This window comes from Thamnophis sirtalis, unplaced genomic scaffold (assembly GCF_051295495.1).
Source record: "Thamnophis sirtalis isolate CommonGarterSnake01/CBP01778 unplaced genomic scaffold, rThaSir2_p1.2 scaffold_8, whole genome shotgun sequence".
In the NCBI taxonomy this organism is placed as follows: Eukaryota; Metazoa; Chordata; class Lepidosauria; order Squamata; family Natricidae; genus Thamnophis; species Thamnophis sirtalis.
The window spans coordinates 67,850,329-68,138,686 of NW_028261388.1; the positions used below are offsets into that span (position 1 = coordinate 67,850,329).

General features: G+C 40.6%; 3 protein-coding genes across 3 annotated transcripts; 1 reads left to right on the plus strand and 2 right to left on the minus strand.

Annotated features, from left to right (window-relative positions):
• Positions 1–46,207: 46,207 nt before the first annotated feature.
• DIAPH1 (diaphanous related formin 1) lies at positions 46,208–176,561 on the plus strand. The gene is made up of 27 exons (XM_087721842.1): positions 46,208–47,295; positions 70,530–70,556; positions 76,715–76,873; positions 77,232–77,333; positions 80,872–81,002; positions 81,954–82,040; positions 82,886–82,949; positions 87,548–87,687; positions 90,383–90,491; positions 91,289–91,399; positions 93,442–93,560; positions 94,836–94,952; positions 97,146–97,261; positions 98,123–98,187; positions 100,233–100,412; positions 101,791–102,570; positions 103,614–103,731; positions 126,573–126,668; positions 127,054–127,148; positions 127,559–127,660; positions 142,481–142,720; positions 142,816–142,945; positions 149,192–149,315; positions 152,783–152,948; positions 153,883–154,018; positions 162,091–162,177; positions 174,681–176,561. Exons 1-27 carry the CDS (start codon positions 47,149–47,151, stop codon positions 174,851–174,853), a joined length of 3,921 nt encoding a protein of 1,306 aa, XP_087577968.1. The 5' UTR covers positions 46,208–47,148; the 3' UTR covers positions 174,854–176,561.
• Positions 176,562–221,781: 45,220 nt separating this feature from the next.
• Positions 221,782–257,950, minus strand: LOC106552518 (uncharacterized). Its single transcript, XM_014070814.2, has 6 exons — positions 255,081–257,950; positions 248,036–250,552; positions 244,721–247,072; positions 241,703–241,761; positions 226,612–226,700; positions 221,782–224,565 (listed from the first exon to the last, which is right to left on the minus strand). The coding sequence occupies exons 1-6, from the start codon at positions 257,523–257,525 to the stop codon at positions 224,312–224,314; spliced, it is 7,716 nt and encodes a 2,571-aa protein (XP_013926289.2). The 5' UTR covers positions 257,526–257,950; the 3' UTR covers positions 221,782–224,311.
• Positions 257,951–273,038: 15,088 nt separating this feature from the next.
• PCDHGC3 (protocadherin gamma subfamily C, 3) lies at positions 273,039–275,537 on the minus strand. The gene has a single exon (XM_014070813.2). The coding sequence runs from the start codon at positions 275,535–275,537 to the stop codon at positions 273,039–273,041; it is 2,499 nt and encodes an 832-aa protein (XP_013926288.2).
• Positions 275,538–288,358: the final 12,821 nt, after the last annotated feature.

Genomic DNA, 288,358 nt, shown 5'->3' on the forward strand with positions numbered 1-288,358 from the left:
CTTCTATATATGTCTAATAAAATAAATTAAAAATTACAAAAGTAATGACATAAATAGAATGAAGACTATTTGGAAAAGGCTGCCAAGATAATAAGCCAACTGAAAGCCAAGTCCTATGAAGAACTGATTACGCTTAGTCTAGGGTTGTGGAAGCTCATCAGTGGATGATCCAATCTGAACTAAGGAGAAATTTCCTGAGAGTGAGAACAATTAGTCAATGAAACAGCTCGCCTCCTGGATGGTACACCATCACTCAAGGTTTTCAAGAAATGATTGAACAACCATTGGTCTGGGATGGAGTAAGGACTCCTGCCTTGGGCAAAGGGTTGGACTAGAAGATGTTTGAGGTATCTTCCAGCCCTGTTATTCTATAATAGGAGTTGTAATAGCTGTGTTCAAATATCTAAGGGACCATTGTATAGAAGAGGGAGAAAACTTGTTGGAGGACAGCAGGCTCAGAACCAATGAGTGTAGTGAAATGATACACAGCCATGATGGCAAACCTATGGCACACTTATCCAAAGTGGCATGCGAAGCCATATCGCCTGGTAAGTGCATTCTTGCCTGTTTGTCTTCTGCGTTTCTGGCGCACATGAATTTGCGATGATCAGCTGTTCTTTGCAAATGCAGCAGTGCTGAAAACCAGCGGGCATATGCGTGCTGGCCAGCTAATTGTTGGGTGCGCATGCATGCCAGAAACCGGAAGTTCAGCTTTTCTGGAGCAGGTCCCTTCACACATGTGGCAGTGCCAAAAACTGGCTTGCACATGCACACTGGCCAGCTGATTGTCAGGCGTGCATGCACACTAGAACTCAGAAGTTTGGCTTTTCTGGAATGTGGCCTCGACATGTGACATTTCTGCGCAATCTTTTCAGCACTCGATGCCGATAAGGTTTGCCATCTCTGGTATATAGCAAGGATCCCCAAGTCCCAGGATATAGCCCATTCAGAATAGTGCTACAAAATTGGTGGGCAAGCACACACATGCAGCTCCATTTGCATATGCAGTGTGCAGGTGAGCACGTACACACAGCTCAGGGATGGGTTTCTCTTGGTTCGCACCAGTACGGCAGAACCCGTTCATCAAATTCACTGTATCTTTTAGAACCCATCCATCCGGTGGGACAGTACTGGACGGCTCCATCCTGCCTGCCCCCTCACTCGCTCCCCCAACCTACTTGGCCACCACTTGCTCACTTGCTCTGCCAGTTCCGTTGCCACTCGCTCAGTTGCCCCCCCCCCCGGCCAGTCTGCACCATGCTTGCCCCGCCTGCCACTCACTGATTGGCTGGCTCACCAATTGCCCCGCCTCTAAGAGCCCAATTTAAACTGTGGCACGAACGCCCCACTTACCACTTTTCCTGTTTGGCTCTTGCGTCATTGCTTGCTGATTGGATCCTCGTTTCGCTTGCCTTCCCTGCTGCTGTTGCTGCCTCTCTCAGGTAAGCTGCAACTAAGCACGAGAGTAGAGGGTGAGCGGCGGCAGGAGCTTTTGCTGAACAGATCGGGTATGCAAGTCTGGGGCCTTCGTGAAGGAAGGCCTTCGCGAAGGCCACAGGCTCGCATATACCACATAGCTAAAAGTAAGTGGGGGTGGGTGGCAGCGACAGGGGGAGCCTACGGTACACGAGCCTGGGGTCTTTATGCTTTTAATGTAATTTTAAAGGATATTTTATTTATTGTTTATATAATATTTTTAAATGGTTTTTTAAAATGTATTGTGTATAGAATATTTTTAAATGGTTTTTTTTTAATTTATTGTTTATAGAATATTTTTAAATTGTTTTTTACATTTATTCTTCATAGAATATTTTAAATGGTTTTTGTAAATGTATTGTGTATAGGATATTTTTAAATGGTTTTTAAAGTTTATTGTTTATAGAATATTTTAATGGTTTTTAAAAATGTATTGTGTATAGAATATTTAAAATGTTTTTTTAATTTATTGTTTATAGAATATTTTTTTAAAAAAAATTAAATTTACTGTTTATAGAATATTTTTAAATGGTTTTTTATTTATTGTTTATAGAATATTTTAAATGGTTTTTGTAAATGTATTGTGTATAGGATATTTTTAAATGGTTTTTTAAATTTATTGTTTATAGAATATTTTAATGGTTTTTTAAAATGTATTGTGTATAGAATATTTTAAATGGTTTCTTAAATATATTATGTATAGAATATTTTAAATGGTTTTTAAAATCTGGAGTCAGCACCAGAATAGCTCAAGAATTCCCAAAAATCATAATCTGGCATTGCTTGAACCACCGCCTCCAACTTGTGCTAGATGATGCAATAAAAGAAATAAAACAACTCAAGAACTTCAAGATCTTCCTTGATAAAATACACACCACTTTCCAGAAATCCTGCAAGAGCCAGAATGACCTTTTCCAAATCTCTGAACAATTGGGCATTGAAATTGTGAAGATTGTCGGAGTTTTGGGACCAAGATGGGCTGCCTGTAGTTTAAGGGAAACCATAGCTTTGTGGCGTGCTTATCCAGTGCTACATCAGTTTTTTCTGGGCAATGAAAGATTCCCAGGGATGGCTTCCCATTTTGAAATTTTAAATTTTTTGAAGGATTTGGCCCTCATGATCGATATTCTAAATGAGATTTTTCTTCTGTCAAATGCCCTGCAGGGGAGAAATACAGATATCATTGAGGCCGAAAAATTAGTATTGCGAACAGTTAAAGCAATGGTTCCCAAAGTGAGTGGTACTGCCTCCTGGGGGGAATGACTTAGGTTGGTGCTAAGAGGCAAGGGGTAACAGGGGGGCGCTAAGAGGCAAGAGGGGGGGCAGGGGGGGCACTAAGAGGGTGAGGAAAAAAAGATCGTGCATTGTGTTAGCTACAGAGGGTGTCGCCCCTAGGTTGGAAGTTTCCCCTTAGCTAATTCTCAGATGGAAAGGAGAAATTTGCCAAGCAGAAGATGGACTGTTTAAAGCCCATTGGCATGGGCAGAATGACGCAATTACCCAAACAAACCTGGAAATAGCTGCAGGTTTCTCTTTAATCAATGTCACCCCAATCACCACCTTCCTCCCAGGAAGGGGGTGCGCCCTGCTTCAATTGCCCACTCCTCCAACACCGCCGGTGTCTTAACCGACCGGCTTGGCTTGTGAAAAGGTTCTTTAAAAAAAAACGGTCGGTGGGTGAGGAGATCGTGCACGGTGTTGTTGGGGGGGAGGGGAACCCACCAATCGAATTCTAGTTGAGTTTGTGAGAGAGCTCTTTGCCACTGGTTTAAAAAACAGTCACATATTTCGTGCCATCCTTTTCCTTTGCATGGAGACGCTGCTGGGTAAAAGTAACTGGGGGGGAGGGAGTGATGAGCAGAAGTGCGGTCGCTCCCTTTTGGTGGTGTGGATTTTGATTAGGAAGGTTTGGATTAGCAGCAGGAGGGAGCTCACATTGCAATCTTCCGTTTCTAGCCTTGGAAATATGGGTGTTGTTAAACTCATGGGAGCTTTCTTTGATACAGGTATAGTATACTATATGTATATATTACTATAGTATAGGTCAGGAGTCCCCAAACTTGGCAACTTTAAGACTTGTGGACTTCAACTCCCACAATTCTCCAACCAGCATAGCTGGGAGTTGAAGTCCATAGCTATCTGGAGAATTCTGGGAGTTGAAGTCCACAAGTCTTAAAGTTGCCAAGTTTGAAGACCTCTGGTATAGGTTCTCCTGCTTGAGCAGGGGGCTGGACCAGAAGACCTCCAAGGTTCCTTCCAGCTCATTTATTCTAAAGCTTATAAAAGCTCCACTCAATGCTGGTTGCGGGTGGATTTTCTTTTAGGATATGTGTTTAGTTTTTGAAATATCCCCATTCCCATCCTCTCTCCTTGCGGAATTACTGGTTTTGAATAGTTGGTTCAGCAAGCAGAAGTTTAGCCATTGAAACCACATAAGCATTTAAAGGGAGAATTTCTGTGTTGTGCAAACTAATTGGCAATCTGAAGGATATAAAATTATATTGTATGCCTTTGTATGTGTGGATATGTGCACACATAAAATTTGCAGCAGGGTTAACAATGACCAGAGCACCTCTTGGTTAGCATAGCCAATAAGAAACTTGGTCAATAATATTAAGGCAAGTATGAACAATTATCTGTCCATGGTTGCTTTAAAAAAATGACACCAGAGTTTCTTGCCATTTTTGGATGGGGACTGAATGAAAACAGTAATACAAATCTTAAAATTGAGATTTTTTTTAAAAAAAAAGGAAAAATAGATTGCATTTCAATTTTGCTTAGATGTGTGATGTGAGTCAACCGTTTCTGATATTTAGACCACCAAATCTTAAAGACTATGCAGATGGTTTGGAAGAAGTTAGTAGCAAAGCTAGTGTTGATATTGTGGAAATTTATGAAACTGAAAATTACAATGATGTTATTGCAGGGATGTGACTATCCAGCTAAAGTTGTTTCTCTGACATTCTAAGACTTATATGTCTGAGTGATACCAGGATCTTCTTTTGAGGGAAATTCCAGAATGGGTGATAAATCCATTTTCAGATACTAAGGAGGATGGGGTAGTGGAGGAACAACTCATAGAGCTGCAAAATGACAAAGTTTAAGAAATTGTACCAAGAGTTTTGGTTACAGAAAGAAATTTCTGATCGCTATTGTGCACTATAGACAGTGGTTAAGAAGCTCATTGTTACATTTCCAACATCATATTTGGTGGAACGTGGCTTCAGTGTGGTCATCCAACTTCTCTCCAAGCAAAGAAATTGACTCCAGATTACTGAACGTGGTGATTTAAGACTCCTGCTTAGTGACTTAAAATCAGACATTGGGAAACTGGTATCACTTCATCAAGCCCATCCATCACATTAAGAATTTACTGAACAGTGAAGTAGTTACTAAATTTTACTGAGTTTACTAAGTCACTAGTTACTAAGGTTCTTGATAAATGACTATCAGACTTTGAAAACCTGGTATCACTGGATTATGTTCAACAATTTTGTTGAATTAACATTAACTAAGAATGTTTTTAAATTGGATTTTGAATAAATGTGCAATTAATTGTTACAGTTTTGAATTTTACTGTTACTATTTTCCTTCTGTCGTGCAAACCGCCCAGTCACATGACCTCCCCAGCCATGCCCACCAAGTCACATCCACAGAACCAGTAATAAAAAAATTGAATTCCACCACTGGGTGGAGGGCACTGAGGATCATTTTGTAGCACCGAGGGGGCGCTGGACTGAAAAAGTTTGGGAACCACTGAATTAAAGCATTTGAAGTGCTTAGACAGGGAAAGGGCCCATATGAAAAAAAACATTGATGCAATGCTAGCTACCCAAGCCTTCAAACACATAAATTTAGCTCCAAATCAACGATTTGTTGCCCTTCCTCGTGAAAACCTTATATTTTATGTGTGTCTGTATTTGTTTGTTTAAAAATAAAGAAAGGTTTACAAAAAAAAATCAAAGCTTTCTTTTCACTCCAATCCAGCTACTGATTGTACCCCAGAGGAGCACTTGTATAAACAATCTGTGCTCATCCCACTATCATTTTCAATAAACAAGCTCAGAGACCTTGGAATGTAGATCAAATGCTCAAAGAAAGAAAAGAAAGTAGTGATTTATTAACAGCTTCATTAGGCATTTCTTATTCGCAGCGATATTTTTTGCTTTCTTTATCTGCTTTTGAACTTTGCCCATGTTTCTGTCCTCCCTTCAGCCTGTCATAAATCACGTTATCCAATAGCTTCATTCATTTCAACCCAGCTACTGTAATCTGAGATCTGGCTCCACTGGCACTCTGCATGGAATGTCAACACAGTGAGTTGACAGATTGGTTACAAAACTATTTGTATGTTCTCACCATAGTCATCACTTACACTTTATATAAAATCTCATATTATCAATTGTATGTATGTATGTATGTATGTATGTATGTATGTATGTATGTATGTATGTATGTATGTATTTAGAGTCACAACCCCTGGTTTGCCCAAATATTTATCAGCACAAATAAAATGCACTCACACACACACACACACACACACACACTTATTATCATCATACATTTATTTGACTATAATTGACATTACTACCTTTTTGTGAGATATTCTACATTATAAGTAAATTTATATTATGACATTTCATTACATCAGTGGCAGGTTTCAAAAATTTTTAGAATCTCTTCTCTAGGTGTGGCCTGCTTTGTGGGAGTGGCTTGGCAGTCATATGACTGGGTGGGTGTGGCCAACTTGTAAAATGTGGTGAAACTCACTTAACAACACTCTTGCTTACCAACCAAAATGTTGGCTCAGAAATGCTGGCATTTGAAGTACACAAGTCTTTTTTTATATTATATTATATATACATACATATGATTGATAATATGATTATTATATTATATTATACATACATACATACATATGATTGATAATATGAGATTTTATATAAAGTGTAAGTGATGACTATGGTGAGAACATACAAATAGTTTTGTATATGTTGTTATATATATATATATAATTTTCAAAACAGACACAACACAAAATCCTCTTTCTTTACATACTGTAGAAAGTGTATCAGTTGGTTACAAAAGACTTTTGTGCATCTCTTCCATAGTCATCAAGCATAATTCATATTAACTCAAGTATTTTAACTCAGATATATTTATACATATTACCATCATCGTACCTCCATTTTCATTTGACTATAATTGTTTAACAACCTTCATCATAAAATATATCAAGATTTAAAACATAACCACATACTGGCATTTCATTTGCTATTTCTAATATCCTCCAATAACACTGAATCCTTATGGCCTATTTTGGCTAAACAGCCATAATATTTAGTAACAAAAATTTCTAATCCTCCTTTCCAAATCACTGTTTACAGTTTACATTCACTTTCCTTATGTTGTACCCATGCGTATGTATGTATGTATGTATGTATGTATGTATATGTTGTTATCATTATCCCTCCTTTATTTGACTGTGTCCTTTATCATAACGTTTTCCCCCTAGTAAACAAAACTTAACTAAATTTAACTTAGTTCTTTTTTATTAACCTTTATATATGACCAAAAAAAATTCTAATCTTCCATTCAATATTCGTATCCAATTATTACTTATCATAGCAATACATATGTATACATTATTATCATTATCAATTATTTATTTAACTATATCTATTGTCACTAAATTTCATTAAGTTTTACTAGTTTTAGATTATACCCTTTCATCTATCAACCTGTATCTTTCCAGTAGCAAAACAATCTCATGTCTTCTGCCATTTGTGGTATCAGTTCTCTAATCATCTCCTTAATCAAATTTGTATGGACTCCTCTTTGCAACTCATTGCTTATTAAGTCTCTCACGTAATTTTGATGCCCTTCTTCTGCTTCCTTAATCAGTTTATCTTTAATTGTCAGTGGTGTTTTCAATGATGTTGCTAACAAAATTACTCTCTTTAAATCCATAAATTCTTTTATTTTTTCTTCTTCTTTATCTTGCCATCTGGGGTAGAGTTCCCCTCCATTTAATTCCTCTTTCCGTATTCCACTCTTTCCATTTCCAGACACGAACCAATCACTATAGATATCAGTGGATTAATTTCTTTGTAGTCATTTTTCTCTTCGTTTTTTAGGACTCTAGCCTCCACTTTTTCCACTTGATAAACACTGTTAGATGCTCTAGATTTTCCAACTTCTCTCTGTCCTCTCAAATGTGTTTGATTATTTCTGAATTTCTAACAATATCTTTTGCAAACTTAAAGTTTCTTTCTGCTGTTGAGATTGTGCCATTATCTCCAGCTGATAAACACTGCTGTTCTGGCTTGGGAAGTTTTTACAAAATTAAGTATAAATTCACAATAAGGTCTTATTTTCACTTTTCTCTGGTTAAAGATATACTTCAAAGGAACATCTGTATGCTTTTCTTCTTATCACTCTCTATAGACAAAACAGTGAGACCTTGAAGTGCCAAGCCAAAATAATCAGTGAGAAAAATAAAAGTGTTTTGTTCCAATATACAAACCTCCAGCCTCTGAGTAGCAGTGTTGTCTTAACCTCTGTTGTTACAATTTTCTTTGTTGCTTTTTGTATCTTTTTTATTCCAAGTTAAAAAAAGTCAAATTTTTGAATGAAATAGAGAAGAAAAATGGAAAACCACAGGCAGTAATGAAGGAGAATTTTAGTCCATAGGTTATAAAAAATAATAATAATGAAAAAGAAGAAGAAAACTTAATCCATTCATTTTAAAAGGCTTGCATAAATTCCATCCATGAAAAGAACATTTAAAAATTAAAATAACCCATTGTCCAAAACCATTCAAAGCTTAATTCCGCCGCTTATTTCTTTTGTTCTCAAATTTAAATTGACTTTAAGTTTTTTATAGGCAGTCTCTTTTAAAAGAGTAAAAATTCCTCACCAGCTGGAAACACTTTCTCTTTCTGTATCCTTCCTTTTTGGAGCCACCCCAACTTCATCAGCCTGGTGGCTGGACTTTTTGTCACCGGCTTGAAGAACTTCTCTTGGGTCGATCAGGGACTTTGCAATGTCCCTGAGATCATCAAGACGTATTCTTCCTGTTCACCATCTCTGCGGGATGGTTTAGGTCCGATTGGACTACCCAGCAGCAAAAGTATCGGCTGCGGTCTTGGAGCATCGAGACCGCACGTCCCTTCCCAGTTACAAGGAGTCAGCCTCTTGGAAAGGAGGATTCTTAATCTCCTTGACTTCCCTTCTTCCTGGCCCCAAAAATTAGACGAAGGCAGGCAATCTGGCTGGGCCACATGGGAGGCAGCTAGGCCAGGATTCGGGCCTTGCTCACAGGCTCACCCAGGCAGATCAGGGCCACTCAACTCAGTATGGCAGTTACCTTTCATAAAATATGTATAAGTTGCTATGTGCAGTAGTTCTCCCTCCAGTCCGTCTGCCTAGGGGGCGTTGATCTTGCTCCTGATTAGCTACCTGTTTGACAGCCAGTATATACAAAGAGCTGTCAAACAGAGCTCAGTTGTTGCCAGCTGAGATGCACATGTTGTGAATTGCCGCATTTGGCAACCTGTTAAGCATTAAAGCTGTTAGCGGTTCATCCCTAGTCTCGTTAAAGAGCGGCTTAAGTCCTGTTTGTTGAGGCTGAAGGATTTCCAAGGACGTTATTGCAAGGTGCAGTTTAAACAATTCTGTAGGAGTTTACCCCTTATTATCGTACAGGGTCACTGCCCCAGCCTACTGTGGCTGGAATGGTTCGAAGCCCTAGGGTTGCGAGTCACTGGCATCGATCAAATTCAATGCAACCCCTACCTTGAATTATTAACCAAGGAATTTCCAGAGGTTTGTGGAAGGTCTAGGAAAATACATTGGCACACCCATTTCATTTAATTTGAACCCTCAAGTCCCTCCCAGACGCCTTAAGCCATGCAGAGTTCCATTTGCCTTAAAACTTAAGGTAGATGCGGAACTCGATAAATTATTAGTTCAGGGGGTATTAGAACCTGTGGATCATACCCGTTGGGAGACCCCCATTGTGACCCCCATTAAGAGCGACAGGTGTGTGCACTTATGTACTGACAATAAATGTAAGCTGAAGAAGGCCTTATAACAGAGCGCATACCCTGTGCCAGTGGTGCAGCACCTGCTGCATTCCTTGGGACAGAGTATTTTCTTTTAGTATATTTTATTTTCATTTTCATTTTCATACACTAACATGTATACACCATACAGTATTAAACAATAATTGCATCAATTCCTCTTGTCCACAATGCTCCAGAAAATAAAAGCCCAATTCTCCATACACCTCTTTCTTCCACCACCCTCCTACTTTCTATCTTCCCTCCATCATCCCCCTCTACCCTACTTCCCCTCCCCCTCTACCACTCCTCTCTCCAGATCCGCTCCCCCCTTCCTTTTCACCTTCCCCCCCACCCTCTCTCCCATCCCTCTCTACCCATCTTTCTTCTTTCCTACTCCTCCTCCCCTTGGTGTATTTCCACCATATGTTAATGTACTTGGCTTATCCTATTTTTAAAGAAAAATTAAAGAAAAACAGTATACATGTGAAGTCACATTGCATTGAGTTCTAACACATCATGTCTAGCCTAATATATATCCCTCACTCCCCCCCCCGACCCCCCTACCCCCCACCTCCGCCCCCCCCGACTTCCCAGAACCCGTACACGGTATAGATTTTTAACAAACACAGTCTAAAATCTATTGAGAAAAAAGAAATAAAAAAATTAATAACATCTCTACATTGATCTTAGCTTCTTCTTGCTAAGCTATCTTTAAACCATTTAAATCATTCCTGATCTTAAGCATAGGCTAACTGGAATTTCTTGGTCCCGTATTTATTTCGTATATAGTCAATCCATTTTTTTCAGTCTCGTTTATATCTTTCATTTGAGTGATCTTTAAGATATGCTGATATTTTAGCCATCTCGGCTAAATTTGTAACTTTCAATGTCCATTCTTGAGTTGTAGGCAGGTCTTCCTTCTTCCAGTATTGCGCCAACAGTCTTGCTGCCGTTATTAAGTGCAGGATCAAATTAGTCTCTACTGCTGTAAAGTCAGTACTTATACCTAGCAAAAATAACTGAGGAGTAAACTTTATCTTTCTTTTAAAGATATTTTGCATAATCCACCATATTTTTATCCAAAATGCCTTAACCTTTTGGCAAGTCCACCATATATGGAAATAGGTAGCATCGAGAGAACCACATCTCCAACATTTGGGTTGTAAATTCGGATACATAGAAGCCAGCTTTTTAGGATCTAAATGCCATCTATAGAACATCTTGTAAAAATTTTCTCTCAGGTTTTGAGCTTGTGTAAATTTCACATTTCTTACCCAATTTTTTCCCCATGTATCCAACATTATTGGTTCTTCAATATTTTGAGCCCACTTTACCATACAATCTTTAACTAACTCTGTTTCCGAATCTATCTGTATTAATACATTATATATCCTCTTTATATGCATTAAACTTTGATCTCTTATTTGTTTAAATAAGTTGTCCTTAATTTGGAGAAAACCATTTTTTAAATCTATTTTCCACCTGGCCTGTAATTGCCCATTCTGGAACCATGTTTGAACTGCTTTCTCCTCTTTTAATACCTCTAAGGATTTTAATTGTAGTGCCTCTCCTTCCAAAATAAGAAGCTGTCTATAAGTAATTCTATCCTGTTTTTGTGCTATATTTATATTTTCAATTGCATGTCTAGGAATTGCCCACATAGGTTTCTTATCATTTAATTTATGTTGATATTTTTTCCAAACCTGCAGTAAAGCATTTCTTAAGATATGACTTTTAAAGTTTTTGACCAGTTTTTTGTTAAATAACAAGTAAGCATGCCAACCATATACCAGATCATATCCCTCAAGGTTCAGTATCCTATCATTAGTTAAATTGATCCAATCACTAATTACGGACAACACCACTGCATCATAATATAGTTTTAAATTGGGTAGTTTCAAGCCTCCCCTCTCGCCTATATCTTGCATTATTTTCAGCTTTACTCTCGGCTTCTTTCCTGCCCATACAAATTTATTGATACCCTTCTGCCATTCTAAAAGATTCGCATCTTTTTTAAGTATAGGTAACATTTGGAAAAGAAATAAAAATTTTGGTAAGATATTCATTTTCACTGCCGCGATTCTTCCCAGCAAAGATAAGTGTAACTTCTTCCATTTTTTCATCTCTATCTGTATACTATGCCAGAGTGGCTCATAATTATACTTGTATAATTTCCCATTTGAAATTGAAATATTAACTCCAAGATATTTAACCTTTTTGACTACCTAACATTCCTCCTAATTCCTCCTTTTGTTTAGTATTCATATTTATGGCTAATATTTTCGTTTTCCCTAAGTTTATTTTAAAACCAGACACTTGACCATATTGATTAATCGTATTCATTAAAACCATACTGGATTCCTGCGGTTGTTCCAATATTATGACCAAATCATCCGCAAAAGCCCGCACTCTGTATTCTTGCTGCCTAACCTTAATTCCTTTTAGGCCCTCCAAGCCCCGTATTTTATTCAATAATACTTCCAAAGTTATAATAAACAATAGTGGGGACAAAAGACAGCCCTGTCTTGTACCCTTTCCAATTTGAAAGGATTCTGTTAAACTTCCATTGACTATAATTTGAGCTGTTTGCTGTTGATATATTGCTTTGATCTCCTATCTGCATTTTTTGCAATATCTTCAGCAAAAATTGCCAGTTAACTCGATCAAAGGCTTTCTCAGCATCCAGAAATATGAACGCAGCAGGGATTTGATTGTTCTTTCCCAAGTATTCTAATGCATTAATAATTAATCTAACATTACTTTTCATCTGTCTCCCTTGTATAAAACCTGTTTGATCAGTGTGTATCAATTGTTGGATAACCAGCATTAACCTATTTGCTAGTATTTTAGTAAAAATTTTGTAGTCTACATTAAGTAATGAAATAGGTCTGTAGTTTTTTGGTTGAGTAATATCTTGATCTTCTTTGGGTATCAAAGATATAAAGGCTGTCTTCCATGAAGGAGGTACCTTACCTTCCATTTGAATCTTATTAAATAATTCTCTAAGAGGTTCTACCATTTCCAACTGTAAGTTTTTATAGTAAGCCGCTGTCAAGCCATCTGTGCCTGGTGCCTTCCCTGGCTTTAACTGTTTAATTACCTGTAAAAGTTCCCCCGAGGTTATTGGTTGATTCAATTTTTGCCTGTGTTCTTCTTTAACTAAGGGTATTTTTTCTTTATCTAAGTATTTGTCTATATCTAAACCATTAATTTTATCCCACTTATACAATTCTGTAAAAAATTCCCGAAATGCCTTTTGAATCTCATCCTGTTGAAATATCTCCTTCCCTTTGTAGGTCAATTTAGATATATTTTGAATTTTCTTTTTTTTCCTAATCTGATAAGCTAACCACCTGCCAGGTGCATTACAGAAAGTATTGTGTTTTGCGTATAACAAACTGGTGGCTACCTGGTCAGAGATCAACATATCAAATTGGGATTTTAATATGGTGATTGCTTCCTTGACCTTTGTATCTCCTGGATTCATTGTTAACTCCAGCTCTTTCCTCTTAATTTCCTCCTCCAACTCTGTTAGTTTTACCCCTTGTTTATGTCTATATGATTTATTTATATTTATCAATACTCCTCTCATATACGCTTTGCTTGCATCCCATACAAATTCCATAGGTGTATCCTTATTCATGTTAAAAACAAAGTATTCAGTTAGCAATTTTTTACAATCATTGATATACTTTTCATATCTAAATAAGTTTTCATTCAATCTCCAAGATCTTCTTGCCTGTACCACCCCTCCCAATTCCATCCAAACTGGGTTATGATCTGAAAGGACCCTAGCCGCAATCTTTGTCTTCTTCACCCTAGAAAGCAAATCATTAGTGGTTAATATGAAATCAATCCTAGAAAAGGATTGATGCCTATCAGAAAAAAAGGTAAAATCATATTCCTCTGAATTTCTTTCTCACCAGATATCTCTCAGTTCAAAGTCATCCATCATGTCAAAAAAGGATTCAGGTAATTTTGCTCGTATCTTAGTGTTTGGGTGAGAAATCTTCTTATCTCTCTTGGTATCTATAACACCATTCCAGTCACCCACTAATATACAAGACCTATAATCCCACTGTACTAATTTAGCATGAAGATTTTCTATAGAAACTTGCTGTTGATTAGGAGCATAAATTCCCCAAAACAATGTCTTTTTCCCTTCTAGGATTAGATCTAATGCAATGTACCTTCCATAGGGATCTGCTTCAATTAATTCAGCTTTCATATCTTTTCTTAAGTATACAACTATACCATTTTTCTTTTCCATAGCAGAAGCTACAAAATGTTGACCAAATCTTGGGTTACTCAGATATTTTTGATTGGTTGATTTAATATGAGTTTCTTGTAAACAAATTATATCATTCTTGAACTGTTTAAGATAGTGAAATATTTTCTTTCTCTTCTGTGGAGAATTCAATCCGTTGACATTCCATGTTAAAATCTTAGTTGTCATCTTTGGTTAGCTGAAGCTTTTTTAGAGCCTCCTGCATGGCCTGTTTAACCTTTGGCCTAGCTCCTCCCTTTGCTTCTGAGGTTGTTGCTGTGGCTCCTTGATCGATAGCCGGTAGTTGTTGCGGTTGTTGCCTTTTAACTTGTTGCTCCATTCGTCTAGTAATCATACGGCTAGGTCTCTGTTCCATAACACCTTGTACTTCTAGAAGAGAGAGATGATCCATCTTATCTGGTAGTTGTGTGATTTGCTGTCTGTCTTGTCTTTCTTGTGATCTTTCTCTGGGTCCAAAAGGTGCAGGATGTCCAACCTTCAAAATATTATGGTAGAAATCTTGGGCTTTCCATACAGAGTTGAGACGATATCTTTGCCTGTCCAGTGTAAGTATGATGCCAAATGGCGCGTCCCATCTGTACTGTATCTAACGATTTCTAAGTTCTTCAACTAAAAAGGTATAATCTCTCCTGGCTCTTAGCACTTGAGGTGGTATCTCTTTCAAAACAGTCAGATCTTGACCCCCCAATCTGGAGCTTAGTTTTATAAGACTCTTGTAATATTGTGTTTCTGAGCTCTCTTGTAGTGAAATATATAACAATGTCTCGAGGAAGCTGCTTCTGCTTTGCCACCCAAGAGTTAACACAATAAACTTTATCGATTTGCCAGTCAAGCCCCTGTCTACCCACCAGATTATCAAAAGCTTCTGAAAGAATCTGTTTCAGGTTTTCCTGTTTTTCTTCACACAACCCCCTTACTCTTAATGCGAGTTCCATTTGTCTGTACTGTATCATAATAATTTCTTTTTCAGCATTTTTGACTTTTTGTTGCACCACCTCTGTTTTCGATGTCAAATTAGTATTAGCTTGATTAAGATCCTCTAAACTATCTTCAACTCCTGAAACATGTTCTGTCAGTACAGTTACAAGCCCCAGCATATCATCTTTAATTTTAGCAACCCTGGCATCAATTTTATCATACAAGTCCTCCTTAAGTTCTTTTATCTCCTCTTTTATCTCCCCTTTTATCTCCTCTTTAAAATCTTTCAGTTTGTTTTCCACTTTAATTGTCAGCATGTTATGAGCTTCACTCAGTTCTCTCAGGAAGAGTTCTGTCGTTAGTAACTCTCCAGTAGAGGGCATAGAGGGTGGTGGCTGTGACTTTGTACCAAGTATTGGCGATGTGCTTCTGGGGGCTGAAGGCGGGGGTTTCAAATTAGGATTTGGTTTTGAGGCCATTCTAAGTTTTATCTTCAAGCAATTAGGAAGACTCTACTGGCCTGCTATACAGTTGTGGAAAGAGGTACTAAATCACCCCTTTATTTTGAGGTTTTTTCAAAAAAAAACTTCGTAGGACTTTGCAGAAGGTTTCAAAAAAATAAGCATTGTAACGAAACAGTTCAGCATATTCATCACTGTTTGGAATGTCTCTATATTAGCAAAGAGTCTTTTAAAAGTGAAACTAATTAGTAAAGATCTGTTGGCCGGCTATGAGGCAAAATAATAAGTCACTCCCTTCCTTTTAAACTCCGTAAAACTAGATAAACATTGTTACTCAGCAATTCAACTGGCTCGTCGCCATTTTAAGTGCCTCTTTAAATAGATAAAATAATGGAAGAGGATCTTGTAAAAAAGAAGCTAGGATTTAAATAAAGAATTAATGCTCTCGCATACGAGTTCTGCTCGTTTTGAAATCAAGTAATTCAATCTTTGTTCTGAGTGGGAGGGACGCTTACTTTGTGCTGCAAAGCAGCTTGAGATTTCCAGCACGGAACAGTTCTGCCTTCAGCTGGCCCCCCTTCTCTTTGCAGACACAGAAGCTGCAAAGATCAGAAAGGCATGTATAAGTTGCTATGTGCAGAAGACAAAACTTCTCTCCTTCCCTTCTTGCCCAAAGAGTAAGGTGTCTGTCAGATGTCTGATAGATGATCATCTAAACAGATAACACGACTGGTAACTCGGGAGCAGCTATGTTTAGCTGCTTCCATCAGTAAGTCCCGCCCAGGAAGAGGGACAGGGTATTGTAAGTCATTGTCCTTTGCCTATTCTCATTGTGGACCCAGTGCCTGCCTCTGCTGTTCTCCTAATTGACGATTTAAAGCTGCCTGTCACAGCATCCGACATTGCCAAACACACGGCCCATGATAAGTTGCTGTCCAAAGTTTTAGAGTGGTTTACAAGGGGATGGCCAGCAGGTCCAGTATGTGTCGAATTATGTCCTTTTGCTCTCTGCCAGCAAGAACTCTCAAAGCAGCAACTGGGGAGGCAGTGTGGTTATTCTACCTTCCCTCTGAGAAGCTACCCTGAGTACTCTACATGAGGGCCATCAGGCATAGTCAGGATGAAGTTGCTGGGTCGCAGCTATGCCTAGTGGCCGGGAATGGACCAGGACATTTCATGTTGGGTTTCGTGGTGTCCTCCCTGCCAGGAGTCTAGGCCCTTGGCTGCCTAGGCACCTATTCAATCCTGGGAGCAACCTAAAGCACCTTGGTCCTGTGTCCATATTGATCTAGCTGGCCCCTTTAAAGGTTAAATATTTTTAGTGGTAGTCGATGCTTTTTCAAGGTGGGTTGAGATGGTGGCAATGGCATTGACCACAGCAACAGCAGTTATATGAGCTCTGAGAAGGTTGTTTTCCACCCATGGGTTGCCAAACTTAATCATCTTGGATAATGGGCCCCAGTTCACAGTGACTATGTTGGCTACCTTCCTTGCAGAACTAGGAATCTGCCATGCTTTTGTCGCCCCCTTCAACTCCATGGTTAATGGCCTGGCCAAGCAGGTGGTTCACACAACTAAAGAGGCTCTGGGTAGATTTAGGTCTGGCAACTGGCAAGAAAACATCGAGTGGTTCTTATTATGGCAGCATGCCACCCCATGCACAACCACCAATAAGAGTCCGGCAGAATTGTTAAAGGGCTGGAAACTGAGGACCACATTAGACTACCTCCACCCGGACTATACCCCAGAAATGCCCCTAGATTCCCATAGACAGCTTAAAGGTTTCGGCCTACAGGCCAAGGTCTATGCCCAGAATTACTCAGGCCACCCACTATGGTTGCCAGGAGTAATCATAGGAATTACGGGGATCTGTTCCTATAAGGTAGAGATAGAGGGGGGCAGGGTTTGGAGGTGACATCTCAACCAGCCAAGAAGCTTCAGATTCGGGTTTTCCCAATGTGTCAACATGACTCTCTTAATAAATTGGAACTTTGAGCAATACTTTGCCTTGGACTCTGATTTAATTTTGGATGCTATTTGGAACACTGATATTAGGTAGTCCTCAGTTTATAAATTCAATTGAGCCCAAAATTTCTATGGCTGAGCAAGACATTTGTTAAGGGAATTTTGCCCCATTTTATGACCTTTCTAACCACAGTTATTAAATATGTAACTGCAATTGCTAAGTTAGTAACATAATTGCTAAATGAATCTGGCTTCCCCATTGACTTTGCTTGTCAGAAGGTCACAAAATATGGTCACATGACCCCAGAACATTGCAACCATCATAAATATGTGTCAGTTGCCAAGCATCTGAATTTTGATCACATGACGATGGGGGTGCAGCAATAGTCATGAGTGTGGAAAATAGTCATAAGTCACTTTTTTCAGTGCTGTTGTAACTTTGAATGGTCAGTACATGAACTGTCGTAAATCGGGGACCTACAACAGATAAATCTTGTATGCCATTCAATTCTCTGGGCAGATCACATCAATCAAAAAAATTAAAATATAAAAATAAAATAAAATTAAAACTTTTTTTTTGTGTGTGTGTGTGTGTGTGTCTGTATTATTCAAATATGTTCAAGTAAAAAAAAAAGAAATAAAATATTATATGAGTTGTACGCAATTCATTAAGTGCACACATTCAGGCCAGACACTTTCTACCCCTGAGTTGATATATTAATCTCATTTTTAAGGTTTTTTTTTCCTTCTGGTGATGCTGGATGGGCGGGTTGGGGGGAATTGCTCAGCTGAATTCTAAATTAAATGGTGATGCTTTGGACTAAATCTATGGTTGTACAAATCAGATTTCAACCTTTGTTTCAGTTTCCCTCGTGTCAGTAAAGAGGTAAGCTCAGAAACAGTATCTTCTGCTTCAGACACCTCAGCAGTGGTGGGATTCAGCCAGTTCGCATCACTTCGAGAGAACTGGTTGTTAACCTTCTGAGCAGTTTGGTGAACAGGTTGTTGGAAGAAATTATTAGGGCAGAGAACCGGTTGTTAAATCATTTGAATCCCACCACTGCACCTCAGCTATAAGTGGCTTTGAATGAGACCTAAAGAATGAAACTGGATCTGAATTTGAAAGTATTAAGAACTTGGCTGCTCACTGGTAATTAAACTAAAATAATGGTACATGTCCTGCACTAATTTGCAATAGAGCAGCAGCTTCCTATTTCCTTTCCAAGATACTGGGAGGCGCCCCATGTTACAATCAAACAGGAAACCTGTCCAGCTATATTCAGTTGAACTGTTCCATACATCCACAGGCCATCCAATTTCCTGGACAGTAACCTCTGTACTGAATCTCTAAAACAAGGCACATTTTTGTTTTGCTTATTTCCCAATTAATGCTATTACAAAATCCTTGTGACCCAACTGTTTTTAATAGTTTTCTGGGAAGAGATGTCATTGCGTTCTGCTTGCTTCTCAGCTTTTATTCCTGGAACAGGTGACTGATACTATTGGGGTATGAAATATATGTTCCATGTATGTGCTTATGTCCAAATAACTTTTGGTCAGTCCACATCTGGAAGGGTATTTTACACCCCTCCAGGAAGTGTCTCCAAGTCAGGAGTGCCCACCTGACTGCAAAAGCCTCTTTCTTAAGGTGACCAGATTTTCAGATTGGTAAAGAGGGACACCATTGACCGGGGGGGGGGGGGGGGGGGGGGGGGGGCTTGATTAAAAATTTTATATTTTGTAAAAAGGTCACACAAGGCGATTATATGACACCCCCACACACACACACAAATACACAAACACTCCTCCTCTGGATTCAATGGGGTTTAGGAAATCCCCACACCTCACAGACTCGCTCTTTCTTTTTCTCTTCCCTCCTCTGGATTCAATGGGATTTTTAGAAAATCCCCACTCCTGTGCACAAACTCCCTCTTTCTTTCTCTCTTCCCTCCTCTGGATTCAATGGGGTTTAGGAAATCCCCCATCCTCACACAGTCCCTCTTTCTTTCTCTCTCCCCTCCTCTGGATTCAATGGGATTTCTAGAAAATCCCCACTCCTGTGCACAAACTCCCTCTTTCTTTCTCTCTTCCCTCCTCTGGATTCAATGGGGTTTAGGAAATCCCCCATCCTCACACAGTCCCTCTTTCTTTCTCTCTCCCCTCCTCTGGATTCAATGGGATTTCTAGAAAATCCCCACTCCTGTGCACACACTCCCTTTCTTTTTTTCTCTCTTCCCTCCTCTGGATTCAATGGGGTTTAGGAAATCCCCCCACCTCACACTCCCTCTTTCTTTCTCTCTTCCCTCCTCTGGATTCAATGGGATTTTTAGAAAATCCCCACTCCTGTGCACACACTCCCTTTCTTTCTTTCTCTCTTCCCTCCTCTGGATTCAATGGGGTTTAGGAAATCCCCCCACCTCACACTCCCTCTTTCTTTCTCTCTTCCCTCCTCTGGATTCAATGGGATTTTTAGAAAATCCCCACTCCTGTGCACACAATCCCTCTTTCTTTCTCTCTTCCCTCCTCTGGATTCAATGGGATTTTTAGAAAATCCCCACTCCTGTGCACACACTCCCTTTCTTTCTTTCTCTCTTCCCTCCTCTGGATTCAATGGGGTTTAGGAAATCCCCCCACCTCACACTCCCTCTTTCTTTCTCTCTTCCCTCCTCTGGATTCAATGGGATTTTTAGAAAATCCCCACTCCTGTGCACACAATCCCTCTTTCTTTCTCTCTTCCCTCCTCTGGATTCAATGGGATTTTTAGAAAATCCCCACTCCTGTGCACACACTCCCTGTTTCTTTCTCTCTTCCCTCCTCTGGATTCAATGGGGTTTAGGAAATCCCCCATCCTCACACACTCCCTCTTTCTTTCTCTCTCCCCTCCTCTGGATTCAATGGGATTTTTAGAAAATCCCCACTCCTGTGCACACAATCCCTCTTTCTTTCTCTCTCCCCTCCTCTGGATTCAATGGGATTTTTAGAAAATCCCCACTCCTGTGCACACACTCCCTTTCTTTCTTTCTTTCTTTCTCTCTTCCCTCCTCTGGATTCAATGGGGTTTAGGAAATCTCCCACCCTCACAGACTCCCTCTTTCTTTCTCTCTTCCCTCCTCTGGATTCAATGGGGTTTAGGAAATCCCCCCACCTCACAGACTCCCCCTTTCTTTCTCTCTTCCCTTCTCTGGATTCAATGGGGTTTAGGAAATCCCCCCACCTCACAGACTCCCCCTTTCTTTCTCTCTTCCCTCCTCTGGATTCAATGGGATTTTTAGAAAATCCCCACTCCTGTGCACACACTCCCTCTTTCTTTCTCTCTTCCCTCCTCTGGATTCAATGGGGTTTAGGAAATCCCCCCACCTCACACTCCCTCTTTCTTTCTCTCTTCCCTCCTCTGGATTCAATGGGATTTTTAGAAAATCCCCACTCCTGTGCACACACTCCCTTTCTTTCTTTCTCTCTTCCCTCCTCTGGATTCAATGGGGTTTAGGAAATCCCCCCACCTCACACTCCCTCTTTCTTTCTCTCTTCCCTCCTCTGGATTCAATGGGATTTTTAGAAAATCCCCACTCCTGTGCACACAATCCCTCTTTCTTTCTCTCTTCCCTCCTCTGGATTCAATGGGATTTTTAGAAAATCCCCACTCCTGTGCACACACTCCCTGTTTCTTTCTCTCTTCCCTCCTCTGGATTCAATGGGGTTTAGGAAATCCCCCATCCTCACACACTCCCTCTTTCTTTCTCTCTCCCCTCCTCTGGATTCAATGGGATTTTTAGAAAATCCCCACTTCTGTGCACACACTCCCTTTCTTTCTTTCTTTCTCTCTTCCCTCCTCTGGATTCAATGGGGTTTAAGAAATCTCCCACCCTCATAAACTCCCTCTTTCTTTCTCTCTTCCCTCCTCTGGATTCAATGGGGTTTAGGAAATCTCCCACCCTCACACACTCCCTCTTTCTTTCTCTCTTCCCTCCTCTGGATTCAATGGGGTTTAGGAAATCCCCCCACCTCACAGACTCTCCCTTTGTTTCTCTCTTCTCTCCTCTGGATTCAATGGGATTTTTAGAAAATCCCCACTCCTGTGCACACACTCCCTTTCTTTCTTTCTCTCTTCCCTCCTCTGGATTCAATGGGGTTTAGGAAATCCCCCCACCTCACAGACTCCCCCTTTCTTTCTCTCTTCCCTCCTCTGGATTCAATGGGGTTTAGGAAATCCCCCCACCTCACAGACTCCCCCTTTCTTTCTCTCTTCCCTCCTCTGGATTCAATGGGATTTTTAGAAAATCCCCACTCCTGTGCACACACTCCCTGTTTCTTTCTCTCTTCCCTCCTCTGGATTCAATGGGGTTTAGGAAATCCCCCATCCTCACACAGTCCCTCTTTCTTTCTCTCTCCCCTCCTCTGGATTCAATGGGATTTCTAGAAAATCCCCACTCCTGTGCACACACTCCATTTCTTTCTTTCTCTCTTCCCTCCTCTGGATTCAATGGGGTTTAGGAAATCTCCCACCCTCAGAGACTCCCTCTTTCTTTCTCTCTCCCCTCCTCTGGATTCAATGGGATTTTTAGAAAATCCCCACTCCTGTGCACACACTCCCTTTCTTTCTTTCTCTCTTCCCTCCTCTGGATTCAATGGGGTTTAGGAAATCCCCCCACCTCACACTCCCTCTTTCTTTCTCTCTTCCCTCCTCTGGATTCAATGGGATTTTTAGAAAATCCCCACTCCTGTGCACACACTCCCTTTCTTTCTTTCTTTCTCTCTTCCCTCCTCTGGATTCAATGGGGTTTAGGAAATCCCCCCACCTCACACTCCCTCTTTCTTTCTCTCTTCCCTCCTCTGGATTCAATGGGATTTTTAGAAAATCCCCACTCCTGTGCACACAATCCCTCTTTCTTTCTCTCTTCCCTCCTCTGGATTCAATGGGATTTTTAGAAAATCCCCACTCCTGTGCACACAATCCCTCTTTCTTTCTCTCTCCCCTCCTCTGGATTCAATGGGATTTTTAGAAAATCCCCACTCCTGTGCACACACTCCCTTTCTTTCTTTCTTTCTCTCTTCCCTCCTCTGGATTCAATGGGGTTTAGGAAATCCCCCCACCTCACAGACTCCCCCTTTCTTTCTCTCTTCCCTCCTCTGGATTCAATGGGATTTCTAGAAAATCCCCACTCCTGTGCACACACTCCATTTCTTTCTTTCTCTCTTCCCTCCTCTGGATTCAATGGGGTTTAGGAAATCCCCCACCTCACACTCCCTCTTTCTTTCTCTCTTCCCTCCTCTGGATTCAATGGGATTTTTAGAAAATCCCCACTCCTGTGCACACAATCCCTCTTTCTTTCTCTCTTCCCTCCTCTGGATTCAATGGGATTTTTAGAAAATCCCCACTCCTGTGCACACAATCCCTCTTTCTTTCTCTCTCCCCTCCTCTGGATTCAATGGGATTTTTAGAAAATCCCCACTCCTGTGCACACACTCCCTGTTTCTTTCTCTCTTCCCTCCTCTGGATTCAATGGGGTTTAGGAAATCCACCATCCTCACACAGTCCCTCTTTCTTTCTCTCTCCCCTCCTCTGGATTCAATGGGATTTCTAGAAAATCCCCACTCCTGTGCACACACTCCATTTCTTTCTTTCTCTCTTCCCTCCTCTGGATTCAATGGGGTTTAGGAAATCTCCCACCCTCAGAGACTCCCTCTTTCTTTCTCTCTCCCCTCCTCTGGATTCAATGGGATTTTTAGAAAATCCCCACTCCTGTGCACACACTCCCTTTCTTTCTTTCTCTCTTCCCTCCTCTGGATTCAATGGGGTTTAGGAAATCCCCCCACCTCACACTCCCTCTTTCTTTCTCTCTTCCCTCCTCTGGATTCAATGGGATTTTTAGAAAATCCCCACTCCTGTGCACACACTCCCTTTCTTTCTTTCTTTCTCTCTTCCCTCCTCTGGATTCAATGGGGTTTAGGAAATCCCCCCACCTCACACTCCCTCTTTCTTTCTCTCTTCCCTCCTCTGGATTCAATGGGATTTTTAGAAAATCCCCACTCCTGTGCACACAATCCCTCTTTCTTTCTCTCTCCCCTCCTCTGGATTCAATGGGATTTTTAGAAAATCCCCACTCCTGTGCACACACTCCCTTTCTTTCTTTCTCTCTTCCCTCCTCTGGATTCAATGGGGTTTAGGAAATCTCCCACCCTCACAGACTCCCTCTTTCTTTCTCTCTTCCCTCCTCTGGATTCAATGGGATTTTTAGAAAATCCCCACTCCTGTGCACACACTCCCTTTCTTTCTTTCTCTCTTCCCTCCTCTGGATTCAATGGGGTTTAGGAAATCCCCCCACCTCACACTCCCTCTTTCTTTCTCTCTTCCCTCCTCTGGATTCAATGGGATTTTTAGAAAATCCCCACTCCTGTGCACACACTCCCTTTCTTTCTTTCTCTCTTCCCTCCTCTGGATTCAATGGGGTTTTTAGAAAATCCCCACTCCTGTGCACACAATCCCTCTTTCTTTCTCTCTCCCCTCCTCTGGATTCAATGGGATTTTTAGAAAATCCCCACTCCTGTGCACACACTCCCTTTCTTTCTTTCTCTCTTCCCTCCTCTGGATTCAATGGGGTTTAGGAAATCTCCCACCCTCACAGACTCCCTCTTTCTTTCTCTCTTCCCTCCTCTGGATTCAATGGGGTTTAGGAAATCCCCCCACCTCACAGACTCCCCCTTTCTTTCTCTCTTCCCTTCTCTGGATTCAATGGGGTTTAGGAAATCCCCCCACCTCACAGACTCCCCCTTTCTTTCTCTCTTCCCTCCTCTGGATTCAATGGGATTTTTAGAAAATCCCCACTCCTGTGCACACACTCCCTCTTTCTTTCTCTCTTCCCTCCTCTGGATTCAATGGGGTTTAGGAAATCCCCCCACCTCACACTCCCTCTTTCTTTTTCTCTTCCCTCCTCTGGATTCAATGGGATTTTTAGAAAATCCCCACTCCTGTGCACACACTCCCTTTCTTTCTTTCTCTCTTCCCTCCTCTGGATTCAATGGGGTTTAGGAAATCCCCCCACCTCACACTCCCTCTTTCTTTCTCTCTTCCCTCCTCTGGATTCAATGGGATTTTTAGAAAATCCCCACTCCTGTGCACACAATCCCTCTTTCTTTCTCTCTTCCCTCCTCTGGATTCAATGGGATTTTTAGAAAATCCCCACTCCTGTGCACACACTCCCTGTTTCTTTCTCTCTTCCCTCCTCTGGATTCAATGGGGTTTAGGAAATCCCCCATCCTCACACACTCCCTCTTTCTTTCTCTCTCCCCTCCTCTGGATTCAATGGGATTTTTAGAAAATCCCCACTTCTGTGCACACACTCCCTTTCTTTCTTTCTTTCTTTCTCTCTTCCCTCCTCTGGATTCAATGGGGTTTAGGAAATCTCCCACCCTCATAAACTCCCTCTTTCTTTCTCTCTTCCCTCCTCTGGATTCAATGGGGTTTAGGAAATCTCCCACCCTCACACACTCCCTCTTTCTTTCTCTCTTCCCTCCTCTGGATTCAATGGGGTTTAGGAAATCCCCCCACCTCACAGACTCTCCCTTTGTTTCTCTCTCCCCTCCTCTGGATTCAATGGGATTTTTAGAAAATCCCCACTCCTGTGCACACACTCCCTTTCTTTCTTTCTCTCTTCCCTCCTCTGGATTCAATGGGGTTTAGGAAATCCCCCCACCTCACAGACTCCCCCTTTCTTTCTCTCTTCCCTCCTCTGGATTCAATGGGGTTTAGGAAATCCCCCCACCTCACAGACTCCCCCTTTCTTTCTCTCTTCCCTCCTCTGGATTCAATGGGATTTTTAGAAAATCCCCACTCCTGTGCACACACTCCCTGTTTCTTTCTCTCTTCCCTCCTCTGGATTCAATGGGGTTTAGGAAATCCCCCATCCTCACACAGTCCCTCTTTCTTTCTCTCTCCCCTCCTCTGGATTCAATGGGATTTCTAGAAAATCCCCACTCCTGTGCACACACTCCATTTCTTTCTTTCTCTCTTCCCTCCTCTGGATTCAATGGGGTTTAGGAAATCTCCCACCCTCAGAGACTCCCTCTTTCTTTCTCTCTCCCCTCCTCTGGATTCAATGGGATTTTTAGAAAATCCCCACTCCTGTGCACACACTCCCTTTCTTTCTTTCTCTCTTCCCTCCTCTGGATTCAATGGGGTTTAGGAAATCCCCCCACCTCACACTCCCTCTTTCTTTCTCTCTTCCCTCCTCTGGATTCAATGGGATTTTTAGAAAATCCCCACTCCTGTGCACACACTCCCTTTCTTTCTTTCTTTCTCTCTTCCCTCCTCTGGATTCAATGGGGTTTAGGAAATCCCCCCACCTCACACTCCCTCTTTCTTTCTCTCTTCCCTCCTCTGGATTCAATGGGATTTTTAGAAAATCCCCACTCCTGTGCACACAATCCCTCTTTCTTTCTCTCTTCCCTCCTCTGGATTCAATGGGATTTTTAGAAAATCCCCACTCCTGTGCACACACTCCCTTTCTTTCTTTCTCTCTTCCCTCCTCTGGATTCAATGGGGTTTAGGAAATCTCCCACCCTCACAGACTCCCTCTTTATTTCTCTCTTCCCTCCTCTGGATTCAATGGGATTTTTAGAAAATCCCCACTCCTGTGCAAACAATCCCTCTTTCTTTCTCTCTTCCCTCCTCTGGATTCAATGGGATTTTTAGAAAATCCCCACTCCTGTGCACACACTCCCTTTCTTTCTTTCTCTCTTCCCTCCTCTGGATTCAATGGGGTTTAGGAAATCCCCCCACCTCACACTCCCTCTTTCTTTCTCTCTTCCCTCCTCTGGATTCAATGGGATTTTTAGAAAATCCCCACTCCTGTGCACACAATCCCTCTTTCTTTCTCTCTCCCCTCCTCTGGATTCAATGGGATTTTTAGAAAATCCCCACTCCTGTGCACACACTCCCTTTCTTTCTTTCTTTCTCTCTTCCCTCCTCTGGATTCAATGGGGTTTAGGAAATCTCCCACCCTCACAGACTCCCTCTTTCTTTCTCTCTTCCCTCCTCTGGATTCAATGGGGTTTAGGAAATCCCCCCACCTCACAGACTCCCCCTTTCTTTCTCTCTTCCCTTCTCTGGATTCAATGGGGTTTAGGAAATCCCCCCACCTCACAGACTCCCCCTTTCTTTCTCTCTTCCCTCCTCTGGATTCAATGGGATTTTTAGAAAATCCCCACTCCTGTGCACACACTCCCTTTCTTTCTTTCTCTCTTCCCTCCTCTGGATTCAATGGGGTTTAGGAAATCCCCCCACCTCACACTCCCTCTTTCTTTCTCTCTTCCCTCCTCTGGATTCAATGGGATTTTTAGAAAATCCCCTCTCCTGTGCACACACTCCCTTTCTTTCTTTCTCTCTTCCCTCCTCTGGATTCAATGGGGTTTAGGAAATCCCCCCACCTCACACTCCCTCTTTCTTTCTCTCTTCCCTCCTCTGGATTCAATGGGATTTTTAGAAAATCCCCACTCCTGTGCACACAATCCCTCTTTCTTTCTCTCTTCCCTCCTCTGGATTCAATGGGATTTTTAGAAAATCCCCACTCCTGTGCACACACTCCCTTTCTTTCTTTCTCTCTTCCCTCCTCTGGATTCAATGGGGTTTAGGAAATCCCCCCACCTCACACTCCCTCTTTCTTTCTCTCTTCCCTCCTCTGGATTCAATGGGATTTTTAGAAAATCCCCACTCCTGTGCACACACTCCCTCTTTCTTTCTCTCTTCCCTCCTCTGGATTCAATGGGGTTTAGGAAATCCCCCATCCTCACACACTCCCTCTTTCTTTCTCTCTCCCCTCCTCTGGATTCAATGGGATTTTTAGAAAATCCCCACTCCTGTGCACACACTCCCTTTCTTTCTTTCTCTCTTCCCTCCTCTGGATTCAATGGGGTTTAGGAAATCTCCCACCCTCAGAGACTCCCTCTTTCTTTCTCTCTCCCCTCCTCTGGATTCAATGGGATTTTTAGAAAATCCCCACTCCTGTGCACACACTCCCTTTCTTTCTTTCTCTCTTCCCTCCTCTGGATTCAATGGGGTTTAGGAAATCCCCCCACCTCACACTCCCTCTTTCTTTCTCTCTTCCCTCCTCTGGATTCAATGGGATTTTTAGAAAATCCCCACTCCTGTGCACACAATCCCTCTTTCTTTCTCTCTTCCCTCCTCTGGATTCAATGGGATTTTTAGAAAATCCCCACTCCTGTGCACACACTCCCTTTCTTTCTTTCTCTCTTCCCTCCTCTGGATTCAATGGGGTTTAGGAAATCTCCCACCCTCAGAGACTCCCTCTTTCTTTCTCTCTCCCCTCCTCTGGATTCAATGGGATTTTTAGAAAATCCCCACTCCTGTGCACACACTCCCTTTCTTTCTTTCTCTCTTCCCTCCTCTGGATTCAATGGGGTTTAGGAAATCCCCCCACCTCACACTCCCTCTTTCTTTCTCTCTTCCCTCCTCTGGATTCAATGGGATTTTTAGAAAATCCCCACTCCTGTGCACACACTCCCTTTCTTTCTTTCTCTCTTCCCTCCTCTGGATTCAATGGGGTTTAGGAAATCCCCCCACCTCACACTCCCTCTTTCTTTCTCTCTTCCCTCCTCTGGATTCAATGGGATTTTTAGAAAATCCCCACTCCTGTGCACACAATCCCTCTTTCTTTCTCTCTCCCCTCCTCTGGATTCAATGGGATTTTTAGAAAATCCCCACTCCTGTGCACACACTCCCTTTCTTTCTTTCTTTCTTTCTCTCTTCCCTCCTCTGGATTCAATGGGGTTTAGGAAATCCCCCCACCTCACAGACTCCCCCTTTCTTTCTCTCTTCCCTTCTCTGGATTCAATGGGGTTTAGGAAATCCCCCCACCTCACAGACTCCCCCTTTCTTTCTCTCTTCCCTCCTCTGGATTCAATGGGATTTTTAGAAAATCCCCACTCCTGTGCACACACTCCCTCTTTCTTTCTCTCTTCCCTCCTCTGGATTCAATGGGGTTTAGGAAATCCCCCATCCTCACACAGTCCCTCTTTCTTTCTCTCTCCCCTCCTCTGGATTCAATGGGATTTCTAGAAAATCCCCACTCCTGTGCACACACTCCCTTTCTTTCTTTCTCTCTTCCCTCCTCTGGATTCAATGGGGTTTAGGAAATCTCCCACCCTCAGAGACTCCCTCTTTCTTTCTCTCTCCCCTCCTCTGGATTCAATGGGATTTTTAGAAAATCCCCACTCCTGTGCACACACTCCCTTTCTTTCTTTCTCTCTTCCCTCCTCTGGATTCAATGGGGTTTAGGAAATCCCCCCACCTCACACTCCCTCTTTCTTTCTCTCTTCCCTCCTCTGGATTCAATGGGATTTTTAGAAAATCCCCTCTCCTGTGCACACACTCCCTTTCTTTCTTTCTCTCTTCCCTCCTCTGGATTCAATGGGGTTTAGGAAATCCCCCCACCTCACACTCCCTCTTTCTTTCTCTCTTCCCTCCTCTGGATTCAATGGGATTTTTAGAAAATCCCCACTCCTGTGCACACAATCCCTCTTTCTTTCTCTCTTCCCTCCTCTGGATTCAATGGGATTTTTAGAAAATCCCCACTCCTGTGCACACACTCCCTTTCTTTCTTTCTCTCTTCCCTCCTCTGGATTCAATGGGGTTTAGGAAATCCCCCCACCTCACACTCCCTCTTTCTTTCTCTCTTCCCTCCTCTGGATTCAATGGGATTTTTAGAAAATCCCCACTCCTGTGCACACACTCCCTCTTTCTTTCTCTCTTCCCTCCTCTGGATTCAATGGGGTTTAGGAAATCCCCCATCCTCACACACTCCCTCTTTCTTTCTCTCTCCCCTCCTCTGGATTCAATGGGATTTTTAGAAAATCCCCACTCCTGTGCACACACTCCCTTTCTTTCTTTCTCTCTTCCCTCCTCTGGATTCAATGGGGTTTAGGAAATCTCCCACCCTCAGAGACTCCCTCTTTCTTTCTCTCTCCCCTCCTCTGGATTCAATGGGATTTTTAGAAAATCCCCACTCCTGTGCACACACTCCCTTTCTTTCTTTCTCTCTTCCCTCCTCTGGATTCAATGGGGTTTAGGAAATCCCCCCACCTCACACTCCCTCTTTCTTTCTCTCTTCCCTCCTCTGGATTCAATGGGATTTTTAGAAAATCCCCACTCCTGTGCACACAATCCCTCTTTCTTTCTCTCTTCCCTCCTCTGGATTCAATGGGATTTTTAGAAAATCCCCACTCCTGTGCACACACTCCCTTTCTTTCTTTCTCTCTTCCCTCCTCTGGATTCAATGGGGTTTAGGAAATCTCCCACCCTCAGAGACTCCCTCTTTCTTTCTCTCTCCCCTCCTCTGGATTCAATGGGATTTTTAGAAAATCCCCACTCCTGTGCACACACTCCCTTTCTTTCTTTCTCTCTTCCCTCCTCTGGATTCAATGGGGTTTAGGAAATCCCCCCACCTCACACTCCCTCTTTCTTTCTCTCTTCCCTCCTCTGGATTCAATGGGATTTTTAGAAAATCCCCACTCCTGTGCACACACTCCCTCTTTCTTTCTCTCTTCTCTCCTCTGGATTCAATGGGATTTTTAGAAAATCCCCACTCCTGTGCACACACTCCCTTTCTTTCTTTCTCTCTTCCCTCCTCTGGATTCAATGGGGTTTAGGAAATCCCCCCACCTCACAGACTCCCCCTTTCTTTCTCTCTTCCCTCCTCTGGATTCAATGGGATTTTTAGAAAATCCCCACTCCTGTGCACACACTCCCTGTTTCTTTCTCTCTTCCCTCCTCTGGATTCAATGGGGTTTAGGAAATCCCCCATCCTCACACAGTCCCTCTTTCTTTCTCTCTCCCCTCCTCTGGATTCAATGGGATTTCTAGAAAATCCCCACTCCTGTGCACACACTCCCTTTCTTTCTTTCTCTCTTCCCTCCTCTGGATTCAATGGGGTTTAGGAAATCCCCCCACCTCACACTCCCTCTTTCTTTCTCTCTTCCCTCCTCTGGATTCAATGGGATTTTTAGAAAATCCCCACTCCTGTGCACACAATCCCTCTTTCTTTCTCTCTTCCCTCCTCTGGATTCAATGGGATTTTTAGAAAATCCCCACTCCTGTGCACACACTCCCTTTCTTTCTTTCTCTCTTCCCTCCTCTGGATTCAATGGGGTTTAGGAAATCCCCCCACCTCACACTCCCTCTTTCTTTCTCTCTTCCCTCCTCTGGATTCAATGGGATTTTTAGAAAATCCCCACTCCTGTGCACACAATCCCTCTTTCTTTCTCTCTTCCCTCCTCTGGATTCAATGGGATTTTTAGAAAATCCCCACTCCTGTGCACACACTCCCTCTTTCTTTCTCTCTTCCCTCCTCTGGATTCAATGGGGTTTAGGAAATCCCCCATCCTCACACACTCCCTCTTTCTTTCTCTCTCCCCTCCTCTGGATTCAATGGGATTTTTAGAAAATCCCCACTCCTGTGCACACACTCCCTTTCTTTCTTTCTCTCTTCCCTCCTCTGGATTCAATGGGGTTTAGGAAATCTCCCACCCTCAGAGACTCCCTCTTTCTTTCTCTCTCCCCTCCTCTGGATTCAATGGGATTTTTAGAAAATCCCCACTCCTGTGCACACACTCCCTTTCTTTCTTTCTCTCTTCCCTCCTCTGGATTCAATGGGGTTTAGGAAATCCCCCCACCTCACACTCCCTCTTTCTTTCTCTCTTCCCTCCTCTGGATTCAATGGGATTTTTAGAAAATCCCCACTCCTGTGCACACAATCCCTCTCTTTCTCTCTTCCCTCCTCTGGATTCAATGGGATTTTTAGAAAATCCCCACTCCTGTGCACACACTCCCTTTCTTTCTTTCTCTCTTCCCTCCTCTGGATTCAATGGGGTTTAGGAAATCTCCCACCCTCAGAGACTCCCTCTTTCTTTCTCTCTCCCCTCCTCTGGATTCAATGGGATTTTTAGAAAATCCCCACTCCTGTGCACACACTCCCTTTCTTTCTTTCTCTCTTCCCTCCTCTGGATTCAATGAGGTTTAGGAAATCCCCCCACCTCACACTCCCTCTTTCTTTCTCTCTTCCCTCCTCTGGATTCAATGGGATTTTTAGAAAATCCCCACTCCTGTGCACACACTCCCTGTTTCTTTCTCTCTTCCCTCCTCTGGATTCAATGGGATTTTTAGAAAATCCCCACTCCTGTGCACACACTCCCTTTCTTTCTTTCTCTCTTCCCTCCTCTGGATTCAATGGGGTTTAGGAAATCCCCCCACCTCACACTCCCTCTTTCTTTCTCTCTTCCCTCCTCTGGATTCAATGGGATTTTTAGAAAATCCCCACTCCTGTGCACACAATCCCTCTTTCTTTCTCTCTTCCCTCCTCTGGATTCAATGGGATTTTTAGAAAATCCCCACTCCTGTGCACACACTCCCTCTTTCTTTCTCTCTTCCCTCCTCTGGATTCAATGGGGTTTAGGAAATCCCCCATCCTCACACACTCCCTCTTTCTTTCTCTCTCCCCTCCTCTGGATTCAATGGGATTTTTAGAAAATCCCCACTTCTGTGCACACACTCCCTTTCTTTCTTTCTTTCTCTCTTCCCTCCTCTGGATTCAATGGGGTTTAGGAAATCTCCCACCCTCATAAACTCCCTCTTTCTTTCTCTCTTCCCTCCTCTGGATTCAATGGGGTTTAGGAAATCTCCCACCCTCACACACTCCCTCTTTCTTTCTCTCTTCCCTCCTCTGGATTCAATGGGATTTTTAGAAAATCCCCACTCCTGTGCACACACTCCCTTTCTTTCTTTCTCTCTTCCCTCCTCTGGATTCAATGAGGTTTAGGAAATCCCCCCACCTCACACTCCCTCTTTCTTTCTCTCTTCCCTCCTCTGGATTCAATGGGATTTTTAGAAAATCCCCACTCCTGTGCACACACTCCCTGTTTCTTTCTCTCTTCCCTCCTCTGGATTCAATGGGATTTTTAGAAAATCCCCACTCCTGTGCACACACTCCCTTTCTTTCTTTCTCTCTTCCCTCCTCTGGATTCAATGGGGTTTAGGAAATCTCCCACCCTCAGAGACTCCCTCTTTCTTTCTCTCTCCCCTCCTCTGGATTCAATGGGATTTTTAGAAAATCCCCACTCCTGTGCACACACTCCCTTTCTTTCTTTCTCTCTTCCCTCCTCTGGATTCAATGAGGTTTAGGAAATCCCCCCACCTCACACTCCCTCTTTCTTTCTCTCTTCCCTCCTCTGGATTCAATGGGATTTTTAGAAAATCCCCACTCCTGTGCACACACTCCCTGTTTCTTTCTCTCTTCCCTCCTCTGGATTCAATGGGATTTTTAGAAAATCCCCACTCCTGTGCACACACTCCCTTTCTTTCTTTCTCTCTTCCCTCCTCTGGATTCAATGGGGTTTAGGAAATCCCCCCACCTCACACTCCCTCTTTCTTTCTCTCTTCCCTCCTCTGGATTCAATGGGATTTTTAGAAAATCCCCACTCCTGTGCACACAATCCCTCTTTCTTTCTCTCTTCCCTCCTCTGGATTCAATGGGATTTTTAGAAAATCCCCACTCCTGTGCACACACTCCCTGTTTCTTTCTCTCTTCCCTCCTCTGGATTCAATGGGGTTTAGGAAATCCCCCATCCTCACACAGTCCCTCTTTCTTTCTCTCTCCCCTCCTCTGGATTCAATGGGATTTCTAGAAAATCCCCACTCCTGTGCACACACTCCCTTTCTTTCTTTCTCTCTTCCCTCCTCTGGATTCAATGGGGTTTAGGAAATCCCCCCACCTCACACTCCCTCTTTCTTTCTCTCTTCCCTCCTCTGGATTCAATGGGATTTTTAGAAAATCCCCACTCCTGTGCACACAATCCCTCTTTCTTTCTCTCTTCCCTCCTCTGGATTCAATGGGATTTTTAGAAAATCCCCACTCCTGTGCACACACTCCCTTTCTTTCTTTCTCTCTTCCCTCCTCTGGATTCAATGGGGTTTAGGAAATCCCCCCACCTCACACTCCCTCTTTCTTTCTCTCTTCCCTCCTCTGGATTCAATGGGATTTTTAGAAAATCCCCACTCCTGTGCACACAATCCCTCTTTCTTTCTCTCTTCCCTCCTCTGGATTCAATGGGATTTTTAGAAAATCCCCACTCCTGTGCACACACTCCCTTTCTTTCTTTCTTTCTCTCTTCCCTCCTCTGGATTCAATGGGGTTTAGGAAATCCCCCCACCTCACACTCCCTCTTTCTTTCTCTCTTCCCTCCTCTGGATTCAATGGGATTTTTAGAAAATCCCCACTCCTGTGCACACACTCCCTTTCTTTCTTTCTCTCTTCCCTCCTCTGGATTCAATGGGATTTTTAGAAAATCCCCACTCCTGTGCACACAATCCCTCTTTCTTTCTCTCTTCCCTCCTCTGGATTCAATGGGATTTTTAGAAAATCCCCACTCCTGTGCACACACTCCCTTTCTTTCTTTCTCTCGTCCCTCCTCTGGATTCAATGGGGTTTAGGAAATCCCCCCACCTCACAGGCTCCCTCTTTCTTTCTCTCTTCCCTCCTCTGGATTCAATGGGATTTTTAGAAAATCCCCACTCCTGTGCACACACTCCCTGTTTCTTTCTCTCTTCCCTCCTCTGGATTCAATGGGGTTTAGGAAATCCCCCATCCTCACACACTCCCTCTTTCTTTCTCTCTCCCCTCCTCTGGATTCAATGGGATTTTTAGAAAATCCCCACTCCTGTGCACACACTCCCTTTCTTTCTTTCTTTCTTTCTCTCTTCCCTCCTCTGGATTCAATGGGGTTTAGGAAATCTCCCACCCTCACAGACTCCCTCTTTCTTTCTCTCTTCCCTCCTCTGGATTCAATGGGGTTTAGGAAATCCCCCCACCTCACAGACTCCCCCTTTCTTTCTCTCTTCCCTCCTCTGGATTCAATGGGGTTTAGGAAATCCCCCCACCTCACAGACTCCCCCTTTCTTTCTCTCTTCCCTCCTCTGGATTCAATGGGGTTTAGGAAATCCCCACTCCTGTGCACACGCTCCCTGTTTCTCTCTCTCTCTCCCCTCCTCTGGATTCAATGGGACTTTTAGAAAATCCCTACTCCTGTGCACACAGTCCCCCTTTCTCTCTCTCTCTCTGTCCCTCCCTCCCTCTCCCTCTCCCTCTCTCTTTCCTTAAATTCTGAAGCCTGAAGAGGGAAGAGGCTTGAAAATAGTAAAGATCCTCAAGGATAAATTCTTCTGCTTTTGGTTTGCATTACTACAGCACATTTCTACTAAGCTCCTGTAAATCTATGCTTTTGATACACATACTGCTGCATAGCATTCACTAAAGGATTCCATGTGTTATCATTTTTCCTAGCTGGGTCTTTGGTCCAATAAGTAAAAGAATTTGCAAGCATGTAGGTATGACATATGGTGAGCTCATGTAACTTGAGGCTGCCACTTGTTCCTCTGAAGCCATAGCCATTTCTTCCTCTGAAATATCTTCTATTCAAATCAAAGTCCTTTAAACATTATGCCAAGCAAATTGGAGTTCTACAATTCAGATCCTGTTTCAATCATGATAATTGGCAATTTATTTTTACTACAACGTGCCCTGCATATTTCATTATCTGGAACATCGTTGGAGGGATCAGGATGGGTCTTCAGCATTTTAAAAACAGGGATGCTGGAGCTAAAAACCTCAGTGTAAAATATTTAGAGCTGGAGAGAAAGAGTTGGAGAGATCCGTGCTGTTAGCGAGCTTGGAAAGCGGGGGATTAACTTCCACTCTTCCAGGCGGCACAAGCCCCAGGATTCTTGGCCAGCCGATCCCCCCACCCCCACCCCATCCCGTCCTCTTTTCTCTGCCGGAACCCGGGCGGGGGGACTCAGCGACGACCACCTCCATCCCCGCGCCTCAAACCCTCTTCCTCCCCTCCACTCCAAAACTCTTCGGGGCAGACGGCAAAGGAGGGGTGGAGGTAGAAGCGTTCAGCTTAAAAAAAAAGACTGGGGGGGAAAAGAATTGAATTGAAAATAGTAACGAGAGAGACAAAAATCAGAGTATCCAAAAAAAAACCAACCCACTTTTTTTGTGTTGTTCTCTGCGCTTCGCTCCAGGATCCAGATGAGGAAGGCTACGGCCGTTCCCAACATTTTTTCCCTCTCCCTCTTTCTCTCTCTTTCCCCCCACAAAAAGCAGGACGTAATAGAGCTGTTTCGAGTCCCGATCATTCGGGACCCATTCAGAATCCTCTCACGCCAAACTCTTAAAGCTTTATCAACTCTACAACAAACCCCTTTTTCTCCCCTCTTCTCCCCTCCTTCGCTCAGTCACTCCCCCGAAGTTGAAACCTGAGCGGGGCAGCGATTCCCCTACGTGCTTCAGACATGTTGGAGAGAAGTGGGCTTCACCTCTCGCTTTCTCCCCGCAACTTTAAAGGCGCCGTGGGGAAAACGCCTCCAAGCGGCCTGCAGAAACAACCATGGAAGAGAAAAAGACCTTTTCTTCTCTTTTTTTCCTTTCTTTTCCTTTCTTTCCTTTTCCTTTCTTTCTTTTTCTTTCTCCCGCAGACACACGCCCCAAATTTTTGCCGATTCTTAACCGCCATTGGGGGGAGTGGAGAAAGTGGAAAAGGCAATATTCTATCCTATCTGGAATAACACGGGGGATTCTCAGTCATCCTGGAGCTCCCTGGACATCGCAGCAGCCCCAAGTGCGCGGGATCTTGGCGTTTTTCACATCGGGGCGTGCTGCAAGAAGAGGGAGTGAGCTTAACATCTCAGCTTTGCTGCCCAGCGCTGGCAGAGGGGAATCCCGTCTCGGCCTCGGGTGGCTGCGGCAGAAGCAGCGAGCGTGGGGGCGACACTTCACTGGGAGTGACCTTCTTTCCCCGCTGCATAGGGATGTGGGGAAAGAGCTCGGGCATCCAGTTTTCTCTCCCCCCTTCTTTCCTTCTCTCTCTCTGCTCTGGGAAAGGAGCAGTGCTCTGGCGAGCCCCGAGAGATTCCCCCGTTCCCTCTCTCTCTCTCTCGCTCTCCCGGCCCTTCCAAGCCGAGGCGGCAGGGGCGGGAAGAGGAGTCCGAGGGGGAGGGAGGGAGGAAGGGAAGGCGGCTGCGGCGGCTGGGCGATGGCCAGCAGCGGCCGAAGCAGGGGGAGGGCTAGATTTTGGCGAGGCGGCCGCGGGAAGGACCGAGGGAGGAGGAGAGGATGGGGCTGCTTGGGAACGGAGAGGCAGGAGAGCGAGGCGGCTGCCGGCCGTTTCACCTCGCACAGAGAACTTCCACTCGTTCCCGGGGCTTGTGCCGGGCCGCCGCAGGAGAGCCGCAGGGGAGGGCGGCGGGAAGCTACCACGCCTCGCGGACTCGCGGCGTGGTCGCTGGGAACCATGCAGCACAGGCGCCGCCACACCGGCAAAAGCTCCGTGAGTCCGTGACTGAGTGGAAGTTCTCTGCGCAAGTGGCGGGGGCTGTTTCACTCGCGCAGAGAAATTCCACTTGGTTCCGGAGCTTCTGCCGCCCGCGGCGGCGCAGCACAGGGGCTGGCTGTGATGCGAGGAGGTGAAATGAACTCCGCAAAGGGGGAGAAGGAGGAGAGGAGGGCTGTCTCCTCCCCCCAGTGCCTCCCGATTCCCACCCGTACCAATTCATAACATGATTACTCACCAGTGAGTAAGCGCAGCTGCAACCCCAAAAGATGAAATGAAATGGAGACTCACACAGGCGTGCTCAGCTAAGCGGAGTCCAGCCAATCAGTGAGCTGGTTGGGATGGAAAATTTTCAGCATGTGGCGTGCTGAAAATTTTCCATCCCAGCCAGCTCACTGATTGGCTGGAGTCCAGGCCAATCCAATCAGTGAGCGGCAGGCTGGGCTGGCTTAAATTTGTAGGATAGAACGGAATGATGAGCCAGCCCAGCGAGCTAGCAGCTGATGGGCGGGGGAGCGAGGGAGCTGCGAGTGCCAAAAAAAGCGTGTGTTTTTAAGAAGCGTGCGGGACACGGGAAAATTCATGAAAAGGCGGGGCTATCCCACCAAAAGCGGGACGTCTGGTCACCCTACTCTTTCTCCCATATTGTCCACTTTTGTTCAGTTTCAATTAATTTTTAATTGAGTTTTTTAAAACATACAATATGTGCTTAATAAGCAGTGTACTGTCTGGGTCTATTCATTTACATAATAATATTTCTTAAGTTCCTAATTTCTATCCCTGTTATACAACTATTGAAAAAATGTCCCAAATTTGAAAATATCTGTGTCTTCTTTTTCTTTTATCTTCAGTGTTAATCTGTCCATTTCTGCACAGTCCTATATTTTTTTTAATTATAACATCTTTTGTAGGTGTTTCCTTGCTTTTCCAATATTGTGCAATACAATTCTTGCTGTTGTTAACACATATAATATCAAATATACATTCCCTTTATTATATTTTTCTGGTATTATGCCTAACAAAAATAATTCTGACTTAAAATCTATATGCTGTCTTAACATTTTTTCTAACCACATATGTATTTTCTCCCATATTTTTTTGCTTTTTGCCATGTCCACCACAGGTGATAGTATTGCCTATGGTTTCTGATTACATTTCCAACTTTTGGTGGACATATTTTTAAACTTTTTTGGTAGTCTCGCAGGTAGTAAGTGCCATCTATAAAACATTTTATAAAAGTTTTCTTTATAAGTGGTTGCCATAGTCAATTTATAGTTTCTTTCCCAAAGTTTTTGCCAGTTATCTAGTTCATATTATATCCAAAAAAAATTGCCCATACTATCATTGTCTCTTTTATCTGTTCATCTTCCATTTTTAGGCTTAGTAAAAAGTTATATAATTTCTCACCTTATATTGTTTCCCCTTCTATTATATTTCATTTGCATTTCACCATTCTTAACCCTCTTATCTTACTCATCTGTCTGCTATATTGGCTGATTATCTCTAGTAAATTTAAACCACTTGGATACATATATGTGTGTTAATTCTCCTTAACTACTATTTTTGGGCTTTGTTGTCTTCCTTCATTGATCCTTGTTTCTTTCCTCCATCCACCTATACCATTTATCCCATATCTGGTAGTATTCTGTTTCTTCTTTTCCCTGGATTTCTTTTGTTAATTTGTCCATTTCAGCACAGTCCATAATCTTTCTTATTATTTCATCTTCGCTTGGAATTAATTTGTTTTTCTATTTCTGGGCAAAGGCAATCCTCGCTGCCGTGATTATATGTAATATTAAATACTGAATTTCTTTTTTATATTTCACAGTCATTATCCCTAATTTAAAAAATTCAGTTTCCATTCTATTTTAATACCTGTTATTACCTCTAGCCACTTTTTGATCCTTTTCCAAAAAAATGTAGCCTCCTCACAGGTCCACCATAAGTGGTAGTATGTTCCATGTATTGATTCACATTTCCAGCATTTTGGGGAGATATTTGTTGAGATTTTAGCTAATCTTGTTGGTGCCAGGTGCCATCTGTAAAACATTTTGTACTGGTTTTCCTTGTATGCAACTGATAGTGTCATTTTTAAGTTTGTTCCCCAAAATTTTTCCCATTTATCCAATTCAATATTACAGCCAAAGTTCTGTGCCCATTTTATTATTTGTTCTTTCACAATTTCCTCTTCCATTTTATGCTTCAGGAGAAATTTAAAAAGTTATATAATTTCTTAATTAACTTTTCATCTACTATTAATAGTATTTGGTCAAATGTTGTTTGCTCTTTATAAAAGCCATATATCTTAATATCTTTATCATACCTCAATTGCATTTGCATTTGTGGTCACCATGATAAATCAACACCCTGTTCTAGTAGTTTTTGTTTGGTTTTTAGATTCCCTTCCGTATTTATAATAACTTTATATGTTAAATTTCTTTCAAAATTTACTAGATTTGGGTGAACAAATGCTTCCATTGTTGAAAGCTATCCTGGTATTTTCATGTATATTTTAGCTTTAACTTTTTCCTATACTAACAATAGTGCATTTTTTACATAGTGATTTTGAAAATATCTACGAATTTTATTCTTACCATATCATAATAAAGCATGCCATCCTAGTTGCTGATCATGACCTTCTGAATACAATATTTTGTGCATAAAAATGGTTATCTATTATTTCATCCATGTTAGTACACATGCTTGATAATATAACTCCCAATCTGGTAATCCAAAATTTCCATTATTTTTTGAGGCTTGCAACAGTTTAAATCTAATTCTAGGTTTTTTTCCCTTGCCAAATAAATTTCAAAATTATTGTATTTAGCTCATCAAAAAAAATTCTCTACTTTTATAGGGATTGTTTGAAACAAGAAAAGTTGTTTCAGTGAAATATTCATTTTTATAATCGCTGTTCTTCCTAACATTGATAATTGCAAACTTTTCCATTTTTCCAATTCTAGTTTTATTTGATTTAGTAATTTAATATGGTTATCTTCTTCTATTGTTGCATATGTTGCTGTTAAATGTATTCCCAAATATTTAACTTTCTTAACTATCTGAAGATCTGTCTTTTTTGCCAGTTCATTTTTTGTTTATCAGTAAGATTTTTAACTATTACTTTAGTTTTTTCTTTATTTATTTTCAATCCTGCTACTTCCCCACATTCTTCTATTCTTTTAATTAGTGGCAGGACCACTTTGGGACCAGTTTCCAATGGTTCTTCTAATATGAATATCAAGTGAAGTGATTGCTTCTTGGATTGATTGTAGTACAGATTGTATTTAAAGCATTGGGGCAATCTGCTATTTTCTTAATATTCTTTATACTCTACAACCAATATTATAGTTAGTGTAATACAATACAGTACCATATATTCTATACTTAGTCCAACAATACACATTTAAACTTTATCTCTAAATTTGTGTCAAGTTTATATAATCTCCAGTATTGAATCTACTAAAAAAGGACAATTCAAAATAAGGAACTTTTATAATCCAGTTTCGTCATTCAAAGAGACCTTGAAGGTATTCTACCAATCCCCTACTCAAGTAGGAAATTCTATGACATTCCATATAAATGACTGTCCAATCTCATCTTAAAAACCTCCAGTGAAGGAACCCCCACAACTTCTGGAGGCAAGCCATTTCACTAATTAATTGTTCTCACTAACAGGAAATTTCTTAATTCTAGGTCAAAACTCTCTTTGTTAAGCTTCTATTTATTACTTCTTGTCTTGCCCTCAGGTGTTTTGGAGAATAGGTCTTCTGTATGACAGCCCCTCAAATATTAGAAAACTGCTATCATGTCACCCCTAGTTCTTTTATTTGTTAGTGTAGACCAAAACTGTCAAACTCCCAGCCCTTGGGAGTCATGCGCTGACCACACTCATGCCCGGTTTAGCGAAGAGGAAAAAAGTCCTGATACATCATGTGATGACGACGTGAGTTTGACACTCCTGGTCTAGACATTCCCAGTTCCCCAACCATTCATCCTACAGTTTAGCCTCCAGTCCCCTAATCATTTTTGTTGCTCTGCTCTGCATTCTTTCTAGAGTAATTCATACAGCAGGTGACTTGTAGGTAGACCTTCTCCCCAAAAGTATTTATGACCTGATTTTAAATTTCTGACAGCCATTTCTATATCCCTGAGATCATGAGATTGCATTTTGGGCACTTGGCAATCAACTCACATTTATGGCCATTTGCAGTGTCCTGCAGTCATGTGACTTTGATTTTTGGCATTTTTTGCTGATTTCTGTCATTTACTTCTGGTTTCTGGCAAAAAATGGCCACAGGATAAAATGGATTAATTTAATTAATTCATTTTAATTAATTGGTTTTGTGCAGACCTCTGTGTGAAAATGTATATGTCAGCATTCCAAGAATCATGCAGAATTAAATCAGAGTCCAAGGCAAAACGACCCTTAAAGTTCCAATTTAATAAGTCAGACATCTTAGCACATCTGTGGAATCCCAATTCTGGAAGTTACCTAGGATTCCCACCCAGTTGAAAGTTCATGATCTTGTCCCCACACCCACAAATCCATCACATGGTCCAATCATCTTCTTCCATGCTGGCATCTCCACCCAGGTGGTTCCAGTCAGGTGCAGAGGTGCAGAGACAAAAGATGACCTTGGGCTTCTAGAAAAGAATGACAACAAAACATTCCACAAGTCTACTCCTTTCTATTCCCCCCTTCCAACTACTACACTAATGAAACAGCATAATGTAATAAGAGAGAGTGTGGCACACCAAAGATCCTAAAAGGGATATAACTGCAGGCCTCACAGTATAATCTCTCCTGCAAGAGTTGCATTGGTTGCTGATTTGCTTCTAAATGCAATTCAAGGTGCTGGTTGTCACCTTTAAAGCCCTTCATAGCTTGGGACCAGATTAACTGAGAGTCTCTTCCCAGTCACATCTACCTGACCCACTATAGTGGGGAGGAAAGGAATGTTGCAGTCACATCCCCTAGGGCGATACATCTGGTGGTGCCCAGAAGAAGGGCCTTCTCCATGGTGGCTCCTTCTTTCTGGAACATCATTCCCTCAGAGATTAGACTGGCCCCGACTCTAACACCCTTTAGGAAGGTACTGAAGACCTGGTTCTGCCAGCGGGTCTGGGAAACCCAGAGTGGGATGGGGCCCATTAAATAGCTTGTGTAATGTGTTGTCACTGGGATGGGGAGCTATTATTTTATTAATTTATTATTTGGTTATTTTCTTAGTTTTATTTTTTATATATGATATTTTTATATTCATGTAAGCCACCTTGAGTCGCCATGTGTGAATAGGTGGCAATATAAAATTTCTAAAATAAATAAATAAATAAATAATAAATAATGATTGCCATGTTCACTTAACTACTGTTGTGTTTGTTTAAGGATTGTACAAAAATGTAAAATTGTACAGAGTCACATGGTGATCCACTTAACAACTTCAAAGACTTACAACTAATTCTGGGGCCAATTACAATTGTAATTTGAGAACTACCTATGCTGCAATTCCTTTTGTTCTGAAGATTTTTATTTTGGCAGGAGCATAATTGTTTTTGAATAAAGCAAAATTATATTTGCCAATCTGTGGGTCAAAACTGAAATGATTCTCAGGTATTCTTTCCATGTTGTCTAAAATTAAAGGGAAATGCCTAGATATTTGAATACTTATGTAGTGGGGAGAGATTAGTGCAATCATCTGGGCATTGTGGGAAGTCCTGGGGTGATAATCTGGGCAATGCAGGGAGTCCCAGAGCTGAATGGTGTGGGCATCCCCAGTGCCCAATTGCCTCATAGCACCCCACAGATGTCCCAGACCCTCAGAGTGTCTTACATAAAAGAGTGAGTAAAGGTATTATAACAATTCAATTATAGAACATGAAATCAAAATCTAATCTAAGATAATGATTTTGGGAGTGGGATAAAAGATGAAAAAGCAAATTTATTTTGAAAATGGGAAAATAGCAGAAAGTGCATATATCATCAATAGTAAAGTAATGTGTACATGTACAATGCTGAAGCTGGATCTATCTGAAGACTTTCCAAGGAATTCCATTACCCAAGTACTCCCAAACTGCACTATTTAATGCAAGATGATGAAATGTATGTTTCTGTACCTTAATGCAGAGTAGTAGCCATGCTGTTATTAAAGAATTGCTTGATATACAGTGTAGCTTACCATTATTTTGAAGAACTCCAAGAGGTATCCTGCCTCCTCTTTTCACCAAACCAACTCAAAGTGGATTGGGCTGCAACCACTATATAACACTGACTTTCTAGCTTCCACTGCCCATTTCTTGGTTAAATGGTGAAGTCAACAACAGTTTCTTCTGGAAGGTACCAGTTAGTGGATCAGCTACAATTCAAGGATGTAATCCTAGATGACTGCATGGCTACATTCATATAGTTTCTTGGCAAAAAAAAAAAAAAAAATGAAGCAGATTTGGCACCGCTTTCTTCTAGAATATTTTTCCTGACTTTCCAGCCTAACTTGCAACTTAGAGGTTCCTGGCTGGTTCTTCATACAGTTCAAAGTAACTTTAGCTTGAGACCTGGGATTTTTTAAGATGGTCTTTTGTGATCTCTAGTTTTAATAGATTTCAAGCATTAAATATAGTAAATGTAGGGGGAAATAAGCTGAGAAAAAGCTGTCCTTGTGTAAATAATATAACCAGAATGTAAGATCATGATCCAACTAGAGTCTTAGACTTGTCTCTGTTAGAAATTCTGTATAGAACAGAACTGATTACACAGTCCAAATGTGCTTTTTGGCTCAACTGCGACAAGGAAGCAGGAAAAAAAATTATTCAGAGAAAAGGCATAGAGTATACCATAGATGCAGCTACAAACTTATAACTGCCATCTACTGGTTGAAGAACATATATCTCTACTGAATACTGCTATAGTTGTTGTACAATATACATGAACACTGGAGGCGGAGGTAACATCGCGATGATACGATGTGCAATCTTGGAGCTCCAGGATCGCTGTCATTATCTCTGCCGCTGGACGGTCCTTTGGGATTTAAACCATCCCGTAGAAAAAGTGATAGAGAAGGGCACATCCTGCTGATCCCATCAGTGCTAGAAGGGAGTGAGGTTGGGGGGGAAGGAGGAGAAAGGACAAAATGGACAAAGAGAGGGAGAAAGAAGAGGTGGGGGATAGTGGGATCCTTGCTGCTTTCTGAGCTTGGTGGTTTTCTTACAGATATTTCATTACCAAACTACATAACATCATCAGTGCTAGAAGGGAGTGCGGTTGGGGGGGAAGGAGGAGAAAGGACAAAAAGGAGAAAGAGAGAGAGAAAGAGGAGGAGGGGGATAGGGGATCCTTGCTGCTTTCTGAGCTTGGTAGTTTTCTTACAGATATTTCATTATCAAACTAGGTAACATCATCAGTGCTAGAAGAGAGTGGGGTTGGGGTAGAAGGTAGAGAAAGATAGGACAGAAAGGAAAAAGATAAGGAGGGAGAGGACTGTGGGGTCCTTTGGTGTTCTCTTGGTGGTTTTTAATTATTTTTAGGGAATTTTTATTTATTTATTGTTTATAGAATGTTTGTTACAAGAAATGTTATTCCTTTTTGCAAATGTTTTATTTGTGATGCAAGATGTTGCTTTTAAGTATACAGGTTGGTGCATGGTTTATGTGTCTCAAGGTAGCTGCTTTTCTATGGGCAGGCCAGGTCGGTGCAAGGCAGCTTTGCCAGATTTTGTGTGTTTCTGTGTGATACCTGGTTGTTTAGGTAATTGTGAGGTGGCTGCTGGTTCTGTGAGCTTCCTGGCACTGTCCCTTATAATTTCCCACAATGCCTTGATGGTTTTTATTCCAGTGGCTTTGTCTTTCCTGTTCTTAGGGTTAGGGAAAAAACTGGTTTCATCTGCAGTCTTTTGGGGGGAAATTGTTATTTTTTGGTGTTTTCTTGGCATTGTCATAGTTTGTGTGTGGGGGTGTGTAATGTTCCGCAGTTATCTACACATTAATAATGATCAAGTACTAATAATATTTCCTTATACATTTTAGTGACCTTTCCTTACATAATTGGTGTTTTCTTTCATACTTTTAGATTTCTAATTGCTGTTTCTGTTAGTTAGCAATTGATAAAACAAATCCCACGTAAAAAAGTATTCAAAGCCTTCTTGATTTTAATTGTCAATTTATTCATTCCTGCACATTCTAATATTTATTCATTTTCATATCTTTGTTTTTTCCATTGTTGTGCAAACACAATTCCAACAGCTGTTAACATGTGTAAAATTAAATATGTATTTATTCCCTTTGAAATACAAGTAGTAAGTAGTAAGCTACTTACCTTCTGAAGTAGCTCTTTTATTGTTTTGTGTACTTATTTTAATCTTATTTAAGCAGTAAGTGCACAAAATAATAAATTTCCTATTTTATATCTTCTTTTTGTAGATCATCCATTGGGGCAAAGAATTCAGTGACATCGTCTTGGCCACTCCCACCTGGTCACATGACTACTAAACCACTCCCACCTGGTCACATTACCAGCAAGCCACTCCCACCTGGTCACATGGCCGGCAAGCCACCCCCACTCGATCACATGGCCGGCAAGCCACTCCCACCCAGTCACATGGCCAGCAAGCCACTTCCACAAAGGAGGCCATACCCACAGAGTAGGTTCCAAAAAAATTGAAACCCACCACTGCCTCTAACTGACTTGGCCTACATACAACAGCAGATGTTGTGGTTTGACATTCACATTTCCTGAGTTCAAGTTTCCAGTTTTACTTCAAGACTCAGTGTATAACGAGATAGAAGGGATACCCCCCCCCCCCGGGAGATCCTCTAGTCTGACCACGTTTCATGTTATGTCCAAATCTCACTTTATGTCCTGCCTTAATAATGTATAGATATTATGGCTCTATAATATTCAGTCATATTGTGGGCATAGACCTAATTGTTGAGCACTGGCTTCATTATGAGTACTTGTGGTGTAAATGATCTGCTAGTGTAAAAACAACACAAAAATCCTGGATTTCTGCATAGCTGTGTTGGAAGAAATCTGCATCTGGTTCAGTTCCAAGTGGTGAGAAAGACACTGGAAACCTGGAGGTTGATTGGAAAGATGGTTTATTAATAAACAGGGTTTGGGATCCTAGGTAGCTGACTACATGGAGTTGAGAGAGAGAGAGAGATTTATACCTTCTCTTTGGTCTTGCCTTTGAGCTTCCTGTTCCTATGCAAGAAATGCATTCTATTGGCTGTAGTCAGAATTCCATGAGGCCATGTGGGATCATGTTTGTCTGAATCAAGTTTGGTTGAAGCCTGGAGGGTGATGCAATGTCCCCAGGTGCTTTTGCAATGCAGTGAGCCCTGCTGCTAGATAACCCTATTATGTCCTGGAGGATCATCATGTCTTAATCCCATCACCCTGGAGCTGAAGGTCTTTTGTTTTGAAGATAGGCTGTCCCAGTCCTTCTCAATGGGCACCAAATATCTGCTGGGGGCAAGGAGCTGAAGCTCTGAGTGTCTGTCTCCTTTAATATTTCTATTTCTCTTTTAGGGGTAATATAATATTCTGCCTTTTTAACATTTTCTAAAATATTTCATTATTCTAGGAGGGGTGGGTGCTAACTTTCTACAGCTCAAACTAGTGGTGGGATTTTAAAAAAAATTACTATCAGTTTTGTGGGCGTGCCTTTGTAGGTGTGACATGGCTTTGTGGGTATGGCTTTGTGGACGTGGCAGGGGAAAGATACTGCAAAATCCCCACTCCCTCTCTACCCCACTAACCTGCTTTCCAGTTCTGTTCTCCTGTTCAGGGCAACAAAAGATCAGCTGGGGGGCAGCAGGGGCGGGGGCAGCCTATTTGCCAGTTCTCTTTCCGCTATGGGTTCTCCAGAAGCTGTCAGAACTGACTGAACATCATCTCTGACTCAAACGTGTTATGGTAAAACTAGCAGAAAAAGTAGGTCCCCGTACATTTTTCAAATGTCTGTTATGAAACATATTTTGAGTAATGTTGGTATCACAAGTCAATTGATTCAAGAGTTTTGAAAGCAACCGAATGCACCAATTGATATGTGTTTGACCTAAAACGCTATTTCTTTGAGAGATTTTGCTGGAAACGGAGCAAAAAAGTGTTTACAGGATTTAAAAACTGCATTTAAACACACTTTTTTCAAACGAAGGGAAAAAGGAATGAGGAAAAAAAAGACTTTCAATAGTTGCGTTGATTAGGTAGCTTCATTTTCGATCCCGGAAAGGAAAAAACAAAGGGAACTTGGAAGTTTCATCCCCAGCCTTTCTGCAAGATATATCTCTATAACAACAGTACCTGTTTAACCACAGACAGGCGGCTTCCCGCTTTCTCATTTTCGAGGAGCCTACTTTGTGGAACACGATGACGACACAGTGGGCGTGGCGTACATTCCGAACTACAAGGAAGCGGTGCCTGTGTCGGGCCGGCGCGGCGGTTCATAGTGGAATCAACCATTGGTGAGCGACTCCTGCTGCGAGCGCTGGTCTCCGAAGTAACGAGGCACCTTCAGCTTTGGCCGTTGGTACTCGCTGAAGTTAAAGTCGTGTCATCTACGGCCGCGGGCCTTGCTAGTCCAGTGCAATGGAGAGCGGCGGAAGCGGGTCCGGGACCGTGCGGGGAGCCGGCCGAGAGAAGAAGAAAGGCAAGAATTCTGACGACTCTTCGGTAGCTGCGGTAGCAGGAGAGCCAGGTGGAAGCGGCGGCGGCGGCGGTAAACCGCGGAAATTTGTAAGTAGTGTTGAGAGAGAGGAAAGCCACCTGCCTTATTGCAGAAGGATTTGGGGTAGTCCTTGGGCGGAGCTGCCCTACCTACTTTTGGTTCCCTTCGCTGGTAGAGCCGGGTCGGCCTCACATACGGGTGCAGGCATTGTCCCATCAGTTTCTCGACGGGGCGAGGCAGGAAGTTTCCTTTCCTCATGGGTTCATCCAATAGCAGAGTCTGAAATCTGCCTGCCTAAATGTGATTCAGGCCTCGATTCACGCCTTGCCTCACCAACTCTTTTGGAAAGTTTCCTCCCTATAGATTTAGTAAGTTTTCCGCGTTTGCAGGATTCCTGGGCTGTATCTTGATTAACTTTAGCCCCAATTTTCACTTGATTTTTTTTAATGGCATGTAACATCTGAAATTTGCACGTTCAATTTTCAATTTTGCTTTAAAACTCAGTTTCTATATCATGCCTGGATTAAGGTCCATTGAAAAAGTAAGCATACATAACAGGCTGTGACCTTTAACTGCATTTTTTTAGCCAACAGTAAACTCCTTCCAGAGTGTCTGAAACTGTTCTTAGAGTACTTTTGAAGGGATCAGGGCAGATTAGAATATAAGAGTTGAATCAGGCAAGATCCATCTTAGTTGGTTTCCAATAGGAGCCAGCCAGATAGCTCTAGTTTCCTCCAAGCAAGAGGCGGAAAATTATCTTTCATCATTTGTTCCCTTGCAATGTATATTTTGAAGCAAACTATCTTCAACCTGGCGATAATTCTTTGAGCCCTCTTTAATAAAGTTGGCCTTGTTGAATCATACAATCCTTTTAAAAGCTGTTCAAGTTAGGGGCCATCATACATCTTGAAATGAATTTCAGAACTGTTTGAAGTCTTCTAATTAGTTTCACTGATCGGTTCCACCACAAAACCGCGGAGGACAAAATCGCGCTCGATGAAAGCGCGCATTTGACGTCATCACAGCGCGACGAAAACATCGCGCTGTGATCGAAAAATGTAAAAATAAAGCGAAAACCTTACCCTAACCCCCCCAAACCTAACCCTAAACCTAACCCTTAACCTAACCCTAAATCTAACCCTAAACGTAACCCTTAACCTAACGCTAAACCTAACGCTAACCCTTAACCTAACGCTAAACGTAACCCTAACGCTCCAAACCTAACCCTAACCCTAAACCTAACCCTTACCTTTATGTGAATCGGCTTGCTTTAATTTTAATTTTATTTCAATTTTTAATTTTTTTCGTTGCGCTGTGATGACGTCAAATGCGCGCTTTCGTCGAGCGCGATTTTGTCCTCCGCGGTTTTGACGGGTCACGCCACTGAACAACTTGTCTTAATGTTTATTATTCATTTGATTTGTATTCTGGCTTTATTTTGTGCAACTCAGGGTTGTGTCTGTAATGCTCCCTTTTCTTCCAGTTACAACCCTGTGAGGTGGGTTGAGTGAGAGATAGCAACTGACTTAAAATCATCCAGCTTCCTTCTTTGCCTCATGGAATACTAGAACTCATAGTTTCCCAGTTTCTAGTCCAACTCCTTAACTGGTAAAACAGGTTACCTTTCTGTGGGGTGGGGGAATTCTCCCTGTTCACTTTCTAATGTCATGCATAGTTTAATACAACTCATTCATGCTGTTTTCCCACACCTCAGATCCCGTTTTCTTGCCTTTTCTTGAAGGGACATTTGGAGTCCTTTGATCATTTTGGTTGTAATCTTCTGCATGTTTTGCAGCTGAATTACATTAATTTTTCAAATGTAACCAGACCTGCATTGAGATGCAGATATACCATACGTTTGAATAAGATGCTTTATTTTTCAATGCATTTCTAAAGTTCTCTAGTATATTTTTTCACAGCTGCTTCATACCAAGCTGATATTTTCATTGTCCTATTACTCTTGATTCCCAGTTCTTTTTTCCAGTTAATTCCAGACAGCTCAGACTCTTATCATCTTATACGTGTAGTTACTGTTTGTGCATCATTTTATACTTACTTATTTGATCTTGTATTGATGCATGTTTTGCCCAATTTAAATAGTAGTTGGAAGGTCACTGAGTACCTAGAAATGAACAAGGTGATTACTAAAAGCCAGCATGGGTTTGTTAAAAAAGATCATGACAGATAAATCTCATTGCCTTCTTTAAAAAAGTGACTTAAGTTAGAGGATTAAGGAAATGCTGTGGATATAGTTTAGTTGGGCTTCAGTAAGGCATTCCACAAAGTAGATTACAGCCTACTTCTTGGTAAGATAGAACAATGTTCTGTCTAGGACGGTACCACCACTCGATGGATTTGCAGTTGACTGACCAACTGTACTCAGCATGTAGTGCTCAATGGAACTGCATCTACATGGAGGGAAGCATGCAATGTGGTACCTCAAGGTTCTGTCTTGGGCCCAGTGTTCTTCAACATCTTCATAAATGGTATAGATGACAGATGGAAGGGGAACTCATCAAATTTGCAGGCAATACCAGACTAGAAGGAATTGTGACTACTTTGGAATATAAGCTTTGGAAGGTAAGCTCAAGAAGAATCTTGATGGACTTAAGCATTGGACTGTATTCAGCAAAATGCAGTTCAGTGATGTGAAAAGTAAGGTCCTACAGTTAGGCAGGAAAAACCAAATACACAGGTATCGAATAGTTGTAGCTAGCTTAACTAGTAACTGTGAGAGGAATCTAGTAGACAACTGCCAAAAAAGCCAGTGCAATCCTACTTTGGATAAACAGATAATTTCAAGATCATTAAAAAGGATAGTACCACTTTATATTGTACTTAGAATATAGATAGTCCTCGACGTATGACCACAATTGAGTCCAAAATTGCTGTTAAGTGAGACACTAAGTGAGTTTCCCCCCATTTTATGACTATCGCAACAGTTGTTAAGTGAATCACTGCAGCAGGTAACATGGTTATTAAATGAATCTGGCTTCCCCATTGATTTTGCTTGTCAAAAGGTTGCATAAAATGATCACATGACCTTGGGACACAGCAGCAATCATAAGAATGAACCAGTTGCCAAACACCTGAACTTTGGTCACATGATCATGGGGATGCTACAAAAGTCACAGGTATGAAAAATGGCCATAAGTCAGTGCTGTTGTAACTTTGAATGGTCACTAAATGAACTGTTATTAAGGACTACTTGTACTTTGTCCAGTTCTGGTCATGATATAAAAAATATGCTGAAACTGTAGAAAGAGTGCAGAGAAGAGCTGTAAAGATGATAACAGGTCTGGAAGCTAAAGTGTATGATGAATAGTTAAGACAACTAAACCTAATGTGTAGCCTAATGAAAAGAAGGATTAGAGGTGAAATGATAGCTATCTTTCAGTACTTGAGAGACTGTCACAGAGAAGAGGGGTTGACTTGTTCTCCAAAGCATGTTCTCCAAAGGCTAGAAAGTGCCTACTCAATCTCCCCACCCACCTGCACGTGACCCCCCTGCACATGCGTACGCGACCCCTCCTCAGGCTCTGGAGGCTTTCCTGAAGCCTGGGGTGGGCGAAAACGGCCTCCTCCAGCCTCCCGGAGGCCATCCAGAAGCCAGAAATGGATTGTTTCTGAACTTCCGGTTGGCCTGTTGGGGCCATTTTTTACCCTCACCAGGCTTCAGGAAAGCCTCCGGAGGCTGGGGAGGGTGAAAAATGGGCCCAACAGCCCAACCGGAAGTTTGGAAATGATCTGTTTCCAGCTTCCAGAGGGCCAGGGAGGCTGTTTTCGCCCTCCCTAGGCTTCAGGAAAGGGCAGGGAGATTGGGCACACAAACGCTCGCAATAGCGTGCGTGCACACAATTTTGGCACAGCGTAAGAAAAAGGTTCGCTAACACTGCCTTATAACATTTTAGATAATAATTGTCCAATCTCTTCTTAAAAACTTCAGTGATGCAGCACTCACAATATCTGGAGAGAAGCCATTCCATTGATTAATTGTTTTCACCAACAGGACATTTCTCCTTAGTTCTAAGCTGATTTCTCTTAATTATCTTCTACCTGTTACTTCTTGTCTGTCCCTCAAGTGTTTTGGAAAATAGATTGTTTCCTCTTTGTGAGAGCTCCTCAAGTACAGGGCGGGGCATAACCTTTTCCTAGGGGGTCACAGCAACACTTGTAATAACAACACAAATAATTCATACACCATTCGAAAGCCCATCAAAAACTGAGTTTATTGACACGATTTAATAGTCAGTATGACCACCATTAGCCCTTCGAACAGCATTCAAACGAGGTGGATAAGAACACAACAAATCTTCAAACAGTTCCGTTCGATTTTCCAGATTTTTCAACACAGTTTCCAAATTCATTCTCAAAGTTTCAACCGAAACAAATTTAACATTTAATAGCTCATTCAATTCAGTTTTTTATGGGCTTTAAAATGAGGTGTCGCGGAAGTTGTAAACTGCTGTCGATCTTGCTGTGACCCCCTAGGAAAAGGTTATGCCCCGCCCTGTACGGCTGTTATCTCACCCCTAATCCTCTTTATTAGACTAGACATACCTAGTTCCCTCACCTGTTTATTGTATGGTTTAGCCTCCAAGACAAATTATCATCACTTTTGCTCTTCTCAGCCCTCTTTCTCAGGATCTTTTTTGTATCATAGTGACCAGAACTGGATGCAGTATTGAAAGTGTGGGTCTTATTAGTATAGTATAATGCTGCACTACCACTTCTTGGAATCTAGATGCTCTCCACGCTGTTGACACAGCCTAGGACTGCACTGATTTTTTTGGCAGTTGTAGCTGGCTCATACTTAATTTAAAAAAAAAACATTTTATTAGGTTATAAGATAAGATACAAAATTCAAAAGTAGATAGGAAAACAGTGGGGAGAAAGAGGGGAAGAGAAGTGAGGAAGGAATAGGAAAAAGAAAAAAAAGTGTTGACTTCCAACTCCCCCTGTTGCATAAAATAAAGCATTAATATCAAACCACTTTTTGCTTTCTCATAGTAATATAAACTAGCCACTTCTATAAACACCTATCAATCTAATTGGTAAAACCCCAAATCAAAGTTTCATTATTTTCATCTCAAGCATCCAGAAGCGGTCTCCATGGGGCAACAAAGGTACATACATTCTTTTTTTAAATCAAAATAGTCAGTTTGGCCATTTCTGCCAACTCCATCCACTTCTGTAGCCATTTGTCCATGGTGGGAATTGAAATGTCCTTCCATTTTTGAGCGTCTAGTAGTTTTGCTGCTGTCAACATATATAACATTTGATTACATAAGTTCTGAATTTTTTCTCCAAGTCTTTAATGAAAATTAAACCCAAAAGAAAGTTTAAGGTTTCATCTTTATCTTTGTTTTAAAAAAAATCTGTATTAAAATATAAATCTTACTCTAAAATTTTTTGCTTTATCACACGTCCACCATAAATGATAAAAAGTCTCTTTACTTTTACACTTCCAACATTCATTTGAAATACCTTTTTGCATTCTAGATAAATTCATCCAGTGTTAAATAACAGTGATACATCAGCTTATATTTTTTTCTTTAAAATATAGATTAGTGTAAATTTTAAACCCTTTGTCGACATATTTCCCCTTGTTCAAGCATCACATTATATCCAAAATTCCTTGCCCACTGAATCATACAATGTTTTTCATATTCACTTTCCAAATTTAATTTCAATAATATTTTATAAAACTTAGCAATACCACACAGTAAGATTTCCAATTCATTTTTAATGAAATCAAACCCATATGTCAGGGTTCCAAATAGTATCCAAAATTAAATCAGAGTCCAGGGCAAAGTATTGCTCTGGAAGTTCCAATTCATTAAGAGAGCCATTTTGGCACATCTGGGAAAACCTGAATCTGAAAGCTTCCCGGTTTTCCTCACCCGGTTGAAAGTTTATGATATTGCCCCCACACCCACAAGTCCATCACATGGTCCAATCTTCCACTGCCCTGCTGGCAGTTCCACCCATCCAGTTCAGGTCAGGTGCAGAGGTGTAGAAACAAAGGATGACTTTGGCTTCTAGAAAGGAATTCTATTTTGGCTACATAGCATTTAACTTCATATATTCCCCCTCCCATTTTCCCACAATAGAAACAGCATAGTGGAATAGAAGTGTGGCAGGCCAAAGATCCAAAGGGAACTTGGCTGCAGGCTTGACCCTCGGCCTCTCCTCGGAAGAGAAACGTTTCCTGAAAAGAATAACGTAGGGGTTAACATAAGCAAAACTAACCACCTCTCCCCCCAGGGGGGCCCTTTGTCTTATTGGGAAACTTATCATGGAATTGTTTTACTAACTTATCAGCTTTTATGTCCCAACTTTTTACCCAAGTAGCTTCAGACAAAGAGTACCTCTTCCAATGCACTAAATATTACCTCTATACAACCTAGAGTCTAAAACTGTCTTCACTTCATAGTGTATTTCACCCTGTATCACTACTGGAGGAGGGGGAAGCTGGGTGGATGGTCAGTAAGCTGCAATGAAAGACTGGGTGAATTTTTCCTAGAATTCTGGGCAGAGTGAGCTGAACCGTAAATGGGTTAATTATTTTCACTATTGGGAACGGACCCAGAAATGTTGGGCCTAATTTCTTGCTAGGCATTTTTAACTTTATGTATTTGGTACACAAGAAAACTTTATCCCCCACATGGAAGAGGGGTTGAAGCAAGCAGTGCTTATCAGCTTGTTTCTTATACTCTTCTGCTGTTTCCGCCAGAGCTTTTTTCATATTTTCCCACCCTTTTTTAAGAATGTCCATCTACTCAGTCAGAGACATAGAAGAGGGGGGTTCTCTGGACAGTTCAGGCATGGGAACAAATTCCTTGCCACTGGTAACTTGAAAAGGAGTTAATCCAATGTTGCTGTGGACGGCGTTGTTGTAAGCGACTTCGGCGAAAGGTAGCAAATCCGACCAGTTGTCTTGTTGGTAATCCATGTAACAACAGATGTATTGTTCCACCATCACATTGGGTTTTTCTACGGCCCCGTTTGTGCTCGGATGAAAAGCCGAGCTACGTCCTTGTGTGGACTCAATGGACCTCAGGAACTCTCTCCAAAACTTGGCAGTGAACTGAACTCCCTGGTCTGTGATGATCCTCCTCAGTACTCTGTGCAGGCAGTAAATGTGTTTGACAAACATTTTCGCTAGCTTCTTTGCGGATGGTAGTCCTGAGCAAGCAATGAAATGGGCTTGCTTGAAAAATAAATCAATGACTGTCCAAATTACTTTATTACCGCCGCTGTCTAGGAGCTTGACAGTGTAGTCCATTGCAATCTCTTCCCATGGTTGGCTAGGGTTGGCCACTCATTGTAGTAGTCCAGGGGGCTTGCCTGGCCATATTTTCATGGTTGCGCAAGTGACACAGCTTTTTATGCAATCTTCCGCTTCAGCTTTCATTTTTGGCCACCAAAATTGACGCCTGGCGAGGTGGAGTGTTTTTAGGAATCCAAAGTGGCCTCCTAATTTCACGTCACGGCTTTGTTGTAGTATTTCCAGCCTCACGTTTGTGGGAACGTACAGTTTGGATCCTTTCCAGTCTAAGCCATCTCTCATCGTCAGGATATCCTTGTTGTTGTTGAGCCAGGGGTCTGCTGGCAGCGCCAATTTCATTGCTGCAGTCAGCTTGTCCTGGCTGAAGGTAGGTGGCTGGTTAGTCTGGCCTCTGGTAGTGACTTGAGCCGCCTTTTGGTGGGAAGGGGGAAGGATGGGGTGAACCACTTCTTCCCTCTTACTGTAGTATTGCGGTTTTCTTGATAAGGCGTCTGCCAGTAAGTTATTCCCTGCAGGGATGTGCTTTAGTTTGAATTTGAACCTTTGGAAGTACTGTGCCCAGCAAACTTGCTTTGGAGAAGTCTTCAGGACTTTTGAGGGCTTCAAGGTTTTTATGGTCAGTCCAGACTTCAAATGGCACATCCCCTCCTTCCAGGAAATGTCTCCAAGTCAGTAAAGCCCACCTGACTGCATATACTTCTTTTTCCCAAATGGTTTTTGGGAGACATAAGCTCACGGCAAGAGGTGCCCTTCTTTGTTCTTTTGCAACAGCACTGCTGCTACAGCCACATCACTGCCATCTGTCTGGATTATGAATTGCTGTTCTGGGTCAAGGTGTTGCAGTATGGGCTCTTGGCAAAGAGCCATGTTAATTTCTCAAATGCTTTTTGACAGCCTGTTGTCCACCCAAGGGGTTGGTTTGCCTTTGGCTTTGTCGGGGAAGGCCCGGTTTTTAACAGTTCAGTCAATGGCAGGGCAATTTCTGCAAAAGCCGGGATGAATTGCCTATAGAATTTGGCAAATCCAAGGAAGCTTTGTAGCTGTTTGCGGGTACCTAGGGATTTCCAGTCTAACATAGCTTTCCCTTTCCCTGGATCCATCTCTATCCCCTTGCTGGAGATACGATAGTCAAGGTAATCTAGCGAGATTTTGTGGAACTCACACTTTGACAATTTTGCGTATAACTTGGTGGCTAGAAGTTTTTCCAGGACCTGTCATACCAGCTTCACGTGCTCTTCTAGGGTCTCAGAAAAAGCTAAGATGTCATTAAGGTAAAGAGCACCCCTCGGTTTAGGTGTTCATGTAGTACCTGATTTATGTATTGCATGAAGACTGCAAGGGCTCCTTGTAGCTCAAATGGCATAACTTTGAATTGGAAACTGCCAAGGGGGCAGTTAAAGGTGATCTTTCATTCATCTCCCTCCCTGATACGTATGTGGTAAAGGAATATGGCCGCAGACCTGACATCATAACTCTTTTTGTCAATTTTAAATCTTTCAGTTGTTCATACATAAACCAATGGCAAACATAACCTTCTGGTTCAAGTTCTTCCCTCTACTTTAGTGTAGGGTTGTCAGAGTTGAAAGATAGTATTTTACAACATATCCACCAATCTGGCATTGCCACAATTTCTTTTCTTAAAAAAGGTTCCTTTGGGAACCCCAAAGAAGTAATTTTGTAGAGAACCTTGTTTTGTATTTATTCCAAACTCTTAGTATGGCACGTCTAGCGAAATGTTTATTAAAATCAACATTACCTTTAGTTTTATCATGCCATAGATAACTATGCCATCCAAACCTTAATTCATGACCCTCAAGTAGCCTCTTGTTCTGGAGGTTCACCCACTCTTTTAATGAGGCTAGACAGCAAGCATTGAAATACAATTTCACGTCTGGTAAACCCTTTCTTTCCTTGACATCTAGCAATGGCTTGTATCCAATTCTCATTCTCCCCCCCCCCCCCCGCCATATAAACTTGGAAATATCATTCTGCCATTGTTTAAATGAATTATCAGTTGTGACTATTGGTAATGTTTGGAATAAAAAAAAGCATCTTTGGTAAAACATACATCTTAATTACAGGAATTTATGCAATAATGATAGGTGCAGTTTGTCCCATCTTTGTAGGTCCTGTTTAATATCCCTCCAAAGATCTCCAAAGATACATATAATTATTTTGGAACAGTTTTATATTTGCATTTGTCAACATAATCCCTAAATATTTCACCTTTTTCTCAAACCTAAAACCCAACTTGTTGAGCCGGATACCACCTGTTCTATACATATACATTTGGTTTCTCTTGTTTATGTATAGGACCTTACTTTTGTTACCACTGAATTGCAATTTACTGAATAGGGCTCAACGTTCAAGTCTGTCAAGATCATTCTGAATCTTGAGTTTGTCTTCCAAAGTATTAACTATTCTCCCTAGGCTGGTGTTGTCTGCAAATTTAATAAGTTCCCCTTATATTCCCTTATCTAGCTCTTTTATGAAAATGTTATTCTAGGCCCAACAGAACTTTGAAGTATTACACTGCATGCTTCTCTCCATGTAGCTCAGGGGTCCTAAACACGTGGCAGACGAGTGTGCAGGGGTGCAAGGCTGCATTTATACAAGTGGCCAGTGGTGGGTTTCAAAAATTGTTCAAACCTACTCTGTGGGTGTGGCCTCCTTTGTGGGAGTGGCTTGCTGCCCATGTGACCAAATGGGAGTGGCTTGCCACCCATGTGACCGGATATGAAGGTGCCGACGACACTTGTCAGAACCACCTTAAATTACCTCACACACAGCACTGGCATGCATAAGAATATGATGTAAACTTGTTTTTTAAAAGGCATCTTTGGTTTGCGTTAAAACAACTTCAACACATGCAATGTTCTGATTGCACCACAAACGCAGTAGTCATCCTTACCTTTCACAGAGGCACTGAGTTTTATAAATATGAGCATGATAGTGTAGAATAATCATATCCAAGGACCAGTGGTGGGTTTCAAAAAAAAATTGGAACCTCTTCTGTAGGTGTGGCCTGCTTTCCGGGTCCACTGATGGAACCTCTTCTAACCGGTTCGATAGATTTGACGAACCGGTTCTACCGAATAGGTGCGAACTGGTAGGAACCCACCTCTGCAAGTGGCATATATACATGAACCCTTCCCTCCCTCCCCTCACACCCCACTGCTGCTGCCATTCCACAGAGCTGGAAAGGCTGATGTAGATGTAGTGCCAATGAGTACAGTTGGTCAGCCAATTGTGAATCAATCTGGTGGTTGTACTGCATGTCCCATATTGGTCTATCTTACCAAGAAGTAGCCAGTGCTCTACTTTGTCAAAGACTTTACTGAAGCCTAGGTAAACTGACCATAGCATTTCTTTGATCCACTTAATCAGTCATTTACTTTTCTCCTCTAATTACCTTCTTAATGTATTAAATCACTAAATCAGGAATTCTTGAAGAGTAAATATTGCAAGCAAATTAAGGAGTTTGTATTTTATTTGTGGAGGGTGGCATGTAAAGCCTCATATTCCACCTGGACAAGCTTGCTGCCAATTCATTCAAAGATGGGAAAATGAAAATGTTCCACTTTTGCCTGAGTAAGTGGGGAAAAAGTTGCTGCAGCAGCTTCTGCTTCTGCCCCATAGAAAATGGGGTCAGGTCCAATGTGGACAAGCTGCCAGTGTGTTTCAGTGAATCCCTATTGCAGGGAAAGTGAGGAAAAAACAAAGCAAAGACACACATTGGTGAACTGAAAGAAATAGGGGCTTCAAGGCAGTAGTCCCCAGTCCTATCCTGCTATGGCTACTGGGGATATTTGCTGAAAAAGCTACCAAGAATGAAGGACTAGGGAGGGAGGGGAGAGAGAGATTAATTTCTTTGCAAAGGAGCAGCCTGATGGTGCACCCGTCTATCCCAGGTTTTCCTTAAACCCACATTCTGGATAGAGAGGACCACTGGTTTGAAAGAGGGTTAAAAGAGGCCATCTATGTTAAAATTGAACAGCCCCCTCTCAACAAAGGGGGAGGGATTCAACACTACCTATCTCTTGTTTACAACATAGTCCTTTCAGTAATTCCAAGAAGGTTGCACACCCATTTGTACTCTGAGGGCATAATAAACTCTGACGGTTCCTCAACAACTCTTGGAGACCTAATGTCTGACTCTCAATGCTAACACTAGATTATTGCCAGTAATATAAATCCTTCCATTCCCCACTATTCAGTTAGAACGGAAAATGCTTCTTGAATGAGAAGCAAAACGTCTTAAAGAGAAAAAACAAAGAAAACCCAGTGATCTTTTGAAAAATTATCTTTGGGACAACCATGACCTGGATGATTGGGAATCTCCATAGAAAAATAGATTTCTGTCATATTTATCTGTCTGTCTATCCATCCTGTCTCTCGCTCTGTTTCTCATGTACAATAATACTGTATTTGAAGGAAGCAGCTGCTTAGTTGATGCTGCTTATTCTTAATTCATCATGAGAACCCATCATCACAAGACAACTTCCTTTTCTTTGAGTAGCTGTATAGTAATGACTGCCTCTCAATCTAGGTGTGATTTGTATTTTTTCTTTTGTTGTCTTTTTATGGAATATCTGTCAGAAGTTTAAAATTTTGATATGTTACAGCAGTGCTTATTTAGACAGGGTAGAAGTACAAATGAGGCAGCCATATTGCTTTAGTCAACCATCAGTAAATGATTTCGACTTTTAAAGTAATATTTTAAACATGCTGGATATTCTTTTGGGCGTAATAGTTTCAAAAGTGCTTGTTTGCTAACTCATTTCATCACCACACTGTTCCGTTAGCTGTAAGCCTTTGGGTGGGTGGCCTGTTTCCTGTATCTGAAACCACAAGGGAGAGAGAGAATGTCTTACTCAGATATGAAATGCTAAAACAAGGGAGGCTGGGTTCTTTTACCCAAATGAGAAGTATGAGAAATGTTGTGTTTTGCTCAAATAGAATTTAAGCTGAGGCTGCAATATAAAGTGAAGTAAAAATAAGCAATTTAGATAGCAGTGTATAGAAACATGGAAGATTTAATGTGAAATTCTGATCAACTCCCTTGATTTCTTGTTCCTCCCCACCTATGGATGAGAAGGTAAATTGCTGTTATGATTGCCAGCTTCCATATGCTAGTTCCCTTTTCCTCAGTCCCATAATTGTGTACCCTGAACGTACAGCTAAACTGAGAGGAAACAAAATTCCTGAGTTTCCAAGTGTGTTAAAAGTGAGTAAAAACAGTTATTAAAATTAATAAATCTTTAATTACACACATAGGAATTAAACAAAGTGAGGATTAGATGGAATACAGAAAGAAAATAATTGTAGATCATTTATAGCTTTGCAGGATCTAATCAGATTGGATCCTGCAACTTTATCCTGGGACATGTATTTTCATTCATCTATAACTTTGTGGAATCTAAATATAGTACTCCTAAACCATGGGTTGATTTTACTGAGTGGAGCCACAGTTAATATTTTTAAAGGCACACTAGTCATAGAGAAAGAGCCAAGTTACATGTATGCCTAAAGCTGTTCTACTTCCTGAGTTTGAGAAGGGAATCTTTGAGAAAACATAGAAGGATGTAGAAAAAAAGATATCATAGTAGCTAACACATCAAGCAAGAGAAAGGTAAAAGGGAAGATAGAATCACCAAGAGCAGGGGTGTCAAACTCAATTTCACTGAGAGCCACATCAGCATTATGGTTGCCCTGGGGCCAGTTGAAAGTAAGACTATGAGGACTCACAGTGGCCAGGTGGAAATGGTTGATTGAGGTGGCTGGATGGTCACAGCTGGATGGTCCATCCCCGATGGCAGCTGGACTGATAGTGCCCACCCGGCCACTCATAACATGTTTTCGATGCAGGAGGCTGGGACATAGACCGGCAGTCTGCCATGGGACCAGTCCTACAGCGCCTGTGAGCACACCAAGGAAAAAAAAGGGGGTGGCCAGGAAGAGTGTGAGCGGCAGCCAGGAGAAGTCACACGGGGTGAGTCAACCAGTTCCTATACCAGTTGACCCCAGCCCATCGGGTGATATGCTCAATACCGGTGGTGCAACTAGGTAGGCATGTCTGGGTGGGCATGGCTCACTCGATGCCACTCACTGGGCATGGGTGACTCAGGATGGTTGTATCAGGATGGAACAAGTCACGCTGGTTAACTCAGCATGGGGACAGTTCTTCAAGCTACTCGCCTCCCCAAACTGCTGGCAGCCAAGCACATGCACATGCCCGCGTGCACACACACACTCACCATTCTAAGTTTAGGGGCTTTTATCCACAGAGAACAGAGGGGGCCTTCTCCCCAAGGCCAGGCATGATTGGCAGTTTGTAAGCTCAGATATGGATAAAAATCTCCAAGCTTGGAATGGTGTCGGTGTGTGTGCGTGCGTGTGCAGTGTGCCAAAGAAGATGTTCCCCTCCCAATCACAGACATCGTTGACGTTTCCCTGTTCGGTGCCCCTTCTCAGCACAGCAGGAGGCAGAGGATGCTACTGCATGTGGAAGCATGGAGGAGAAAGCTTGCAAGAAGCAGTTTCCACTGAGTCCAACTTCTACCTTGACAAATCTCTGGTGAGCAAGAGGAGGAGGCAGGGGAGCAGTGCTCCCTGGTCCTGTATGAGGGAGGCTGGCCCTTTTTGAAAGGGAATCCCTGTTTCCAATAGGGTATGGTAAGGAAGCTGTCTTTTTGGGGCAGCATTTCCTCAGGAAGTTTGCCCGCCACCCCCCCCCCTCCTCTCCAGAGATCTCTCAAGGCTGAAGTTGGACTTGGAGGAAACTCCTTCCTGCAAACTTTCTCCTTCACGCTTCCACAGACAGCAGTGTCATCCTGTGCCTCCTGTGGGAGGCTAGGCAATGTTGGGAGGGTGGAACCAGAGGTCTCCAGTGGAGGAATGTGAGACCAGGGTGAGCATCACAGCCTCATCCACTAGAGAAGCCTTGCTGTTCCTCTTAGGCCATGTAGAGGATTCCCGGATGGCAGCACAGGCTGCCCAGAGTCCTGGGCAGCAGAAGGACAGTGCCCAGCCTGGCCCTTGAGCTCTGGGGACATTGGGACATCGCAGCTCAGCCAAGTCCAGCCCTGCTTCCCTCAGGGGGCACCCGGCTACATTTACCTCCCCCTCAAGGCTGCTGCTGTGAAGTTTGTGGATCAGAGAAAGACATGGCTTTGTAAGGAAAGCATTGTCTGCAATAGGATGGGAGATCACCAGGAGAGGCCAGGAGGAGGGGACAAGGGGATGGGGAAAAGGCAGTAGGGCTGCTGGTGGCCAACTGCTAAGGCTGGACTTCCCTCAGACCTTCCCTTGCTCTCATTCCAATCACCTTACTTTCCTCCCTTCCTCCTTCCCTGCCTCCTTCCCTCTCTTTTCTTTCCTGCCTCCCTTCTCATTCCCATCCCCTTCCCCCCCTCCCTCCGTGCCCAGGAAGGGACGAGGGGAAGGGGAGAGAGTGGCAGCGGTAGCTGTGGCTTTATGGGGTAGGGGGCAGGAGGGGGGAACGTCCTAGTGAAAGGGAAGCGCTTGCAGGTGGCAAGTGTGCGCTGCTGCTTGGGCTCTACTATACGCTTCTGTACAACAGCTTTGTGGCAGCCCCCCCCATGCCAGAATGCAGTCAGCCTTAGATCTGGCCCATGGGACTGCCCTGGACATGAGTGACCAGTCCCCACCCTCTCGGCCCCGGCCCATCTGAACCCAGCTGGGCATTCCCCCTGGGCATGCGCATAGGAGTCAGCGAGCGCACGGGGCGTCCCTGATGACCATATTGCTCTGCAGACTGACTGTGTTCTGAGCAGTGGTGCTGCATCCTATGTGCGCACCCAGGGGGGAGTGCCAGGCTGGGGTGGGCAGGGACCGCCTCCTCATTGTCTCCTGGGTGGCCCTGTGGGCCACATCTAACCACATTGTGTGCTGGATCTGGCCTGCAGAGCCTTGAGTTTGATATGTCTGACCAAGAGAGTTTTACACTCCACATTGGCTATTCTTCTAGGTCACATGCTACACAAAGACTTCATGTTTTGCATTTCTGGTTTAAGGAGAGTAGCTTAGCCTTTATTCTATGTTTATAACTTTTTTAAAAAAGTAAAGAGTGGTCACTTGCATTTTCTTTCTATTTGCTTTGGCATTGTAAACATGTTCTGCTTATAGAAATCATCATGTATTAATGGATTCCTGCACTGGGAAGGGGTTGGACTAGATGACTTTCACAGATTCTCCACACTACCTTTTAATACTTGCATTGTATGATTATATGAATTGTGGTTAGTATAAGGATTTGAACTGCATGGTGCTCACAATGCTATTTGCAATCCTGATAAGGCATTGTTCTGTATGGCAGGTGTATTCAGACAAACAGACTTATAGCTTGTGCCTTGGTGATCTATCTAGCTCTATGCACTAATCTCTGTAAGCAGCTATCTTTCAGATCTGTGCAAAGATTACTGTCAACAGTAGTGTCATTGGAACTGCAGCTTGCATGCCTGACTGTCCAATGCCCATTTTAGTTTTCAAATACAATATGCATCACATTATCTTACTGTATTGTATATGCTAATGCCTGCATTTTGGAAGGCTGGAAATGTTTTTATTCTTTCTAAGTAAGTTTTCTAAGATACAGATGATAGAAAATATGAAGTTCCCCATTTGTGTTGAATTGATTACACCAAAAGATGTCCATATGTGAACTATGGAAAAAATTGTGGTTTAAAAACAATCTTCAAAATGTCTAAAACAGACAATCCTACAATTCATACTTAGCTTTTTATTTTGAATTCAGAATATTTGTCTTTACAAGTTATTTAGGTTATTTAGGTACTACAGTATTCTAGTGATTCTAGTGATAGTAATATCTAGTGATATTCTAGTGATATTCAGGTTTTCCAGATTATAACGATACGATAAGTAATGCCATGTTGGAGGCTTGTTTAAAATTTCACAGGTTTGGAAAAGAGTTTTCAGGCTTGATTTCATTTCATTTCATTTATTAAATTTCTATGCCGCCCAACCTTGGCCCAATAAGAGCCAAGGTGGCGCAGTGGTTAAAAGCAGCACTGCAGGCTACTGCTAGATCAGCAGGTCAGCGGTTCAAATCTCACCGGCTCAGGGTTGACTCAGCCTTCCATCCTTCCGAGGTGGGTAAAATGAGGACCCAGATTGTTGGGGGCAATATGCTGACTCTCTGTAAACCGCTTAGAGAGGCCTGAAAGGCCTATGAAGCGGTATATAAGTCTACTGCTATTGCTATTGCTATAATCCCGGAGGACTCCATTAATTGGAAATGAGAAACTTTTATGTTCTCTATGCGCTAAAGATGGGATTGTGAAGAATGCATTGTAGCCAGAGAAAAAGAGAAAGTTGAGTCTGCCAGGGATGGTAACCTGAATTCAGAAACTCCATGGTCCAAAAGTTCTAATTCATTGAGGGGATATTTTTCAGTGGTAGCACAGCAGAGTCCTATATTTCAAACCCATATATTCAGTGGAAGAACTTTTTAAAGAATTGTAACGGGAGGAAAGAATTATATTTTATCTCTTTCTCTTGAAAGGGATTCCTATTTGCTGATATCTATGGAGAGTCTCAATCATCCAGGTCATGGTTGTCTCAAAGGTGCTTTTTCAAAAGGCAACTGCAACAAAATACAGAATAAAATAAAGAATAACAGAGTTGGAAGGAACCTTGGAGGTCTTCTAGTCCAACTCCCTGCTGAAGCAAGAAACTCTTGCATTATTTAAACATAGCTTAAATGCAAAAACCAGGAGGATTTGATTAAAACCGTCAATTTAAATCATTATTTAAGTCATTAGTAAAAAGGCTTGATTTAAATCAACTTGATTTAAATCATAATTTTTAAAGAGCAACTGTCATCTTAGTCCCGCAGCAGCTCCTCCTCCTATTGATTCACCAACAGTCCCATTCACTTTAATTAGTGTGTGACACAACAAGGTGAGGGATGTGGCAGGCAGCAGCAGGTGAGTGGATGCCTGCTAACAGGTGCTGCCATGATGGATTTGAAATGACAAGTTCTCTTTAAGTATAAGGTCTCATTCATTCTTGCTGGTAGTTATAATAGAAGACTGGGTCAACCTTGGGTCGACTGAGTTGACCATGGTATCCTTCTGCGACGACTGCGGGAGGTGGGGGTGGGAGGCACCGTCCTACGGTGGTTCTCCTCTTACCTCTTGGACAGGTCGCAGTCGGTGTTGGTCGGAGGGCAGAGATCGACCCCTAGGCCCCTGAATTATGGGGTGCCGCAGGGTTCGGTCCTGTCCCCCCTCCTGTTCGATATCTATATGAAGCCGCTGGGTGAGATCATTCGACGGCACGGGATAAAATATCATCAGTATGCGGACGATACGCAATTGTATCTGTCCGCCCCGTGCCAACTCAGCGAAGCGGTTGATGTGATGTGTCAGTGCCTCGAGGCTGTTAGGGTCTGGATGGGGGTTAACAAGCTTGCACTCAATCCGGATAAGACCGAGTGGCTGGTGTGTTTCCCTCCCACTAATTGGCCAAGTATTCCATCTCTCAGGCTGGGGGGTCAAACAGTACGCCCCTCAGACAGGGTTCGCAATTTGGGAGTCCTCCTGGACCCACAGCTGACTTTTGAACACCATTTGTCGGTTGTGACCAGGGGGGCATTTGCCCAGGTTCGCCTGGTGCACCAATTGCGTCCCTACCTGAACCGGGAGGCCCTCACAACAGTCACTCGTGCCCTTGTGACCTCAAGACTGGACTACTGCAACGTGCTCTACATGGGGCAGCCCTTGAAGAGCATTCGGAGACTTCAGCTTGTCCAGAATGCAGCCGCGCGAGCGATTGTGGGTGTACCTCGGTACACCCACGTTACACCTATCCTCCGCGAGCTGCACTGGCTGCCTATTAGTCTTCGGATACTCTTCAAGGTGCTAGTCGTCACTTATAAAGCCCTTCATGGTATTGGACCTGGGTACTTGAGAGACCGCCTACTGCCAATTACCTCCAATAGACCGATTAGATCCCACAGATTAGGCCTCCTCCGAATTCCATCCACTGGCCAATGCCGACTGGCGACCACCCGGAGGAGGGCCTTCTCTGTGGCTGCTCCGGCCCTTTGGAACGAGCTCCCCGTGGAGATTCGGACCCTCACCACCCTCCAGGCCTTCCGCAAAGCCCTTAAAACCTGGCTGTTCCAACAGGCCTGGGGCTAATGAGTTTTTGCCCCCCCTTGAATGGTTGTTGAGTGTTTTAAATTGTGGTATTGTTTTTTTTGTGTTCTTTTTTCTTATTTGTACCCCCCCCCCCCCCGACTTGGTTGTGAGCCGCCCTGAGTCCCTCCGGGGAATAGGGCGGCATAGAAATATAATAAACTCAACTCAACTGAACCCAACCTTGAGCATGGTGAGAATTGAACTGCCAAATTGCAGTCAGCCAGCAGAAGTAGCCTGCAGTACTGCATTTTAACCACTGCACACACTACATGTTAACAACAGCAAGAATATTGTACACACAAAAATGGAAGGACATTTTGATTCTCACCATGGATGAATGGCTACAGAAGCTGATGGACTTGGCAGAAATGGCTAAATTGACTGTTTGGTCAAAGAAAAGAAATACTTTTGTTACTGCAATGGAGACTGCTTCTGGACTGAGGTGGAAAAAAAATGAAACTTTGATTTTGGGTTTTACTGATTAGATTGTTTTGTTATTGTAGAAATGGCTAGTTTATATTATTATGAAGAAGTAAAAAGTTGAGATTCAATGTTAATGCTTTATTCCACTGCAACAGTTTTTATTCTACTGCAACAGTCAACACATTTTTCTTCTTTTCCCCCCTCCCCCTTCACTTCTCCTTCCCCCTTCCCCACTTAGCGACCCCAACACTAACCCCTCATTGTGTTTTCCTATTTGCTTTTGCGCTTTTGTATTTTTGTATTTTATTTTATAATCTAATAAAAATGTTAAAAGTTTTAAAAAGATATACAAAACACAATTAACCCTTCTAAATGTCTTGTCTTATATCTTATTTAATAGCAATTCTTAAGCCCCCTGAGCATTTCATCCAATTTTGAAAATATTTTACATCAGAGCTTGAGCTGTACTAGCAAGCTTTATGCGAATTTGCATTTTAGACAGTATTTGCATACAAAAATCTAAGCTGTTTGTAAATAAAAAAACCCAAGATATTCTAAAAAACCTTTTTAAAATATGAAGACAACAAAGGGCAGTTTTCTGGGGAACTGTTCCAAACTGTATGTGAAGAATGAAAGAAAAAATGGAGAATACTGGGTGAAAAACCATTAGTAAAAGAATGATTTACTGTGTTTTTCAGAGTATATGCACCGGAGATGCACCAGAGTATAAAATGCCCCAAGATTTTGAAGAGGCAAATTTTTAAAAAAAGTTTTTGCATTCTGCAGACCTCCCCAAAATGGGCCTGTTTTTTGTCAAAAAAAAGGGGGGGGCATGCGTAGCCTTTAGGAGGCTTATAGAATGCTCCTGGGGGCTGGGTACAGTTTGCCCTTCCCAGCCCCCAGGAGCACTCTGCAAGCCTCCTAAAGGCTATGCATGCCCTTTTTTGCAAAGGGGGGCAAGGTTTCAGGAGGCCAAAAATGCTGTATTCAGTGTATAAGTCGCACCCAGATTTTCACCCTCTTTGTTGAGGGAGAAAGGTGCGTCTCATACCCCGAAAAATATGGTAACTAATAGAATATCCACTTGAATTATCTGCATTTTTGCCAAGTGGATAAAAATTGATTTTTTAAAAAGTTCCAACGTGTATTTCTCATCTGAATAATCTTTCAAATATGCTGAAATTTTAGCCATCTCTGCTAAGTTTACTACTTTTAGCATCCATTCTTGAATAATAGGCAATTCTTCCTTCTTCCAGCAATCTTGCTGCCGTTATTAAATTCAAAATCAAATTAGTCTCTATAACTATACAGTCTGTAATTATACCTAGCAAAAACAACTGAGGAGTGGACTTGATCCTCTTTTTAGAAATATTTTGAGTAATCCACCATATTTTTGTCCAAAATGCTTTAACTTTTTTACAAATCCACCATACATGATAATACATAGCATCAACACAATCACATCTCCAATTATAAATTTGGATACATACAAGCTAACTTTTTAGGATCTAAATACCATCTATAAAACATCTTATAAAAATTCTCTCTCAAATTTTAAGCTTGCCTAAATTTTACATTTCTTACCCAAATCTTTTCCCATGTTTCCATCATTATTAAACAAAGTTGTTAATACCTTTCTACCATTCTTTCAAATTTGCATCTTTTTAAAATATTGGTATCATTTGAAAAAAAAAATTAAAACTTAAGCAAAACTTTCATTTTTACTACTGTTATCATTCCCAACAAAGACAATTGTAATTTTTCCCATTTATTCATCTCTATCTGAATTTTATGCCATAATGGTTCATAATTATACTTATATAATTTCCCATTTGAAATTGTAATATAAACTCCTAAATATATAACCTTTTTTACTATCTCACATCATGTTAGTCTTTCTGATTCTTCTTTTTAATTTATCCTGGAGATGGAGGGTATCCAGCCTTTAGTGCATTACTGTAAAATTCTTTTGCCTTCCAAACTGAATTAAGACAATATCTTTCTCTTAAGTAATTTGCCACCAATCTGGCTGGAACCTCTCATCTATACTGTATCTGGCGATTTCTAAGTTCATCAACTAGGAATGGATAGTCCTTTCTGGATCTCAACATTTTAGGGGGAATTTCCTTCAGTCCTGCCACCTCCTGTCCTGCCACCTGTAGCTTGTTTTTGTAAGTCGCTTGTAATATTCCATTCCTTGTTTTTCTGGTGACAAAATAGATTACAATATCTCTTGGTAGTTGTCTCTGTCTAGCAATCCATGAATTGACACGATAAATTTTATCTATCTGCCAATCATATTCTGCCTTTGGTTCGCCAATTAACTGAGCGAAAGCTTCTGCAAAGATCTCTTTCAAATTTTCTTGGTTATTTTCTTTCAGGCCTCTTATTCTCAAAGCAAATTCCATCGCTCTGTATTTTATCGTTGTAACTTCTGCCTTTGATTTTTTTTATCTTGATTTGAACCTCATCAACTTTGTTCTCCAAATTCACATTAGACTGATTAATTTCTTCCATCCTATCCTCCAGTGATGTTACATAACCAAGCATACCCTTAAATGCATCCACTATATCCTCTATTATTTGTTGATTGTGGGTTTGGATTAAGTCCTTAATTTCAGACATTTCGTCAGACACATCTTTAAGGGCAGTTGGAAGGCTTCAAATGTCACTGTTTGTGTATCCGCTGAGGGGAATAAAGACTGCAATTTAGGTGGTTGGACTGGAAGACTTCCAGCACTCTTAGAAGCACTTATTTTTGTTTGTTTTGAGGCCATTTCCAGATATTCGAATCACACTTTCCAGCAGCCAAATTATTGAGTCCAAAAAGTCCACTTAATCCCCCAATTTGTTAGATCTTATAGTTTATTAGTAAACCAATACTATTTTCTTTAATTTTGAGCTCTTGGTTCTTTTAACGACGTTAAGAAGCACTTAACAAATACTTTCCTTTTAAGTTTCACTTTCACCACACCCTTTGACTTTGAGACGCCTTTTGTTCCTCTCAATCTTCACAGAAGGAAGTAATACTACATCAGAGTTAAAGTTTGTACTTGCAATTGTAATCACTCCTGTCTTTGCTCTGCCTGCTTCTTATTCAAATGTAGATTAAAACATTGATTGCAGGGATGGTTGCGGCGTTTTGTTCTGCTATAGCAGAAGCATCCCGGACACAGAGCTCTGTTGGGCTGCTGGGGGACTCTCACCCTTCGAGCCCCAGAATTGCTCCTGGGGGTCTATGAGGAGCTCTACCTTTGCCCGGCTGCTCACCTCCCCCTCTTTTCCCAAGGGGAGAGTTTTCAAGCCACTAGACAGCTGATTTACACTGTTTTAGCAGCTTAGACGCGATCACAGGGCTGGCGTTCCCACAGGAACGTCCTTCAATGCCTACGGTGCCACCGGAAGTCCCTTTAAAGTTTTAAAATTTTATTTTTATAGCATAAAATCTGCTAGATTTAATAATGCTAGTGAAACATTAAAAAGAATTAGCAATACTATAGTCTTTTGGCTTCATATTGTGGTAAATCACCATGTTACACAAACAAAGCCATAAAAATTTATGCTCTGCCTCTTTTTTTAAGAAACTCTGTGACTAAACCAATCAGAAGGTGTTAAAATCAAAACTGTTTCACCCCCGCAACAAGCTCAAAACAGCATTCAAAGGTTTCTTACTTGAAATTCAAAAAGAAAAGTTCTGCAGAGTTGGCTAGCAGTATAATCCTCTGGAAAATTTAAGTCCAAAAGTTTCAAAAATAGTTTCCACAATGCTTTAGTTTCTAGTAGTTTCCAGCTTCTTTATTTTGGTTCAGTTAGACCAACTCCTCCCTCCTCGCCATCTTGAAATCACAAAACCTCAAAAATGATGATAGTTCCACAAAAAAGAAATGGCAGGCCACAATTAGAGAGAGCCTGTTTCAGCATGAAAGGTAAATATACAAAAAAGTGCCTAAAAAGTGGTGGTACCCTTTATTGTGCATTAAGAATGGCTGGTTCCACAGTGAACTTGTGTAGTTGCCCTGCTCCTCAGCCAGGGACTCCCCCAGTTATTATTTCTTCTTCAAGAAGCATCCAGGTACCTAGGAGAGCATCCAGCTGCCCAGGAGAGCAAAAGAGTTGATTTCCAAGCCCTCCCCTTTCCCAGGATGTGTGTGTTGTTCTTCTGGCTTAGAAAACATTCTGAGCCTGTAACTGGAAAAAAATTAACAGAGATCGACATCTCTACTACTACAAGGGCAGGAGGTTCTGCCGGAAATCCAATTGTGTTTCATATATCTAAGAAGAAAATATTTGTGGACATTAATGTCTACTTTATGTGTATTCTTAGCCATTTCTCTTTTGCTACTGGGTTTTTTGTGATCTATTTATTCATTTTTTTCTGTCTCTTTGTTTTCCCCAATTGTAGAACTTGAAGCGTGTAATGGCAGATGAGGTAAGAACAATTATGTTATATATTTTTGGCATTAACTGTGTTTGTAAGTTATCTATAAATCCTGATATCAATTTTGTGCATTCTCGTCTCCATTGAGGTGAAGATAGCATCCAGGCATAGGTTGACCTTATCTGCTCGCTGATTGGACTGAGTCTGTGAATGAATATAACTCACAGCCTTTGAAATAAAAAGAAGGTTTTTGGACCTACTTGTGTGCTTTCTATTGTATCAGGAAGCCTAGGTCAACATCAGCTAATCTTGGAACAAAGTCCGCTGATCCAACACTAGAGGCCCTGACTACCTCAACAGACCTGCTCTTTTCAGAACACACCACAGAGGCGGAGGCCATTGATGTTGTCCAAAGGCAATGGACATCACCTGCCTCAGGCCCTATGCCAACCTCTGCAGACAGGCACTTTACAATGTAGGTCCTGAGCTCGCCCAGTCATTTCAATTACCTACTGTAGACGCACCAGTAGCGGCCCTCTACACTTCATCCAAACCATGCCTGGGATACCTGAGAATCCTTGAAACTGGAGGATAGATGGGCGAATCTCAACCTGCAGTCATCAAGTAGTTGCATGGGTGGTCCAGGCATCCACAACCGCATAGTTTTTAACCAGGCCTCACTACTGTGGCTTCGACAACTTCAGGAGAGGATCCCGGTGACCGATACCAGAGCATACCAGGATGTCAACAAGCTGGTGGCGGTGATCCAGTTTTCTGCTGACGCCACCCTTAACGCCGCCAGATTTGCATCCAAGTCTCTGGCCTCCTCAGTGGCAGCATGGTGTGTACTGTGGTTCAGACAGTAGCAGGCGGATGCTTGCCACAAGTAACACCTGGCTTTAGCCCCATTTAAAGGAGGACACATGTTTGGAGAATCTCTGGATCCCATTTTGGTGGAATCCAGGGACAAGAGGAAGATCTTGCCACCGGCTACTAGAAGGGGCTTTTTTCATCTCTTTCTATACACCAGACACCGTTCCTTTCGAGTCCAAGACTCCAGAATGGCATGTTTCAGGCCACATGGGGCTTACGTTCCAAGGCAGCGACAACAGTCGGACCGAGCACCTAGAGGTAGACAGTCCAAAGGGCCCTTTCGGGGAGGAGGGGATTACTTCCGTCACCCCTAATACTGATGTGTCCATCTCTCCCATCGGAGGCCGCCTGGCCCTTTTTGCTGACTGATGGGAGGAAATCACCTTGGACATGTGGGTCAGAGATACAGTGAGGTCGGGGCTCTCCCTTGGATTCATCTCCACACCCCCAAGGTTTTTCATTCAATGCCCAGTCTCAAATAATCTGGCAAAGAGATCCCTCATGCAGGCTGCAATTTGAGTGATCCAGCAGGTACCTGAGGGTCAACAAGGGCAGAGGTTCTATTCAATCCTATTCATGATCCCCAAAGCCTCGGGGTGTGGGTGTGGAGAACTATTCTAGACTTCAAACGCCTGAACTGTCATTTGCTTTACAGGCGTTTTAAGATGCACTCGTTAAAACCATTCTGGGGGGCATGCAGGGGGCGACTTCCTCACATCTGTTGATTTAACATAGGCTTATCTCCATATTCCCATTTTGCCTCTCCATCGGTAATGCCTCTGATTTCATTATGAGGGCTGCAACTATCTGTATAGTGCCCTACCATTCGGCCTCTGCATTGCCTAGGGCACTCGCAAAAGACCTAGCAACATTGGCAGCCCATCTGTGGCCCATGCCCGTGCAGGTCCAGTGCTATTTAGATGTTATATTGATCCAGTCATTTTCAGCCACTCTAGCTAAAGAGGACCTGAGGGTCATGGCTCAGATACCACAGTACCATGGCTTCTCTATTAACATAGAAAAGAGCCACCTTAACCCAACAAACCGGCTGTTCTACTTGGGAGCAATTATTGACACGGTGGTGTGCAAGGTTTACCTTTCCCAGGATTGACAGACCAGCCTCAGTGACTTAGCAGGGCAGGTCGAGAGAGAGTGGACCGTATCCTGGGCCAAGTTCTCACAACTCCTGGATGAAATGGTGTCCAGTATTTCCATTGTTCCCTGGGCGCGCCTGCACACCAGAGACCTCCAATGGTTTCTTTTACTACTTCAGAGAAAAGGCAGGAGCAGTTCCCCATTCAGGTTCACCGTCCCCTCAGAGGTCATTTGTTCTCTGCACTGGTGGTCCCCAGCATTGCCAGGGGGTGCTGTTTCAAAGAACCAGAGCAACTAACGGTGATGAGAAATGCCAGCCTCTTCGGATGGGGCCCCACCTTCAGTTGCAGATGGCCCTGGGACAGAGGGACCAGACTCACAATATCAATTGGTTGGAGCTCAAAGTGGTCCACTTGGCCCTCCGTCAATTTCAACAGACAGTCTCAGGCATGCACATTTTGATTCTGACGGACAACATTGCAGCCAAAGCTCATGTAAACCGTTGGGGAGGACCTCCTCCAAGTCTCTCATGCATAAGGCCAAGCAACTGGGCCTCTGGTGGAGAGGCACCTATTATCCATCACAGCAGAGTACATCTCTGGGGTAATGAATGTGGAGGCAGACTGCCTCAGCTGGGCTTCAGTGGACCACACCGAGTGGCGCCTGCACCCGCCATTATTTCAGGAACTCATAGATTGTTTCGGCCTCCCAGTAGTGGCACCACAACCCCAGACAATGTGCACCTATTGAAGTTTTACATCAGGTTCAAGGCACCAAGGGTGGAGGGGGTCGATGCTCTTCGGTGCCCTTGGCCTCTGGGACTGCTTTATGCCCTCTCTCCCCTTCCCCTTATCCTAAGAGTGATAAGGAAAGGTACTAGCAGAGAGAGCAGAGGTCTTGCTTATCATCCCACACTGGCCCAAACGGCCATGGTTTGCTGATCTACTGAAACTGTTAATGGACCGGTCCTGGAGGATCCCTCAGGACAAGAGCTCACTCAGCCAGGGGGTGCTGGTTCATCCGGAACTACAGTGGCTCCATCTGACCGCCTGGCACTTGAGTGGAGCATTCTGAGGGAGGACAATTTCTCCAGGGTCATTAAGACCTGTCTCTAGGAGGCCCTCCATATACTGCATGTATAATTTCATCTGCCGGACTTATCAGGAGACAGGTAGCAGCTGCTGACAGTCTCTCATGCAGCACCCCACAGTGCGCCAATTCCTAAAGGGAGCATCTAATCTAAGACCACTGGTAGTACACAGGTACCCTACCTGGGACCTTTCCAGGGTTTTGAACACTCTCACCGGAGCTCCCTTCGAACCTTTGCGGACAGCCACCTTACCTTTCCTGACCCTGAAGGTGGCATTCCTCATAGCAATCACCTCAGTCAGGAGGATTTCTGAACTGCAGGCCCTCTCTGAAGGGAGGACTCTGTATTTTCCACCCCGACAGGGTAGTGCTACATTGTGATCCTTCCTTTGTCTGCAAGGTGTGCACCTGGTTTCACAGGGCCCAGGAACGCATCCTGCCGAACTTCTGTGTAGCTCCTTCTCACCCCCTGGAGAAGAAGTGGCACACCTTTGATGTCAGGAGGGCTCTCAAGGTACACATAAAGAGAACTTCCCCCTTTAGAAAGTCGGAGTCCCTTTTCCTGTCCTTCCAGCCTTCATTCCTGGGCAGGAAAGTAACCTCCTCAACTATAGGTTGATGGCTAAGGGCGTGCATTGCCAAGGCATATGATCTGCTGGCCATGCCATTACCTGGACGAATCACCGCTCCTCTACCAGAAGCACAGCCGCTACCACAGCATGGGCAACATAGGCATCATTAGAAGAGGTCTGTTGAGCGGCCACGTGGTCCTCTCCTTCCCCATTCATCAAAAACTATAAACTGGACAGCTTTGCCTCGGCCGAGGCAGCGTTTGGTCAACAGGTGTTGCAGAGTGTTCACATGGGACGGATAACCTTGGACCAGGCTGTGGCCCACCCATAAGGACAAACCAGCTTTGGTATGTCCCATGCCCGGATGCTATCTCCACCTCAATGGAGAAAGAATGTTGGTTTTACCTGATATGCCTCTTCTCATAAGTTGGAGATAACATCCAGCCCCACCCTGAAGGACGCTGGTCCTCACTCCAAATGAACAAGACACGTCAAGTCTGTCACTTCAACTTCGCCGAAAGCTGGGAAGCCCTAGCAACAGTGGAGTGTCTAAACAGTTTTGACAGACTCAGTCCAATCAGCGAGTCGACGAGGTCAACCCAGGCCTGTATGCTATCTCCACCTTATGAGAAGAGGTGTATCATGTAAGACCAATGCCCTTTCCCTAGGTTTTTATTATTAGCTTTCTGATTGCTAATTTTTCTCTTTCTTGAAGCATTTTTCTTGATAGAGTATATTGACCATGTTTAAAGATGGTATAGTATTCTTTTCTCTGTTACTGTATTCCCTTATGCTTTTTTTTTGCAAGGAATGTCTGTACATATTTAATGGTATCATTTATTGGTATCTTTTGTGGAAGCTGAGTCACTTTGACTCTGGCTTCCAGTTTGTTCATTGGATAAATGTATAATCTGCACCAACAGATTGAAAAGAGAGCTTCCTTGGTTTTTTTTTTTTAGAATGGGTCTGGAAGATAACATATGTTACCTTCTTTATAAAAATATGATTCTCTGAACTATTCCTGTACATAATAGGCATTGGGATGATAGGCAACCACAAGAGTCTCCATTGTTTTCTCTCATCTTTAAAATGCATGCATTATCTTGATACTTAATGTGGAATATTGTAAGTTCTTAAATATGCCTCTAGTGAAAGAAACAGAAATTGTAAATAAATCTTTGTATCCCAAAGATAGTGTAATGGATTGTTCATCAGTAAACAAATTGAAATTTAATTTAGATGAGAGGAAACTCTGGTGGTTATAAAATGAGCTTCTTCAAGGACAGGATACTTTGGCTTTGGATAATGTTGCATGCCTCTTTAATATAGAAATTAAGAGAGACTGCTTTTAGTTGGTTGAGTGACACAATGAAATCTGCAAACACTGTCCTATCCCATTTTAAAAGAAAACATTTCAAATATTATTCAAAAGGTAAGCATTTCATTTCCACCCATTTTTCTGAGGTGCCAGGCTTGGTTTAAAAGTGAAGAATTTAATTGATTTACCCCTATAGAGTAGTGTATCTTTTTTGTGTTGGCCGGGAATGGGGGGGGGGGGTCTGGGATTCAAAGAGGCATGGCATAGTTAGTTGGCAAGCAAATTCACAAGCTGGAAAGGGGTTAGAAGAATCAGGATTGTCTTAGTATAGTGGCTTGTGAAAATATACTATATTATTCAGAGAAGCAATAGGAGTAAGCTGGAACAGTGAGATAAATTATAAAGTGGCATTTATTGTTTTGCCATCCACAGTACTAAAAACACATACAATATTATGTTTTAAATGTCTTACAGCTTCCAATTTTAGCAAAAGAATAATACAAAAAGCAGTACTTTAATCATACGTTTATTATTTGAAACTCATGCTAATGCTTGGGATAGTCCCTATGTTATACATGTGTTCATTCATTATGAAAAAGTTTAAATCTACCCTAACAGAGTTTGACCCAAGAGTGCATATTGAGTTTCCTTGAATCAATCCTCCATCTTGAGCCCATATAGAAATGTAACATTATTGTCACAATAAGTGAGTTAAGGCTTAAATAGCTTCATCAAAGATATTGAGAGGTGAGAAAGTAAATACACTTCAAAGTAATATTAGTTTTGCCAGCCCAAAAGAGTCAATTTAATAGTTTAATAAAATAACAGCTTCTTAAACTGGGCATAATTTCAGTGATAGATAATTCATTAGCCATTCTCCTCTCTGTTTGGAATTGCATCTGCAACAGTGTGAATGTGGAGGGTGTATTGTATACAATAGCAAAAAAGCAATCAATTTTGTAAAGCATTGTGCAGACGTTTAATTTAGTATTTCAAAGTGAATCTTTATTTTGATTTGTAATCTCTTTTAATGGAATGATTCAGTTGAAACTTCGGTGAAAGCCTCATTAGAAGCTTTGCACAGACAGCCCTGGTAATTAGCAGAATTGCATGAAGAGATTTAAAAGAACATTGATTTTGATTTTTCCAATATATTTGCCAAAGTACTCCGACATTATAGTTAAGAAAGTAGCACAATTTAAAATTGAATGGAAAATAATAGAAAAAGAACACCAATGTTAATTTTATATTTTATTAATCAGCTTGAGAGGTTCACCAGTATGAGGATAAAGAAGGATAAAGAAAAACCCAATACAGCACATAGGAATTCATCTACTTCATACGCAGATATTTCTGGGTCAGGTCAGACATTGCAGGATATTTCTGATGAAGATGTGCTGGTTCTCTTTGAGCAGATGCTGGTAAGTACCATTATGATTATATCTTGAGAATAACAAAGCTAAAAGTTTCCTATGCTTATAGTTATGCTGAAATGAATATGGGATTTTTGTGATGTGAAAAATTCTCTTTCTGCTCTGGGAAGGAAGACTTTGATTTGTTTTTCTACAAGAGCAAGTAAACAACAATCCTAAAACCAGAATTCATTTGGGAGAACTCAAATATTGTTACTTGTAATTTTGTCAAAGGAATATAGCTTCATATGACCGGATAGTCATCTACTAGGGAATCAGTCCTGCAGTGTACATGTGGATAGACTTGATGATTTCCTAGATACCTCCCAACTTGATAATTCTTGATAATTTATGCTTTCTTTGCTAGGTGGATATGAATCTAAATGAGGAAAAGCAGCAGCCACTAAGGGAGAAAGACATTAGTATCAAGAGAGAAATGGTGTCTCAGTACCTGCATACTTCCAAAGCTGTGAGTTCTTGGGTTGTGGTCAAATTTATAAAATGCTTCTAGGGTTTGTTTGATTTATGTTGCAGGATAAGTGAAACTGATTAAAGATAATCAAGCAGCACATTTGTGAGCATGGAGAAAAGAGCAAGAAGATTACTAGAAGCAGGCATGGGTTTATTAAAAACAGCATATCTTATTGCCTTCTTTGACAAGGTGATTAAATTAGTGGATAAGGGGAATGCTATGGATGTAGTTTACTTAGACTTCAGTAAGGCATTTGACAAAGTAGACTAAAGCCTACTTGGTAAGATAGAACAATGTGGAATAGACCAACAAATGGAACTACATGTACATAGAGGGAAGCCTACAGTGGGATACCTCAAGGTTCTGTCTTGGGAGCAGTTATCTTCAACATCTTCATAAATGATCTAGATGAGAGGATAGAAGGGAAACTCATCAACTTTGCAGATGACAATAAGCTGAGGGGAACAGCTAACACTTTAGAAGATAGATTCAAGATTCAGAAGGATATTGACAGATTTGAACACTGGGCCTTATCCAACAAAATGCCCTTTAGTGATGAGAAAAGTAAGGTCCTACACACAGACACGAAAAACCAAATGCACTGGTATAGAATAGATGATACCTGGGTCAACAATAGTAACTGAGAGAGGAATCTAGGTGTCCTAGCAGATCACCACAAGTATGAGTCAGCAGTGTGCTGCAGCTGTCAAAAAAACCAACACCGTCTTAGGCTGCATCAACAGAGGGATAATATCAAGATCAAGTAAAGTAGTAGTACCACCTCATAATGCACTGGTAGGACAAAACCTGGAACACTGCATCCAGTACTGGTCATCATGATACAAAAAAGATATTGAGACCCTAGAAAGAATGCAGAGAAGAGCAACAATGATTACGGACCGATTTGCTCAGTTACCAACTGCCCCAGGGTCGCTCAAACACTTAGCACTCTGATTAGATCTGATGGAGACTGGAAACTACTTCTGCATGTAAATGGGGTGGTTGGAAATGGAGCAAATAGGGTTCATTTCCAACCTTATTTCCATGCAGATGAAGTTTCCAGTTTCTGTTAAGACACCAAGTTTGAGCGACCCTGGGGCGGTTGGAAACAGAGCAGTTTGCTCTATTACCAACTGCCCTAGGGTCGCTCAAACACTTGATGCCCTGATGAAACCTGATGGAGACTGCAACTTCGTCTGCATGGAAATGGGGTGTTTGAAAACGGAGCTTTTTGCTCCATTTCCAACTGCTCCAGGGCTGCTCTTGCCCTGACAGAGGCTGGAAACTTTGTCTGCGTGGAAATGGGGTGGTTGGAAACAGAGAGAAAAGCTCCATTTTCAAACTCCCCACTTCATGCAGACAAAACTTGCAGTCTCCATCAGAGCGACAAGTGTTTGAGCTGCCCTAGAACAGTTGGAAATGGAACAATTTGCTCCGTTTCCAACATCTCCAGGGCCACTCAAACAGTTTTCACCCAGACGAAAACTGGAAACGTCTGGGGTGCATGGTCTCACATGAGTTCAGGCACCCATCCACTTTTGCAGAGAATGGGTGCCTGACATCCCACAGGATCAGGGCACCCAGAAGGTTTCAGTCTCTGTGGGAAAAGTGGTTGCACGCTAATGAGGTGCTTGGAGCAATGCAAGTTTGCTGCCTCACTTTGTTTTCCACATGGAGCTTGGAAGCCTTTGGAGGAAAATCACTGAGACTGTCCGCAGCTCCAGAAGTGGCATGCAGGCTCAGTGATCAGAGAATCCTTTCCCTCTGCTCTTGCTGCTGGCCAGGAGCAGGCAAAGAAACAGAGACACTGGTGTGGAGATAGATCTTCACAAGGTAAGTGACCTGGCATGGCAGGTTCGGGATGGGAGGAGAAACAATTGTGGGGAGCATGAGGTATTTCAATGGGTTGGGGGAAGCCTTGGGTTCCATCACTAAGCCCCCCCCCATGCCCTTCCCCACCCCAAGATACCTCATGTGCACTAACAGGGCTTGCATTTGATTAGCGGATGTGTGGGTGAAAAGAGAGAGTGATCACATTCAAGGTATGAGATTCACTCCCACGAATCCTTGTATTACGAATGGAATGGGTAGGCTCCATTACATTTGTAACTCAAGGGCTACCTATGTAAGTCTGGAGGCTAAACCATATGATGAATAATTGTGGGAACTAGGTATGTCTAGTTTAACGAAGAGAAGGACTAGCGGGATTAGGACCTGTTAAAGAGAAGAGGGGTTTTTCACCTATTTCCCAAAGAACCTGTGAGCAGGACAAGAAGTAAAAGTGGAAGAGCATTAAAGAGAGATCCAAATTAAAACTAAGGAGAAGTTTCCTGACAGTGAGAACAATTAATCAGTGGAACTGCTTACCTTTGGAAGTTTTAGGTGTTCCATCATTGGAGGTTTTCAAGAAGACATTGGACAGCCATTTGTCCGGAATGGAATAAATACTGCCTTAGCCAGGGGGTTGGGCTAGAAGACTTCCAAGATCCATTCCAAATCTGTTCTATGTTATAATCTCTGGGAGGAGGATGTCCCAAAGGGCAAACCCTTCGGAATTTAATTCTCAACAGTCATAGAATTGCAAGTTGTTGATGGCTCAAATGGTGCTTCTGCAGAATAATAATTCATGTGATAGCTACAGTTTTTCTTGAACTGGCTGGCTGCTTTTGGTAATAGTTGTCTGTTCTTGATTAATGTGGTATACTTTATGTGAGAACCCTTGTAAATTTCTGGAAATTTCAGATGATGTATAGGCTAGGTAGTATAGGCTGCTAAGAAGTACACCGTGCAGGAACTATGCAGTACCTCTATTGAAAAATTGGTTGCTGACTGTTCACTGAACATAATTTGAGAGCGTAGTCTTGATGCTGACTACCTAAGTAACACCCTTTCCTGTTAAGATAAATATTTGGACCCTGCTATCCTATTTAGAACATTTGTAAATCCCATATTTTTTGCCAAGCTTTTAATTGTTAATTGATTTTAATATTTTATTATTAAACTCAATTTTAGTAAGTTTTTATTCCATTTTTTGTTTTAGTCTAACTTAACAAGTCTCACTTGTTTTTGTCTTCTTGAGTACATGCTGAACAAGAAATGTACATACTAAAGAGTAATAACTGATTCCACATTCCTGAAATCAACCCCAGACTTATATTTTTACAAGAAAACCTGAGTACAAATTTCTATTGTGAATTGTAATTATAAGGTAAACATGCAATGTATTACCAGCTATATTCTAATATATATTTGAAATGAAGTATAGTGGATAATAATAAAACTTTTTATTAGGATGGAGAAAATAGTAGAAAGTCAGTATTCAAATACTGAATAATAAGTAGCCCTAAATTAAAGCAAATAGAAAAGGAATATAATTCTGGAATGTAATTGGATATAGCTCAACAATATCCAATTGAACCATTTTTAGAAACTGAAAACTTTGTTGTATCAATTAAAGAGTTTTATTCTATGTTGTTGAGACATATTTAATTTAGAAAGAATGGACTTACATTTATCATTATTTTTTCATTTGTAGGGCATGAGTCAAAAGGAGAGCTCGAAGTCTCCTATTATGTACATTCAGGAACTAAAATCTGGTCTTAAAGATGCACAGCTCCTTGGATGTTTGGAGTCTCTACGTGTGTCACTCAATAACAATCCTGTCAGGTAATGGTTCAGATAGAACTTTGTTGATTGCTAAATACTGCAATGTTTAAAATTTGTGGGCATGATGCATGTCTGGAGACAGATGTACAACTAGTCCTCAACTTACAACTGTTCATTTAACAACTATGTAATTATGATGGCCACAAAAAAAGTGACTTATGATCTATATTCACACGTATGTTGGTTGCACCTCCCACAGTCACATGATCACAATTTGGGCACATCTTATCCAGCTACTGGGTGCAGCACTCTATGGTCATATGATTGTGATTTGCAATCCTTTTTGCCAATTTCTGGCATAAAAACACCCATTGGAGAAGCTGGATGTCAGGGTTCCAAATAACACCCGCAACGAAAGAAGGTTCCAAGGCTTTAAGTTCCTCAAAGTTCCATTTTATTAGAGATATCATATTGGCACATCTCTGAAAACCCCAATCTGAGAGTTCCGGGGTTTCCCTAACCAAAAGAAATTCAAAAATCCATCCCCTGCTTCCACAGATATATCACATGGTCCAATCATTTCACCGTCCCAACTGGAGACAACACTCAGTCATTCCCATGCAGGTGCAGGCCGAATGCCCTTGACTCCCAGAGAAAGGAATATTGTTATGTCTAATCCTCCACCACTCCTTATTATCCCCACTTCCAGGCACCAAATATGACAGCTTTGAAGCTCCAATGAAAAGATGGCTTCCAGTGCTGACACTGGATTCACTTAACAACTGTATGATTTAATTAACGATTATGGTGATTTAATTAATGACCACCATAAAAATGTGTTTAATCAGGTCTAGATCAACTTATGACCACAGCAGTTTACAATGGAAATTCTGGTTCCAATTGTGGTTGTAAGTCAAGGACTACTTTTATGCAATTGCCAGCGCTATGAGAAGATGAAGTGGTAATTATGTTATTTAGGTAATAATGTGTTTTATTCTTCAACAATTGCAGCTGGGTGCAAAATTTTGGAGCTGAAGGTCTGAATTGCCTACTGGACATATTGAAAGGTCTTCATGATGAGAAGGATGAGTTTTCTGGGTAAGGACACTTGGATTAAAATAGTTTAATTTGAGGTAAAATGATGATAAAATCTATCCATATAAATTTGTATGTATATATTGTAAACTAATATAGATAATAAACTTAGTATAGTATAATATAGATAGAATATGCTTAATTCACAATCCCCTAGATGGAATGCTTGCACACAAATATGCAGCTAGATAAATTTGTGTATATGCCTACCCATTCTGCCTCATTTGTGTATACGGATTATAGACAAATTATATGGATTGTAATCAACCATGCTGGTCCAATGCTGGTTGGTAGAGATATGTTTTTTGACTTCTCAGTGTAGGGCTGAGAGGGTGTTATTGGCCCAAATCACCAAGTGAGTTTCTATGCCTAAAGGAGATCTAGAACCTGAGTCTTCTTACCTACTCCAGAACTTTAAATACACCTGCTTTCATAAGTAGGTAGGTAGATAGGTTGGAAAGTTGAAAGAATATAGCTTTTAATATGGATGATGGGTGGATGGATAAGATAATATTTGCATGCTGGAAATATGTTTTAATTGTGTGTTTAATTTATGTATACAAAGATTAAAAGAGAAAAATAAGAACATCTGGGTAGGATAAGGATAAATGGATGTATGGATCCATGAGATTGGGTATAATGGAATTTGTCTTGTGCGTAGTATTCTTATCCTGTCATATCTTTCTCTGATTCCTGCTGAGTTTTGATATAGTTAGGATCTCTCTGCTATAATTTCTTATGGTGTTGCATGTTTTTATAATGTTCTGGGATGGAAGCCCACATGCATAAATAGATAATTCTATGTGTAGAATTAATATTATTTCAGTTTTGTTTCTTGTTTTTTCCAGGTCATATGACTACAGGATTGAACATGAAATTATTAGATGCTTAAAAGCTTTTATGAACAACAAAGTAAGTCCCCCTTTATCTCTATTTAGAAATTTGTGAATATATTACTTTATATTTAATTAGTAGAAAAGTAGAAATGGGCAGAAATTTAAGTATGTTCTTTTTTAGAAGTATTAATCCTGCCTACTGGGTGACCTTGGGCCAATCACTTTCTCTCAGCCCTAAAAAGGAGGCAGTGTCAAACCACTTCTGAAAATTCTTGATTCACAAGGACTTCATTCCAGCTGACCAACTCTGGATATTAAGATCTTGGAGAATGGTATTGTGAAAAGAAATTTTCTCCTGCAAAAGTCTGTCTACAATTTTGCATATTTATAAAATAAACAGAAAATATTTCAAAGCTGCCAATACATGAAATCCTTTACCTCAGAAAGCATGATCTGATTTGTATTTTCAGACTGTGAATACTTAAAACCAGGTTTAACAGCCACCTGAAATAAAAGTCTAAAAAAAAATGAAGCAGAAAATATAATTCAGGCAGAAACAAAAAATCCTGAAAGGTAATTTGAATGAAAATTACAACTAATGTTATTTTCTATGATACTGCTAAAACTTTTAATTCTAAATTTAGAATTTAATTTTAAATTTAGAATTGTACATAAGAAATCATGAGGAGAGAAGTAAAGTGATAAGGATAAATTTCAGGATTATGGGAATCTAAAATGAAATGAAGATCTGTCTAAGTTAAGAAAAATGATACTAGAAAGATAAGAACCAATTTTGTTGTATTTAAGTACAATGCCAATAAAGATTATACTTATAAGATTATATTAAAAAGGAATACATTTACTGAAAGTGAAAAAATAAAATCAGTTTCTTAAAGCAGAAGAAATCAGGAACACAATATTACATACTGGGTATCAGCTAGAAAATGATGCTCTAAATTTACAAGTAAGGGCCATAATAAAAGAAGTAGTAAGGATGGGTCAGATAATGACTTAAAGAAATGTACAAATCAACAAAATTAATTGTGGCCACACATAGGCAAAAATCCTTGACCTCTGTCTTTTGTCCTAGTTTATTCAAACAATTTCACTTCAGATAAAGCATTTCTAAATAGAATGTTGGCAGGAAAACACAAAAAAAAAACATGAAAAGAGTAAATCAGTTTTTCTGTGAGTGTTATTTGTGAGGAGATTATAAGTGATTACTTGAAATAATATGAACATCGAAAAAAATACTTTTGAGAATTGAGAAAAAGAACAATTTGGGCATAAAAAAACCAAAATAGAAGGAATGCTAAATGAATTGTAAAGTAAATATATTTGGAGGAACAGAACAAATAAAATCAATTGTGCAAATAGTGATATGATAACAGAGTTTAAAGTATGAAAAGATGTGAAAAAGAGGTATTCTGTCTTTAGGAAATGTTCTACCAAGGTATACTTGGTCAGATTTTTGACCCTTTATCAAATGGTCACATTCACAAATGTACTTGTGAATGGTAAAATTAAGGGAATAAACTATATAACTTGTAATATATATATATTTATACCATACTTTCAAGAACGCATTTGTCAATTTCACATGATCAGACCACGTTCTTTAAAATCTGTTGTATCCTTCTGCTTTTTATTTGACAAATACAATTTTTTTCTTACACAATCATCAGGAAATGAGCCCATGAGTATTGACCCCAGCTACTCATATGTGCCCCAATTGGTGAAATGTGAACAGGAGTATGTGGGGAGACCAATTAGTTTCTAGATAGACACTCTTGTTTGCATAGAATACCATGGGCTTGTTTGCAGTAAAACTGGGCTTTAGTTATAACTTGTGCATAAAGATAGTTCTTGCTTAATGAGAGTAATTGAGATTCTGCCACTCTGTTGCGAAGTGATGCAATCATAAAGCATGGTATCACTTGATTGGCATTTGTGACCTCCTGCTGGCTTCTCCATTGACTTTTCTTGTTGAAAGCCAGCAGCGAAGGATGCAAATAGCAATCCTATGATTGTGGGATGCTGTGATTGTTGTAATTGTGAGCTGACTATGAATTGTAATCATGTGACAGTCACAGACCAGAAGAACTAGTCTTAAGTCTCCTTATACAGCACCATTGTAACTTCAAATAGTAACTGAACAAGTGATTATTAACTGAGGACAATCTGCATTGTAATTTTTTTTTTAAATGAGTTAAGTAATCATCAACTTACAACAGTTTATTTAGTAACTGTTCCAACTTACAACAGCACTGAAAAAAGTGACTTATGACTGCTTTTCACATGGCCGTTGTAGCATCCCACTGTCACATAATCAAAATTCAGATGCTTGGCAACTCACTCCTGTTTATGATGGTTCCAGTGTCCCAGGGTGATCATCTTTTGTGACCGTCTGACAAGCAAAGTCAATGGGGAATTCAGAGTCACTTAACAGCATGTAACTAATTTTAAAACTGCAGTGATTCACTTAACAACTGTGTCAAGAAAGGTCACAAAATGGGCAATATTCTCTTAACAACAGATCTTTGGGGCTGAATTGTGCTTGTAAATCGAGGATTACTTCTATTAACTTTAACCATTAGCATGGAATGATGCACAGGCATTTATGCTGTAAGCTCTAGTTTTCTTATGTACATCTGGTTAGAAGAAATCAACCTGATATCAGATCTATCCATTACCAATGTAAGACAACTTCATTTACAGCGTTTGCTGGAATTCTTTTATATTGGTTTCCTAATATTTCTACAGAAAATTTGATTTATCAAAAGTGTCTGGGTTGTATGTATATTTCTCTTTTCCCATTCTTCATTCTCCAACGTTGGTGGATATAGCGGTCATGCATGGGTTAACTCTGAGTCTATAAAGTGATGTCATCGCCTCGGGGGAGTGTCCTCCAGACTATTCATAGATGTGGTCCAGAACCAGTGGGCATCACCAGGTACAAGTCCTCTCCCCAATACCTTGGATAACTGCTGTATAATGTTGGACCAGAACTCACCAAGGCCTTGGGGGTACCTTCTGTTGACTTACTTCCCCAAATGCTGTCTCAGCAGCTCCTGAAGAGGCTCTTCACCCTGAGGACAAGAGAATAGAGCAAATGCTAGTCAAGAGTCACCAGGCCTCGGCTTGGGCTGTTAGGGCGGGTACCTCTGCCTCCTTCTTTAGTCGCACTGCCCTCTTATGGCTGAGGCAACTCCAGGCTAGGCTCCCAGCCAGGGATTCCAGGGCTCACTGGGACATTAACAAAATAAAAGCAGCCCTAGAATACACAGCAGATGCTTCCTCGGACGTGGCTAGGTTTGCGTCCAAGGCCATAGCATCCTCCATTTCCACCCGTCACCTCTCAGGTCAGCCTCCCTGCATCACCTCACATTGAAGACAATCTTCCTGGTGGCTATCAGGTCGGCATGACGCGTCTCAGAATTGGCAGCTCTTTCCATCTGTTCCGTCCTGTGTACCTTTCACCCAGACCGTATGGTCCTTCGGATTGATCCCACCTTTGTCCCAAAGGTCAATTTGGCCTTTCATTTGTCCCTGGACCTCACTCTACTGAACTTTTGCCCTAATCCCTCTCATAGGGTCGAGCGCAAATGGCACAAGTTAGATGTCAGAAGGGCTCTTAAGATCTATATTGCCAAGGCGGCCGTTTTCAGACGCACTGAGGCGCTCTTCGTCTCTTTCCATCCCACAAAAAAGGGGCTAAAGGCTTCGCCATCTATGGTGGGGTGCTGGATCTGATCAGCTATAACCAGGGCTTACGTAGCAAACCACCTCTCCCCTCCATCTAACATCACGGCGCATTCACATGAAGTGCGGCTACAGCGTGGACAAGGCAGGCCTCGGTGGAAGAGATCTGCAAGGCGGCCACCTGGGCAACTCCTAATTCTTTTATCCGCCATTATAAGATGGACAGATACGCATCGGCGGATGCGGCATTCGGGCGGCGAGTCCTCCAGCAAGTTCTCCCTTCTTCAAACTCCTAGCCCAGTCTCAATCCCACCCGAGGACAAGCCCAGCTCTGGTACGTCCCATGCATGATCGCTGTCTCCACCAACGTTGGAGAATGGGGCGTTGGTTCTTACCTGATACACCCCTTCTCTAGGCAGGTGGAGACAGTGGTCATCCCCACCCTTGGTTCCTGGCCTATTGACAGTGGGCATTATGGAGCTAAGGGGGGATTTTTGTTTTCCGGAGGATTGAAAGCAGTCAACTAGCCACAGCAGTCTACTTATCTCCTTCGTCACAAAAGCGGGAGGACACTCCCCCGAGGCAATGACATCACTTTGGTAGACTCAGTTCTATTGGTTACTGACTGAGTTAACCCATGCATGACCGCTGTCTCCACCTGCCTAGAGAAGGGGTTTATCAGGTAAGAACCAACGCCTCATTTTCCCTGCCTGTTCTTCAGTTAATTGCTTCGCAGACTGAAAAATACTTTTAATACACCAAGGAATGGAAACAGTGTTGAGTGAAAGTGCCCTTAAATTCTTCTCGGAATTGGCTTCAAAAGTTCTGCCTTATAACATACTCCCTTTCTCTTGTTTTCTGAACATATAATGTAATGTTTTTGTGAGACTTGCACCATTTTATGTCATGGGTATTATTTCTGCCTATAATCTAAGTTATTCACCTGAGGGTGTATTGATTTTTACTTTTTAGTTTGGAATTAAGACAATGCTTGAAACAGAGGATGGGATTCTACTTTTGGCGAAAGCAGTTGATCCTAAAGTCCCTACAATGATGATTGACGCTATCAAGCTACTCTCTGCTCTCTGCATCCTGCCTCAGCCTGTGGATATGTATGTGACAATGAGTAGTTTATCTTTTGATTCAATTGTATGCTGTAGAAGAATGGGTCATTTTACTAATTTAAAATTTTGGAGGGGTAGAAAAAGAAGTCATTAGATTTGCTGGAGGGAATTGCTAATACTTTGCAAAAGGGGTCCTCAAACTTTTTAAATGGGGCCAATTCACTTTCCTTCAGACTGTTGTGGAGGGCGACTATAGTTTTATTTGCCTGACAGGGTGGATGGGTGTGGGTGGTCATGTGACTGGGTGGGTGTGGCTAGGTGGTTATGTGACTGGATGGGATGGGCCAATTTAGCAATATATTTTGCCTTTGTCCTTCCTAAGTTGTATTTGCTCAAAGGCATCTATTTATTTAATTCCCCAAAGGGTAAAAGAGCGCAAACTTTCTTGCCACTTGCCTAACTTCATTACCACAGCAGCTTCAGGTTCCTTAAAATAGGCCATTAAAAAAAGAATAAAACAAACAGGATTTCTTTCAAAATAACTCCTGATCATATGTTTCGAATGACCACACAATAAACCAGATTGAGAACTACACTGATTAAAACTGTAACTAAAACAGAGATTTCTCATGAACAAAAAAGGAGGAAAAGAAAGAAAGAGAGAACACTCACACACCCAGCTCATCTCAGTCTCCCCCAACCCCTCCCCCCAAGCCAGACCTGCCACTCTGTCACAGACCTGCAAAGGGGAAGCGCAGCATGCTCATGGCAAGGTGCTTTTCCCCCCTTTTCCCCTTCTTCTCAGCCTTCTCCCCATCCTGCATTTCCAGCTGCGGTGAGCAGAGCTTTGCAAGCCCTGGGGACTGGAAGATAAGGATCCTTGTAAGAAATTCACCAGAAACCCTTACTTAATTTTGTTAATACGTTGAGCATTTTATAATGCCTATGCTAATCAGGACAGGGACGGACTAAGAACGTGGCAAGAAGCTGGTGCTTGGCCATTTCTGAGATACTACAACGTGTTGTAATTTCAAACTGGTTTGCATTTTGACAATCGAGATGCTGAGCATTTATCTGATAATAGCCTTGGCCACTCTAGTCTAATCAGATCATTAAACCGGGCAGACAGCGAGAAGAGAGAAAGGAAAGAAACCATGCAGCCTCCCCCCTCTCTCAATGAGGGCTGGATGCTGGAAGATAAGTCTGACGGCTGGAGGAGGGGGTGATGTGGGCAGGTGGCAAGGCACCTCCTCCCCAGGACCCATCAGCTGGGAAAAGCCAGCCACACAAGGAGTGGCTGGGAGGAGAGGAGTGGGGCTGAATCCCACCACTCTATGAGCCGGATACATTGCGTCGGTGGCCCATATGTCACCGTAGTTTGAGGACCCCTGCTTTGGAAGATAGGCTCAAGATTTAGAAGGATCTTGACAGACTTTATCACTTAGCTCAATCCAACCACTCACTCATTGATGAGAAATGTAAGATCCTGCACTTAGGTAGGAAAAACCAAATGCATAGGTATAACATAGGCAGTATCTGCCTCAACAGTAGTAACTGAGAAATATCTAGGTATCCTATGGATGACCACTTAAACATGAGCCAGCAAAGTTTTGCCATGTTAGCATCAACATCACGAGAAATTTTAGTACTGTTTTATACTATACTGGTAAGATCACAGTTGGAATACTGGTACAGTTTCAGTCACCATGATAGAAAAAAGATGCTGAGACCCTAGAAAGTGTGCAGAGAAGACAACAAAGATAATAAATCTGGAGGCTAAACTGCATAAAGAATGGTTGAGGGATCTAGCCTATCAAAAAGAAAGATGAGGGGGAAAACATGAGAGCTCTCTTCCAAGTACTTGAAGGGCTGACTTATTCTCCAAAACTCCTAAGGGCAGGACAAAAAGTAATGGCTGGAAGCTTGTTGAAAGAAATAGCCAACCTAAAAGTAAGGAGAAATTTTCTGACAGTAAGAGCAATTAATCAGTGGAGTAGCTTGCCTCCAGTGGCTGGGGTGCTCCACCACTGGAGGTTTTTAAAAATAAACTGGACAACCACTTGACTAGGATGCTGTAAGTTTTCCTGACTTGAGCAGTGGTTTGGACTAAAAGACCTCTGAAGCCTCTATCATTCTATGTTCTGGGGCGGGGGGGGGGGTACAAGCCAAGGTGGCGCAGTGGTTAAATGCAGCACTGCAGGCTACTGCTAGATCAGCAGGTCAGCGGTTCAAATCTCACCGGCTCAGGGTTGACTCAGCCTTCCATCCTTCCGAGGTGGGTAAAATGAGGACCCAGATTGTTGGGGGCAATATGCTGACTCTCTGTAAACCGCTTAGAGAGGCCTGAAAGGCCTATGAAGCGGTATATAAGTCTACTGCTATTGCTACAGTACATTGCCCGTTGAAGTAAGACAATAATTAATAAAAACACTGGCAGCTGTGAACAAACTTCGAATTTAATAAAGTTGATGATTAGTTATTTGTACCCTTTACAAAAGCATCAAATGCCAGATATAATCTGTGAGTATATCCCAGTTGTATAATTGAGTCTAAATTTGATACGTTCATATTCGGGAGGATTTGATTAGCATCCTAAACTTTAATATGGGATCTTTAAAATGCCACATCAAAATAAGATTTTTTTAAAAAAAATGCAGACTTGGTATATAACAATGATAAAAACTGCTTTTTATTCCCTTCCTTTTTTCATTCCATTTTCTGTGTTTCCTTTATTTTTTGTTAGGCACGAGCAAGTTTTGGGAGCGTTGACTGAACGCGCAGAAATGAATGAAGTAGAACGATTTAAACCCATTGTGGATGGCCTGAAAAGTGGAACATCAGTGGCATTAAAGGTAATAGGAACCTGGAAAAAGAATGTAACAGTCTATCTACCTTATCTTTCATAATACTCTGGTGCCTGTTGTTTTCTCTTTCATTTCACCATTGCTGAAGTACACTTGATTTCTCAATGGATCTTTATCCTGAAATTCTTTTTGTATATCTTCAGAACCAGCCCAAAGTAGCAGACAATTTGTTTAGAATGAGTATAAAATAATAGGAAGATGGTTTGATTAGCTTAACAAACCTTAGAAAGCTATCTATTAATTATAAAGCATTTTGTAAGCGTTGTGAATCTAAAATTCTACATTCTGGTTTGGGGATAGAAAAGGAGGGAGAAGTCTTTTCAAATTGCTCTAGGTATATTATTCCAAGGTTACTCGATTTCCTGCATATATTTAATTATAATAGGGACAAGAGACACCTTGGCCAATAAATATTAATAAATTATTTTTAAAGAGAAGACTTCTGTTCTGGAGTAGACTTAGAATATGAGCTGGGTTGCCTTCAAATCTTTGTCTGGTGTTTAATTGAACCATGTTCTTTTCATTTGGTTTCTTTTGTTGTTTTAATCTATGAGATCTGAGTTCCAACTATCACTGTTGATTCTTTCCTGAATTTTTTTTCTCGACACTATTTGTACTGCATGCTTGAATTTCACTTTTAGGCTGCTTTGCTGTGATAAAATTTGGTAGAAAAAACATTTTGTCTGGCAGTTTTTCACAGTTGTTCTAACAAATTAGCTAGCTCATAGTGAATGAAGTAAAAAAATTGGTTGATCCAACACATATTTTTTCTTTGACTTTCTTAGGTAGCTTGTCTACAGTTGATCAATGCTCTAATCATCCCATCAGATGAGCTTGACTTTAGAGTGCACATCCGCAGTGAATTAATGCGCTCTGGACTGCAGCAAATCCTCAAGGTTAGAAATATATCTCCTTTCTACTGTGATACCTTTGCTATATTGGGAGAGATTGTATCTATTATCCTAAGACTCAATGTAAAATATAAGTGATTTGATAGGGTTAATTATACTTTAACATTATTGGGGGGGCACAGGTAGTTCTTGACTTATGGCCATAATTAGCACTGGCATCTTGCTCATTGAGCGAAGTCATTCAGCAAGACACCTATGTGACTGCCTTGCTCAACAAGTGCATTTCCAGCTCTCCCAGTTTTAAAGTAAACAAAGTGAAAGGACTGTGCCTGCTAAAAGAGGGCAGGCAGCTCAACTCTGAACAGAAGGGAACTCCTGTAATGGAGTGTGGGAACAGAGCTTTGGGATTCTTATTTTGTTTCTCCAGCTCAATGAAGGAATTCCCCACCCCATCCTGCGCAGGACGAAGATTTTATGCTGGAGAAACAGAGCTTGGATTTTTGGTTCATTTCTACAGTCCAATGCAAGATTTCCTTTTTATTTTATGGCTTCATTTTTGCAGTCTGGCAAAGGATTCTTCCTCCCCCCATGCATGAAAGGAAGGAAAAATCTTTTGGCAAGCGGTTGCTTGCAACCTTTCCTGCCAGCTCCCCATTGTCTTTCTGAACTGGCATAACTTTGAATGGTTGCTAAACAATTGGTCATAAGTCGAGGAATATCTGTGTTCTTTTATAGCTAGCCATATTTTAAAAGAATAAGGTAAAGGTAAAGGTTCCCCTCGCACATATGTGCTAGTCGTTCCTGACTCTGGGGGCGGTGCTCATTTCTGTTTCAAAACTGAATAGCCAGCACTGTCCAAAGATGTCTCCGTGGTCATGTGGCCAGCATGACTAAATGCTGAAGGTGCACGGAACGCTGTTACCTTCCCACCAAAGGTGGTTCCTATTTTTCTACTTGCATTTTTTTACATGCTTTCAAACTGCTAGGTTGGCAGAAGCTGGGACTCGTTATGGGAGCTTACTCTGTAACATGGCATTAGGGATTCAAACCACTGAACTGGCGACCTTTCTGATCAACAAGCTCAGCGTCTTAACCACTGAGCAATCGCATCCCCGCCTTCAAAAGAATAATTGCCTTAATTTACCTAGGGTTCTCAAAAGGAAGAATGGTACAGAACTAATAATAACGAATGTGTAGTTATGCAAATGAAGAAGTCTCAATGGTTGGAAATGTAATGGATTATTGAATGAAGATGAGAACTCTGCTGTTAGCACTTTTCATAGAAGCCCTTACATACCTATCCCTTGTACAGAAAGGATAGGACTGTGCTTGGTATCCTCAGCTTCACATATTTTTTTTATTAATTAAGATGTGTGAAATAGCATCTGTATACAGCTAGTCCTCAACATACTATCATTCAGTTATTGTTTGATGTTACAACAAAATTGAAAAAAGTTGCTTACAAATTGTCCTCACACTTATGACCATAGCAGTTTCACCACAGTTACATGACCAAAATTTGGGTGCTTGATGACTAGCACGTGTTTACAATGGTTGTAGTATCCAGAGGTAATGTGATGCCATTTATGACCTTTCCAGATGATTTCCAACAAGTAAAATCAATTGGAAAAAGTAGATTGCTTAAAAGCTGTGTGATTTGTTTAAGAACATGGTAAAAATATTGTAAAATCAGGTGCAACTCGCCTAACAACTTTTTTGCTTACAAATGGAAATTCTGGTCCCAATTGAAGTCATAGGTTGAGAACTACCTTGTATCATTTGTACCCTTAAGCAATTTGTGTTCAATTATGTGAATTGTTTATATATAAATAATAAATAGCTTCTCTTGTGTCCTGGATCTTATGTCCTGACAGGGACATTGTCATCAGTTTTGTGTTAATCAGCTTGTCTCTCTCTCAAGTAATTTCAACAAATTAGTTCTCTTATTGGGGGAGCAGGGAGGGGAGAAAGGAAAGGGAAGAGAGAAAACAAAACAATCTTTCACCAAATAATCTGAAGTTTTCTTGGAATAAAAAAGAGTCATAATGTCTAGTGGATATTCTCTGAAGTGACAGTCTCCTTTACAGGAACTGCATGCTCAAGACAATGAGGAGATGAAACTACAGCTGCAGGTATTTGAAGAATATGGTGAAGAAGATTCTGCAGAACTCAGAAGCCGCTTGGAAGACATTCGAATAGAAATGGAATATCCTTTTATTTCAAAATATTTGACTCGCTCATCCAATAACTCAGCAGCATATAAGACAAAGATGATAAGGGGTCTGGAGGCTAAACCATACAATGAACGGTTGTGGGAACTAGGTATGTCTGGTCTAACAGAGAAGAATGGGGAGTGATATGATAGCAATCTTCTAGTATTTGAGGGGCTTTCAGAGAAGAGGGGGTCAACCTTTTCTTTTAAGCACCTGAGTGCAGGACAAGAAGTAATGGGTGGAAGAACATTAAAGAGAGATTCAACCTAGAATTAAGTAAAAAATTCCTAACAGAACAATTAATTAATGGATGGTTTAATTATTGGAGGTTTTTAAGAAGAGATTGGACAACCATTTGTCCAGAATGCTATAGGGTCTCCTGCTCAAGCAGTGGGTTGGACTAGAATACCTCCAACGTCCCTACAACCCTATTATTTCATGTTATTATTTCCTCCAAGATTCTTTTGTTACAGTAGGATTATTGTTTGTCAGATTTATATCCTGTTCTCCCAGCTCTATGAAGCAGGCAATGGCAAACCACTTCTGAGAAACCTTGTCAAGTAAACTGCAGGGGACCAGTCCAGGCAGAAACGAGGAGTCAGCACTGACACATCATGTTATATCTTATGTCAGGGCTGACTCCTCGTGACTGCTCAGACTAGTTAGTCCCTGAACTTGATAAGGGTTCTCAAAGTAGGTGTGTGTGTGTGTGTATTGTGTGTGTGTGTGTACATATGTACATATACATACTTACACGAGCGCACAAATACTTTTAAGCTTCCAGTAATAGAAAATGTGGCATAATACTTGAAGGTATTCGTGGGAACTCTTTAGTTATACTGAAGCAGAGAAAGAGCGCTGAGTGATCATACGTCTTCAGTTGCTCATCTCTGAACTGTTCCTCCCCAGAGAGTCGTAGTTTTGGAGTAGTATTATAGATATAATATAACCTCTTAGTAACAATGCTTTTGTTTTCCTTACCCATTTTGTTTTAATTTTCTGATACACTTTTTTTAAATTCTAAAATTGAAGACTGCAACTATATTTTATTAATAGTAAGCCAGTTTGAACATTCTATTTGAAATTTGATGTGTAAATGCTTTAAATTAAACATTTATTGGTAAAAGTGATTTATTGGATTTATATTAATTCCTTTAGCACAAATACAGAAATCAGGTTTTAACTAGATAAACTAGGCCTCTTTTATGAATTAGTGCTGTGCATCTGTAATTCTTTTGAATCACTTTTGATTCCTTAATTTTTTTTACTGATTTCAACGAAATCTTCCAGATTCTCCTGAATACAGTAAAGGATTCTAAGGCAGAACAACATTTCCTCTCAATTTTGCAGCATTTCCTGCTAATCCGTAATGACTATGAGGCCAGGTAGAGAAGGAAACTCTTTTTATAATATTGTGAAAAAATATTGATGTGTGGATGTATGTACCATATTTTCCCCAAAAAGAAGACTTACCCCAAAAATAAGCCCTAGCATGATTTTTCATGCTGCTTGCAATATAAGCCCTAGTTCAGAGCATCAGTGGGGGATCAGTATGGGCATTGCCAGCACAGGAAGTGGTGAGTGTGCACAGCCCCCCAATGGTGTCCAGAAGCAACTGCAGCCCATACAGTCCAGTCCCTCCAAGCAGCAGGCAGAGGTAGAGGTGTCGGGTAGAGACACATGATTCATCCCACCATCTGTCTTTGCTTGTGGAGCTGGAGGACGAGCTTCGATGGTGGAGGCGAAGAGTACAGGGGCTGCGATCCCTCCCATCCCCTTTGAACCTGGCCTCCCTCCTTGGAGGGAGATGGGGGCTAGGCTGGGCTCAAGCAGAGAAGAAAGAGGAGGGCAGAGAAGCCACACAGCTGAAGACGAGGGGTTTGACTGCCTCTTTGTGAGGTCTCTCAGGAGACATGACATGCAAATGCCACTCTTTCCATGTCAATAGCGGTGCCTGAATCAAAACAAAGTGCTGCGAGTCCTGGCGCCCTTTCCGTTTGTTGCCCCACTTTTGGGAAGCATTTCACTTCCACCGGCGTTATTCAGATTACATCCTGGCGGATTTCAGAAGGGAGAAGGCGCAGCTGCTGTTACCCGTGCTAGGGTTTGCACGGCGGCAGCGAGAGGGTGCTGGATTTATTTTTAACTCCCTTCCAAAACATGCTAGGAGGCACCAGCAGCAGGCGGAGGCCAAGTGCGATCTGATCAAGCCTCTCTGTGTGTTTGTGTGTGTATGAAAGAGAGAGAGAGATTCAATGCAACCTCAGAGAATTACTGTTTATCAGGGCTGGTGGGAGTGTGATGTTTCCTTCTTATACACACAAACACACATACAGAGGTTTGATCGAATCAGTCTCTTGCTTTCTCCCTTCCTTCTACCGTGTAGCGATTGCCCCAAGTGTCCCCACTTTCTCACTAGCCTGCATCACCCCACATCACTGTTCTGAAAATGGCAGCCCCCTTTTCTGCCTCTTCTCCAATTGGCATTGTGTTCCAACACAATTTATTGTGTTGAATTGGATCTCTCTCTCTCTCTCTCTTCCCGCCCCAGCCCACCCCAGTGGTAGTGTAGATGGCACTTCAATGCCTGGCCAGTCAGGATAACCCCACTTCTCACAGCCATTTTCCCTCTTTCTTCTCTCTGCTCCTCCTTCTTTTCTCGCTCTGCTTTTTGTTTCTCCATTGTACCACAACGCCCTTGATCCAGTTAGACAGCGGCAGGGTTTGGTGGATGGTCTATGCTCAATCATAGCGTGGTTGCACATCAGTGGAGAAGGCAGAACACAATCCTGCCTACCAGACTAGCCTTGCGGAGGTGGGGTGGGAAATCAAGTTGAAAGTGTGACATTCAAACCCTGGAAGATTGTTTGAAAGGGACAGCATTTTCTGCAATTCTCATTACTGGGAGAGCTGCACATTGCTTCTAAGCACACACTTCCCACAATCTTCCAGGGCTTGATTACACAAAGGCAATTTGCCCTGGAAGGGGAGCAGAGAAGAAGTTTCTGTTGGGAGAGGTCCTGCCCAGCAATCAAAACTTCAATGCCACACAGGTTGCACTGTTGGGGTGGGGGTTAGGGCTAGGGTTAGGGTTAGACATTGTGGGTTAGGGTTAGGGATGGGTGGCCTGGCTGCATGGGACCTTATGTAAGTCAGTGTGCGCATGTGGCAGCTCCACCCCCTCTCCTACCTCATCTTATCCTCCACCCCCTTCCCGCCTTGCCTCGTGGTCACAGCACTGGCGTGTCACTCAACCTCACCAGTGCTGGAAGAAGTGGGCCGGTGGTCACATGGGCTCTTGCTGCACATGGTTATGGGTGCTGCCGCTGCACGGGGCATGGAGCCACAAGGGCCCTCAGGTAAGCTGGTGTGTGCATCGTGTAGTTCCACCTCCCTACCTCGTGGCAGTAGCACTTAAAAGAAATAAAACAACCCCCCCCAAATAAGCCCTAGTGCTTATTTTGGGGACTAAAAGAAATAAGACCGGGTCTTATTTTCGAGAAAACATGGTACATAACTTTTTAAGCTTTACTTCTGATTATCAGCACTAATATCTTTTTTTTCCGTTCTTGCCTTAGGCCTCAATATTTTAAGCTAATTGATGAATGCATTTCACAGATAGTTCTGTTCAGGAATGGGGCTGATCCAGACTTTAAGCGCAAACGCTTTGACTTTAATGTTGAGGCCTTAATAGGTGAGTCTGATGCCACTAATAACTATATTTATTTTGCTAATTGTCCAGGAAAAATGTATTTTTCTATTTGTTACTATTATATGAGCTGACAGAAAGTGAATATATTTGTATCATTTTTGCCCCATTGTAAAAATAAATCAGCTTAAGTATATTAGTTGATTAGATTCTTAATATATTAATATATTAGATATTTTTTTAAAGAATAAAGATTTCAGAATATTTCTTACTGTTTGCCCAAAGTACCTACAATCTATTAAAAGCATTGCCACAGTTGTACTTTTGGTTCATAGTGAAAACCTCTCTAGCATGACATTTCTTGCTCTTTCAGTTATATTGAGACATAAGAAATGATCTATTTTTGGTCTGTTACATAAGTGAAAAGTGAAAGACAGATATGCACATCTTCAGCTATGTCTGGTAAATCAAGGATGTAACAAAGCAATGCATAACCTAAAAATTGAAGAAGACTTTACATTAGAGTTGTGTTCCAAGCTATATTTGCCTCCTGAAAATTTTGAGTGTGGCTTTCAAAGATTTCAGTAGTCAATTATAATTTTTAGATTGGTAATAGCTATAGCATTTACACCTGTAGCTAAGTACAGTAGAAATCTGATGCAATTAATAATTATATAGGTGGCCAAAAATTAACTATATTCATTAAATTTAAATTAAATATAAATAAAATAAAATCTAGTTCAGTTCCTTCCCCCCACAATCTATACAACTACACAACCTGAGAATGCCCCTTAAAGAATGAAAAAGCCCACTCCTCCCCTCCCCCAAGTGTGTTTCTCTATTCTATAGGGTTGCTTAGTGTAAAAGGGAATTTTTGTCACAGTAGTCTTACTTTTTTTTCTGTAGATAATTTCATTGATCAAACTAAGGTGGCAAAAAGTGAAGCTAAAACCCTGGAATTGGAGAAGAAGGTAACAATCATATTTTTTTCTTTATCTTTCATTCTTCCTTTGTTTTACTGGCTTTTTCCTTACTCAGAACAGCTTAAATGTACCGTATTTTTCAGAGTAAAAGATGCACCGGACTATAAGATGCACCAAGATTTTGAAGAAGCAAATTAAAAAAAAAAGTTTTTGCACTCTGCAGACCTCCCAAAATGACCCGTTTTTCGTGAAAATGGGCCATTTTTTGTCAAAAAAAGGGCATGCATAGCCTTTAGGAGGCTTATAGAGTGCTGGGCATGGGGCATGCATAGCCTTTAGGAGGCTTATAGAGTGCTGGGGCGGGGGGAATCGGCCTCTTTTTCACTCATTTTTGCTTTCCCCAGCCCCCAGGAACACTCTGGAAGCCCCCTAAAGGCTATGCACGGCCAATTTGGTGAAGGGGCATGGTTTCAGGAGGAAAAAATGCTGTATTCAATGAATAAGATGCACCCAGATTTTCAGCCTCTTTTTTGAGGGGAAAAGGTGCTTCTTATACTCTGAAAAATACGATACTTTTTGTGTGACCACAAGTTTTTATTCCATTTGTGGTGCTGATAGCTGTTTATTTCTGTTTATTTCTTTTTTCTTGATGCCTCTTTAGTACTCATGCCCTACTATTTGTAAGTATGCAAAGAGGAGAAGTATGTATAAGTATGCAAGAGGAGTATTCCCCTGGCTTTCTCCCAAACATTAACAGTATATAGACCAAATCCTACCAAATGTTACTTGTATATTTAATGCCAGAAAAGATAGGCGGCAGCAACCATTCAGTACTTCTAATTCAGTGATCCCCAGCCTTTCCGGCTTTGTGGGTCAGCAGGGGGGTGAGGGTGGTTCCCTGTGAGTGGCAGGTGTGCAAGAATGAGCGTGCACACCTACAATATGAGTGCAATTGCCTGGCGTTGGCACAAGTGGAGCTTCACACATGAATACTCGCCACTTGTGCGAGTAGAGCTGCATATGTGAGGGGCTGTGCAAGCACCCATCGCTCATGTGTGTGGAGCTGCGTGCATGACCACAAGTGCATGCTGATTGCGCAAGTGGAGCTGTGTGTGCACGTGAACTCGGCTGCCACTTGTGTGGCCCGGTTCTGAACTGGCTGAAGTCCGGGGTTGCGGATCCCTGTACTAATTGATAGAAGGAGACAACATTCACATTGTTCCTCATTGATAAAGTGGGAAATTACCATTAAATCTAGACTTTATAAATCGGGGTAGTTGTTCACACATCATTCTGAATATGTTATCTTGTAAAAAATTGTATAAGGGTTCAGGAAGAGATATTAATTTATTAAAGAAATGTAATTTTAAATGTATCAACTAAAAAGAAAAAAATAAATCTTATAGTCAGGAGAGATTTACAAAAGGTTCTGATTCAGTCCCTGTCACCTCAAGTAAAAAGACTTTGAATAGCAGAAGAGGGAAGGAGTTCTGGTCAGTCATGGCTGGCCAAGATAAAACCAAGCTACATAGAATAGTGATCTGATATGTCAGCATCACTTAAGAATTTCCTTTCCTTTCCTAGCATGTTGCACTTATACTAATACAAGTTACCTCATCTTCTTGTCCAGGGTTTAGAACTGCCAGTGCTCTGAAAAAGTCGTCATTCATTCATCTATATTAAAAGCTCTATTCTGCTTTTTTTTACAAAGAGATTATAAAATTGGCTTATCTTTAAAACATTCTCCAAAGTAAAATGTAACACAGAAAACATAAACACTGAAACATTTTTCTTTACTGCTTTTCTTAAGATTCCTGTATATTTTAGAATTTTATAATAATGTTTTTGTTATTACATGTAGAACTTCCTTTTATTTAATAATTTTGCAGTTCATTTTTGGCCTGGATTATGACAAACTAAGTAATGCATACTCTACTGAAATGTTTTCATATTTAGTATTAAATATTATCTCCTTGCCATCTAATCAGCATCATCCATGTTGTACTTCCCAAGAAGGAAAATATTATCTCGCTTCAGGTTTAACGAGTATGGAGCATGTTAGCATGATTATTGTGCATAATTCTTTCTTTCAGCTGGAATCTGAGCTGACTGCACGTCATGAATTACAAGTTGAAATGAAGAAGAAGGAAAGTGATTTTGAGGAAAAAATTCAAAATTTACTTCAGGAGAAAGAAACAGTGGCAGCTGAGAAACAGCGTATTACCTCAGAGAAGCAAAACATAGAAATTAATAGCTCTTTGTTGAGTGATGAGGTAATGAGCAATGGTATAAATATACTGATTATATTAGAAAAACATGCCATTTTAGTGTTTAAGCCCTAAATCCCAAGAATCAAAAAATAGAAGAAGAAATATTGCTATTTTCTTGGTGAAAGAATGGGCAATGGGATAGGAGGTGAATGAAAAGCTGTACTGTAAGATTTTAAGATATTGGGATGTTATTGAATGCATGTAGATGTTGCTATTCCACACTATATGACATCCCTTTTATTACAGTGTTTAAGAGAGGAAGTTGGGAGAGTTGTATGATGTGAAATCTTTGATTTGTTTTTTGTGAATAAAATGAGTTGGATATGAATTCTGGGATTGTAGCAGATCATTTATTTATTTATGGATTTATACTCCACCATATGCAATTTTGTCTTGATAGCTTATAGCAAATATAACAAGTTGTTAGTTGAGAAATATGAGTGTCCTTTAATAAACCCTGGGTCCCTGCTGTGGTCCAATACATTGCAGTATGTCTGACAGCATTTCCTATAGTACCAGTCTGACTGTGTACAAAACTTTTTTTTTAGCATAAGTTCTCTCGGCAACAATAATTTGGTCTCCCTGTGACCTCCAGAATTATTCTTAGAAAATAAAATGATAGTTGTCCACTATAGCATGCTTTTCCTAGAAATTTGCACACCCTTAAAAAATTGTAAAGTAAGCTAACATGGTAAGAGTTGAAGTAGTAGTAAAAAGCAGTCTTTCCAATTTCTACTTTTATCATGGCAGCTGTTTTGTGAAAATACCTATAATTTACTCTGGAAATCCTAATTGTATATTTTAGTGCAGAAACAATGAGAGCCCCAGATACTAACCATCTACAACTGGGTTAGGTTGAAATGTTAAATCAGATGTGCAATGTGTTGCAATCTGAAAAAAAGATTTTCTGAACCAGGCATGCTTTAGGAACATTAATGGAGTACTGTTTGAATCATATAGTAGGTTTGTCTTTTTCCATTGTGGGTTGTACCCAGCTTGCGGTGTCTCCTCACACTTTGCTTGCACTGCCACTTTGTTCTGTGCATGTTTGGTTCAGAAAAACCATGATCAGTTTCCAGAGTAGCTTTGTAAAGCTGGAAAAAAGTCCTGCTTTGACCATTCAGGAAGCTGTTTTTCAAAGGATCTCTTGTGCAGGAATCACACAGCCCTAAATCAGAATAAGACTACCAATTCAGTGTGATCTGCCTATTCTTGCATCTGTTGCATTAGATTACACAAAAAGAAATCTCAAAACCCCAAAGGAGTAAAGGAAATATCAACAGGGTAGTGAATTATGGCTTAGAGATGGTCAGTCTGTTTATTTTTGTGGTTTAGAATTATGACTTTTCCAGTCTGACTTGTTCTACTTCTTTTTCTAAAGATCGCTCTACTGACCAAAGAACTTGAAGAACTTAAAAAGAAAATGAAGCATGTCATTTCATCTACGAGTTTCCCATCACAGCAACCATTACCTACCGAGACAGAAAGTCACCAAATCCCTGGGATGTCAGGGTCGCCCCCTCCTCCACCACCTCTACCTGGAATGTCAGAGTTGCCACCACCACCTCTGCCTGGATCCCCCCCTCCCCCACCACCCCTTCCTGGGGTGCCTGGGGTTCCCCCTCCCCCACCACCCCTTCCTGGGGTGCCAGGGGTTCCCCCTCCCCCACCACTCCCACCCGGTATGCCAGGATTGCCCCCTCCCCCACCACCTCTGCCCAGTATGCCAGGGTTGCCCCCTCCCCCACCACCTCTGCCTGGTATGGCAGGGTTGCCCCCTCCCCCACCACCTCTGCCTGGTATGGCAGGGTTGCCCCCTCCCCCACCACCTCTGCCCGGTATGGCAGGATTGCCCCCTCCCCCACCACCTCTGCCTGGAATGGCAGGGTTGCCTCCTCCCCCACCACCTCTGCCCGGTATGGCAGGGTTGCCCCCTCCCCCACCGCCTCTGCCCGGTATGGCAGGGTTGCCCCCTCCCCCACCACCTCTGCCGGGCATGGCAGGGTTACCACCTCCACCTCAGTTTGGGATACCAATGCCGCCACCACCTCCCACTCTATCTGGTTTTGGAATTATGGCAACCCCAACTCTTCCATTTGGATTGCCTCCCAAGAAGGTTTACAAACCAGAAGCTCAACTTAGGAGAACTAACTGGTCCAAGGTGACTTCTTCTAATTGATAATTAGATGTATTTTACCCATTGTCAATGTTTTCTTTTTCAAGCTCCTCAGTCTACCAGTGCTTTTTCCCGTTAATTACTTTGTGTTCAAGATTTTGAATGCTGAGGACTAGAAAAGTTTATTACAACTAATTTTCATTTTGCAGAATTTTATGAGATATAAAGTTGGATGTATTCTTGATACTTAATAAATGTGTCAATTTACCTCTATGAATAATCTTTTAAAATGGTGAAATATTTATTTTGATATTTGATACTGCTTTTAATTTTTTTAGAAATAATTATAGCAATAATTTAAATAGGATGGATTACAGGGTGAAATTATACATAGGTATGAATTTTAAACATCATAGTTATTGTGGTCTAAGCTTTCCAAGCTTTTTTTTGGTGAATATTCTTATCAGATGTTCTCAACTGGAAAATGTAGTTGTACATATCCTAATCATATATAATTTAGGACCAGAATATTTTAAGGCTTACAGTATCTGTTATTGAATGAAACCTTTCAGAAGTATAAAAATCATTAGCTAGAATATGGGGTAATATATACACCCTAGAATTTTCTCCATTGGCTTCTCTGTTTAAAATCTTTTGATGTCTGCCAGTTTTTGAGATGCATTTCCTTGCATGTTTGTCTCTCCTAATCAAACTATTTTTGATTTTCTGCTACACAGCAGCAGGCATTAAGCATGTAATTACATTATTCTTTTTTTATTTGTGCCCCACTTATTTGACATATGGGTAGAAAGGTGTCGCCTCTTGCATTTCATGATGAAATGAAAAATGCATAATAAATTAATCCCATAAATTGATAAATGTAATTCAGCAATATTATCTTCAGACTAACACTATTTACTTTTGATGAAATGGTTTCTGCTTCATAAAAGCTTATCAACAAATAAATAACTTGTTTTCTAACAGGCATACAGTCTTTTTGCTTAAATATGTACAGGACACTTAAACTGCAATAAGAATGTGCAATGGTATTTATATGGATTATGCCATATTATATATAACTTTTACAGATTACAGTACAGGAATTATCTGAAGGCTGTTTCTGGGTGAAAGCGAAGGAGGATCGTTATGAGAGTGATGATCTTTTTGCCAAGCTAACACTTCGTTTCTCAACTGCACCGACCAAATGTGAGTAATGTATTTTGAGCAACAATAAGTAAGGAATGTGAGATGGGTAGCTATATAATTTACCAAATAAATAAATAACTTCATAGATGTACACTAAAGAAGAAACGTGCTAAGGATGGTTTATGCTTTTGGGGGAAAATAAATTGAGCTTGCAGCAGGGCAAGTGGCAGCTGAAAATTAGGAGGATTATCTGAAATAGCCTGTGAGAGGAGTAACTGATGGGTTATTCTCACGTCCAATCTGTCCAGAGACTGAGGTTAAAGTTGAGGCTACTCCCCTCTACTTCCTCTGCATGGCGCCAGTTTAATCTCAGCCTCGGCCCAAATGAGTACTGTTTTTGCTTGGTTCTTCAATTTGGACTTGAGAGTTTGCTTTTTCCATCCTTGATTCCTCATACCCCTCCCCCCTTATGTCTGTGTGTGTGTGTGAGAAAGAGAGAGAGTGTTTGTGCACAAGTTGAACTTTGTTGCCATGTGTGGGAGCCTCCAAACTGCTGGGCAGTTCACAGGGGAATCCAGACCATATGCCAAGGGGCGCTGGGTGCCACAACCACCTTTTTATATTGGGGGGGAGGGGGTGTTGCTGGATCAAAAGAAGGGCTCCTGGAGGAGCAGCTCTGTTGGAGCTTGTTCAAAGGCTTCAGACTGCATGGTCGCCGGTTGCCATTTAGTAGAGGGTGGCCATTTTGGAGAGATGCACGTGGCCGGAGTGCAAGGATCGGCACTCCTGTTCCGGCTCGCCACAAGTGCTCCAAGGCCACTGCTGGTGCCTGAGGCATCATTTGGGCCAGTACTCTGCTGTAACACTGGGGAGGGCCCCCAGCTGTTCGGCAGGGCAGAGGTTTCGAGCAGCAGATCAGCGGCACAGCTGTGAGTGGGTGTGCCGGTTCAGAGCTCCTTACAGCACACAGAAGCCCCGGAACATCCAGTGTCACAGGGGAGCTGAGGTGGTAAGGCAACGCCTTGTATCCGTAAATACCGGCGAGAGGAGATCAGTGGAAAATGGTGGACGCCATGATGTGTGGTGGAGCAGCTACCCCTGGATCACCAGGTGACTCTGATCCGGGCAAGGGGACCTCCCAGAGGATTGCTCCATTAACGAGAGGGAAGGCTCCCTCTAAGAAGAACATCTCCAAGTCATCAAGGAAGGGGGCTTCGGCAAGCAGCAAGAAACTGGAGTTAGAGTCACTAGAGCTGCTGGGAGGTGCATTCGAGATAGCATCATCACCTCGCCATCCAGATCATGTTCCCCCCACAGGCCTTCCCAGATGGCTGAGTCTCAGCATCATTCTCCCAGTTCTCTTTGAGGATCAATCAGAGAAGATATCTCCCTGTCTCCCCTTCTTTCACCTGATCAATCTGCAGCTCCCCTTGGGGATCCCTTTGGCTGCCTGGTGACCAGGTCCACTAGGCCTCGTCTGGATCCACAATCTGCAGACTCTAGGCCTGACTTGGAGTCTCCCTGTCTCTCTTCTAGAAATTCCTGAGAGTTTTCAGAATTTAATTGCTCAGGGTATTGCCTCAGGGCTACGACAAAAGTCACAGACTTCTAGAGTCTTCAAGTCTTCTCATGGGATCCCACGAGGTCATCCAGATCAACCCGGCACCTCGACTGCTTGAGAGCACAGATCAGTTTCCCCTTCGACTACCAGTGAAGGGTTAGGCTTGGAGGAGGAGGAACAGAAGGACACTGATCTTTCTGAGGATGAGGATTCCCAGGTCCCAGAAGCACCTGCTATTGTGGGTCTTTTTCCTCCTGCCTTGTTTGGTTCCTTGCTGCGTAAGGCCAAGGCCACGGCGGATCTGGGAGTTACCCCGGCTCCCGCTCAGGCTCCTGCCACCCCTAGTGCAAGTGGGAGGGACAAAAAGGGCCTTTCTCCAAGCCTCTGGTGGAGAAGGAGGAAATTCCTACTCCAGATCTTTTCCTTGAAGTGCTCAAGAATCATTGGGTGAAGCCCAGGACATTTTCCATACCTGGGGGGAGTGATCATAGATTTTATAATCTTATCAGTGCCTTTACACAAGCCTTGCAGGTTTCAATGGTGGATGCTCTGGTGGCAGCTCTGGCCTCTTCCTTTGCGGTGGTAACAGGTGACATTGCCAACAGCCTGAAGGTGGAGAATAAGAAGGCGGAATGGGTCCTGCGCAAGACCTTTCAGGCTGCAACGTGGGCAATCAGGGCGGCTACTGCAGTTTCATTTTTCAACCTAACCACCTTGCTCTGGTTGGAACAATTGCCTGATAGGACATCTTCCTTTGATTTGCGGCTGCTGTAGGACATTAAGAAACTGATGGCGGCTACCCAGTTCTTGGCAGACACCATGCTGGACGCAGTTAAGTACTCCTCTAGAGCCCTGTCCTCTTCCGTGGTGTCCAGGTGTCTTCTGTAGTTGCGCAATTGGCAGACATATGCCAGATCAAAGTGGCACCTGGCAGTGGCTGAGTATGCCAGAGACAAGTTGTTTGGCACGTCCCTTGACCCATTCTAGTGGAAGATAAAAATAAGCACAAGGTCCTCCCTTCCATGACCAAGCGCTCAGATCAGCGCCTGGCACCTTATCCCAGGAGGCCTGCCTACCAGCCTCCTAACTAGGACTTCCAACAGCCAAGGTATTTTGCCCCCAGATACCCCAGACAGGGGGACAGGCAATACTCTAGGGACAAGGACAGGTACCAGCAGCCCAGTAAACATCCTTTTTGAGGGGGAGGTGGCCATCCCTACCACAGAAACAAGTGATTTGGGATCGGATCACCCAATTGGTGGCCACCTTACCTTGTTTGCGGATCGCTTGGACTGTATCACCACTGATGCCTGGGTCCTTCAGACTATTAGGTTTGGTTTGAGGTTAGAGTTCTTGTCCTATCCTCCGAATAGATTCCAACTCCTTTCTTCCTCTAGGAATCAGGTCAAGTATAAGCTCATGCACAAGGCTATTCAGCATCTGCTGGCTATCTGAGCAGTAGAGTGGTTCTGGAGGAAGAGAAGAGGTTGGGGTTTTATTCTAACTTGTTTGTAGTTCCCAAAAGTTGGGGGGGGGGGGCGAGAACAATCCTAGATTTGAAGCTGTTGAATTCTAGGCTGGTGTATCACAAGTTTAAGATGGCGTCCCTTAAGTCCATCCTCGAGGGAATTAAACAAGGGGATTTCCTGGCATCTATTGACCTCATGGAGGCATATCTCCATATCATTATATTCCTAGAGCACCGTAGGTTTCTCAGGTTTTCATATAAGGGGGTCCATTATCAATACAGGGCTCGCCCTTTGGTTTGGTGTCACCATTCCTGTCCACTTACAGTGCTACCTTGGTGATATTCTTGTTCAGTCAGTGACTGCGGACCTGGCTAAGGGAGATCTAGGTCACACAATTAATACCTTGCAGACCCTGGGGTTCTTGATCAACTTTGAGAGGAGTCATCTGGACCACACCACTAGACTTCAGCATTTAGGGGCTGTCATTGACACAGTGGAGTGTGAGGTGTTCTTTTCTCAGGAACGCAGGGACACTATTGTGGGGTTGATTAAACAGATTCACAAGGCATGTTCTGTTCCCGTAGTTCTCTCTCGGCTCTTGGGCAAGTTCATCTTGTGCGTCACGATAGTGCCATGGCCACAACTCCACGCTAGGGAGCTGCAGTGGTTTCTGCTTCCTCACCAAAGAGATGGGACAAGAGATGCCCTCTTCAAGATCCTCATGCTGCCCCAGGTCTTCCTGTCCTTCTGTTGGTGGATGTCCCCAGTGCTAGCCAGGGCCTCCCTCTTCAGGGAGCCAGAAAGGTTGGTCCTGACGACAGACACGAGTTTTTTCGGTTGGGGGTCTCACCTGGAATCCCAGATAGGCCAAGGCCAGTGGACTCACTCAGATCTGCAGCATTGGCCACAGTCCTCGGGGGGGGGGGGGGGCTCTCGCTCCCTAGCACAGCACCTGGTCATTAAGAAGTTTCTTAGAGGGGCAGCTAATCTCAGGCCCCCTGTGGTGCACCGGTTTTCCACTTGGGACTTGCCCATGGTGCTTCAGGCACTGACCGAGGATCCCTTCGAGTCTTTGAGGATGGTGAACTTTCAGTTCCTAACCCTTAAGGTTGTTTTCCTGGTGGCGATTACCTCCGCCAGGCATGTATCTGAGCTCAATGCTCTGTCTAGGGCTGACCTGTGCACATTTCACGAGAACAGAGTCATGCTCAGGCTTGACCCTTCCTCCTTGCCCAAGATTAACTCTCCTTTCCATAAGGTTCAGGAGGTGGTTCTTCTGGACTTCTGTCTGACGCCCTCCAGGGAGAGGGAACATTCCTGGCATCGCCTGGATGTGAGAAGGGCAATGCATATTTACCTGAAATAGACTTCTCCCTTCAGGAGGTCGGAGGCGTTCTTCATCTCCTTCCAGCCCTGTACCCTAGGGGCATGGATGTCACCAGCTACTATTGGCAGGTGGATTAGGTTAGCCATCACTAGGGCATATGAGGCACGCAGACTTCCAGTGCCAACTGGCATTATGGCGCACTCCACCAGGAGTGTAGCCACATCTGTAGCCTGGTCGACCCATGTGCCAATTGAGGATATTTGTAGGGCAGCCACCTGGGCTTTGCCCTCATCTTTCATCAGGCACTACCGGCTAGGTGCTTATGCTTCAGCTGAGGCATCTTTTGGTAGGAGGGTACTACAAAGAGTGCTGGACGCTTGTGGGGCTCAGCCCAGTGATTCCCTTCCATGGACATCAAGCTTTGGTATATCCCATCAGTGACTCCTTCCACAGGCTATTTTGGAGAATGTCAGTTGGTCTTACCTGAACTGCATTTCTCGAAGTCCTTTGGGATGAGTCACTTTCCATCCTAGTTATTGTGCTTGCCAGTGCGAGGGGTCCTGAGCCAGGTTTTAGTGACTACTTGGTCAGTCAGGGTCCTGGGGGTTTAAGTTCCTATGGAACTTTGACCTTCGATTAAACTGGAAGCTATGCAGAGGAAGTAGAGGGGAGCGGCCTCAACTTTAACCTCAGACTCTGGGCAGATTGGACGTGAGAATAACCCATCAGTGACTCATCCCACAGGACTTTGAGAAATGCAGTTCAGGTAAGACCAACTGATATTACACTCATCCGACAAACCTCCTTAGCCAAAATAGACTTTTAGGCATAAACTGTCGCCTTACTCACTAAATGGTGCCCTCATGTGGCAGCAGGAAGGGACATGAGATCAAACTCATCACAACACTCACCCTATACAGCGCCCTGTTGTCATCTGGTTGCAGCTTGAAGGTTGTGAATTTTCTGATGCCAGTTTCTGTAGAATCAAAACAGGACCCAAAGCAAGTAATCAAGCTCGCTGTAGTCTTTATTAGATAAGCAATACTGGAGAGGGTCTCCTTTAAAACAATAGTAAGAGACACATCCCTGCAGACAAAAATATGCGTTCTTATACATTTCAGAATGGAGGGGAAAATGAACATGCCTACATGTTCATGAGTGTTAGCGTAATAGATCTCAGTTTACTTTCTGCTCTTCTGTTATCTACATAAAACAACAGTCTTGGAAGAAACATTTGCATCTTGAAATTCAGTGATTGGGTAAAGATAAAACTTAACCATGAGCCCACTGTGCTGCCACGTTCCTTATGTCTCAATTTGTCTATTAAATACTTGCATTCCTCTGAAAGCACATTTTGTAATCCATGAAGTTACCACTCCATAATATTAACAGTAAACCCATATCCATAAAGTCTTTACAGTATATTTACATCGCTTGCATGTGTAGGTGTTCTTGATATATATGTGCTTGTTGTCTGTTGAGAAGTAAACTTGTTTGTTACTGTCAAACTATCATTTTCATTTGGTTCATCTTCAAAGCCTTCTAGATGCACCTGGAAAACACATACATTATTTGCAAAGTATATTACCTTACTACACAACCCTAAGTTCCGATTATTTTAAAATGTTAAAATTAATTCAGAGAATATTTGTAGGTAAGGGATGACTTGTGGGGTCTTTGGTGCTCTTTGAACTTGGTTGGTTACTTGCAGATGTTTTATTACCCAACTAGGTAACATCAGTGTTATTAATGCTACTGATTACCTAGTCAGGTAATGAAATGTCTGCAAGAAAACAACCAAGTTTCAACACCACCAAGAACCCCACAGTTAATTTCAATCATACACACTTTTTCTCTGTATAATATATATGGTTTCCTAAATTTATCATCCAGTAATATAAATATTTCATACTTACGTATTCATGTCTTATTTTGTTTTTAACATCTTTTTTTCTGTATTAGATATTTATAATATAAGCCATGTATACTGTGCACAATTATTAGACAAGTATTTTGACCATATCATCATTTTAATGCATATTTTCCACCTCCAAGCTGTATAAACTTGAATGCTTAGTGGATATAAGTATATCAGGTGATGTGTATTTGTGTAATGAGGGAGGGTGTGGCCTAAGGAGATCAATACCCAATATCAAGGTGTGCACAATTATTAGGCAGCTTCTTTTCCTCAGGCAAAATGGGCTAAAAAAGAGATTTAACTGACTCTGAAAATTCAAAAATTGTAAAAGGTCTTTCAGAGGGATGCAACACACTTGAAATTGCTAAGATATTGGGGCATGATCACAGAACCATCAAATGTTTTGTTGCAAATAGTCAACAGGGTTGCAAGAAATGCAACCCTTTGGGAAAAAAGGGTACAAATTAACTGCCAAAGATTTGAAAAGAATCAAACTTGAAGCTACCAGGAACCCATTATCCTCCAGTGCTGTCATTCCAAAACTGCAACCTACCTGGAGTGCCCTGAAGTACAAGGTGTTCAGTGCTAAGAGAGATGACCAAGGTAAGGAAGCCTGAAATCCGACCACCATTGAACAAGACACATAAGTTGAAATGGCAAGATTGGGCCAAGAGATATCTGAAGACAGATTTTTCAAAGATTTTATGGACTGATGAGATGAGAGTGACTCTTGACAGGCCAGATAGATAGCCCGTGGCTGGATCAGTAATGGGCACAGAGGTCCACTTCGACTTAGACATCAGCAAGGTGGAGGTGGGGTACTGGTATGGGCTGGTATTATTAAAGATGAGCTAGTTGGATCTTTTCATATTGAAGATGGACTCAGAATCCACTCCCAAACCACATGCCAGTTTTTAGAAGACACTTTCTTCAAGCAGTGGTAGAGGAAAAAGTCTTCATCTTTCAAGAAGACCATGACTTTTATGCAGGACAATGCTCCATCACATGCATCAAAGTACTTCACTGAGGGTCTAGCCAGTAAAGGCTTTAAACAAGAATATCAACATGCCTCCTTCCTCTCCTGAGTTAAACCCTATTGAGACCTTGTGGGCCCTTCTTAAAAGGGAGATTTACAGTGAAGAAAAATGGTACACCGTTTCTGAACACTGTTTGGGAGGCTGTAATTGCTACCACACAAAAAGTTGATCGTCAACAGTTCAAGAAACTGACAGACTCTGTGAATAGAATGGCTTATGACTGTTGTTGAAAAGAAGGGTGGCTTTATTGGTCACTGATTTTTTTTTGTTTGAAATGTCAGAAAAGTCACTTTTTTTCAGTGCCGTTGCAACTTTGAACGGTCACTAAATGAATTGTTGTAAATCGAGGACTACCTGTATGTAATTCTGGCAGTGATGATGAGGATAGCTTAAAAGGGGAAGTGTTATAATATAGAAGTTAAAATTTGTATATTTGTTTTAAAAGTACCAATGAAAAAAGAAACTAAAGACAAATTGTTAATTTAGTGACAATTCAAAAGCATAATGTAGAAGTTTCTTTTTTGTGTAATATGGAATATTATGTTTATAATTGTGCTAAAATTTGCGCAAGCTTCCAAAATACAGCTAGTGAAATTTCTAACATTCCTCATCTGAGTAACAATCTTTCAAATATGTGCTTTGGATGCCATCTGCTGGCAGGAAAATAATGCTTGTTTCCCTTCATTTTTTTTTAAAGACTCACATCTACTTAGTCTTTTTCTTTGGCCTTGCAAAATAGATGAAAAAGATAGAAAGCTACTTTTTAATATATATTGTTTTACAAAAGACAGAAAGAATATGCTGGCCTATGTCCTTCTTTTGAAAAAAAATTTAGAAACTGAAACAGGAAAAGTAGCATGCCACCACAAACAAGAATAATTACTGTTTTGCTTCTTGAGAAGTTTTACTTTCCACTAATTCCACTAGAGTATTAAAACATTTCAGACTTTTGGCCAAAAGAATAATATATTTCTCCCATCATTTTTATATCATAATATCTTTCTGGTCAGTTCCCTAAATTGTCTCTAAAATATAAATTGAAAAATAGTATTTGTAATATGTACAACATTGTCTACTTTGAAAGTTTTTTTCTTGTAACAAAATAGTATCAGAGGTAAAATGCAGTTCTATCCAGACTCCCAAAAAGGAACTATAATTGGACAGGTTAACATGATAACATTTCTCACATAGTGTTTTATCAGTATGAATTTACAATTCATTCATGGCTTGGGACTGGATTATCTGAAGGAATGTTTTTTCCAAGAGTTTTTACCTGTCTGATTAGATCCAACAGATTGGACATACTACAGCAGGAGTGTCAAACTCATGGCCTGAGGGCTGGATCCAGAATGCTTAGAACAGTGTTTCTCAACCTTGGCAACTTGAAGGTGTTCGGACTTCAACTCCCAGAATTCCCCAGCCAGCATTCGCTGGCTGGGGAATTCTGGGAGTTAAAGTCCGGACATCTTCAAATTGCCAAGGTTGAGAAACACTGGCTTAGAATGTGTGAAGGGCCACATTACTTGGCTTTACTATTAGCTGATTAATCATCAAGACTGCTGTCTCTTTATATTTACTTATTTTGTGGATGGTTTTGTTATTTTAATGTCTTTTAAATTGTTTTTAAAATCCTAGACTTGTAAACCACCCAGAGACACTTGGTTGAATTGGGCTGATATAGAAATTGAATAAATAAAATGAATTAGCTTTCTTTATATATTATGCCTCCATGTGCTCCATCTAAAGAAGGAGCAGATATGATATAATGGATAGTACTAAAATATAGGACTCAGTATCATTTAAAGTTGTCTTCAAAATATAACGGCATGCATAGTATGGTCTACCTTGTAAATAGGAAGGATGTATACCACCACAGTGCACTCCATGGCTATTGAAGAATTACTGTAATTCTGTGTGAAAGGCCAAATACTTTGTAAGAAATAAGATGTTATTGAAATATAATTTTAAAAAATTATGTGTTCTCTTATTATAAAACTTAAGGGCCTCATTCATTGGGATAAATGTAATTACAGGTGCGTGAATTATATGCTTAATCTGCTATAGCTTTCTGCTCCATTATTTGCCCTAAAACATTTCTTGGTATGATTGTGTATGTCTGTATGTCTAAGTCTCAGTTGTACCATTCTTTTCCCTTTGTATACTTGATAGGTAAAAAATACAAAAGGATTCAGGTTTGGCTAGGATTCTAGGCCACTGTGAATGTGTCCTTTCATTTTGTAGCAGTTTCTTTAACATTTCCATAGTAATAACTATTTTTTTCTGGTGCAGTCATTCATACTTTCTTCCAAATGTTAGTAGAAATATTTATTTCACATTTTCATAGTGCCCATCTCCATCAAATATAATATAACTTTTTCAATGGGGTAAAGCTTTGGTGAATTTCAAGACAAGACTAAGGAAGGATGCCTAATATTTCAGTGGGTATGTGAGTAAAAAAGTTAATTCTCTCATAGGCCAAATTACCGTATGTTATCTGGCTATTTTGATTAAAATTGGAAGCAATGGCATCTTGTAGATAGTTTGATAAAACAAACTCTTCCAGGTAGGCGATTATTTGTTTCCCAGTTCTGTGCCTTTCTTGCTCTGATAAGGCATAATTCAAATCCAACTTTTCTTAAATTTCTTGCAGTGTGTTTTTCATCCACCAGATGTGCGCAGTTGAGTAATTTTGGCTCAGTTTCAGGGTGGTGATGTCAGAGGCACCGGATTGGAAGATGAGATCTCCTGACATTGTGTCATCAGGGTGGTGGCCGTTTCCTCCCCTCCCTCCTCCCTCTCCTCCTGCCCCCTCCCTTTTTGCTGGCCTCATTTCTTAGGAACAAAGAAAACAAAGGGGAGGTGTTCCTTTTCCTCAGATAAAAGATTTTGCTTGGCTGCCAGAGCATCTTGTTATTCCCATCTGTTTCTTTCTTTTTATAGTACATCTCCCTTACCAGGAAGCTTTAAGAGCATCCAGCCTGTATTTTAGAGAGTTAAAATACAGTCTCTTTGTAAGCAAAGAAATTTATCAGCTTTATCTATGGAGTGGAGTGGTGGTGGAGGAGATTTTTTTATGCAGATTTTTTCCATCTGGTACAGTTGTCAATTATTTCACTTTTCCATATTCCATTATGAAATTTATTGGGATTACAACATGTGCTAGGCTTTTTATTCTGATACTGTCATACTTCACTTTGAATTTTCTATTCAAAGGGAAGTTTGCTTTTTAGTCTTCCCTATAGTTGTATTTTACTTAAAACCCCACATGTCTATATAATGGTTTTAGGTTTATGATATTCTCAAATTCAATGAAATGAATTTGAAAATGAAATACGTACTTTTGCAATTTTTTCTGGGTAATTCATGCAGGATAAGTTGGGAAAATAAATTAAAATTTATTTCTGCAAATCCTAAATCTTCAGTAGAGCCATTTAATGCTGTCATGTGGCTCTTTAAAAGTCTTAAGCATTTTCAGCTTGACCTACAGATCATAGCAACAGTTACCCTGAGCTCGTATCACTTTCAAAAACTGCTCTTGAAATATGACAATATCAGAAAGCCAAAATTTGGAAGTTGAAATAATCATCTTCCTTTTCAAATCCAAATTCATGATACATAAATACTGCATTTATATAGCATATAATAATAGGTCTCTACAATATTATTGTGTAATATTTAATCTGGCGGAGTATTGTCTAAACATAGACCATTATGGGTTATAATTGCAGAAGAATTTGTGGCTCAAAAATAAATATAAATCTGAGGGAGAGAGATTTTACAGATTTCACATTTGCTATCAGGCCTTCTTATTTCCATTGCAATGTATGCTTCTCAATCCTAAAGTATCTCAATACCAAATCAGGGATTTTTTTAAGCACCAGATGGTGCTATTGCCTTATTTTACTATTCTCTATCTTCCTTTGCCGCATTCAGCCATTTTAGGGAGGATGTTTGCCCTCCCTTTAGACTCCATTTTGTATTGATGGCGCAGAGAAAAATAAAATTGAAGAAGGGAGGGTCTACAGGAAGAATGAGCCATGCTGAGTCAGAGGCTGCTATTAATTGATGGCTCTGCTTCCTGCCTTTTTCATGCTCACTCAGCAAACACAGGCCAGCAGGCAAGCTTTATTTCATGAAATGTAGTGTTTGTGATCAATAGCAGTTAAAAAATATATTTAGCCACACTGAACCACTTTTTCTGTCTATTCAAGTCAATGCCAACAAACCAAGCAAATGATTCATTTCCTTTATATCTTTCAGTTATTTTTCAGGAAAATGATGTCAGGCTAAATCTTTTGCTATATTTAGCTAATCAGAAAAGGTATGAATCATAGTGGAAAGATAGTATAAGCTTATACAAATAGAAAGTAGTAATTATCAGAAAAAGATTATTGATAAGTTTTTGAAAGTAAAATATGCTTTCCCATGAATATGATGACATATTAATACATTGTTTTATTTAGTTTTGATATGCAGCATGTGAGCTCCCCTCTCTGTGACACTGATTCATATTTCAGGTTTTGCTATCAGGTAGAGGATATAGGGGTTCTTAATCTCCTCTTATTGATGGAAAAACTGCAACAACACTGAGTCAAAATTCATTACTGCAATATTTGAGAGTGATCAGCTTATAGTAAGAGCCAAAATCCCAGAGCATTCTCAAACTATTGTTTCTTCATTTATTGAGTTTAACTTCAGGAAGTTACTGTGACATGGACCTCAGACATTATTTTCAGAAGAGCTGAATCTGCTTTCTCGGGTCTATTTCAGTCTCTCTAAATTCAGGTTTTGTTTTGTTTTTAATCTGTTTATGAACCAAGTTGTTTTCCTCTTGCCATCATTAACTGATTTCAAAGGAGTAACCCTATCTTTTAGAGAGGGGAAAATTAGAAGGCAGAACATAATTATTTCTTTAGAGATCACTGAATATGAAGCAACAAGTTAGATGTGACACAGACATTATTAAATTAACTAGTTGGTTAGCATAGGTAACATGATGACAAAAAATAATCCTTATTTAATTCCTTTTTATGTTAATGTAATAAAGAGTACGTACCCACATCTAACTGCTAATATAGGATTTGTCACCTCTAAAGCAATTCTTTTTCTATTATCATTTCTCTTTTTCCTTCCTTTCCCCAACAAACAGCTGTGATAATATAATACGATTATATTCCACACACTTGATGTGTTAGATTGTGATTCATAAAAGTGTATGTGATAATGTATTTATTGTTCTTCAGAATGTGACAAGGCAATTTCTAATAACTATGGTTGTCACTGTGTCATTCTTAATGAGCTGGTGAATCTATAGCCTATCTACTATTTCTCAGGACAGATCCAAACTCAGATAATAGATATCAATATATTTTATCAGATATTTCCTGAAATAGAAAATTATACTATTCACAAGAGAATGCTTCCTCCAGGGATGGGTTTCAAATTTTTTACTACTGATTCTGTGGGCATGGCTTATTTTATGGGCATGGCTTAGACATGTGACTGGGTGGGAGTGGCCAAGTCAATGTCACTGAATTCTTTGCCCCACTGAATGACCTACAAAAAGAAGATATAAAAAAAAGAAAATTTATTATTTTGTGCACTTACTACTTAAATAAGAATAAAATAAGTACATAAAACAATAAAACAGATGACTGTCCTGCCTGTCTTCAACATCACTGACCACCTTGCTTCAATGAATGACCTGCACAAAGAAGAGATACAGAAAGGAAGTCTTTAATTGCATGCACTTTATAAGGATGAAACCAGCACACAAAACAAGAAAGCAGTTACTTACAGAAGGCAGATGACTGTCTTGCCTGTCTTCAACATCACCGACTGACCCATTGCCCCAATGAATGATCTGCACAAAGAAGAGATATTGAAAAGAAATTTTTAATTGCATGCATTTACAGCTTACATAAGAATAACACAGTGAAAGAGATACACCCAAGTATTTACTTGTGTTATTGGTTTGCGGGTTGAAGATGTTTCCACATAGTTTTTTTGGTTTGCAGCCTCTTCGGTTGCACTTTTCTTACTCTTCACTCTTGGATCATTGGCAATGTGATGGTGTGCTTTGAGCCACTTTTTGACAGAAGGAATTGGGTCCCATTTTGTTACAGGTAGGCCAATCATGCTAATTGTCATCAAATTGTTAAGGTTTGAAATAATTAGGCGGGTTCTTTGTTCTGAACCTATGAGGTTCATTTTTGAGACCCCCCTTTCTGCCTCTGCTGAACTCACAGCAATTGTCCTGACAATATCTCTTGATACTGTCAGGAATTATATAGTTCTTTGAATCTTTTAGTATGTTTTTCACGAAATCTCTGTAGTCATTCAAATCAATTTTGTAATTAAACATTTCACCAAATTCAATCAATTCTTCCTCTACTTCTGGCCATGGAATGACTACATCTTCAGTGTTCCAGTAATCTGGCTCCAAATAAGTGAGAAATTGTAATTTATTTGCGTCTGGCAATTGGCTACCTGTTTTTAGATGTTCGCAATCCATCAGTCTTTTCTTCAAATTAGTGATGATGCTTTCCAAAGATTTTTCCCGAGGAAGTGCAACAAATTGTTGATTTTAAACAAATTTTATATTTTGGAAATCTTCTAAAGTTATCATTCCATCAACCTTTTTTTCATATGGGTACTTTCCCCATCTAAGCAGAAGCGTTGTATGAATGGAATGTGAAACCTGGTAAGAAGATTTAATTAACCAACTGACATAAATCAGAATTTGGAAAAGGCAAAGAACTTTGTGAGTGTAAATAATGTTTACGAATAGATTTGGATTTTGGCAGAAAGAAAAGAAAGAAGGGGGGGAAATAGTAGTTTACATCATTAAGCCCCAAAAGAACTGCTTGTTTTAAACAACTTGGAGACAGAAAGGAGGAAACAGGAAATTGACCAACCCATTGAAATACAAACTTTTAATTGGGATTTGAAAAGATTGTGTCTTTAAAAGAGATTAATTGACAATTGGGAATTCTATAAAGGAATAGAAGAAGGAGGGGAGGAGAAACAAAAGTTAAAACCATACCAAAGAGATTTGCTTTGTTCGAGTTTGTTCTAATTAACATATCTTAAGCAATTCTAATCAATGAGAGGTGGAATGTAGCAAGGAAAAAAATCAAGAAAAAGCATTAGTCTGGATTTAAAACTGGATTTAAAAATATCAAGCTGTATTGCTGGAAACCATCCAGCTGAAAGAATATGGAGCCATTTGCCGGAGGGAAGAACAAAGAAAGTGAAGTGATCAAGATGTCTCCCCCTTTTCTTCCTCCATTTTTGCTGAATTAGAATATAAGTTGGATCAGAATTGTGAAATAAGAAGAATCTTGGAAAACGTGGAACTTAAATTATAATTAACTGTATAGGTAACTGTAATCTTGGAACTGGACATTATGGAAAGGTGGGAATTTGAAGAATTATGTGAAATTATAAAAAATATGCATAAATCATTAAAATTTAATTTAAATAAAATTTTGAAGTTAGAATCTGAGGAGAGGCAGGAAATGAGAGAAGAAGGGGGGGGGGAATAAAATGGTAGAAACAGTGGAAAATAAAAAGCAGACAAAAGATTTAACTTGGTTTGACAGTGGTACAGGGAAAATTGAAAAGGGGGAATATGTCCCAACAAAGGGAAATAAAAAGCAGACAAAATATTTCACTGGATTTGATAGTGGCTTGGGGAAAATTGAAAAGGGGAGATATATCCCAAAAAAGAAAAGGAAAGAGACAGGAATAGAGAATTGGCACAAAAGACTTACTAGGAAAAAAATCTGATATTTAGAAATTATTATGTGGAGAATATAAAGTTGAGGTACGTGATTTACCCTTTTACATGATAATTAAACTGAGTTGCTAACTGATTGAATATGATAATGGAAAGATAATTAAATATAGGTTAAAATATATGAAATATGGATACATATAGAATTCTTAAGATGAACAAAGTGAGGTGTATATTGCTTGTTATTTTACATAGCAGACCAATGGAATTGTAATGAACATTGAACAGCAAGGATTGCTGCTGTTCAAAAACAAAGGATTGTTATTTAAAGACAATTAAATGTAAGCTAAGTTAAGATGTGGAAAAATGGAGCAGAAACATGAAACATACTTATAATGAAAAGTTATTGAGATTATAAAGACAGAACTAAAAATTTGGGGCATGTAATGATATATAACTATACAATATTATGATGAGAATAGCTGGGAATTGTAACCAGGTCCACATTCCGGCCAAAAATAAGTTGGGGGTGGGTGGGTTTAAAAATATAATTGCTATATATGTACACTTTTTTTGTTTTTAAAAAAGGGGGATATATGTTAAAATTAAAGCTGTTTATTGAAATGAAATAATAAATACTATCAACATAAAATGGAGCTTGCTCAAAGGCTAAAATACACCAAGTAAAGGAGATGAAGAGTGTGGAAGAGAGGAGAGAGGTAAGGGAAGAAGAAAGGGAGGGTGGGGAGGAGGAGGAGGAGACCAAGAAGGAGTGGAAAGGGGAGAGTGGAGAAGGAGAGAGGAAGAGGAAGTAGAGAAGATAAGGATGACAGAGGGAAGAAAGGAAGTAGGGAGGAGGAGGTGAAAGGGAGAAGAAAGTGATCGATAGGGTACAAATATAGTGTAGGGAGAGCAGAAGAGCCAATAATTGTTCTTGGGGGTTGATGGTAAGACAAATTGATGAAAATATTTAATAATATAAAATAATGTTGGTTATGTAATTGTATAAATGTGGTTGTTATGAAAATGAAAAAAAACTTTAAAAAGGGAAGAATGAATGTCATAGGTAGATTCACAGAGCAATACAGATTTCTTTTTCTGAAATTTATTCCTCAATTCAAAAAACAGGAATATGTGAATTAGGTTCTGTACTTAGTACTTTATTACCCAAGTAACGTAACAAGTAGATATTCAAGATTTAATGATGTCATGGTTAGAAGTAAAGCAAGATATGGATTTAAAACCATAAATATTTGTTGGGATTTCAAAGGGAATACAATATATATTTAATTTTACACATGTTAACAGGTGATGGAATTGTGTTTGCACAACAGTGGAAAAACAAAGATATGAAAATGAATAAATAAAATATTAGAATGTGCAGAAATGAATAAATTAGCAATTAAAATCAAGGAGAAGGCTTTGAATACTTTTTAACATGGGATTTGTTTTATCAATGCCTAACTAACAAACAGAAGTTAGAAATCTAAAAGTAAGAAAGAAAACACCAATTATGTAAGGAAAGATCACTAAAATGTAAATATTATTAGTATTTGACCATTATTAATGGGTAGATAACTGTGGGACATTACACACACACACCCAAAAAACTATGATAACGCGAGGAAAGCACCGAAAGAATAATACCCCCCCCCCCCAAAGACTGCAGATGAAACAAGTTTTTCCCCTAATCCTAGGGACAGGAAAAACTAATCCACTGGCATAAAAACCATCAAGGCATTGTGGGAAGTATTAGCATATAGGACAGTGCCAGAAACCTCACAGAACCAGAAATCACAGAAAATAGTGGCAAGAAACTCAAGCCAGCCCTTCCCCTTTAAGAAAACCCCAGGCAAAAGCACCAGCTGAAAGGAAGACTTAAGTTCTTAAGTACACCCATTAAAATAATGAGAATCATCAGGCTAAAAATAACTGCCTGGAACTCCCCTTTTCCTGTTTCCTGGCAGAATTAATCCCCAGGATAGGAAAGACAAAAGACCTGGGACTAAGATTAACCCAGAAAACAGGAAAACACAAGCAGGGCAATTAGAAACACATCAAAACCCATCGAGCTGCAGGAGCTCACAAAGCTGCACACAACTGAATTTATGATAGCAGCCATGGAGTCTCATAAAAGGTGATTTTTGCAAGAAGCAGCCACCCCACAAAATTTACACAACCTCCCTCAAAAACCAGTTATCACACAGAAAGACGCAAAATCTCTCAAATCTTGCACCAACCTGTACATATAAAAGCAGCCATTTTGAGGCACATAAAACATGGTTCTGTAGGTAGTGTGAATCACTACAGAAAGAAACACTAAATCTCGCAAACCTTACACCAACCTGCACACTTAAAAGCAAGATATTGCATCACATATAAAACATTTCCTAAAAACAACATTTCTATTAAAAAAAACATTTCATAAAAAACAAGTTTAAAAAAAAATCCTACAAATAACAAAATTTCCTGGAAAAATTAACAAAATATCCTTAAAAAAACATTACTCATTTTTTAAAAAAAACATAAAAGAAAAAAACAGCCACTTACCAGCAGGGAGAATCAGTTGTTCGCCAATGAGATGGATATTGGAATGGATGTCTTCCACTTCCAGGCAGCAGGCAACCAGAACAGAAGCTTCGGCCGAAGGAAAGCTAGACTGGAGGCTGTTGTTCTGACCTAGGCTTCATGATAACAATAAAAAGCACACAATTAGGTTCAAAAACCCTTTTTTTATTTCAAAGGCTGTGAATTATATTTATTCACAGCTGGTAATGAGTCCTAAATAGTTGGAAAGAGTTCTACAGGAGGCTGCCAAAGTCATTCGGAATAAGGCTGAAAAGCACCCACCTTTATCTTCTTTGAAAATAGTGCCAAAGATTTAATTAGCTTGGCAAGGCCACATAGAGCAAAGAATCCAAATGGAGTTTCAGAAGGTAAACTGACCAACATAAACCAAGTCGCTTTCTGCAAAGGCTCATGTGCCTTTGTTCCTCCTTTATGTCCTATTGGAGGGGCCAATCATCTCCAAACTCCGAGTCATCATTTCTGTTCTGTCCGCTGCTTGGAGAATACAAACATGGGTTAAATTCAGCCAATTAGCCTAGAGACAGAGTTGAAAAAAGTCTTAACCTTTTTTGACCTCTCTTGGCTTCCAGAAGTCCATTTTTTTTAACTCAGTCTAGCCTAAGAGAGACATTTTCAAGCCTTTCTCATCCTCAATTTTTGTATTGTGGATAAAAACCGATATTTTGAGCTAGCGTGGATTCTCCAAATTATGATTGACTGAAGTTTATTGCAGGATATGTCAGTTGCAGCCACTTTTGGCCGCGGGTGTGTGCACTGATTATCACAGTCCGCCGGATAGAACCGCCCTTTGTCTGTGTTATATTCTGAACTGTGTCGTGGATCAGAGCTCAGCAATATTGTCCGATATTGTTCGGGCTAGCCTCTGATGGCAGCGAGGGGTTGCTAGTGTTCGAAGAGCTGGTTCGTTGCTCCCGTGCTTTACTTCCAGCATTGGAGATGCAGAGCAGACATTTTGAATGCTGCGCCTAAAGTTCCTGCGTTGAGATTGGTGGTGGAGGTTACATCAATCAAGGGCTAACCACAACCATTACATTTGGCACCGAATGGGTTCACTGCACCTGTGCCAGACTTAGCCGCACATTCTCTTTGGAGTTTTTGGTGGTGACTGTGTTCATTTTGCTCGGAGATCGCAAAAATTTTGGTGGGCGAGCTCGCAGCTGCTTTGCTCAGCCATATCACTGCCTTCGGGTTAATGCAGAGAGCGCCAGGGGTTCCCTGAGCAGTGCATGCAGTTCGTGGCCTGTGCTTTGCCTCTTGCTGCCTGTCTCCTCGGCTGGTTTGTCTACCACACACACCCTGAGATACTTTATCAGTTGCCCCATTCCCCATTATCAGATCAAGAAGGAGCTCATGGAGATCAAAATCCAACATCTGTTGCATATCAGAGCCATCTAGCCAGTCCCAGTGGGCAAGTGAGGTTCAGGTTTCACTCAATACTGTTTTTAGTTCCCAAGAGTTCAGGGGAGTGGAGAGCGATTCTGGACTTAAAGAGGCTCAGTATCCATCTCTCATACAAGCGTTTCAAGATGCAATCCCTTCAAGATATCTTGGGATGCATATGCCAGGGCAATGATCTTACCTCTGTGGACATTAAGGAGGCTTATCTTCATGTTCCAATAAGGACTGCGCTCCTGAGATTCTGCTTCGCGGGGTGCCATTGCCAATATCGGGCCCTGCCATTCGGCCTGTCATCAGCTCCCAGGATTTTCACGAAGTTGCTGGTGGGGGTGGTAACACACCTCCAATCGGTTCCAGTGAGGTTACAATGCTACCTCAGCGACATTTTGATATAGTCATTGTCTCTGGCCCAGGCCCAGTGGGATCTTCAGTTGGGATCCAGCCTCTTCAACAGGCATTGACTTGATGTCCAAAGAGCCCTTCGCAGATATGTTAAATGCACAGCAGACTTTTGAAGATCAGAGGCCCTCTTCATTTCTTTTCAACCGGCCACCATGGGCAGGAAAGTGACACCTTCTACCATCGGCCGTTGGCTTAAGGCCTGCATAGCCTTAGCATATAACACCAGTTGTGGCCTGTACCTAGACATATCACTGCCCATTCCACCAGGAGCGCGGCCACCATGGCAGCTTGGCCCATACAGGCATCAGTAGAAGAGAGATGTAGGGTGGCGAAAAAGTCGTCCCTGTTACACTTCATTGAACATTACAAGGTGGACAAATTCACCTTGGCCAAGCCGTCGTTTGGGCAACAGGTTTTGCAGAGGGCTCAATCGGAATCCGCATCCCTGGGCCAGACTCTTCCCGCCCAAGAGCCTTTTTAGCATGGGTACTCTCCAAGCAGTGCACAGGAGAAAGTCCGTTGACTTACCTGAACAGCTGTTCTCTGTCTGCTGCAGGAGAATCCAAACCCGCCCTGTGTCTGGCAGGTCCAGGGTTGATAAACTGACTTACCTTGATTGTACACTTCCATGATCTTGGACGTTTCTTCTTATGACTGTGCTTCATTAAAAAATTGACTTCCGGAAGCCAAGAGAGGCATGGTCAAGATTTTTTTCAACTCAGTCTCTAGGCTAATTGGCTGAATTTAACCCATGTTTGGATTCTCCTCCAGCAAACAGAGAACAGTTACTCAGGTAAGCCAACAGACATTTTAACTGTTCTTGCCTTCTGGCAGCTCTGCACATGTGCGCACTGGGAATAGGGGGAGCCTGTTCCTCTCCCTCACTACTGTCTGATTCTGGAGGCAGCATATAACTCCCAGATGGCTCTGGCCTCCTCTGCCTTTGATACAGAGCCCTCATCCAAGTCTTCCCCAGATTCCAGGACTAGCCTATGTTTCTCCTCACTCCGATTCTGCTACCAGCTCTGCAGGCCACCTGCGAACCACAACACTATCCCTCACCGTGGAAGTCGATCGGAAGTTCTCCAGCTGTACAAATGTGGGGGATGTGAGCTCTGAAGAGTCTCACATGAATCCTGTCTGACAAACCAATTTCGAGATCCGTTTTTGGATCAGAACCTCCTGGGGGGAAGAAGGGGCGGCATCTCATCAAACCCAGAGGGAGTGCAACAGGTCCCTCGTAGGTCAGAGATTTGCCCTCTGAATTGGAGCTGGGGCAGCAGCATGGCAACATTGCTGCACAAGAAGCTAGCTTCATGCCAAAGCAGCTGAGTAGGAATGTGCAGAGGCAAGATGAAAGCCTAGTAAGATCTATTAACCCACAGTTGTAAATCAGAATTTCGAAAAGGCAAAGAATCTTGAAAGCATAAATAATATTGATGGACAAATTGGGATCTTGGCAAAAAGAAAGAAAGAAGGGGGGAAATGGAGGGTTGAATCACTAGCCCAAAAGAGAGCCATTTGCTTGAAACAATTTGGACAGAAAGTAGAAAGTAGAGAAGTGACAAGCCCACTCAAACACAAACTCTAAATTTTGTTTTGGACTTGAAAAGATTGTGTTTTTAAAGGAATCTAAGAGCATGAAGATTTACTTCATCCGAGTTCTAATTAAGTTCTAATTAACCAACTGCCATAAATCAGAACTTGGAAAAGCAGGAGGCAAAGAGAAACATACCCGAGTTTGGCTGTATGCAAGTTTGTTCCAATTGATATATTTTGAGCAACTATAACTAATGAGAGGTGGAAAGTAGCAAGGGAAAAAATAATAACAACATCAAGAACTGGAAAATACGAAGTTTTTTTCTTTCTTTTTTCTGAAAAAGATCAAGATGGCTCCAGCTTCTCTTCTGTTTTCTCATTAGTTGAATTAGCTAAATTTAAGGTGGACCAGAACTTCGAAATAAGATCTGTAAATATATGGAACTGCAATTTTGGAACTGGACATTAAGGAAGAACAAAAGACCAAGATAGTTCCATTAAAATTAAGCCTAAATAGAATTCTGAACTCAAAGAAGCAGGTATTTAAAGAAGAAGGGAAGGAAGAAGGGGGAGAGATAATGAAGGGGTAGAAACGGTGGGAAATAAAAAGCAGACAAAAAATTCCATTGGGTCTGGCGGTGGTATGGGGAAAATTGAAAAGGGGGGATGTGTCCCAACAAAAGGAAATAAAAAGCAAACAAAAGGTGTTTCAGAGGTGGACAGTGGCATAAGGAAAATGGAAGAAAAAATAGAAGAAGGAGGTTACGCCCAAACAAAGGGAAATATAAAAGATCTCTTTGACTGTGGCTTGGGGAAAATTGAAAGGCCAGGGGACCGGACCGGTTTGGGGGCATGGTCAGCCTGCTATTGCATAATATAGCCTTTATTGTCATTGCACAAAATAAATACAACAAAATTAGTTAATTGATCCTACTGGTTTGGTGATCGAGATCCAATTTTCATTACTGGTTCACCCAGTATGAACCAGTAGGAACCCACTTCTGGTTATCTCCATGAAGGGAATATTTTTATCCATAGGGGCATTTCACTTTGTATAGTCCTGGTTTTGTACCACTTTTGCAGGTCATTTTGGTGATTATTTGTGATTCTAATGCCCAAAGTTGATATATCTTCCACTTTGTACTTTAGGGCAAGATCCTATTTTCTAATTATGCTGTGCCTTTTTTTTTCTATGAGGCTTATATCCTATCTTATCTAAATCGTATTCATATTTTTACAGTTTTTTTATTTTGAAATATGCATCAACATCAGTACATGAATCAAATGGCATCTGGGTATCATTCATTTTGGGACAAATGGCAATAATAATAGTATTTGTTACATTAATCAAACTCATGAAATTATAGTATTAATATACATATTTGTTTTAAAGTAGTTATTCAATATTTCAATGATCCATTTTAATGCCAATCACAGTATTATTTGAGTTTACAGAGTACTGCCCTCTTTCAACCTCTAGTTAGTGCTTTTATTTTATTGTATGAAAAATATGTGTACTAATATTCCCCCTATTTCTTATTTCTGCCTCTATTCTGGCTCCTAGTCAGGCCACCATTACTAATCCTAGTATTAATACACTTGTTTATATTAACAAATAGTTCTTTATTATTTAATTATTCAATATTTCATTGCACCATTCTAGTGTCGTAGCATAGTCCTTTATGCAGGAGCACATAAATGGATCAGTTACTGATTTGAAATAATAAATGGGGCAATAACAGTAGTTTTGTTTTGTGAGGGGAAGTTTGAAATTACCTCCTGATATTGGACACACCTTATATTTTTATCCCTCTTAAATTCTTTCAGTGATTAAGGGATGCTCTGAATTTCTTTGAGAGATTGATAACTATGGACAGTTTTGTTGAAATGATTTGTGTCATTATGATCTTTAATTCTTTACAGCAAAAAAGCAACCTGAGAGTGGAGAGGAAAGGAACCAAGCTAAGAAGAAAGTCAAGGAGCTGAGAGTGCTAGATTCAAAAAATGCTCAGAACCTTTGTGAGTATGATTTGATATGATTAAGGAGAAATTTCTATCAATGAAAGCAATTAATCAGTTAATTGTTAATTAATCATCTTGCTTCCAGAAGTTGAAAGCGCTCCATTAACTGGAGGTTTTTAAGAAGAGACTGGATAGCCACTTGTCTGGATTGGTATAGATTCTCCTGCTCAAATGAGTTGGATTAAAAGACCTCCAAAGTCACATCCACTGTTAACTATGTAATTCTGGTGGGAAAGTTTGCCTAAGTTACCTGTGAAAACTTTCAGATATATTTGAATGTTTATTTGAAGGAAGGAAAATCAGGAAAAGGTACATTTCTCTGATTTTAATATTTGGATATGTCAATCATTTGGTTAATTGCACTTCTCTTTAAATGTGGCAGCAATTTTTTTGGGCTCCTTTCGCTTGCCTTATGAGGAAATCAAGAATGCCATCTTGGAGGTGAATGAAGCTGTATTGACTGAATCCATTGTGCAGGTGAGAAAGACTAGAATGTGTGATCATATTTTCTCTCTAGAGTGTAGGTCTCCACAGCCAGTATCCATTAAGCTAAACTCAATCTCCAGTAGTTCTGGCAACTAAAAAGTGTTTATTTTGCTCTCCAGGACTGTAAGAACAGCGAGTGATTGTCAAGAACTGACAGCCCCAAGGTTTCTGTTTGATAGGTCATAAATGATTCAGGTTTGGGTATATAATAATCAGGAGATTTTATGATGTGATGGGATCCCTTGTATTTGAATATTTGCTATTTAGAGGCATATCAAATTATGTCAAAAGGATTCCCTAGTTTGTAAGACTCATCTTTAGACTAATTTTTTCTAGGTCAATATTATCATATTTATTAGAAGGTATTCCAAGCAACTGTATTCTTTTAACTTCTTTCTCAGAATCTGATTAAGTTAATGCCTGAACCAGACAAATTGAAGATGATCGCAGGACTAAAAGAAGAATATAATGAACTAGCTGAGCCTGAGCAATTTGGAATTGTGGTAAGTGATTATCCATTGCAGAAGAGGAATCATATATCTTTCAGAAAAGAAATAGATAACAAACACACAATAATACAATGCAAGTTTGCCCCTCTTATTTTTCAGTCTGTCACATCATTTGCTAGGATGTCCCACTGTTATGTCTACTATTTTATACTAAGTACTTCATTTTTTTTCCTTAGCTTTGAGTATAGTCTTTATGTTCTAGCCTACATGTCTCCTGAGCTATTTGAAATTCTAAAATTTTCTTTTGTGCTCTAAACAGAAAAAAAAAATGAAATTCTGATTTTAGGATTTCCTGATTAGATTTATATGTTGCTATAAAAATGGCTAGTATATATTCAGTATGCAAAACCAAAAAGTTGTAATTTTATTGCCTTTATTCTAATGCACTGAAGTTGGAAGCTAATGCATTTTTCTTCTTTTTTCTCCACACTTTTCCCCTATTTTCCTTCCCGCACTTTATTTTTCTTTATTTTCACTTATATTTTATAGAAATATACATTTTGTCCTTCACGCTTCTGAAGCTTAAACAATAAGGGGAGGAGTATACTGCTATTCAAGGGGAAACTTTAACAGAGTTGGAAAGGTCCAGCGTCCTGCTCAAGAGAAGACCTTATACCATTCAAAACTAGGTTAAAAACCTTCAATAAAAGAGCACCCACAATTCCTCGAGGCAAACCATTCCACTGATTAATTATTCTCACTGTCAGGAATTTTTTCCCCCTTAGTTTAGGTTGCAGCTTTCTTTAATAATCTTCCACCTGTTACTTCTAGTCCTGACCTCAAATGCTTTGGAGAATAGATTGACTGCCTGCTCTATTGGCAGCTCTTCAAACATTGGAAAACTGCTATCAAGTCACTCCTAGTTCTTCTCTTTGTTAGATTAGACGTACCCAATTCTTTCAACCATTCATCATATATTTATCTTCCAGGCTCCTAATTGTCTTTATTGTTGTTCTCTACACTCTTTCAAGAATCTCAACATCTTTTTTGTATTGTGGTGACTAAAACTGGATGCAGCATTCCAAGTATTGTCTTACCACTGAAGTACAAAGCAGTACAATTCACATGATCTTGATACCTTGATCCATCTATTGAGGCAGCCTAGGACAGTGTTGGCTTTTTTGGGCAATTGTAGTGTAGTGCTGACTCATACTTAAGTGTTTGTCCACTAGGATACCTAGATCCCTCTCACTGTTACAGCTCTTGTTGTGGCATGCCAGTGGCCAATGGAGCTGGCAGCAGTGTCAGACAGTGAGGAGGTTGGGAAAAGTTCAGACGAGGGCTCTGTGTCAGAGGCAGAGACGGGACCGAGGTCGTCTGGCAGTGATTGGGTGGCTACAGAGCTAAACAGCAGTGAGGCAAAGGAACAGCTAGAGCCTGTTCCCAGTACACATGCGCAGAGCTGCCAGAAGAAAAGAACAATCAGAAATCAGGGTAGACTTGATAGAAAAGCCACAGGTGGAAGATGATTGGCCCTTCCCATAGGAAATAAAAAGGGAGCGAAAGGAGAGTGGGCTTCTGCAGGAAACAAGTCGGTTGTTAGATTCGTTTCAGGAGTGTGAAGATCTGTCCATGAATCTCAGAGATTCTGTGCCCAGTCTTTCCTTGCACAGCACCTCATTTGGAAAATATTTACATGACAGCTTTCCAAGATAGATAAGGTTTGTAGTCATAAATATTTCTTTGAAAGATTGTTTGCCAGGCCTTGCTGAATATGAATGAGAGGAATTCACATTCATTTAATAAAAGGGGTTTTGTTGGGACCAGGACTCTGCCTCGTGCTTTTTGGGGAAGCCTAGGTTAGAACACTGTTGAAGCAAATATCACCTATTCTATACCTGTGCATTTGGGTCTCCTTACCTAAGTGTAAAATTTTACTTTTCTAGCCACTGAATTGCCTTTTGCTAGATAGGGCCTAGTGTTCAAGTCTGTGGATATCCTCCTAGATCAGGGATGTCAAACTCAATTTCATTGAGGGCCACATCAGGGTTGTGTTTGACTTCAGAGGGGGGGGCAAGGGGGGTATAGCCAGCTCGATGTCACTCGTGTGGGGGTGCCTGTGGTGCCCCAAATGGGGCTGCGGGGTATCCATTGTCTCCAGCGGAGGAAGGTGAGATCAGCGCGAGCGCCAAACCCTTGTCTATCAAAGGAAGCCTCACCGTCCCTCTCAGGCCACGCGGAGGAACCCCGGAAGGCATTGCAGGTTGCTCAGAGACCTGGGAAGTGGCAGGCAAGCGGCCAGCCCAGCCCTCAAGTTCCCAGGGCACCGGGACCCCACAGACCAGCCCTGTTTCCCCTAGGGGATGCCACGCTATGCTTACCACCTCCTCAAGGGTGCTGCTGCTGCTGTGCTCAATGCATAATCTCATCCCCCCCCCCCCATCTTTTTTCTCTTTAAATAGGACGGGGGGATGCCACTCTAGACTTAGCAGGTTGTATGAAACCTCTGGCCAGATTGGAGTTGATGTAGTCTCAGCTCTTTCATTTTCTTAGGTGTCATGGAGTACATTTTGGGTTTTGGTAGTTTTGCCCCATCTATGAACTCAATGGCAGAGTCGATTGGGGGCGGGGGTAGGTATGCTGCACTTCTTCTCACTGAAAACCTCAGCTAGGTCTTAATAGTGGGTTGGAATTTGTGGGATCCCTGGGGGCTGATCAGCAAGCGCCACCATTGGGTCCTACTGAGTCTCCCAGGGTTCTAAGCTGTTAATTTGGTTGTTGCTTTGTTCAGGAGGCAGCTCGGGGGCAAGCGTTAATTTATCCTGTAGCCGCCCTCCTAGCTTATCATTGGGTGCCATTTGTCTAGCCAGGCAAGACCCAGGATTACTGATTGAGTCATTTTTGGCACTACTAAGAAACGGATTAGTTCCCAGTGCTTTCCCATAGCCATTTTTTTTTTTTTTAGTTATGTGCGTGTCCGGACTTCCCCCTTTCATGGATCCATCTACTTGTTGGAATCAGATAGGGGTTGTTACTGCTTTTGTTTCTATCCCTAGGCTGCACATGTAATCAGGGCTAATGAGGCATCATGAACTGCCAGTTTCTATAATGATAATGATAGAGGCTGTATGATAGCATGGGCCAAAAATTTCAGACACAATATAGATCTAGTGGATTGGGAAAGAATTAGGGACACAAATTATAAACTAACAAGATCAGCAGCGTACAAAGAAAATATGTACAAAATGTTTTATCATTGGCATTTACCACCAATGAGATTGGCCAAAATGTACCCGAATATGAATCCAACTTGTTGGAAGTGCAAAAAAATGCAAGGAACTTTCTATCATATGTGGTGGACTTGCCCAGAAACTCAAAAGTATTGGATTAAAATTTGGAAATGGATACAACAAATTACAGAGGAACAAATAGTATATGACCTGCAAATTTTTCTGCTGGGATTATCCAAGGGGAAATATAAAAAGAAAATTAAATATATATTAATATACCTGTTGACTATGGCCAGAATAACATTTGCCCAGTGTTGGAAACAGAGTAATATTCCCGCAGATGAATTAGTGATTCAGAAAATTCTAAATTGCGCAGAAATGGATAAATTAACATTAAGTTTAAAGGACAAAGAAAAGTCTGAATACTATGAAATTTGTTGCTTGATTATCTTTTTTCAAGATTTACCAAGATATTGATGTGAGATTAATTGCTCTGTATAGATCGATTGCATAGGGACAAACTCCATTCCGGTGGTGACCTGGAAAGGTGACAATCCTGGTCTACTATGCACTACATTGTTGTATGCCACCTCCACAAATGGCAATAATTCTCCCCAGTCGGATACATAGTCTACATAGCACCTCAAATATTGTTCAATCATTGCATTGGTTCGTTCCGCTGCCCCATTCGTACTTGAGATGGAAAGTTGAACTAAGTCCCTGCGATGACCCAATGGAGTTTATAAACTCCCTCCAAACTTTTGCTGTAAATTGAACTCCCCCTATCTGATATGATCTGTGGGGGACTCAATGTAGCGTATAGATCTATTTAATAAACAATTTAGGTAGCCTTTTTGCTGATGGGAGCCATGGGCAGGCAGTGAAATGGGCTTGTTTTGAAAACTAATCTACTACAGTCCAGATGACGGTGGCCCCTCCGCTGTCAGGAAACTCCACAATAAAGTCCATGGAAATTTCCTCCCAAGGTTGGGAAGGATCCACTTGTTGGAGGAGACCTGGGGTCTTCCCTGGTCTCTTTTTCATGGTTACACAAGTGGGACAGCTTTTCACATAATGTAATCCTCAATGTCTTTTTTCATTTTTGGCCACCAAAATTGCCTCCTGTTGAGATGCAGCATTTTTAAACAGCCAAAATGTCCATCTAGTTTAGCATTGTGGCTTTTTTGAAGCACTTGAAGACATAGGCTATTGGGCACATAGATTTTGGATCCCTTTCCTGGCAGACCATCCTTGAGGTTTAGTGTCCCTGTATTCTCTTTGTACCAGGAGTCTGTTAGCAGTTCATTTTTGAGGTTGACCTGGCTTGTGACCAAGTGGTGGCTTATGCTGCTGGTTGGAAGTGGGGAATCATTGCATGGATTACTTCTTCTTGCTTGCTGTTAAATTGTGGTTTTCTGCATAGGACATCAGCAAGCAGTTTCTCCTCCCCCCCAGATGTACTTTAGTTCAAAGTTAAACCATTTGAAGTATTGTGCCCAGCAAACCTGCTTTGGGGAGATGCCTCTTTTTCCCATACTGCCCAGTGTGTATGGTGTCAATCAGTTTTTTGGAAGTGTAAGAGCATGTTTGCAGGTCCCCATTTGCATTTTTTGGGAGTAGGACAGTGGGAACTGCTACGTCACTGGTGTCTGCTTGCATTACGAACAGTTGGTTGGGGTCAGGGCGTTTGAAGATAGGTTCCTCAACAAACAGTCTTTTTAGTGATTCAAATGCCTGCTGACATTCCAACATCCAGTTTAAGGGTTGGCCGGACTGGTGTTTCTGGTTCTTCCCCAACCCTCCGGGGTTGGGGAAGTTGGCAAACCCTAGAAAACTTTGGAGTTGTCTGCAAGGGGGCTGCCGGTATAGTATTGTTTTGACTTTTGCTGGGTCCATTTCCATCCCCTCGTTTGACATTTGGTAGCCCAGGTAGTTTAGAGTGTTTTGTGGAACTCTCATTTTGACAGCTTGACATATAGTTTTGCCACAAGTATGTTTTTCAGCCCTTGGTGCACCAACTTCACATGTTCATCTATGGTTTCACTAAAGATAAGAATATCATCCAAATAGATGAGGACCCCCTTTATATAGGTGTGCATGTAGCTCCTCGTTGATAAGTTGATGAAGACAGCAGTGGCCCCTTGTAATCCAAACAGCATTACTTTAAATTGGAAGCTAGTGGGCAGTTAAAAATGGTTTTCCATTCGTCTCCTCCTCCTCTTTTTTTGAAAAGTTTTTTATTGTTTTAATTAAACAAAAAACACACAAAAAAGAATAACCCTTCGTTACATCTTGTAGAAACCGTGTTGATTGGTTACAAATACATTTAGTGCATTTCTTTCACAATCATTACATATACTTCATTCATATTGAATTGTACATTAAATCAAAAATCTTTATATATTTTACTATCAATGTACCACAATTCTCATTTAACTACAATTATTTAAACGTGCTTTTATCTGAAATCATTTGTATTTAAAGACACAATCACCTACTGGCATTCATTCGCAATTTCAGTAAACCTCCAATAATATTACACTTTTATAACATATTCTGAAATAAAATCAATTAATAAGATATGTAAGCATTTCCCCCCCCTTGCCCCCCAACTCACTGTTTAAAGCTTATATCTAATTCACTTTTACCAATACAACACATGTATATATCATTAAAAATTATCCATTAACATTTCCTTATTATTGTAGTTAACTAAAAATTACTTACTATTTATTATTATTTACTCATAATCTCGTTGTCCTTGAATTGTTATTAAAATTAGCTTGTCTTTGGTTGCCAGGCTTATTTCTGAAAAGGTTTCTCTTAACTCCATCATTATCACCCTTTTATTTTTCTCCTGTATCTTGAAATCTGGGATAAAGCTCCAAATTGTCAAATTCACTTTTCCATCTTCCCTTCTTTCCACTTTCACCCATATTTGCTCCATTAAAAAGTTCATCTATTGTCTTGTTTTTATCTTCTATATTTTCATTCTCTTCTTTAATTTTGGGGCTCCAACCTCATCATCTTTTGCTGTGAGAAGCAATAGTCTATCCAACTTCTTCTCAAATCTCCCAAATTCTTCCAAAATATTTTGAATTCCAGCCAGGATATTTCAAAATTTTAAGGTTTCCTCATGTGCATATTGATCCATTTTTCAAAAAAAAAGGAGAGAAAAAGAAAAAAGGAGTCTGATAGCCACTGCCACTCTAACTTTCCAAGCCTTGTGTGTGTGTGTGTGTGTGTGTGTGTGTATCTTTTGTACTCTTCAAAAGAGAAGAGTTCTATCTTTTTCTTTCCTTTTCCTTCCCTTGCCAAAATATTTTCCAAAAGCACCTGCAAAAAGCAATTCATGCCCTTGGCTCTTTATCAGGTTTTGTAAGCAAGTTGCAAACCCTTCAGTTACAAAGTCAATAAGATCAAAGAGGAATGAACAAAGCATACATTGTTTCAAAAAAAGTACACCAGACTCTGACTTCTGAGTGGCAGATTCCACATTTTCATACTTGTCTCAAGCTTATGGAAAACAAAGATCTTTGATTGTCTTTGGTGGAATTTAATAACAAAAGGTAGGAAGAATTTGTTAAAATAAAAAAGAGTGTTTTAAATCAAGCCAAAAAATAAGGTGACAAAAAATAGAGGGGAAAAAAAATCAATCCATTCACTTCAAGCGGAGAAACAGGAAACATTACGTTACGGTCACTTCAATCCACAAAATGTCATTACAAGAAAAAACAAGAACTTAAATTCGCCACTTTAGTCTTTTACTTAAAGGACTAATTTATCTTTTTTTTAAAAAGTTTCTTTGGGCAATCTTTCTCAAAATAGAAAAAAAAAACCTCACCCGATGGACTCACTCTCACTTCCTTCCTTCCAGAGCCGTCTCTGACTTCGTCACCCTTGGGGCTGCTTGTTTGCCGCCGGCTTGAAGCGCTTCCCTTGTGTCAATCAGGGACTTTGCGATGTCCCTGAGACCAGCAAGGCTTTGTCTTTCTGTTCACCGTCTCTACGGGACGGTTTAGACGCAACTGGACCGTCCAGTCACAAAAATGTCAACGGCGGTCTCGGACTATCGAGACTGCACGTTGTGTTGTCGTGACGTTGGCTCCTCCTCTCCATTCGTCTCCTCCTCTGATCCGCACCCAGTAATACGCCTCCCGCAGGTTTAGCTTGGTGGATACCTTCCCTTTGGCCAGGTGGGACAGCATGTCCTTCATTAGTGGCAGTGGGTAGGTGTTTTACACATACACCACATTTATTCCTCTAAAATCAACGAAGAGCCTCTTTGACCCATCTTTCTTCTCTTTAAATAGGATTGGGGCGGCCAACCTAGTGTTTGCTGGTTATATGAACCCCCGGGCTAGGTTAGCATGGATATATTCCCTTAATTCTTTTATCTCTTTTAGGAGTCATGGAATACAGCTTTGGTTTTGGTAGTTTAATCCCCGGCATGAATTCATCTGCACATTCAGGGAGGAGGGGGTGTTGAACATTGCATTCCTCTTCACTAAGTCTTGTTATTCTCTTGGGATTTGGGGAGTCCCTGGGAGTGGCTCTGGTGTTGTGGCAGCTTTCTCTTCTCTGTTAGTGTCACTCAGCCGCTGAAGGCTTCTCTCTCTGTTAAGATTGGGGAAGCGCTAGACTTACTGCTTACCTTAATTTTTGGTAGCCCCCTTTCCAGGTAATCATTGGGCTCCATTTGTCTAGCCAAACCAGTCCCAGTATGACGGACTCTGTCATTTTTGGCACCACTACGAACTGAATCAGCTCACAATAGCGTCCTAACTCTAGTTTGATGGGTTTTGGTGACGAACATAGCTGGACTTCCCCTATTAGTGACCCATTGACCTGCTCGAATCGTATAGGGCTTACAGGGGTTTTGTCTTGATGTCCAGCTTAGTGACTGAAGGGGCTTATTGGCAACGATTGCAGCCCATATCTATGATGGCCTCCACTTCCCATTGGGCTCCTGTCTCTGGCTCCACTAGTTTTGACTTAATAGTGAAACGTCAAATGACTTCACTTACCATTGGGTCGTCCTCACTATCATTGCTGCTATCATCACTCATCAATTGTGTGACCTCAGGGGCTGGAATTCCCTCTTCTCCTTTTTGGGGAGGGGAGACCTCAACGACTTGTTGGGCAAATTTCCCCTTCTCTGTGATCTTTTCCTGCGGTCTCTTTGGCTTCACAGGGGTTTGACTTCTCACTTGTGGCACGGGGGTTGAGGCCAAACACTCAAATGCTTGGTGACCCTGTTGTCCACACCGGTAGGATTTAATGGGAATTGTGGCGGTCCCTTTTAGTGGCTCCTCTGTTTGACGTGGGGTATATCACCATCCCAATTGCCTCTTAGGTTTCTGCTCTGGGGTGTCCTTTTGGTGTCACAGTAATTCGAGGTCCATTGCTACAGCTATCCAGTACCAGTCATGGATGCAATCTGGAACTCAAAGGCAGATTTGGAGCAGTTCTTTGTCCAGGCCCTCTTTAAAGTAATGAACCAGCAGCAGTTCAGGCTATCACCTCAGCTTCCCGGCAATTTTCCAAAATTCTTTGGATAGGTGGCATCTCTGATTTTCTTGATTTCTGCCTCTGCTTCTTGCCCATGAGATGCGTCCTCAAATTGGCTCTTTAATTCCTGTAGGAATTCATTGACATTTCCCAGCTCAGGAGCCCCCTTGTTGTGAAGTTGGGTCACCCATTCAGTCGCTTCCCCCTCCAGGTTGTCAGTGAGAGTGGAAACTATTTCTCAGTCTCCATAGTGGTCGATGTGATCCCATGCCAATTTATCTTGAACATCATCCAAAGGGGAGACTCCCCTCTGGGCTAAGGTGGCTGTGGTGCCGCCGGCGGGGATGAAATCCACTCTGCCTGCACCTGGACCCAGCCTTATCCACGGTTGTAGGCCCATTGGGGGCACCTCCCCAACCAGTGGCAGTGGGGCTTGGCCCCATTGGGCTGGGTGGGCTTCTGTGCCTGGGTGGGCTTCAATAAGAATGGGACTCAACCAAGCCAATGGTGGTAGTGGGCTGGTAGTTCGGGTCATCCAAACAGTTAACCGGTCCCTCCCAGGCAGACCTGGCTGCATCTTGGGTTGCATTGAATGCTTGAGGCATCACGTCGTGGGTAGACCAGTCCCTCTTTACGGGAAATGTAAAAGTCAGTTGTCTGAGAACTACCATCATATGGCTGGTTTGCTGCGACTGGCCAACGCTGCCAAGATTCATCTGTTCGAATCTTTCAGGTAATTCCTGCAAAGTTTGACTGTGAGTCTAGTATTTCCATTCTCCTGACTCATTTAAATCCAGGGGTCCCAGCCACCTCCACTCCTGAATCATTGTTTTCGCTTCCCTTATGGATGTGACTTGTCTCTCCCTTATTTGGCCATGGGAAGCTAGTTTGGACTCCAGGTCCTCCTCTGCCTGGTAAAGCTCCTCGGAAGCCAGCCATTTGATTGCACCTTGGGCTGGGTCCCCAGCTGGTGCTCAACTTTGGTTGCAGCCACTGCCGCTGGCTGGGGCATCAAGGGGAATGGCAGGCTCTTCACTCCCCCACAGGCTCCACCTATTCTCGTTGTCTCTCCAGTTTCCTTCTCCATCTTTCCTGAATCTTTTCTGCTACCCGGGTAGACCGGGAAAGCAGCCAGAGTTCAGGACCCCAGCAACTCCAATTTGGAGCCTTAGAGTTTGGAGAGCCAGTTTAATGTCAAGGTTACAAGTAATACATCCCCAACAATTCCTAGGCAAGCATATTCGTCAAAGAACATTTATTGGGACATATCATATTGGCACAAATTTGGTGGAAAACAAGCTCTAAGTTCCCACTGATTTTACACCAATTAAAAGTAAAAATTGGTCACTTCCGCCCCAAAATCACTAGTCACATGGTCCAATCAGCACATAGTCCAGTTGCTAGGTGACTTCAATCTCCATCTTCCAAACACCTGTATGAACGTCCTTGATTCCCAGGGGAAAGAATTTTATTTTGGCTACAACACCCCAGTTATCTCTACATCCCCCTCCTTGCCCTTTAGCTCCAGGCTGCGTCAGCCCTGAAGCAATGTGCGGAGAAACCTTAGAGGAAAGTTACAGAAAAGAAAATGGCCACAGTTAGGCCAGCTTCAGGGTTGACAGGTAGACTACTGCAGAGCAAAATGAAATGATTTAGAAACTACCGTAGTTTCTACTGGTGCAGCCAAAAAATTCATTTTTTGTTTTTGAAATTATTATCATACAGCTGCATAATTCAGTGTATAACCAAAGAACTTTTTCACAAATAATAAATCAAATCTCAAATTCCAAGCCACCTATAATGCACACAATAATATGTTTAGTATTGTATTCCTCCTTTACCTTCCTTACTTTCAGTATTATTTCTATCTTTTAGGGTGTTAGATATCTCATCCAATTTTGTGCCAAGTACAATTTGTTACAATAAAAATGGTGAAGAGTGCAGAGGCCAGGACTGAATCTTGTGGTGTCCCATTCGATACGTACTCCAGCTTGAGGAAGAAGCATTGATGAGCATTCTTTGAGTACAGTTTTCAGATCAGCTCTATTTCTGCTTAATTGTCATGACATCCAGCTCACCAAATATAAGATTTAAGGTTAGTCTAGTAAGTCTTGTTCTTGATGAATTCACGCTGACTTCTAGTGATCACAATATTGTTTTCAAGATGGTTACAGATTACTTCATGACTTGCTCTAAAAACCTCCCAGCTATTGATGTGGATACTGGTGTGGATTTCTTTAGATTCTCTTTTTATCTCTATATAGATTGGTCTAATATTTGCCTTTATCCTGTCATCTGGCACTTCATCAGTTATCCTGAATTTCTCAAATAATATACAAAGATTAAGCTGGTCTGTGCCCTAGATTAAAACATTAAAAGTGAATATTACTCCCTGACAATTTTTTTTATCAATTGCAGGCTTTAATCCTGCCTCTTAATTCTGCCTTGAGGAACACATATCCTCTTATTGGAAAAAAGTAAAGCAAATGTTCTTTCACAAATGAAGGCAAATGTTCTTTGTTTCCCATTAGCATTTTGCCATTCCTTGAAAGCTGATGTACAATTTTTTTTTTCATTTTAAACCTATGTGAGGAAGCATTTTATTGTCTATTGCATGCTTTGGCAAACTCAAATCATTCTGAATTTTATTTTTTATGATTGCATGTCTATAATTCCAAACTACCTGTATTTCTTCTTTGATAACCTATCTTGATTTTTGCTCTTTATTCATGCCATTTTTATTTTAGATTTTCTCTTACGTTTTTTGTGCTTTTATATTGACACCCTCTGCTTTCTCCTCTTCCTCTAGATTGTTTGCCATTGTTGTTTTATTTTATTTTCCTAAATTCCTACCACGTATTGTCCACTTTTGAATTCTACTTATAATTTATCTCCAGTGATTAAAATCCATTTTCTTGGGACTTGGATTTAATCTCCCTTCAAATCAGTATCTCCAGTATTACATGGTCACTTCTAGTGAGCATTCATTCTCCTTCCATTTTCTTAATTAAATCATCTTGGTTGGTTAACATTGATTTAAGGATAGCTGATCACTTGTATATTGCTTCATTCTTCGAAGAAGCAAATTATCACCAAGAGAAGTCAGGAATTTCCTAAAAAGACTACGTGTGACACATTTCTGAAAGCATCATCATCTTTTGGATGGCAGTATTAGATACCAATTATAGTGTTTCTTTTATTTATGCCTCCTCTTATTTTAACCCTGATTTCCTCAATAATCTTGCTGAGTTTATTTATTTTAGAATTCTGAATCAGCAGTAGATACTTCTAATGCTATAGTGCAAATTCTCTTCCTTTTGTATGTGTGCATTGTATGCATTTTTAACCATCTCAATCCTTTTTATTATTAGTTTATAATATAAAATACAAGAGAAAATAATAGGAAAAATAGGGGAGGGAAATAGGAAGAGAAAAATGTAGAGAAGGTAAAAAGAAAAAAGGCATAAGAAATATTCTACTACAACTTTTTACTTTTACATAGTAGTATAAACTAGCCATTTCTATAACAGATCTATCTAATCAATAAAACCCAAAATCAAAGTTTCATTTTTTTCAACCTCAAGCACAAAGTCCAGAAGCAGTTTTCAAGTAAAAAACAGAAATACTTGTGTGAACATTGTTCAGTTTTTATATTCCTTTTTTGTTAATAATTTTATTGAAGTTTTTAATAAACAGAGAAAAAAATAATAGAAACTAAGCTAGAAAAAATATCCAGAAGGTGCAGGGGGGGAGGGGGGTATGTTAAAAAAAAAAGAAAGAAAAAGGCAACATAGGCAATAAGGAAGAGGTAGCATCTGGCCTTTATCATACCAAGCATAAGCTAATATATTTTCACCCTTTTTAAAGTTACAAATAAGAAAACCCTTCTCCCCAGAAGCTAATTTTTATGGATACACAATCCAGAAACCATCTTTTCAATCCTAGTTTAATAAAAGGTCCATTAGGAATTACCAGAAATATCCCTGATCATCAGTTTTGACCTTTAAATCATTATGGTATCACAGGATTGGACCTTTCATCACTTGTTGGCGTTTGAAAGGAGTCTTCAGAGCTTTCACCAGCCAACTTGTAAATCCCATATAGAAGTATCATCCAGAATTTCTTTCTGCATGTCCTGTTCTTCGCATAGTAGTATTGTCTAGAATTTCTTGTTGCAGCTGATCAGATCTTTTTTTAATTTGTCTTTTATATTTCCATTTTGCTAATCATAATTTTGTCTTCAACCTATAATGTCCAAGATTAATGTGTTTAATTTTTCTCATCATCTTCTAAAAGTTTGTCTATTGAAATCTGTATCCTTTCTATTATTAATATTTCAGTCTTAAGATAAGAAAAAATTATAGCCAGCTTAACCATTTAAACTCGTTTCTGTCTGGTCCTTTAGTTCTCTTGAGTGTCCTTTGCCAACCTTCATCAAGCCTTAGTTATTAATTATGGGATTAGAAGTAGTCCTCACCACTGCAATTGAACCCAAAATTTCTGTTGCTAAATGAGACATTTGTTAAGTGAATTTTGCCCCATTTTACAACCTTTCTTGCCACAGTTGTTAAGTGAATCACTGAAATTAATACACTTGTTAAATGAATCTGGCTTCCCCATTGACTGCTTGTCAGAAGGTTCCAAAAACTGATCACATAACTCCAGGACACTGTAACCGTCATAAATATGAGTCAGTTGTCAAGTGTCTAAATTTTGATCACCTGACTATGGGGATGCTGCAATGGTCGAAGGATGAAAAATGGTCATAAGTCACTTTTTTCAGGTCTGTTGTAACTTTGAATAGTCAATAAATGAACTGCTGTGAGTCAAGGTCTACCTGTAGTTGCATTTCAGTTGTTTCCCATAAGTACATTATTTAATTATATATTTGGTTTTCAAATCTTACAGCAAAAATAAGATTTCTCTCCCAAAGCATTTAAAATGTTCTTAAATCAAAATATTTTATTTTATTTTGCCAGTTATATATTACTTTAAATTCTTGTTCAAAATTTCTTAAATTCAAAAAAGATAAAACTCCCCAGATGTCAAGTTAAGCTTGCAATTTTGAAGATCTCTACTATCAATAAAGTGGTTAAATTGAATATTTCTAAATGTGATTAGAAAATGGGTTTGGATAGTTTGCTAACCTTATGAAAGAGCACAAAGCAAAGATTTTACTGAAGAGCAAAGAGCAAAGATGTCTCTTTTGGCTCCTCGTGCTTCATGAAAGTTTTATTATCTTCTCATAAGATGCCATTCAGAGCAGTTGTGGATGATCTCCCATTCTTTTCCTTCACTGGAGTGGTTTGAAAGACCAGCCTATTCGCAGATCTTTTATTTTTCATAGTGGTTACCATCTGCACTCATTCTTGTATTCCAGTCATGGGAGCTGTCCCACAATATTTCCCATAGGAAACTCCCGTAGGAGTTCAATTCCTCTTATTCCTTTTCCCATACTCTAGTATAAAACACAATAAGATTTTATCTGAGCACTACCATCATTGTTGTCAGTCAAGGCCTTCCCAATCATCCAAATGCTATTTTTTCCTATTCTGAATAATATTAAACATATTATATATCAATTATATCAATTTGAATTGTATCAAATTCATTGAGTAAATACTGCAAATTTTCTCAGATTAGGTTCTTAGACTTTTTTGCTGTGGATTTGGGAGAGGAAACAATAGAGTGTTTTTGTCTATCTTCTACATTCTCTTTGCAAATATAACAACAAATTGATGCTTCCCATTCTTACCCATTCCGTTCTCTTTTAATTACAACTGGGAAAAGCTATGTATTTGTTTCTATATATAGGTTTTACTAAGGCTGTTAGATCTCAATGGCAAAATCAGGGCAATGACTAGATGGCAAAAAAAAGGTTTTCTCTAGATTTTGCTGCTATCTAGCCATTTTTGTACCTACAGGATTTGCAAATTCCTTTAAGCCATCTAATATTTCTTGGACATGTTTTTCAACTTCATGTTGCTTACATTGCTACATTATAATCAATGAATTCATCTTTGGTAAACTATATTTATGTGGGTCTTCTCTTGCTCAGATCTCCTATGTTCCTTCTCTTAAGCTGATGTCCCCATTCTTTTCTCTTTGTAACAGTATGTCTTTTTCTACATAGATTAGTTCAGTTTCCCGTCTGCTATCAAGACTCAATGCTATACTCTTCAAGATACAGTTTAATGAACAGGTAGAAAACATAAAGCCAGATATTGTTGCTGTTACAGCAGCCTGTGAGGAACTTCGCAATAGTGAGAACTTCGGCAGTCTTCTCTCCATTATCCTCCTTGTGGGCAACTACATGAATTCTGGCTCCATGAATGCTGGTGCTTTTGGATTCAACATTAGTTTTATTTGCAAGGTAAAAATATGAGGAGAAAAACCTGGGGAGGAATAAAATAATAATAAGCATCTTCTTGTGCATTGTTCACCAGTAGTCTTGTTCATATCTTTTAGCTTCGTGACACAAAGTCAACTGATCAGAAGATGACCTTACTTCACTTCTTGGCAGAAACATGTGAACTGCAATATCCAGATGTCCTGAATTTTCCTGATGATCTCAACCATGTGGAGAAAGCTTGTCAAGGTACTGTTTGGCATGTGTATGTGTTTTAAGATTGCAACCAACACCTTTTCTTTGTGGTCAACATATAAGTATTTTGTTTGGAATACTGTTCAGAATACTATTTGAAATTCTGTCACGTGCTCTTAATGATGAATCAAAGTATTTTCAACTCTCCCCAATTCTTGCTTCTTCATAGTTTCTCATAAACGTGACAAAAATGTGCCAAATTAAATTGAAAATAACAGAAGGGATGTTGCAGGTCTTGCAAAAGAACCCACAACTTCTGGAGGCTGTTCCATTGGTTAACCGTTCTCACTGTCAGGAAATTTCTCATTAATTACAGGTTGGTCCACTCCTTGATTAGTTTCCAGTCATTGTTTCTTCTGTCTTCAAATACTTTGAAGAATAGGTGACTCGTTCTTCTTTGTGGCAATTTTTCAAATATTGGAACACTGCTATCATATCATCATTAGTCCTTTTCATTTAAACATATCCAGTTCCTGGAACTGTTCTTCAGATGTTTTAGCCTCCAGTCCCCTAATCATTTTTGTTGCTCCTCTGCACTCATTCCGGAGTCTCAACATCTTTTTTTACATCATGGTGACCAGAAATTGATTGATGTTACCAAAGGAGCATAAAGCTACTTTATCACTTCTTGTGATCATGATACTACCTTTCTGTTAATGAAGCCTCGGACTACTTCGGCTTTTGGGGTGACTTCAGCACACTGCTGGCTCATATTTAAATGGTCGTCCTATAGTCCTATAGTTCTAGGTCTCTCTTGCAGTTACTGCTATTGATATAGGTACCACCTATTCTATACCTGTGCTTTTAGTTTTTCTTGCCTAAGTGTAAAACCTTGTTTTTCTCACCATTAAATTTCAGTTTGTTAGATACTGCCCAGTGTTCAAATCTGTCTAGATCCATCTGGATCTTGAGCCTGTCTTCTAAAGTGTTGTCTATTCTTCCCAGCTTTATGTTGTCTGCAAATTTGATGAGTTCCTGTTTTATCTCCTCATCTAAATTGTTTATGAAAATGTTAAAGAGTATTGGATCTAAGACCGAATCTGGGATACCACACTGCGTATTTCCATACATGTAGATGTAGTTTCATTATGGACTACATATTGAGTGATATTTCTTAGCCACTTATAAATCCATCTGGTGGTGATGCTGTCTATCTCACATATTTCTATCTTATCAAGAATTAGGTTGTAGTCTATTTTGTCAAGTGCCTTACTGAAGTCCAAGTATACTATGTCCACAGCATTTTGCTGGTCCACTAATTTAGTGACTGACTGGTGTGTAGTTTCTGTAGTCTGTAGGTATTGTCCTACCATCTTCTTGTCTATTTTAATTTATATTCCTAAACTGTCTTTGATGGTTCTACTTTTGTTAGGTTGAGCTATTTTTTTTTCTTTTGTGTAAAGACAGAGAATGAATTAAGCAGCTCTATTTCCCCCTCTGCTGTCCATCACTTCCTTGCCACTTCGTCTCCCATTAGTAGATTATTGTTTCCTTGACTTTTTTTTAACATATTGAAAGAAAGTTTTATTGTTATTTTTGACAATTATTGCAAGTCTTAGTTCATTCTAAGCCTTAAGTTTCCTGATTGCAAGTTTGGGCTACTTGTTGGTACTCTGCCTTAGTTTTTATGCCATTTTTTATAAACCTTTTTGTCTTTCAGTTTATAAGATAATTCTTTATGCAACCATTCTGGTTTCTTCTTGGATCTTCTTATTTTTCTTTTTCAGTGATATTGGGCTGTACTGGAATTTATAATCAATTTTTTCAGAGTTTCCCAAGCTCCTTGAGTTGTTTTCCTCTTTAAGGAATCTTTCCCAACCTCTCTGTTTGTTGAAATCAGTTAATTTAAGCTCTAAGGCAATAGTTTGATTTGTTCTATTGTTTGCGTCTGCATTATATTGAATTCTAATCTGACACAGTCACATTTCCCCAAATTTTGAAATCTTTGAATTATGAATAATGAAGTTAGTGTATCAATGCAATGGCACCCCTTTTAGATCAATAAACACGTATCTAGAATCTAAGAATCCAAGATTTCAGAGACTGATATATTGATAGACTTTATTAACACTTTGGGAAGATAGACTCTTCAGAAGGTTCTTGATAGACTTTAGCATTGGGCCCTATCCAACAATGTAATCCATTGGTGAGAAAATTAAGCACCTGCATTTAGGCAAGAAAAATCAAATTGTATAGAATAGATGGTACCTGGTTCATAGCAATTGTGAGAGGGATCTAGCTGTCCTAGTAGATCTAGCGAATCAGTTAGCATGGTGCTACAGCTGCCAATGCGGTGTTAGGCTGCATCAACAGAGAGATAGCATCAAGATCACAAGAAGTGATAGTGCTGCTTTATACTGCATTAGTGAGACCACACTTGGAATAGTGCATCAAGATCTGGGCAACATTATACAAAAAAAATGCTAGAAAGAGTGCAGAAAAGAGCAACAAATGATAAGGGTTCTAGAGGCTAAACCATACAATGAACAATTAAGATAACTTAATATGTATACCTAGCCTAATGAAAAGAAGGATTAGGAGAGACATGATAGTTGTCTTCCAGTACTTGAGGGGCTGTAACATAGATGGGAGAGAGTTGACTTATTCTCCAAAGCACCACAGGGCAGGATAAGAAGTAATGGGTGGAAGCTCATTAAAGAGAGATCCAACATGGAACCAGGAAGAAATTTCCTGACAGTGGAATCAATTAATCAATGCCTCCTGATTTTTTTGATGCTCCATCTTTAGAGGTTTTCAAGAATAAGTTGGAAAGCCATTTGTCTGGGATGGTATAAGGTCTCCTGCCTTGGGCCGCGGGTGGGGGTGGGGAGGCTTGAACTAGAAGTCCTCCAAGATCCCTTCTAGCCCTATGATTCTATGATTCTACACCTTGTAGAATCATAATGATAATAACTATGATTTATTATCTATTATGATGTACTACTTGTTTATATGTACAATGTGAGCTTATGCAACAGACAAATTCCTTGTGTGTCTAACCACACTTGGCCAATAAAGAATTCTGTTCTGTTCTGTTCTATTTTCTCTCTCTTAAAATAATATTGCTGATTGTCTCAGCCTGCTGTGACTCAGGTTATCTAGGCATATGCAGGCTTCAATAAAGTCCTTTATTGTTTTGCTATCCCACAACAAATGGCCCTACAATGTAGGGGTGGGTTGCTGCCGGCATTACTGCCAGTTCGGTGTGTGTGCAATTTTGCGCGTGCCCGCTTTGCTTGCGCAAATTTGCTCATAAATAGGTTTGCGCATGCACAGAACATTAAAAAATGGGAAAAAAACATGCAACACTGACTGGGGAACCAGTTCGGAAGCGTGGAAGGCCTCGGTCACTACTGGTTCCAACGACCCAGGCTGGCAAACCACTACCAGTTCAGCCGAACTGGTCCGAACCGGTAGGAACCCACCTCTGCTACAACAGCCAGTAAAGCTCTACTACAAACTTTCTGGAAGACAGCCACCCACAATCAGTGCAACACAGTCTCATAAACTAAAGCCAAAAATACATAAGTCATAAAGAAGGTTCAAGGTCCAAAAGGCAAGGTCCAGAGTCCATAGGGCAGAAACATAATCCAAAGCAGAGTTTGCAAAGGTGAGGAAGTATGTGTCAAAGCATAACTATTGTTCCTGATGAAGACACCTCCCCCTGGCCTCTGATTAAATCATTTCCAGCCAGGTGCTCCTTGTGAAGAGGGCTGGAGTTGCCAGCAGCCTTGCAGACCTTCTTTGAGCTTCCCTCTGTCCCACTCTCTGCACCCTCAGATCAAGTTGGGGAGGTAGCAGTTCCCATTCAAAGGGAATCTGCTGCCTCTCATCACCACTGCCTGTCTGCAGCCGATCTTCCCAGTTCTAAATCCAAGCGCTTGAGCCACATGATGGAATGAGCTCCCATCAGTTTGTCCTAGCGCCTGCTCTCCCAAAGTTTTGAAGGCATGCAAATACAAATAGATAAGTAGATACCACTTCAATGGGAAAATAATAGGGACATAAAGGAGCCCTCTCGGGCATCCTCTGGACAATGGTCATGTTACCAGCTAATCCTTTCAATCTGGAAGTGCCTTAGTAGGTGTTCCTGACACAATGTAACAATATGTTCAAATAATTGCAGCTGTGTAAGTCAAAGAATACAATAAACTCCTAAAGTCAAAGAAAAAAATTGTGCCATAATACTAAGAAGACCCTTAGTCACAACTCCTTCACTTCTTCAACTGGGCAAGTACATCCCAGATCAGTTTCAGCCTTTTTCCTTTTTGAGGTATGGGGAAAGCAAATGATATACATTAAATAGATTTGGGGAGTACAGATGTGCATTATTTTTAGATGATACTTGTAGTGTCAGCTTAGGTTAGAATCATATACTTAGGTCAGAATCATATACTTTGATAAAAATAGAATCTTAGCTTCTGCTTTCTTCATATGCTAATATAGAATGAGCAGGAGTAAAACCTTCTTTGCAGGATTGCAGGGTATTAAATTGTTCTATTTTGTTATCCTTCCTGTTTCCATTTTTGTTTTCTTTCCGGAAAGAAATGTTAGATCTATGTTTGGATAGTGTCTGTCATAGCAGGAAGTGCAGAGAGGAAAATATAAAAATGATGGCTGCAGTTATTTGTTATGGTCAGTAATTTGTAACTGGACTATGATGAAGAGAAATTATGTTTGGTCTGTTTACTTATAATCTACTTTTCCTGCAAGTATCCCACCTGATCCAGATGTTGTCTGACCACCTAGTGACCAGCCCAATGAAATAAGATTATTCCTAAATCTCAGTCATGTTGTATTATACTGAGAGCAATATACTGTATGCCATAAAGCTGTAATACAGATGACAATGCTTGTATTATTTCTCACAAACTTAGATATTCTTAGCCAAATCAGTTTTTATCTCTTTTTCATTTTTTACCTGTTTACAATATATACAGGCTTGTAACTAGGATTATAGGTATGTTTTTTTAGTGTCTTGAGTGCTCTGAAAATATAAACACCTTTTTTTTAGCTTTGGAATGATCAATGCTAATTATTGAAAAAATGCAGTCTATGTAGAATTATATAACTTCCTGTCATATATGCGCTTGCCTTTAATTTTAGGCCTTTTCCTTTGCTGATAAAATCCATCTCTTTATTATACTTTGTCACCTACAAACACTGCTCTTAATCCATTAGTCTCATAAAGCCTACTTTTTTGGCATTCCTGAGCATATATATTAATGGGACAGTACTTTTGAATATGCAGTTCTTCAAATCTCCTAGCTAATCAAGGTGGATGATGCATTCTAGTTCTGAAATCTCAATTCTGTGAATTCATATTTGTTCTTCCGGTTACACAAAGAAGTCTGCATGGTTTGCTATAGAGTAGGTTGAAAAGAAAGGACTACATTCACTGTCTTTGTTGCACTGCAACCTGACTCCTGCCTTTGCTGCCAGGCTTTCTCATCTTTGCTGCTACAACAACCGACTGATTAAGCCTCTTCAGTAAATCAGCAGATTGCTGATACTATGTATTGCCCATGCCTCGGATTGTGATTTTTATAATGCATACAAATAATGTATCTGGGATTTATTTATTTAATTAATTTATATGCTGCTTATTTCACTATTCAAAGTGACTGGTTTAAAGATCTCTTGTCATTTCAAAAAAGAAATTTTCACTCCCTACACTCTTATCATCCCGTCCTTTATTTTTGTTTATTATTAAATGTGTATGTTGCTTAACTTCTAATGACTTTAAAATTTGCCCTTGGAAAGCCATGAATTCAATACTATTACTTCCTAACCGAGTAGTTGAGCAGTTTTGAGTCAAAAAGCGCTTTTGAAAATCTTAAATTTTCCCTGCAGCACAATATCCTGCACAATCCATTCCATAAAATAATTTTTAATTGGAAATAAGACAAGTTAGAAATACATACTCTCTATTACTCCATTTTACATCAGATTTGTGTTTTATACCAAGTTAGAGCATAACCCTACTTTTTTCTTACTACTGTAAGTTTTTTTTTAGTTTTTCTAAGTTTTCTTTCCTATTCAACTTGAACACAAGTAGAAACTGTCCCATGAAGTAATATTAATCAAACTAACCCTTCTCATTTAAGGGAAGTGGGTAGTCCAAAGAATATATTTGCATAGCTTCCTAGAGAATGTGACTACAATAAATAAAAACTATTATTTTAGTTGATGTTAATTGTTTCTGCAATTCTACTACATTGTCTCTTTTTCTTCCCCAAGTTTCTGCTGAAATTTTGCGGAAAAATCTGGACCAGATGAACAAACAGATTTCAGATCTACAGCATGATGTTAACAATTTTCCCAGTAAAACAGAAGAGAAGGACAAATTTGTGGAGAAAATGACCATATCCTTCAAAAATGTGCACTGAGAAATGTTGAAAATAACCTATGAAAGAAAGAATCTTATTTATGATACTGAGGGATAAAACCACTGGTTTCAGAATGAGGAAAACACTGAGCAGACTGCTCAGCAGTGGGATGATTGCAAAGATCAGCTGTTAGAAAGACCAAATTATCTAAAGCTATCAGTACAGGTACTTGTTGATGCAAGTATTACCAAACATTGAATAACAAATTCTCATTCTTGTATAATTTTTTCTGGGAATCCCTAGTTTTCATTATAAAGCAAATTTTATATTTTAAGATTCTTAAAGTGGCATTTATATATAACTGTTTATTGACATACTTTCGTAGTATTAGAAAGATACACTGTACCAAAAGAGGAGTTGTTTAATTTTTCACAAGATAATGACAGTAATAGAGACCCTTAGCAAGTGACATATACCCTGTTTCCCCGAAAATACTTATCCTGAAAATAAGCCCTAGCATATTTTATGCATGCACCTAATATAAGCCCTACCCCTCAAATAAGTCCTACTTAAGAGCCTGCGCAGCCGACAACCTGCCCATTCTGTCTGGTTGCTTGCGGTGTTGTGTCCACAAGGCGAGCCAGGGTGTTAGTGGAGCTGCCCACACATCCTACACTGGCTTACCTTAGGGCACTCACAGCCAGGCTCTCTATGCCCTGACACCTGCCTCACATGTACAGCAGCAGCAACCATGTGCAGCAGGAGCCCATGTGGTCTCCAGCCCACGTCTGCTGGTTTGTGGAGGAGACTGAGTGGTGTGCCGCAAGGTGAGGCAGGTATCGGGGTGTGGATAGCCTGGCTGCAGGGGCCGTGAAGTAAGCTGGTGCAGAGCACGTGGCGTAGCTCACCCCGTGCCTTGAAGCAGTTGCACTGGCGTGCCATTAGGACTCCTCCCCTGTTGCAAACAAGCAGAAGTGGGCCTCCTGTATGTGGGGGGGGGGGGCGGGAAATAAGAACCCACCCACCCCCCAAAAAATAGGCCATAGTGCTTAGTTTGGAGCCGAAAAGAAAATTAAAACCCATTCTTCGGGGGAACATGGGTAGTTATTGATACGGTGTCTTGCTTTGAGTAGTCTCCCATTCAAACAGTTGAAAGCACAAAGTGTAAACTCCTTCCTGGTGTCTCTTTGGGTGATTTGCAGGCAATAGCAATAGCAATAGCAGTTAGACTTATATACCACTTCATAGGGCTTTCAGCCCTCTCTAAGCGGTTTACAGAGTCAGTATATTGCCCCCAACAACAATCCGGGTCCTCATTTTACCCACCTCGGAAGGATGGAAGGCTGAGTCAACCTTGAGCCGGTGAGATTTGAACAGCCAAACTTCAGAACTGCAGTCAGCTGAAGTAGCCTGCAGTGCTGCATTTAACCACTGCGCCACCTCGGCTGGAGTGGCAATAGAACCAAGTATGAATAAATAAAGCTTATTTGCCATAGTCTATACACCTGCATAACGTATTCTTCCAAAATATTCCATAGCTGAATTGACAGAAATCCTGACTCCTAGATATATCCATGTAGCATGAACATTTAGTTTATCATTCTATGGTTAATTGATACTAGGCAAAATGGTACAAATTATATCCTGAAACACCATAATTAAATCCTCACTTGAGATTTTGAGTAATTTTAACATGATAATATATAAATAACTTGATCTCTGGATACCATTTCTCTTTGATTGTTTACAAAAAAAATGTTTTTGGTTGTGGTCTTGGAGTGGCAAGCATCTTTCCCTCTAGGTTTAGGTATCTTAGTAATCATGGAACAAAATGATATTGTGATTAGAAACTACTCTTTTATAGAAGGTTAATATCTGTTTCTCATTTCAGCAGGGCATTGTTTTTTGACCATTCTCCCAACAGTGAAAGAGAATTTGCTCAATTTTTAATTTTGGAAGTAATTTCTTCTAAAGGAAAAAAACTGCCATGGTAACATTTTTTCAGTAAGCTAATATTGTCTTGCCTCTCATATGTGTCTTCCATCTAAGTCATTTTCACAAGAACAACTTCTGCAAAATTTGCTGAGAGATGTTTATTACATTTCTAAGATGCATCTTTAGAAAGCCCTAGAAAAGGTTGGAACATCTTTTATTGAGAACTTCTTGGCCAACCTCCTAGATAATTTTGCTATACTCCAATGTGAGTGATACATATAGATGAATGAAGTTGATGAATAACAATAGATTGCTTGCCTGTGATTGGTTTGCTTGTTTATTTTGAGTGGTTATTGGATTTTACACAATATGCCCATCTTTCTTTGCTGCAAGTACTGCAGATTGAAGTGGGGCTGGAATTCCTACTAAAAATTCAATTATTGAATGTTGTAGTATAATGGTTTGCAGAGGCACAGGCCTAGACATTAATACACAGATAATTATTTTTCTGAATGAATAAATGCTGAGAGAAGGATAACTAGATATAGATAACTTATAATAGAGAATTCTTCTAAGTTTCCGTTTCCCACCCCACCCCCAAGCATTTTTCAATTCAGGATGCCATTACTTCCTGATGCAAGTAGCAATTAAGGTGGTGGACCTCTTGAAAATGGTTTTAGAAAATGCTTTGGACAGCACAGCAGCATACCATCTTCATTTATATATTACATGCTTTGCCAGGGAGATTCAAAAAGGACTCCGGAAAAAAAAGCCATTAAAACCAATAGAGAGGATTCTCTTTATTGTAATCTTGAACATATGAATTAATGGTGTTATTATCACCAGGTGTATAGGGGATCATGCCTTTAGAAATGAACTCCTTTTGATGTTCAAGAGAATCCAATGAGCTGGAGAGCGTGCAGGTAGCCCTCATATTTGATGCTATTCCAACAGATGATTATTGATAAGTTAAGGCAGCAAGTACCCGGATGATCTTGTGCAATGAAATGTTTGTTTATTCATGTTTGAATAATTTTACTTTACTCTTTAAAATTATGAATTAATTCATATAAATTATGGATTAATAACCTGCAGTATATTTAAAATAGTTTTAATAATAAATTAACACTTTATTGATACAATCATTTCAATAAATTAAAATTTTAAAATAGCTATGATTGCTTAAAGACCCTTGAGGTAAAGCATCTGTAGCTGAGTCCTCCCTTTGTGCCCTCTGAAGAGTTGCAGTCAGAGAAGTAAATTATTTGCACTCAATGCTGGTCTTTCCAGTGGCTAGAAGTCAATGGAATATAACAATCAGGTAAATCACAATGGCCTAATCAGAATTTATTTTGCAAAAAAGAGCTTTGTTACATTAGTACTGTGTTTGATTTCTCATAGTTAATTATATGATGTTATTTTGTCAAACTGATTTTTGCACAAAAGTATGGAATAAGAATCTGAAACTAAAAATACAAAAAGCCAAACTCTGAGCAACTTCAAAGCAATCTACTTATTCTCAGAAAGTATGTTTACAATTTGTTAGAAGTCTTTAACTCTAGTCTTACAGCTTTGTTAAGGAAGCCCAAGTACAGTATGAGAAGCTACGAATGATGCATGCAAATATGGAAAACCTTTATAAGGAATTAGGACAATACTTCCTCTTTGACCCCAATAAGATATCTATTGAGGAGTTCTTCACAAATCTGCGCAATTTCAAAACTATGTTTGTGGTGAGCAACCATCTGTTTTAATTACAATGTGTAATTTCATATTACATATTTAATTATAATATCTGCCACTATTTATTTGAACTGTGCTTTTTACATCAAACAAACCAACAGGTAAAATACTTTGAAAGAAATTCAAATTGTATGTCATAAGAAGGTGGCTATTTTCTGTTGCATATTTTGCTCCTATTGTGTTTTTATATGTTCTTGGATTTTTGATCTTTTACACATGAATTATATGTTTGCTTGCTTGCTTGTTTAATTATTACATTTTTATATCATCATATCTCCCAAGGATTCATAGGATTATAATTGTTAACATTACGTATAATTCTTAAGTTGGTTGATATTGATAGGCATAGTGGTTCGGTGTGCTTGCTGGACTGCTAGAGACAAAATTTTGAAAAATAGGTCAGTAATTCTGCAGACAACAAATATTTGTAAATGTGTTCCAAGTTCCATAAAAGTATGTCAATATCCATTATAAGTTCAAACACTCACATTTCTTTAAAAGCTGTGTTGCAAAAGAATGTTAGCCAGAGGAGAAGTATAGTTTAGAGAGGTATAGTATAGAGATGAGGGTAGGAATGTATTTAAACAGTGATATTTGTAGTGAAATTAATCTTCCTATTTTTACTGGAATAAAATAAAAATAAATTTAGGTAAATGTGCTAAGGTATATCGTCCAGCATTTGGTTCTCAGGGATACATTACCTGTATATTTTGTGATTCCATTATTTTTTATGGATAAAAATAGTAAATAAATCTATCATTCATAAACCCATCACTTTTTACTTACTTTGTTTTGCCATATAGCCAGCATTGCATTATTTTATTTTGCTAAATGAAAAATATGATCTGCATATAATAACAACACAGCAAATTCATTGTTATAATTCTCCATTTGTGTATCTTATCACCTTCATCTTATTTTTAGCAAGCTGTGAAGGAGAATCAGAAAAGGCGTGAGATGGAGGAAAAGATGCGCAGAGCTAAACTAGCAAAAGAAAAAGCAGAGAAAGAACGTCAAGAAAAGCAAAAGAAGAGAGAACAATTGATTGATATGAATGCAGGTACTGTACCATGAATATTGTGGCTTGTATAAATTCCTTATCTCAGTCGAAAACTGAGAGGGGAAGAAGAGACTTCTCTTACTTGGTAATATCATAAGGGTACTACTTGATTGTGACTCAGGGTCCATCCAGTCTTCACTATGTGCCAAATAAAGTCTGTAGGGATTCCCATCTGGTCTACAGGGATTTCCTATCTGGTCTACAAGTTCTTTTGAAGATCTCTTAGTTCTTGTCCACTTGCCTTTTGCTCCCTGTCCAAATTCTTTCCAGCAAAAAAGGATCATTTCTGATCAGCAGCTATAGTACTTGACCGTGAGAACTACTGACTGTGCTTAATAGATTTAAAATAGATTGCATTGGCCTCATTAGAGGACATTTACTTTAGGGATCATCTGTCTCCATAGTATTTGCCTGGCCAACTTGATCTTGCAAGGTTGACATGCTCTTGGTTCCTCCAGTTAGATAATGTTGTCTATTAGGAAGTGTGCTCTCTCTCTCTGCATTAATGCCTGCCCTCTGCAATGAGGTTTTCCCCCCTCCCATATCTAGATTTTGCTATTGTTCATAAAACCCATGAAGAGCTGGATCTACATCCACGTCTTTGGTGAGAGATAATGAGACTCTTTGCTTTTTTCCATTTGGTCTGAATCAATTTCTTTGATTCTTGTGAGCTGCTCCAAATTGCTTGGAATCAGGCAGTATTCAAGTTTAATACATTGTTATTAAAGGTTCTCCTTGATTAATAGCCATAACTCAGCCTGCAATTTGGTTGTACATTATAAAGGTTGTAAAGTAGGTCACCACATGACTATGCCCAATTTTATTATCTTTTTTTTTGTGGTGGTGGTGGTTAAGCAGATGCTGCATTTGTTAAATGAACCTACTGTTTGTCTTTGGGTGTTTTTTGCCAGAAACTGGAAATAAACGATTTCTGTCAAAAATGTCAAAAATCACAGTCACATGACTGTGAGATGCTGCAAACAGCCAAAATAAGGACCAGTTGCTGAGCACCCAAAATACAATCACATGACCTTAGGGGAAGGAAGGACAGCAGAACATCAAATCTGGGTTATAAGTCCCTTTTTGGAATCTCATTTCAAATGATAAATTTCAAACAGTTCATCATAAGTTTACTGGTATTTTTAAAGTCTGCTTTTGATGGGAAATATTAATTAAAGAAAAAGGATGCATGAATATGGTATATGTAAATATTATAGACAAAATTGTGAATTATATGGCTTTAGAGCCCAAAATAAATCCTGTAAAATTTTAGACAGACTGCTCCAGAAAGCGCTCAAAATGGATATAGAGTCCATAGCAGTTTCTACGTTCTTTGTCAACTAGCACTATTCAGAGGTGTAGTAATTCCAACATATACATACATATATATACATATATACATATATACATATATACATATATACATATATACATATATACATATATACATATATACATATATACATCATATATACATATATACATATATACATACATACATACATACATACATACATACATACATACATACATACATACATACATACATATATATATATATATATATATATATATATATATATATATTCGTCCATCTCTCAAACTGACAGCCATACATCTGTATATTTTTATCTCACTTTCAAATTCTATAATATCTCAGCGGTATGTAATGTTTAAAGATGCTTCCAGATGGACAAATATTTTTAATTAAAATATTTTTGTGATAAGCTATACTTATAAGCAGACATTCACTAATTCATGTTTGAAAATCCAAAAAGATGCAAGTTTGAAAGATGGAAAATGCATAGCAAAACCTCCTCTTGAAGCATACTTAATACATACTATATATTATACTGTTCTATTTCTATATAATTCTGTACATGCTATATAAGAGAAATTTAAGGCAGAAATTAGTATTAGTATAGGAATAAGCTATGTGAATGCAGCTTTTTGGTACATGATTACCATGTTCATATGCAGCAAAAGTTTTTATCTGTGAAATATAGTTAATTCTTGTATTTAATTTATTATTATGAAATTGCCCCTGTTATTTTTTAGAGTATGACTGTTAGTATGGTGTATAAGTACACTGTATAGTATAAATGCAAGCACATTGTACAATGTTTATCTAATTGATAAAAAACAGATGAATCAGATTTTTCAGGGGCTTATTTTCATATTTCAATGAACATTCCCTTGCTCTTATTTTTGGAAGTCATTAATGAAGGCTATGTTCTGTGGATCCAATGGCTTATATTAACATTTCCGGTTGATATTTTTAATAACAATCCTTGACTTTATAACCACAATTGAGGTGCAAATTTTAGTTGTATGTTGACATGGCTGCTTCCCTCAATGACTGCAATTCTGTCACTCCGAGGTTGTGATCATGCAGGTCATTAAGTGGAGAACTGGGTGCCTCGGGGTGGGCCAGTGCCATTAGCAATCTCAACCAATTGCCATATCAGCCCTGATGCCACTTTTGACATTCACAAATGTCGCATCACACCATTCACCCAGCATTCTTGGGGATCTGCTGCACACTTCTTATCTTCAGGCATTTCTTTCCTGCTGTCGATGGGTTCTTGCAGCCCACAAAAGGCAGCTGCTGGTTCCACACAGGCCTTGTTTCCCAGAGTCTGTTTGTGTGGAGATTCCAAATTCTTTGGAGTTCTTTTTTGGAAGCTCCAGCTTCCTAAGTTGTGCAAGGCTTCTGAAAACTCCAGAAATCACAACTTTGGAAGGCTTTGGAGACTCCATGAGAGTTCACACAAAATTTCTGAAAGCTTCCTAAAGCTCCAGAAGCCCAACACAACTTCGGAAGGCTTCAACTTGTGCCTTTTGAAAGCTCTATGTAAACTCCAAAACCTTCTGAAGTTGTGTGAAAGTTCAGAAAGCTCTGAAACCCTGGCAGAACCTCAGAGGTTCTGGAACCCTGGCATGACTTTGAAAGGCTTCAGAGGCTCCACAAAAGTTTGCATGCAACCCAGGCTTCCCAAATCATGTGAGGCTTCCAAAGTCTGTTGAAGTTGCACTGGGATTCTAAAGTTTTCAGAGCCTCCAAAGCCTTCCAAAGTCGTGATTTCTGGAGTTTTCAGAAGCTGCATGCAAACGTTGTGGAATTTCTAAAGGCTTCAGAAGCACAAACTGTTTCTGGGAAAGAAGGTATAGTATGAGGAGGAGCTGCCTCTAATGAGTTGCACAAGGTGGCATCTGTGGATGGCAGTATCAGCACTAAGAGTGAAGCAGAGTTGTGGCAATGGGAGTTGGCTGAGACTGCAGAAGGCCCCAAACCTGATGCTGCTGTTGAACACTGGTCTGCAGAGCAGACTAGATGGTGGGAAGATAGGCAAGATAGGAGAGCACACACACCCGAACAGTCATAAGAGTGTGCAGGCTCACAAGTGCCCAAATTTTGATAATGTGACCATTGGGTGCTTCAATGGTTGTTAGGCAGTGGCTGCAATTCCTTTGGTTCAGCATTGTCTTAATTTCAAAGTCGCTGAATGAATTATCATAAGTCAAGGACTACCTATACTCGACTGCACCACATATTAGTGCAGATTTTGGGGATTCTGGTTTTCAGGTTAAATGGTCCTTTTCAAAAGGCAAATCTTCTGGATTAGAAGGCCTGACTAGAGTACAGGTAATCCCTGAGGTACGAGTGTTCTAGAGAGCCTTCACTTTCTTGGCCTTTGGTGTATAAGCAGACAATAGAGGCCTAAACTACTGCAAAATCATGCTAGATCAGTAGTGCAAGAACTCAAGCTTTTGCTCTTGCGTGATCTCACAGTACTTTAGGCCTCCGTTCTCTGCAAACAGAGGCCTGGATGAGAGCTGCAGCAAAAGGCTTTGCAAATGGCGGGAAGGCTTGAAACATCAAAACTTCCCCTCCGTTTGCAACGCCTTTTGCCATCTTTCCAAAAAGTCTGTGCTGCCAAGAACGGAGCCCTCGGAGGGAGCGTGCGTTGCTCTGGAGCTCTGTTTTTGCCATGAAAGACCTTTTCTCAAAGCCTCTGCTGAAGAGAAGCTCCATTTTCAAGCACCCCATTTCTATGCAGACAAAGTTTGCAGTTTCCATCAGGGCAATAGGTGTTTGAGCAACCCTAGGGCAACTCTTGGAAATGGAGCAATGGACTCCGTTTCTAACCCTCCCTTGGACACTCAAATACTTGTTGCCCTGATGGAGACTGCAAACGTATATCTGCACGGAAAGTGGGCACTTTTTCTCTGCTTTCAATGCCCTATTTCCATACAGACAAAAGTTTCCAGTCTCTGTCAGGGCGGCAAGTATTTGAGAAGACTTGGGGTGTGTATGTTGGAAACGGAGAGAATTGTTTGAAAATTGAATTTTTGCTCAACACACACCCTTGGGCAATTCAAACACTTTTCACTCAGCGAAACATTGGAAACTTCTGGAATGCATGGTCTTGCGCGAGTTCAGGCACCCATCTGCTTTTTCAGCAAATGGATGCCTGACGTCCCGTGGGATCAGGGCACTCAGAAGGTTCCGGTCTCCGTGGGAAAAGTGGTTGCACACTAATGAGGGGCTTGGAGCAATGCGAGTTCACTGCCCCAAAGCCTCATTTCATGCAAACATTTTTCCACACGGAGCCTGGAAGCCTTTGCAGGAGACTCACTGAGACTGCCCGCCACTCCAGAAGTGGCAGGCTGGGTCGGTGATCAGAGAATCCAAGCAGGGCACACTTGTCCTGTTATATCTGCTCTCACCTGGAGCAGGCAAAGAAACAGAAACGCTGGAGAGGAGACAGATCTTCACAAGGAAAGTAATCTGGTGCAGCAGATTGGAGTGGGGAGAAGCAATTGTGGGGAGCATGAGGTATTTCATGGGTTCGGGAGACCTTGTGTGGTCAGATGCAGGTGCCTGTTCCACATCACTAGGCCCCTCCATGCCCTTCCCCATTCTGAGATACCACATGTGCATTTAATGAACTGCATTTGATTATTGAATGCATGAGTGAAAGGAGAGAGTGATCACTTTCAAGGTACGAGATTCACTCCCACAAATCCTCGGGTTGTAAATGGAATGGGCAGGCTCCATTATATTAGTAACTCAAGGACTATCTGTATTCTATTTTATGTTAGTTTTTGTACAAAATGATAATCTTTTTGCTGCCGAATACATTCCCTTATTTAGATTTAATGGACTTTGGGTTGATAAAAATCTGCCAATTTTGCTGCAAAAATCTGACAAGTGGAAAGAAAAGTGTGTTCTCTTTTTACTGTTACTCATTATTAACATCTAAAGCTGCTTTTTCCTTGTACTCCCATCTTTTGAAACAATCCTGCCTTTTCTCTCCTTCCCCCTACTTGTCTCCTCCTCTGCCCTAATAATTAATTCTGCATACATAGGCAATCCCTCTCAAGATCTTTCATCAAGCATCTGATGAAGTAGCCTAGAAGCACAAAAAGCTTGTGATGATACTAGTGTTTCTACTAGATATTAGTGTTTCAGATGCCATATATTCTTGGTGGTTGTTGTTTTAAAAAATAGTTTTTATTAAGCATCTTTACCTTTAAAAACAGAAAAAAACAAAAAACAAGACCAACATATGGTGTTGTTTTTTTTTACTGCAACAAAAAATCTGGCTATCCCTTTCTTGGAACACACTGACTCAATTACCATCCCTCTTTATTTCCTGACTCCCTCAATTTCCTGCCAGTTCTGTCTCCTTTTGAGTTGCTTGAAGTTGTGCTAAATGACATTCCATTTGGTTTTCTTCACATTCTTTTCCCCTTCCCCCACAACCTTGTCTTGAGTTACTGTGGTGAAACATTTCAATGTTGAATATTTCTGCAAAGTATCTGCACTTGACAGAGAGAAAGAGAGACTCCATAAGTTTCATGGAACCATTCACATTCTAGAATAATTATTTCTCACTGCTTGTAGTGACATCTTTATTTCTCTGGGGAAGAGCTCTTCCTCTGCTTCTGCTCCTCCCTTCTTTTACCTTTAGGGATAGAGCTTTAAAATCCTTTCCCTGTGTTATAATAACAATTTTCTGTGGGTTTGTTTACTCTTATTTTCTATAAGGACCAAATTCATTCTTTAATGTCTCTTTTATCAGAAAACATTCCTGTCTGAAAATCTGCACATTTCTTAGCACTACTACTCTTTGCTTTTCATAATGCAGATTAGATAATCAAACTGGAAGAGCAAGAATGAAAAATATGGGAATATTTAAATTTTGCCTTTGATAACTGACTTTTCCTCAAATGTGTCAGCAAGCAGATGGAATGCCTATTTAGCTGCCTCTGTCACTTGTTTTTTTTTCATCATCATGTGGCTCTTTTTGATTGCCAGATGGCTCCAAACTCCTTTGTATCCATTTCTTTCAGGAGATGCCTAAGCTGTATTCCCTGAACAATATATTTCTAAAGGCAATGTCAACTTGAGATAAGATTGGGGGATGTGAATGTACACAAATACATTGACAACTTGTCACCTTATCACTTTTATTAAAAAGACTAATTGAAATTACAAACTAGAAGTTTGATCCATCATTCCTTGTACAATTACATCATTTATGTGATGTTCCACATGAGGCTGCATCAGCAAAAATACTAAGTGTGTGTATGCACACACGTAAATCTAAGGCTAAACCTAGCTTTCAAAATATCTACCCTACATACACTTCCCCCTTTGCTTAAATAATGGGAAATGAGCAGCTGCATTGTATATGCCTTTTAATTCCAGTGCTGTAAAACTGTACTTCATAATCAGTGTTGGAACCATCTGTAATTGAGGCCTGTCTCTTTTCACTAACCATGCCATAGACTTTCTGATGAAATTGGAAAAACAGAGGTTTCTGTGGCAATTTCTCTGCATTTTTGTTTTCTGTTCTTGAAGGCATTAATGAAGGCCAGCAGGTGGCAGTACAAACAATGGATTCAGTCTACCTAAAACTGGAACAGATGTTCTAATGTGATTTTATAGGTTTATGTTTTGTCAGGAGCTGTTGCTATGGAAACCAGATTTTGCAAGCTCCTCATGAAGTTGCAATTAACACATTCAGTACCAGGTTGATGAGAGTTGGGGGAGGCAAACATTCAAATGGAATAGAAAATATTGTAGTCATCGGGGACTTTTCCTTTAAACATATACTTGTAGAGTCTGTGTTAAAGAGCTTGTATAATTTTATTTTCAAATTTTTTAAAAACACATACCAATAGTTCTTATCACATTTACTTCTCTGCCTTCTAGGACAGTGCTGGCTTTCTTGCTCCTGTTGAAAGAGATGCCAACTTTTGATTTAAATCCATTTGTTCTTTTTCTTATGCCTGTGTTCAAGTAAATACTTGGTAGTATGGTATGGTTGTCTCCAAAGAGTCTCAGCTTCTTGTCAAACAGAAGGCAGCATTGGCAAAACGTAGTGTTCATCACAGGAGCAATGTAGGTGCTCTTCCTCTTCCTTGTTTTTGAGACGAGAAATATGCTTGTTGCTAAGGAAACAACATTAACTGGCCTGTTTCAGCCAGTCTGCTTAATACTCTGACTGTTGTATAGAGTGAAAAGTAGATCAGTGGAAAATGCATAGCTCTAAACCCCTCAGGGTACTAATGATTTCAAGGCATCAGAGTAATATCATGGTTCTACTATTAAAGCAGAAAGTCTGTGACATATAAAGGAAGAGGTAAAATGTTATAAGGAATTTCTCTTTGTTTTATATCCAAATTGGCAATTATGTGTTTATAAAACAGCTACGTTGATTGAAGGAAAAATGCTTCAGAAACTTCCAGGAAGAATTTTTTTTTAAATCATCTTTAAATGCTCAATTGTACAATCTCATTTTATAAAAGGTTTCTCCCAATTTAAGACAAAGGAAGATATCTTGAGAAGCACTTTTGTGTAGTGTTGTCTTCACATAGTATATTTTTACACATGACCAGCTCTTCTTTGTTTTTATCAAGAAATATTTTAATGACAATTTTATTCTCTTTTCTATAGTACACATTCCAAAATGCCCATAATTTTGAGTCTATAATGCTACTTCTTAGATGGAGGCGCCAATGAAAATTAACAAGAAATCTCTTATTTTGTGTTCTTGCAGAAGGAGATGAGACAGGAGTTATGGACAGCCTACTAGAAGCCTTACAGTCAGGTGCAGCCTTCCGTAGAAAAAGAGGAGCACGCCAAGGTATGGTTTTGCTTAAATGTCTTCAAAGCAAGTGTGAAATAATAATTTTTCTTGGCACAATTGCAAAGTAACTCTAGGTTTTGCGGTGTGGAGGACACAATTGAATAGAAAAAAAATTATACTTGCCTTTTGAAGATAACAAAGTTTTGATGTCTCTACCATGTAGTTCATACATATAATATATAATATAATGTAGAATATAGTTATTGGATCAATTCGTCAAATATTGTTTATCCATAAAATTCAGTATCAATCATTGGATCAAAATAGCGGGCGTAGAGGTAAAATTAAGGAAGCCCATGTGTCAACAATCTGACTAGCGAACGCAAGAAAAATACATTTAAGAACATTTAAATCCCAAAAGCAAAACACCATTTTGGCACTGAAGAATCAAAACCAACTCTGGTTTTTACTGTGCAATGCACAGGTTGGTCACATTGTCCAATTATAAATTGTACGTTTGTTTTGAGAACAATTCACTTCTGTGTCGGATACCTGCATCAGTGTCCTTGGTGAGATATTGGCTCTCATGGTCTGTCTCTGGAGTGTCTGCATTCTTTCACCCTTCCCTCCCCCCATTTCTTTGGCAAGTTGAAGAGCGATGAGACCTAAACATTTCAAAAGCAGTTCAACCTTGACATGCCAACCCCCTGGGAAAAAGAGGAGACCTGGAAAGATAGCAAAATTGAATTGAATTGAATTGAATTGATTTTATTTGTAGGCCGCCCTTTTCCCTGAGGGGACTCAGGGCGGCTCACAGAAACCAGGGAGGGGGAAATACAGCACTAAGACGACTACACATAATAAAATAATAAGCAACATGCATACAACATTCGGGCGGGGTAATGGTCCTTATCCCCAGGCCTGACGGGCGAGCCAGTTCTTCAAGGCTATGCGGAAGGCCTGGACGGTGGAGAGGGTACGAATCTCTACGGGGAGCTCGTTCCAAAGGGTCGGGGCCGCTGCTGAGAAGGCCCTCCTCCTTGTAGTTGCCAGCCGACACTGGCTGGCCGATGGAGTACGGAGGAGGCCTAACCTATGAGATCTTATAGGTCGTAGGGAGGTAATTGGCAGAAGGCGGTCTCTCAAGTATCCAGATCCACTGCCATGTAGGGCTTTATGGGTGATCAGTAGCACCTTGAAGCGCATCCGGAGATCGACAGGTAGCCAGCGCAGCTCGCGGAGGATAGGTGTAATGCGGGTGAATCGGGGTGCACCCGCGATCACTCGCGCGGCTGCGTTCTGCACTAGCTGAAGTCGCCGGACGCACCTCAAGGGCAGCCCCATGTAGAGCACGTTGCAGTATTCCAGCCTAGAAATCACGAGGGCCCGAGTGACTGTTGTGAGGGCCTCCCGGTTCAGGTAGGGTCGCAACTGGCGCACCAGGCGTACCTGGGCGAATGCCCCCCTGGTCACAGCCGCTATATGATGGTCGAATGACAGCTGTGGATCCAGGAGGACTCCCAAGTTGCGAACCCTCTCTGAGGGGTGTAAAATTTGACCCCCCAGCCTGAGTGTTGGATTAATGGCCAAATTTTTGGGAGGGAAACACAACAGCCACTCGGTCTTTTCTGGGTTGAGCACAAGCTTGTTAATCCTCATCCAGTCCATGACGGCTTCAAGTCCCCGGTCCATCACGTCAACCGCTTCATTGATTTGGCACGGGGCGGACAGATACAATTGAGTATCGTCCGCGTATTGATGGTATCTAATCCCGTGCCTACGGATGATCTCTCCCAGCGGTTTCATGTAAATGTTAAATAGTAGGGGGGATAAGACCGAACCCTGCGGCACCCCATATTTCAGGGGCCTTGGGGACGATCTCTGCCCTCCCACTAACACCGACTGCGACCTGTCCGAGAGGTAGGAGGAGAACCACCGTAACACGGTGCCTCCCACTCCCACCTCCCGCAGTCTTCGCAGAAGGATACCATGGTCGATGGTATCGAAAGCCGCTGAGAGGTCAAGGAGGACCAGGATGGAGGGATGTCCTTCATCTCTGGCTCTCCAAAGATCATCCATCAATGCGACCAAGGCGGTTTCAGTGCTGTAACCGGGTCTGAAGCCTGACTGGAAGGGGTCTAGGTAGTCTGCTTCCTCCAAGGACCGTTGGAGCTGGAAGGCCACCACCTTCTCAACAACCTTCCCCAGAAAGGGGAGGTTGGAGACCGGGCGGTAGTTGTTAAGGACAGCTGGATCTAGGGATGGCTTCTTCAGAAGGGGTCTCACCACCGCCGCTTTTAGTGTGGCGGGGAAGTTCCCCTCCCGAAGAGAGGCGGTTACAACCGCCTGGATCCAGCCTCGTGTCACCTCACTGCAGTTAGAAACCAGCCATGAGGGACACGGATCCAGAGCACAGGTGGAGGAACTCACAGCTCTCATGGCCTTGTCCACATCCCCGGGGGTAACCTCCTGAAACTCAACCCAGAGCTGTTGAACTTGATCCCCCTGAGTCTCGGCTGGAACTGCGGGTGTGGAGTCCAAGTCCGTCCGAAACCGAGCAATTTTGTCCGCTAAGAATTGGGCATATTCTTCAGCTCTGCCCTGCAAGGGTTCCCCCGCCTCCCTTTTGTTCAATAGGGAGCGGGTTATCCTAAACAGGGCGGCTGGACGGGACTCAGCGGATGCGACCAGGGAGGCTATGTGCGATCTTTTGGCTGCCCTAAGTGCCCTAGTATATTCCCTGGTGCAGGTGGTTACCATTGCTCGGTTCGCTGCGGACTTATCGGACCTCCAACGGTGCTCTAGGCATCTCCTCCGGCGCTTCATCTCCCGGAGCTCCTCGGTGAACCAAGGAGGTCTCCGGGATCCGCCGCCTCGGAGGGGCCGCAGTGGCGCAATCCGGTCGAGGGCCTCTGACGCTGCCGAATGCCACGCAGCAGCCAGAGTCTCTACCGGACTGTGGGCGAAAGTATCAGGAATAACCCCAAGCTCTGTCTGGAACCTTACTGGCTCCATAAGACGCCTGGGGCGGAACCATCTGGTCGGTTCCTCCTCCCTACAGTGGGGGTTTGGCCTCCGGAAGTCGAGCCTCAGTAGGCAATGGTCTGACCACGACAGGGGTATGATGTCACTCCCCCTCAGACCAAGATCACACATCCACTGCTCCGAGAGAAATACGAGGTCAAGCATGTGTCCCGCTGAATGGGTTGGGCCTCGGATTACTTGAGTCAAGCCCATGGCTGTCATGGAAGCCATGAACTCCTGCGCCCCATCAGAGTTTTCACCGAGCGACGGCAAATTAAAGTCCCCCAGGACCATCAACCTAGGGAACTCAATCGCCAGCTCGGCTACCGACTCGAGGAGCGAGGGGAGGGCCGCTGCAACGCTGTTGGGAGGCAGGTACGTTAGCAGCAAACCCACTTGACCCTTGAGGTCCAACTTTAACAGCAAAGACTCACACCCGACAATCTCCGGAGCAGGGACCCTACGAGGAACTAACGACTCCCGGATAACCGCGGCCACACCCCCACCCCTTCCCTGGGCTCTCGGCTGATGCAGCACCTGAAATCCTTCTGGGCACAGCTCTACAAGGGGGACTCCTCCCTCTGGGCCCAGCCAGGTCTCAGTAATACATGCCAGGTCTGCCCTCTCGTCTAAAATTAAGTCCCGGACGAGAGGTGCTTTATGTACAACAGACCTGGCATTTAGCGACAACAGCCTGAGACCAGGGTCCTGATTACTTGCGCCATCTGGTCTTGGAGTGGGACTCCTAGGGCCGGAAGGAGGGATCTCTGTGACGTAGCGAACCCTCCTTCCCCGGTAATGGCCAGCCCTAAAGTCCCCGCCGTATCTGCCCCTCCCTGTTACGACCGCAATACCCCGACCCTCTCCCGTGTCTCTGGTCCCCTCAACCACCCCCGTGGCCCCCGCAACTCCCGGCAGGTCCTCCGAATCACACATACTCATACACTCCCGCAAGCAGTCCCCACGTAAGATTAAAACACAGAAAATTTACAACAATATGAATATAAAAAGTGGGACATTCATTCATCTCATGCAAATCTCATGCATATCCCATACAAAGAAAGAAGAAAAAGATGAAAGAAAAGCAAGAAATTACAAGAATTGCGCAGTTGTTTAATGCGCAAACATAGATTAATATCATTATTCATGTTCCTTGAGCCTTCACTCCCCTGGTTTTCGTGGGTGCTTAGTATGGAATCTTCTCACTAACCTATCAGTGTTAATGTCCTGTTCTTTCACTCGTTCTGCTTTTGACATCAGGTACCCTTTCTGTCAACCCTGAAGCTGACCTGACTGTGTTACTTGGAATCTTGTGCAATTTCCCCTAATAGTACCTCAAATCTAGAATTTATTAATTTCATAGTGTATCTCCCCCTCACTAAAATGTGGTGGTTCCCTTCCAACTGGTCTTAAGTTAGACTCTTTAATCGGCTTCAACAAGCTGCAGTGGAACACTGGGTGGACTTTACCTTGTATTTTAGGCAATTTTAATTCTACTGTGACCGGATTGATGATGCACACAATCGGGAAAAGACCTATATATTTAGGACCCAGTTTTTTACAGGGTTGCCTTAATTTCAAATACTTCATGGATAAATATACTTTGTCCCTGATCTTAAACTCCCTCTGGGGGGTCCTCTTCCAATCTGCTTCTTTTGCAACTCTCCCGCCTTCACTAAAGCTTTCTGCACCTTTCCTCAAGCATTTCTTATGGTTTTCATCCAGTCTGTTAGCATTACTGAGGAGGGAGACTCCCTTAGGAATTCTGGCATGGGCACAAACTCCATTCCTGTAGCCAGTTTGAATGGAGTAAGGCCAGTGCTGCTATGAACTGAGTTATTATAGGCTATCTCTGCAAATGGTAAAAGTCCCACCTAGTTCATTTGCTGATAGTTCACATAGCAACTTAACTATTGTTTGACTATTGCATTGGTCGGTTCCACCACTCCGTTAGTACTCAAATGGGACTCTGAACTAAGCCTCTGGGAGGAACCTATCAACTTTAAAAACTCACACCAGAATGTTGCAGTGAACTGTACCCCTCCTCCCGGTCTGAAATGATGCATTTTGGAAATCCATGTAGTTGGTAGATGCATTGTAGGAACAGTTTGGCTAGCTTCTGGGCTGATGGAAGCTTGGGGCATGCGATGAAGTAGGCTTTTTTGAAAACAAGTTGACTACAGTCCAAATCACCATGCTTCCCTTGCTCTCCAGCAATTCCACAATAAAATTCATAGTGATCTCTTCCCATGGTTGGCTAGGATCAGCCCCCTGCTGCAGCAGCCCAGGGGTCTTTCTTTGCATTTAGTTCATAGATGCACAAACTGGGCAACTCATCATATAGTTCTCTGTGTCCTTCTTCATTTTGGGCCACCTGAACTGTCTCCTGACCAGGTGAAGAGTCTTTACAAAGCCAAAGTGGCCAGCTGATTTAGCATGGCTTTGGTGTAAGATCTGGGTTCTCAGACTGGCCAAGATGTAGTTTGTCTCCCTTCTAACCCAGGTCTTCCTCATTGTCATCTCATCCCAATGGGCTTGGAACCACTCATCCTTCTGTAGGGCTTCTCTCAGTTCATTGGCCAACCCCTTGTCAGGCACCTGAGGAGTGCTCAGTGGCTGCCACCTGTCAGAGGTTTTGACTGCCAGCTGCTTGGCAGGGATGATAGAGTTAAATTTCCTCCTGGGTGCTTTTATACTGGGGCATCTGAGAGAATGTGTCTGCCAGAAGGTTTTTTCCTCCAGGCAAGTACTTAAGTGTGTAATTGATTAAAATATTGAGCCCATCATACTTGTTTCAGATAAAGCTTCCTTGGTATCATCAGGGACTCTAGATTCTTGTAGTCTGTCCATACTTCAAATAGGATATTACTGCCGTCTAGGAACTACCTCCAGGTCAGTAGTGCCCATCAGACCACTTAAGCCTCCTTCTCCCACACTGCCCAGCACCTCTCAGTGTCCATGAATTTACAGGATGGGTAGGCACGTGGCTGCAGTATTCTTTTGAAGTAGGACAGCCCTCATCACTATATTGCTGGCATTTGCGTATATGACAAACTGTTCATCTGGGTTCGGGTGTTTAAGGACTGGCTCTGCCACCGACAGATGCTTGAGCTTCTCAAAAGCCGCTTGGCATTCAATGATCCAGTTCAGCAACTGACGGAGCTTGGGCTTAAGATTGGTTGGGCAGAATGATTTGGGCAAATGATGAAATAAATTGTCTATAGAAGTTGGCAAAGCCCAAGAAACTTTGCAGCTGTTTTCTGGTTTGGGGGGATTCCCACTCCAGTGTGGCCTTCACTTTCCCAGGGTTCATTTCTTCTTGCTCATTTGTCACCGGTAACCCAAATAGTCCAGGCTAGTTTTATGGAAGTCACATTTTGATAGTTTGGCATAAGGTTTAGCGTCTAGGACTTCTTTTAATACCTCACACACTAACTTCCATCTTTTCAAAGTAGATGACTTCCGGTTGTACTTCCGGTGCCTTCATAAGCCTGATCCGCAAGCTCTGCGGTCAACTCCAACCTCTCCCTGTTAGAGGGTCCAAATTTGGACCATAGCAACCCTGAGGGGGTGGTGAAATAAAGGGGGACCACCTGGCAGGTAGTGGAAAGCCGCATCTCTCCTTCCTGACTTGGAAAGCCTCCACATCTGAAGATGAACAGCAGCAGCCAAAATGGCTGTCATGAAGCCGGGGACAGCCTGAATACCCAAGACAGTGCTGGAGTAGAGAAAGTGAATGGAGTGTGATCTGAGTGAGAAAATATTTTTTTTATTGGAAGTTGACCCCAGAAATCTAAGGGGGAAGCATATTTAAAGCTATTTGTTGAAGCTGCGAATGAGCACATAGGAAATATACTGGAGAATTGAAGAAGGGAAAAATTAGTTTTTAAAATAATAAATAGAAACTTGGTTCCTCAAAGCTAAAAGACATATTGAGAGCATTTTAAAACACTGGAATTACAGTTCCAAATGTATCTTTACAAACATTGCTCAATTATTAGATTTATAATTTTAAAATAATTAAAATTGGAACTGCCAACAATATCGCAGAGAGGCTGAAGCAGACAGAAGTGAGAGCACCATCTGCTGATGAAAAAGGAAATATGCAAGCTTGGAAATAACTATTCAAAGAGACTGGAAATATCTGTGGAACGCAGACCTACTCTAAGACCACTAGAGATTTGATTATTAACTAAGGACTTCAGTTAAGAGCCACTGAACATCATTGAATATAATTGAACATATAAAGTAATTTGAAGAGGCGTAGATAACCTCCTGGTGTGTTTAAATTATTTGGACTGACTATTTAAATGGAGACATTTAAAATTGTGTCTTGGAAGTTTGGCTTTTTGAATTAATGAACTCTGAACAGTGGGCTAAAAAAGAGATTGACTAAGCACAGATGCAACACAAGACAGAAGTGAGGAGAACTTAAACAGAATGGAGCTTTTTCAAAGCATTGAGAAAATATTTGATCGTATAGACCAAAAATTGGGTAATTTAATACAAAGAATACAGACAATGATCAGAATGGAGCCACCAGAAGAAACAGAAAATAAGATTAAAGGTTTGGATGAGGGTAAGAGATGATGGATAAGGGAAAATAGAGTAAAAGAATATTTTTATTAATATATTTCAATAATGTGTATTAATAGCAGAGCTATACAGGTTGGATTATTATTTTACCAATGTGATAGCTATCAGGATAATATTTTAATATGAAACGATATGAAGAATTGGGAAAATATGATGATGCAACATAGTGCCCAATGTTCTTTAACCTACTGGGCTAGATGCTGCTGATGCTGGTGCTGCTGATGACACAAATGCATTCCCCCACCCCTTTAATTTACTTAAGTTTAAAGTAATTGTCAATTTGGACAGCCCTAGAGGATTTAAGTAACTTAAATGAGGTAATTAATACTAACCCAGATATTATACCACAAATTCCACAATCCTCTACCAACTTCCCTCTTTTAAAAAGTATTTTCAATAATCAAAATACCACAAAAAACTCTTTTATTTTTCCCTTCTTCTTGTTCTTAATCTCCAAACAATTTCACAGTTTCTGTTATTGTAATCCAAAAAAAGTTGTTTGTTAGTCCCAGATTTCTTCAAAAAATATTATCTTTTTCTTATGGATCCTTTTTGTTGAGAAGTACAGGGGCTGAATGAAACCTTTTACCAGGTTCTTGTCCACAAAGTTCCTCAAGTCCTAAATTTTCCTGGAGGTCATTACGTGCATCTTGGGGTTAGGCAGTTTCATCTCAATTGCACAGTCCATAGGTCAATGGGGAGAGAGCATGTCGGACTCCTCATTGAACACTTTTGCCAGGTCCCTATACTCTCTTGGGATGTGTGGCTTCCCCGACCCAGGGTCTGCTAAAGCATTCGCTGGCTCAGCCCTCTCTTCTCTGATTTGTGCTTGATCCATCTCACTCGTCTTTTCTACTAGCTCTAATTTTTTTCAGCACCACCTTTTAAGTGCCACTGATTGCTTCCCCAATTCACCATGGGGTTCCATTTTTTCAACCACGATAGTCCTAGTGTCACCTCTTCTACCATTTTTGGGAACACTATGAATCAGATAGTCTTTTTGTGGTTTTGTGGTTTTGTGCTCTCATGCTCACACTGGGCATCAGGCACATGGCGCCCCCCCTCCCCATTATTGAGCCATCATCTTGCTCAAACTTCATAGGCTGTCTCAGCTTCCTTACTCTTAGTCCTAACTTCTCTACCCATCTGCAAGCTGATGAAAGCAGAGGGTGCAATCCGAGTCTATCATGGCAGTAAAAACTCCCTGGGCTTCTGAGTGGAGCACCACGATCTCCACTTGGGCAGTGAAAGGGGCAATGAATCCACTTACCATCAGTTCATCCTCCCCCTTGCTGTTGCTTTCATAGAAGACAAGGCTGGGCGTGACAGAGGTCAGAGTTCCCTCCCCTTTGCTGGATTGGGGAGAGACCTCCACAAACTGATGCACCACCCGTGTTTTCTCCTTTGCCTTTTTCGGCATCTCCTTGGTCTTTGGAGAGCTTGGGACTCTCTGGGCTGCTGCCAGTTGTGGCACTGAGCAAGTCACGGACCGATGGCCCTTCCTCCCACATCAGAAACAGACTCTTGCTAGGCACTATATGTTCTCCCTCAAGGTCAAGGAGGGGATTCCCGGGGTTTTCCATCCCAGCAAGCATCTCTCTTGGTTCCTCCTGGGTTGGTTCTTGAATCCGACATGCCACATGAACTCCACTAGATCCAGCTCTGCTGTAATCACCAGTTGATACCATGAGTGAAGCTCGTCTGGGATTCCTTGGGGCAGGCAGTTTTGGTACAGTTCCCAATTCAGCCCATCTCAGAACTGGTAATCACTCTGGCCCAGCTCATCTTCCCCACCAGACCTCATAATTCTCTGATTTATTTGGCCACTGGTCTGACTCCCTGCCTGATGATTCAGATCTCTGCTTCACCCCAATGTGTCTGAAAGGGGTTCTTGAATCTGACCCAAAGCTCCTCCACGAAGGCATCAACATTCTTCAACTCTGCAGCTCCCTCATTGTGGAAGAACTCCACCCAGTCCACAGTCTCCCCCTCCAGCTCATAGTGATGGCATTTGTGCATGTGACGTCATCTGGATAGTCAGTCCATGTAGGTCCACACTTGGTTTAGGAAGTAGCCTAATTTCTCTGACCTCCTGTTGAATGTCACTGTCAAGGGAGGGGCTTTCAGTTGGCCCGGACCAGGATGTAACCTGGTGACACTCCGACTGCCTGTGGAATTGATTGTGCCTGCAGTCCCGTGGCACCCTTAGGCACTTGCTGACTCTAAACCGCTTAGAGAGGGCTGAAAGCCCTATGAAGCGGTATATAAGTCTAACTGCTATTGCTATTGCTACTTGGCAATTTTCTCAAAGTTGCCTGGGGAGGGATGGTTGTCACTTGGGGACTCTTAGTTCTCCAAGTTGCCAGTCACTTCAGCACAGGCTGGGATCAGGATGGTGAGAGGCCCACTGAGTTTTGGGCTTGGCTGGTTCTAGGTCCTAAAGCTAGTGTTGCTTGGTAAGTTGACTCTGGGATGGAAGTTGCTCTGCACACTTCCATCCCAACGAACCTCTCTCTCAGTTGTTCCATCGAAGGGTTGCAGCATGCCGTCAGGTACTTCCAGGCCACCAGTTCCTCCAATCCACAGCTCTCTTGGCTTTCAATTTCAATCCCCAAGTCACAACCACCCCTGGTGGAATCAGGGAATTCCACTTCGTCGGCCTTTCCCACTTTACCCCACCACGGTTCCTTCAGTTAGAGGAGGAGCCTCCCAGTTACAGCTCCTCCCTCTCGTGGTCGTTTTCACCGCTCATATTTTGGATCAAGTCAAGACCATTTGTGCTCCAGAGTCCCCACCGGTGCTTCTTTTGAAGGGGCTATCCTAGCCTTTGATGCAATCTCCACTTTCTACTCCGCACTAGACATTGTCCTTTTTTTCTCTCCTCACAGCATTCATGGACTGGTTGGTCACATTATCCAATTATCTGTTTGTTTTGAGAACTGTTCACTTCTTTATCGGATACCTGTATGGCCATCCTGGAAACTGTAAGGGGCCGGCTAGTGTCACTTTAGCCTGGCCCACACCATCCCGGCATGCATGCGCGCACACAGGCCCAGTTCTCCATCACCGCATGCAGAGCAACTAAAGTAGTCTATGGGACTATGGTAAAAAAAATAGTTCAGACCTTCCAACCTCACAAGATATATTTTTTTTCGTGAGAAGTTGGAAGGTCTGAATTATTTTTTTAGTCCCACATACTACTTTAGTTGTTTTGCATGTGGTGGCGAAAGAAGCTGGAAAGATTAGTGAAGGGATGTGGCTGCCCTGGGTAGCGGTGTGTGTGTGTGAGGGTTTGGCCTGGCTGCTGGCCCTGGCCCTGCAGTGCTTCCTCGCTCAGTTGAATGCTTTGTTTAATCTTCAAACAGTAAGGCTGGCACACAAAAGCAAGGAGTGCACCAGGGCTATGGACAGCACTGGTTCCTGCACCCAGCCGATTTCTATTCCATGGCCAGCCTTACTGTTCATTAGCTCCCTTGTTAATACATCCCTGGCCTGATTGTACAAGATCCTATTTCCTTTCCTGTAGGCCTTCTCTTTGGCATGACAAAGCTGCTTGAATTTAGCTGTAAACCAAGGCTTTTTATATAAACACAAGCTCTTTGTAGGCACACATGTCCTCACAAAAGCTAGTATCAGTAAATTCATCCAACTCTGCTGAAGCAGCTACAAAACCACTCCACTCTGCAATCATAGCAAGCCAGTATCCCTCACCTTGTTTCTTCAGTCCAACACTTCACTGTTCTTACCGCAGGCTTTGCAATTTTAAATTTCTGACTGTGGGAATGAGGTAGATCATACAATGATCAGAGAGACCTATGGCTGCATGGGGTAAAGTGTGATATGCATTTTTTAACATGGTGTAGCAATGATCCAATATGTCCTTGCCTCTAATGAAACAGCTAACATGCTAGTGGACCTGGAAAATTCATGAGTGAGATTAGCTCTATTAAAATCCCCTAAAACAATGAGTAGGGAATCTGGATATTTCCATTCTGTGCAGAGTATTTGGTCTGCTAGAGTCTGCATTGCACTGCTTGTGCAAGTCTGTGATGGCATATAAACTCCAGTCAAGGTAGAATGAGGAAAACACTTGTGGAGCATAAGAGGGTTTACTATTGATGGATAGTGACTCAGTCCATATTGCAAAATTTCTTTAGTACTGTGACATCCTTGCACCAGTGATTATTAAGAGAGAAACAAATTCCACTACCTCTTTTTTCTCCCCCCCCCCTCCCTGCTTTCTGTAACCTGATCCGTCCTTTGAATCTGAAACCTAGAGAGTTCTACTATACTCTTAAGGATGTTCTCATTGAGCCATGTTTCTGTAAAGTGGAGAACTGATGTGTTAGAAAAATCAAGGTTCTGATTTAGAAAGTACAGTTCATCCATTTTATTGATTAGTGAATGTAGATTTATTAGATGAATCAATGGGAGCCAAGTCCTAATCCCTCCTCTTCCTCAGTCTCATCAGCACTCACCATGTGTCCTATTCTCCTTCATTTCCTTTGTCTGTAGCTGCTATAGAGAGCTGCTACTTCTCTGATCAGAATTTTCAGAATTTTGATGAAACAAAGTCTTCATGAAGTCATTTTTTTAATAATCTCTTTGCATATTTTCTGATCAAAATTACATGAATAATCATAACTTCAAATATTGCAAAGGAAAATCAGTTCTAGGGAAAATGGAGGGGGGGGTTGCTTTGTCCCCATTTTCTAAAGACTCCACAATCCTGGTCACAATTATCTGCTGTGTTTCACTACAGTGGAATTTTCATTATAGCTGCCACAATCCTGTGGAGTTCTTCAGGCTACCTATGAACAAGTATAAACTAAAGTATTTGAGAGAAAATGGCTAGTATATTAGACAGCATTATCTTCAGTGTACACTTACTTTTTTGTTTTTTAATATTTTAGCTTTTGTTTGTTTCTGTCTCATTCCAGGAAACAAAAATGTTGGCTGTGCAATGACATCATTACTTGCTTCAGAGTTGATCAAGGAAGATGCTCTTGGTGCAAAAAAACCACGCAGAGAACTTAAAAAGGATGATGATGTAGAGGTCACTGAAGAAACTCTTGATGAAACTACTATGGGGGCAAGCAGTCGTCAAAACTAGAGCTGGATGACACCTAGGACCAGTGCCTTTGGCATGAAACCTGTTTTACAGAGGAATTGAAACAATACTAAGTCACTTTGCAATTTTCTCTTTCACACTTATATACATGGAATGAAGAGGCAAATAACTTAATCACTTCAGCCTTTGTCATTCTAGGGCTGTTTTGCAAGATCTTTAAATTTGTAATATATTCCTTGAATCTTAAATTTGCTTTCTGCCTTATTGTCTCAGTATCAGTATCGGAAATGCAAAGGTTTTTTCTGACTTAGTAACATGCTTGGAACAAAGGTTGGGGCTTGTGCTGTAGTTACCTACTTCCCTGCAGGCAGGATTGGGAACACATTCCCAAGAAGAAAAAATATGGCACAGAAGAGAGGCTAAAGATTGGAACCTAATTTGCCCGAGTATCTCACTGTATTGATGTTGCCAAAGCAGGAATGCAACAAGCTGCCTTAATTATGACTTTTTAAATGTTTTGATTGGGCATCTGCCTCCCAAGATATTTTTTTTTTCTCAGAAGCCTTCTCTTCTTTAGTGTTAAAAGAATGAGCTGATCCCTTCAAGTATAGGAGAGAGGATTGTTGGATATCTTAGCTAGATTTGTCTTTTTCCTTTGCACTGTATATCTTCTTTTCTCATTGCCTATCTTATGCTGGGAACAAAAATGGCTTAGAGATCATTTAATCACTGTGGTGACAGAGTTCTGAGAAAGCATTGTGGAGAATTTTTTCTTTGAATTGGAATACTTTTACTGTTCTGCTCAGCTGCTCTACCCCTTTTTTAACACAAACTCTTACTAGTGAAATGGTAATATCAATGACCTATCAAGAAAGAAAGTAAGGATAGTTTGCTGTTGCTGCACCTATCCCTGCATGCTTTTGAAGTAAGATTAATAAAGTGATTTATTCAGTCTCAGAAAGGGAATTTAATCCCTATTTAGTTTGGGTGAAAATGCTCACTGTAACTGCAAAGGAATGAAGCTGAGATTGTGTTTCTTCACTGAGTACTCTTCATGGAAGACTGATAGTAAAATTATGCATACATTTAATATTTTGTGGCAAAGTCCTTTGTATAGTATAGCACATGGTTCCAAATATACCATGTAAGTATGACACAAATTAAAGCTTGCTTACTTGCTTGCTTTAATGGGTAATATGTTATTAACAATGTATATTAATTGCTATACAGTGGTGGAGGTGGACTGGAGTCTCCCCAGTCCCATAAGGCTACTTTGACAGTAGAACTAATTTTTTATGGAACTTCAGTGAAGATAAAAGAAAAATAACAAATATACCTACTGTTAAAATTGTTTGTGTATTCTCTGGTATTTCAGAGCAACCAACCACTATCTGCCAATAGACTTTCTCCCATACCATGTAGCCAGCATGCATCATGGCAGAAAGAGAAATTTGTAACATTGGCTGATTATCAGCATTCATGTTGGAATGAATATAATGGGTCTCAGATATATGTCATGTACATCTGAAAACTACCAGAACAAATCATTGGATGCAGGCAGCTTTTTAATGTAATTGATGCCATTCACAAGATAAAATAATTAAGAAATATATTTTCATTTCAGTTATCTGGGATTGCCAATAGTCACATGAATTCTTTTTCTATTCATTTTTACTTACCCCCCTACAGATATAATATATAATATCTCATCTTTTTTATAAATTTGAAATGTGCATTGAATGTATTTTTTTTTAAACTATTTTTTAATATTTGTACATTCCATTTAAGACTAATGGGAGTTTGCATGGAAAGTTCAATATAGAGGAATGTACTATATGGGTACTAAATAGCATACAGTACAGAGGTGGGTTCCTACCTATTCTGTCCGGTTCAGCCAAATAGGTAGTAACTCCAGTGGACACGTGACCGTACCGGTTCTCTCCTCTGCGGCGTCATCTAAGTTTTCTGTTCTGCACATGCACAGAACAATCTTCATTGGAAAAATGTAATTTCCCCCCTTTTTAATGTTGTGCGCATGCGCAGACTGTTCTAAGTGCAAATGCCCTGCCTACCCTCGGATGGCTTCCCTGCCTAAGCTGCCACGTGGTGCCTGTCCTGCGCCCCAACTGAGCTGCCTCCTCCTCCTGCCTACAGGTAAGTCTCGCTATCACCCCTGAAGCTTGCTCCACACACACACCCACTCACTGTCCCCACTGGGCTCGCAACCTTCCCTTCCCCCACTTCTTCCAGGATCCCCACAAGCCCCATTTTGGCTATCAGCAGGCTTCAGGCAGGCCTGCTAGGCCCAAAATAGAGCATGGGGAGGGCCTAGCAAGCCTCCCTGCAGCCCCCTGGGAGCAAAAGGGGGGGGGGGGGCTTCCAGAGATACAGAAAGAAAGAAATCCTCACTGTTGGAGATCCCCAAGTGCATAGAGCAGAGAGGTCTTCAAATTTGGGAAATTTAAGACTTGTGGACTTCAACTCCCAGAATTCAGCTCTGCTGGCTGGAGAATTCTGGTAATTGAAGTCCACAAGTCTTAAAATTGCCAAGTTTGAAGACCACTGCTAGCCTTAGGCTCAGGCTAAGCTAATCAATAGTGGAGCTCTAAGAATGCCAGATGATCAATGGGCATGTTCTCAGTTTCAAAACGTCTGGCCTTTCTTCCTCCTACCAAAGACCACCTGGGGTTCTTCACAGGAAGGGAGGAAGGAAAGAAGAAGAGAGAGATGGAGGGAGGGGGAGAGAGAAAGGAGAGAAAGGAAGGACCACAAATCTGGCACTAGATGCAGCTTCAGAGGATGCTTTGAAACAGCACAGCAATCCAGGGCTAGAAGAAACCTCAGAGGTCATCTAGTTCAACCCACTGCTCCAGCAGACCTTATATCATCTTGGTTATTTTAGTGCCTCTAACACAGAGGAGAAATTCCCAGAAATCCCTAGGCATTGCCAACCTCTCCACCCTAAACCTAGAGCAAAAACTTCATGCAGTATTAAAAAGAATAGAAAAGTGGGCTGCTGTGTACTGTTTAATGGACTGCTAAATTGGCAAAATGGATGGCTAAATTGGCCACACCCACCCAACCACATGACCACCAAGCCACGCCCACATGACTGCCAAGTCACTCCCAAACGGTCACATGGCTGTCAAGCCACGCCCACAGAACTGATACTAAAAAAAATGAAACCCACCATTGACATAGCATCTGAAAAAATCTGCAACAAGAAAAGGCAAATGTACACATAGAGTCATAGAATTATAGTTCTGGAAGGTACCTTGGAGGTCTTCTACTGACTCCAATCCCCTGCTCAAGGCAGAAGTCCTTATACCACCCCAAATAAATGAATGCCTCATCTTTTCTTGCAAACCTCCAGCTTCCAGAAGGCAAGCTGCTCCATTGGCTAATTGTTCTCACTATCAGGAAATGTCTCATTAGTTCCAGGTCGGATCTCTCTATAACAAGTTTCCCCCTAATGCTTTTTGTCCTGCCCTCAGGTGTTTTGGAGAATAAATCATCCCCTCATCTCTATGACTACCCCTCAAGTCCTGGAAGACAGTTTTGTCAGTCCTAATCCATCTCTTTATCAGGCTAGACATACCTACTTCCCTTAATTGTGCATCATATGGTTTAGTCTCCAGACCTCTTGTTTTCTTTGTTGCTTTTCTCTACACTCTAGGATCTCAACATCTATCATGACATAGTACTGGACATAGTATTCCATGTGTGGTCATAGAGTGCCGTATAACATGCTACTATCACTTCCCATGATCTTGATGCTATCTCTCTGTTGATGCAACCTAGGACTGCATTGGTTTTTTTAGGGGAGGGGGTGGCAGCTTAAGCACGCTGCTGGTTCATAGTTAAGTAGTGGTCGTCCCACCCAAAAACGTAGCTCAGATGCCTGTTTTCACTGGCAGAGTGCTCGGGTCACCACAGGCGCCCGTTGACACAAGTGATGTCAAGCTGGCCACGCCCACCCCGGGCCCCCAAGGTCAAACAATGCGGACCTCAATGAAATTATGTTTGACACTCCTGTTCTAGACCATCTATGAAGATGTTGAAAAGTACTGGGCCCAAGACAACCTTGAGATATCTGTCCTCATGCTTCCTTGTAGAGGTAGCTTCATTGAGGATTACATACTTGGTCTATGTGGTCAGCCAATTGTAAATCCATCTGGTGGTTGTACTGTATATCTCACATTTTTCTGAAATCCAGTCATATTATCTACATCATTTCCCCAATCTACTAATTTACCATTTTATTAAAGAAAGCAATAAGGTTTGTTTGTCCTGACCTGTTTTTAACAAATTCATGCTGGCTTCTATTAATCTTGTTCATTTCTAGGTGCTCACACACCGCTTAATGATCTTTTCTAGGATTTTCCTGGGTATTGATGATAAGATGATTGGTCTGTATTTTCCTGGTTTTACTTTTTTTTGTTTTTTGTTTTTTAAATTATAATAGTAATAGAGTTGGAAGGGATCTTGAATGTCATCTAGTCCAACCCCCTGCTCTCACACAAGATCTATACTATTTCTGATAGATGGCTGTCCAATCTCTTCCTAAAAGCATCCAGTGTTGGGGCACCCACAATTTCTGGAAGACTGCTATCATGCCATCCCTGATTCTTCTTTTCACTAGAATAGGTATACCCAATTCCTGGGTATCATCAATCATTCTTCATGTTTTAACTTCTAGACCCCTAATTTTTGTTGTTCTTTTCTGAACTCTTTTCAAAGTCTCAACATCTTTTTTTGTATTGGCATGACTAAAACTGGATGCAGTATTCTAAGTGTGGTCTTACCAAGGCTTTGTAGAGTAGTATTAGTAGTTCATACAATCTTGATTCTATTCCTCTATTAATGCAACCTAGGATCTGACACATCAGCTCTTTTCCAGTCCTCTGGTAGGTCCCCCATACTTCAGGACCTTTGAAATATTTTGTTCAGTGGTTCTACGATCCTGTCTGTCAGTTCCTTCAGAATCCTGGCATGTAATCTGTCTAGTCTGATTGATCCCATCTCATCTTCTCTTACCAATTCTTTGCCTACTTTCACCTATATTCCTGTTCTGTATCCTATGATGCTTCTTTTGATAGGTTGGATTACCGTATTTTTCGGAGTATAAGACGCACCAGAGTATATGATGCACCAAGATTTTGAAGAGGCAATTTTTTTTAAAAAAAGTTTTTACGCTCTGCAGACCTTCCAAAAATGGCCCATTTTTTGTGAAAAAGGGCCCATTTTTTGTGAAAATGGGCCCTTTTTTGTCAAAAAAGGGCACACATATCCTTTAGGAGGCTTGTAGAGTGCTCCTGGGGCTGGGGGAAAAAAAATGAGCACAAAATGGCCCGTTTCCTCCCCCCCCCCCCAAAAGGCCAATTTTTGGTCAAAAAAGGGCATGCATAGCCTTTAGGAGGCTTATAGAGTGCTTCGGGGTTGGGGGAGGCAAAAATGAGCAAAAAATGCCCAATTTTTCACTCATTTTTGTCCTCCCCAACCCCCAGCAGCACTCTGGAAGCCTCCTAAAGGCTATGCACGGTCTTTTTTGCAAAGGGGCGGGGTTTTGGGTGGCAAAAAAATGCTGTATTCAGTGTATAAGACACCCCGATTTTCACCCTCTTTTGAGGGAAAAGGTGCACCTTATACTCTGAAAAATACGATATTTATTATTTACTATCTCCCATCAGTGGACATATCATTTCCTTGACTTTCTTCTTATTCCTTACATATTGAAAGAAACGTTTTTTGTTATTTTTGGCATTTTTTGCACATCTTAGTTCCTTGGTTCACCTTCCTATCACTTTATCAAGAAATATCACTGAAGTATTTACCTTTTCTGCCTCACATTTTCAAGAATATGTTGCTTATTTTAGAAAGGCCATGAATCACATAAACATTTATTTTTCATAAATACCCAGCTCTCTGTTCAACCACAGCAGGTTCAATGGTATTTTCAAGTTACTTTTGTTTGGAGAATAAGGATGATAGTAATGTCATTCCCCCCCCCTCCCCTCAATTAATATGCTGCCTCATGAAAGAAAATTTAGGGAAATGACTGTGGAACAACATACTGCTGCTGAACTCCCTTTGGCAAACACCAAACTTGTTCTCTATTTCTCAAATGTAGTCTTCATGTTCTTCCTAGATAATTGTTAGGGAATTGTCAGTCCTATAAAATGGATAAGAAGCAATGGGTGGAAGCTTGTCAGAGGGAGATCCAACCTAGAAATAAGGAGAAATTTCCTGATTGTAAAAACAATGAATTATACAGCTTCTCTCCCAAAGGCGGGGGGGGGGGGGGGGGGTACTCCATCCCTGGAGATTTCCAAGAAAAGATTGGATGTCATTTGTCCAGGATAGACTCATCCTGGAAGGGAAGACATAAAGACTCTTACCTTGGGCAGGGATTTGGACGAGAAGATCCCTTCCAGCCACATGATTTTATGAAATGAATGTATACTATATTTCAGTGGTCTCCAACCTTGACAACTTTAAGACCTGTGGACTTCAACTCCCAGAGTTCCTCAGCCAGCTTTGCTGGCTGAGGAACTCTGGGAGTTGAAGTCCACAGGTCTTAAAGTTGCCAAGGTTGGAGACCACTGCTATATTTGAGGGGATCCTTGCTGAGTAAAATTGGACTACTGCATATGACAGCTGGCAAAAAGTCAGAAGAGCTTTTTCTTCCACAGCAATAGCACTTAGACTTATATAGCACTTCACAGTGCTTTACATCCCTCTCTAAGTGGTTTACAGAGTCAGCAAATTGTCCTCAACAATCTGAGTCCTCATTTTATCCACCTCGGAAGGGTGGAAGGCTGAGTCAATCTTGAGCCAGTGAGTACGGAACTGCCAAACTGCAGACAATAGCTGATTTAAAAGCCATGTGTGTAGGAGAACTACAGCATCAACGACTGAATTATGCTACATATTGCTTTCATTCCCCTCCCATTACCAACACACTTGTTATTTATGTTTTAACCTGTGCACATATGGATTCCTTTAGAATTGATTCCAAAGAAATGCTTCAGAGCATGTGAGAATGCACATATAGCAGTATACAGCAGCTTTTCTTGTCTTGATTGGGAGTTCTAGCATAAACTGGAAAATGTTGCTATTAAAAAGAGTCTCAGATAGGCATTAAAGCCTAAACCTCATCAAAAACATTTCTTTTGAAATCAAACCTTAAATTCTGCACAGCCTAATGATGCAGAACTTTTTGAACTGGGGGAGGGGAGTCGTGAGTGTAAATAAATAAATATAATTTTTGGATAAATTTAGGATTTGTAAAGAATTATTTTTTAAGCCTAAAACAAAGAAATTCCACTTTCTATCTATAAAAGCAGCATAGATAGAAAATAAGCAGCTGTTAGCAGCATTTAACTTTTATCCTGGTGCTGCTTTGCGCAGTCTTTGTTTTCTCCCAAATAATTGAATGGTTAAATTTATTCTTGTAAAACAGTAGGTGACCTTAGCTTGGGATATTTAACTCCTTGGTTTGATCAGGGATTGCAAATTATACATCCTTTAGTTTCCATAACTATTGTGAGACAAAAACCTTATCTCTCTCCCAGTACTGAGGTTTGGAGGTTTGCTTCTATATGCCACTCATAGAAAAATATGCAGCCTCCTCCAGAAGATACATTTCTAGAGATGCTTCTGATGTTGGAGTCACAGTTGGCTGGGAACCCAGAAAGATGGCTTCACATTCCATGCCGCCTTTCATTGTCTTCTTGAAGAATAAAAAAATACATTCCCTTCCGTGGAAGAAAATGCTTTGTAGTATTGGGAATCACATTTTGAGCAATCAAAATTCCTTCATGGCCTAGATATAAATGTTTTATCACATTTGAGAGAAGTCATATCTTTTTACATATAACCTTATTTTTCTGGCCTAAAAATTCATTTTCTTATTTAAGAAGGTGGTACATTGTGTGAAAAAAACAGCCCTCCCCTCTCCCAATCCTCACACTGAAATGCAAGTATTTGATCATGGCATTTTACCCTGAGTTGGTATAGCAAGGGCCTTTCACCCACAATAAAATGACACTAAATGGGTGAGATTCAAGCAGTTTGGTTGCACCAAAAGCTTTATCATCAGTCTGCAGGGTAACTTCTGCTCCCTGGAGTTAATCTTCTAAATACTGAATATATATATCATGTAGTGATTTTGGGAGAGGGGGATTTGTCTGTTAACCATTTTGTTACATTTCCCCATGTATTTAATTCCCCACCCTCTTCATGGGACAAGATTTTAAGCTATGCTTTCTGATAGTTCTCAGGGAAAAGCAAAGCAATAAGGTAATTTCTAATATGTAAAAATAATTTATTGCGGATTGCCAGTCAAAGAAAAAGATTTAATAGAATATTTTCTGCTACAAATTGGAAAATAGATTTAATCTCTTTAAATGATTTTACTATGATGGGGGGAAGTGTTATACATCTTACTTCCAAAGCTTATGATGTGCCACTGGAAAGTTTGCAAATTTTCTTTTTTATTTTAGTTTTATTATTTTTCATAAAATAAACAACTCATTTCATTGTTATTTTCCCTTAGAGTACATTTGTGACACTGGAATCTTATGTTTTGTTGTTATATTTTATAAGAGTAAAAAATATAATAAATAATAGATGGTTGTGGGAGGAATAATCTTTCCTAACTATTTTGTTCAAAAATGTTAATAAAAATATTTTCTTCCCATATTCTTTTAATTTCATTTTCATTCACAAAGTTCCTTCTTAGGCCCAGTTCTTTTCGATATCTTCATAAATGACTTAGATGAGGGAATAGAAGGGGAGCTTACCAAATTTGCAGATGATACTAAGCTGGCAGGAATAGCTAACACCCTAGAAGATAGGCTCAAGATCCAGATGGATCTTGACAGACTTGAACATAGGGCCCCATCTAACAAAATGAAATTCAATTTAGAGAAATATAAAGTCCTATACTTAGGCAAGAAAAGCCAAATGTGCACATATAGATTCAGTGAAACCAGAATTAATAGCAGTAACTGAGAGGGATCTTGGAGTCTTGGACAACCAGCTAAATATGAGCCAGCAGTGTGCAGTGGCAGTCAAAAAAGCCAATGCAATCCTAAACTGCATTAACAGGGATACAATCAAAATCTAGTGAGGTACTAATATAACTCTATAAAGCCTTGATAAGACCACTCCTAGAATAATGCATCCAGATTTGGTCACACTATAAAAAACACTAGAAAAAGTGCAGAGAAGAGCAACCAGGATGATTAGGGGACTGGAGACTAAAACATGAATGGTTAAAGGAACTGGCATGGCTAGGCTAGTGAAGAGAAGGACCAGGGGAGACATGATAGGAGTGTTCTAATATTTGAGGAGCTGCCACAGAGAGGAAGGGGTCAATTTATTTTTCAAGGCACCTGAAGGCCAAACAAAGAATAATGGATGGAAACTGACAAAGGAGAGATTCAACCTAGAAATAAGGAGACATTTTCTGACAGAACAATTAACCAATGGAACAGCTTGCCTTCAGAAGTTGTGGGAGCTCCATCACTGGAGGCTTTCAAAAGGAGATTCAACTGCCATTTGTTGGAAATGCTGTAGGGTCGGGGTTTGGACAAGATCCCTTCCAACTCTGTTTATTTTCTAGAAGATTTCTACCAATGTATCCCACAAATTCCTGAGAGTCCCACAAAATTAATTTTAAAAATCTTGACTTGGGGTACAGGTGTGCCAACTATCATTGTGTTTTAGAGTTTTATTTTGCTACATCTTTCTACTACTAGATTTATAGTTTTATTTTGTTTTTTCTTGCTTAAATGGTAAATACTGTTATTCCTAACCCTGATTCTAAACATTAGACTATTGGATGTAGACAAGTAAAATTTCAAAAAAGCTTTTAAAGGGAATCTTTTTATAAATGTTTTGATCTCACACACGAAAATATCACCTGTTTGATTATATTTATAATAAAAGCTTGTCCAAGTTAATGTACCATTAACACAGCTCCACAAATCCACTTCAATAATACTTAGAAGAGGAAAGGCTCTTTGATATAAGAAGTCTCTTATATCAATGCTTTTCATATATTTTATAGAATCTAAAGCTAAAGTATTAAAAATCCTAACATTAAAAACAATTCAAACAACATACACAATCCATGGCAAGCAGATAGCTAAAATAAAACACAATTGTACGTTGCTTTTTATTTGGTCTTAACCAATTGGCTGAATTATTCTTCAAATGACAGCATGAAAAAGTGTAAAATAAAGAATCTCCTCTACCTCTTCATGTCCCTTTGAAAACTCTATTATTTTTAATGGAAAACAATATTTTCTTACTTGGAAGGGCATAAGTAGATGCGAACTGTGGAGATTTCAACAAGGCATGTCAATATCAGTGTTGATACTTTAATAGGTAATATGGCTACTCTCAATTCTTTTAGTAATAGAAGTTATTACAACTCAGTTGTCTTTCTGCACTGAGACTTTGAAATCATCTTGTTTATTATCAGCTCCACTGGTAGACCAGGCCAGGAAATCAATTTCTTAGGAAAAGTAAAACTGCTTTTATTGAGATAATGAAGCATGATGCCATGCTTAATGACTATGTTGCTTAATGATGGAGTTGCTAGTCCCAATTGTGATAATTAAATTAGGACGTCCTCTATCTTGTTTCTCTGTTCTTAAACGTTTCAGCTCCATTTAGCTAGATTACAGTTCCTGCATATTTCTGTCAAGGTCAGGTACAATTATTTCTTCCTGAACTGGGAGAGTGGTTTCCAGCAGATCCCAGGAAAGACATGAGAGCCAGAGGTGTCCAGAAGAGTGCAGTGATAGGAACAGCTAATATACTACATAGAACCCTCAAACTCCCAGACCTCTGACAGAAGACATATGTTTGAGGAAGAAACATAGGGGAGAGGGGTGAAATTGTGTGTGTGTGTGTTTATATGTAATCTGCTGGGTCATTTCACATTAAACTCTGTTAAAACATTATTTATACTCTCCATGCACACCTCAGAGGGGAAAGGGTCAGATTGACATCTTTAAAAATAATTGCCCCAAAGGAATCCCTGATGTGCCAATCAGGTGTTTGGCAGATAGAGATGAGCAACAGCATTGGAGCTGTCATTTCTGTGAGGCCTTCAATAACAATTTCACCTTTCAAAGCTTTTCTCTCATCACATGGCAAAATTACAACTTTCTGCATAAATGCTGTCTGAATAAAAGCCTTTGTGACATGAATAAGTATTTGCTATAGAAAAAGTAATGGTGTGTCCTACTTTGGCAAGTGGAGCCAAGAGACTGAGTGGCATTTCTCCTGCAGTACTTGCCAAAATCTGTTAAATGCTGCTACAGAAGCTGTACTGAGGAAGAGTTTGAAGCAAAGTATAGCAAAGCAATGCATTACATACTGTAAAAAGAATATTTATTCAAGTTAGCATCACTAGCCTCATTTATTGCTTGTTCCCTTTACATCCTAGCTAAGTTAGCACTGCCCACTTTGAGTAAATTACAGAATTTGGCCAGTGGATCCAACCATCTGCTGAAGGGGAGTCTACCACCTTGCTGGGAAGCTTTTCCCTTTGCACTGCTCTTACTGTTTAAAAAATTATTAATATTAAATCAGATTTTGACTTCAGAGTCTTGATCTTTTTCTGTGCAACAACTTTTCCAATATTTGAAGCAAGTGATCACATGGCTGTTAGTTGGGTCTTTTTCAGGTTTATTTTACCCCCAGCTGATTGAGGAGATTTTGTTCCTGGTCCCCTGATCATCCTTGCTCCTTTCCTCTGAACTTGTTTCAGTTTCTCCACATTCTTCTTGGTATCTGGCCAATGCAGAAAAGTAGAATTATTACTTCCAGTGCTTTGGAAATTACACTTATATATCAAGCCGAAAATGTATTACGCTTTTGCAACTGTAAGTCACTGCTGGAATATGTTCAGTTTGCTTTCAACAACCTTTTTGACAATTTAATGCAAATTGCAAAAATTGAAATAATGTGATGTTACAATGTATAGCGGTATGACTAGAAATTTCAGCCCTCACTCTCACAGGAAATAAAAATCTAATGTTTTAATTTTATTTATTTAAATTATATACCAACCATCTTGTAACTTGAGACAACTCTTGTCAGACTACACTATAATTATGAATCCAACCGAACACAATTAAGAGCCTTCATTAGGACTTATCTAGTGGCGATACGGGCGGCAAAATGTGCGCATTTTTCCGCTCTTATTGCAACCGCAGAATCACGCCCAGCCGCCCTGTTTAGAATAGTCCGCTCCCTCTTGAAAGGGAGGGATGCGGACGATCCTTTACAGGGCAGAGCTGAGGAATTTGTCCAGTTTCTGTCGGATAAAATCGCTCGGATTCGGACGGACCTGGACTCCACTTGGACGGTACCAGCCGAGGTACCGGGGGAAGGTCTTGAGCGGATTTTATGGAGCGAATTTCAACTTGTCACTCCTGAGGAAGTGGACAAGGCCATGGGAGCAGTGAGTGCCTCCAACCTGTATACTGGACCCGTGCACCTCCTGACTGGTCTCAACCAGCAGGGAGGTGACACGTGGCTGGCTCCAGAGGATAGTTAACACCTCTCTTCGGGTGGGATCCTTCCTGCACCCACTTTCACAATTCTTGCCGGTGGAAGATGCCATCTGTAAAACATCTTATATATGTTCTCTCTGTATGCCATTGCCATAGTTAATTTATAGTTTGTTTCCCAATTTTTTTTCCTTTCTGCCAATTCTATAGTATATCCAAAATTTGTCACCCATATTATCATAGTTTCTTTCATGACTTCTTCCATTTTGAATCTTAATAAGTAATGAGATATATATAGATAGATAGTAAAAAAGATAAAATGTTTAGGAATTTGACTGACAGGAAAATGTTCAACAATTAAGGAAGATAATTATGAAAAAATGTTTCAGAAAATTAAAAAAGATTTGGAAAAATGAGGAAACTGCAAATATCACTAATGAGAAGAATTGCCATAGTCATATTCAAAATGAATGTCATACCCAAAAAATTGTTCTTATGTTAAATGGTACCAGTCAACCTAGGGAATTTTTTTTTCATAGATCTAAATAAATTAATAGCAAAATTTATCTGGTTAGAAAAAAAAAACCATGAATCAAATTAAAATTGTTACAGGACAGTAGAGAAAAAGGAGATTTTGGACTCCTCAATTGGGAGTTTTACTATCAAGCAACAGCTCTCACCTGGATAAGGGACTGGATTAACTTAAAAAACAGGAGAATACTAACAATAGAAGGATATAATTTAGAACTGGGTTGGCATACCTTTATTTGGGACGAGAAAGACAAAATCCATGGTTGCTTCCAAAGACATCAAATCAGAAATGCTCTATTTCAAATATGGTCAAAAATCAAAAGAAAATATTACAACAAAATTCCAATTTGGTTATCTACTATGGAAGCACTGATTTATTCGGACATAAATAAAATAATAAGATACAAAGACATATTAGCTAATCAAGAGAGGTTAAAAACAAAGCAAGAACTGAAAGATGAGGGAATAGATGGTGGCTATACCTACAAATACAGGTGAGGTACAAAAAAGATAGAGAAAGAGACAAATTTTATAAGGAGCTACAAGAACTAGATAAAATTCTACAGGGAACCAAAGAGAAATTTATCTCCCCCCACCATATATATATATTTGGGCATACCAGGGGTTGTGACTTTAAATATATACCTTTCACCCTGGCCTGGCTGATAAGGAGTTGAGTTCTGTAGCTCAATGGTTAACACATCTGCCTAAGAGGCAATAGAGCACAGGTTCGATTCCCAGCAAGGGTATGGCTAGCTGATGAGAGCTAAATAGCTTGAAATAGATCTATACTAGTCTCCCTTTATTTATTTATCAGCACAAATATAACAAATGTAACAAAAAGGCAACAGTAAAAAATATTGGGTTTCTGTCTGGATGGTCTCTTGTGACGAGCCGAAGGATAGAGAATGGAAGTGTGACCTTCCTCCCATATTTGGGCATACCAGGGGTTGTGACTTTAAATATATACCTTTCACCCTGGCCTGGCTGATAAGGAGTCGAGTTCTGTAGCTCAATGGTTAACACATCTGCCTAAGAGGCAATAGAGCACAGGTTCGATTCCCAGCAAGGGTATGGCTAGCTGATGAGAGCTAAATAGCTTGAAATAGATCTATACTAGTCTCCCTTTATTTATTTATCAGCACAAATATAACATATATATATATACACACACACACACACACATATATATATACACATACACATACATACATACGTGTGTGTGTGTGTATATATGTATATGTATATATATGTGTGTGTGTTTGTGTGTTGTATTTTTGCTGATAAATAAATAAAGGGAGACTAGTATAGATCTATTTCAAGCTATTTAGCTCTCATCAGCTAGCTATACCCTTACTGGGATTCAAGCCTGTGCTATATTACATCGTAGGCAGACGTCTCAGCCATTAAGCCACAGGCTCTCCTCCTTATCAGCTGAAGCCAGGGAGGAAGGTATATATTTAGTGTCACAACCCCTGGTATGCCCCAATTATGGGAGGAAGCTAACTGCTTCCATTATCTGTCAATCAGCTCGTCACAAGAGTCCATCACGTCAGAAACCCAATATTTTTACTGTTGCCTTTTGTACATTTGTGTTGTATTTTTGCTGATAAATAAATAAAGGGAGACTAGTATAGATCTATTTCAAGCTATTTAGCTCTCATCAGCTATATATATATATATATATATACATACACATACACTCACTCTCACACACACACACATATATGTCTCCTCAGTGCTTCTGTTAATTCCATCACTGATTTTCCTATTTAGTATTTCTCTTCTCTCTTCCTCAATTTCCTGTAAATTCTTTTTAGATATTATTCAATATTATCCTGCAGTATATGTTCTTTGCTATATAACTTTTCAAAGAAGTTCTGTATTATATTTTTTTCCTCCTTCCGGTATTGTATATTTCCTTTTTTATCCTATAGATGGTGTATTATTTTTTTCTTTTTTCTTTTTTTGGGCTAATTATCTCCCCGGTTTATTCATGTTTTCAAACAAATTTTGTTTTTCAAATTTAATTTTTTGGGCTATCTCTTCTTGGGCCATCAGATTCAATTTATGTTTTATCAGTTCCATTTCCAATTTTTTAAGTTCTTTCTCTAATGTTTCTTGCTTTTGTCTCTTTTCCTTATTCTTCCTTGCCAAATATGCTATTGGCAATCCCCTAATAAAAGCTTTTGTAGTGTTCCATAAATTTTGTAGCGATGTTTCTTCTTTCATTTACTTTGTAAAAATGTTTTAATTCTTTTTCTAGCATTTTTGTATATTCTGTATCTTTCAATATTCTTTGGTTCATTGTCCATTTATTTTTCTTTTTTGTCCTATCCATATTATTTTTATTGCATTGTGATCTGCACAGGTATTTGTCATTATTTCAATCTCTTCTGTATCTCTTCTCAATCCCTGGGTCATCCAGGCCCTATATATCCTTGACCATGATCTATTGGAATAAAATGTGTATTGTTTGTTTTCTATATTTCTTTCTTGCCATACGTCTTGTAGATTCAGTTCCTGCACCATTTTAAAAAAGGTAATTGGTAGTGTTCTTTTTTTTCTTATTTCTTTTGCTACTCTTGTAGTCGTAATCGATGTCTGTCATTGCATTGAAATCGCCAATTAAGCATATATTCTCAGGTTCTATTTCTGTTTTCTTTTGGTGGACCTTCTTGTAAAATTCTTTTTGGTTTTTGTTTGGGGGAAAAATTGCTGTGAGAATTTTTCTTTGTTCTGTTTCTATTTCTATCATTAAATTCTCCCCTCTTCATCTGTATAAATTTTACTTGCGTTTATCCAATCTTTAATGTATATTGCAATTCCCCCTTTTTTATTTTTTATTGTGTTAGTGTTGTGTACAGTTTCCCTAATTTTGGATATTCTAATAATTTATTATATTGACTTTTGATATGTATCTTTTGAAGGCACAAAATGTCCATATTCATTTTTTGTAATTTAATCAGTGTTTGTCTTCTTTTTTCTGGTGAGTTTCGTCTGTTTATATTCAATGATAATAACTTGATTTCTTGTTCCATTGTGTTATTTATATACCACCCTTAATTTCCTTGTATTTCTTGTCTCTATTCCTGTTCTGATACCCTCTTGTTCTATTTTCTCTCTTTCTTGTTTCCTTCTTTCTTCTCTTTCACCTTCCTTACTTTCTACTGGCTGTTCTTCTTGATTTCTACCTTCTGGTTCCTCTCTACTCTCTTGTTCTTCCTCAGCTGTAAAATGGTGCTCAAAGAACTCGTGTGCTTTATCAATTGTATCTATTTTATATCTTTTTCTTGCCAGGTAATCATAACTCCCTGTGGTGTAAGCCATCTAAACATTACGTTATATTTTATTAATTGTTGTGTAAGGAACTGGTAATGTCTTCTCTGGTCTCTATTTTTGGTATCTGTCTCAGGATTTGTATCTGTCTTCCTTTGTATGTTATTTCTTCTTCTCTCTTTTTTTTAAAAAAATTATTGAATATTTTAATCTTTAAACAAAAAGAAAAACACCACAAAAACAAACAAAACACAAAACATACATAACAATATAAAGTAATTATACAGCCTTCTTTATCAGCTTTCCTGTTTAACTTTTATAATTCTCCATTCTGCATTGCCTTCCTATTGCTTTAACCTTAATAATATTGATTTTTTATATCACCATATATTTGCATTCTCTATTTTCTGTTTTGGCTTCTGTTTTCTAGCCATTTATAAATTTTATTCCATATTTTATAAAAATGTGATTCTTCTCTTTCTTTTAGTTCTATTGACATTTTTTTTGCACATTTGAGTACTTTGCTAATTATTATTTCATCTGCGGGTGTATTGATTTTTTTCCCAGTTTTGTTAAAAAGCAATTGTCAGGCCTGCAGTTATATTCCTTTTGGGATTTTTGGCCTGCCACACACTCTATTATTTTCCTATGCTGTTTCATTAGTGTAGTAGTTGGGAGTGGGGAATAGAAAGGAGTAGAATTGTGGAATGTGTTGTTGTCATTCTTTTCTAGAAGCCCAAGGTCATCTTTTTTCTCCTCACCTCTGCACCTGACCGGAACCAACTGGGTGGAGATGGCAGCATGGCCGAAGAAGATTGGACCATGTGATGGATTAATTGGGAGGGGGAATAAGATCATGAACTTTCAACTGGGTGAAATCCCAGGAAGTTTTAGAATTGGGATTTCCACAGATGTGCCAACATGTCTGTCTTATTAAATTGGAACTTTAAGGATAGCTCTGCCTTGGACTCTGATTTAATTCTGCATGATATTTGGAATGCTGACAGCAATCCTGGCTGAAGTGAGTATATGTATGATTATGTATTGTTTATTGATTTTTTTTGGTCTAGTAGTCCTAATAAGAATGCTTCCGGGTTCAGTTCTATTTTTCGCTCTGTAATTTCTTCCAACCATTTCCGAATTTTGCACCAGTATTTCCTTGTGATGGGGCATGTCCACCACATATGGTAAAAAGTTCCAGACTTGTGACTACATCTCCAACATTTGGGGGATAAAATTGGGTACATTTTGGCCAATCTCACTGGAGGCAAACGCCATCAATAAAACATTTATAGAGATTTTCTTTGTAAGCTACTACCATTGTAAATTTATAATTTCTTTCCCATAACTTATCCTATTTTTCTATCTCTATATTATGGCCAAAATTTCTTCCCCAGCTAATCATTGTATCATTTGCCGTCTCTTCCTCCACTTTATATCTTAAAAGAAAATTATACAATCTAGTAATCATTTTTCCTCCCGTTCCTAATAATATTTTATCTAATTCCATTTGTTTCTTGTGTATTCCGTATTGTTCCCAATCTTTTTTGAATCATGTTTTAATTTGTAAATCGGGCCACCATTCCATATTTATTCCTTGTATTTTCAGATCTTGTACTATTTTAGTTCTCCTTTTTCATCTAAGAGTTCTGCATAACTTACCAATTTGCTGAGATCTATAGTATTTGGATATGTCATTGCCTCCATCGTTGATAGCCAGATTGGAATTTTCACATAATGGTTCTTTTATTATTTTTTCCCAGACCTTAAACAGGGCATCTCTTACTATGTGTCTCTGGAAATAGGAATGAAATTTATTCTTTCCCTCCCACAGGAAGCCATGCCAGCCTAGTTGGCGATCATGATCTTCTAGCATAAGAATTATTTTATTTTTTAGTTGAATCAAGTCTTTGAGCCATATCAGGGCTGCCGCCTGATAGTAAAGTTCCCAGTTTGGGAGGCCAAAGCCCCCTTTGTTTCTACTATCTTGTAGAAGTTTGTGTTTAATGCACGTTTTTTTCACTGACCAGATAAATTTGGGTACCATTTTATTTAGTTGTTTGGAAAAAAAATCTCTAATTTAATCGGTATTGTTTGGAAAGTAGTTTGGGTAATACATTCATTTTAATTCTTGTGATTCTGCCAATTAGTGATATCTGTAGTTTAGTCCAATTATCCAAATCTTTTTGTACTTGTCATAGTAATTTATTGTAGTTATCTTCTTTTATCGTAATATATTTTGCCAATAACCATATTCCCAAATATTTAATTTTCTTGGCCATCAAAATTCCCAATTTCTCCTCCAGTTCTTCATTTTGTCTTTTGGTTAAATTCTTAATTAATATTTTAGTTTTCTCTTTATTTATTTTAAACCCTGCCACTTTACCAAATTGGTTTATGTCTTGTAATAATATTAGTCCAGTTTCTGGGGGTTACTCTATGATAAATGCTAGATTGTCCGCAAGGGCCTGCACTTTGTATTTCTGTGTTCTAATTTTCAATCCCTTTATGTCCTTGTTCTGTCTAATTTGTAACGTCAATGTCTCTATTGAGAAGATAAATAACAGGGGAGATAGAGGGCATCCCTGTCTTACCCCTTTGGTTATGCTAAATCTTTCTGTTGCTTCCCCATTTAGTATTATTTTTGCCCTCTGACTAGAATATATTGCTCTGATCATCTCAATAAATTTATCTCCAAAGTTCATTACTGCTAGTTGGTTTATAAGAAAATCCCAATTCAGCTTATCAAATGCTTTTTGTGCAACAATAAATATCAATATTGCTTGTTTTCCTGAGTGTATTCTAATATGTCCATTATCGTTCATATATTGTTTTTTATGTGTCTATTGGGTAGAAATCTATTTTGATCTGGGTGTATGATTCTGTTTAATATATTTTTAATTCTTTCCACCATTAATGTCATAAATATTTTATAATCAGCATTTAGCAGTGAGATTGGCCTATAATTTTGGATTTTTTGTTTTTCAGTGTTGTCTTTGGAAATTAATGTTATTAGTGCCTCCATCCAGGATTTTGGTGTCTTAGCTTGTTCTAGTACTTCATTATATATTTCTAATAATATGTTCTCTAATGGTTTTTGCAATTCTTTATAAAATTCTTCTGGAATTCCGTCTGGGCCCGGAGTTTTGTTATTTTTGTTTTGTTTTTGGATTGCCCTTTTTAATTCTAGCCTCATTATTCTCTCATTTAGTGTTTCCTTTGTTGTTTCCGATAGTAAGGTTGGAAGATTCCTCTTCTGTAGGTATCTTTTAATATCCTCCTCTTCTATTTTCTCTCGGCTATACAGTGTTTGAAAGTACCTTACTGCTATGCTTTTTTTCCCTTCCTTTTGGTAATGTATTGCCCCTTCTTCATCCTCTAGTTGCTGTATTGATTTCTTTTCTTTTTCTTTTTTTTAGTTTATAGGCTAGCCATCTCCCTGCTTTGTTGGCATTTTTGAAATTATTTTGCCCACTTGATCTAATTTTCTGGGCCACTTCTTCTTGTGTAACTAAATTTAATCTATGTTTAATTATTTCTTTTTCTTCTTTAACTTCCTGGTTTTGAGGTTCTTTCTGGATTTTATATTCTAATTTCCCCAGTTTCTCCTGGAGCTCTGTATATCTTTCTTTTTATCTTTGTTTCTTCTTATTGTATATGCTACTGTAATGCCACGCACATAGGCTTTAGTTGTATCCCATAGATTTTGAATGGTTGTCTGTTCATTCCAGTTTTCCTTTAGGAAAAATGCTAATTCTTTTTCCACATATTGAACATAGTTCTTTTCTTTCACAACTCTTTGATTCATGGTCCATCTCTTTTTCCTTTTTGCCTCTCCTTTCCATTTGATTGTTAATGGTTTTGGTCCGCCCACATGTTCGGTGTTATTTCTACTTCCTCTACATCCTTCTCCATTTCCACATCCATCCACACCATGTCAATCCTGGTGTGAAGTTTCAAAAGGATGACCTAATTAATTTACAAGCCTCAAGACAAAGTTCAAAAGAAATCCATTCATTTATTAGGATCAACATTTTGGCATGCTGTTCTGTGGAGCCGAAACTGATTTCCGCTTAATCGCGTTTGAACTTTAGCCCTGCATCCCCTCCCCTCTGTCTGTGTCATAAATCACATTGACCAACAAGGTGCCTACGGCAGGCTATGAACATGCGCACTTCACACACCAGCTGTAGGAATATGAGACCTGACTCTGGCCAAAGGTGTGCATGGAATTCTCCTCCCTTCCTCCCTTTTTTATATCGACTTGATAGTAGTCATGGAAACACTTTACAAGTTGACACCTGGACCATGAATTATTGGGGTTTGAAAAGAATGTGTATTGACTGGATTGATTTCTCTCCAGGCCTCTTTTAGATTTAATTCTCGGGCCATTTCAAAGAATGCATTTGGTAGTGTTCTCCTTTCATAATTTTTTAAATTATCTATTTTATAGTCTTTCTTTGGGTCTACCACCGCATTGAAATCCCCTAATAAACATATGTTGTCCAGTTCCAGTTCTGCAATCCGCTTATGTAATTTACTGTAGTATTCTTTCTGGTTCATGTTTGGTGCATATATGACTGCAATTAGTACTCTTTTTTGTTTTATTGATACTTCAATTAATAATGTTCTTCCGTCTTCATCTGCGTATACCTGTTTATATTTTAGCCAGTCCTTTATATATACTGCAATTCCCCTTTCCTTGTTTCAGCCAAGGCCAGATGTAATTTCCCTAACTTCGGAGATTCCAGGATACTACTGTTTCCTTTTTTAATATGAACTTCCTGTAGGCATATGATGTCCATGTTTTGTTTTTGGAGTTTAGAAATTGTTTGTCTTCTTTTTATAGGTGAATTTAATCAATTTATATTGACCGCTATTAATTTCACTTCTTCCTCCATTCTATTAATTGTTTGTCACCCTTGTTCCTCTATTTGGTTTTGTTTCTCTTTGGTTTCTTATCCTCACTTCTTCTCTTTCTTGAACTTCTGTATCAGTCTTCTCTCTCATTTCTTGGTCTAATCCTTTTTCCTCCATCTGCTGCTCCTCTTGGCTTTTGGTTTCCAACTCCTCTCTGCTGTCTGATTCTTCCTCTATGTAATGTTCATAGAATTCCTGGGCTTTTTCTCGGGTGTCAATCCTTATTTTCTTAACTTTCCATGATATTAACATGCCTTCTGGTATCAACCAGCGGAACATTATTTTATATTTTATCAGTTGTACAGAGAGAAATTGTTAGTTCCTTCTTTGCTCTCTGATTCTCTTTGGTATCTGTTTTAGGGTTATGACTTCTTTTCCTTTATAGACCAACAGTTCATCCCTCGTTCTTTTATAAATTTAATCTCTGACAGCTTTTTTTGCAAATCTTATATGTATTTCACGGGGCAACCTATATCTTCATGCATAATTAGTATGCACTAGATTTCATTAATATTATTCCTCAGTTCACTTTTGTCCATTTGCAAATGGTCAGCTAGAAGATCCCTCGTGAGTTTTGGTAGGTCCTCATCTTTTGTCTCTACTATGTTCTGAAATCTTAAATATAAAGAGGATCTTTCCAATTCTAAATGGACTATTGCCTCTCCGAGTTCTCTGTTGGCTGCTGTCAGACTTTCTTCTGTTGCTTCCAATTTCTTTTCAGTTTGTTCTGTCTTCTACCAGTTTTATTTTCTGCTCATTTTTGGCTATTGTTTCCTGTATCTTCCCCCTTCTATCATCCAACTTCTTTATATCATCTTTCACTTCCCCTAGATCACCTTTCATTTCCTTGTGATTTTTGGTTATTAATTCTTGTGTTTTTATAATAAATTCCTGGATCATGTTTAATGAAACTTGTAGGCTTTGTAGGGTTGGTGCAGATCCTGGTTTTTCACTGCTCGGCATGTCTGTTGTTAACTTCTGTCCTTCTGGAGAAGCTATCATTGGCAGCGTTTTCTTTACAGTTTTGGTAGCTGTGGATGTGTTTGCCATCTTTAGTTTTTGGAAAAAAATATTCCACAATACCATAAGTTTTCAGTCTTTCACTCTAGGTATTTCCTTAGTCACCATTTCCTAATTCCTTGTTTAGTGTGGTTAACTTCTGACCTACTTTTTCTCTTTTCGTCTCCGTTTGTTCTACCTTTGTTTCTACTTTTTGAATTTTTTGTTCATTTTTTGTTATCTCACTTTGTATTTTCCCTATTTTGTCATCTATTCTTCTAATCTCACCTTTCATTTCTTCCATCTCTGTTTTAATTTCTTCATGGTTTTTTCTGTTCTTTTCATGATTTTTTGTAATTGTTTCTTGCATTTTCATCATTGTTTCATGTATCATTATTAATGTTGCTTGCATGCACTGAAGGTTTGTTGTTGAACTTGCTTTCTCAATGCCTAGTGTACTCTCAATTGTACGCTGGTTTGAGGGCGAGGATGTTGCTGATGCTGGTTTGGATGCTGCTTTCTTATTCCTTTTACTAATCGCTGTTGTACTTGGCATTTTTATCTTCTGTACAATTTTTCCCCAGCATATGATATAGCATATATTTCTCCCCACCTACTACTTATTTCCACCCTCTTACCAGCTCCTTTAATCTCTAGACTTTCCCTCTTCCATATACAATTCAATCCAACAACTTAATTTCTATATATCAGGATTTGCATGCAAATCTATCTAAATCAGTATCTATCTAAATCAATATATGTAAGTCAGTATGTATGTCTACTATAATATGTATTTTTTTTCAAGATATTATTATATATCTACTAAATAGCAACCAAGCAAAACTTAATAATCCTTGCCTATATCCTAAACCATATATTGGCTATTCACAACAACCTCTCTTATATCTAATTCAATATTCAATATTTAACACTGATCCCCCTCCCCCCCCAATCTGTATTCTAATAGTTCTTATATTCTCAAAATGTTCAATATATTTAAACTAACAAATTTTTAATTTTTAATTCATATATAATCATATATCATCACTTGATAATTGCAAAATATCACTAATAGTTCATATATCATCTACCCTCTATCTTCCAATACAATACGATTCAATACAGTTCATCAATATGTCATCTCACCACAATTCAGTCTATTTTATATTCCTTCTTTCAATATTCTCTTTCACTTTAGTTTTTTTTAATCCAGGTTCAGAAATCACAAAGTTACTCTTGTTACTCTTGTCATTCTTTCAGCAGGTAGCATCAGCCATTTATCCAGTCTTGTTGCTTAGTTCTTATTTTCTCTCTTCACTAGATGGCGCTATCCTTCGTTTAAACTCTTTTTCCCCCTCCATCAGAAGTCCAATCTTTGTTGTGTCTTATACCCAAATTTGTCCCAAATATTCCAAATATACTTCTCTCACCATCTTCACTGCTGTCGCTGTCTCGTCTGGCTCCAATTTCTGTTTATTGTTCCAACTGCTCTGTCAATCCTCTCCTTTTCTCTTTTCTTCTGTTCCCAAGCTGTTCCGAGCTGTTCTGCCGCCACAGGAAATCACATGCTTTTCTCTCCTTATTGCGGTCAATCTTGAGCTGTTTCCAGCCCGATTTAAAGTCTCAAAGTTCTAGCTCAAATAGTTATAAGCAAAGTCTTTACCACTTTTAGATGTTTTAGATGTTATCACCAATGCTGTCATGCTGCTATATTCTCTTCCTCATTGCGGTTATCACAGCTCTGAATTGGCCATGGATGTTGATTTCTTCTCCGTTGGTTTCCAGGGGTTTCTCTCATCTGGTTGGGAGGTTGCCTATCTCCACACCGTCACCCAAGCTTCCCCTCTCTCCTGTCGATTCCTCCAGATCCGACTTCGTCCTTTTTCAGGATCTCCAATGCAAAAACCCGAGCAAAGCGAATGGAGCCACCATTCCTTTGCCCGCTCCGCTATGACGTCACCACCGAAAGTTTGAACGTGAACTTTCATTTGGGTGGTGAAAACCTGGAAGCTTTTCCATTTGGGTTTTCCCAGATGTGCCAATATGGCATCTCTAATAAAATGGAAACTCAAGCCTCGCAGTCTTCTTTTGTTAGGGCTCTTACGTGGAATCCTGACACATTGTATGATTTAGCCTCCAGATCCTTTATCAGCTTATTATCACTTCTCATGATCTTGATGCTATCCCTGTTGATGCAGCCAAGATTTTTTATGGCTCTTTTGGCAGCTGCCGCATATTACTGGATCATACTTAGTGGTTGTCCACTAGGACATCTCTATCTCTCTCACAGTTACTACTACTGCACTTGGAACTGCTTATTCTATATTTGAGCATTTGTGTTTTCCTGCTTAAGTGTCAGATCTTACTTTTCTCATCAATGAGTGAGTGGTTGGATTTTATAAAGTGCTAAAAGTCTGTCAAGATCCTTCTAAATCTGGACCCTATCTTCCAAAGTATTAGCAATTCCCCGCAACATGGTGTTTTTTGCAAATTTGATGAGCTCCCCTTCTATCTCATCTAGATCCTTGATTGTTTGATTGATTGTTGAAGAGCATTAACCCAAGTAATCCCCTTGAGGTACCACATTGCATGCTTCCCTCCATGTAGCTGTATGCTGAGTGTTGTTGATCAGCCAACTGCAAATCCATGTGATAGTAATACTGTTTATCCCATATAGTTCTATCTTACCAAGAAATGGGCTGAGGTTCATTTAATGGGATGAAAATTAATTTTTGCAATTTGTTTCAGTGAGAGGTTTTAAAAATATGTGTTTTTACACCAAGAATTCAAATATGCTGTTATATTTGTAACAGGGCCATGACACATTACTTCTTTTCAAGTCCTCTGGTAATTCTCCTGTGCTCCAGGATTTTTGAAGCATGTGGTACAGTGGTTCTGAGATGACATCTGCCAGCTGCTTTAGAACTCTGGGATATAATCAGTGGTGAGATTCAGCCAGTTTGCACCAGTTTGGACAAACCAGTTATTAATTTTTTGTACAGTTCAGAGAAGTGGCTAATTCCACCACCGGATGGCCCCACCTCTCCTGCCCCTCCCAGCCATTCCTTATCTCACCTCACCCGCATTGGCTGGTGCCTAGAGTCACACACATGTCTCAGCTGCCCTCTGGCTCCCTTGCTCACTCACTTGCCTCACTTGCTTACACCACATGGCCCAGCTTATCCCTGCATGCCTCAGCCCTCACCCGCTTGCATGCCTTCACCATAGCCTACCATTGGCCCACGCGGCTGAGCTGATCTCTGCATGCCTTGGTCCTCTTTCACTTGCCTGCTTTTGCCATGCCCTACCACATGCTGCCCACAGCCCAGCTCCTCTCCAGCTCCCTTGTCCGTTTTCCTTGCTTGCCTAGAATCGTCTGTGGCCCAGCTTCTCTCTGGCTCACTCACCTGCGTTTCTTTGCCACTTGCCTAGTTTTTGGTAAGTTGCTCTGTCTCACATGGTCAGAGACTGTGTGACACACCCTCCCCAACCCCATTGCATTGCCCATGGGAAAATCCAAGGTTGAATAAACCCAGATTGAAATCTAGCAAGCATTCATAGGGCATATGACAAAACTGAATTGATGGAGCCTTTCAAATTTTCTTTTTTAATTTTTTTTTTATTTTTTTTTTCATTTTCATAACATATAATCACATGTATACTATTACATAACCAACATCATATTGTATTATTAAATGTTTACATCAATTCATCTTACCAACAACTCCCCAAAACCAATTATTGGCTCTTCTGCTCTCCATACACCATATTTGTACTTTATCCATCACTTTCCTCTCCCTCTCTCCTCCCCCTCCCTACCTCCTTTCTTCCCTCTGTCATCCTTCCCTTTTCAACTTCCCCTTTCTCTCTCCTTCTCCTCCCTCCCCTTACCACTCCTCATTTCTCTTCTCCTTTTCCCCCTCTTGCCCTCTCTCTTCTAGCCTTTCAAATTTTCTGACAGAGAGAGCAATCAACCAGTGGAACAACTTGCCTTCAGAAGCTGTGGGAGCTTCCAAGACAGATAAGAGTGACTAGGACGAAAAAACCCATCTATAAGTAAACTATGGAAGAAAAAATCAAATTAATATTAATGAATATAAATGGACTGAATTCAGCAATAAAAAGAAAATAGATTTTAACAAATTAGAAAAATTAAACTTAGACAAAATCTACTTGCAAGAGGTTAACATTATAACAACATTATAAACATTATAAAGTATTGGAATATCTCAAAATTGGGAAGCTATATATTTCTTTACCACAACAAAAGAAGAGGGAATAACCTTTTATGTAAAAGAGACAATACATGCTAAACAAATCTTTATAGACAAGGAAGGGAGGATTTTGATGGTGGAGATAACAATGAACAACAAACAGATACTCTTAGCAGCAATATATTCACCAAATACTAATCAAGAGGACTTTTATGATAAACTTCACAAGAAAATAACAGAATTGGAGTATGAAAACATATGTATACTAGGACATTTTAATGCAATTGTGGATGGGAATTGGATTATAAAACTAGAAAAGTAAACCAAAAAAACAAGGAAGACACTTCCTAAGGCTTTCTTTAAAATGGTGGAAGAACTAGTCATCCAAAGCATGTGGCAAGAGATAAATCCCAAAGAAAAGCAATACTCATTTTACTCAAATAACCATATGTCCTGGTCAAGAATAGATATGATATGGATGTTACCTGAGTTAAAATCTAATATACAAGAAATAAATATAGAAACAAGCAACTGGGCAGATCATAACCCAATAAAAGTTATATGGAAGGGACAAAAAAGGAAATTAAGATGGACATTGAACCAAGAAATATTAAAAGAAAAGGAATTGATACAATTAATTGAAAGAGAACTAGACTTTTCTTTAAAGAGAACAAAAAAGAAGAAACATCACTACAAATTGTATGGAATACAGCTAAGGCATATATTAGAGGATTAACTATAACATACAAGGGAAAAAAGAATAAAAAGAAGAGACAAAATCAAATGATACTAGAAGAAGCATACAAGAGACTTAAGGCAACTACAAAAAGATCCACAAAAAAATATATAAAGAACCAAATGGACTTAATGAAACATAAGTTGAATCTAATAGATAAATAAAAACTTGCACAAAAAATTAAAAGTGTTAAACATTTTTTTTGAAAATGCAAATAAGCCAGAAGATGTCTGGTGTATAAATTGAAAAAGGAGAAAGAAAAATTGATACACCAACAAGTGGATGATGAAGGAAATATTCACATCAAAATGATGATAAAAAGAAAGTAATTCAAAACTACTATGAGAAACTATATGATCATGATCTCAGAAGATAAAACAATATTTAGAAAAAGTGGAATTACCTAAAATATCTGAAACAGTGAAAAGAATGCTAGATGAATGTACATCAATGATGAAATTAACAGAAGCAATCAAGAAGCAAAAGAATGGAAAAGCACCAGGTCCGGATTGTTTGCCAGCAGAATTATATAAAGACGTACTTTATACACAAGGTAAATAAGTATCCCAATGTTGGAAGTATTCAATGAACTTTTGCTAGAGGCAAAGTGCCAAATTCATGGATATAAGCATATATTACTTTCATACCGAAAGAAGATGCAGACTTACAACAAATAACAAACTATCAGTTGATATCTTTATTGAATGCTGATTACAAAATATTTGCTTTAATAATTGTAGATAGGCTAAAACAATATTTAAATCAATTTACACATCCAGATCAAAATGTTTTTTTTTACCTAAGAGACAAATTAAAGACAATATGAGAATAATTTTACATACATTAGAGCAGTAGAACATTTTTCCCATCATGTGCCAAAAGTGGGGGGGGGAGCGCATGGGTGTGCCCACACCCATAATGCTTGTGCGTGATCCCGCATGCATGTGGGGTCTGTAACTTCCATTTTGCCCATAGGGCCATTTTTTGCCCTCCGGAGGCTCCAGGGAAGCCTCCTGAAGACTCTGGAGGACAAAAAAATGGCCCTATGGGCAAACCAGAAGTGAAAACAGCATTAGGGAAGCCTCCGGAGACTGAAAAATTGCCAAAAAAGAAGGCCAAAGTCAGCTAGCCAGCATGTGCATGCATGCTGGAGCTGACAGGGCAATGCCTTGTGTGCCCTAACAAATGGCTCTGTGTGCCACCTGTGGCATACGTGCCATAGGTTCACAATCATGGCATTATATGAAGCACATCCAAAGAAGCAAATTATGTTGATTTTCTTAGATGCACAGAAAGCATTTGATAATGTGAACTGGCAATATATGCTAGCACAACTAAAAGATATGGACTTTGAGGAGAGATTTATTAACATGATTAAAGCGATATATTATAACAAATTGCAAAGGTGATGGTAAATGGAGATATGATTGAAAAGGTTAGCATTAAAAAGGTACAAGACAAGGATGCCCCTTGTCTCTGCTCTTATTTGTATTAACATTGGAAGTATTAAATAGAAACATTAGACAAGATATAGAGATAAAAGGCATGGAAATAAAAAGGAAAAGTATAAATTACAGATGTTTGCAGACAATTTAGTTTTTATATTGGAAGGTCCACAAGAAACAGGGCCTAAATTAATAAAAAACTAGAAGGATATGGAAAAGTGGCAGGTCTGAAAATAAAGAGAAAACTAAGATCTTAGTGAAAAAACTTACAGATAAGGAGAAAAAAGAGTTAAGGAACAGAATAGATATTTAGATCACAAAGAAAGAAAAATACTTAGGGATTCAGCTGACAGCAAGATGTGTAACAATTAAGGAAGATAATTATCATAAATTGTTGCAACAAACTCAAATGGATCTGGAAAAATGAAAAACTGCAATTATCATTGATAGGAAGAATAGCTACAATCAAAATGAACATATTGCCGAGATTATTGTATTTCAAACAATTCTGATAAAATTGGGGAAAAATACTTTGAGGAACTTAACAAAATAATAATAATATAATAATAATACTGGCGGGGCAGACTCCTAATACCCCTTGGGATGTTTCTGTGTGTCTGTGTTAGTATGTGTGTGTTCCAGCATAACTCTGGAACGACTCAAGCAATTCTAACCAAACTTGGCACACAGATGATTTGGTACCCAGAAGATATACAGATGATAAGATGATAAAAAAGCACATTGATTTAAAACCAGAAATATTTCTGTTGGGGATCTTACCTGAAATGTATAGAAAAGAGAAAACATTTAATTATTCATGAATTAACTGCAGCTAGAATTGTATTTGCACAATATTGGAAATGTGAAGAGATCCCTACCAATGAGAAGGTGATTAGGAAAATATTAGAATGTGCAGAAATGAACAGATTAACGCTGGCAATTAAGGAAAAAGAACAAACTGAATATTATTTTATATGGGAATTATTCTATCAATAGTTAGAGAATAAAAATGGAAGTTGGAAATAAAAGAAGGGGATTAAAGAAGAGTAGAAAATATGTTAAGATAGAGACAAAAACAATATGATAATTGTTAGTATTATGATGAGGAGGATTATTAGGCTTAATGTTATTATTATATTCTCATTAGAAGATAAGTTAAGAGGGAAAAATGAACAGGTTTACTATGCTCAACTGTTTAATGTACTATAATTATAAGATTAGAGAATTAATATCAATGTAGTGAATGATGTTGTACATTCTGATGTTTGTACCCAGACAATACACTGTTTAAGAAAAGATGGAATGTTCATTTTTTTTAAAAATAAAAACTTTTTATAACAAAAAGAAGAAGCTGTAGGAATTTCATCACTGGAAGTTTTGAAGAAGAGACTGAACTGCCATTTGTCAGAAATGATATAGGATCTCCTGCTTGGGCAGGGGGTTGCACTAGATGACCTACAAGGTCCCTTCCAACTTTTTTAATCTGTTAAAATAAGGAAAGGGGAGGAATGAGTCCAGTAGTAGACCCAGAGTTGGAAGGGAACATGGAGGTATTTTAGTCCAATCTCCTGCTCAGTCAGGACACCCTATACCATTTCACACAATTTGTATTTGTACATTACAAATTGTCCACAGAAATGGATGAAAACACACTGTACATTGTTGGGTGAAAACAGAGATCCCTTCCATTACCTAACCATAGCCCTTAATTTACAATCCCAATCAAGTCCAAAGTAAAACATTTTTTTTGCAGTAGTCCATAAACAACATGAAAAGGCAACAAAGTTTGACATATTTTTTCAGTAAGAAAACCAAGATTGGAATCAATTGTATCAGAATTGGCGGGATGGGCGGGAGTACCTCAGCAAGACAGATGGAAAAAATGTGAGCTTTGAAGAGCCTCACATAAATTCTGTCTGACAAACCAATGAGATCCTTTTTGAATCAGAACTTTCTTGGGGGGAAAGTGATGAGGGAGCGGTGTCTCATTAGACCTAGAGGAGTGTAACAGGTTCCTCTTAAGTGAGAGATTAGCTCTTTGAATTGGCGTCAGGGGTGGCAGCATGTGGCAACATGGCTACCATCAAGCTGTGGGCTGCTGGCCAAAGCATCTGAGCAGGAGCGGTATACGAATGGAATGTGAACCCTGATAAGAAGATTTAATTAATCAACTGACATAAATCAGAATTTGGAAAAGGCAAAAAACCTTGTGAGTAGAAATAATATTGACTGATATATTGGGATTATGGCAGAAAGAAAAGAAGGAAGGGGGGAAATGGCAGTTTAAATCATCAAACGCAAAAAGAACTGCTTGTTTTAAACAACTTGGTGACAGAAAGGAGGAACACAGAGAATTGACTAACCCATTGAAACACAAACTTTGGGCTTCCGGCGGGCAGAGCCTGACAGGGGGTTGTTATCTTTAACAGCTCTGGAATCTTGGCGTCGTTAATCTGTCTAAACAGCAATCTATCAAGCTGTTTGACAGTTTATTTACCCTCTCTTCGGGCTTAGAAGAGAGAGGTGAATAGCTATGCATCGGAAGCTCTCCAACTAGCCCTTTCAGCCTAAATGCTGGGAGGAAGGGGGAGGGCACCGGCTGCAGCATGGCAGCTCCGAGCCAGGATTCATTCTGCCTTTTGTTGCAGAATGAAGGTTTTCGCTCATCCTCAGCACAAATGATTTATTGTGGTCTTCAAGCTGAGCTGAACCAATATTGGTGAACATCTAATTGTATGTATAAATCCTTAGCTCCATCTGCAAATAATTCCTTCTGCTAATTACTTGCTGAAAGTTCTATGAAAAATGGTGCCGAGCTGTGTAGGAGGGGCGTGACTCGGATAGAATTTTTGCGAAGCCTAAAAGTGATGTATTACTAAGAAGTGATTTATTATCAAACCAAATAGCAATTACTGCATAACTGGACTGCTTGGACTTTTTAATTGACTAAAGAAGATTAAACTTGAGATGGCTTCTAAGCAAAAATTTCCCCCCTCCTCCCCCCGCATCGAAACGTGCCGGAAATTCACCAGCGACTTCTGCTAAATTACAATCATTACTCCCTTCTACTTCTGCAGGGGACCCCCTGACAAGGGAAATTCTGCAGAAGGAATTAATTGATGCGTTAAAAAATCACGCTGTTACGATGGAAGCAAAACTTAAGGAAGAGATAGCTGCTTCTAACAAACAGATGTCTGAAGAACTTAGGACATGTAACCAAATGATTAGAGGGGACTTTCTGATGGCTCTGAATTCGCTAGCTAGTTATTCATCTGGTCTTGAAGAAAAGTTAGAAGATTTTAGTGACTCTAATACAAACTTGGTAATGAAGATGGAGGCGGTCCAGCAAAAGGTCAGCGATGCAGAAAATGAAATCATAATGCTACAGTATAGGCAAATGGAATTTACTTTAAGGATAAGGGGCCTCCCTGAAAATACACAAGAGAACCTGAAACAGACTCTCTCTGAAGCCTTCGATCTGATGGCGGGAAGGTCAGGAGGGAATCTTGATTGGCAAATTGAAAAGGTTTACCACGTTAATTCCTCGCTGGCAAAACAAAAACAATTACCAAGAGATATAGTGGTCTACTTCACCACTAGAGATGTGAGAAACACGATATTACAGGAATCCTACAAAAATAAGCTTCAAATCGGGGGTCGGGAGGTGACTGTCTTGAAGGAGATACCACCTAAAATGCTGAGATCTAGGAAAGACTATGCCTTTTTAGTTGAAGAGCTCAAAAATTGCCAGATACAGTTTAGATGGGACGCACCAGCCGGCATCGCATTTAGCTACCTTGGAAAAAGACATCGCCACAATACAGTATGGAAGGCACAAGATTTCTACACCAACGTACTGAAGGGTGGACAACCCCCTTCCTCTAGATCTAAACAAAGAGAACAAGAAGGATATGATGGAAAGCAAACCACTCGAGTATTAACAAGGGGGGATCAACTTGTTCTCTCAGAGGAACAAGAAGCTAAAGAACAAAGACAAGACCGCGTGGTTACTAGACGAATGGAACAAGAATTAAGAAAGCAACGTACACAAGCCACCGTTCAGGAGCATAAAGGTGTTACATCAGAAGTAGTGGGAGGAGCTAGGCCAAAGATTAAATTCTAAGATGTTCAGATGGCTCTTAAAAAGTTTCAGGGGGCTAATGATGGTAACTAACTCTCTAATATGGAATGTTAAGTGATTGGATCAATTTAACAGAGGATAGAATACTCAATATTGAAGAGTATGATTTGGTATATGGTTGCTTATTTGCTATATAATAAAAAGGTGGGTAAAAATATTAAAAGCCATATTCTAAGGAATGCCTTACTGCGGGTTGGGAAAAAACATCAATATAAATTAAATGACATGGTAGACTTATAAAAAGGTTAAGGTATTCTGGCCAAAATATGATGGATTATGAAAAATGTTCTAAAAAAAAAGGATAAAGTTTACTCCCCACCTATTTTTTGTTATGTATAATTACTGACATAGTAGAGTAGAGATTAACTTGACTTTGCATTTGATAACTGCAGCTAGATTGTTGGCGGCACAATACTGGAAGAAGGAAGATTTGTCTACTATCCAAGAATGGACATTGAAAATCATGAACTTGATGGCTAAAATATTTGCATATCTCAAGGATAATTCAAACGAGAGATATAAACGAGACTGGGAAAAATGGATTGACTATATTCAAAATAAATATGGGTCTAGGAAATTTCAGATAGCTTATGATTAAGATCAGAAATGATACAAATTGTTTATAGTTAGCCTAGCAAGGAGGAGCTAAGCTCAATTCAAAGATGTTATTAACTTTCTATTTTCTCTTTAAGTATACTTTAAACTGTTTTTGTTAAAGATTTATACCTTGTATTGGTTCTGGGAAGTCAGGGTGGGGGAAGGCTGGAGGGGTTGGGGGGAGGGTGGGAGGGAGTGGAGTTTACTAAGTTGGAGGAGGAGTGCTGGATGATTGTACATGTATACTGCTATTTTTTCTTTTTTATGTATATTGAAATGGAATTATAAATACCATCAACACAAAAGGGAGTTTGCTCAGAAGCTGAAATACACCAAGTGAATTAGAGGAAGAGTGGGAAGCAGAGGAGAGAAGAAAGATAGGAAGAGAGGGATAGGAGAGAGGGTGAAGGGGGAAGATGAGCTGTATAAGGAGGAGTGGTAAGGGGAGAGAGGAGAACGAGAAAGGAAGGGGAAGTAGAGTAGAAAATGATGGAGGGAAGACAGGATATAGAAAGGGGGAGGAGAGAGGGGGAAGAAAGTGTCGGATAAGGTATAAATATGGTGTATGGAGAGCAGAAGAGCCAATAACTGGGTTTTTCTTTTTCTTTTTTCTTTGGTAGTTGATGGTAAGATGAATTGATGTAAGTACTTAATAATACAACATGATATTGACTATGTAATAGTATACATGTGATTATATGCTATGAAAATGGAAAATAAATTTTTTTTATGCCGAAACACAAACTTCGAATTTGGACTTGGAAAGATTGTGTCTTTAAAAGATTAATTGACAATTGAGAACTCTAGAAAGGAATAGAAGAAGGGGGGGTGAAACAAAAGTTTAAAACATACCAAGGAGACTTTCTGGGTTTGAGTTTGTTCTAATTAACATATTTTAAGCAGCTATTTTCTCCCTTATAATCTAATCTTGTCTGAGCAATGAATGGAATGTAAAACTTGGAAAGAAGATTTAATTAACCAACAGATATAAATCAGAATTTGGAAAAAGAAAGAGGGGGAGGAGAAACAAAAGTTAAAATCATACTTGCTTTGTCTGAGTTTGTCCAAGTTTGTTCTAATTAACATATTTTAAGCAACTCTAATGAATGAGAGGTGGAATGTAACAAGGGAAAAAAATCAAGAAGAAGCACTAGCCTGGATTTAAAACTGGATTTAAAAATATCAAGCTGTATTGTTGGAAACCACTGATGGAGCCATTTGCTGGAGGAAAGAACAAAGAAAGCAAAGTGATTAAGATGTCTCCCCCTTTTCTTACACTCCATGTTAGCCAATAAGTTGGATCAGAATTGCGAAATAAGAAGAATCTTGGAAAATTTGGAACTTAAATTATAATTAACTGTATAACTAACTGTAATTTTGGCACTGGACTTTATGAAAAGGTGGGAATTTGAAGAATTACGTGAACTTATAAAAATACGCATAAATCATTAAAATTAAATTTAAACAGAATTTTGAAGTCAGAATCTGAGGAGAAGCAGGAAACGAAGGAAGAGGAGGAGGGTAGTGAAATGGTAGAAATGGTGGAAAATAATAAGCAGACAAAAGATTTCATTGAGTTTGACAGTGGCATAGGGAAAATTGAAGAGGGGGGATATGTCCTAATAAAGGGAAATAAAAAGAAGACAAAAGATTTCACTGGGCTTGACAGTGGCTTGGGGAAAATTGAAAAGTGTAGACATATCCCAACAAAGAAAAGGGAGGTGACAGGAATAGAGAATTGGGACAAAAGACTTGCTAGGGAAAAATCAGATATTTAGAAATTGTTATGTGGTGAATATAAAGCTGAGGTATGTGATTTACTCCTTTACATGATAATTAAACTGAGTTGCTAACTGATTGAACATAATAATGGAAAGATAATTAAATAAAGGTTAAAATATATGAAATAAGTAAGCCTCTGGAGCCTGGGGAGGGTGAAAAATATGTCCATCTGCAAAAATGGGAGGGGGTCATGTACGCATGCGTGTGAGGGGGTGTCACGAACATAGCAATATGGGTGTGGCATTCCAGCGCATGACCCCTCTGTGCTCCCCCCACTTTTGGCACACGATGGCAAAAAGGTTTGCCATCGCTGATCTAGGATGTATCTGGCTAGGCTAGATACAGAACACTGATTTGTGCAAAAGTGTTTTGGGAAGCAAAAATGATTTGGGAAAATCATACAACTATTGAAAAAGGAGTTGCAAAAAAAAAAGAATTTGGTACTGGACATGAGGGTAGTGAAGGGCATAGATTCATAAGGTAATATTAGATAACCATTAAATAAATGTCTGTATGAGGTTAAAAGGGGGGATGCAGTGGCTCAGTGGTTAAGACGCTGAGCTTGTCAATCAGAAAGGTTGACAGTTCAGTGGTTCGAATCCCTAGCACCGTGTAACAGAGTGAGCTCCCATGACTTGTCCCAGCTTCTGCCAACCTAGCAATTCAAAAGCATGTAAAATGCAAGTAGAAAAATAGGGACCATCTTTCCTGGGAAGGTAACAGTGTTTCGTGTGCCTTCGGTGTTTAGTCACGCTAGCCATATGACCATGGAGACATCTTCAAACAGCGCTGGCTCTTCAGCTTTCTAACAGAGATGAGCACTGTCCCCTAGAGTCGGGAACAACTGGCCCATATGTGCGAGGGAAACCTTTACCTATGAGGGTAAAAAGAAAAATATCTTTATTTTAAAATGTTTTCATTTTTCTATAAAAATTTTCATTTGTAAAATCGTGATTGGCTATTTCTTGGTATTTAGAAAAACTATGAATTGTGTAACATCATACTTTCCTAACTGTTCATGTATGTGCTAAGTCCTCGATTTGTGACCAGTCCTAAAGTCTTCAACTTACGACTGGCCGCAAGTCCTCGACTTGCGATTGACAGCTGGCAACAGCTCAGCCGCACCTGATTGGCTAAGGCATGGCTGGCTAGGCACGTGCTGTCTACAGCACTCCTATTGGTCGCCCTGCTTGACAGCTCTAGTATAAATAGCTGTCAAGCAGGGCGAGGTGCTGAATTATGTACATAGTTGCTGTTTGCTAGTTCTGTTTAATAAATAGCTGTTCTACTTACCTCAGTTGCCTCACGCCTCTTCATTCAGCTCGGAATCTAACAGTATATATATGTTTCTGCATTAATATGTGTAAACTAAACAAAATATGTATAATCTTGTAATGTTGAACTATGGGTACTTAAGGAAAATCTGATACTATATGCTAAAAGACCAGAGCCAAAGTCAATCGAAAGAATTGCTTATTACAGAAATACTAAAGAGTGTTTAAAGGACAAAGAATCACGTATTAAAGAGATGTAATAAATTGGAGGAATTAAAATCATACCCACTAAACAGTTTAACAGTTTCTCATGAGACTTGATACCAGTCTCCTCATCATCTCGGTGGTCCCTTCTGAGCTTCTTCCAGTTTTTCCTTGTTCTGTTTGACAAAATTGGACATAGTATCTATGCTGTTACTAATATGCACCCAAACTTTACTTTTAACAACTGCCTCTTATTTTTAGCTATTCAGGATTCATCTTACATCCATTACTGCTATGTAAGGTTGCTCCCATCCTATATTATTTCACACCAGATAAAGGTTAATTTCTCACTCTTAAATTTGATTCAGTATATTTCAGCCCTTCAACCATGTATATGTCAACATTGAACCAAACCTGGCAGCAGCCATCTTTCTGTTCCACAATTGCCACAAAGTAGGGCAAGGGGGTGGAGGTTGGAATGCCTTACAAGATACAACAGAGAGCTTTCTTGTAAGAACCAAGGTCATCTCTACTACCAATGGATAAGGTTGGGGAAGGAGTGCCTGGAGAGCCCGCCAATTAACCCAATTGGCCAACTTGACCTGTGACATTTGGAGGTTATTTCCTAGTTTAATTATAATGAAACTGCAGGAAAGATTTAGAATTGAAGCTTTGAAGCTATGCCAATACGATGTACTCAATAAAGGAACTCAGTCTCAGAGTTCTGATTTGCTTGGGTTCGTTAGTCAGAGCCTTGACATTAAACCAATTCTCCTAAAAGAATTGACCCTACTCTGGCGTCCTGAACCCCGGCCGACCATCTGATACCACCAGAGGGGCGGAAAAGACTCAGGGAAGATCGGAGATGGAGAAGACAGAGGAAGCAACTGCTAACCCTAGCACTGCCTCAGCTGGGACCGTGCAGCATGCGAGCCATTCCGGCGAGGCAGTCCTCCCACAGGTGACCAGGCCGGAGGTCTGTGTGGAAAGGACCGAAAGGGCAGCGATGCGAGAGGATGCCTTAGCCACCTAAGAACCTCTAGCAAGCAGAGGGGGAGGCCGGGCCTAAGTGTGTGCCAAAGGTCACTGAAGTAAAATTTCCCCTGAGATCCCTTCGATCACTGGGGCCCTCATCCTGAGATGGAAGGCGAAGAGGTATTCAAGTGGGATGTGCACAGGGAATGGAAATATCCATCTGTGGGGTGCATGAGAGGTTTGACCACATGGAGATCCAAGGGGTGGAACTGATGCACTGAACTGGGTTATCCATAGTGACAACAGATGGTCAGCTCAACCGCTTCCAACCCGCTGGAGCTCAAGCCCAACTCTGGCAGCCCAAGAGGCCAGCGCACTGCTCCAACCAGCTGGAGCAGTGAGTCTATGCTGAAGTCAGAGCATGAGCAGCAAGTCCAGCAGGGCAACCTCAGCCTCCTCCTGAATGGCACAGGCATCCGCCGTGGCCTTGCTATCTAGGGCTGCACCCCCTCTGCAGCTGGCAGACTCACCAATGAAGGCCACATTTGACCCAGAGAAATTGGCATTCTTCCTTAACCAGGTGTGGGCCCATCTAGACTGCCATGCCCCAGCTACCCAATGGACATGGTGGTGGTGAATGCCATGGCCGCTAATCTAGAGGGGAAAGCCATGGAGGAGGTGATGGAATTCCATGAAGAAGACATGCCAGAATGGGGGAACATCAAAGCCTTCATGAGGGAGCTGAGAGCCAGATTTGAAGATGAATTCCAAGACCTGCAGGCTGAAACCAAAATCTGGGACCTAAAGCAGAGGGATGTATGTAAAACATGTACCGCCTCCCCTTAATGAAGGAGATGCTGTGGAAAAATCTTCACCAAGCTAGATCTGAGGGAGGCAACCTACAGAGTGAGAATCAAAGAGGGGGACAAATGGAAGACTGCTTTTAACTACCCACTGAGCAGCTTCCAATTTAAAGTAATGCCATTCAGACTCCAAGAGGGCCCTGCGGTTTGACTTCATGCTGAAATACATCTCCAGAGGAAAGAATTTCCTAGGGGATGTCCTGTCCCCAATGCCCCAGTACAGGAGTAAGTGTGAGGAAGTGGTTAATGCTATCATCCCCCAGATAGCAGCTCAAGTCACCATGGGGCAACAGACTCAGAGACGATCGAGTGAACTGGGGGAGGTGCTAATTTGAAAAAAACAGAGCTGAGCTGCAAACTGACACCTGGTTCATGGACAACCAACAACTCCTGACCTCCCAAGATGGGTTGGCATGGAAAGGCCCAAAGTTGTACACCCCCAGCACCAGTGGTGAAATCTAAACTTTTTTGCCACCAATTCTGTGGGTGTGGCTTGGGGGGGGGTCATGTGACTAGGTGGCTGTGGCCAACTTTTTTCACTTTTTAAAGCATTTTTTTCCCTACCTATTCACCTGAACTGGCAGGAAAAAAAATGCTTTAAAAAGGGGGAGAGAAATTTCTGATGATGGTGTAGATCAGCTGTGAGCCACATGATCATCGGAACTCCCCCCCCCTTTTTAAACCTTTTTTCCCTACCTATTTCCCTGAACCCGCAGGAAAAAAAAATGCTTTAAAAAGTGGAAAGAATAGGTTCTGACAATTGTATGGCACACAGCGGATCTGCGTGATTGTCAGAACCTTCCCCCCCACTTTTTAAAGCATTTTTACTAACGTTTCCAGCGAATAGGTAGTAAAAATGCTTTGAAAAGTGAAAAAAATAAATTTTTTACTACCAGTTTTGGCGAATTTTAGCATTTTTAGCTACTGGTTCTAGAGAACTGATCAGAACCGGTAACATTTCACCCCTGCCCAGCACTCTCCAGATCCACGTTCTGCAAAGAAGAATGAATGGGGGAAATGTAAAACAGGCACTAACCAAAGCCACAGAGATGCAAAAGGAGCAGAAGACAAAAAGTGATCCCTCCCCCAGAAGCAGTTTCATATAGTGGAGAAAATTAATCTCACCACCAACACCTAAAACTAAACTTGCCATGTGAAAAGCTGGCTGGCTGGGTGCCATTAAAGTAAAGGGTTCACATAAAATGTAAAGTTAAGCCGGACAAGAATGCCCCACACCTTATCCATTCCACAGTGGATTGAATACCTTATCTACCTGACTAGGTCTAGGCAGGAAATTGGTAAGATTCTATCCTCATAAGGCAATCAAGATATCCCGTCCCTAGGGTTAATGTGTACAAGGCATACGTGACACGGGAAGAATGTGTAGTTAGGAGAATGATCAATATCCTACCTGATAAAGTATAAAAACCTGTAACAATAAACAATGGTTTATAAACTTATAAAAATAGGAAGGCGTACATTTCTATGGTTTTGTTTTTTTAATACTTACTTGATTGATTGATCACCTTATGAGAGAGAGAGAGACTAGATCGTGAAACTGACTCCATAGGAAGACTAGAACTATACATTATTGGCATAGGCTAGTAGCAGAATCCCGCAAGCCTGAAAGGTAAAATATTGTACTTTTCCTCCTTTTTATAACCTTCTGCGTAAAAGATGGCCTCCTGCAGTACTCCAGATGTGCCATTTTGGGCCTGGAAGATCTCCTGGACCACTCCGGAGGCCAAAAGCTGTTGTTGGGGGTGGAGGGTGTGCCCCTCCCCTGCACCCCACTTTTGCTAACAGAGACACCACGGGCAGGTACTTTGCGATTTCCAGACTGGCCCCGTGGGCCAGATCTGTCCTCGGGCTTGAGTTTGACAACCCTGTGCTAAAGGAACCAGAGTAAATGCTGCTGTTTCAGAACTGTTATAAACAGGAATTCTGCCCACATTTTGTCTACTTTTGTACTTCTGGTGAATGGAATATATGAGTAGTGGAGTTCTCATAGACAACGTGGTTGATTGCAGTTTGTGTGCATAGCACATGCAGCTCACCTATCAATTTTTGTTACATGCCTGTTGTTGGATTTTGGGGGGGGTGTTTTCATTTCAGTATTGCTTCCTGGTGGCTTCCTGGGTTGCACACAATTATTATTTTTTAGATGTAGACAACAATATATATTATTTGTGCCCCTATCAGTGAACCCTTGAAAGCCTCATGGCAGCATGACAGAATGTGATTAATGTTGCTAGTTTCTGGGCAAGATTTATTTAATTTGTACATATTTAAATCTTGTATTTTAAATTTTATATCATGTAGTATACCTTATTTTAATTGTGATGCTTCTGACTGTGGGAAGCTTCTCCCCCTCCCCAGAATGAAATATTTTGGGGAATATTAAAAAAAGGCAGAATGTTATATTTCCCCAAAGGAGAAATGGAGAAACATGTTCTTGAAGGCAGAAAGCAGCCCCAGTCTTCCTGCCATAGGAACACAGCTTCAAGCAGAAGCTTGAAGAGGCTGGGTTTTTTGGAATGGAGACTGGGTCAATCTATTCATAAGCAAAGAGACTCCAAATAAACAACCCAATTAGGCGAGCTGACAAGATTAGCTCAGAAAAACACCTAGGATTTGCATTTCCCCTTTTGCCTGAAGAGCCAGCCATGACCCCTACATTATCACATAGGAATCTGGCAACAGCCATTAAAATATTAAAGGATACATTCTTACATAGGAACAGGCATCTCTATGGCAAAGCCCCAAAGAGTGTATAAAAACCCAGCTATTCCAACCCCATTTTGTCAGCCACCCCAAAAACATGCTGCTGTCACTAAAGTTTCTGGCATCCAAATAAATAGAGACCTTCTCTCCTTGCAGCAGCATCCATTTTATTTCCAGCGTCTTTCTCCCAGCTTGGTGCCAGACCTGAATTTTCTTCCAACATGACACTAATAAACAAACTTAAATTCTGTGATTCAAATGATCATTCTGTGTATGTTCTTACTGGTGCCACGAGTATTTTAATCGACATTCCAAATCGTTTCCTTTAAAGGCTCTCCATCCACCCACATCTTTACCCCTACCCACTCCCCCTCTTCAGCTCCTCCCCAGGATCACAATCATCGTAACACCCAATAGGAAATCTTGTCATGAGCTGAGGGAGCTGGTGGGGAGGGGGCTTTTTCCATTGCTTCTTTGATGGCAAGTCGCTTTTGGCAGACTCTTCTATACATGTACAAAAGCGTCACAGGAAGTGATAATGGTTTCCAATTGAGAGAAGGGACCTTCTTTTCATTCCCTCCCTCCCCGCTCCTCCTCCTCCTCCTCCTCCTCCTTAAGCCTGAAAGATTTTATCTTGCTGGCATCTGAGGCAAAAGGAAGGAGTTGCTTTCACAAAGCATATCCGGTAAAGCAGTTGTAATCTGCATTCCCCCCAGTGAGGTGGTAGGGAAGCTACACAGACTGGAGGTACATGTTCTTCCTTGGATAGAGATCCGCCTCCTCCCTCCTTCTATGTTCTTTCCAAACAATGTTGTAAAACATCGCTATGCGACAGAGGTTGCTGAAGCTTGAACCCTGGGGAGGTGGGCGGGTTGGTGCTTTGTCCCCGTTTCTTCCCAAGTATATTTCATCAGTGGGGAGAAGGTTCCTAGGTATATCCCGGAGCCATTTTAGTGCCTCCTTTTTTTAGTGTCTTCTTTTTCCTTTTGTTAGGTTAGTTGGGAAGAACAATTGAGCAATGCTGTGTGTTTAGGAAGGCAGAGACGCCATTATAATACCTGTATTCTTGAGGTATGGAGGGATTTTCTGGGTACCTTTATGAACAGTACTGTGGTTACTAGACTGCAGTGTGTAATTGGGGTTCTTTTTTCATCCATGGACTGCTGTGGCCCCTAGGAAGAGTTTTCCCTCCCCTAATTTCTTGGGACCAGAGATTAGTCTGCATTGCAGCCCTAATGCATTCTTTGAATGATTTCTATAAAACACTGTGCAAAGCAATATTTTCATTTTCTGATCATTAAAACAACAGATATGTTTTTACTTGAATGGGCTTTTTGTGATTTAGGGATGATCCCTAATTTGTTTTATTTCATTAGTCCTACCTGCCTTTTAGTACAGTACTCCTGCACTTAGTCCTTTTTCTTTCTTTAAAATATAGAATTGCAATCAATGTGACTATTAAAAAGGATATTAGACATATTTTCACAGACTGCATAGGATTTTGCAAACATAAGTGATGTGTGAGAAGCTCCAAGCAGTATAAATCACTCATTCACTCTGAGGAAGGGAGGGAGGGAGGGAGAGGGAAGGAGGGGAGAAGGCCACTCATGAGATATTGTTTAGACCAGTGGTTCCCAAACTTGGCAACTTTAAGACTTGTGGACTTCAACTCCCAGAATTCTCCAGCCAGCTCTGAATTCTGGGAGTTGAAGTCCACAAGTCTTAAAGTTGCCAAGTTTGGGAACCACTGCTTTAGACTGAGCTCAGCCATCAGTAATGTAGTCTCTCCTGGCTAGTACAAGCATTGAAAGAGGCAGTGATTGCATAGATCCAGGAGATCATCACTTCATCCTTGGTGAGGTTAATACTGCCAACCTTACATTAGGCAGGGCATGCTCCCTCCTCAAAAAGCTACCTGTGGATCCAGCCTAGAGAATTATAATCCAGTCTCTAACTTCTAACGTCTTAGAAAAACTATGAGACTTTAACTATAGAGGGCTCGGGATAGTTTAAGGCATGAGTTTGGGATGGAGATCACCAAAGACGTTTTTTTTCAAAAAGGCAATTGGACCTGGATGATTGAGAATCTACAGAGATATGGGATGGAGACCTCGCTGGTTACAGTATTGGATAACTTGTGAATCTCAACCTAAAGCTAAACCTTTGGGTGCTCTTTTGCTATCATCTACCACAATATATCTTTGGACTGTCAGTGAGGGTCTGGGATTGTGGGTTCCACCACAAAACCGCGGTCGACTAAAGCGCGCTCGGCGAAACCGCGTACCTGACGTCATCACAGTGCGATGAAAAAAGCACGCTGTGAGCGGTAAAGCTAAAATTAACGCATAAACCTAAACCTAACCTCCCCAAACCTAACCCTAAACCTAACCCTAAACCTAACGCTAACCCTTAACCTAACCCTAACCCTAACCCTAACGCTTAACGTAACCCTAAACCTAACCCTAACCCTTAACCTAACCCTAACCCTTACCTTTACGTGAATCGGCTTGCTTTAAAAGTGCTTTTTAAAGCGCCCTTTTTTCTCCGCGGTCGTTGTTATCGCGCTGCTGATGACATCAGCGACGCGCTTTAATCGGGCGCGCTTTAGTGGACCGCGATTTTGTCGTATCACGGGATTGTGGACACTGTTTTGCAGTGTTTCTATTTCTTCCTGAACTGGCAGTTATAATATTTGCAATTCAATGTGCGATACCAAAAGATTTTGTCCTCGTTTCTTACTTTATTTAACATCTACATAGAAACATTGGGGGAGGTCCTTGGCCAATACTTTTGGGATTAGGTATCATCAATATAATCCCTAGTTTACCATCTCAAGCAGAACATCTCTGGAAATCCTGATCTGGTGCCTGGAATCGGTAAGAGAAGTGATGAGTTGACAAAGGGCAATTAAAACCTCAGAAAAATAGGGCTGCTGTTGGTTCAGAAACATTCTGGTATTATGGATATTGCATCTATAACACTTGATAAAATAGCATTTTCCCAAAGAGGTTAGTACAGAATCATGATATTTTCCTAGATTCAGTAAAATCCCCCACTCTCTGTAACAGTTTGCCCCACTCCGGAGATCAGATGTTTGTCTTGGTATTTTATAAAATGAGGATAATCATCCTTCTGAGATCATTCAGATGTGCCTGATAGTAGCAGCAGTTTTTAAAATTAATTTTTCATTACATATTTTTATTAACTGTCATTATTGTTTTTAGGACTAGTTTAATAGTTTATTGTATTTCCTGCAAGCTTCCCAGAATTGTGAGAATGAATAGCAAAGAATGGATGTATTAGAGACACATAATATTTAAGAACATGACCCTTTTTAGTATTTAAACCCTGCATTCTTTAGCCATAGAGGTCCATGGAGGACTGGGGCAGTCAGAGCCCAAAATGTCAATGAAAAGTACAAACTGCTGCTAACTAAATATGCATTTTGTAAAATGGGCTGGAATACAAATTTCTCAGCAAGTCACACTGATAAACAGGACAAAAAGACCTGATCCAGCATATTCCAGCCTTTCAAGATCTGTGATTCACACTTGCCAGAGGACTAGTTACATTATTATCACAAGTAATACAACCTTGGATGAAATGCCATGAATCAGAGAGACATTTAGTCCCGTTATTGTTCAACTTTATTTTATTTATCTAATTTGTTGGCTGTCCATCATATCACAGGGTAACTGGGTGGCTTTTCATAATATCTTGGTATAATACCAGGGGTGGGTTTCAACCGGTTCGCGGCGGTCCCTGCGAACCGGTTGGTCGGCGAACCCGGAAGTAAGTAACTTCCAGGAACGGCGAAGGGCGCGGCCACCCGCCCGCGGTCCTTACCCGGTTTTGACGAGTTCTGCGCTTCCACGCATGCGCAGGAGGCATACAGTGCCTGCGCGATCCTCCAGGAGCAGCTGGAGCGTCGTGCAGACGCTAGTACGCATGCGTGCACCACGCACGTGCACGAGGACGCCGCTGGCCCCGTTCCAACCGAACCGGTTGGAACAGGGCGAGAAACCCACCCCTGTATAATACTTATATCAGAAATACTTCTATCCCATTCACTCTCACAATGGTAAATTGACTAACATCTATTCTATTTTATGTAGACGCTGCTGTGAGGCTGCAGTTACTAACAAGGCTTAGAAGAGTTATGAAATCATTGACCCATTTTTGTAAGAAACACTAATTAAAAAAAACATGAGTTAATTATGGGGGAAAGCTAATGTGATTTCTGATAATTTTTTAAAGCTTTTGTTGTTAGTTGCGAAGTTGTGCCAACCCATTGTGACCCCATGGACAATGTTCCTCCAGGCCTTCCTGTCCTCTACATCCCCTGGAGTCCATTTAAGCTCACGCCTAACTGCTTCGGTGACTCAATCCAGCTACCTCATTCTCTGTCATCCCCTTCTTCTTTTGCCCTCCATTTTTCCCAGCATTAGGCTCTTCTCCAGTGAGTCCTTCCTTCTCATTAGACAGCTTTTAAGGCACATTAAGTAGAATAGATTCTTTATCTGCATCTTGTACCACAGGATTCCTGGAGACTACAATAGGCTATCGTAATTCTCAAAGGATTCTCAATGCAGAATTACAAATAGAATATAGTGAACTCTTACCCAGAACATAACAGGGACATTTATCCATTTTTTCAAGTTTTAAACCAGCATTGTAACTTACCAAACTACAAATTAAAAATTTCGTAGAACTTTCACACAATTGGAACTAAGTATCTTGCTATCAACAATGCTGGAAGGTAAATTCCAAAAAACCTTGATGCAACATGGGATTGTGAAGACAGGCTCATGTTTTGCTTTATTTTAATTTACACCAAGACATTTTTGATGAGGTACTAATACCTCTTTTTAGCTCATTGCCTGGATAGACAGAATAATCTTAATATTCAATTTCTTTTCATGGATAAAGATCCTAAAGCAACTCTTGTCATTGCTAAATTTGTAACTGTAGGATTTATGCATTGCCAAATGCAAATTAGACTAGGCACAATTACAGGCCTTTCTATTTTGCATCATATATTTGTTTTATTTTGTCTGGTCTGGGGCCCATAATAAAGATGCCTAACTTGACGTTCATGTGATAGTTGCCATTGTTTATTTGTCATTGCTTAATTTTCTTTGTCCATTTCAAGGTTGTGCGTCCAGAATCTTTTGCCCAAAGAATAGAATGTTAACTTATAGAACACATTTCTTTTTCTATTTTTATTTCTAAATATGACATTTTTAGAAGAGTGGCATTATAAAAGTCTATACTCTTCAGTGTGCTTGCACCAGGGGTGGGTTTCAACCGGTTCGCGGCGGTCCCTGCGGTTGGTTGGCGAACCCGGAAGTAAGTAACTTCCGGAAACGGCGAAGAGCCCACCCGCCCGCCCTCCTTACCCGGTTTTGATGAGTTCTGCGCTTCCACGCATGCGCAGGACGCATACAGCGCCTGCGCAGGACGCATACAGCGCCTGCGCAGGACGCATACAGCACCTGCGCGATCCTCCAGGAGCAGCTGGAGCATCGCACAGATGCTAGTACGCATGCGTGCACCGCGCGCGTGCACGAGGACGCCGCCGGGCCCGTTCCAACCGAACCGGTTGGAACGGGGCGAGAAACCCATCCCTGGCTTCCACCCACATATTTTTTCAGATTTTTTTCAAACTCAATGTCAGAGTCAAGAAAAGATGGTTTGCAGGCCTGACACTCAAACCCTGTTCACTAGAAACATGCCATACCAGTAACAGCACATCAGAAGAAAAGATTTTATTTTTCTGAAAGAAAAAAGCAATATAAATATTAGAGTATAAAACTTGCGTGTTAACACATCAATATCAGTTACATGGATATAAGAAGGATATAAGCATATATATATAATATATAAGTATAGCTCAATATTAGACACATTGAAGGGACAAGTAAGTGTGTTTCAGTTCACATACAGTTAAAAGCACAATGAACACACATGAAGAAGATCCAAAAGAATATAAAATACTGATGTCCACTACTCAATTACTAAGATTAAACAAATAAAAAAACACACATCACTACTCACTACTACAGTATTTTCAGGTGTAGATGAAAAAATAAACAAGATTAACTAAGATTCATCTACAGTACTTTGGGAAAGGTCACATGTTAACTACTCAATTACATAAGAAGCTTTAGGCACAACCCAGCAGAGGTGTGTACCTGCACAAACTGCATTGAGATAAATGGGAGCTGTGTGACAGGAGGACTATTGTGCGCTCTCATTCATTTAAATGTGGCTCATGCTACAGAACATCCCACTAGTTTGTTGTCTATTTCACTAACTATGTAAACTGTTTCTAGTGCAGTCACCAAAGAAAAAGTTGATGGAGAAGCGTTTGGGATCACTATAAAACCCATATGTAGACAAAAATGTCTTGTAGACAAATCCTACTTTCTAGACACAGGGAAAGTATCAAATAGTTCATAAAATGCTCTTAGCAGTGACAAAAACATAGCCAATCAGTTTGGGAGGCAACTTGGGAAACTTGTCATATGTTTAGACTGATCTGTTCTGACTATTTCAAGAAAGCTATTTATTACAAGGAAAAAAATGTTCTTGGACTAATGGTTCACCCTCCATGTTGGAAATATGCTCTTTTGATTCCTTATGGCTCTTTTGTTGCAATAAAAAAAACCATGAGATAGTACAGAAAACCTACAATATATCTAGAAAGACAACCAATTTTGCCAAGTAACATTACAATTTCCCACCTGACTCAGAGTGCCATTACATTATCAAATGGGCCAGAGTTAGGAAACCTCATTTTTTGTCCATACTATGGAATGATGCAGTTAAAAGAGTAAATCCAACCATTTCAAAACATAGTAACACAAATTGCATTTTTAATATTTTAAGGTCTATTCATATCCAAGAAGAGGTAGTGGTAGGCCCCTCAAATTTCCTGATTGTATCAATACAACGTCATTTGTTTAATATTTATAAATTTCAGGAATAAAGTGATTGGCTTTGCAATTTGGCCAGTTCTACTCCAGTAAACATTAATTGGACTTGGTCCCTTAGCTTTCCCAAATCAGCCACTTTCTATTTAATATCAAATTGTGAAGACCAACAAACCAACCTTATTTTTTGGCTATACTGCACAGAGAAATGAAATACACAAGCTTCCCAATCTCTCTGAGGAAGGGCAATGCATCTTGTTTGTGAACTTTACTCACAGACAGTGCAGATGTGGGCACTTGAGAGCATATTAGCATGCTGTTCATGTCATGCAATAAATTTCCCAATTCAAGCTTGGGTGTGAAGTCAGCTGTTCTGTAAATGTGAAGTGATTTGCATGCAGTTTGATGTGCAGAAAAATGTGAAGCATTCTATTTTTAAGGTTCTACCTATAAGATCAGCAGAGTTTATCCAGTTAACAAAGACATCTCCCTCAGCAGTCAAGCAAAGATATGAGCAGTAGTTCACTATGCTCACAAGTGAATGACTTTTTTCTTTAACTTCTTCTAGAAAACATTTAGTATACATATACTATGATGAGATGAGTTGCCTCTTTAGAGATAACTGTAAATCAATCATGAATGGCAGTGTTCTCTGTCTTCCTTATATCTATGACATGTTCTGTGCATGAAAATTTTCTCATTGCAATACACTTCTTGCTTCTCAGAAATTACAATATCGGTTTATTTATTTTTCCTGGACATTATTGGTTAAACTTGTAAAAAAGATAAATGTAGCTGAATCTCATACTCTTATAATAATACAGGATACACATTTCTTTTAAAATAAAGCAGGAATTAAAGCACTCCCTATCAATATCATAATAAGGATTCCAGCTGAAATGATGTCTAACCCTCCCCCCAAGAACTTCTATCAAAATTTGGAAAAGTGAGAATTTTTGTAAAAATGGAGGAACTTATATAAATAAAAAACTCTGTTCAGAATAATTATTTACAATGAGCAGAGCCCATCCTAAATTTTGTTGGTGATGTAGATCTTCAGGAAAGAAAATGTTTCAAAGATCTCACACCCTTGCATATTACATTGTCCTCGAAAGAGTATACACTGTATTTGTTATTATTCAGATATTTTTCTTCATGAATAACAGCAGTACATCTACTCATAAACTTAGATGACAACAACAATGTACATTCACAATGTTCCATATTTTAAAAAAAGGTTTAACCACAAATTCACATTCATCTTCCATCCTAGACTATGAACTGGGGGAGTGCTGGAAGAGTCTGCCCTTTCGATTTACGTGGAAGTGGCTGTGTTATCCTGTGGATCCTACTTCTTCTCTTTCTTTCCTGACTTCTTCTTATTTCCTCCTCCAGAGGCTGCCGGTTTTCCATCACGTTTGTTAGTGGAATTGGAGAGGGTAGCAGTGCTCCCAGGGATATACACGTTCTGTCTATAATCAGGAACATGCTGAAGGGTGAACTGGGGGCCATACCTGGTGCTGAGCCCCATGGTACCTGCTGTTGCTCCTCCTCCCAGAGTAGAATTTCCATCTGGATTAGCTGCAGCGGCGGCAGCAGCTTCTGCAAGAGTATTAGAACAGGAAGAGGGGAAATAAATAGGTTTTAAAGTAATATTTGAATGATGTCATGCATATGCAGATTTGACTGAAAAGAACATTTTCTCTTCCCTGCAATTGAAGAGGGATATGTTTTAGAAACGGTCAGATTATATAAGCCTATCTAATTAAATTTCTAACATCTGCTTGAAACATGAAGAACAATTGCCTGAATTCCCTGAAAAAATCCTGTATTGTTAGTTCCTCTGGTGAGAGAAGTAACATATATATTGCCTCTCCAATAATTATGCACTCCAGTCTCTGGAGCTTCCAAATATATATATATAGGGTTGACATAATGTGCACATATAGATTTACTGTTTAAAAAGATTAAAACAAAATCAACAAAATTAAAGCAACAACAACAATAACAACACCATCCAGATTTAATATTATACCCTGTTTTAAAACCTTGCAAAAATTTTGAACACCTTGAAAGACCTCTTCCTTCTCCCTTTATTCAAAACAAAAATGTAATTCAAGCATTGAATTAAATGCAGATTTTTTCCTTCAGTATTGTACAATAATTATTTTGGCTATCAACATTCATAAAATATCACAATGCTCAATGTCTTGATAAGTTTGAAATACTGTGGAATTCAGCTTGGCACAATTTATAAATCGTGAATCCACAACAATGGATCTGAAGTTCTGCTATTAATGCTAGACTTTCAACACCAAGTGCAGTAACAAGACATACCATGCAAAATAATGTTTTGGCTGCTGAAGTATATCTATAATATGTACCTAAACTCTCTCTGAGAAATCTGTTACACTTATGGTTGGTTGCCCAGTCAGACAGAAAACACCGGACTGGATTTGGCTATCAAATTCTTCTCAAGGAGCTGGAGTAGACTGATATTGTTTGAGGATGTTAAAGATATCATTGCAGGATGTAATCTGTTCCAAGTAAAGCTGCTTTTTGCAATAGACTGATAGTGATTTTTGTCAAGGTTGATGGTGTTGAAATTTTGTAATTGCATCCAATTATCCAGACTTTTACTCAAACTTTTTTCTTTCTTGTCTTATTATTATTTAAATTTATATGCTGCTTGATTCACTTCATTTTAAGAGCAAAATAAACTAATTTCACATTCTTTAAAAATCCCTTCCACTGAAATATCAGAACAGAGTATTTGAGCACTGTATTTTTTATTATTCATGTTACAAATTCATTCAATATCTTGTTTCAGGTTATGGAATAGTTAACATACATACAGAGAACCAAATCATGAAACAAAGTTTATTAGAAAGCATGAAAAAGTTTATATCCAGAATTGATAAGTACTCCAAGAATGTAAAATAAGGAAACAGTACACAATGCAGGAATTAGCAAGTTCTGGTATCATATAAAGATAGTCCCTGACTTACATCATTTAGTGTTACAATGGCATTGAAAAAAGTGACTTATGAATATTTTTCTCACTTACAACATGGTCATGTGAGCAAAATTTAGATACTTGGCCAAATGACTCATATTTAGGATGGTTGTTGTGTCCCAAGGTCATGTGATCACTTTTTGTGACCTTCTGAGAAGCAAAGTGAATGGGGAAGCCATATTTATTTAACAACCATGTTACTAATTTAATAATTGTACTGATTTCACTTAACAACTGTGGCAAGAATGGTTGCAAAATAGGGCAAAACTCACTTACCAAATGTCTTACTTAACAATAGAAATTTTGGGCTTCATATTGGTCATAAGGACTACCTGTACCAATTTATAACTTCTAAGCCTTAAATTTCAATATGCATAGTATTATCCATTTTACGGTGCAATTAAAGCACAAAGACTTCTCAGACTTACATATGGTTCCAAACCATCCAATCTCATTCTAGAATATATTTAATGTAATATTTTTATAATATGCAGTGATTATTGATTAGTTTAACATAAGAGACACTTTAGCTTTTTTGCCATCAAACACAAATCTTTTGCAGTACATTTTATACTAAATTTAAAGGGTTGTGAAGAGAGATGGGAATAAACTAGATTATTTGTGAAACCAACCATTTGCTGATGCTAAAATCATAGCCTGAAGCATTTCAGTATCAAACTGATTGTTTGGCCAAGTTCCATTTTCATCTCCATTCTGAGATCTGAAAAGAAAGAAAGCAATAGAAATATATGAAAAGTACAATAGAAGCAAAATGAAAAAATGTACATTTTTATTTATTGATTTTATGTATATGCTGCTTTGATTTCCTCACATAATTTGTATCAAAGTTTATTCTTAATATTTATACAAAGACCACTCCCCAATAAGTAGATTAACTTCTCAGATATTAATATTACTTAAATGAACTAATTCACCAATACACATTAGTTCCTGGAAAAGTACGCATCTTCTACATTATGGAGTTTGTGAAATGAGCAGTTCTGTTATGTCTGTTCAGATTCAAAGTTCCAATCTGATTTCCTTTAATGCAGTTTCATCATACTTTAAGTGGCTGTATCCTGGCAGCCATGCCAATTTGTTTTTTAAAACCACTGGTGCATGATTGCATAAAGAAATGCAATAGGGTGAGTGGGAGAACAGATTCAGGAAGTGACAGGCCCATTCATAAGTCAAACCTTTGCAATGAGACCCCTTCTGACTGAAGAGATGGGAGCCTATATTACCCTTTTATACCTGCAGTTGTCAAGCCACCAATAGTTATTCCCAAACTTGTACTTGTGCATTTTATTTCTTTTTTCTCACTGAAGAAATTTTAATTTCATTTTATTATTTTCAGCTCATTTTTCTAAACTATCAAGATTCCTATAAAATTTGTTCAGTATTCTGGAGCAGTAGCTATCCCACCCAAATGCGTCACCTGCACATTTGTAAGAATTCCCTCATCTCTTTACAGAAGGGTTTAATAAATATGAGGATCTTAATATTTGTAGAATGAGGGGGCAACTCCACTAGGAAAGGATATATGAAATGCAATGGACCATCTGTCAGACTATAAACAGCCAGGTCCAAATAAAATACGTTGGGTTGGGAATGGTGTATGTGTGGATGCATGAGAGATGCCACGTAGGACAAGAAGAGTGGGCACATGTGCACAAGGGTCAGGGACCCTGCATGGGGGGAGGGGCAACATAAGTTAGGAAGGGTGCAAATGTCTGTGACAAGTCAGGAAATTTGTGGAGGAATGGTGTATGCTAGATAGGGTGACTGGGTGTGTGAGAGTATATGAGATGTGCTGTTCAAGTCATGGATGATGCACAGGGGTGGTTAAGAGGATGTGCTTAAGAGATGCCATAAGGGATGTGGGTTGGGGGAGCATGTGAAGGGTGTTATAGACTGGGGAAAATGCATGGGGATCCCCATCTCCCTGTTCTTCCCTCCATTCTCTATTCCTTCTTCTCGTTCCCTTCCCTGCAGGCAACTGCTGGGTGGAGCAGGGAACAAGAAATTGTAAGTCATTTAGAAGCTGTCAAAGAACATTCAAAATGAGCATGATGAGCACCACAGCAGCAGTCCAAGAGTACAGAAATTCCATTGCCTTGTAATTCCCCAAATTCCACTGCCTTGTAATTCGTGGGTCCTGGATTCTGGACACACTCTGTAAGTTCAGACCATTTAGCAATAGCAATAGCACTTAGACTAATAAGCCACTTTACAGGGCTTTACAGCACTCTCTAAGCGGTTTACAGAGTCAGCATATTGCCCTCAACAATTTGGGTCCTCATTTTACCCACCTCGGAAGGATGGAAGGCTGAGTCAACCTTGAGCCTGGTAAGATTTGAACTGCCAAATTGCAGGCAACCAGCAGTCAGCAGAAGTAGCCTGCAGTACTGGACTCTAAACACTGGGTCACCGCGGCTCATTCAAGGTACTTTCCTTCAAAAATTGTTGCCCTATGATGCACTGTTTTTCCCAATTAAAGGCTATGGGAATAAGAGTTTAGATAGATGATGAGATAGCTAGCTAGCTAGGCAGGCAGATGTTTTTTCCCTGAAGAAACGTTATAATGAATAAGAAGTTACTATAACAACTGCAACAGGAGAAACAGTTCTTTTGGAACTGAGGCAAGGATAATATAATACTGTCAACACATACCTGTTTCACTTATGCATTCAGAAAGTATTCAGACCCCTTTCACTTTTGTCAATTTTGTTATGCTGCTGCCAGATTCTACATTTGTTGAAATTCTTTTTTTTCTCATTAATCTACAGTTGCTATCCCAGAATGACAATGTGAAAATAGAAATTTAGCAATGTCTGTAAATTTATTTTTAAAAATGAAATATCACATTGGCATAAGTATTAAGACCCTTCACTCAGTCCTTTTTGAGGTTCCACCACAAAACCGCGGTAGACTAAAGCGCGTGTGACTAAAGCGCGGTGACAAAACCGCACCGTCAAAACCGCGCGACAACAGCGCGCTGACAGAAGCGCGCTGTAACATAACCCTAAAAATAACCCTAAACGTAACCCTAAACCTAACCCTAAACCTACCCTAAACCTAACCCTAAACCTTACCTTAAGTTAAATCGCGCTTCTGTCGGCGCGCTGTTGTGGGCGCGCTGTTGTGGGCGCGCTTTTGACATCGCGGTTTTAGCGCCGTGGTGTTGTCGGCACGCTTTTGACGTTCGCGGTTATGTCGTGCCACGCTTTTTGAAGAACCTTTGGCAGCAATTACAGCCTAGAATCTTTTTGAGTATTATGTGAAAAGTTTTGCACCCCTGGATTGAGGGATTTTCTGCAATTCTTACTTGCAAATCCTCACAAGCTCAGTCAGGTTGGATGGTGACTGTTGTTAGACAGTCATTTTCAGGTCCCTCCAGAGATGTTCAATAGGGTTCAAGTCAGTGCTCTGGCTGGGCCACCCTAGGACATTCACAGAATTGTCCCTAGGCTACTCCTATGTTGTCATGGATGTGTGATTAGATCGTTGTCATGTTGGAAAATGAACCTTTGGCCAGTCCGAGGTCCTGAGTAGTGTGAAACAGGTTTTCATTGGGGAAATCCCTGTACTTTGGTCCATTCAACCCTGACCAGTCTCCCGATCCCTGCTGCTGAAAAACATTTCCATAATATGATGCTGCTGCCACCACGTTTCACTGTTGGGATATAGTTTCACATATAGACTGGGTGAAACCAGGTTTAATAGCAGTAATTATGAGAAGGATCTTGGAGTCTTAGTGGACAACCAGCTTAATATGAGCCAACTGTGCAGTGGCAGCCAAAAAAGCCAATGCAATCCCAAATTGCATTAACAGAGGGACACAATCAAGATCAAGTGAGGTACTACTAATACCACTCTATAAAGCCTTAGTAAAACCACATCTGGAATATTGCATCCAGTTTTGATCAGCGCACTATAAAAAAGATGTTGAGACTCTAGAAAAAGTGCAGAGAAGAGCAACCAGGATGAATAGGGGACTGGAGACTAAAACATATGAAGAACGGTCACAGGAACTGGGCATGGCTAGTCTAGTGAAGAAAAGGACCAAGGGATACATGAGATCAGTGTTCCAATATCTGAGGGGCTGCCACAGAGAGGAAGGGATGAAGCTATTTTCCAAGGCGCCCAAAGGCCACACAAGGAATAATGGATGGAAACTGATCAAGGAGAGATTCAACCTAGAAATAAAGATAATTTTTCTGACAGTGAGAACAATTAACCAATGGAACATCTTGCCTTTGGAAGTTGTTAGAGTTTCATCACTGGAGGCTTTCAAGAAGAGACATCTGTCAGAAATAGTGTAGGGTCTCCTGCTTGAGCAGGGGGTTGGACTAGATGACCTATAAGGTCCCTTCCAACTCTGTTAATCTGTAATCTGTAATCTGTATGATATTGGGCAGCTGATGAATGGTGCCTGGTTTCCTCCAGACATAACATTTAGAATTGAGGCCAAACAGTTGAATTTTGGTTTCATTAGACTAGAGAATCTTGTTCCTCACAGTCTGAGAGTCTTTCTGGTACTTTTTTGCAAACAGACTTTCATGTGTTTTGTGCTGAGGAGAGGCTTCTGTCTAACCACTTTGCCATAAAGCCCAGATTGGTGTAAGGCTGCATTGATGGTTGTCTTTCTGGAACCATGACCCGTCAAAAGGGCGAACGACAAAACTGCGCCCGACTAAACCATGTCGCTGATGTCATCAACGTGGCGACAACAGCCAGCGCGGAGAAAGAAGGGCACTTTAAATAGCGCATTGAAAGAAAGCTGATTCAATTTAAGGTAAGAGTTAGGTTTAGGGTTAGCTCTAGGGTTAGGTTTAGGGTTAAGTTAAGGGTTAGGGTTAGGGTTAGGTTTAGGGTTAGGTTAAGGGTTAGGTTAAGGGTTAGGGTTAGGGTTAGGGTTAGGTTAAGGGTTAGGATTAGGTTTAGGATTAGGTTAAGGGTTAGGTTTAGAGTTAGGTTTAGGGTTAAGGGTTAGGTTTAGGGTTAGGTTTAGGGGGTTAAGTTTAGGGTTAGGGTTTACAGCATGCTTCTGTCTCCGTGCTGTTGTCGCCCTGTTGATGACGTCAGCAACGCGGTTTAGTCGAGCGTGGTTTTGTCGTTCGCCCTTTTGTCGGTGAACCTTCTGGAACTCTGTCCAATCTCCATACAGGATTTTGGAGATCAGTTAGAGTAACCATTGAGTCCTTGGTCACCTCTCTTACTAAGACCCTTCTCCTCAGATTGCTCAGTTGGATGGCCAGCTCTTGGAAGAGTCCTGGTTATGCCAAACTTCTTCCATTTGAGAATTATGGGGGCCATCTGCTCTTAGCAACCTTCAGTGCAACAGAAATTTTATTGTAACTTCCCCAGATCTGTGCTTTGCAATAATCCTGTCCCTGAGCTCTGCAGGCAGTTCCTTTAACCTCATGGCTTTTGCTCTGCTCCAGTATGCATTGTCAGCTATGAGGCCCTTTATAGAGAGGTCAGTGGTGGGTTTCAAAAACTTTTAGAACCTATTCTGTAGATGTTTTGTGGGAGTGGCTCGGTGGTCATGTGACCAGGTGGGCATGGCCAACTTGTAAAATGTGGTGAAACTCACTTAACAACGCTCTTGCTTAGCAACCAAAATGTTGGCTCAGAAATTCTGGCATTTGAAGTGTGCAAGTCTTAAAGTTGTCAAGTTACAAGACCCTTGCACCCCTAACCATTTACAAAAAAACTCCAGGGGTGTTCAAACTTGACAGCTTTAAGACTTGTGGACGTCAACTCCCCAAATTCATCCTTCCCTCGCTCAGCTGCTATCGCCGAGGTGCCACCAGGCCAAGCGAGGTCTTGGGAGGGACCTTTCCTCCCCCTGCAGAGAGCCATGTCACGAGAGACGAAGTGGGCTGGTTTGAATGCAGACAAGCAGGCGGTTTAGTGGCCATTGAGTGCTTCCTTTCTTTCAGGGTGCTTTATTGAGCGCCTCCTTTCTTTCTCCGCCTGCCTCCTTCACTCATTTGGGCAGGCCCTCAGCTATTGTGCACCTCCTTTCTTTCTCCACCTGCCCGAACGAGTGAAGGAGGCCACTAAACTGCCTGCTCGCCCGCATTCAAACCAGCTCCTCTCTCCTGGCACGGGCTCTCTGGAGGGGGAGGGAAGGTTTCTTTCCTTCCCTCCTGTGGCATCCATCTGTAGGGGGAGGGCACGGACTGTTTGGAGGTGATGGGGAAATGGAGGCTTCTTTGCCAGCCTCCCAGCTGGCAAAACAGACATTTTCACAGTGGTGACCGAAGCACAATCCTGGGCAGTGAGTTCCGGCTCTCCCCTTCCCCAAGCATGTCCCGTTGCTGCTGGCATCACTTTTGGTGAGTCTGGTGTGATGGCGGGGCTCTTGTCATTGCTGACAGCATCGCTGGCAGCCACTTCTTGCCATCACTGTCACGCTGGATTCATCAAAGCAGCAATGGGACATGCTTGGGGAAGGGAGAGCCAGAACTGACCGCCCAGGATTGTGCTTCAGCTGCCAGTTGCCAAGCATCCAACTTTTGATCACATGACCACAGGGTTGCTGTAACGGTCATAATTGTGAAAAACAGCCAATTTTTTTTTCAATCCCTTTGTAACTGTGATCAGTCACTAAATGAACTGTTGTAAGTCGAGGATTACCTGTACAGTGATTCTATTATAAACATGACCGGATTTGAAGAGATGAAAGATGGATTCAAAGTAGGCAAGCAAAACCAGCTAACAGTTTCAGCTATGCAATATAGCAATACAGTATATTAACCAAATAGAGAAATATGGACGGGGTGTTGAGAAGTAAAAAATCATAGAGGGAGTGTTGAATACTAGCGCGGGAAATACGAACGCGTGTATAAAGGACTCCTTTCCTGATTGGTTCCCGGGCAGAGCCGGTTCAATCTTCACCCTGATTGGTCGAGCTACTCGACGCCCCATTGGCTCCTCGTTCAAACCCGGGGGTATAAATGTTTGGCGCGAACCACGCCACGTTGAATCGCAGTTTACTATGAGCTGAATAAAGTCACTTCCTCATGCTATCTTGTCGCATCCTTCCCTTCGCTCCAAGATACAAAACTGGCGACGAAGGTGGGATCCCGATTCCCGCGACCACGGAGAAGAACAGCCAGCTGCCACCGCGTCTGAACCAGCTCGAACGCTATCTCAGACTGAGAACCCCGGCAGCGAACGCGAAATTTTCTCCGCCTTTCCTCTCTCTCTCTCCGCCTCCACACCACGATGGCATCGTCGCTTCCTCCTTTCGCGCCATTCGGCGTAGCCACCGGAGAATCATGGGACGGGTTCATGGAGCGGTTCGAGTGTTACCTGATCGCCTCGAAGAACCAGGCTCAGACCGACGAGGAGAAATGCAGCTTCTTCCTGTCCTGCTGTGAGCCTTCCATGTTCGCCTCTGCGAGAGCCCTGGCCGCCCCGAGGCCAGCCTACAAACTTGGGTGGGACGAGCTGATGTCCAGGCTGAGGAACCACTACGCTCCCTCACCCTCTCTATTTGCACGCCGTTTCGCTTTCCGCCGCCGAGTGCAAAAGCCCAATGAATCCATCAGCCAGTTCCTGGAGGCCTTGCGCACTGTGGCCGCCCAGTGTGATTTTGCAGACCTGGAGGAGAACCTCGCGGAGCAGTTTGTGTGCGGGGTCCGCGACGTGCAATTGCGCAGCCGCATGCTCCGGAATCACAAAATCACCCTGTTGCAAGCCGTGGAGACAGCACGAGCAGCCGAACTGTCCGAACAATCCACGGCCGACATGGAACGCCTCCAGCTGAACCCCCCCGCGCAAGCCGCCGCGGGGCCGTCCACCCAGACGCACCTCGTCGACGACCTCTCCCCTGCCGAAGACGAGGAGGAGGAGGGGGAAGAAATCGTCGGACAAATGAGGACGCAGCCGAAGCGGAGGCCACCCCAGCAACCACCGACGCCCGCTCAGCCAGCCGTAAACGCACCTTGCCGCGGATGCGGCGGCCGCCACAGCCGCGCAGCCTGCCCGTTCCGTTCTGCCGTCTGCCGCCGCTGCCGAGGAGAAGGGCACCTCGCCAGGGTCTGCCGGGCTCTCCTGCCAGCCCCATCGTTCATGCAGCCCAGCGACCAGCGCCAGGCATCGCAACCGCAACGCCGCCAACAGCCACGTTCCGCGAGGCGAGCTGAGGACTGCCATTCAACCTACCAGCCCTCCAGCGCCGACTGCGTGGTCTACCAGGCATCCCACGTTCCCGCTGGTAGCCGCAAGATTAGCACCGCCGTCCAACTCGAAGGTCAGCTTTGTCAAATGGAGGTGGACTCCGGGTCTTCCCGTTCTCTCCTATCTTGGGCTTTGTTTTCCCGCCTTTGTCCCGGGGTTCCCCAGAGCAGATTGCGCCCCGTCGGGGTCTCCCTCCTAGACTACCAGGGAAATGGGATTCCCACAGCTGGGATATTCCACATCCGGGTGGAATACGGGAATTTTAAGGGGAAACTCCCAGTCCTAATCGTCAGGAACGACCTGCCCGCTCTCCTGGGGTTGGAATGGTTTCCCGCCTTGGGCCTCACCATAGAAGGGGTGCACAGGGTAGTTCCCCTCTCCGCAGATAGCGTCCTAGACGAGTTCGCGGATGTGTTCGATGGGAGATTGGGTTGTTACAAGGGCACCCCCATTTCCCTCTGCCTTGATCCCCAGGTCGCTCCCGTTAGGCTGAAGGCACGCAGGGTCCCTTTCGCATTGAGAGCAAAGGTAGACGCTGAACTGGATAAACTTATCGAGCAAGGGGTACTCGAGCCCGTAGATCACGCCCGTTGGGAAACCCCCATAGTCCTCCCGGTCAAACCCGACGGATCGGTGAGGATATGTGCCGACTACAAGTCGACCATCAATTTGGCCCTGCAGGCAAACCCGTATCCGGTTCCCGTAGTGCAGCACCTACTCCACTCTTTAGGACAGGGCCGCATTTTCGCCAAGCTAGACATGGCACAGGCCTACCAGCAGCTTCCCGTAGACGACGATGCGGCTACAGCCCAGACCATCGTCACCCACCGCGGGGCCTTCCGTTGCCGCCGCCTACAATTCGGCGTCTCGGTCGCCCCTGGGATTTTCCAGAGCCTCATGGAGCGGCTGCTCCATGGGCTCCCAGGCGTCGTTCCCTACTTCGACGACGTCCTGGTCGCAGCCCCCAGTCACTCGGAACTCCTGAAAACACTGCGGGAGGTCCTCACACGTTTTAGGGAGGCAGGACTGAAATTAAAGCGCAGCAAATGCGAAATTGCTGTTCCTAAAGTCGAATTCTTGGGGTTCCTCATTGATGCACAAGGCATCCACCCCACTCCTTCCAAAGTTGCCGCCATCAAAAACGCACCCGCACCCACCTCTAGGGCGGAATTACAGGCCTTCCTGGGGCTTTTAAACTTCTACGCCCCTTTTATCCCCCACAAGGCGTCACTAGCTGAGCCGCTGCACCAACTACTGGACCGGTCAGCGGCCTGGGAATGGGGTAGCCGTGAGGCACACGCGTTCGCGGCTATAAAGGATATTTTAACTTCATCGGCAGTCCTAATCCAGTACAGCGATAGGATGCCTCTAATTCTGACTTGCGACGCCTCCCCCTATGGCGTAGGGGCGGTTCTGAGCCACATCCTCCCGAACGGCTCAGAAGCCCCCATAGCTTTCTATTCCCGGACACTCTCCTCCACGGAGCGGAACTACAGCCAAATCGATAAAGAGGCCCTGGCTGCAGTCTCCGGCATTAAGCGGTTCCATGACTACCTCTACGGTAGGAATTTCACCCTGGTCACGGATCACAAGCCCCTCCTGGGGCTACTGGCGGGCGACAAGCCAACTCCCCCCATTTTGTCCCCCCGCATGACTCGGTGGACGGAGTTCCTAACAGCGTATTCGTATACGCTGTTATACCGTCCGGGCAAACAGCTAGGGCACGCAGACGCTCTAAGCCGTTGCCCTCTGCCAGAGACGGACACAGCCCACGTGCCCGCGCTCTCTGTTCTGTCCATCGCCGAATCCGACCTCCCCGTCTCGGCCGCGGACGTTGCAGCCTGCACAAAGGCTGACCCCGTCCTATCTCAGGTTGCTTCATGGGTTTTGAGGGGGTGGCCCACGGAAAAGGTAGCGGAAGAATTCCGTCCATTTAAAGTGCGACAAGCCGAACTCGCCCTTCACGGGGGGTGTCTTGTCTGGGGGGATAGGGTAGTGATCCCCACAGCCCTGCGGGCACGAATCCTGCCTGCACTCCATAAAAACCACCCAGGCATAGCGCGAATGAAAGCGTTAGCCCGTAGCTATGTGTGGTGGCCCTTGCTAGATTCCGAAATCGCAGATTATGTAGGCCGATGTAGAATATGCCAAAATTCTAGGCCGAATTCCCCCACAGCCGCTCCTCGCGAGTGGGAAATCCCTAGAGGCCCATGGTCCCGTTTACATATTGATTTCGCCGGTCCCTTTCACGGCCGAAACTTTATGATAGTGGTAGATGCTTACTCTAAGTGGGTGGAGCTGGTAATCATGACCTCCACCACAGCGGAGAGTACAGTGAGGGCCCTGCGTAAGATGTTCGCTACCCATGGGTTACCGGATGTGATAGTTTCCGATAACGGGCCCCAGTTTACCTCCACCACGTTCCAAGAATTCCTGGCTGAGCAAGGAATCAGACACGCGGCCACAGCCCCCTATCACCCAGCTAGTAATGGCCGGGCGGAGCGCGCAGTTCGCTCAGCGAAAGAAGCCTTGGGCCGCATGGGCCAGGGCGACTGGCAAGAAAGAGTGGCGGCTTACCTCTTGAGCCAGCACTCCATACCCTGCCCAACGACTAATAAAAGTCCCGCGGAGCTCTTGATGGGTAGGAGATTGCGAACACCCCTAGACAGACTCCATCCACTTTACGCAGGGGATCTGCCGAGCAACCTGGGGGCCCTCCCTTCCCACGCGTTTAAGTTAGGGGATCCTGTATGGGCCCGTTCTTTTTCTGGGGATCCACGGTGGGTTCCCGCAACCATCACAGCCCTGACTGGCCCCTGTTCCTTCAGGGTCGGCCTGGCCGACGGAATACAATGGAGGCGCCACGTGGACCAATTAAGGCGTCGTCTTCCCGCGGAAACAGACGGCCCAAGTCCCCCAGACACCCGCTCTCAGCCGGAGCCACCTTCGTTGACTCTTTTCCCTTCGGACCGTTTCCAACCGGGGAACGGGAGACAAGCCGATGCGACTTTTCCGAACAGGCGCACCTCACCCGGCTATTCCCGTCCTCGAACCCCTTATCGAGACTCTGAACCTACACCCCTACCGGACTGCACGGAGCCGCTACCGGACACTCCGGCCGCCACGGAAACACCGCCCCGGACAGATGGACTTCGGGCACGGGGCCCGGGGCCAGCTCTCTCTCACGGGACCGCACCGCAGGTTCACCGCCCCACCACAGACACGCCTCCGCCGGCGGCTCCCCCCCCCATCGACGGCCGCCGGGGAGCCACGAAGATCGGGACGAGAACGCCACCGTCCCGCCTACCTACAAGACTATGTTTGCCCTTCCTAAAGGAACTCTTTGACTGGGGGGGGAGGGGTGTTGAATACTAGCGCGGGAAATACGAACGCGTGTATAAAGGACTCCTTTCCTGATTGGTTCCCGGGCAGAGCCGGTTCAATCTTCACCCTGATTGGTCGAGCTACTCGACGCCCCATTGGCTCCTCGTTCAAACCCGGGGGTATAAATGTTTGGCGCGAACCACGCCACGTTGAATCGCAGTTTACTATGAGCTGAATAAAGTCACTTCCTCATGCTATCTTGTCGCGTCCTTCCCTTCGCTCCAAGATACAAAAGGGAGGCAGTCACAAATTTAGACAAGATTGTAAAAGATAAGGACATTACAAGACAATAAAAATCAGAATAGATAAGATAATGCTCTTTGCAATGATAAATATTGCCATGAATGCTGGATGAAGAGTAAGAAAAAGAAAAAGAAGAAATCTTTGTACAGAGATACTATACTTATACAGATCAAGAAACAAAAAATCTAGTATAAGGCTGCAGTATAGTACAAAATCTTACAAAAGTAAATGACTTTCGAAAAGAAGGAAACTGTGGTATCATTGCTCTTTTCACATCAACTGACCCAAAATTAGAGACAATAACAAAATTACTCCACAACTCACCCAACCTTGAAGTTCAATTGGCAGCCTATAAAAGTTATAAATAAATAAACCTACTAAAAATACTAAAAATGAAATACAATAAACTTCTAAAAATGAAGATTTAAGAGGTTGGGCTATGTCTTCCTTTTGGATAAAGATAGAAAGCAAAGAAAGTACAAAATCACTTTTGAGGGCTCTGAATATTTTCATTTCCTTCACATCTTTGCATTCTACATAAACAGGGAAAATGTTAAGCAACTTTTAAAAGTTTAACATTTTCACATTTATTATAGTGCCATATATCTACAGTGTTTCAAAGTTCCAAAGGAAGAATCTAGAATTTCAAATTCACAAAGGCTCAAATGTGGAGAAGAGAAAGTTCAAATGGCTATGTTCTAACCTAGTTAAATGAAAATCTATCCCAAATTCTTCTGCTCTGCCTCAGAGTTTCATGATTCTTATGGATAGCTTTAACTGATGTAGAACAAAAAGGAATAAGCAGATAAAGCCAATACTTCTCATCATACCTGCGTAATTGAGAAAAATTTCTCATCTATTGACCCCTTTTCAAGCATACAAATATGTTTCTCAGTTATCCAGAAGTGGGAGGGAAAAGGCTAAACTACTGAATTTCTGATTGCCAAGTAGTTATTAAATATACAGTTGTTAAATAAACACTTTGGAGATAAATGTTACACTTCTGATATAGGCAATTTCTGCATTAAGTTATTTACATTTCTTTTTCATATTCTATTCTGCGTGGTTTTGCTTTTAAAGCAGTTGAAATATTTCTGAAAAGAAGAGGTTTTGACTAACAGAGATAGATTGTATATTACATATACTGGTACATATAAACTTACATATGTAAGATCATAATAAAATATGCAAAATGGACTTTCCAACTACAGCCAAATATTTTTGTTTATTAAAATCCAGGTGCAGAAACAGTTTAACTAATAATACTAATGTATACTTAGCGTTTCTGTAGTATGTTCAAATATTCAAAGCACTGAATACATATATCAGATTATATTCTTACAGTGGTAATGGAATAGAAATAAGGAACTTGTAGTGCTTCCAATTTTGCTCAAAGTAAGCAACAGCCCCAGCCAGCTTGGCTATTCTCAAAAGAATGCTGGAAACTGTTTAACAAAAACGCAGAGCTACAAATTTCCCATCTGATACAAAGTAAATCAGTGTTATGTCTATGGAGGTTCTCAAATATCCAGGTCATAATTGTCTCAAAAGTGCTTTTTCCAAAAAGCAATTGGACTTTCTTGGGTTTGTTTTCTTTAAAAACATTACACTTCCAAGAACTGTCTTCATTTCTACCTGACTGGTTGGGAATATTTATATAAATCTTTCTATTCCTCACCATTCAGTTAGAACTGAAGAAGTTTCTTGGATGAAAAGCTTAATGTTCTTAAAGAAAAAAAAAAAGAAAGTCCAGTTGCCTATTGGAAAAAGCAACTTTGGGATAAATCAGTTTTACTATCTCAAGATTGCAAGTAAGAAGGCTAACCCCTAAAAGAATAGCAGAGATGAATTCTGAACCAGGAAAATCAGAGTGGTGTTCAATCTATTAGTCAGTATAATAATAACTCTCAAAAATATACAGTGTATGGTTTCCACTGGCCCGAGTAAAAGAACTAGATATGGACAAGCAGAAAAGCAGAAAAAGTAGTCCTGCTGGTAACAAGGAATTCTGAGAACCAAGTGTTCCACGACTATAAGAAAAAAATCTTTAATCTATTATCAGACAATATTGTGACTGAGACCAAACTTAAAAAATGGGTTGTCATGTAGAACAGTGGTCTCTGTTCTAGCAAAGCTGGCTGAGGAACTCTGGGAGTTGAAGTCCACAGGTCTTAAAGTTGCCAAGGTTGGAGACCATTGATGTTGTAGAACATGGGACAGAACTGTTCAGAGTTTTCCAAAAGGCAAGAAACAAAACAGTAGTATAAATTATAACAAAGTAGAATGTGGCCAGATATCAATTTTTTTTATAGAAGTTAGGGTTGTTCAAGAATGGAAGGGACAACCTATGTCTGCACTGAACAGGTGATCTGCCGGCATGCAAACTGTCAACTCCAGCTGATTTTCAGCCTTCTGGAGGGCCAGGAGAGGCCACTTTCACCCTCCCCAGGCTGCAAGAAAACCTCCGGAGCCTGGGCAGGATGAAAATTCCCCCCCCCCCGGCCCTCCAGAAACTGGAAACAGATTGTTTCTGAACATCCAGTAGGTCCGTTGAGCCCTTTTTCTGTGCTCCCCAGGCTCTGGAGGCTTTCCTGGAGCCTTGGGAGGGCGAAAAGGGCCTCCCAAGGAGGAAATACCAAGCTCAGATTGGAGGCGAGTAGTGCAGCGTGCATGGGGCGGGAGCGTGGGGGGGGGGGTTGTGCACGCATGCATATTGGTCGGGCACTTTGCATTACGGGTGCTGGCACATACGTGCCCTATCACACACACACCCTTGCATTTTTGGTACCCAACAACAAAAAGATTAGCCATCTGCTCTAGAGTTTTCATTTTTATGGTATTGGACCTGGGTACTTGAGAGACCGCCTGCTGCCAATTACCTCCCATAGACCCGTTAGATCGCACAGGGTCGGCCTCCTCCGGGTTCTGTCTACCAGCCAATGCCATCTGGCTACCACCTGGGGGAGGGCCTTCTCTGTAGCAGCTCCGGCCCTTTGGAATGAACTCCCCGCGGAGATTCGGACCCTCACCTCTCTCCAAGCCTTCCGGAAAGCCGTCAAAACCTGGCTGTGCCGGCAGGCCTGGGGTTGATGAGTTCCCCTCCCCTCTCAACTTGTATGGCTGTATGACTCTTGTGTATTTTAATTACGTGTATTGTGTTTGTATCCCCTTTTCCCCTTTTGAGTTGTTCGCCGCCCTGAGTCCCTCCCGGAGAAGGGCGGCATACAAATAAACTAAATCTTAATCTTAATCTTTTAGACCAGTGGTCCCCAACCCCCGGTCCGCGGACCGGTGCCGGGCCGTGGAGTACCTGGCACCGGGCCGCGCAGCGGCCGGGGGCCATGATCGCTGCAGCGCAAAGGCTCCTGGGCTGTTGCGAACAACGCCCCCTCACCCCTGCGCGCGCTCAGCGGGCCACGGTAAAATTATCAAAGGCTGACTGGTCCGCGGCGATAAAAAGGTTGGGGACCACTGTTTTAGACTACACTTTTTATCATATCTCTCTGAAAGGAACAAAATATCTGAAACTTTTTGTGTGAATGTTACTAATACAATTTGAACTGGCAAATTAACGAAATGTAGTTTCCTATATTATTTCTTACTGTTCATTAGTAAAATATGTTGAACAATTTTAGCTTCATTTTTGTAACTATAAGTAGAAAAAATATTGGAATATTTTTGGAATATATATATATGCATGCTATTTTGGGGCCATGCATAATCAAAAATGAATTTACATAAGAACCAGACTTCACACTTTAATCTTTGTACATATTCCAGCATGTTCCAATTGATAAAGATCTAGAAAAGTCTACTACTTCCCAAGATATTTTCATGCACTTTTATAGCACAAAGGTAACATCCATTTATAAAGTACCTTAACTGTGTAAAACAACTTACCCACTAGTTCCTGGTCTCTGAGCCTGAGAAAAGCGCCAGTCTGTGTTAGGTTGTGCTTGCTGGGGGAAAAAAAAACATAAAGAGGAACATATTTCTATTTTTCAATTTAAGCATAGTATCCTCATTATTACTACAGAATATTAAACAAAACTATAACATATGGTTAGTTTATGCTTTGAAACTTTGAATTATAAACAATATGCACAAGTATACAATGACATTTTCAAGCTATTTCCAAATGGAATATATGATTAAATAGTCTGCTTAAAAATGTTTGCTTGTTTATTCAACAGCACTTCAGTATCACCGCAATCTGAAATATTCTCTAATCTACTAGAAAAATCATTCACAAAAATTATACATAGATGAAATAAAACATGAAACAAACTTGAAATAGCATAATTGAATATCACCAATAATGATTAGGGGAGGATTGATCATGAAAGAGAATTGTTTCACTATATTTTTTTTACAATAGAATGTGGATGGGTACAGGGGGGAAAAAAAGGGGGGGGGGAGATTCAATAGAAACTTAGTACATATAGGTAGTCCTCACTTACCAACTACAATTGGGACCCTCAGCTCCATCACTAAATGATATGGTTGCAAACTGAAACACCATATGACTGCACTTAACTAATGATATTAGTTCATCAGTTCCAGCTATAATCATTAAGCAAATTACTGCAGGTTGTCATGTGATCACAACTTGTGACTTCCTGCCAGCTTCCCCATTGACTTTGCTTGTCTGAAGGAAAGGTCACAATCAATGTTGCAAATAACAATCACCAGACTGTGGGATATAGCAACCATCGTGTGTGTTAGTTGCCAGGTGCCCATATTGTGATCACATGACCACAGGGATTCTGTGACAGCCACAACTTCAAGGACTGGTCATCTCCTTTTTCAGCACCATTTTAACATCAAATGGTTGCTGAAGGAGTAATTGCTAAGTAGGAACTACTTGTAATAATGTTTAACATATCCACCACATTATTAAAAGATATCCAACAAGTTAATCACAGTGAAACTTCTGAAAGTTTTGCCAAGATAACTTCAGGGATTTGCTTCAACAGTCTCCAAGAGTCAACACAAAGAGACAAAACAAAACTTAAATGAATGGATTTCTGAAAGCAGCAGAAACATATTTTTTCTGTCTCACTGAAAAAAGTTATGCTTCTTTTCATGAAAGCTAGACACCAGTGCTTCTACAATTTCCAAAACACAATTTCTAACCAATTGTAAGTGGGCACAGCCCTCATGGATGTAAGTTTTCTGTGTCAGCTTCTGAGGATTTCCCCCTGATGCTAAGATCGTGTATATATTACTTCATATATGTAAAACTTCTTTTAAAGTTCTTTTTTTAAAAAAGAAATGCCTATATAGCACACTACAGCCAATACATAAAATAATAAAACAACTTAAAGGCTACCTGGATTCTGTTCAGTAAAATAAAGTTCATAGAATTTGCAAATCTTTCTTTAAAGACCTAAATCAAACTTTGTAGAGTCCAGTTCTACAGCACTGAAATTCGGCAGCAAATAACAATTGTGACAATTAGTGGAGGTTTGTGTGGGCTCATGGATGGTCATTTTAACAGTGAAAATGGCTACCCTCTGAAAAAGCAATAAAATAAGCAATCATCTTCCCCCAAGGATAAATCTGTTATCCCTGAATATTTGGTGGGGGGGGGGGGTAAAGTCTCATAAAGTAGAAGGTAATTAAAAAGAAGTAAACTCAAAAGCAAAAGGAAGATATTTGCCCTGTCGAGCATTTGAGCCCAGGTACCTGAATTTCTTTGGATAAATAATTTTGTATGTTTGTATAATGAATAATAAGCATTAAAATTTTGCAACAAAGATTATTCTGAATACCGTTTAACAATCATATAGAGTGATAGCAATGTGAGAAAGATGAGAGCATTTTATGAAATCCGCAACACCTTAGAAATCACAACCCCTTGCTAAAAATGAATCATCAGGCATATTTGCAAAACTCCAACTGGAAGCAAGGAAATAAATATCTATCCCACAGTATCCTTTCAGGGAACCAACCATTTGCTGCACAAATAACTGATAATTGAAGGAACTTCATCTGAATTTCATTTGCTAATTTTTATTCATCAATAAATTTACTACCTGTTCCTTATCTAAATTGACATTGAAGCCTTCTTGACACAGTAACAACACCAAGAACTTTCTATTAAAGGGAAAACAATTTATTGGATTATTTTAATACTTTTTATTGTTGATTTTAATCAGCTTTCTGAATTTTCTAGATATGATTTCTGTTTTTAAATGTGCTTAGCTGCACTTAATGCTGGTAGGCCTTGACTTATGATGTTTGTTTAATGACCATTCAAAGTTAAAACAGTGCTGAAAAAATATTTATGACTGGTCCTCATAATTATGACTTTTGCAGCATCCCTGTGGTCACATGATCACAATTTGGGTACTTGGCAACTGGTGTGCACTTAAGATGGTTGCAGCATCCCAGAATCATGTGATTGCTACTTGCAACCTTCCCAGCCATCTTCCAACAAGTAAAGTCAATGGAGAAGTCAATGGCGCCTAATGATCCTGTGATTTGCTTTACAAACACTGCAAAAAGATAGTAAAGTTGGGTGTGATTCATTTAACTACCACATCCCTTAGCAACAGAAATTCCTGCCCCAAATGTGATCATAAATCAAGGACTACCTGTAAAAGAATCAAAATAGCAGTTACCAAGACCAGGATCACTGACAAAACTTCATTCTCTTTTAATATAGATGTCTCATTGAGGAGCAAAGACAATTGTCAAAGTGGAGACAAATGGCAAAACAGGTTATTTATAACAAAGCATCTAAAATCATTTGCAAAAAACAGTACAAAACTATTCCCTATCCATGAAGATGATATCTTCAGGTGAAATAAAAGTTCATGGCAGAGTTTCTGTTAAATATAGACTGCAAATACTTGTATATCCCTATAGATATATATTTATATAATGTTCTAGCATTGTCTTGGTGTATCTTACCGCATCAGAGGGATTCTGCAAAGCACTGCCTGTGTGTTCAAAGGCAAGAATGCTTTCTGCTGTAGTGGAATGACTGAAAGGTTTAACAAAAAAGAAATCTCCCTGCTCAGACATAGGGGAGAAACAAGACTTGTAGTTCTGAGCTCCAGCTCCACTCACTTCAAGGTATCTTATAAAGCCTTCTGGATTTGGATACCCACTGATATTTATAGTAGATTTCCGGTCTGTCCTCCTACTACACCAGTGTGATACAATCCAGTTCGGGATACAGAAGCCAGATTTGAAGCATCTGGCTCCTACAATAATCATCATTACACAAGACACTAGAGAGATAGCCACAAGAGAGATGATAAGATAAAGAGTTAAATTTTGAGCCCTGGCAGGTGACTTGGGGAGAAGGTCCAAAGACTTGGTAAAGTCCTGTGCAGCATTATCCTCTGAAGAGATTATTAGAATCAATGATGCTGAAAGAGATGGCACCCCGTTGTCCTTAACTTCTACCACCAACCGGTGAGAAACCCCAGGTTCCCTCAGTGTCCGAGTGACACGGATCTCTCCTGAGTGGTCTTCTATTTTGAAAGCATTCACCTCATTTGTCTCATGGAGCAAATGGTACGAAACCCATGCATTATGGCCACTGTCAGCATCCACAGCCACTACTTTAGTCACCAGATATCCAGGTTCCACTGGGATTAGAAGTGATTGATGAAAGGAAGAACCTTTGGGAACTTCTGGGTGTACAATTACAGGTACATTATCATTTTGATCCACTATGAACAGATGAAGAGTGCTTGTGCTGCTTAGCGATGGGGAACCTGAATCTTTCACCTCTACTGAAACTTGAAATACTTTTTCTTGCTCATAATCTAGAACCCTGGATGTGTAAATACTGCCATTCTCTTGATTGATGTGGAAATAGGTTGAGATGGGCAAGCCGTGATTTCCGGTATCCACAATGGAATAAGATAGCTTGGAATTGACACCTACATCTGGATCACAGGCCGACACAGAAAAGACTAGAGTTCCAGGAGATGTATTTTCCTCTACATGGGCGGTGTAGGAAGGGATGGAGAAAGTGGGTGCATTGTCATTGATATCTGAAACTTGAATTAATATATTTTTCTCAGTTGACTTTTGAGGTATTCCAGAATCTGTTGCTTTAATTGTGATACTGTATCCAGCAGTCTTCTCTCGATCAAGTGGGCCATTAGTCACTAGTGAATAATGTCCTTTAAATGAAGACACCAATTTAAATGGTACACGTCTTGGAATCTCTAAGCGGACTTGCCCATTTTCCTCAGAATCATTGTCCTTTGCTTGGATAAGTGCAATGACTGTTCCTATGGGTGCATCTTCTTGTACTGAGCTAGAAAGAGTGGTCATCATAATCTCTGGACTGTTGTCATTAACATCAACAAGTTCTACTCTAATATTGCAATGACCTTCCATAGCAGGGGATCCCTTGTCTTTAATGTAGATGGCTATTTCATATGCATTGGCTTCTTCATAATCCAATAAAACTTTTGTCTTGATTTCCCCCGTTTGAGAGTCCAGACTAAACACATCAAAGAGTTTTAGCTGTACACTGCTGCTGGATTTAAAGAAATATTCAACTTCTCCATTAGGTCCTTCATCTAAGTCAGTAACATTGAGTTTTGTTACAATAGTCCCCACCTGGATATTTTCCTCCAAATAAACCTTTGATACAGGTGGTTCACACACTGGGGGATTATCATTTGCATCAAGAACATGGACTGTTACCTGAACAGTGCCTGACTGAACAGGATTTCCACTATCTAGGGCAGTCAAGATTAAATGATGGGTAGCTGCTTTTTCCCTGTCCAGGAGCTTTTCCAATACAATTTCAGGTATTTTGACCCCATCTCCTCTGATATTGATACTCAAAGCAAAATGTTCATTTGGACTGAGCTCATAGGTTGCAATGGAATTGGAACCAGTGTCTTGATCTTCTGCAACTTCCAGCCGTAATCGGGTGCCTAGGTTGGCAACCTCAGTGATTTCTAAAGAAACAGTGTCATTTGGGAATCGGGGGGCATTGTCATTCACATCCAAAATCTCCACCTCCACCCGGTTAAGTTGCAATGGATTCTCTAGCACCAACTGAAAAGGAAAAGAACACCTGGGGCTGGATTTACACAGCATTTCCCGATCTAACCTCTCATTGACGAGTAACATGCCGTCTGCCAGGTTCACTTGGAAGTATTGGCGCATTCCCTCACTGACCAGCTGCAAGCGACGAGCACGCAGAGTCCGCACATCCACTCCCAGATCCTTGGCAATATTCCCCACGTAAGAGCCTGGATCCTGGTCCTCTGGGATGGAATAGTGAATCTGCATGGAGATGAGATCTGGCAGGGAAAACACTGAAGCTAAAAATAACAGCAGCTGCCATTGCAAATTCTGTCTGCTATCCATGCCTGGCTTGCTTCAGTCAAAAGGATTGCAGCTTCTGGCTCTGCTGCTGCTGCTGCTGCTGCTTCTTCTTGCCGGGGGTTGGGGGAGGTGGGTGGGTGTGCTTCCCCCCTGCTTCTAGATACACTCCGTCCCTCCCACCTGGTGACTCTGGGATGACCCGAGAGGGGCAGTGCAGCCCCCCAAAAAGGATGCTGCAGCTTGAGAGGGAAAGGAGGGGAAGGGGAATAGATTTTCAAGCAGCAGCAGCAGCAGCAGCAGCAGCAGCAGCAGCAGCAGCAGCAGCTCCTCCTTGGCAAAATGGAAAACAGGAAAAAGAGCTCTAAAATGGATACTAGCAATCCCCTCCTCCGTGACAGCACTGAAGTCCCTTTCTCAAAATACATCCCCCCCCCAATACTTTGTCCATCTCCAGAGCCACCATGCTCCTCCTCCCCCTTCTTTTCCAGCACAGCAGAGAGAACTGTCCCAAGGGTGCTGTTTGCCAAAAGAGCTTGCACACACTGCCTGGCTGAAAAAGCTGATATCAAAACTATACAAGAAAGGCAGAGAGAGTTGCTTAGAATATAAATAATCTCAGAAAAAAGAAAGACAGCCTCCCAGTCTTAATTCCCAATCTCCCCCAAAGCAATTGGAACAACATAGATGCCTAAGGAAGTGAATGAATGAATGAATGAATGAATGAATGAATGAATGAATGAATGAGTAAATAACCTATATGCAGCCTGCTAGACAGACAATTCAGAAGGCTTCAGGGTGGGCATGTGTAGGTTAACAGTAGCTATGCAATAGATTATTCATTCATTCCCCCACCCTTATCTCTTGTGCACAAGAGACCATAAGATTTGCACTGAACCCAGGGCTTAAGTAGAAAATTCTCACCTTATGAAAGAAGCTGGCTTCAGTTAGATTGCTGCAAGAGGCTGCCCTAAGAGTCAAATTAGGTTTCATAAACACAAACTCGCTGATATCTGATACAGGAGAAAAGCAAGATCTGTATCCTTTGACTGGAGGTCCTGAAGTGGCTACCTGTACTCCAATCATGGCATCTCCAGGGCTCAGCTGATAATGATAATGTCCTGTCATGTGATCTGGGACATTTTCAAGTCCACTAGCTTTACCTCCACAGCATCCAAAGATAGTAGATGTTGCAAGAGCATTACAGTGAAGACATCTTGCTCCCAGGGCCACCAAAGCAATCAACATGATAGTAGAAATTGCTGCCAAACAGATAATAAGGTATAAAGTCAATGTGGGCGGTCTCTCACTTTCCACAGAGTGTGCACTTAACCCTAGATACACTTCAGAAGTGCTCTCTTCCAGGAATATGATCACAGTAACTGAGGTAGACATGGAAAGTTCTCCTGAATCTTTGACAACTATGACTAGTTCCTGGGTAGGATTGTCTAGGTCCTGTATTATTCGCAGAGTCCTCATTTCCCCACTGTGAAGACTTATGCTAAACAGACTAAGATCTGTGGCTTGTTTTAGATGATAAGAGAGCCAAGCATTTTGCCCAGAATCCAAGTCCACAGCAATAATTTTTGTGATTAAAGCTTTGGCCATAGTAGATCGAGGGATCCTGAATTGTACAACTGAATCTTTTCCAGTAAAAGGAAACTGAACCTTTGGTGCATTGTCGTTCTGATCTAGTAGATAAATGTGCACCATAACTCTGTTGCAGAGAGAAGGAGAACCACCATCACAAGCTTCCACCTGAAACTGAAAATGATTGGTACACTCATAATCAAAAGAGCTCTCTGCAAAAACTTCCCCATTTGTTGGGTTAATGGAGATGAAAGAAGTGAGATCTTCAATCAGTTCTTGTCCTGGACTGGACAAAACAATGTAAGATAGCTGGGAATTCTGATCTTTATCTGCATCTGTTGCAGAAACCTTAAGGAGAATCACTCCTACTGGATTGTTCTCTTCTATGATGACCTCATAAAATGACCTGTCAAACTGAGGTGGATTATCATTAACATCTGCCAGAGTAATGGAGAAAGATGTCTGTTGCAAGAGAGATGGATTTCCTAAGTCAAAGGCACAGATAGTGATATTGTATTGAGAAGAATTCTCACGATCCAGTTGCTCACCAATGAGCAAGGAATACTGGTGCTCAAAATCCTTCCGAAGTTTAAAAGGAAGATTTTTTGACAAATCACACTGGACTTTCCCTTGATCCCCAGAGTCTCTATCTTTGACATGTATCACAGCAATTACTGTGCCAGGAGGTGCATCTTCACTCATGGAACTGGAGAAAGATGTGAGAATGACTTCAGGGACATTATCATTGACATCTGTCACTTCTACAATAACACTGCAATGCTGTTCCATGGTAGGGGAACCCATGTCCTTAGCTTCCACTTCAATTTCATATATGTTGGCCTCTTCAAAATCAAGAGTCCCTTGAACGCGGATTTCTCCTGTGATATTATCAATAGCAAATATTCTGCACAAAGCTTCAGAGTTATGACTGCTGAGGGAATACCGTACCTGTCCATTAGACCCTTCATCAAAGTCGGTTGCATTCAGTTTAATCACCAGTGTCCCAGGAGGAGAGTTTTCTACCAAGCGTACACTGTAAGTGGGTTTGTCAAAAACTGGATGATTATCATTAGCATCCAAAACATGGACAGCAATTTGCACAGTGCTAGATCTGGGGAATGTGCCCCCATCTTCAGCTGTCAAGATCAAATTGTGCATAGCCACTCGCTCTCTGTCCAATGTTTTCTCCAGAACTAGTTCTGGGAATTTGGTGCCATCGGTGCGTGCCTTCACATTAAGGCTGAAGTTCTCATTGATGCTGAGGTGATAAGTTTGCAAAGTATTTGTTCCTATATCTGGATCCTGTGCATGTGGAATAGGGAAACGGGCACCCAGGGCAGCCAATTCATAGATCTGCAGAACAATTGTGCTACTTGAGAATTCAGGAGCATTGTCGTTGATATCCAGAATCTCCACTTCGATGCGATAGAACTCCACCGGGTTTTCAATAGCAAGTTTAAGATGCAAGAAACATCGCAGGTTCTGGCCACAAAGCTGCTCTCTGTCTATTCTGTCATTGATTATTATGATTCCAGTGTTCACATTCACAGAGAAATACTGGAAGTCGGAATCGGAAAGCACCTGCAGATTGGCAGCTGCAAGCTTTGTTACATCCATTCCTAAATCCTTAGCAAGATTTCCTACAAAGGCTCCCCGAGTAAGTTCCTCAGGGACAGAATAACGGATCTGTGCAAAACAGTCACTCAGAAACAGACAGAAAGCAAAGGTATGTAAGAATCCCAAACGCCAGGCAGTTTTTTCTGGTCTGAGCATTTTCAGAAATCCACAGCAGGAAGGTCTAAAAATTGCAAAACAGGAGCTATTTATAGCACAGAGTTCAGCTTTAAAACCCTGAGAATCTCACCACTTATCCCAACGAAATATGCATTATATGAAAGAAAGAGGGTCTATAGTCAGTATTTACCTCCCTCATTCATTGTTTTGGTTTGAGAGAGATTGTCACTGCTATGGAGGGAGTGGTACGCACGGCAGGTCTTCAGCATTAACTGCCTGTTCATTCGCTGAGACTGCTTTTCTATTTATCCAATCAGCAGAGCCTTTCCCAGGACAGCAACACAAGCACCAATCCCTGTCTGAAAGCAGCTACTGTGTGAAAAAGGACCGCGTAACGTGTTTTTTTTTTTTTCAAACCTAGAGACACCAGGCAAAAAGACAGGCTGTGGAAAACACAGCCTAACATTTTGTCCCATTTTGGCTTTGTTCTAGCTTATCTGACCACCAGAAGAATTAACAGCATGGAAATATTTGTTCTAACAGCACAGCTGGCTCTTCCTATATTTTATGTGCAGCAAAACAGCGAATTTCTCATTTTCTATCAGGAATGACAATTAATTAAGGCTAGAAATGGCTCCCCATCCCAACGTACCCAGTTAATTATTTCTAGAATGCTGAATTAATGCAGAAAATACATATTCCATTTTTCTAATAATAAACCACTTGACAGGTAGTAGAGCTCTGCCATTGTAAATATATTAAGAATGAAAGAAAACCTGATTTTGACAGCATTTGAAAAATGATATATACAATTATTAACATTTGAATTTTCTTCTCATTCTTGCCCAAATCAAGCCACTGCTCCCCAGTTCCTGGTTCCGATCATAGATACTTCCAACACATGTAATGTCATGGGGATCCATCCAGAAATTTTGCCTCATCTCCAAAGAATCTATTTTAGAAAACACAATCAAAGTTCCTGTCCCATTTTTAATAAGGTTATGAAATAGCCCATGGTCAGTCTATCCATTTATGAAGCTACAGACCCATAAGAATTTAACTCTTGGTCTAAATGTCTATGGAGACTCTCAATCATCCAGGTCATGGTTGTCCCAAAGGTGCTTTTTCAAAAGGCAACAATACCAATGAAGAAGATAAATAACAGCTCACAAAAGAAACCAGCATGGCTGCATAAAGAACTCTCTGACAAATTGAAAGATAAAAAAGTTAAGTACAAAAAGTGGAAAGAGGGGGGACATAACTAAGGCAGAATATCAGCAAATAGCCCAACCCTGTAAAGATGAAGTAAGGAAAGCTAAGGCTCATTCCCTTTCCCTGTTTTATTTGTAAGCCGCCCAGAGTCCTTCAGGAGTGGGCGGCATACAAAACTAATAAAACAAACAAACAAACAAACAATGAAGAAAGGCTTGCCACAAAAGTAAAAAATAACAAAAAAGGCTTCTTCCAACATGTTAAAAACAAGAAAAAGGTTAAGGAAACAATTGGTCCATTGCTGGGAGAAAGTGGCAAGAAGGTGACAAGCAACAGGGACAAAAGCAGAACTATTTAACTCATTTTTTGCATCTGTCTTTACACAAAGGGATAACACAGTCCAACCTATCAAAAACAGCACCACAAAAACCAGATTAGGAACACAAATTGAAATAGGGAAGTAAATGGTAAGTGAGCACCTGTCTACCCTAGACGAGTTCAATTCACCAGGACCAGACTGATTACACCCCAGGGTTCTGAAAGAACTGGCAGATGAGATCTCAGAACCACTGAACTATATCTTTCAGAGATCCTGGAGCACCAGGGAACAGCCAGAGGACTGGAAAAGAGCTGATGTGGTTCCCATCTTCAAAAAAGGAAAAAAAAAAATAGATCCAGGAAACTATAGACCTATCAGCCTGACCTCAATACCAGGAAAGATTCTAGAAAAGATAATCAAGCAACGAATTAGCGAACACCTAGAAGTAAACAAAGTAATAGCCAAAAGCCATGCCTTCCTTAGTATGAAAAAAGATCTGCACATAAATATTTCAGTAGACATTATATCAGACAGTCCCTGTTATTAATATGGAACAAAATTAAACATGACCAGTACACCAAAATACCCATTTGGCTATCTACCATGGAAGCATACATACATCCAAATTTAATTAATATGGAAAATATAGTTACATATAAAGAGTTATTGAACAGACAGGGGGAGATTAAAACTAGATCAAAATTGACATCACAAGGAATACAAGTAGAATGGTGGTCTTATTTACAGATACAGTCAAGGTTTGCACAGGATAGGAAGAAGGAAGGTATTGCCAAAGACTACACAACATTAGATAAACTTTTGATACAGACAGAAAACAGGCTGATCAAAGTGTTGTATAGATTTTTGTTGGAATACAAGCTAGAGGAGGAACATGTCATAGAAACTATGGTCGCCTGGGCGAAAAATTTTGGTTACAATGTGGAATTGGCTAAGTGGGAAAAACTTTGGATACTTAATCAGAAACTAACAATGGTTACGGCGTATAAAGAAAATCTTTATAAGATTTTCTACAGATGGCATCTCCCGCCAGCACGGCTCTCCAAAATGTTTAAAACTTTGGGTCCAAATTGTTGGAAGTGTAAAAAAACACCAGGCACTTTTTATCATATGTGGTGGATGTGCAGTAAGGCAAAAAAAATTATTGGAAAATTATTCAATCATGGTTAGAACAAATGGTGGGAGACCAAATCTTGTTTAAACCGGAAATTTTTTTCCTAGATATAATACCGGAGGGGTTTAAGAAATATACACTTTATTTAATTATACATGTACTAACTGCGGCGCGCATAACTTATGCACAATATTGGAAAAAAGAAAATACACCATCAGAGCTAGATATAATCAGAAAAGTGTTGGCCTGTGCAAAAGCAGCTAGGTTCACTCTTGAATTTAAAAATAAAGGGGAATCAGAATATTTCGAAGTCTGGAACAGATTTTATGACTGGTATAAGACAAGGTGACAAGGCTGGAAGAAACTGTATATATTGTGATTGGACAGAAGGACAGATAATGTATTAAGTAGGCTAATTGTTAATGGTTGAGACTAGCTATATATAATGTGAATATATGGTCGCTTCGACTCCGCGGTACTGCATTGTTTTAAATGTAAAAATACTAAAAATATATTGGGAAAAAAAGTAATAGCCAAAAGCCAACATGGGTTTGTCAAAAACAGATCATGCCAGACTAATCTTATTGCATTCTCTGATGAAGTGACAAAATTAGTGGATCAGAGGAATACCGTCGATATAGTTTACTTGGACTTCAGTAAGGCATTTGATAAGGTAGATCATAACCTACTACTAGATAAAGTAGAAGAATGTGGGTTGGACAGCATCACCACCAGATGGATTCGTAAATGGCTGACCAACTGCACTCAACGTGTAGTCCTCAATGGACTGCATCTACATGGAGGGAAGTATGCAGTGGGGTACCCCAAGGCTCTGTTTTAGGCCCAGTACTCTTCAACATCTTCATCAATGATTTGGATGAGGGAATAAATTGGGAACTCATCAAATGTGCAGATGACACCAAGCTGGCAGGAATAGCCAACACTCCAGAAGACAGGCTTAAAGTACAGAAGGATCTTGACAAACCAGAACATTGGGCATTATCTAATAAAATTAAATTCAATGGTGAAAAGAGTAAGGTTTTACATTTAGGCAAGAAAAACAAAATTCACAGGTACAGTATATGTGGTACCTTGCTCAATAGTAGTAACTGTGAGAGGGATCTTGGAGTCCTAGTGGACAACCATTTAAATATGAGCCAGCAGTGTGCAGCAGCTGCCAAAAATGCCAACACAATTCTAGGCTACATAAACAGAGGGATAGAATCAAGATCATGTGAAGTGTTAATACCATTTTATAATGCCTTGGTAAGGCCACACTTGGAATACTGCATTCAGTTTTGGTTGCCATGATGTAGAAAAGATGTGGAGACTCTAGAAAGAGTGCAGAGTAGAGCAACAAAGATGATTAGGGGACTGGAGACTAAAACATATGAAGAACGGTAGCAGGAACTGGGTATGTCTAGTTTAATGAAAAGAAGGACTAGGGGAGACATGATAGCAGTGTTCCAATATCTCTGGGATTACCACAAAGAAGAGGGAATCAAACTATTCTCCAAGGCACCTGAGAGTAGAACAAGAAGCAATGGGTGGAAACTAATCAAGGAGAGAAGCAGCTTAGAAACTGAGGAGAAATTTCCTGACAGTTAGAATAATTAATCAGTGGAACAGCTTGCCTCCAGAAGTTGTGAATGCCCCAACACTGGAAGTCTTTAAGAAGATGTTGGATAGCCATTTATCTGGATCAGTATATAGTTTCCTGCCTAGGCAGGGGGTTGGACTAGAAGACCTCCAAGGTCCCTTCCAACTCTGCTATTGTATTGGACTTTGTTTTTCCTATAATATGTTTTGCTTCTCATCCAAGAAGCTTCTTGGATGAGAAGCAAAACATCTTAAAGGAAAAACAAAGTCCAGCAGCCTTTTGAAAAAGCACCTTTGGGTTAGCTCTTGATCAAATTTCAATTACTGGAAATACCAGTTACATTTGGGATGGGATCAGAACAAAACACAAAAGGTCATCTCACCTGCTTTGGATGATTCAGCGTACTAATATGGGACAAAAAAGGATCAACTTTCCTTGTTAGGGTACTTGGCTGAGAATACACAGGCCTCATGAAGGTGAAATCACTTCTGTCTGTCCCTGAAGAATGCCTGGATTTATGGGGCTGGCTATGGGAGTCTGCAGCCCTCAGTGTCACTTCCACGTTTTCCAGGGTACCATTCGAGTTGAGTTGCAGTTTAGGACTGGAGTATTTGAAAAGATCCTCGATAGGAGCATTGTTCGTGGTGTAAGAAAAATCTTTGTCTTTTCTTTTCCAAAAGCATTTTGCAGACAAGACAATTAAAGTAATGAGAGAGACAATGCTAACCACCACCAGAGCTATAATCAGATACAGTGTCAAATCATATTTTTCTTTGGGATTATTTAAGAACTCATGAGACTCTGAACTTTCCACAGATGCTTTTTCCTCTAGTGAGACCAAGATTGTAACAGTAGTGGACAAAGGTGGCTTTCCATGATCCTTTACAAGGACAAGGATTTTCTGTGCAAGAAGATCTGTTTCTTGGAAGCTTCGAACAGTCCGTATTTCCCCAGTGTATGGCGCCATTTGAAACAGGGAGGCATTCGTAGATTGGGGGAGTAAGGAGTAGGACAGCCAGGCATTATGACCAGAATCTATATCCACTGCTGTGACTTTTGTGACGACATAACCTACTGGTGCCAACAGAGGGATTCTCTGGAGTGCTGACAATTGCTGGCCAGTCACTGGATACAAAACAACAGGAGCATTATCATTCTGATCCAATATGAAGAGATGAACAGTAACACTGGAGCTTAGTATGGGTGTCCCAGCATCCTGCACAGTAACAAGGATTTGCAACACTTGAAGCATTTCATAATCAAAAGAATGTTGGGCATATATATTCCCATTATCTGGGTTGATATAAATAAAAGAAGAAAGGAGAGCATCTTGGACCTGATTTCCAGCCACTGAGTAAGTGAGCCGGGAATTATCACCCTCATCAGGATCAGAGGCAGATACAGTGCACAACAGAGAGCCAGGTGCATTGTTCTCTTTCAAGAAGGAGTTGTAGAAATGCTGAGAGAAGGATGGTGTATTATCATTGACATCTGAAATGTTCAACAAGACAGTCAAATCTGTAGTTAGAGGTGGAATTCCTGAGTCTTGGGCAGTGAGCTTTATAGTATATTGAGAGACTGTTTCTCTATCCAGCTTTGCATGTGCAATTAAGGAAAAATGATTTTCAAATGATTTAATTTTAAAGGGTAAGTTCGTTGGTATTTGCAAGCTTACTTTTCCATTGTCACCTGAATCTTGATCTCGCACACTGAAAAGCCCCACCACTGTTTCTAAAGGTGTATTTTCTGGCAGTGGATTTACCAAGGAGGTAAGCAGAATATCTGGGCAATGATCATTTTCATCTTCAACTTCTATTTGGATAACACAGTGGCCTTCCATCTGTGGTATGCCCTTGTCTCTGGCTCTTATGTGAAGTTCATAAAATTGGGATTCTTCGAAATCCACAACTCCTTGAATATAGATCTCACCTGTTTGGGGATCTAAACCAAACAATGTCTGGATGGAATCTGATGTCTGGATTCCAAAAAAATACTGTATTTCCCCATTAGAACCTGCATCAGGATCAGTTGCATTGAGTTTAAAAATTAAAGAGCCTACAGGAATGTTTTCCAAGAAATGTATCTTGTACACAGGCAAATCAAATGTTGGCTCATTATCATTATTGTCAAGGACCACAATGGTGAGCTGACTTGTTCCTGACAGGACAGGGTCCCCTCCATCATAGGCAGTCAAAATCAGCTGATGTTCTGATTGCTTTTCTCTATCCAAAGGCTGGTCTAGCACCAGTTCAGGTAAAAGCTTGCCATCGTTCACATTCTTTGTATCAAGTATGAAATGAGGATTGGGACTGAGCTGGTAGGCACTGACTGCATTGGTCCCAACATCTGCATCATATGCACTCTTGAGTGGGAACTGTGATCCTGTAGCAGCAGATTCTGCCACCCTCAATACAAGCCAGGGAGTGATGAAATTGGGTGAATTGTCATTCAAATCCAGAATCTCTACCTCCAGGTGAAAGAGTTCCAAGGGATTTTCAATTACTACTTGCACAGGCAGGATGCACAGTGAGCTATCTCCACAGAGAGTCTCTCGATCTATCTTTTCATTCACCATCAGAGCACCACTGTCCAAGTTAATTGCAAAGTACCTCTTACTTTCCTCAGAGCCCAGCCAAAGCCTACGACTTGAAAGATCTGCCAGTGTTAAGCCCAGGTCATGTGCCACCTCTCCCACCATGGTCCCCAGCTTTGATTCCTCCACAACAGAATAGCGGATCTGTTCTGTAATCAACACCCAGTTGAATAATAAAAATAAGCCCAGTACTTGCCATTTGCAAGAGAGTTCCCAGGTCAATTGTGGCTCCATCTCAGAAAATCTTCTTGTAGTTTCCCATTTATCAAGAGATTTTTCAAGACCTGGATGAGTTCTGTTGATAAAATCCCTCTCCTTTCCAAATGAATATAAGTAGCTTTTGATCTTGCTCAGCTGCAACAACGTTAGTCAGAAAGGTGAGGGGGTGGATTAGGGGAGGGAAACTGAATTACAGCCATGAGGGAGGAAGAAAGTCAAGGCGAAAAGACTAGATCCCTTCCTTCCATCAGAAATCTGATCAGCAGCTGAATAGAGGATTATTCCATATAGTCTTTACCACTGACAGTACCACCTACACCTTTACAGTAGCAGCAACATGCAGAGTTGAGATAGCACCCAATGAAGCAGGCTGGTTCGTCACTGGTTTTGGCAGCTATGTTTAGCAGCTCAGATTCTTGTTCTCAAGGAAACGGCACATCCGGCAAGCATGAACAGTACAAATTTTCATTGTTTACATTCTCTAGATTGTTCCATTGCATCTGAACAAATAAGAAAGTCTCTTTATCCAGAATGATAATATTCCAAAGTAATCTGATTTTCCATTTGTATTAAAAGTAGTACAAGGAGGAAAAGAAAAGAACTTTCCTTCCTTCCTTCCTTCCATCCATCCATCCATCCATCCATCCATCCATCCATCCATCCATCCATCCATCCATCCATCCATCCATACATACATACATACATACATACATACATACATACATACATACATACATACCAGGGGTGGGTTTCAACCGGTTCGCGGCGGTCCTTGTGAACCGGTTGGTCGGCAAACCCGGAACTAAGTAAGTTCCGGGAACGGCAAAGGGTCCACCCGCCCGCGCTCCTTACCCGTTTTTGATGAGTTCTGTGCTTCCATGCATGCGCAGGACGCATACAGCGCCTGCGCGATCCTCCAGGAGCAGCTGGAGCATTGCACAGACGCTAGTACGCATGTGTGCACCGCGTGCATGCACGAGGACGCCACCGAACCGGTTGGAACGGGGCGAGAAACCCACCCCTGATACATACATACATACATAATATGGTCTGCTTGTTTTTGGCTCAGCATGATGTGTGAACCTGCCCACTGCAACATACCATTAAGTCTAAGCCTGGGTTAGTATTATGTACTGTATGAATGGACACATTCTATGTCAACATAAGACATCCAATTATACAAATAATCTCTTCTTCTGTGTTTTGTTTTCTTATTTACTTCTGGAAAATTACCCAACAAAATTTCTTTTGTAACAGAAACCAATTGTTGAAATTTAACCTAATATATGTAGTCCTCAATTTACAACAGTTTGTTTAGTGACCATTCAAAGTTACAATAGAACTGAAAAAAGGACTTACCACCATTTTCCACACTTATGACCATTGCAGCATCTCCATAGTCACATAATCAAAATTTGGATGATTGGCAACTGACATGTATTTCTGATAGCTGCAGTGTCCCAGCGTCATATGATCACATTTTTTGATCTTCTGACAAGCAAAGTCAATGGGGAAGTCAGATTCACTTACAAATGTGTTACTAATTTAATAACTGCAATGATTCACTTAACAACTGTGGCAATAAAGGTTGTAAAATGGCGCAAAAGTCACTTAACAAATGTCTCACTTAGCAACATAAATTTTGGGCTCAGTTATGGTTATAAGTTGAAGACTATTGGTACCTATGTTCCCATTAATTAAAAACATTACTTCTTATCAAATCTTTGAGTCTTTTTAGACTTATTTTAAAATATTTTAAAGAACTGTTTAACACAAAAATCTCTCCCAAAGAATTTTTAATTTGTAAGATGTCCATTTTAATACAAAACCTGTTTCACATGGCTTTAGTCATCATTTTCAACATTAAGACATCCAAATCAAAACTACTACTACCCAAAGAAAAACATTTCATATCACATTTCATTTGCCTTTTGGAAAAGGCAGCTAGCTGGAAGAGTACCTATTGCTAATATACCCCTATATTATATGACTGACTGCTCATATCTCATGTTTCTTCCTTCTGAAGAATGAGTCATGTCAGATCTTTGGAGACTACATGGAAAAATACTTCTAATTTTCATAGTTTTATTAAATTATAATATAACATACAAAAAGAATACAAAAGCAAATATTAGGTAAATTAGGAAAGGAAAAAGGGAAGTGGATAGTGGGGGAAAGCAAGGGAAAAATAAAAAAGGGAGACACTGATTTCCGACTCCTTTGGTGCAGTAAAATAAGGCATTAAGATCTATCCTCAACTTTTTACTTTTTCATAATAATAGAAACTAGCCATTTCTAAAACTATATGGAAAAATACCTCTAATGAAAACTGAAGGAAATTAATCTTTTACTCTATGGAGTCAAGCATGTTGAGACAACATCAATGTTTTTCCATTTAAATGGATTTTTTTTTCTTTCAGGTATTGGACCAAGCCATATCAGATATCTTATTTTCAATCTTTAAATCACTTCAAGTTTAAATATATATAAAGAAAAACGTACAAAGTGCCAAGATTGCCGGCAGAATAGAATAGCAATAGCACTTAGACTTATATATCACTTTGTAGTGCTTTACAGCCCTCTCTAATCGGTTTACAGAATCAGCATATTGCCCCCAACAATCTGGGTCCTCATTTTACCAACCTCAGAAGGATGATAGGCTGTCAACCTTGAGCCGGTCAGAACTCCTGGAGTGAGCAGTGAATTAACCTGTAGTACTACATTCTAACTACTGTGCCACCATGGCTCCTCCTATTCATTGTGGATATAATTGCCATGCTGATATTTGAGATTAGATATCAAAATGGTTCTGGCTGACTTAAGTGAGATTTAGGATTTAACTGTAAACCTTTGGGAAGGCCATCTTATTCCAAAATAGTCTGTCTGATCTGACTCTCTCATGGAAAGGTTGAAATTTTGAAAATGCTTAGGATGTGTCTTGTTATAGCTTATAGCTTATAATAAATGCATGCATTCTGTTACTCTGGTGACCAAGGAAAGTCCTTGTCCTGAGAAAAGTATGGTTTCTTAGCTTGATGCCCACTTTGAGTTAATAGTATATCTTGAACTAGAAGTGAATCTATTGAATTTAGTCACTGAACATTCATTGTAGATGAATTTTAGTCACTGAAAATGCATCATAATGGATATTCCATTATACATTTGACCAAAGAATAAAAGCTGTGAAGTTTGAACAATACCAGGATTAAACAAATGCAAATATGGAAAATATTGATGTTCTCTCAGCACTTTTCTTAGTTAAAAGTTGTGATATAGGCTGTGAAAAATAGGACAAGTTATTATTGAGATCAGAGTGATTACACAGATACTGCTCTGAACTGAAAATCTTAAATCTGTAATCATTTATTATAACACTAGCTGGATACCTGTGCTTCACTACAAAACTGTAAGGAGTCCCAGGCTGCTCCTGAGTGAAGGAGTGGAACATCTACCAGTTTGAACTGAGGTAACGGAATGTGAGGCAACTGGCAGTTGGAACAGAATTCCTTTCAGGTGGGGAGGGGGAGTAGAATGTCTAAACTCCCAGCCCGCAGCCAGATGGATCGTGCGCTGGCCATGCCCACGTCCGGTTTAGCGAAGGGGTAGCATCAGAGCCTATTTACTATAAGGCAACTGAAAGTTATAAGAAATATTGATGATGTGATGGTCATTTTGAAAAATCCTTTCTTAGCGAGCACCTAGAAGCCAAGAGGAACATACATACATGCTGAATTACAGCTTTGTAGGCTTTGCAGTTCTGGAGATTTTGTGATGAGTGAGTGGTATTTGGCTTATATAGAGATAGATAGATATTGTGAAAGGGATTTTTTCCCCTCCAAAATCTTCCTTACTAACCCTGAGGAGCATTTCTGTGGTACAAAGAAGAACACTATTAGTATAATAGTAAACAAATAAACCTAATCAGTAATACCTCATCAGTTATGGAGGAATCTGGACCTGAAGTGAGGTGTGGAATTAAAAGACTGGCTAGTCTGGAATCACTGAAAGGGAGGAAGCAGCATAAAACAGACTGTCTTTAAACGTCAAAGTGCTTATCTAGTTCTCTAGTGAGTGCAATGAGTCTGATCAGATTCCTGTTAATAGGCAAGTATCAATAATCATACCATTCTGATCAACTACCTGTGTAGTTATAGTTCTGATTCCTTATGCCTGACATTAGTAATCATTAAGTTGTTCCTTGTTCATTGATCTTCTTGTGGATTTTGAAAAATGTCACTTACATCACCTTTTGAATTATTTATCTCCAAATTTGTAATCATAGCTGCAAATTCTCTGGTTGTTCTATGAAGTGTGAATGTTAAAGGAATACAGGTAGTTCTTAACTTATAACCACAATTTGAACCAGAATTTCTGTCCTAAGTTATTGCCGTCATAGCTCAAGTCAGACCTGTTCTTAGAACAATTTTTATGGTGGTTGTTAAGCAATCCAGTTTCTTCAATGGGGGTATTTTGCCAGAAATTGCCAAAAATGCCACAAATTGTGATCACATGACTACAGGATGTTGCAAAGTTGAAAATGTAGGCTGATTGCCAAATGGAGTTTACTAGGACAAGGCTGCCATGCAGAGGAAGGTAGACTTATGACTTATGACTACAATTGAACCCAAAATTTTGGTTGCTAAGCAAGCATGTTGTTAAGTGAGCTTCACCACATTTTACCCACATTTTACCCAATGCATGACATCTCTTGGTGAGTGACATCTAGTTGGCCATGCCAACCCAGTCACATGACCGCCAAGCCATGCCCACAAAATAGGCCACACCCACAGAATAGGTAGTAAAATTTTTGAAACCTACCACTGATTTACACCCATGTCAGTACTATCATCCTTTCTAAAGATCCCCTTTAAAATAAACACATCCCCCACAGAGATTAAGATTGGTGCTCTCTCTTAGGGTTCTGGAAGGTTTTGAAAACCTGTCTTTGGTCCCAGGCCTGGGGTTGATTCCAGTGGTGGGTTCCTACTGGTTCTGACTAGTTTGGCTGTACCAGTAGTGGTTTGGCAGCCTGGGCCGCTGGAACTGGCAGCAACCCAGGCCTGCCACGCCCCCAAGCCGGTTCTCCTTTGGTGGCACCATCTTGATTTTCAGTTCTGCGCATGCGCAGAACAATTTTCATTACAGAAATTTATTTTTTCCCATTTTTAAAAACACTTTGCGCATGCACATTTATCAACAATTGTGCATGTATGTGGAGCATGCACCTGGCATGTATGTAAGCAAAGCGAGCGTGAATACGCACAAATTTTCTGTGCAATGAACTGGCAGTAATGCCGGGAGCAACCTACCCTTGGTAGATTCTATTATTTGTTCAATGCTCCTTGTCTTATTTTGTTGATTTTGCTGTCCATTAGATTGTTTTAGTCTGGGCTGTCTGTTCGATTTTAATGCATTTAGTTTTTTTTATGTTTTTTTCTAATTTTGTATGCTATATAAATTGGAGAGCTTTTTAACCTTAAACGTTTAAGAGCAGAATGCTTTTTGAAGCAGCAATTTCAGAAATTTTTTTGGCAGATTTTATATATGGACTGCTGACTACCCTATGGCTGTCAAAGTAAACCAAGTGAGCATGCAAGACAGAGGTGGTATTCAGCAGGTTCTGGAGAACCGGTAGCAGAAATTTTGAGTAGTTCAGAGAACTGGTAAATACCACCACCAGACTGGCTTCGCCCCCATCTATTCTCTGCCTCCCAAAGCTGGGGCTGATCGGGAGGAAATGGAGATTTTGCAGTAACCTTCCCCTGGAGTGGGGAGGGAATGGAGATTTTACAGTATCCTTCCCCTGCCATGCCATGCCCACCAAGCCACGCCCACAGAACCGGTCGTAAAAAACTTTTGAATCCCACCACTGATGTGGTATATATTTTTATATATCTGTCATCTTAGAAAGTTATAACGGACACAGTGAAGTTTATTCCCTAACTCATGATTTTCCTGTTTTCTGATTTACTTTAGTTTAGTCAACAGTTAAGGATGTTTGAAGATTTATTTCAGTTTTGTGAAGAAGCTTCATTCAAACATACTTGGGAATTCTCAATATATGGGGTTATTATAGCAAAATTTTGTTTGTGGAGAGAGCATCTTTTGATAAAAAAAGATATCTCTGACTAGCTCACCTACTTCTTTTTGTAGAGAAAATATCCTCTGAAATCAAACTATAGATTTACTTTACTCTGTGAAACAATATCAAAAGGTTATCAAAACAAACACTCCACTGCTGGAAAATATATATTTTAAAAATATAGAACCACATTAATTATGCTGTGTAGACCTTCAGCAATTGTAGAAAAGGTTTGTCTCAGCAGGGAAAAAATTCTATTTAGGAATTCATTGATGTTTCTCAAGTGGATAGAGAAATAGAAATAGTAAAATGATATTATGGTCAGACAGCAATTATCATGCTAGCATTTAGACTCCACCAAGGCTATGTCCTCCAGACATGTCCAGAATTGGAAGGCTATTACTTTCTTAATCATTTCAGACAGAATGAACACATTTAAGATTATAAGGAAGTTACCCAGCTATGCCCGGTCAATTAAAGTTTTCTTTAATTATAACTCTGGGAAGAAAACATTCCTCCTCATAAGAAAACTTTCATTACTTTTCTTAACAATGGGGTCCAGGTCTCCTCTGGCAGCTTTAATCAACCAAAATGGGTGCAAAGTGAAAGAAGCTCCATCTCTCCAGTCATCTTGTGTACCTCCCTGAGATTCACAACACACAAACGGTTACCATGGTGACCTCCTGATCTCAAGTTGAGATGGAACTGAAGAAATATCTGCAAAGAATGTGGTAAATTACTCTTCTTCCCCAGCATCCTCGGGGAACAGCTATAAGACCGCATGAAGTGCAATGTTGGTTTCTTTTTTGAAGAGGCCAAGGAGGTGTGGAAACAACTGCATTGACTTCCATATTGTTACTTCAAATGGAGTTTAGTTTGTGGGATTAGTTTGTGGGATTCGTTCAGAGATTTTCTCCACATTCAAGTTGTCACCACTTCCACTTAATTGCCCTCATCTTCCTCCTGTAAGTGCCTTACTTGGCTCTACAAAAGGAATGAGAATCTTTATATAAATAATATTTTTTGACCCAACCATTTCCACACTCCAGAGATCTAGCAGGACATTGACAGTCTCACCAGAACAGGAAATAGGATCATCTCCAAGCACATTCTGGAAAATACTGGGATCTATCAGTAGCTGAAGCTAACTATTTTACTTCAAAGATTACTCCTGCAAACACACCAGCTATCATCCTAAAGTTGTCCAGAGGAGAACCTGCCCACGGGAATAGTGTTATTAAAAGGTTATCCAGCCAGGAATCAGGTATACTTGAACTAAGCACCAGTTCGAAAGACACAGATATCTATTCACAAGCAAGGCATTAACTGGAATAGGTCTATGATTAGCATGACAGACACAAGCTCCTTTTGAAAATCTACCATTATCCGTGAGTTAGCTCAAGAAGCAAGCAGAGAGAATCTCAACTTACTATACTGTCAGGCTGCCCTCCCCATCGCTTGTGCTGCAGTTTGCCACAATCCTGAGAGGGATGAGGGGTGTGGGGAGGAAAGGTGGCCTGCTGTAAAGGGGGAAAGACCACCGCAGAGGTGTCTCTATGGAGAAAAACTATACGTTAATAAGAGCCAACAAGCTTTGTTGTTGTTAGTTGTGAAGTCGTGTCCGACACATTACGACCCCATGGACAACACTGCCCATGGAGTTTTCATGGGAAAGATACTGGAGTGGGTCACCATTTCCTTCTCCAGTGGATCACGTTTTGTCAGAGCCCTCTGCTATGACCTGTCCATCTTGAATGGCCCTGCATAGCGTAGCTCATAGCTTCATTGAGCTACGCAAGCCCCTTCACCATGACAAGACAGTAATCCATGAAGGGGACAAGCTGTAGTCCCCTAGAGAAAAGCTATGATTCAAAACAGCAGCAGAGCACTTTGGTTTCATAAAAAACCTTGTACCTGATAAAACAGGTGGCCATCCCTGAATAAAGACATTGAGGCATATGTGGCTAGTATTCGCAGGGACAAAATGATGTCCAGGGAAGGTTCCTGGACTCCTACAATATGTGGTAAGATGCCAGGCTCCTTGGAAGGAGATATGTATGGACTTTATCAATTAACTTCCCAAAAGCTCGGAAAAATCAATTATTTGGGTCGTGACAGACCTGTTTTCCAAAAAACAGATGCACTTTATACCTTGCCCAAAGATCCCTTCAGCCAGTGCTCTAGCTAAATTTTTCGTACAGCATGTCTATGGCTACAAGCAGGGCGTTCCATTCACTTACAATTTTGGCAAGAATTTCTATAATTATTAGCAGAGACTCAGTAGTTCCCATCATCCACAGACTAATGGGACCTGTGAATAAACTAATGGGGTTCTAGAACAATATTTAAAATGTTTTATTAATTATCAGCAAGACAACTGGTCGGACCTCCTCCCATTTGCAAAAATGGCAATAATAACTCTGTTTAACTGGTTTCACCCCTTTTAAGGTGGCTATGGGGCAATAATTCATTGCTATGCCAAAACTGGCCCAAACATGCCCCAGACTGTCCACAAAGTGCTAGATGGCACATGTACTGCACACAAAAATCAAGCTGACAAATAATTTTCTAAACCAAAGGACTTTAAAGCAGGAGACAAAGTCTACCTTTCCACTAAATACCTCCAATCTCGGAAGAACTGAGACCCAAATACGTTGGTCCTTTTCCCATTTGTAAAATCACCAACCCTCTCACTGTACAGCTAACCCTTCCTAAAAACTCCAAACAAATCCATCCAGTATGTCATTGCAGCTTGTTAAAGCCAGCACTAAGTATGACTGGAGCCAGTAGCCCTTCCAGTCCCCACCCTGATAGAAGGGAAGCAGCATTTTGAAGTTAAAGACATTCTTGACTACTGCAAGCAGAGGGGGAAAATTCAATACCTTGTCACCTGGAAACATTTCCCCCCTTCTGAAATCGAATGGGTAGATGTATGGCATATGCGTGCACCTAAATTACTCCAGAGATTCCATAACCAATACCCACATACAGCACAGGACACAAACTAATCTCTCTTGAGAGACCGCCTCCTGCCAATTACCTCCTTTCGACCTATTAGATCGCACAGATTAGGCCTCCTCCGAGTTCCATCCGCCAGTCAGTGCCGACTGGCGACTACACGGAGGAGAGCCTTCTCAGTAGCAGCTCCGACCCTTTGGAACGATCTCCCTGTGGAGATTCGCACCCTCACCACTGTCCAGACCTTCCGCACAGCCCTTAAGATCTGGCTATCCCGTCAGGCCTGGGGATAAAAATTCTAATCTGCCCCACCCGAATGTTGAATGAAAGTTGCGTTTTATTGTTTTAATTTTTTTACTCACGTATTGTCTTATGTTTTGTCTTGCACTCCCCCTCCCGTGAATTGTAAGCCGCCCTGAGTCCCCTCAGGGAAAAGGGCGGCCTATAAATAATAAATAAAATCTAAATCTAAAAAAATCTTTATCTCTTGCTTTTCAGGACTAACATCCCTATGAAGGGAGGCAGCGTGTCAGGCTGACCTCCCCATTGCTTGTGCTGCAGCCTGCCACAATCCTGAGAGGGAGGGAGATGGGGGGGGGTTAAGAGTGCTTATTGTAAAAAGGGGCAGAAGTGGGGAGACCAGCACAAACAGGAAGCAGAGGTGTGAACCAGTTTCATCTGGTCCAGTTCAAGGATTTTGGGGCATCCATGACCTGGGATAGGAATGTTAACTGCTTCTCAAAGTGTTCTCAAAACATCCAGCTACCATCCTATTGGGCACTGGCGAACTGGTCAAAGGGGGGAAGGCGAAGGATTTGGAACAATGTAGCAGTTTACACGAGTTTTCTTCAGATCTGGCCTTGCTTTCACAGTATCCAGTTGTCTCTAGTAATAGAGCCTTGTAACCTTCTGATGGAGTCAAGCATCTTTCTTTCCTAGAAAGCCAGCTAGGGCAGGTCTGACAGATACTGATTTTGATAATAGTTTTACAGTTGCAGCAGTATGTATTTAAAACATTGATAATCTCTTAGATAGTCTAACAAGATGCAGTTGTTATACCTGAGTGTTTTTCAACCTTTTCATGACAATGAAACACCTTATAACTATTTCTTATGAAATAGGAGGAAGGGAGGAAAAATGAAAATAGCATACTATCAAATGATGGACAAAATATATGGTTGTCATTTTGGAACTCAAGCTGAAAATGAGTCAACAATCCTAAACTGTATCAACAGGGGCATAGCATCAGGGTCAAGAGTAGTAAATATGCTGTTCTAGCTGAGAGTGCCCTTTATTTGCCCTTAATTCTATGGTACCTTGCTTTAGAAAGGATTTTGCTATACCAAGGATTAGGAGTCAGCAAGTAAAAAAATTATGAGAAATGTTTGGAGGCATAGGTATGTTTAGGTGGGACAAAAGTTTTTGGAAAGACATGTTAGCTGTCTTCAAGAACCCAAAAACTATCATGTAGAAGATGGAGCAGAATTATTGAAAACTGTTCCAGACAAGATGAGAAGCAACAGGCTTAAATATCAAAGAAATAATTTTATTTTTGTTATTTGTATTTTGCCTTTCGTGGTAAACATGTCTAATACACATTCTTCTTCATATTTTCCCCAAACAACTATCCTATGTGGTAAGTTGGGCTGTATGAGAGAGTGATTGGCACAAAGTTACCCAGTGACTTTCATGGCTAAGGTGGGACTTGAATTCATGGTCTCTCACTTTCTAGCCTGATGCCTTAACCATTAGAACAATCTGCTCTTTAATTAGACATCTATTAGTTACAGTAGACATTGAAAAAATACTCTAGCAATGAGAGTCATTCAATAGACTGTCTCAAGGACTGGTGAACTCTCCTATCCTTGAAGTGTTTAAACACAGGATGAAAGGGCATCTATCAGGGCGCTCTAGTAAAATGAACATGCACTGTACAAGGATTGGAGTATAGATCTTCAAGCTCCCTTCCAGCCCTTCTCTGCATATGCAAACACTCATATGACTCAATACACAACAGAATGGGTAGGCCTCCCAAATAGAAAACTCCTGCTTAAAAACCACTGGTTGATACCTATTTAGTTTCCCTAAAACTAACTTGGGGGGGGGGGAAACACCTCAGGAATCTCTCACAATAATGAGATAAGAAATGGACCTCTAAAATAACCATAAGATCAATACAATAATTCAACAAAATAAAATAATTAAAACATTGTTAGGAAAACAACAAACATATAACTTTTGAGAATTGGAATAAACTAACAAAAAGGAAATGGGTACATTCCAGCATTACCCATTTTTTAATTTGCCTAATTTGTTTATACAAAATTTTCCTCTCCTATTTTGAGGTCAATTTCCGATCCATATAATCTTACTAACATTGCATAAACAAAACTTGCAAAATTAAAATGGAGGAAAGCAAAGCAAAATGAAGGAGAAGGCAGAGAGGGAGGAGGAGGAGGAAGAGAAGTTTTTTAAAAGATGAAAACCCAAAGCCCTCTACTTTCCTGTACCACCCCTTTCCCAGCCGCTCAAATTACCCTGCAACATAAACCAAAAATTGCTGCCTACTTCTGTCGCTGCGATCTAAAACAATGTATGTGTTTTTTCTCTTCACCAATGATTTGCTGGCCTGCAACTTGGCTGCTGGGAGGGAGGAAGCTAAACTGACTGGAAGCTCTTTGTTTCTACCAACCTATTTCATCCCGAATCTGTGTGCAATTAAGATTACAGTATTCCAGTTCAGTAATCCAACTGCCTAATAAGAAAACGCTGAAATTCACTTCAAGCTTGGGTCACCTCCCAATTTTGGATCACAATGACCATTTGCAGCTTAATGGTACAACATGCTTAAGATTCTTTCAACATAGATATGGTAGAGCATACTTGGTGGTTATCTGCAACTCTGTGCAAGGCAGTATTTTCTGGCTAAGAGGGACAGATGACATTATGTCCAATATAGGTAGTTCTCAACTTACAACCATTCATTTAGCGACCATTTGAAGTTACCCAACCACTGAAAAAGTGACATTAACATTTTTCTCAATTGCTGCAGCATCCCCATGATCATGTGATCCAAATTTGAATGGCAAGAAATTTTGGTAAGAAATGTCGCAAAACTCACTTAACAACTGTCTTTCTTAGTAACTGAAGTTTGGGACTCAATTGCGGTCGTAAGCTGAGGACTAGGTGTATTTCAAGGGGATACAACATTATCCTAGTGCTATATTATCTCCACCAATTTTCAGATGTAGTAATTTTTAAATCAAAAAAATGTTTTTTTTATTATCAGAGAGGTTTTGTTGCCATCACACCTTCCTTTATTATAATCTTAATAGGCACACCTCCCCTAAAAAGAAGACACAAAAAATAATGAAAACTTTACAAAATGAAACTTTAGGAAAGGTGGATTTATTGCAATGATGTCACATGGTTTGGAAAACCTTTGTCTATTCTGTACTCTAATTCCCATTTTGTGAACATTTGTGTCAGAACTATACCACTTTAACTGTGGGTGGATTCTGAATATAGTTCTTCTAGATAATTATTGGTTTGCCTGCAGAATCTCACACTTATTAGCAGTTTTCACAAAAGGAGTTTTTCTACTCTATGTAATATTTTTTTTGTTTTTCTTATCTTTAAACCTAAACATTTACCAGCTTTCATTCAGCCATGCTTCTGAAGACAAGGGGGAAGAGATGAGCTGTAGAGTATTAACGGGAATTCACAATGGCCCCTCCCCCTCCATTTCAATTAACTATTTCATTTCCAGATGAAATCAGAGCATATCTAAAAGCTGCAATCATCTTTCTGTCTCCTGGTAATAGTGCAGGCAGTTAAGAATTGATCTTCCTTAGTTAGATGTTAGTAATTGGGCAGGGGGAGAACAAAGTATGGTATCTTGTACCTTTTCTATTTAAGCCAATGATAATCTTTTTGATTGCAGTGGCAAAAGTATCCTCTCGCAATAAACAAACATGCCACTGAAGTTACAACTTAAAAGATAAATGGTAGGAACGCATAACTTCTACATGTAGATTTTCTACTGAATCACCATGGTGATGGATATGCAGTGTTCAAGAAGATTCATTTCCATTTTTTAATAATCAATTTTGTCTCCCTTTCCCCAAATACAGCCTAGCAGAGATGATTTTTTTTTTGTTAATCACATGACAAATGAATCATTTTGGTGAGGGGAGAATTAGTTAGCAAAATACTTTGGTTTTTTTTTCTTTTCAGTGGTTATAACTGAACAAAACAGTTCCATTCTATTTTAAGAACAGAAATAATTTTTATCACTTGCAGAATTTTGTTTTTTTCATGCAGGGAGACAGAATGAACAATATGGGTTTAAAAGGGCTGCAGCTCCATTTCTCTAAATAGCTCAGATTATCATTGTCTGGAAGTGCAAGTATTTCTAGCCTTCAAATAAAAACAAAAACAGGACATACAGAGATCCTGCCTCTGAAAGACTCACTACTACTGTTTTTCAGCTGGTTTATGCAATGAAGTTCAGCTTGTCTTGACAATGGGTATATCTATAACCATACTAATTCATAATTTGTTCTAATTATGGGGTGATGAATAGGTTATGATGCCCTGTTTGTTCATAATGACGAAGCAGACTTCCTGCTTCATCTTGATTTACATTCCTAATGAAAGATTACAAGCTGTAAAAAATCAGATTTAGCTGTAAAGGATCCTTTCTAAGGCCATCATAACTCCAAATGGTTAAATGATCTCGTAAGTAAGGGCCTACCTGTATAGCATAATGATTAAGCCAATCCTAACCCTTCGTGCGATGTGTATCTGTCTGCTCCAGTTCTGTTAGACAGCCTATTTGAGGCCACAGTATGAGCTGTGATTCTACCTCTATGTCTGTCTATCTACCTGACAAACATTCTATGTAAGTTTTTATTTCTTATGCCTGTAGGCCAGCAGCTATAAAGCAGTAAATGAGAGCTTGTTTTTTGAGACCCTGTCAAGGATTCAGGAAGAAAGCTGTGACAAAACTACATGAACTGTCCAGATAATCATCAGAATTTGATCTCTGCTCACATATGTCCTTTTACCACAAAATAACTCATTCTTTTGTTTCAGGAAAAGCACAAAAGAAAGTTCCACCAAAAACACAGCTTTAATCATGCATAAATTTTGCTTGGTTATACCTAAAATAGCTTTCTTTGTGTGTCCTACATTTGTACCTGCAAGAACTTCATTTAGGAGTAAAATAAGCCCAGTATCCCACTGTGTGAGTTCATCTGCAACCTGGACTAGACACAGGTTGACTATCTGAGTGAGAAAATCACCTTTGTGCTAAAAGGGCCTCCAGGCCCACCTCTTTGCATTAGCCAGACACAGGGAGGCATTCTTGGTGGCCCTTTCTTCTCTTTAATCTATACAACCATGTTTTTCACCCTCATCTTGGAACAACAAAGAAAAATAGGTCCCTTTAAATACAGGGTTATTACCGGCTATTTAAACTTCACCTATTCTGGACCTCAACCCTCTAATGATTCCATCAAGCGTCCTGTGAAAAATGAAAGTAGCTAGGGACCTGGAGCTATTGTTTTATTCAAGATTCTCTCTTACCTTCCTTCCCTGAGATTGTGTATCTTCCTGACAGTTTGGAGTCCTAGAAAGCTCAAGAGTTGGGCACCATAGTGATATTTTAAAGGAGGCCAAAAGACAATTTGTCAAGCTACTTTAAACGTAATTGCAGTGAAACCTAATGGCTGGTTGATTTTGGGCCAGTCATTCTCTCCTGGTCCCCTTTCTTATAAGGTTGTTATGAGCAAAATAGGAGGAGGAAGGAGAATTATGTATGTTCCCTACCTTGAGTTATTTCTAAAAATAATAAAGCTAGGATAAAAATAAACATTCTGCTGTTTGTTCTATTATATTTCTTGGTGGTTGATAGTTTTTTTTTACAGTTCTACTTCTATGACTACTCATATTTTTCATGTGCTATGTGATTCCTCCATAATCTCCCAAGATAAAAGAAAGTTGCATATGCCATTCAATAACATCCTGTCTTGGGAAAATGTAAAATGTTGCAGAAAGATTCCCTTTAATTTTTTTGGAAAACCACCCAAGCAATACAGCCTTCATAATTCTTCCAATTAGTATTTAGTCCATTTGCTTGTACAATATACGCATAATATCTTTACATGAACTGCTATTTCATGGTTTCTAGAACTGCTTATCCTTTTTAAATTAAATGTGAGGTTAATTAATCAAGGCTTGTGTATACAGAGTCCTAAAAGATTAACATGGATATGAGTTAGCACAAGGCAACTCACAAGGCAACTGCATGAATTCCTCACCATCGTACAATATAAAAAAAATAACAAGAGCAGGATATAGGAACTCAACAGGAATTCAAATTCTAAATTATTATCTTACAATGTGCACCACAGAAAGAGAATGGAAGAAAAAGAACAAGCTTCACAGATACTGACATATTTCAGGAAAGAAAAAAAAGACTATTATTAAGTTAATTTAGGCTCAGAACTGAGTTTTCCAGACATAGATGGAAAAGGACAAACATACATTACCTCAGAGGGCACTAGCAGTCTGCTACTAGTACTTATCTGGTTGTACATCGCAGGATCACATCTTGTAACAGTACTTTGATGACTCCCTATAGTACTGGGAGCAAAAGGCATTTTGTATAGAAGATCGCTCTGGCAAGAGTCAGTGGTAAGGAACTGGTGGTAGAAATCTGGAGGAAAAACCCCACTCCGCACAGTATCAACATGGTTAAAAAGTTCTGGGGTTCTATAAAGGTTGCTCCTGGAGGCCTTAAAGATATCCTTGGATTGCCTCCATTTGTAAAATTTATAAGAGCCTACTCCAACCACTGTGACAAAGAAGGCCACAGATATTAGAATAATAGCAAGGATCAAGTAGAAAGTCAAGTGTTTCTTTGATTGTGGTGTGGTAGACACTACTGTAAAGTCTGTCAGTGTCTCCCTGGATGTCTCTGCTATTGTTACAATAAGGGTTGCAGTGGAGGACAATGCTGGTTCTCCATGATCTTTTATTAAAATTATTAAAGTTTGCTTGTGAGAATCTTCTTCTTGTAGTGAGCGGGTTGTTGTTATCTCCCCAGAATACAAGCCCACAGCAAAGAGTCCTGGGTCAGTGGCTTCATGAAGTACATAGGAAAGCCAAGCATTATAACCAGCATCTGCATCCCAGGCCACAATTTTGGTAACCAGATATCCAGGACTGACTGTGGACACTACTTTTGAAAACAAAGAATTGTTACCTGAAGTTGGATATAAGACCCTGGGTACATTGTCATTTTGATCTGTGACAAAAATATTGATTGTGACGTTGGTGGCAAGGGGTGGAAATCCTCCATCACGAACTTGTACCACTAGCCTGAACTCCATTATGTTTTCATAATCCAAAAGTGCTAGGACATAAATGGTACCATTCTCCCGGTTAATAGAAAAAAATCTGCTAACCTGATCTCTGTCATGTTTCTCATTTTCCAAGATAGAGTAAGAAAGACGGGAATTCCGGTCCAGATCTGGATCAGAGGCACTAATATTAAAAATAATAGCCCCTGGAAAGTTATTTTCCTCCACATACACATCATAGAAAGATAGTGGGAATGTAGGGGGATTGTCATTTATATCAGACACTTTAACAAATATTTGTTTTTTTTCCATGAGAGAGGGTGAGCCAGCATCCTTAGCAGTAATTGTGATATTATACTCAGAAGTAATTTCCCTGTCCAGTGGTTCTTTCGTTTGCAATGTGTAGTAGTTTTTAAGTGAAGAGCTAAGGACAAAAGGAGTGCCAAAAGGTATAAAACAGTTTACAAGGCCATTATCACCAGAGTCCTGATCTGTGACACTTAGCAAAGCAATTACTGTTCCTGGAGCTGTGTCTTCTGGTACAGGGCTGTACACTGATGTCACGGTGATTTCTGGGAAGTTGTCATTGACATCAATAATTTCTACCAATACTTTGCAATGCGCCTCTGCAGGATTGGTGCCTTTATCTTTTGCCTGGACATAAATCTCATAAAATTTGATTTCTTCAAAATCCAGCAATCCATTGAGCCTCAGTTCTCCAGTATCAGAGTCTAAAACAAAAAGCTGCCGAACTCTAGCAGGAGTGTGACTGCTGAAGGAGTAAATTATTTCTCCATTAGGGCCCTCATCCAGATCAAAAGCTCTTGTTCTGGCCACCAAAGTGTTTAAGGGTGTGTCCTCTCTCACGCTGGCTTTGTAAATAGATTGATTGAAGATAGGGACGTTGTCATTTGCATCTAGGACATCAATGAGTACCTGCAAGGTAGCAGATCTAGGTGGATTTCCTCCATCCAGAGCTGTGAGAATCAGTAGGATTTCTTTTTGCTGCTCCCTATCCAGTGTCTTCTCCAGCACTAACTCTGCATATTTTGTATTATCTCCTCCAGTCTGTACGTTCAATGCGTAGTGCTGATTGGAGCTGAGCTGGTAAGTCTGTAAAGAGTTAATTCCCACATCGGGGTCCTGTGCGCTCTCCAAAGGAAAACGTGCTCCAGGTGACACTGACTCGCTGATTTCCAGTCTCATTTGTTTGCTCGGGAAAACTGGGTCATTGTCGTTGATGTCTTGGACTTCCACAGCTACGCCGTAGAGCTCCAGGGGGTTTTCCGCGATGATTTGCAGGCTTAGGACACAAGGAGAGAGAGTCGCACAAAGTTCCTCCCTGTCGATTCTCTCATTGACTAGCAACTTTCCAGTATTGAGATCTGCTTCGAAGTATTTTCTGCTGCCTCCCGACACAACCCGAAGATTTCGAGCTCGTAACTGCCGGAGATCTAAGCCCAGGTCAAGCACTACATTTCCTACCAACGAGTTCTTCGGCATTTCCTCGGGAATTGTATAGCGGATGAATGCAAAAGCCCAATCCGAGACACCCAGCCAAAGCCCCAGTAATTGCAGCCATTGTGTTACCCATCGGTTCTTTCCAGCAGCGCCGTTCATCTCACGAGGGAGGGACAGCTCGTTGCTTTGTAAAGTTTGTTTGAGTTTTCCTTTAAAAGTTTTCAGCCCGCAGTTTCATATTGCTGCAACTCTGCATCTTCCGGACATTGGTTTTGAGGAGTTTTAGAGCCGGGCATTGTTTTCTCGGTACATAACAGTGGGATTCTTTTCTTCTCCACTCCGTCTGCCGCGCTCTCGCTCTCTCAAACTCGGGCGACGTCCCAGTTCTCACAGTATTCCCATCGAACATCGTTGGGTCAACAGCGGCGCGCAGAGTCCTGGCCAATAACTGCAGCAGCATTGCTCCCCGGCTTGGTGCCGCTGCTGTTGGTCCTGCGTGAGACACCAGCCTCTTGATTTCCTGCTTCTGAGCCTAGGGGACTAAATCCAAGCAGCACCTGTTGCAGATTAGTGGCTGTAAGTTGTTCGTAGTGTGTGGATCGCAGGGGAAGAGAATAATATGTCTTCCTCTTCTCCGCTTGTCAGTAAATAGAAACTTCCTCATGGTACTCTGGAAAGGCAGATAGGAAGAAAGAGCAGGGAGAAGTTGGCTGACAGGGTTTATCGTTCCCTTTCCTTTGAGCTAACAGCACCAAAACACAAAGAAATTGATGGAGTGATCATACCAGCTATAATTGTAGGGCCATTCGATCCTTTTAAACTGCAGGGCCAGAGTGACTGGGTGGCAGCCAAATTGATAGACACAGGGTGGGGTGCCCAGATATATCTCCTCCAGGCCTTAGAGGAGTGGAAGCCACATTATTTCCTCACCATGTCTCCATGGAGGCTGCACCTGCCTAGTTTCTTTTTTCTTGCTCTTAGCAAATATTTAAGGGATGACTGAGGGGAGGGTGATAAGGAGACTAATACAACAAGGAGTGAAAAAGCTCAGGAATCTCACAAGTAATAGGATAAGAAATGGAACATTAAAATAAATACAAGGTCCATCAAATAATTCAACAAATTGCTGATCAATACCCAAAATGCATAGAAAACACCCAGATGTTGGGAAAATAACAAGCAGCAATCAAAAAATAGATGAAAGCCTATAATTTATAAAGTTCACTTTCACTTCCTTTCTCATATTATTTGAAAAAAGAAAATTTGTATGTACACTATGAATGTTTCGGGAACTACTTAAAAATAGTTTTACTTGACTTTTGCTTAAAATCAAAAGAAAAATAAATAAATTATATTTGTTGATTTGAATGTTTCCCCTTATTTTTGTGTAAATTCCCCATCCAAATCATCTTACTGATTTTGTGTGAACACAATACAAAACTAAAAATTGGGAGGGGGACATCAAAGCAAAAAGAGGGAAGAAAACAAAGCACTTGCTTTGCATATGTCCTTGGCACGGAGGGAGGTATTTGTGTGATGGTTTCTATCCTCTAGAACAGGTTGCAGTCCTTACAAGCAAGATTGACTCCTTGTGTTTTGCAGAAATAGTTTTTTTAAAAAGTCTTTTAATAGCCACTTGAGTGGGCCTATGAGGAATGTCTCAGCCCTTGAAATACAGATTCAAGGCTGACCAAACCCTCTGACCTTATTTTTACATTTTGTATGATTGGGGAACATAGAAGTCCCTCCATATTGCAATGAGTGAATGTATGTCAAGCGTAAATGAATGATGCCAGCTAGAACATGTATTGCTTCTAAGAATATGATGGAAGACAAGATTAAATATGTCACTTATTCTATGCCAGCCTTTTCTATTGATGACTTGTCTATTTCTGTGGCATTGTATCCCTCTTGGCCAGCCTGATTCTGGTGCCCCTATTAGTTAAAATAGATAGTGCTAGCAAGGTTTTTGGAATTTTTGGAGCCAGGTGAAATAAAATTATAAGAAAATAAATGCTAATACAGGGGAGCCTTTGCTTGTTGAGTAGTTATACCAGACTAAAATCACAGGTAGCAAAACGATTTCAACCTACCAAATCTTGAATCTCTAATATGATTCAAATTAGAGCCAATTCACATAGAATAAAATAGCACTATGGTGGTTATTGAAATATCAATCAAATTGCACAAAGGAAAGTATAAACTTTGAAGTTCTCCAGAAACTTCCATCAAGCATACCATAGAAGGTAGAAAGAAGAAGTAAGAAAGTTAAAAAATTAGGTCATATACTTCAGTTCAGTAAGTATTTCTCAGTCTTTGCAACTTTAAGATGAGTGGTTATCAATTCTCAGAATTCCCCAGGCAGAGAAACACTCAACTAAGGGGTCTCCAAGTTAACAACTAGAGAAACACAAATTTAAACCCATTTGTAGCTATAGAAGCTAAGAAATAATGAGCTAATACAGGTAGTCCTCAACTTTCAACCTGACAGTTTGAAATTACAACGGCACTGAAAAAAGTGACTTATGAACATTTTTCACACTTACAGCTATTGCAGAATCCCCATGGTCATGTGATTAAACTTCAGAGTGTTAATAAAAATTAGAAATTAATGAAAATTTTGTGATTCCTTACAAGAATCAAGATCAATAAAAAATCCACTCTTTTATCCCGTTTTAGTAGCTATGCCAATGAAACAGGAAGAACCATATTTGTCAGAAATACAAGCTCCATGGAGGGTTTTTTAAGATGAAAACAAGATTTAGATAAGCTGCAATATTTACCAACCATGCCCTGGAAACATCCTTTACAGTAGATGAAGGAAAAGTTGAAGCTGTTACACATGAGTTAGCAGTCAGGTTTAAGTCCATTAAAAGAATGGAGGATAATTTGAGGAAATAAGATGGTCAATTATAACATGCCAATTGATAATTAGACTAAAAACGTCAATAAAGATAACTTTTTGAATAAACAAATTTATGTTATGTGTGTGAGTGCCCCAGAGACTAGAATACAGGTGCAAAACAAATTAATTCCCTTTGCATCAAATAGCATTACTTCAAAAAAGTTAGTCTTAGCTGTTTTGTTCAAAAAGCCAAAGATATAAGGAAAAATAACTTGATATGCTTCCTGAGCACAAACAGAAATTATGACTATTTAGAAATATTTTTTCTGTTACTTAACCACACCCTCTTTTTTATTATTTTAAATATTATAATCACTTGAAAAACTATGCTAGTTAAAAAGCAACAGCAGCAGTCTAAATTCATTGACAACAATCGTGTTATTTAGTACAGTTTTGTTCCCAGAATTCTACTGAACTAGACATTCATATAGATAAATTAGAAGAAATGTTCATTTATAAGCCACAATTATGTACATCAAATTTATTAACATGAATTGCAGATGTTAAATTCTTCATCAGCTATATAAATCCCAATATCCAATATAATAAGAGTTAAGCCAAAAATCACATTTTTTCCCAAACAGTTTGGTAGCCCAGAGGTTTTCTTTCTTATTCTGCCCAAATCATTAGGTTTATCAGACAGAGCAGCCAAAATATAAGCTTTGGGGTTAATTTTAATATATTTAAAAATTAGAAACTGGTTTTAAATTGAACATCCTACTACCTAATACCCAAATTGTAGATAATATGGTGAAGGAATGATTTTTAAAACATCTTCAAAAATAAAAATGCTCCGTTCTTTCCCCACTGAAAATGTACTTTATATTAGAATTAATCTTCAGAACTTCCTCCTCTTTGACTACCAGACAAAGAGAGCAGTTAATTTATTTAATATAGTATTCCTTTCTATTAGCATTTTCCTAAATATGATAAAACTTTTGAGGTTTTTTTAAAAGAATAATCTGTTTAAAAAAAATTCTGTAAGCACCAAAAACCCAGCTAGCAAGATCAAGCAACAAATCTGACATGCCTTTTTTTATATAGCCTATTCAGACACAAGCCCAAGCAAAAGAATTTCCTAGTCTTTATGATGTTTTTTGCTTAAGGGGTAACTGCTAGCTATCAAAACAAAACAAATTTTTAAAAAAAACCAACGTTGCTTTGGTGCTTCTTAACTCCATGAATAGATATAACAATATTTCAGTAAGTTAAAAGACCATGCACAGAATGTATGTGCAACCTTAATGCTCAGCAAACCAGCCAAAAACAATGTAGACCCTGTTTTCAAATGCAGAAATATGCCCAGAGTACACATGCATGCACGCACGCCCATGGACATGCATGCACCCCCCCCCCAATCTTAATACAGCAAAAGACATTCATAGCATTGTTAGCAATGTGTGTAAGTGGTATAAAGTACTATAGTAGCAGAAATACTGACAGAATTTTGTACTACCTGGCTGTAGAAGAAAATAATAAATAAACTCTGCACATAAGCTACCCATATTAACTCAACATTTGCTATTTTAAAAAGCAGCATTAATTTGGCTGGATGATTGGCACGCAAGCATGCAACTAGGTCAAGCTTTTTGTCTGGCTATGTGCTCAACTACTCCTTTCCTTTCAATACAGTATTACATTCTCACTGTCAGGCCTGCAGCCATATTCTTTTGGGATCTTTGGCCTGCCACACTTTCTATTATTCTATTATGCTGTTTCTATTGTGGGAAAACAGGAGGAGGGGTGGTACAGAGTTAAATGCTATGTAGCCAAAATAAAATTTCCTTCTAGAATCCAAGGTCATCCTTTGTCTCTACACCTCTGCACCTGACCGGAACTGGATGGGTGGAACTGACAGCATGGCAATGGAAGATTGGCTCATGTGATGGACTTGTGAGTGTGGGGGCAAGATCATGAACTTTCAACTGGGTGGGGAAAACCAGGAAGCTTTCAGATTCAGGGTTTCCCAGATGTGCCAACACGGTTCTCTTAATAAATTGGAACTTTGAGCAATACTTTGCCTTGGACTCTGATTAAATTTTGGATGCTATTTGGAACCCTGACACTCACATTATTTCATCCAGTCTAAACCAAAGTAGAAGAAATATGACTGTTTCTGGTCCTATAGTGGTTAGATTCGGGGGGGGGGGGGCAGGAGGGGAAAAAGCAATCCAGCTGCAAGCCACAAGAGAACAGTGCATCATTGGAACATTGGTTTTGTTTCTCTTTAGGAACCAGACAATCAGATTCCATTACATTTTCCCCAAAACAAACTCTCAAAACACATGTTTGCTTTGTGCTTAGACAGTGAAACTATCCATTTTAAGGCAAGACCCTTTAAAGTTGATACATTTTGGATATTTCTAATAGAATAGAATAACAGAGTTGGAAGGGACCTTGGAGGTCCCTCTAGTCCAACCCTACACCACTTCAGAAAAAGCAGGAAACCCTACACGACTTCATGGTACAACTAACAACTAACCATTTGTTATCCAACATCTTCTTAATGTTGGAGCATTCACAACTTCTGGAGGCAAGTTGTTCCACTGATTAATTGTTCTAATTTGTCAGAAAATTTCTCCTTTGTTCTAAGTTGCTTCTCTCTTTGTTTAGTTTCCACCCATTGCTTCTTGTCCTACCCTGAGATGCTTTGGAGACTAGCTTGACTCCAGGGATGGATTCCAGCAGATGCTACTACTGGTTCGCTTTTGTACACACTGTGTGCATGCATGCGCAATGCAATAAAAATTGGTATTAACACTTCACGTGATCTTGATTCTATCCGTGTGTTTATGCGGCCTAGAACTATGTTGGTTTTTTTGGCAGCTGCTGCACACTACTGGCTCACATTTAAATGGTTGTCCACTAGGACTCCAAGATCCCTCTCACATTGAGGAAGGTACCACACATACTATACCTGTGCATTTTGTTTTTCTTGTCTAAATGTAGAACCTTACTTTTTTCACCATTGAATTCCTGCTAGCTTGATGTCATCTGCAAATTTGATGAGTTCCCCATCTATCCCTTCATTCAAATCATTGATGAATATATTGAAGAGTACTGGGGCTAAAACAGAGCCCTGGGTTACCCCACTGCATATCTCCCTCAATGTAGATATAGTTCCATTGAGGACTACACATTTAGTGTGATTGGTCAGCCAGTTACAGATCCATCTGCTGGTGATGCTGTCTGACCCACACTTTTCTACTTTATCAAGTAGTAGGTTATGGTTTACTTTGTCAAATGACTTACTGAAGTCCAAGTAAAGTCCAAGTATCGACAGTGACAGTTGGCACTGTTTTAGAACTATTGGCATAATATTCCCATTAGTAAGCAATCTACAAAGCTAGCCATAAGTATACTCTTAGGTAGGGGGAGGAAAAACTATTATTAAGTTGGAATGCAAGAAATCTCTAGAAAATTGATTTCTACTATTCAAAATGACTTGGCAAAAAAAGGTAAAGGATACAGTATTAGATGGAGAATTTGCCTGGGTTGAAAAAACAAAATACTTGTATTTCATTATTTGTTTTACAGATATGCTTTGTAGGAAGATGGCATTTTAACATCCTAAAGTAGATAAACAAATAGTGTAGAGATTTGGCCATATTTGTATATATGGGACCTATGATCAATGAATGTTAATCTTCATACTTGAGGATTAACCAAGGCCAATGATGGTGAATCTTTTTCAAGTGCCGAAAACATTGCATGGAAACATTGCCTGCATGTGCGCTCATCGGGGCCACGCTCCGGAAAAGCTAATCATGTGAGTTCTAGCGTGCATGCGCGCCCAACCTTCAGCTGGCCGGCGCGCATGTGCAGGGCGGTTTTTGGCACTGCCATGCGTGAGAAGGGACCGTGCTCCAGAAAAGCTGAACTTCCGGATTCTGGCATGCATGTGTATCCGACAATCAGCTGACCTGCACACATGCGCACACCAGTTTTTGGCACTGCTCTAAAGTAGAATAAAATATGAATTAAAATATAAGAATGAAGACATGGCATAAAAGGGAGAAGAGTTAGAAGGAGTTAGAAGCTTACTTAAAGGGACGAGGAAATGTCATCAGCCTCTAACCACAATATGTTCTAGCCAACATCCCTATGTCTAAAGTCCAGACCACAAGGTTCAAATAAAGTTCGTTAATGACACGTAGTCCATACCTGTGTCCCAAGAACAAAAGAAGAAGTAAGACCCCCATCTACTTATAAGCTTTTTTCCAAAAATAACCAATAAGAAATGAGTTAAGTATTTCCGTGTTGTCCTGCTTTTGAGAATGTATAAGAATGCGTGCCTCGATAATGAAGGTTGTTCAGAATTTGCAATGTTAGCTATGTGCTAGCTTTCTGAACCTGGCTACCAAATAAACGTTTCCTGTATCTTGAGAAGTCTAAGCCTGTCATTTTCTGCAACAGCTCATTGTATGAAGAACAGCTGATCATCACACACGCATGCATGCCAGAAACTCAGAAGACAAACAGACAAGGCCACATGTCCTGGGCTACATGGCTTGCATGCTACTTTGGGCACCTGTGCCATAGGTTAACCATCACAGATCTAGGCTATAAACCTGTTAATAAACTATTAAGAGTTTTTATAGGTCATGAATTTCTTTAGTTAGAACTACTTTATTTTAATCACTGTCTGTGCATTTGTTTGATGTATCTATTGTTAAAATTAGTAGTTAGCTAACGCCTACTAAAAGAAGCTAAAGAGGCTGCTGATAAACACTTCAATTATAGAAAGTATTAATTTAGCTAGCTGCATGTGGATTTGAAATTGTGCTGAAAATTTTTTCAAGTGGATCTATTACTGGAACAGGGAAAGGTAATGTGGCATTTCATCATTAGCATAGATTTTCAAAGAATAAAAGAGTTGGAAGGAACCTTGGAGTTCTTCTAACCCAAACCCTTGCTCAAGTAGGAGACCCTATACCATTCCAAACAAACAGGATGTCATCACACATCACAGAACACGAGAACATAGTAAGAAAAAAAAACTTCCTCCCTTTTCCAGCACCTTAAAGCTGCAGGACATGAAATTAATTTTGAAGGAACCAGGTTAATCTCCAAAACTGAACACTTGGACAAGAGAATAATTATGGAAGCCATCGAAATAGAGAAACACCCCCACAACATGAATAAACGTGATGATACCTCCCGCCTACCAGACATCTGGAAACCAGCCCTAGGAAACAAACGAGCCCCACCCACCACCCAGGCCATTACAACACGAAAAAACGGACACATAGCCAGCACCAATCGGCACCAATCTACCAATCATGATACAGCCACACATTCAATCACTCCACTTACTGAAACAAAGCCAGCACTCCACCACCCCCCAAGATTTATAGAAAGACAGCAGCTCCAACCATACTTTAAGCCCAAAACCCAGCCTGAAGATGGCGAGTGAGACCTTGCCGAAACATTACCAAGACAATCTCAATCTTACATGGGAAGAGACCCGAATAAAACAAGACCAGTGTGTATGTATGTATGTATATGTGTGTGTCTGTGTCTGTGTCTGTGTTTGTGTCTCTGTCTGTCTGTCTGTCTGTCTGTCTGTTTGTATTTTGTGTCACAACCCCTGGTATGCCCAAATATGGGAGGAAGCATACTGCTTCCTTTTTCTGTCTATTGGCTCATCCCAAGAGACCATCCAGACAGAAAGCCATTATTTTTTACTGTTGCCTTCGTTACATTTTTGTGTTGCATTTGTGCTGATTTATTTATTTTATTTATTTATCAGCACAAATGCTACACACACACACACACACACACACATATATAGACACACACACACACACACACACACACACACACACATCTATATGGTACCCGTGTTACATGGTAGTTCAGTGCTAGTACTAGGAAGAACTATATTTCAAAATTCAGTGTTATTGAATATGTGTTCAGCTATACTTCTCCAAAGAGTCTACATTTCTAAATAGATCAGAACACAATTATTTTCCTGTAACGGCACTTTTGAAATAAAAATTAAACCACTCTACTTCACAGCAATTGACGAATTTCCCTGGAGCAATGGGAGAAGACTAAAATAGTAACTACAACATGAGAGAATTGCATTGTAAAAGAATGATGACACACAGGAAGAAATCATTACAGTGATCTAATGAATTGGAGATTTGTTTTCAGATGTTTTGTGATATTTGACCCTTAATAATTTCCTATTTGTCTGAGAAGACATTCACATGAAATTATAGAGAAAAATGTGACTTGGATAATTAAGTATCATGAAATTATGATCCTCATATATATTTCTACTGAAGACAAAGAGGATTTCTATTGGCCTGATGTAATAATTGGATCTTACAATTGCTCAGAGAAGAAAAATAATATAGTTATTTGTAACTAAAATTATTTGTAAACGATGTGAATTTGATCTTGTGTTATATATTGTTATTTGAATCACTGTTGATATTCATCAAATTTGCAGACAACAGTAAACTAGCAGGAATAGCCAATACCCCAGAAGATAGGCTCAAAATCCTGATGGATATCGACTGTGAGAGGGATCTTGGAGTCCTAATTTCTATACATCACTGGTGGTCTTAAATCACTTAAATATGAGCCAGCAGTGTGCAGTAGCAGCCAAAAAAGCCAATGAAATCCTAGATTGCATTAACAGAGAAATAGAATCAAGGTTACATAATGTACTAGTACCACTTTATAAGTTCTTAGTAAGATCACACAGAATACTGTATTCAGTTTTGTAAAGATGTTGAGACTCTGGAAAGAATGCAGAAAAGAGCAACAAAGGTAATAGGGGGCTGGAGAATGGTTAAATGAAGAACAGATTTAGGAATTAAGTGTGTCTAGTTTAGTGAAAAGTAGGACTAGGAGAGACATGATAGAAGCATTCCAATATCAGAGGGGCTGCCACAAAGAAGAAGGGAATCAACCTATTTTCCAAAGCACCAGAAGGGAAGACAAGAAACAATTGATGGAAACTAATCAAGGAGATCAGCAACCTAAAACTAAAGAGAAATTTCATAACAGTGAGAACAATTAACCAGTTGAACAGCTTGCCTTGAGAAATTGTGGGTGCTCCATCATTGGAAGCTTTTAAGAAAAGACTGGGCACCCACTTGTCTGGAATGATATAGGATCTTCTGCTTGAGCAGGGAGTTGGGCTAGAACAGAGGTCACCAACTGGTGGTCCATGGACCACTGGTGGTCTGTGAGAAGCTTTTTGGTGGTCGGCAGCACACCCAATGGAGGAGCTGCTCTGGGATGACCAATGGGCCAGTCCTGTGACTAGAGCTCTGAAATATGGGACTGGCCAGGCAGCTCATGGTGGGGCTGGAAATCTCTGCCGTAGAGGGAGGTACGTACAACTTGCAACTTTGCAGGAGATGCAATGTGCAAGGAGTAGCACAGCCCTCACTGGCTGGAATGAGGTAATGGTGCTGTTGCGGCAAGGGGGAGGGGTTGCGGCACAGGAGGGCCAAAGCAACAGGTGTTGGCAATCCATGGCTCTTTCATCCCCTGTGGCTTCCTGTCAGCTGAAACGCCCCTCGCCCTCCCCTCCCACTCACTCCTCGCCTGGCCTGAGAAGGGAAGGGCAAAGGATGGAGATTCGCTCCATATTCCAGAGCAGGAGCAAGGCTTCATCTCTTGCTGGATCTCGCAGTTGTTTCTTCCAGCCCTGGTTGGTGCTGCACAACTGGGAGATGTGCAACTTCCTCTCCATCCCAAGACACTGCCTGGCCCGTGAAATGAGAGAGAGGGAGGGAGGGAGAGAGAAACGTTTCCTCCCCTGTTCCCAACTCACTGTTTAGAATTTATATCCAAGTTACTTTTGCCAATACCATAGTATGTATATATTGTTAAACAATGTCCATTGACATTTCCTTGTTGTTATTATAATTGGCTAAAAATCATTTACTATTTATGTCCCATCTCCTCTCATCAGACCATCCCCAAAAACCCTTACACCTTTATAACAAGATCTAAATAAAAATTTGTTAATAAAATTTATAAGTTTTCCCAAGTCACAATTTGCAATTTATATTCAAATTTCTTTTGCTAGTTTGCCAGTACATGTATATATCATTAAGCTGTATCCATTATCATTTCATTATTGTTATTACAGTTAATTATTTGTTAATGAATAAACATTTAATAACAATCTAAAACAATCTAAAAGTTACTAAATTCCTACTTAATAATCACCAAAATCAACTAATTTTTTAGTATTAACTTTCATTGTCAACCTGTATCTTTCCAGTAACAAAACAATCTTTATTTATATTCAAATTTCTTTTGCTAGTTTGCCAGTACATGTATATATCATTAAGCTGTATCCATTATCATTTCATTATTGTTATTACAGTTAATTATTTGTTAATGAATAAACATTTAATAACAATCTAAAACAATCTAAAAGTTACTAAATTCCTACTTAATAATCACCAAAATCAACTAATTTTTTAGTATTAACTTTCATTGTCAACCTGTATCTTTCCAGTAACAAAACAATCTTATCTCTCTCGCCAATTGTGGTGTCAGTCTTCTTTTTATCTCCTTTATAAGGTTTTTATAGACTTCTCTCCGCATTTGTTGCTTGAAGGATCTCTCAGGTAATCTCATTGCCCACCAGCTGCTAATAAAATTAGCTTGTCTTTGGTTGTCAATCTTGCTTCTGAAAAAAATTCTCTTCTTAAGTCCATCATCATTACCATTTTTTTTTCTTCTGTATCCTGGAATCTGGGGTAGAGCTCCAATTCGTCAAATTCCCTTTTTCATCTTCCCTTCTTTCCACTTTCACCCACATTTGCTCCATTAATAAATTCATCTAGTGTCTTATCTTTATCTTCTATATCTTCATTCTCCCCTTTAATTTTTGGGGCTCCAACCCCATCATCATTTGCTGTGAGGAAGACTAGTCTTTCCAACTTCTTCTCAATTCTCCCATATCCTTCCAATAGATTTTGAATTCCAGCCAAGATATTTTGGAATTTTAAGGTTTCCTCATCTGAATATTGATCCATGTTTCCAAAACAGAAGAAAGAAAGAAAAAAACCTAATAGCCACTGCCACTCTAGCCTTCCAGGCCTCTTTTATTTTTTTTTAATTTTAGATTGACTTGAACACAAGTTCTTTTATGCTCTTCAAAGGAGAAGGGTTCTGGTTTTTCCCCTCTTTCTTTCTCCTGCCAAAATAGTTCTCAAAGGCACATGTGAAAACAATTCATGGCCTTGGCTCTTTATCAGTTTCTGTAAACAAGTTGCAAACCCTTCAGCTACAAAGTCAGTGAAATCAAAGAAGAGAAGAGATACGTTGTTTCAAAAACCCCAACCTCTGACCTCCAAGTGGCAGTGTGCTACTTTTCACTTTTTAATATTTATCTCTGGCTTATAGGAAACAAAGTTCTTTAAATTTATTTTAGTGAAATTTAATAACAAATAATAGGAAGAATTGTTAAGATAAGGAAGGTTTTAATCCAGAAGTAAAAAAATAAAGCAACAAAAAGCAGAAGAAAAAAAATCAATCCATTCACTTTAAGAAGAGAAATGAGAAACGTTGCAAGCACTTCAATCCACAAAGAATAGTTACAAAGAAAAAAACTTTCCAAAGCAATCCAATTAGGGTTAATTTCACTGCTCAATTCTTTTGCTTAAGGATCTAATTTGGCTTTAAAGAAAAATTTCTTTGGGCAGTCTTTCGCAAAATAGAAAAAATACCTCACCAGATGGACTCACTTTCTCTTTTCATTTCCTTCCTTCTGAAGCTGTCCTGACTTCATTAGCCTGGGGGCTGTCTGTTTACCGCCGGCTTGAAGCGCTTCCCTTGGGTCGATCAGGGACTTTGCGATGTTCCTGAGACCAGCAAGGCTTCGTCGTCCTGATCACCATCTCTACGGGATGATTTAGGTCTCAATGGACCGTCCAGCAGCAAAAGTGTCAATGGCAGTCTCGGAGTATCGAGACTGCACATTGTGACATTGCAACATGGCTCCTCCTAAGAGAGAGGTTCTTAAAAGTGTTGCTTTTTTATTTCCAAGTGAAAATAAAGTAAAAATAATAAAATAAATGAAGTGCTTTAAATA

What these genes read in the sequence shown, in the direction of transcription:
- PCDHGC3 (XM_014070813.2), bottom strand. Translation starts at nt 275,537, where the DNA reads ATGAACGGCGCTGCTGGAAAGAACCGATGGGTAACACAATGGCTGCAA.
- DIAPH1 (XM_087721842.1), top strand. Translation starts at nt 47,149, where the DNA reads ATGGAGAGCGGCGGAAGCGGGTCCGGGACCGTGCGGGGAGCCGGCCGA. An exon ending in CTCAACTGCACCGACCAAAT is followed by an intron (nt 103,732 to 126,572) that starts GTGAGTAATGTA and finishes AATTCTTTACAG; the next exon opens with CAAAAAAGCAACCTGAGAGT. An exon ending in TGACTGAATCCATTGTGCAG is followed by an intron (nt 127,149 to 127,558) that starts GTGAGAAAGACT and finishes CTTCTTTCTCAG; the next exon opens with AATCTGATTAAGTTAATGCC.
- LOC106552518 (XM_014070814.2), bottom strand. Translation starts at nt 257,525, where the DNA reads ATGGAGCCACAATTGACCTGGGAACTCTCTTGCAAATGGCAAGTACTG. An exon ending in TGCAGAATCCCTCTGATGCG is followed by an intron (nt 241,762 to 244,720) that starts GTAAGATACACC and finishes TTTTTCCCCCAG; the next exon opens with CAAGCACAACCTAACACAGA. An exon ending in GATTTTAGCATCAGCAAATG is followed by an intron (nt 224,566 to 226,611) that starts GTTGGTTTCACA and finishes ATACTCTTGCAG; the next exon opens with AAGCTGCTGCCGCCGCTGCA.